At 42.2% G+C, this 288,358-nt stretch overlaps 10 protein-coding genes across 19 annotated transcripts; 3 read left to right on the top strand and 7 right to left on the bottom strand.

Moving 5' to 3' along the window:
* Positions 1-7,674: 7,674 nt before the first annotated feature.
* LOC306696515 (immunoglobulin superfamily containing leucine-rich repeat protein 2-like) lies at positions 7,675-9,825 on the top strand (the record flags this gene model as incomplete). Its single annotated transcript, XM_079160161.1, has 1 exon — positions 7,675-9,825. The coding sequence occupies one exon, from the start codon at positions 7,675-7,677 to the stop codon at positions 9,823-9,825; it is 2,151 nt and encodes a 716-aa protein (XP_079016287.1).
* Positions 9,826-13,414: 3,589 nt separating this feature from the next.
* On the bottom strand, positions 13,415-26,323 carry LOC306696871 (receptor for retinol uptake stra6-like; the record flags this gene model as incomplete). The annotated part of the gene is made up of 17 exons (XM_079160589.1): positions 13,415-13,665; positions 14,406-14,543; positions 14,772-14,935; positions 15,839-15,940; positions 16,049-16,166; positions 17,095-17,228; positions 18,683-18,758; positions 19,711-19,873; positions 19,964-20,025; positions 20,231-20,310; positions 20,670-20,737; positions 21,452-21,559; positions 22,079-22,245; positions 23,199-23,338; positions 23,421-23,506; positions 25,781-25,847; positions 26,223-26,323. The coding sequence occupies 17 exons, from the start codon at positions 26,321-26,323 to the stop codon at positions 13,415-13,417; spliced, it is 2,025 nt and encodes a 674-aa protein (XP_079016715.1).
* A 2,605-nt stretch (positions 26,324-28,928) lies between these two features.
* LOC306698994 (photoreceptor-specific nuclear receptor-like) lies at positions 28,929-34,029 on the bottom strand (the record flags this gene model as incomplete). Its single annotated transcript, XM_079163495.1, has 8 exons — positions 28,929-29,061; positions 29,485-29,590; positions 30,223-30,463; positions 31,353-31,531; positions 32,210-32,500; positions 32,629-32,732; positions 33,183-33,333; positions 33,936-34,029. The coding sequence occupies 8 exons, from the start codon at positions 34,027-34,029 to the stop codon at positions 28,929-28,931; spliced, it is 1,299 nt and encodes a 432-aa protein (XP_079019621.1).
* A 14,312-nt stretch (positions 34,030-48,341) lies between these two features.
* slc67a1 (solute carrier family 67 member 1) lies at positions 48,342-57,020 on the bottom strand. The gene is made up of 10 exons (XM_079163230.1): positions 56,721-57,020; positions 55,530-55,627; positions 55,236-55,381; positions 54,347-54,479; positions 53,850-53,962; positions 51,242-51,352; positions 50,785-50,885; positions 50,573-50,674; positions 50,172-50,292; positions 48,342-49,915 (listed from the first exon to the last, which is right to left on the bottom strand). The coding sequence occupies exons 1-10, from the start codon at positions 56,880-56,882 to the stop codon at positions 49,728-49,730; spliced, it is 1,275 nt and encodes a 424-aa protein (XP_079019356.1). The 5' UTR covers positions 56,883-57,020; the 3' UTR covers positions 48,342-49,727.
* Positions 57,021-58,738: 1,718 nt separating this feature from the next.
* Positions 58,739-67,678, top strand: LOC306706287 (very-long-chain (3R)-3-hydroxyacyl-CoA dehydratase-like). Its single transcript, XM_079173296.1, has 11 exons — positions 58,739-58,905; positions 59,982-60,027; positions 60,240-60,313; positions 61,088-61,252; positions 62,237-62,285; positions 62,424-62,534; positions 63,244-63,371; positions 63,602-63,714; positions 63,802-63,908; positions 64,471-64,602; positions 65,030-67,678. The coding sequence occupies exons 1-11, from the start codon at positions 58,825-58,827 to the stop codon at positions 65,104-65,106; spliced, it is 1,083 nt and encodes a 360-aa protein (XP_079029422.1). The 5' UTR covers positions 58,739-58,824; the 3' UTR covers positions 65,107-67,678.
* A 1,841-nt stretch (positions 67,679-69,519) lies between these two features.
* Positions 69,520-83,206, top strand: LOC306696860 (sodium/potassium/calcium exchanger 2-like; the record flags this gene model as incomplete). Its single annotated transcript, XM_079160578.1, has 9 exons — positions 69,520-70,461; positions 75,347-75,455; positions 78,152-78,202; positions 78,789-78,866; positions 80,035-80,165; positions 81,008-81,250; positions 81,694-81,783; positions 81,914-82,080; positions 82,957-83,206. The coding sequence occupies 9 exons, from the start codon at positions 69,520-69,522 to the stop codon at positions 83,204-83,206; spliced, it is 2,061 nt and encodes a 686-aa protein (XP_079016704.1).
* A 3,088-nt stretch (positions 83,207-86,294) lies between these two features.
* LOC306697564 (small ribosomal subunit protein eS17-like) lies at positions 86,295-90,194 on the bottom strand. Its single transcript, XM_079161554.1, has 5 exons — positions 90,151-90,194; positions 89,224-89,375; positions 87,694-87,799; positions 87,490-87,555; positions 86,295-86,422 (listed from the first exon to the last, which is right to left on the bottom strand). Exons 1-5 carry the CDS (start codon positions 90,151-90,153, stop codon positions 86,345-86,347), a joined length of 405 nt encoding a protein of 134 aa, XP_079017680.1. The 5' UTR covers positions 90,154-90,194; the 3' UTR covers positions 86,295-86,344.
* An 803-nt stretch (positions 90,195-90,997) lies between these two features.
* Positions 90,998-114,499, bottom strand: csnk1g1 (casein kinase 1, gamma 1). Of its 3 annotated transcripts, XM_079164564.1 has the most exons (13): positions 114,234-114,499; positions 113,401-113,441; positions 112,381-112,450; positions 104,605-104,756; positions 103,182-103,416; positions 102,977-103,062; positions 102,529-102,613; positions 102,189-102,337; positions 101,997-102,104; positions 100,468-100,578; positions 98,102-98,208; positions 96,157-96,180; positions 90,998-95,285 (listed from the first exon to the last, which is right to left on the bottom strand). In XM_079164564.1, the coding sequence occupies exons 1-13, from the start codon at positions 114,418-114,420 to the stop codon at positions 95,231-95,233; spliced, it is 1,410 nt and encodes a 469-aa protein (XP_079020690.1). In that variant the 5' UTR covers positions 114,421-114,499; the 3' UTR covers positions 90,998-95,230. The 3 variants fall into 3 exon arrangements, with proteins under 3 accessions (XP_079020690.1, XP_079020689.1, XP_079020691.1); XM_079164563.1 differs by lacking the exon at positions 96,157-96,180; XM_079164565.1 differs by lacking the exons at positions 96,157-96,180; positions 100,468-100,578.
* Positions 114,500-122,445: 7,946 nt separating this feature from the next.
* Positions 122,446-130,354, bottom strand: snx1b (sorting nexin 1b). Its single transcript, XM_079161826.1, has 15 exons — positions 130,231-130,354; positions 129,215-129,365; positions 127,550-127,677; positions 127,391-127,457; positions 127,086-127,129; positions 126,825-126,966; positions 126,665-126,743; positions 126,449-126,524; positions 126,178-126,291; positions 125,511-125,604; positions 125,188-125,393; positions 124,844-124,987; positions 124,203-124,283; positions 123,825-123,896; positions 122,446-123,629 (listed from the first exon to the last, which is right to left on the bottom strand). The coding sequence occupies exons 1-15, from the start codon at positions 130,348-130,350 to the stop codon at positions 123,579-123,581; spliced, it is 1,569 nt and encodes a 522-aa protein (XP_079017952.1). The 5' UTR covers positions 130,351-130,354; the 3' UTR covers positions 122,446-123,578.
* A 2,619-nt stretch (positions 130,355-132,973) lies between these two features.
* neo1a (neogenin 1a) lies at positions 132,974-286,816 on the bottom strand. Of its 8 annotated transcripts, none has more exons than XM_079161484.1 (28): positions 286,676-286,816; positions 235,177-235,500; positions 207,046-207,321; positions 205,157-205,307; positions 193,996-194,132; positions 182,396-182,550; positions 182,106-182,226; positions 165,182-165,416; positions 164,141-164,295; positions 161,777-161,925; positions 159,389-159,527; positions 158,863-158,912; positions 155,681-155,825; positions 153,875-153,985; positions 153,552-153,746; positions 152,340-152,435; positions 148,183-148,415; positions 144,506-144,644; positions 143,023-143,130; positions 142,127-142,321; positions 140,098-140,166; positions 139,805-139,943; positions 139,388-139,632; positions 138,702-138,794; positions 138,167-138,337; positions 136,754-137,041; positions 135,887-136,020; positions 132,974-135,238 (listed from the first exon to the last, which is right to left on the bottom strand). In XM_079161484.1, the coding sequence occupies exons 1-28, from the start codon at positions 286,764-286,766 to the stop codon at positions 135,152-135,154; spliced, it is 4,431 nt and encodes a 1,476-aa protein (XP_079017610.1). In that variant the 5' UTR covers positions 286,767-286,816; the 3' UTR covers positions 132,974-135,151. The 8 variants fall into 8 exon arrangements, with proteins under 8 accessions (XP_079017610.1, XP_079017612.1, XP_079017611.1 ...); XM_079161486.1 differs by having other exon boundaries at positions 135,887-135,987; XM_079161485.1 differs by having other exon boundaries at positions 139,805-139,934.
* Positions 286,817-288,358: the final 1,542 nt, after the last annotated feature.

Below are 288,358 nucleotides of genomic sequence, written 5' to 3'. Positions count from 1 at the left end.
CAATTAATTTTTTTCATGGTCTCTTCGAAGACAGCAAACTATATTATATATATTATAACAATGTCAAAGACAGCACCAATCAGAGCCACTCATCTCGTTCTTACCTTTCACAATAAAAGCCCTAGACATGTACACTGTGTAGCCTAATTGTTTACCAGAGGGAACTCAAACTGACTTGGAGCATTTTGCTAAAAGGAAACTTAATAAAATAGCTTACAGTACAACTATTTACCTTTGACAGACTGCAAGACGCTGCTCTGTATCAATTGTATCCTGGTAGTTGGTCCTCAATCTGTGGAAAATCTATAAAGACATTTTATTGAAAAATGTTGCAAATGTGCAGTGTTATAGGTATGAACAGTTTTGATGCATTTTTGTGTCGTTTATTCATCACACGGTAAGTAAAGGCATTAATGCCGTCAGGTCAAAATTTCACAAAGTTTATGACATTCATTAGTTTGAAGCCACGGCTGTACATTTAGTTTATTTCCAAATAGCAAATGTTAGCATGTTAACGCCTTAAACTATAATTATTAGCATGTTAGCGTTCAAGTTCATGTTAGCATACTGACGTTAGCATTTAGCTTCACATATGGAATCGTGACGAGGAAACGTTTCGATCTTTTATACACACAGGCAGGTTTCTCCTCACAGCAAACCAACATTCTCAACGCTTCTCAAAGTTTTTCATTTTCTCATTCGCATCTGTAGTTAAAAAATGTTGGATGTGCCCTGACGGGTGAAAACCTGATGGTGTGACGTGGACGAGCCAGCTCCATTCTTGAAGACAGATGTTCCTTCCAGTATCGGTCGGTAACATTGCATACTCACATCAGTTAAAACTGAAGTGGAATTGTTCATCTTTCTGTTCATTGCTTACATATCCAAGAGCTTTTATCCAAGCAAATATATCGCCAATACTCTGCAGTACAAACAACCACAGATTTTAAATCATATTAAATGAGCCCTGAGAATCATGTTGGACCGTTCCTCTGCTCTTGATTTACGTCCAATGCCAATTTTTATTGGGAATACTGGAGGGTAGCGAGGCAGTAACTACTGTAAGGGTGCGGAGGTCAGGGGATTGAATAGATTATATGTAATGTGAATGGTGTCGCAAGTAGCGACAAACCCAGAGACAATTATGAATTAGCAGATCCCCATTGCTCTACGGACTTAAAATGTCTTTCAGGTCATTGTTTGGTTTTTTACTGCCCCAAAGAACGGTTTTGGTTCAGTCTCACCGCTCTCATCAGGCTGGTTTACAGCAGCATTGGGCAGCTGCTTTCAGTGACAAGGCTCTGATAAATTTACTGTACTGAGCATTAAACTGCCCACTGATGAACATAGTGGAGCCTTCACCAGCTTAAGAGCCAGATGGTTGTTGAATATTGGACTTACAGTCATCAGGTGGACACAAACACAACTCAAAATGAATGTTTATGGATCTGCTGGATGTATAAATAACAAGTTCACCATATAAAGTTTATAAGGTGACCCTGTCATATATTTGGTATTGAAAACTTAAAGATTTGGGCCAGAATTTGAAATAAAGTTCTGTGGAAGGTTTGTCTACCGTATCTGGGTTTGCGGAGACTGACCCCTGGTGGGTCAACGAGGCTGTTTAAATCAAGCACACAGTTTTGGGATGTACAACAACAGAGTGATCACAGATTTGACAAAAGATTGGTCTGATCTCAGCAGGCCGATCACTTCAACCTTTAATCCCTTGTGGTCACCACTGTTATCAAAACTCATGTTAATGAAATGTCCTTTAAGCTGCAGTACCAATAACGGCTACAGAAACATGTGACTGCATAAAAAAGTCCCAACTTTTCTCTAGAGATACCGAACACATTATACATATTTTTCTAATATATAGTGGGCGACTGTGTCTAAGTGGAGAGCAGGGCTGTCTTTCAATCAGAGGATCGGTGGTTCGATCCTCGGCTCTGCTAGCCGCATGTTGATGTGTCCTTGAGCAAGACACTTAACCCCAAAATTGCTCCCGTAGCTGTGCCTACGGTGTGATAGAATCTGAATTCTAAGTCGCTTTGGATAAAAGCGTCTGATAAATGACTGTAATGTATCATTCCCAGTACTTGATCTATTTTATTCTATGTTCTCTGACAATGAGGAGTATTAGAACGCATAACAGCACACCATGAGAACAAGTGGAGGTGCTTCATCAGGACGTTTATGTTAGTGATGTTAAAGTTTCCCCCTAAATGTCTCTGACAAGTGGTCGTCTTGCACCAGCTATTGATTGAATGATCTTTAACAGTGACGCTTCTGAACTGAATCAGTCTTCGTGTTTCTTCAAGGATTGTAGTGCCATCTGCTGGAATATAAGGTTCATTACAGAAGCGGCAGATGAAGTTACTTTAACGGGATATTGTACGTTTGCCTTCCTTGTTACAAATGTTTGCATTACTGCCAACTATACTTTTGGAGCGTGCCGTATTGTTTCCATCCTTTGCGCATCCATTGATTTCCATTAATTCCATTATTTGTCCTCATAGTGGCTTGAAACTAAAAGGTGCAGTGCAGCTTTTTAAACTATATGCACATACATTACCATGCTCTACGATGTACAATTTATTTGACAATTGTCAGATAAATATGAAAGTATATAGAAGTATATATGATGTTGTAAAGGATGTTTTATTTTTACTTTTGCTTTTGTTTACATGTTATTGGATGATGTATGGTAAATATGTTATTTTTTTATGTTTCATAAATATCTGTGCCTTGTTGTGATCCAACATTTAATGGGTCAAATGTTTGGTATGACATGGACATAACAAATTCAAAACAATGGCCTTGGAAGAGTCACATTAGAAATGAAAAAGGCGTTAATGTATTATGTGGCGATTTTATTATACCTTATCAGCCACTGTGGTTCAGGTAAACACGGTATCACTCTATGAATTTTACTAGAATACATATCTAATCCAAAAACGTGTTGGTAATGTTACTGTTAAAGCTCTAAAGCTGTGGCACTATTACAAAAGAAACTTTGGTTGATACCCGTAAATATTTTTACTGAAAATCTACAAACTGAAGGCTGGAATGTGTAAAAAAAAGTATTTCCCACTGTATTCTTTTGTTTTACAGCACTGCAGCTATCAAACCAAACTGTCTAAGTGCAAACAGATGCTAATAAAATAAGTGTGCACACCTTATCAAACAGTAATTATTTTAATTGTCGGATGAAAAGGATGAAGGGAAATGTACTAAGGCAGAGGTCAGGAACACGCTCACATTATCGCAAACAGGATGGCTGTCCGAACAATAAAAAAAAAAGAGAGGGACAGGTGTACAAGTCTGAGGGCATCTGGTGGATGGATGGAGTAATGCGATGTCTGGAGATTTCTTCTGAAATGCATGACAGGCCTGGGGGAAGTGGAGACAGGGACCAAGGGTCTGATGATCCTCCTGATCCAGCCTGCTGATTGAAAACATGCCTCCGCTTTGATTTCAGGTGCCACATCAGATTTACAACCAGGCCTGTCTGCTTAGGAAATGACGTGTCCCTTTTGTTGCCATCTATGTTGGCTCTGACGTTGTTATTCTACTGCTATACTACTGCTACTACTGCTACTATGTCATTTCCGAAAGAAATCTAATGTAATTGAGTACATTTTCTTTTGATGGCCTAATATTCAGTTCAGAGTATTGAAGACCATTTACTTGGCATTGTTGGATACTTGATTTGCAATTAGAGGAGCCAAGATTATTATGGCATTTAATTCAAATTCAAACTCCAGCATAGTAAAACAAAAGTACCTTTCAAGATCAGTTAAGCTTTTTTGACCAAATTCATGCCCTACCTATGTTATGTAACCTTAAAGTTATTACAAGGAATGTTCATTTTGTGTGGATTTTTGTGGTCCTTGTGGATGAAAGTGGTAGTGTCTCCGAACACCAGAGTTCCTTTTGAAAACCTCTTATTTTACCGCTGCAGGGTAAAATAATTGGTAAAGATAATCTGGCGAGGCTCCACATAAACTTGACTCCTCATGTTGCAAATTGTACAGTAGCCTCAGTATGATGGATCAAGATGTTTCAGGCAGTAAACAGGCTACAAGTTCATATTAAGAGACGGACTATTTCAGTCGCCTCATGACTTTGAACGTTGCTTTTTGTTATTCTACATATTTCACAATTCTCTCTAGATCTCACTGGTCATTTGCTTCCTAATGGGACACAGTGCTGCTGTAAGCTGCATATTAATAAACAGTGTTTGGTTTGTCCGTTCTGGGCCACTGTAGAAACATGGCGGTGCAACATGGCGGACTCTGTGAAGAGGACCCGCTCCCAGATATGAAGGCCTCATTCTAAGGTAACGAAAAAACACAACGATTCTTGGTTTCGAGTGATTATACACTAATGAAAATATAGATATGAATATGCTAATAGATTTCCTGGAATAACACTAATGATTTCACTGTGCAGCTGCAGAAAAATCCTCATCTGAGTCTTTATGTGAAGAAAGGATGAATAGAGAAGTAGAAGAACCCAAGTGCTTTATTTTGTAATGATGCAGAGATTTCAGGCAGGATGATGAAGATGAGATTAGATCTGAACTAAATGAATCAAGATATCTACAGAGGATTCCTTTATCTAATCAAGTGCTGCATGTCTCACACACACACACACAGTCCTAATAGCTCTAAATTAATTTGTTTCCTGTTTGCTGCTTCTGGCCCATGTGTTGCCCTGCAGAACTCTCACACTTTGATAAACCTGTTTTATCTTTTTGTCAGTTTGCAAAAAAATAAGATTGTTAGTCAAACTACTGTGCAGGGCGAGGACACTAACATGAAAACCTTTGCAATGTAATACCATGTAAATAGCCCTGCACTAAATCGTATTATCAAGCTTTTCATGTGCACCCTTTTCTCAGACAAAGGGCCAGGCTGTGTGAGCAACAGCACCCGGGCCCTAGAACTTCAGAGGCCCCAAACCTCCAGCTTTACTGTGTAACACAAAATGTAACTTTATTGGGGAATATACATGAGTGATAGGGACTTGCTTCCTGAGGTAATAAAGAGCTTACATACAAAGAGTGTTTTGAGTTTCATAATCTCATTTGGTCAACTTTCAACAATGTCTCAAGCTTAGAGAGTCCCTACTCTTTCTAACGGACAGATACTTATATACAAATAATGTGTGGTCACCGTGACATAGAATGTAATCCATCATCTCTAATCAAACCGTCTGCTGGTGCATCTTAATACAGGATGACATCAGTTCAAAGAAAGGACAGTTTTGCCTTCAACCTGTACTTTTGTACTGCAGACAAAGTAAGAATTGTGTTTCCCAGTGTACAAATCTACTATTAAAGGAGATATATGATGTTGATTTTCAGGTTCATGTTTGTATTATGGTGCATCTTTGCAAAGGTAGTTCCCAAGTCTTTGGTGCCCACAAAATAAATGACTGTGTTGTCTTTTTTTCACAGTTTGTGGGTTGGTAGGCACTCCAGATACCCAAATGTATGTGCACAAGCAAGTTTTTCATGACATGTTCCCCTTAAGACAGTTCTGCTCTTATACAGTGTATGCCATATTTCTAAATTGTCAATATGTTCCAGCATATTAAAATGGGGAGTATCAGGGGTTAATGGAAGTTGTTTGCCAAGTAGCAGGTTAATAAACCAACCACAGTCAAAGCAGTGGTTATTTTGTTGTGTACTGAATCACTGTAGTACCCCTTTAATGTGAAAATATTGATTAAGTATCATATTCGTATTTTTACTGTTTGTAATCCTTGTTACTGTTGTTATTTATAAAACATTTTAGTTGTTAAAGACTTTGTAATAACAGTATTAGTTATTTATCTTGGTTATATTTCGGTTTGTTATCAGTATTATTATTACAAGTCGTGTAAACATTAGTGACGGTCGTTTCCCCTTTAATTTTTTTTTTTTTTTTTTTTTTTTTGGAAACGTCAATGTTGTTCTGTCCAGAGCTGTGATGAGGGGAGGATGAGGGGAGGAGAGGGGAGACAACTCAGTTAGACACACATTCACATTGAGCAGAAACTCCGCAGCGGACACGCATCTTTTCACCATGTAGAGGCAGACAGACACGCAGAACAACGCACTCAGCTTCATCTTCAAACTTGAAACCAGCATGTATCCTGAGCTGCTCTGACTGGAAACACCGACTGACGTATTCTCTGCAGAGATTTAAAAAAAAAATGCAGGTAAGCTTTGTCACCCAGCTTTAGTCTCCTGACACGGAGGTGAGCGATCTTCTTTCCTTTCCGAATCAATTATTCACGAGCGACCGTGCGTCGAGGTGTTTTTGCGGGAACGACGAACTTTGGTCTCGTGGCGTCAGATTACATTGTCAGTTATGATGTTTTGTTTCGTGGATGGATTGAAAGAGTGGATTCCAGCGGTTTGCATGCCACGCAGCAGACTGTAAACAAACAGAGCAGACATGCGGCTGCCTTTCAGCACCAAGGACAGAGCACCGGAGGCAGCTGCGTAGTGTGATACCAGAAGCTTCTCCCAATGACACAACATACAGATTTACTGTTTCCTCTGTGAATTAAACAAGTGCTAATGTTAGTTTATCAACCGAGTGATCGTCAGAGCTTCAGCTAAACTAAAATCTGAATCTATGCACCAGTTTTTTCCACTGTTTTCCCAGACACCGTATGTGGGTGTATTACTCTGTCCGACAGAATCAAACGTTGTCACTTGTCAGCACAAGAGAATAAGAATAACATCGTCAAAATGTCATATTTCAACAGAATAATTACTGGGTGTGAGGATGAGCTATTAAAGATGAGTCAGTCTTTTAATTTTGTGACCCAGAATCCCAAATTTGCCTCAAAGGGCTTCACAATCTGTGCAGTTTATAACATTTGTCATCCTTAGACACTTAAAAAAAAACTCAAGAAGAGCACCAGAGGAATGATCTTTTTTCCAGGACAGACTGTCCAAATTAGGAAAAATTACAGTATGGAAATCAGGATGATAATATTACATAGATCGATGCACACATATATGACGAATATGGATCTGGGGAGACGTCAAACAGGTGGAAAGCTGTTAAATTGAACACAGTGGGGCTTCTGCATTCTTTACATCTACAGAAGTAGCTGCTCTCTTTCTTCTCCAGTAAGTAGGTCAATCTTATCATCCAGAGAAAACATCAAATGGACAGTGTTTTAAAAAATCCTCACTTACCAGTAGCCATCCAGATAGTTTTGGTTTTATGTATCTAGGTATTGTGATATCTGTGACTGATATTTCTCAGTATGGTGGAAGTAAATGTATTTTGATTTATGGCCTAAAAATCTAAAAACATTAATAAAAAAAAATCTCTTTCCAGAATCAACTTTCGGTTTACTCTGGATAATCCACAGATCGCAGAAAAGTGCTGAAACTTGTCCATACATAGATATGTTTCTTTCCTGCTCTGACTGAAAATGCTGATATAATAAATATAATGGATTCAACATAGTCACATAGCTGCCGGGACCAGCTAATCATTGAGTACCCAAAATATGAACAAAGTATGAATCTGAAAATTAGCATGATTTTTGTCCTGTGTGGTATTTTTTCTCTTCATTTTGCTTTAATTCTGCCAATTAAACCAAGTTTATTCCACTTATTAATTGATGGACTGTGACACTGTTTTACAGGGGCAGAAAATGGCAGCCACATACATCCTCTACTTAACTTTGTGGCTCACCTCAGTCTTCACCACTGGACTTAGCTGCCCGGAGCTCTGTACCTGCTCAGATAAATACGGACGCCATTCTGCTGAATGCTCCTACAAAGGCTTGGTGGAAGTCCCAGACGGTTTGCCTCCTAATGTGACGACTGTGAGTCTCTCCGCTAACATGATCACTTTGATAACAATGGGGAGCTTCGACAATGTCACCCGGATGACATCGCTGTGGATGGCCAACAATGAGATTGTCTCCATCGAAGAAGGGACCCTCACGCCTTTGGTTCATCTGCGTAACTTTGACATCAGCCACAATATGATTGTAGACTTTCCTTGGGAGGATCTGCAGAACCTCACGGGCCTGCAGCTGTTGAAGATGAACCATAACGAGATGGTCCACCTGCCGAAGGACGCTTTCTCCAACCTCAAAGACCTGAGGTCCCTCCGACTCAATAATAACAAATTCATAACTATAACTGAAGGGACATTTGACAGTTTGGTGTCTTTGTCTCACTTGCAGATTCATAAAAATCCTTTTGCATGCACCTGCTCCCTCGACTGGCTCAGAGACTGGATTTCAACAACTACTGTCTCGGTCCCGGAGCTGAATCTGATCATCTGTGCAACTCCACAGAAACTGAGAGGGAAAGCAATCAGAAAATTACCTCAGTCAAAGTGCACAAGCACAAATGTGACGATACGAACTGAGCCAAATATTCACAACATGACTTTCTATAAAGGGAGCGCATTGGTCTTGACTTGTGAATTCACAGGAAACCCAAAGCCTCTGGTAATGTGGAATATTCGCAGTAAAAGCCAGGAGCAAGAGCTGGCTTTGTCTTTTACTGAGGATGACTCGGCAGAATCAAATGAGGACTCCTTACTGTCTTATAATCCCATCAAAGTCTTTAATAATGGGACTCTTATCATTTCACACCTCAGGAAGGAAGACGGAGGCACCTACAGCTGCTCTGCCACAAATGAGTTTGGAAGAGCAGAGGATTCAGTGTCAGTGGAGGTGGTGGCTTCAACTAAACCAACACCCACCAAACAAAAGACCACAACACCTACTTACACTAAAACACACCCATATATACAGCAAACAACACACAAAACATCTCTTTTGGACTCAGTGCGTCTCCCTGATTTAAAGAGAAAAGACATGATGAAAATTGGACCCACTTTCCCGCCCGCTGCGGAGATCAAGTCTTCTGAGGAGGCAACAACTCATCCATCACAAGTTAGTACATGTGGCTTGACGGCAAACACGAGATACATTTCTAGCCACGTCTTTAACGGGAGTTTGGATGATATCAAGCAATACACATTTGACTTTGGTGTCATTGCATTAGCGGTGTCCGAAACCGAGGCAACTGTCCGGCTGAATCCTCTTCTCATACCCAGGCACAACAGCGCCAATCGGGCCGCCGACGCCGCCACATCTGATGAGAACTCCAACATTGACAGTGAAGAGCGTAACAGCCTTTCGGATGTCTCTGAAATAGTTAATTCAAATGGCTTGTATCTGTGCATCACTGGCGACCGCAAACACTCAGCGGTGCAGTGGTCGAGGATCAAAGAGGGAGTCAACACGTATCTGTTCAGCGGTTTGCGCCCCAGCACTAACTACTCCCTGTGTTTGACCTACAGAGGGGAGGACTGCGAGGTCCAGGTGCTGTTCACCACCAGGAGGAGGGTACCTAATCTGATTATCATTATCTCCGTCAGCATCTGCCTCCTGACCGTGTCCACTGTGCCTCTCCTCGGTGCAACGTGCTTCCACCTGGTGTACAAATACCGCAGCAAGACCTACAAGCTGATCCTGAAGGCCAAAGGCCAGTACCACATGGAGAGGAACCTCACCGCCAACTTTAACATCCGCGCACCTCACACCGAGTCCCGGAGGAAGATTAATGACAGCCAGCTGGACGAGGAGGAGGGGGAGACGGAGAGCGGAGACGGAGATAAAGAGGCGGATACAGAAGAGAGTATCATGACTGAGTCCTTTTCTTTGTCACAGTGCAGGGGGAATTTAGACAACTGTGAGGTCGGATCAGAGAATAGTGATAGGTTACCTTTGGGAGCTGAAGCAGTGAATATTACAAGCAGCTACAAATATCCAAATCAGTAATTGTTGACATCGTTTGCTGTTTACTTTTTGCATGTGGGTAAAGGGTAAAACTATAGACTTCATGAAAGACGTAGACGTCGACACAGTGAAGTCGCACTTTGGTTTGTGGAAGACTGTTTTGAACCCAGACATATTGCTTTGTTCCACTTTTATCATACACTGACTTGCTTTACTTGCAGAGCTGCATCATTCAGTCAGTAGACAGGCTACCATAGCAGCAGCTAGGCTGTATCGATTGTCACTGGATGTTTTCCAGACAAACGTTTCAATGAAAGCTGCAGGCCTGTCCATGTTAACCTTGTTACTCTACTAGATGAGAAAATAAATACAACTCCTATGTTTGTCAGGTAAATATGCAGCTACAGTCAGTTAGCTTAGCTTAGCACAAAGACTAGAAATAGGGGTAAACAGTGGTACTAACAGTGTTAGCTGGCTTACTAAAAAGCATACAGAAAGTGCGCAGCTTTACCACAGCTAGACAATTCTCTTTAATTGTCACACATTTAATTGTCCAGGTGTGATACTTGGATTTGGTATTTAGTAATTGTATCGAAATACATATTTGAAGTAACCCTCCCAACCCTGAAAATATCCAACGTAAACATGAAGGCTTATTTGTTCATTTGAGCTTTTTGTCCGGTTTGTCAGTGAGGTATCGATCTTACAGCTGCAAAATGTTGTAGAAACATTGAGTTAGATTAGCTGACATGAATGAATTGAAGCCTGAAATATAAAATAAATGAGTTTATTGTTGTAGTAGTATAAGTTTTCTGCCAGAAACCAATCATATAAAAAGTATCACTGTACACATATTGCCTCTATTACTATCGAGGTTTGACAACAACAAAAAGACGCATAAAACTAAATGTAACAAAACTTGTGTCATGTGACATGCATTGCAAAATGCTTAGAGCAAGTGAAAACTAGATTTAGGCAGTATAAATGGACTAACTGTTACTACTAACTATACTATAATTCTGCTTTGAACTACTTGCAGTAAACTTGTGCTGACGTATTAGGAGTGCAGTAGCTTGAAAATACAGAAACTTAATCCTCTCATACGACTTTAAATGTTTAGAAAGAGTTGTTTCAAAGAGAAAAACATGTGAGGATAACTGTTTTCATGTTAAATAAAACTGTACACTATACACTACACTATTTCTCGCTGGTAAAAATGTAAGTTCAGTATTATCCACAGAGTCTACTGCATACTGTGTGTAACAGTACAAGCACCTCCGAGTGAGTATGTGAATTACTGCCTCGTTGTATCTGGGTCACTTGTCCATCCCGTTGTTTTCCCCAGAGTACTGTGTTAGAAAACCTGCATGTTGCCTGTTGTTGTGAGCCGCAGTATGCTGTGTCTCATGTAAATATTGAACAATTGACTTAAAAAGTAAAAGAAATTCTGTTTTATACCCCTGTAATAAAGGAAGCAGTAGGTCTTTACCAAAGTGTTTAAATATCCTGATTAACTCTCCTTATCCTATGTGCCTCAATAAAGTTTTGACAAAGAGATACTGAATGATTGCTCATCTTTCTTTTTCTCTCAACACCTTTAGATTCACAATAGTTGGCTGTTTACTTGGTTAATTAGCTGGTTGTTAGTGTACTTATAGTATCACTATATATGTAACATAGAAAACAGACTTTTTTTCAGGTAACAAATGTACTTTAAAAAAAAAAGTCATGTTGCAGTTTACATCCATTTCTGTCCAAAGTGTTATCACTTCATCTTCTTATCTCATTAAACATTTGAGTGAAATTATCATAATTAGCATATGAAGTCTTAAGGTATGGCCAGCTATGTGTTTTGTGAGGTCGTAGTGACCTTTGATCACCAAATTCTAATCAGTTCATCCTTGGGTCCAAGTGGACGTTTGTGCCAAATTTGAAGAAATTTGCACAAAGCTTTCCTGAGATATTATGTTTACGGGAATAACCGGTCAGACGAACAGAGGGTCAGACAATCCAAAAACATAATGCCTCGTTCCACAGCTGTCACTGCAGAGACATAACAAATAAACTATTTACCAATGTCCAGTACAGAACAATTGTAAATATACTTATATGATATATTGCTATTTAGTAACTGAAAATGAATGCAACTCATGAACACTGTTCAAAAATAGAGCAATACACTTTGATGCATTTATACATTTTATTATAATTTTAAAATGGGATACGGATGAAGTGATGAATTTAACAACATACCTACTTTCTTGTCAAATGTTGTGAAAACAGTTTACATGTATATATCCATTAAAATAGCATGTAGGAAATACATCATGTAGCAGAAAACTATATTCTGTATATATAATTGAAAATATGATCAATCTCAATTTCTCATCATATTATTCATCCCATAATAACCATGAAGCTGAAATATAAGAAGAAACTTCTAACAAATATAATGAATATATTACATTAACTAATTTGTTGCTTTAATTCAAAGGTTACAATGGAGTATGTTGTTGTTCTTGTATGACATTTCTTTGACTCCAGTTTTGGAGATTTTTATTAAATGAGAAATGACATAGTTCTATCTTGGTGGATCAAATTACAAACTCCCTGGAACATCATGGACAGCATGGTCAACTGAGAAGACATTGAGAACCAGCATGTGTCGACGTAACTGCATTAACCAGAGGCAGAAGTGGACCATGGCCTCCTATTGACTGCCTGCCATTGATCAGCACTGGCACTGTGCATGTCAATTTGCAATTACTAAAAGGCCTCAACAGTCCTACAAGCAGAACACAATGAAAGTTTGATTTTCGTCATAGTCGTATTGTCATTGATATTATTATTGTCAGGGTGCTTCAGGGATCTAATATTAGTAGCAACATTTCAGTTGTTTTTTGGAAGTTGTGCCGCTGTTAGCTTCTATATCTTCGTCTTTTTTGGTGCCTTTGTGGATCATTAGCCACGAGGCCCACCTTCTTTGTGGACATTTGAAATTGATCACCGATCCCAGTATCCCCATCCTTTTCTAATCTTGACCAAACATTTTAGTTGATTAACACTATCCATACTTTAAATTCATAGTCCAGTGTGTGGGATTTAGTGGCATCTAGTGGTGAGATTGCAGATTACAACCAACTGAAACTTCTCCCGAGTGTCAAGCGTGTGTGAGAACTATGACTATGACCCCTCTCCAGAGCCAGTGTTTGTTTGTCCTTTCTGGGCCGTGCTGTAGAAACATGGTGGTACGACATGGCCGTCTCCATGAAGAGGACCAGCTCCACACTTAAATATACGGCTCATTCTAAGATAACAAAAACGCAAGGATTCTTAGTTTCAAGTGATTATACTATAAAGAAAACAGTTTTTCACTTTGTTTTTCATCCCCCTTAATCCTACACACTGGACCTTTAACTGTAGTTTATGTGTCATTACCACGATATTTCCATAACCTGAACCATGAGGAATAGTTGCCGTGTGCAAATACTGCAAAATAAATTGGCATTAGTTGTAAAAAATAAGGACAATGTTTCTACAAGTTCAAGTATAACTTTTATGCCATACTTGTTAAGTCAGATTTAGTTTGGAGTATACTGCCAACCACACTACAAACAGTATATTAAGGATCTCAATCAGTTTTATCTTGGTTTGTTGGGGTCTCGGTGGGCTGGACTGGCACGGCGGCAGGCTCCTTCTTGCTGCCTTTCTTGGAGCTGCGTTTGGGGGTCCCGTTCAGGACGATTTCCGAGGTCTGCTGTGTCTGGAAGTGCTTCCTGGAGCCCAGCAGGGACGGGTTGTTGACCAGCGTGTACAGCAGCTGCCAGCGAGAGCGAATCCTCTGACGGCTGGTCGCCTTGTTTGGCCTATTCTCCTGAATCCCTGAAAGCATGGAGGAGCAGGCTGTCAGGGCTGAATGAGACACCACACTGAAAATACTGCATGTCACTGCGTATGTACATATGTTTTGATATCTGGGAAACCTATAAAAACCCTCTGGAGGATTGAAATGGGGTGAAACAAACATTTTGGAGAAACAATCTTTTCAACTCATTCATTGTTCCTCGAAATAATTATGTGGATGGATGGGAAAAACATGTGACTTTCACCCAGGAGAACCCAGTGTTTGTGTCCGATGTAAAACCCAGAATGATGTACTAAAAGCTATGTAACCAAAAACTAAACCCAACCAAGTAGTTTTGTTGCTTAAACCTAAACGTAATTGACAATACATTTTCGAAACGGCTATAGCGCCATGAGCAGTTAAAACACTATAATGTTAATATACACGTATGTAGAAACGTTGATATGAAACGTATGTTTTTTTCATCTAGCACCACCAGCAGGTCCAATTTTTCACTCATACATTGAAAGGTTTTGACAAGTTTTGGGACAAAGACATTCACATTCCTGGTTCAACAGCTGTTGGTTGCATTGTCATGAAATTTGATGCAGTATAGCCTGAGGGGTGCATTACAGCGGCTCTAGATTTTATATTCACTACTGGAATTCAATACATTTTAGCGAACTCTGTAAAGGACAGGTCAAATGTGAGGCTGGGCTACACGTATGTGAAGATATGTATTGTGTGTGTGGGTGTGTTTGCAGTTCAGGGTCTCTACCTTCCTCTGCGTCTCTTATTTTCTGCCCAGCTCTGCCGCCCTCGACCATCATGTCCAGCAGCAGCCCACAGAAAGCCTTCATCACCGGGTGTGACTGGCTGACCTCCACCTTCAGGGAGTGGGCGTAGTATCGGTAGGCTGGATGGGGTCAAAGGTCACAGAGTATGGCTAGTGTCAGACTGAGACCTTTACTTAAAATATCTTCAGTTGATGTTGGAGTTATTTAATGTTTATATTATCATTAACAAATTACTTCCAAAGTACAAAACTAGTAAATAAGTCACTTAAAAGTATGGTCTGTTTACCTAACACTTGACATATAATGTTCCTCAATACCGTAGTTTGCCTTTAAATATTATATTATACCTGGATCGTAAGACTCTGCGGTGCGATGCAGCAGACTGATGTCAATACGACCAAGATGGACGATGTTGTACAGAGCTGTTATCACCATTCTCCATATTGCGACTATCAGTCCCACTACGGTGTTGACCAGGAACAGCAGGTATGTCAGGAGGAACAGACTCTCTCTGCAAAACACCATCAAATATTTCAGAAAGAATTAGGATGGTTGTCTTTGTTTTCTTTGTTGAGGTAAAGGAACATACCGCAAATCAGTTTACTTGGCATGATTCGTACCACTCAGACTGCAAAAAGAAATTGTATGTAAAAATGTCTTTTGTGGTTTTGGAGGAGCTGTTAATGTTAAGGAACCCCATCGCTTCACTTCACGTTGGATCAACCTCAAAACACCACAGATGCCACAGTTGAACACTGCAGTACTGTGACTAGTCGAGTGCAAAAATATTAAATATATTGTATATTATTGCTATAGACAATATACAAAAGAAGATTTCGAGTTGCATCATGTAGTATTTTTGGAGCTTGACCCTATAGGGACTAAAAGTCAGGCTACTTTGGCCGCTGTGGCTTATATTTATTTTGTAATCTATCCCTTGTGAGTCCTCCAACTTTAAAAACTGCAATACGGTAACTCTTTAACTGTTCTGTTGAGTTTAGTTCTGTATTTTTTATTTCCCAAAAGAGAAAGCCTTAACGGTGTTTCAAAAATCTCACAAACTGCCAAGAATAAAATTCTGGAGTCTTAAAAAACAGTCAGCCTAAAAAATACTCAGCAGTTTTTTTATTGTAAAATGAAATTCACTCCAGGTTACTAAAGGACCTCCAGGTCCCTCATATTTGCAGAAAATAATACAGTAGATGTGACCTCATATCCTCAAAAGCAGACCCGGCCCCGTGCAACACCCAAGATCAACAATCAAAATGGTTCAATGGTTTCATCTCAAGAATTTAATCTTTTTCTGATCAGCAGGTGAAAGAAAAGTAAGGGATTCTTCCACTTCTTTGATTGCCTAACCAACACATTATTCACACTACATCAAACTCCATTCCAATAAATGAGCTTTACAAACCTGTTGTTCAAGTCTCTGGTACCGGCTTCCTTTTTAATGAAAGCAAACTTAGCAGTCACATGTTGAAGCACTGTAACCAAGGTCAGTGTGACCCAGCCCGGCCTGAGACATCACAAAGGTTGAAAAATCAATTAAATATTATCTCTGTTTTGATCTGTTGATAACACATTTTAATAAAGAGGTAATGTACATGAGAGGTTGCTGACTCACCACGCCTTCCCCACGATAGTGAAGGCGATGACATTACGACCGTAAAACACAGGGATAATGATCAGAAACACCAGGAACAAGAAGCAGATGAAAAACGCAACAGTCTGAATTGCCATTCCTGCAAAACACAACACAGAAACAGGCCATTTTTTAAAACACATGTACAAAAGGTATTTTACTTCTTTTTCAAAGCATTCTTTAATGAAGTAGTTCATTAACAACTATGTGACAAACTGAGGAATGGATTCTCCTTCTTTACTCTTTAAATCTAGAATGAATCAAGGGATAACCTTTTATATTTTTGATATAGATCATCAACAAATCCCATTAAAAGACCAAAGTCTGTCTCTGGATACTGTACTTTGTTGTCCCTGTCTGTTACATTCAGCCCAAATGTATTCCTGAAGATTAACATTTAAAAAAACAGATCATAAATATAGTTTGATAACTTTATGAAACAGTTGGTCACACAACATAAAGAGGGGGAAGTAGTGCATTTGTTTGGATTATTTTCAGCGGCGGATTAATCCACATTTGGTGATTCAGTGAGTTTTGGTGGCAGCAGGATGCTGTAGTACTGTATATAACTACAGTGCATTCAGAGAGTATTCACATTGTTTCCCTACTCTATCTACAATCAGGAACCCAGCTCAGGTGCCTCCCATTTCTGTTGATCATCTTTGAGAATCTCACCTTGATTGGAGTCCACCTGTGGTAAATTAAATTGATTGATTTGAGCGACGTCTTTTTGGTTTGCTTTGGCACTACTGAGTGTAGATTGATGAGGGAAAAATGAATTTAAACTGTTTTAAGCTGAAATATTAAGGCTGAAATAAAGGTGAAGAAGTCTGATTACTTTCAAAATGCGCTGTACCTTGTATCCTTTGAGTAATCCTCCTAACAACACTTGCTAGAAGGATTCATTTGTTGTTGGTTTTAGTCTCTTTTTGAGATTTGTTGAAAATAAGAAAACACTGAATATAACCAGCATTTTCCTTCAATAAAGTAAAAATCAGTGACGATTTTCTTGACTATTTGAGCTTTACCGACGCAGACGATTGCAGCCTGGTATCCGGTCAAACCCATCCAACAGACAATACCAGGTTTAGATGGACGGATGGTCTTCTGGCTGTTATAGATGCTGTAAACGTCTCCCTTATACAGTCCTCTCAGGTTTGACCTAAAACAAATTAAAAACAGTGATGCATGAGGTTCAAACAGGAAGGCGTGGGAATCTAATCTCAAGTGTAACAAAGCATCAGAGAGTAGTCGACAGGTTTATATAAGGTGGCTAAAGAAGGTGAGGTGACTGGCTGTTGATGGACATGAAACTAATCAGTACAAACCATTAAACACTGAGTGATTTTATACCCATAATACCAAACTATTTAGTATGCCAGAAAAATATTTTGTATGTTCCAATAGACGGTATGGAAAAGTGTTACTGTATTTGGTTGCAATTTGCAATATATCTGGACAGGAAGTCAGTAAATTTAGGGAATTTGGGATCCTAGTACCATTTTGCATCTTACCAAAGAAATACAAAAGAGGTTTGTTTTTGGTTCGTTGCCCACCATTAAGTGTCAGTTTTTGCCCTGAAAGGGAAAAAACTTTGGATACCCTTGGTCTGAAGATTTGTAAATAGAAAACTGTTTTCTAACATATTCACCATATTATTTCATAAGGTGATAATATGTCAATAGTGCTTTTATAGCTTGTTGCACTGCCTCCAAGTGACCCAAAAATGTACTGATTGCGCTACATTAAAGAAGGTTTATTTTACTAGTGACTCCTCAGTGGCATGTCCAGACATTTTTGACTGGGTTGACAGGAAGTAAATCACAGAGTGACACCTTACAAATCTAATATTACGCTTCCATGCTTTCTTTAATTCCTAAATAGAAAGAGAAAATGTACCTTCACATACAATAGGCCACATACACTTCCTAGCCAAAAAAAAAAAGTCGTCACCTGGATTTAACCAAGCAAATAGGTACGAGCCTAGGTTCAGCAACAGTATGTGCTCAAAGAATGAGGTCAGCTGACTACCTGAATATACTGAATGACCAGTTATTCCATCAATGGATTTTTTCTTCCCTGATGGCACGGGCATATTCCAAGATGACAATGCCAGGATTCATCGGGCTCAAATTGTGAAAGAGTGGTTCAGGGAGCATGAGACATCATTTTCACACATGGATTGGCCACCACAGAGTCCAGACCTTAACCCCATTGAGAATCTTGGGGATGTGCTGGAGAAGGCTTTGCGCAGCGGTCAGACTCTACCATCATCAATACAAGATCTTGGTGAGAAATTAATGCAACACTGGATGGAAATAAATCTTGTGACATTGCAGAAGCTTATCGAAACAATGCCACAGCGAATGCGTGCCGTAATCAAAGCTAAAGGCGGTCCAACGAAATATTAGAGTGTGTGACCTTTTTTTTTGGTGGCAACTTTTTTTTTGGCCAGGCAGTGTATAAAACCTGTGTGGTCAAAAAATGGTATGAACTCTGCTGCACTGCTGCCTCTTTAGGTTTAAGAGAATTGCACTATAAACAAAAGTCTGGTTTATTCGTCAAACAGTTGAAATGGGCAGATAGCGATGAACCTCAAGGTTTTAATGCACTTACCTGTGAAGTACCATGGACCTCATGAGCATGATAAGACTGACCAAACAAGACAGGGTCATCGCAGAGAGGTAGCACACTGCGAAACAACATGGTGGAAAAGAAAAACCAAATGAGTCATTTATCTTGTAACGATACACTCCCAGATTTCGACACATTCTCAAACCCAACTTCTCAAATACCGACACTTGGCCAGTGCTGCTAAACTTCAACTATGATGCTCTATATACACTTCTAGCAGCAGTTTCGGACGTGACAGGGACGGCTTGTCAAAAGCGTCTTTTCAAAATATACAAGGTTTAGTCAACAAAACCGCTTAGTGAGGATCAGGAAAAGAGCGTTGTTGACGTCAACTTGACTGACTAACATCTCAAGTGACGAGCCAGTGCCTAATGACTCACATAACTAATGACCGGTGTGACTAAATGTCAACATGGACTTTTTGTTTCACACGTGACCATAGACTGTACATAGGAAGTGGATGTAGTCGTCGTGACGTCGCCCATTGATTTGTGACCTGCTGTTTTGGAGCCTTGATTTTGCCATTTTGTCTGTCACCATCTTGGATTACGGCCGCCGCCATCTTGAAGTGAAAAGTAGGGTAATTTTCTCACAGACTTCCATACAATCAGTTTCCCTATTGCAGCCAGAGGAGTCACCCCCTGGTGGCCATTAGAGAGAATGCAAGTTTAAGACACTTGGGCATTGCCGTCACTCTTCAGAACCAGAAGTTGCCGACGGCACGGGACACAGTGCTGTGTATCTTTGACCCATCACCCTACATGAATTTTTTTGCTTTTTTTTATACTACATTAGTTGCTCTGACCGACTAATAACAATATGAATGGGTTTACATTGGACTTAAAGCCCAGTGCGTCTCGTACAGACGCAACATTTTGCTTCTGTGGATCTGTCACAGACGCCAAGATGCACTCACAAAGCGTCTGTATTTGAGAAGTTAGGATTGAGAATGGGTTGCAGATTTTTGTTGAAAGTTTTTTTTTTTTCTTTTTTTTATTAACCCCACATACCCTCCAGCAGCCAAGTATAGAAGGTCACAATTTTGACGACCTCCATCCTGTCGTCTGACAGAACGATCCCAAACCCCAGCAACAGGAAGGCGATGTTTTCATCGATACCAGCACGGACAATGTGGAGAGTGGGGACCACCAGGACGACTAACAACAACGCCGTCTGAAATATACACAAATTTCACATCATTTCACAAAGACAAACAGGAGTAACTATACTATGTCTGATTTAAGAGGTCTACGGAAGACTTACATGATATATCGCCACAAGGGCAACAAATGCTGATACAGCCAGTTTTAGTGGAAAACGAAACACTGCAAGACAAAATAAGTCCCGGTCACATCTGTCACAATGGAGTTTATTTCAGTCACAGCAATTTAGGACTCAACATAACTGCATCCCTTCAAAGCTTCTGCTTTGAATTTTTGTTATACAAACTCAGATTTCCACTGAATGTGACATGAATACAATACGGCCGCTATTAAAAGAAAAAAACTCTACTCGTTTAAGTGCACACACCTTTTTCTGGGATATAAATATAACTCTTAGGCACCTCCAGTATCCTCTCTGCCAGCGTTGGTTTATCTGTAGTTGAAGAGCTACAACAGAACATAGAGAACAAAGGATGTTAGCCACATACTGTACAGCACGAATGCTCGTTCTTTGAATTTTCAGCAAGATGCCTTCTGTACCTTATTTATTTTACTATTTAACTTTTCAAAATAGTTATTATTCATATATCTGCTTACAATTATATTACTATTATTTTTTATTCTCTTTTTCCTATTTCCCCATTGTTTCATTACATGTCTTGATTCAGCTCAATGTGTAATAATAAAATCATTTTCCATTTTAATGACCACATGGATGTCTGGCTTTCGTCATCTTCTGTGTGACGTGTTCTCAAAACGTTTTGAAGGGGAAAAAAACATAAATTTGCTGCCTTATCTCCATTTACCTGGCAGTCGAGGACTTTTTCTTGAGAAGCGACTTCACATAGTTGGTGTAGTAGCTGCTGTCAAGGTCCTAGGAGCAATACAACTCAGAGTTATGATGAGCCACTATATCAGAGGAAGTTATTTTTAGTGGCTTATGTGTTTTGATTTCCGTCACAATTAACGGTGGAAACGTTTTCCAGCGTAACTCTTCAGCATCATTTCAAGGTGACAGTAATTATTCTATTCTGTGTTACTTGGGGTCTTGTTTCTTCTAATTCCTGTGAGCTTCAATCGATGTTTGGTTGAAAACATCATGATGTGAAAAGAAAACCATCATTCTCAATGGATGTTAATGAACAATTAACAAGAATAAATAAAAATACAACAAAAACCTGAAGGTAAAGTAAAAGAATAATGACTGAAAGTGTTTTTTTTTCCTGCTCACCACAAGGATTTCTCCTCTAAATCATCAGCAAAGACTGTACACAGATTAAACCTGCTGTTAAAACAGAAACTCTGTTGTATTAATATGTTTGAAAGGGGAACAAATATCACCTCCCTCGTCATAATCTGCTTGAGTACGCTGAGCTAAACCCACTTTGTTATGCACAAGCTGCTTACAGTAATCATGGTTATGTTTTACATAGTTGAAATTCATGTTTCTTACTTCAGTTGCAGCAGCGACAGCCTGTGATTAGTTAAAATGTTGGTATTTACACACATCATAAGGCAGAAAAATGAGTGGACATTTGGTACTTTTCTCCTGACTGAATGTTAATGTCTGTATTCTGACTTTTCTCACCTCGTCAGTCTTTGGTCCTTTCACAAACAGCAAAATAAACTGGACACAGAGATATGCAAGGCAGGCCAACTGAGGCAGACTTGCAAGCAGAGCGTAGTACTTATAGATCTGTGAGGAGGAAAATGTAAATAAAAATGTATCATTTCAACAACGTGTTTTGAGAAGTGGTTTTATGTGTCTCAGTTGAGGAGAATCACATTTAGTATTTAGAATGTTCTCGAGAGGTATTGTCCAGATCATCCGCTGTCAAAAGTTTGTTTTTTAACCCAAAAATTAAGTTCATTGTATTCAGTCTCATGTTGTTCATGTTTACACGGTGATCTGTAGGCTTTAGCTTCTACCTTTATGTTTTAACCTGTTTTTGCGCTGAACTAGTTTAACATCCTGGATATATCCTTAAAACACATATCATAGACCCTTCTGTCAGCTTCTCTATGAATTTCTTTTTCTCCAAAAATTACATATTTATTAAGGGTGTGCAGTTAGTGAGAGTGTGGGCTCCTTGATAGCTCTGACAGCTTGACGGTGTAGCAGAAGGGGACGGGGCTTAGCCACGGGTCAATTATATTTGTAATATAAAGCTACGTATACCATGATTAAAACATTAACATGCTGTTGGTGTCTCACCTCTGGAGTCTTTGGACAGTCAAACTTCTGCCACACCAGGACCGCGAAGTGACCAAAGGAGAGGAGCGTCCCGAACACATAACCTGCTTTGTGCTGCAGAGTGCAACAGACCATCAGAGGATAATACAGGACAGGATAGTAGAAGATGGCGATTATCTTCATGTACTCTGAAAAACAAGGGATTTAAGAAAATCGGTCTCTGATGTGTGACCTCACATTGGATCTTAACGCTTCTGAACCCCAAATATGTTTCATATTTAACATTTCTACATACATGAATCAGCTTATGGTGTTTTAACTGCTAGTGATGCTTTTTCCGTATTTCAAACTGCATCATCATTTGAGGTTCAGACTCCAAAATTAATTGGATAGGTTGAGTAAAAGATCATATTTTGGGTTTAAAAAGGTACGTTACTTTTGGTTTCACACGGGTGTGGGTGAAAGTCCTGTGCAGACTCATGCAAGGTGATTAAATGTATTTGTGATACGACACATACAAATGTCATCCGGGAGAAACAAAGAGTTTCTCTCAAAACATAACTGACAATGCAGTTCTTCCCCATTTTCCAAGCTAGCTTCTGTTCTTACCCATGTAACTTGATTATCAAAAAATTACATTTATTCAGGGTCCCCTTAAATCACTTAATTTAATCTTTTTATGATATTGCTACTTGGGGATCCAAAATCGCAAATTAAACACAAAGTGTTAAGACCAACATCCTAATCATTACCACAATATTGCAAGGTACGCTTACAAGCATACGCAACATTTAGGGCTTCACTTTGGCCGGCGAGTGATCAAATTCACTTCCAGGAACTACTTAACATGTGCATCCATTTTAATATAATAAGTTTATAAAGCTAAAAAAAGCTAAAAAAATATAACTAGTGTATAAAGCCTTTTTAAGAAGAAGTTCCAAACCGATTAATCTGTGTTACTGCACATTCTATGATTGTACATCTATCTAAAAGATGAAATGTTAAATATGTTTGTCCTTTTATGTTCCCATCAGAACCATGAGAGCAATCACCGAAGCGCATCAAATCTCAACAACAAACCTAAACAATCATATGGCTGCAGCTCCAGTCATCATTACAAATGAACCGTATAAATGTTCACCTTTAAGGTTCGCTGGAGTGTCTTTGGAGAAAGGCAGAGGGTCTGGGGCGATCACCAGCATTGCTAGCTTGCTAAACACCAGTCCAAAAACAGCCACGACGAGGCCTTTTTTCTGAGTCTGGTCCAGGAAGTTGGCTGGACTGTGAGATCATGAACAGAAATGTTTATATATTATGCGACAAACCGGCACTCTAAAGTCCTATTCATGTCTCGACTTCCCACCTGAAGATACTGGAGGATCCTCTTGTAAATCCTTGGCAGAATTTGTTTTTCCTGGTGAGAACTGCCAGGATTAACACGACCACAAGCTATAGGGAAAGATGAAATTCATCAGGACATCTGTTACGCCTCTTAAACACCACTTCCTCATTAGGGTTGTAACTGTACATCTGTGCACATATTGGACTGGAACATGAACTAAATATTATCACTGTTTTCTCCTTTTTTTTAGGTTCAGTTGCTGCCTGAAAATGTTCAGAGATTTGTTCATATCATAACAAGGACCGACTGTGACGGGGTTCAAAGCTGTGGGATCAAAAGTTAGTAAGAAGACCTCGAATTTAATATTCTATTTCATCAAATTACATTCTCATCACATTAGTGTTATGTAAATAAGTTTTAAGATTGTTTAAAATAGATTCACACCAAGCAATAATACAAAAAATAGCATGGAAATTGCATGGCTTGAGATCGCCCAGCAGCTTGGATACGACGAAGATGGTAATGTAGCTGATATGCATTTGCTGAAGTTATCAGTTGGTTGTAACGGAGCTAGCCTCATGCCTGCTTGTTTTTGGTGTGTGGAGTGGACACGGGCACTGTGTAAAATAAGAGTTTTGCACCGAACATGCTGTGCACAGTTGTCGTGCTAAAAATGTGCATGGCTATTCCCGGCTTTTCACATAGCACTTGTGAAAAATGACTTTAAATAAGGTTCTCTATTTAAACTTTTATCTTACAGCAAAACATGTGCTTACTTAAATGCCTTGTAGCCTCTTACTTGAAACAAATATGTTAATTTGCTACTGGTAATTTTTGTCCGGCAAGTCACCAGCTGATTGGCGGATATCTTTATTATAACTCGTGGCTTCAGAATGTGTCAATATCACAACCAGTTACAAAAATACTATACTGCACCTCATTATGGCACAAGACGTCCAATTAATGCTATTCATAGTGTTTAGCAGCAACAGTATCACCTTAAAACTATACAACTTTATAAAATAACAAAGCAAAGCCGCTTTGTAGATGCATTTGGAAGTTGGGATAGAGCGACCAATCAGTCATGAGGTCATTGAATAAAGAACCTCATTGCAGAGAACATCCTTCAGACTACAACATCTTGTTATTTCTGCAGTGACCCAGCTGTCACAGTTTAGTCCACATTATCTAATGAGCAGGAAAATCGGTCAATGTCCATTCTGTGTGTACAGTATGAAGAGTTCCCTGACCGAGGTAAAGAGGCCTTCCTTTGTAATTGGGTGAGGACGAAATAATGGCTAGCATCATGTAAAATAATGTCTGCCTGAAGCAGCCGGATTCATAGAAAAAGCACTAAAAGATTTGATGGAAGATGCAAAAACTTCAGACCAAATTTACACTCATGTTCCACTTATGGCCAAATTGCACATACGGACTTCCCTTCTGGGCTTAGAGTAGATTGAAGTATGATATTTTAAGAAAAGTTACTTTTCATTCTCCATGTGTTTTTTTTACGACAGTCCAGCAAAACATTTCAATTTCCACTTGTTACATTAAATACAGTCTTTTAAAAAAAAGTTCTATCTTAACAGGAAACTACTCAGTTTAGTCATAAAGAACTACTTGGTTAGGTTTTGGAAAAGATCGGGAAATACTTACTTAGAGTTAGGTAAGAAATCTACTTAGTTATGTTTCGGAAAAGATTGTCGTTTGGGTTAAAATAACAACGGATTTGTCGTAACTACATTACGCAAGTTACGTTACAAATAAATCAACATTGCCTTCTAGTCCCACATGGGGAACGAACAGTGGTCTCCTCGCTCAAAGATCTCTGGTTGTTGGACACGTCTATCTATCTATCTATCACTTCTGCTGTCTTTAAACTTCCTCGTTCATGATTACGTTGATAACATTTTCTGGGATATCTACGATTTTTTTGTTAAACAGATGATAGTTTTATAGGCCTGTCTAATATGTCTAGCATTTGCGATAATAAATTAAGGTTGATCGGTCTGTCACCTTACCCCTTTAGTTCTCCCTCGATCATGTGTATCAATGACCAACACAGTGGCCAGATATTGCTGATCCGGACATCTTTACATGTTTGATTGAATCACCAGCTATTGTGATGGCTGACCATAGATGTATAATGAGAACTAGATACATTGTTGAAGGCGGGCCCCTGTTTAATTCTAAATGGTAATCCTAGATTTGCGAAAAACTTTCCAAAAGTCAACTGCCCAAGGACCTATCCTAACATTAACCTATAACTTCAACCCGCAAGTTGTACTTCCACAATTTGGCCACTCCAAAATTGGCCTCTAATCTAAATGACATCCAACACAATGTACAGTCCATTTTTTTAACTTGTGTATACTTACAGATATCGACAACATGCATATGTGGAAGATCCTGTCGTCCGCTGTGGGGTCACATGGCAAAATAACTCTGTGACAAAAAGGCATCACACATTTAAATAAACAAGGCTCAGTTATTGGCAAAAGTTAGAACATAACAAAATAAAACAATAGACAGAGAATTGTTAAATTGTTTTAAAGAACGGCTTCTGCAAATATTTTGCAACAATTTTATGATTTGCACAGCTGATAACTCAGATTGCTATTTCATTAGCGATCCATCGAATACAATCACCACCTTTCAGCTCTCATAAATCACCAGAGATCAGCTAATTCATTCCTATACTGCACTTCTTCATATAATCAATACTTAACAAAAATGAAAATAGGAATGGAAATTAGCTTTTTTTTTTTTACAAACACCCCTTTGACACCTTTGGTTCTCATGGTGAGGTTTTCTACTCACTCTTTGGGTGGTTTGGTTGGCTCTGCGTTGTCCGAGTACCAGTCTGAATAATCATAGTAGGAATATTCAACAGGCTCAAACTCGGTCTTGCTGTGATTCATTGCAGCGGTTCAGTCGAGTCAAACAGCAGGTTGATCAAAGATCCAGAGGACTCCGGATCTTCGTCCTTCGAGTCGGGTGACTTCGCTCAGTGACCTGCTGGTGCTGTAACGTGTCGGGACAGTTTGGCCCAAACACCCAAACACATTCCAGTTCAACTGAGAGCTCAACACAGCAGATTAACACCAGCACAGAGGGGAGTAAGGAGAGAGAGAGAGAGAGAGAGAGAGAGAGAGAGAGAGAGAGAGAGAGAGAGAGAGAGAGAGAGAGAGAGAGAGAGAGAGAGAGAGAGAGAATATTGAACTTCTAAACCTGGTTTCATCATTCAACTTTATTATTGATGAAATCATATTTATTATGATTTAAATACAATCTGTTCAGTGATGGAATGCATTTATACTATAATTATAAGTAGTGTACAAATGTGAGGTACTTGTACTCCATATTTTAAAGAACGAGCTTATGAAATATGATGCTTTGATATTTTAAGTTTGGTAACAGTTACTGTTTATATATACAATTGATTTTCTTCATGCAATCAATTATGTTGTCTGATACAGTTGAATGTCTCATGTTTGTTGTATTCATGTAGAAAATGAAAGCACTTTGTGTGACCCATAACCTGTTTGCCTCCCTCTGCCTGTTACTTAAGAGACTAATCTTCTAATAAGATGGAAATCTCTCATTTTAAACAGGGACAACCTTTGTGTGAAAAGAGCTTAAGGCCAAAATGAGAATGTGGATCATTTGACACGTGGAGTAAGGCCTCAGTTTAAGATCACGTTATATTGCCATGATTATGAAAATAAGAACTGAGGGGAAATATAGTAAGAGTGTGACGTTACAGCAGCAGAACATAGATCGCAAAGCTTCAACTTTACCAAACTGGGACATAAAGATGGACTGATCCAGTTAAATCTTCTCCTGTGAAATCAGACGAATCTCCTTTGAGAGTTCAAAGATTCTTAATCTGGATGTGTGAGCTCGCTCTCATGACAGAGGCCGCAGAGGGCCAGCTGATCAGGATTTTCTGACATGAGGGCCTCACAGAGGACCCTCAGTACTTTACTGCTGCTATTTCAACATAAAAATGCTGCCAATAATGTAAATAATGTAAAAATGAATGTGCTGGATGCTCCTCAAGCTCTTAAAAGAATAAATTAATTTACTAAAAGCTAAATCAAAGTCATCTTTTTATAATTGCACGTGTAGCACTGGCTTAAAAACAAGTGTTTGATGTGTCCACTACGCGTCCAGCTCTGCTCCTCTGATGTTTTTCACATGTTTGAATCAGAAGGTAAAGTAATACTGAGTGACGTCGCTTATCAGACTGACATTTAGTGGAGGAAAATCAACACATTTCAACAATTGACTGTCACTATACAGATGGAAGACTTACAACTTACAACTCAGTTAAGAAGACAAGAGACAGACAGTCCTTTACTTTGTGATGCTTTTGTTTAACTTAACTGTTTTTGCCTCTTCTTTCACAGCACAGTATTTTTAGATAGTCAGTCTGCCAGTCCACCTCTGACTAGGATAAATGGCATTTTAATTTGTCTTATAACTTATGACATTTTTAGTTTCTTCAATTATTCATGAATTTTTAAATGACAACATGTCTGTGGAAACAAAGAACAACATCATTTCTGTTTCTTGTTCAACTCTCTTTCACTGTATCCATCCATCTCTTAACAAGAGCCTCATTGGGCAGGTTTATTACCCAAAGACAAAACTTCTGTTTGTATCCAATAAAAACCTTTAACAGGCCCTTAAACTCAACATGTCTGTTTCATACAGTAATTGGAACATACATGAGATGAAATTGGCCTTCTGCAAACTGAGAAAAACTGTAACTCCCATTGACAGTTGATACTTGGAGATTATGTTTAGGGTGTGTGTGTGTGTGTGTGCGTGCGTGTGTGTGTGTGTGTGTGCGTGTGTTTTGTGTGATACATCAGACAGAAGAGGGCGCTGTTTGGTTGATTCTCTTTCTCACAGATGGTTCAGGTCTCGGTCAACTCAGTTTTCATCTGTGTTGGAGCTGACACACATTATGTCCCATTCATTTTTTTCCTTTCTTTATATATTTCTATCTTTAAATTAATGCATGAGGAACTATTTCCCCTCATTAGTGAAAGTCTTTGGGCTAAATCATTTTTTTGTAAAGTGCAACACTAAAAAACAGATCAAAAACAATTTCAAGCATTTTTTTTACTTTATCAAGGCATGAAAACATGAATATAACAATCACATTATTGACAGCAGGGACATACAGTCCATCTATCACCAAACAAATAAAGATCTGCTTTGTAAATGTCACAAAAAGACAAAAATAATGAAACACTAAAGATGAAATGTGATCGTGAGTCACTTCAGACACAAATCAAGTTCTAAATATGATACAAATAGACAGCAAGCATGATGACACGAATTGGATTGCATTTTCAGAATGACCTGATGTGGAAACAACAAACAAATAATAAAGTGGCCTTTAGGAACAATAACAGCACGCAGAATCTCTGATATGTATACAGGAATACAAAGCAAATATCTGTCAAATATCATCCCTCCACACATGGAGGTTTTCGATGACTGCACAGGTTTTTAGTTTTTGAACATGTCACACAACAGTTTCTCCATGGGAGTGTTTCCGATGGTCCTGTGGAAGAACAGCAGCTCTATCCGCTCCGAATTCACAAAACGCAGAGAGGGAAGAAGAAGAAGCAGCTTTCCAAACCTGAAAACACAAAAGAAACAAAAAATATAATCAACTCCTGTATACAGGAAATAGAAAAGCATGCATTCATGATGTACTGCTCATCATAATAATTTAATACACTTCAAACACACGTGTCAATAAGCAAAGTGCAAGTCAACATGCATGTCTTTATTCTGAATAGAAAACATTTATATTAAATCTTTTTGGAATATGTCCTTTTAAGATAAAAGTAAAACTTTTCAACAAACTTTAAGGGAGAAATTAATAGTGGGAGTACAGGAAGATTATTCACCTAAAAGTTAATTTCCAATCACAAATTAACTTTAGTAACAAAGAAAAGACAACAATTAGAATTAGATTTACAGAATAGAAGTATTTAAAGGTGGACATTTGTAAAGTATGCAGCGCTGTGGCAGTGATGTTATCAGACAAGTAACATACCTGGCTGGTTGACTGGGGTAGTGTGAGCGGATGTGTTGTCCCAGCATCACCTGAGACTGATCCTGCAGGTTCTCCCCTTGTTCTGGATCTTTCAAACCACGAGTCTCTGTAAGGGAGAGCAAACACCAACGTGAGTCACACACTGTGGAAAAGATACTGAAAGAATATCTGTAATATGAGCTGGTGTCACTCTCGACACATAAGTACACTAATTTACAGCAGAATTATTTCTATCGCAAAATGAATTAAACCGTTTAAAATCTTATTCAATGCATCCTCATACAACGATTTGTATGATATCCTACGAAAAGTTATTTTGTTATTTTTCATGACTTCTACGAATGTCTAAGCAACTCGAATCATTGCGGTGTTTAGTCAACAAAACAAATTGGTTAGGTTGAGGAAAAGATCGTAATTTATGTAACAAATAATTCAACGTTTATGTTAAGGACAAGAACAACGGTTTCCTGGGTGAAAGTCCAGTGTCCCGTCAACCCCTTCACACAGACTTTATCGTTCTATATACTATGCTCATGATTAAGTCGATTATGTACAAATTGATTATAAGGATATATGAATTTCAGTGCATTACTTGTCGTTGGTACAGCTACACACAGTGTATGAGAACAGCCTGTTTTATTGCAGGGCAGCAATTACATTGTTATAACATTAAACAGAAGCCTGAATGACTTCTGGATTCTTTATAGTGCCAACCTTTCAGAATCCTGTTGGCCTCACCTGGCTTAAAGAGCACGATGGCCTTGAGGCAGGCAAACTCAGTGGGATCGACTGCGAGGGCCTTGAAGCGGCTGAAGACCTCCTGCAGGAGGCGCAGGTCCAGGCCGGTGTAGCTGGTCTTTACCTGCATGCCGGGGCAGAGGTCTGGCAGAGAGAGCAGCGGGCAGCTGTCCAGAGGCAGAGACCACTGGATGGCACAGAGCAGGAAGAGCTCGCTCCACGCCTCCTCCAGCAGGATCACCTGGTGGAACACGAGCAAGAGTCGTCAAGTTAAAGCTATGAAGGAAATAAAGCTTTGTGTTTAGCTTCACTGGTTAGGAACAGCAGGTACAAAGGGGGCTAAATAATTAAAAAAAAGCCCATTCCTGATGAAAAGTAACTTGTTGATAAATTATAATATGTAATTTTAAAAAAATCTATATTTATTAAGCAGTAACAGTTATGGCTTATTTTCAAGACAAAAGTATTTTTTTAAATAATTAAATTTAAATGTTTGTAGAATTATCTAAAATCTAAAATGTTTAAAATTTACTTTATTAAAAAACAGTTTTTAGAAGTAATTAATTCTTCTTGATCAAGGAAGCCAAAAGTTTCAAGTTTGAATCTTTAATTTTAAATCATTTATAATTTTTTTCAACCAGTGCCAATTATATTGAATTAAAAAAGTAACATTTAAAAAAAATTAATATTACAAATTGAATAATTGCATATGTTTTTAGTTGTTGTTTAATAGAGCTGGACTAAAACAAACAAAATTCAACAAGACTACGATTTGACTAAAATATATATATTATTTTAATCAAAAGACTAATAATCAAACTAAACCAAAATCAGTCTTTTCCTACAGCTTAATTATATATATATATATGTATTATAGCTTATTATTTATTTTTATTTTCCTAGCATGAATGGAATTCCATAGTTTTAGAACCCCAAGTGTGATTACTAAATTATTTTGAAAGTATAAAAAAAAACTCTGGTGAAAATGTCAAGATCAACATAATACAACAAACTTAAAAAAGAAAATTCTGAACACTGTATCTTGTCTCACTTTTACTTGCAAAATCAAAATAAACTCAGAAAGTGAAAATGTAACAATAAAGTCTACCATATATATGTATGAATCTCACCTGGTCTCTGAAGGGCAGGTTGGAAAACACCGGCAGGTTCTTGGCCCACTTCACTGACATGAAGAGCAGCCTCGCCGACGTCTCGTACACGTTCTCGGAGCTGGACGGGTACAGAGCCATGTGGTACTCCGAGGACGCTCGCTCCGGCTCGTTGCTCGTCACGTCGATGTTCTCGTCAACTGAAATCAGAGAAGACGAGGTCAGGCTCATGCAGAACTCAAACTAACTCATGCTTGCATGTTAACATTTTAACTTTGGTCCTTTGTAGCTTGTTAGCATTCTAACACATGCTGAATATCACACATGCAAAATGGAAGCATGTTAATGTCTGGAGGACCGCAAAAAGTCGTAGTCAGTATATTATTTCATATTTTGATTGTATTTATTGTGTTTTATCATCAATTGCATAATTGGTTGTTTTAGTGTATTTATTAGAAAGCTCAGACACACTAAACATGATAGAAATCCACTCTAAAACACAATATCAATCATTTTGTGATTAAGAAATTAGCATCCTATAAGCATCCTAACTGCTGGAGGCGTGTTAAAATTCAAATTGTATGCATCATGCTAACACTGTTTGATTTTAGGACATTTTATATTACATCTAAATGAATTTAAAAAAAAATGTTGACCTCTCTTGGATACATTTTCTTTCACCCAATATACCCTTTTGTCCACAAATATATACATTTATGGAGACAAAATGCTCTTAAAATGTTGTTTTCCTGTAGCTTTCACCTGCATCACAGGATTGAATACAATATCTGTGGTGAAGGACACAAGGTGAAATTGCACCATAAAATGAAAGCAACCCTTCTGTCTAATCTGAAGTCAAATCCCCAAACCCTCCTCACCGTCCTCGGGCTCCAGCTTGGCGCAGGTCTCGGCCGTCATGAGGCTGGCCATGAAGCGGTGGTTGTTCTGGGGACTGTTGCAGCGCTGGGGGGCTGCAGAGGAGGTGATGGAGATGGAGGAGGTGATGTGGGGCCACGTGATGACTGAGGAGGAAGAGGAGGAGGAAGAAGAGGATGAGGAAGAGGAGGTGGGCTCCCGCGTGGTGGCCAGGTGTTCCTTGTCAGGGTCCACGTCGATGGAGTCCAGGCGGACCTGAGCCGTGCTGCGGGGCTGCCGCTCGTTCTGTACTGCTGCTGAGGGACAGGACAGGGAAGGAAAAGGAGGAAATAATCATGAGATACATCTGCAGTTTCACATTTCAATCTCGGACTGTGAATGCTTCTCGCGTTATCTGATTTTGTAAGTTGAACACACTCACCGTCCTTGTTCATGCCGGCCTGCAAGCACTTCTTCAGCCGACACGCCTGGCACTGGTTGCGATGAGCTTTGTCCACCGGACACATGCCTGTACCGGCCTGGCACCTGTTAACCCACAACAGAGACTTTAAAATAGAGAGTCCACTCAAAACAACCAGAGATACTGTAAGTAATTACAAAAATGCACATTTATGTTGAAATTTATCTTCATACTCCTTTTGTACCAAAATGAAAGCCACTTGTTGAAACCATAACCGACTATTTAATCCTAACCTCAATTTAAAATACTTAAAATCATAACAAACAAAACAAAACATAACGTATGATCCAAATATAAACAAACAAACTAATTCACTATTAGTGAAAAGGGATTGGATCTTACTTTTCCAAATCACAGGTTTTTTAATACTCTGACACACTAAACAACAACTGAGGTGTTTCTGCATTAATATGCTCAAGTAAAATAAGCACATATTTTCAGTTGATGAATTCAATTTTTGAAAGGAAGATGTTGATGTCACAAAAAGTTGTCGGAAAGACATGGGCATCTCTTACCTGTAGATGAGCCTCCTCCTCACGCTGCGTTTGAAGAAGCCGCTGCAGCCGTTGCAGGCGTAGATGCCGTAGTGTTTCCCGCTGCTGGTGTCTCCGCACACTTTGCAGACCAGAGCCGGGCTCAGAGCTTTGCCCGGGGATGGACTCTTGGCTGCGGGTCAAAACACAGTCGCACGGGGTCGGTCGGTTAGTGCCATTCATATGGTCTGGTATTGTTCCACACGTGTGCCTGCCATCTGTACCGTCAGCTCAGTCTACTGCAACAGCCGGTTAGGTCTGAAAATCTCATTTAGTGCATGATTATGAATTTAAAACAATAAAATGGCTGGAGGCAGATTAACAGCTAACACAAACGATGCAGAGATACTGACATTAATCCGAATAAACCCATTAATCATAAATACATCCAGACAGCATGGCTTACAGTTGCATAGTACTACTACTACTGATCAAATGTATTTGTATTTAAGAAATCCTTGGAGCTATCAACTAGTTTTACTTCATGCTTGTGTGTTAAAGAAAGTTGTGTTAAATTGAACAGGTGCATTTTAAGTCAAACATTTAAACAAATAGAAGGAACAAAACTGTTTTGTCATCTGGGACGTCACACCTGAGAAACTCAAACAGAAACTAATTCTAAAAAACAAACATGATAATATCTAAAACCTCCATAAGTCTACAGGCCAAGTTTGTGTCCCATCTTTCAGTCTTCATGGACACCTGTTGCTCCGGGTGGTCATGTGAAACTCTTACCTCCTCTGCTGTCATCCGTCCCGCCGCCCCCAGAAGACTCACTGGGGGAAGAGGACGGCACCATGGGGATCTTCAACAGGTGATCCTCCATCATTATTTTTTTTGTTTTACTAAAAATGTTTCCTGGAGTGATGGCGAATGGAGATAACAAACTTTGTTGCAAAACCGTTAGTCCTCTTCTCTGAAGTTTGTGAATTATCAAGAATGCATAAAATGTTAAAGTTCCTTCTGGGTTTGTTGCATCAAAAAAATATGAATTATGCAGCTGTCCAGCCTCAAGCGGTCTCAGGTGGGCAGATGGATCCCGTACTGTGTTGCAGCCTCTGATGTGGAGATGCAGATGGACTGAGGTCCTTTGTGGCAGATCAACAGGTTGCCGTCGGGGTCCGTCACTGTCTGTGGGTGCTTCCTCGGTGGCAGCGCCTCAAAAGGGAGCCCAGGGGGGAGGTGGGTGGGGGTGGAGGTGGTGGAGGGAGAGGATTAGCCCCACGCGCTGTGTAAGCAGCATGCCTATTTGTCATCCTCTTAATCTTTACTGTTCATCTACTGGATCAATCAGTCACATTGACAGAACATTGGTGCTGCTCAGACTCGCATCCTCATCGTGTCTGCGAACAGAAACAACAGAAGAAAAACAGCAACAGCGACGACTTCTAAAACTCTCTGTTGGACGAGCTGTAACTTTAGACCAGTTCCCATGCGGCTCCGTCTCCTCGTGTCTCCTCTGTCCACGAGGGCATCCATCAGTCAACGCTCCTCTTCGGTATCTGCATTTAAAAGGGATGATTACATGAGGCGCACATTATTATATTTACCAGCCTCTTCAATTTGTTGTATTTCCCCTCCAAAATTCCAGCTCCATTTCCGCCTGCTGTATATTTGATCTGTGTGATTGCCTCCAATTCATAATGACCCCCAGTGTTTGCGGAGGAGCTGCTTATTAACTCCCATTTCACTCTTTTTTTGTACAAACTAGAGATCATCCGCTTCCCTCTGGCTGCCAGAAGAAAAAGGTCACAGAGGGAATAATAGAGTTTTGAATGGCTGATGTTTTAGCCGACTCTAATTTAGCTCATTCATGAGGGTCTCCCATTTATTATTAAGAAGCTAGAATTCATACATGTGACATTTACATAGGCAGCGGTGTTAAGCTGCAGTCAACAGGAGACTGGCGGACCAAAGCTGCCAACAACCAGAGAATATGAAACATGCAGCCTTGCAATCATCTTTAAATGAAATTGACTTGTTGTTTTACCAAAATGCCAGACGATTTGGGCCAAAATGAAAAACACTGTACCATATTGCTGTGATTAAGACTGGAAAGGCAAAGACGAACAAGAAAAATACTCAATTGTGAAAATCAAATGTTTCAGTTCAATAATTCAAAGCAGGTGTCAAACAACACTTCTGTTGTTAATGACAGTATGTGATCGTCCTCTTGCGCAACTTTCTGCTCATTTTCATCGTTTGTTTCTTCAGAGGACGCAAGCTGCCATGTTTCTGACATCTGTGCACTGGCATCTGTACTGTTTGTTTTTCTGTTCACTGTTTGTTCTGTGCTTGTTATTACTGATCTTACATCCGACATATGAACGCTTTTAAGCTGCGTTAATTGAGTTTCCACTGAGGAACAAGCTCAAACCACAACATCTGACATATCATCGGCTTATTAAGCTGCATCCAGCAGACACACAGAAACAGTTTGTTTGGAATCATAATCAATCTCCTTTTAAGGCCTGTTTTTTGTCTCCACCACTCTGGAGAAAAATTTCGGTTGTTTTTTGCAGCTAAATGTTCCACTTTCTTCACCAGACAGTCGATAATTGTATCTGTCTGCCGGTTGGTGCTGGGCAGGTGGTGAACAATGTTTGCTGAAAACAGCTGCCAGTTGCGGGTCAGAAAACCAATACAATGAGCTGAAGACAAAAAAAGCTCAGTTGAGTGATCTGCACAGTTGATGATAACTCTGTCTTGTCTCACCAAGTAGCGTGTGTCATTTCACGCCACGGCAATAGACGTTAAGAGCAAGGGCTCTGAAAGTCAGGCAACGAAGAACGAGAAAGTCCACGTAGGGAGGAGGTACGAGTGGATGGGTGGGTCAAACAAACACATGACTTTCACTCAAGAGGCTCAAAATTCTTCTTTCATTTTGATGACATATTTGAGTCAAAGTCAAAGGTTTTACAAAGGAAATTTTTGATATCCATTTTTATCACTCCATTAATCAGAATACACTGTCAACAGCCGCATAAATAATCATATTCGCCATTTTTTTTTAGGAATAAAGGGTTCTAGAAACTGGAAGGTTTGGTGTATGTAAGTGGAGATTTCTGGCTCAGGGTATACACCTTCTCATTAAGTCACGTTGGTTTGAGCAGGGCCACCATGGAGGAGTCATGTCCTTATTATTTTACCCAATTAGATGCAATCTTTTTTTTAAATGCATTCATATAAAATATAACTGTGAATGACGTCAAAAAGTGTAAATACATTGAATAAAATATTAAGAAATTGGCCGATTTCTTTTTATGTTGGCTTTTTTTATTTAAATCCTCTCTAAATCCTGACTTTGAGCCGTTATCACATGTCATTTGATTTTATTATCCTTGCTAAAAATGTATTTATTTTGTACAATTGGTTATTTTGTATTAATCTGTATATTTGAAAAAATAAATCAAAACAACAGTCGTCACAGTCAGAACCGTTTCACGGCTGCAAAACTCAAAGAAGAAAATGTGCTCGGAGGGCAAAATGAATGTCGATGTCAGCGACTTCCAGCTCCACAATAACAAGGCTCCACCATAATTGGAAAAAACAAAGTGGAAAGCAGTTAAGTAGATTAGAGTTCGACCACATTTTGTCTGCCTGGGCACCAGTCACCAGAAGATGGGGGGAGAAGAAGCACAATTAGCTCAAAAGATTAAAAGAGCAGTAAAGACACACTTCTTGTGAGCATCTTTAGCCATATGGTGGCTACTCTCTTCATCCTTGGCCAACACACTGTTGACCTTTGTAAGATTTACCAGTTAATTAGTCTTCTGAGATCAGTGTTCCTGCAGGTTTTCTGCGTGGATTCACCTAATTACACACTGATTATTACTGATGGTTATAGGGTCATTCCTGTTTCCAAACAGAGTCAGGAAACATGCTAGGTAGATTTCCATCCACCTGATTTTATGCACATTTATAATGTGCAAAAAAGAGTACTTTAAAAAAAAGAAAAGTATAGTTACAACCTACAGAAGCGTAATGCATTCACTTGAGAAGTAAACATTAGTTCTGTTTTTCTGAGATATTTAGATTACTATCTCACAATTCTGAGAAGTTTTCATGAAAAAAATCTGCATTGTTTTTATGAAGAAACAAAATTCAAAGGGATTATTTACTAAAGAGCTCAATTTCAGAAAAGCAAACATGTCCTCCCTGTAAAATTCTAATCCAGCACAAAGAAACCTATAAATGACATGAGTGCAACTCAGGCACAGTTGCCCGATTGTCTTTTGAGTCACCACAAAGTCGACCTGAATGCATTTCAGATGCATCATCTTGTATCCGTGAAGCATGACATATCGTTCAACTGATCCTGAGAAACATCGTAATGTTGAGCAGATTAAACTGGGATTGTTACGTCTCAACAACTGCAAAGTCGAGAGGTGCCTGCACAAAGTCGAGTGTAGTGTTGTGTAGTTATCTTGATATTATTTTGATAGAAAATACATTTTTCTATGGCACATTCTTTATGGTCTAGAAACACAGATTTTCTTCCAGTGTAAGTTGAAAACAACACATTCACTATTGTTTGGTTCGTGACTCATTATAATTTTTTGTATACGACCCAGAACCCAAACTAAATTTCAGTTTCTACCTTATTTGTTCTCAGAAAACCAAACGTTTGAACATTCAAATTATTTTTTTTAATTTAATGTTAAAAGTAAAGTACCCATAGTGTGCTCTATAGTTTCAGTTTTGTTCTCTCTATGCTTATAATGACAATATATTACCGTTTTAAACAGACTGCATTGCCTTCAAACTGGAATTGTCTTCTGGTCAAAAAGTTAAAAAAAATCAGAAACAGCATTTAGGACAGAACCAACAAACTGACTCATCTCTTCTTCATGTATTATGCAGCTTTAATTTACTTATAATGTGCTGGTGGTGCCTTTTAATATCGTATGAGCAAAGTGACCTCCTGAGTGAAAGCATTATTGCTTTATTATTTATTGAAATCACATGTATTATCCACTCAAATAATGTGAGGTATGCAAACAGGTACAGGGTTTGCAAACTCTTAATTATAAACTTTGATTATCATTTTTTTTTTAAATTAAGAATGGGGGGTTATAAACGTTTCGGGATATTTGTTATTCATATTTCTGCAGATGTTTTTTGTCACTCCTTGCAAACAGCTGATCAATGTTCAACCCCAAGTGTTGATGATCAGTCTTCAGTTGGCTCAGACTCTCACTGCTCGTCTTGCATACAATGTTTATTATTTATAACACAAAGAAGTTACTTACCAGAACTGCTAATCCGTCACAATCTTTATGTCCGTAACAAAGTCATTATTATCATCATTAGACAGTGACATTTATACAACCGTACAACTCACAATTAATGCAATTAATGTGAATACAAGTTTAAAATACATACATCATATACAAACATAAAAAAATGTTTTCAATCATCCCACCCAACACTATGCAATCTATATAAATAATCATTCATTCCTTTTTCCCGCTTTTTTCCCATTTACATCATCGTCCATGTCTATAATGCATTTTAAGCACACTTATGATGTGTTGTAATCTGCTTATAGCACTGTATAAACAAATAATTAGCTCTCAGAAAATATGCATAATGCTTTATAAGGATAATCATAACACATTATAAATCATTTATAATGATTCATTATACAGTTCATTATACAGATGGATGGATGGATGGATGGATGGATGGATGGATGGATGGATGGATGGATGGATAGATAGATAGATAGATAGATAGATAGATAGATAGATAGATAGATAGATAGATAGATAGATAGATAGATAGATAGATAGATAGATAGATAGATAGATAGATAGATAGATAGATAGATAGATACTTTATTCATCCCACAAGGGGAAACTTGTTTGTTACAGCAGCAAAAAATATACTTCAGCAATTAAAGTAACAGAGTAAAAAGTAAAAATATTAAGTATAAACATTTACAGTATATACAATGAAATAGTATAGTAATAAATTAACTAACAAAACAGTTGTGCAAAGATTAAACAACAGCAAACAAACAACAGTGTAGCAGTGTTATTAGAAAACAAGTTAAAAAATAAATCTGTATCTTGTTATGTTATATCTATATCTGTTTATCCTTTTTTGCAATATCTTGCTCCCTTTTAGAACAAACAAACAAACATTTGTTCCCGTCATTGATGCGACCTGTGTTGTATAAATGTGACACCTGCTGTAGGAGTGTGACGGTGTTGAGCTGCAGATCAGATCTGCTCTCTATGTTTAGAAGATGACTCTGCTGCAGAAATGACCGGCTGCAGCCTGCTGGCCGGGGCCAATCGCAGCATTATGACAGTTTACATAATAATAATAATAATACTAACAACAATAAGCTTCAGTACACTGTGACACCATCAAGTTTTAGGCCAAGACCTGCTGACAAGAGCAGGCCATAGATTATGCCAACACGAATGGATTAGCATGGGGGCAGCCTTATATTAGGATTCAAAGAATGATTAGAGGAGCCGTCTTATGTAATGATGTTAATGCCGTGCTTCATACGAGTCTTTGTAATCTCCATCAACAGGTCTACGTCTGAGAAAGCTGCAGCTTCTTTATGTTTGTTTCAGGTTTGATTCAAAGTCCACGATTTCTACCACCATTTCACTGGTGTGCAGTGTAATTAAGTACATTCACTCACAAATATAATACGAAAAATACTAGAAATATAAAAAATACTATATATTTTCAGATGAACCAAACCTAATTAGTACTATTATTATTAGTAGTAGTAGTAGTAGTCGTAGTAGTAGTAGTAGTATTTTCTATATTAATGTTAATTTTGTACTGGACACTTTGGGCTCTTGGTAATTGTAACCGTATTTCTCACTATTTTCAGATTTTTTTACAAACTAAACAATCAATCAATTAATGGAGGAGATAATCAGCAGATGAATCCATAAATGAGTTCCACCTCAACCAGCGACAGTAAAATCCTGCTTTCACATCAATGCATGAATGATAATAATCGGATGGTGTAATAGTACATAATTATCATAGTAGTTACAGGTGACATTTTGTACATTGAGTAATTTAATAGTTACATTATATATTCCATATATTCCATATTTTATTTTTTAATCAAATAGTTTTGTCTATTAATTTATTTCTTGATCATTATTTTTCTCTGAGCTAACTATATGGTTAATTGTATAGAATCACCGTCATTTGAAAACCAAATGTTAACTTTTTATGTTGAAATGTCATTCAATGATTATTATTACTTTAAATTGTTTGTGGTATTATATTTTTTTATTGTTTGTCTTATTATTATTATTATTATTATTATTTACATTTACATTTACATTTACATTTATTTACATGTATTTATTTTTCCTTTAAATTTAGTTTAGAAATATTTGTTTTGTTTTTCATTAATTAAAATTTTTTTTTTTTACAAATTACCAACGTTGGAGATACATGGTTTTCACGGTACAGCAACAATAACTATTAACTAAATATTAGTACAACAACCCCCAGAATATTTTCAGGTGTAATAATTCTTTGTTTCTATTATCAGACGACTAAACGATGTGATTTGATCTGAACATGTCGGCCATGTTTGTGTAGAGCACGCTTTTATCAGATCTGTTGTTCACACCTTATAACACACCTGATTACATCACTGCCCCCGCACTCAGTAACCTCGCCAGCCTGAGGAAGCCACACATATGAAAGAGGATAAAAGAACACACACGCACACACGCACACACACACACACACACACACACACACAGGGGGAGAGTGTTACCATGGATCATGAAGGAAACTCAAGGAGGAGGGTGGAGATGAGGGCGGGGGCTGTTAAATCTGATCTGGCCAGTGCTGACGACGGCAGTGTGGCTGTGTCCTCACATCAGCCCTGCATCAGTGTGTGTGTGTGTGTGTGTGTGTGTGTGTGTGTGTTATATAACAGTGTGATAAAGCTGCCTTTGGGATCTGATTGTGGCCGCTGAGCCTCTTACCTGTGTGTCAGGTGTGTCAGGTGGAAAGCCCTGGCAGCAGTTCTTCATCTTCCACATCACTCGACTCTGTGGAGATGAACGCACATTGGCCTCCTTGGCACATTTGTTTTCATTTGCAAATCACTGTTTCCCTGATCCATTCATTCCCATCCACTCGTCCAAGCACGTAGAGATGAGAGACCTTCACCTATTTGTTGCCATCAATGCTCAACAGCACAAACTAATGCTTGCAGTCAGCCTCCACCAAATCCACCTATAATGCCCAGACTGTAAAATAGTACGGAAGGTGATGGCCTCCAGGAGGCGTTTGAGCTCTCAATTTCACATCTGTTACACACTGGAAATAGCCTAGAACTTTACTGTGAAGAGTCCCTAACAGCTGAGACTCCACAACAACCAATAATGTAATCCAAAAAACATTTCACAGATGCTGCAGTTTAGTTTGCAGGACACATGCATCTATCCACGTTGCTTATTCTGCTACATCACTTGCTCGGAGCAAATGCAAAAACGTTGACTTTCAACGTATCTGTGGTTTGCAGAAGCATATATTTTTTCCCGGAGACTGGAACACACATCATAGTTTTTTTGTATGGTTTTGATCATTTAAACCAGCGTTTCTAGCTGGTTGTAATGATCTTTTAAAATATATTTACCACTTTCTATTCATAACGTTTTTGTATTATTGGACTATAGTCATCTCATGTGTCATTTGCTGAATGTCTCTCATTCTGTGCTGAGGTTTCTTGTCCTGAACTACTTTAACGCGTTGATACAGCAGTAAAGTATTGACCCCCCCCCCCCCCGTTGGCAGGAGTGCAGCCGGCTGTGTGTCCAGCTCTCTCCGTCCTGACCTAGATCTCTGACAGTAAACAGCTGCTTCCTAAAGCGACGTCGTGCTGCCATCAGCAGAACGGCCCGAAGAGATAAATGTCAGATTGGACCTCGGCTGAGCCTCTTGATGCAGCTCAGGGCCCCGCGGTTTGTATAGGAGATCCACAGACACTTAGCAGCCAACTGCTGCTGCTGCTGGTTTTCTTTTGTTTTGTGTTTTGATCAACACTATTTCCATTCAAGGCTTACAAAAGACAACAAAAAAAGGCTGCCTAAAGCGGAGGCCTTGTGTCGGGTCAGTGAGCATCAAATGTACAGTATTTGACTTACAGTAAAAGAGTAAAACAATTAAGGTGGAATCTATGAACTGGTCTTTGAAATGAAATCATGTCCTCATTAAGCAGGATACAAATATTTGAATGAGGGAAAATCCAGAACATTTTCCAACATTGTGCAAAATCAAACAAAGGCTTTCCTGTTTTCCACGTCTGATAGTGGTGAAATAAACTTCCAGTGTGAATTTAAGTACAGTATTCAACAAATCCTCCAAATTAAATGATTAAATACATCGTTTGTACCAGGATGTTGCATTTTCTCATCTGGTTATTTAGGCATAAATACAACTTGGTCAGGTTTTTTTTGCGTCGTACAAACAGATAGGCTGCTCACAGACCAGAATAGGTGCCTCTGAGTGTTCATCATGATACCAGAGCCACAGAGCATGCAAGTAAGATCCCCGCTGACCCATTTCACCCGCCTCTCTTCAGAACTGTGTTCAGAGAATCACATTTTTCAGGGTGGCCAAACTGTGGAATTACAACTTCCAGGTCCATCATGTGATGCCATGTGGCCCAAAAACACTTATAATAGGAAATAGACATTTTTTCTTCATGGATCAAGTGACACTTTTTTCCAGTTTTTTAAGCACATAATTACTGTAAGTGTTTTTACTGAAAAACACCTATTTGGTAACTGCAGATAATTAGTTTTAATGACTTATTAATGATGAATGAATAAATGTTTTTTGTAGTTTTACAAATCGTGGAGGAAGCAGATAAAAGTGATTTGTCATTGAGGTACAACACCTTTAGTTTCAGCCTCTAACTCCAGGTCCACTTCTCACCTTTCCACGCTTCATTAGTTGAGTAAAACAAACTAATTAGACACACGTCTGGCAGATGGCTATCAGTCAAAGGCCTAAACCTCGACCACTGCTGCTGCTGCTGCGGTGGATTAGTTCACATGACTTTAGATTAGATTAGGGCCCCTGTGGAAACGCAGAGGAAGCAAGAAGATTAAAGCAAATGAGGTAACTAAAACGACCATTGTTACATTTCTGTAAGATACAATACAGTATGACTGCTTTGTCTTAACAGATTTAATACAGTATCACTGCTTTGTTTTAACAGATGGAGTGATGTATTGTAGTTTGAGGAGAGTCATACTTTCTAAATCGTCATTTGATAACTTTAAGCAAAATTGAAATTATCCTCAAACCTCTCCTGCATTTCATGGTCTTGTGGACTATCAGAGATATTTGTAGAACATTTGGTAAATTAACCAATTGATTTGTTGTTTATCGAAAATCACTATCCAATAAATGAATGACAATTTGTATGTTTGTTTTTCAATTTGCTTCAATTTTACTGGAAAGTTGAAAGCTAAAACATAAATAATTGTTTTATAAATTAATATTTTCCATGCACATCGCAAAACTAACTAGAAATAGTACTTTTTCTTTGCATTATTTTTCTCATGATAAACACAAATAAATGATTGCATACTTGTTTAAAGTACATTCTTTCATTGACAATAGAACCCAGCTTTAACGGGGCTCTAATACCCCACTCATCCCCTCACCCCTTCACACGTCCACACCCCTCACCCTCTGGCTCATCTACTGACTGCTGACATAGCCATTACTCACCAGTTTAAAGCAGCTCTTTGGCCGCGCGGCTAAGCAGGTTTGATAAGATGTCAGGGGGGGGGGTCGTGTGTTGGTTGTGGAGGCGGTGGGTGGAGTGCAAAGGGTCAGGACAATGGGCAGCTGGGATTACCACCGACCCACCATCTGCCATCCAAATAATAATCAGATTGAGGAAATCAATTGCCTGTGTAAATATCATAGGTATGTAAGATCCACGACGGCAAACTTTGAGACTGTTTTACTGCTGACCTGAAGGAACATGTTATCGGTCGTATGCCATCCCCTTCTTTATTCTAAACCATACGTCTCAAATATCAGTATCAGTAACTCACCATTAGCTGCAAAATCATATGGTTTGTACCATAAGTTATTTGCTGCTCAACATTATGGTTCCTTACTAAATAAGTTACAGTTGTATTGAAATTCTCAATCAACCTAAATAACTGAAAACACCTGTGTAGCATGTTTTTTGGTAGAAACTTGAAACAATCTCGGTGAAACAGGGTGTTTCCAAACATTTGAGTTCCTTTAAATGATACTTCAGAGTATTTCAACTCCATTCAATACAAATCAACTTGTTCCAAGATCCTTTTGGAGCACGTTGTGTCAGGATTTCGACTCATAGAAAAGTGGAATTATCTCACCACATAATAAAAGTATTAAGATTAAAGAGTTTTCTTACAAACATTTTTAATCTAAATTGGCTTTGTGAGATATGTATGAATGTCTTTTTTTATTTTTGGGCAGTTTTAGATTCTGAAAAATATTATTTTTGGGGGTTAAGAGTAATATAGTTAACATTATTAGGTACAGTTTTAGCACATCAAAGCTTTGGTATTCAACACCTCTCCAGGTGCTACAGATCCTGATAGACAATGTAATTGATTGTAATCAGACTGGCCCATATGAAACCTTGGTTGCGTCATGCGTGGTGGCCCTAAACTGACCAATATGACCAATAATGGTCAGATTTATCTTTGAAGAACACAGATGCTGCTCCATATGAGTCATGCAAATAACATGCAGAGCTTACAGCCGCTAATTCAAACAGATGCTTCGCTTGGCACACACTTTCTTCCCGCCTTTTACTAATACATCATATTGTTATCTAATCCGCTCAGCCATAATTAAAATGATATCCACATCCTCCCTTTTAACCATATTATCTTCGATTATTCAAATCTCCGACTGTTTTAATCCCGAAGAAAACAATTAATTTCCATGGAGCAGCATGCATAGAGAAAGCTCTTCTATGTTCCCTAGTATGCTATAAGATAACCGGCTAACATGCAGCAGCTCCTGTGTATTAATTCAAATTGTATAAAGAAACAATATGGCCTTAAAACGAGGGGGGGGGGGTCCCTTCTGATGCAGCAGGGGCCGGTTGCCCTCTGAGGTCCGCGCAGAGGTCATTTATTGTTCTGTTGTGGAGTGTGATGCTGCAGAGAGGAGCGTCAGAGGAGGATTAGCGAGCGGTGGCACATGTCAGCGAGTGAGAGTGTGGACTAAACGGGGCGTCATGGGGCTCAGAGCCGCTGACACACGACCGAGCACGCTTCATGGCAGCACAGATACTGAGGCTGTGTATTAAGATGTTTGGTGCTTCATCACACAAGCCTGTGGTTTCTCCACACGTTCACCAACGGGCCCCTAAACACAGACATGCTAAAGGGCCCAACACCTCTTCTACTGTAGGAGCAGGACACACAGACTTTATAGATGTTTAGCCTCTTTATGTTGATGTTTTGTGTCTCTTTGTGCTCATTTTTGTATCTTTGTAGTTGTTATGGTGTATTTGTAGTTATTTTTTGGCTTGTTTTCCCAATGCTTATTCATAGTTGTTTTGTGTCACTTTGTATTTGCTTTGGTCTTTTTGTAGATATTTTTTGTCTGTCTGTGTTTTGTCAATTTTTTTATAAAATTAACGTGACATTTGAGGGCTGTGCAGAAATAAAATACTGTCTAGAATTTTGCAAAATTAGGTTCTTAAACGAGACTACTGATTTCTTATGGTTATATTTACTTTGGAATTTCTAAAAGAATATTGAAACTAAAATTATATTCCAGAATAATGTCTCAATAATTGATAGTAAAATGTTAAAGAAATATTTAAATGATGTATGCAATACCAGTCATGGTGCTTAGGACATGAATTAAAATTAATTATGCCTACATTTCTACTGCAGAAGAGATATCAAATTAAAAGTTTCACACCTTTTATATCAGTTACCCTCGCTGGATAGACCGTTGCACAGGTTGAAGCTGGCTGGTGTTATGATGTCAGTTACACTGGTCCCCAAACCCAATGCTCCAATGAGAAAGATAGCTGTAAGTTGTTGCAGTTTAAAAGGTGCAATACAACAGTGAAGGAGATCGAGCACAATCTGTAAACACATAGAATAAGTGAAGCATGGATATAGTCTTTGATAACTTTAATGCAAACTTTACATTTTTTGCCTCACTTCCTGAAAGGCTCCAAGAATAGCTACATGTCAGTATGTTCACTTCAAGCCTCACTGCTGGGAATTGGACCCTGATCTCTGCAGTGTTGGGTCCGTGCATTCAGTTTTAGCTCTTACACACCCTTGTTACCAACAGTGGATTTCCATACCATGGAAATGACCATGAAATACAATAGAGCTAATTTCACCTGCATGCTCTCCTTTGGTACTTCCACTGCGATGTAGTTGAACAAAAAGTGTTTTTCTCCATCTTGGATTTGTGCAACCAGCATCCTCAGAGAGGTTTGCAGCCAGTCAGGCCGCTGCCATGTAATCTGGTCGGGAACTCGAGCCGTCCCTCACCAGGTCGCTGAGGCCCCACTCATTATCTTATCTCCCATTGTAACCCACTGTAATTCACCCTCTCATGATTGATGATGTCGCTGTCTGATTACACCAAGACAAAACCCCCCTAAGATCACCTTTCGTTCCTGCGGCCAACTCCACGAGCTCCACGAGGTCCGCCGGAGAGGAAGACGGGGGGGGGGTTGGTGGCCATGTTGAGCTGCTGTCACACGCACATCAGGTGTGCATTATTTCTGAGCAAGAATCAGCACAATGGCCTATTTTGTGCTCTATGACAAATGAATGTAATTCAGTGATATTTTTTTGTTTGTTCGCGCTATCAATACAAGAAGTCCCACTTTCTTGGGGAAGAATAATAACATTTGGGTGGCTCATGTTTGGTTGATTAGGATCTTAATGTTCGAGATGTGACAAACAAGACAAAGTGTTTCTGATAAGGAGCTCCGTGTGGTGCAGCACAAACAGAAATAAGAAAGCCGGGGTATAAAACATTTAGGCTGAAGGCTCCTCTGCTTCAGATCATGTCCCTGGCCTGCCTTGGACAAATCAGATAGGTAACCTGTGCTCTTTTTAAGTGAGACAGTGAGCCTCGTCTCTCTATGCGGCAGGTGGAGACAGATGCCTCATTATCCATGCCACAGGGGACAAAACAAGCCCAGGACCCGATGGCACCCCCCCCACTGGCATTCAGTTTCCTATGCACCAACACGGGGCAACCTTGGACCGACGCCGGGCCGCGCTCATCTCTGACCTCAGTGAGCGCAGGTCGCTCGCAGAATCACATTAAACTTTCAGAGAACCCAAAGGTCCCCGTCAGGAGTGTTAACAGCAGCATTGTCCCCGCTCCCCCTGACTCAAAGGGCCAAGTGTAACAGGGCACCCCCTCCCGTGGTCAGGGCCGCCCCCCTGGGTCCACAGATACAGTGACACCCTTCAAATCCATCTACAGCTCCTTTGAGTCTCTGTGAGTCAGTTAGAGAGGCAGAAGTAGAAGATTCAAGAGCAAGTGGCTTATTTTTGTGTAAAAATTCAGCAGAGCTGCATCGACACGGACGGCTGAACATCGTCTCTACGACTCAGACTACAGCGAGAACTGTGTGAGTGTAGGTGTGGGATCAGGCTCAGATGATGAGATTGCCACTGAGACGGCTGATCACATTAAAGGTGCAGTCTGCCTGAACAGACTATCACAATCTGCCAGCTAAGAGATATCAAAAATAACGTTCAAATTTGATTGCTTTGAATTGTTTTGGGATAAATTGAAGGTGACATTTGAGAGCTGTGCAGAAATTAAATATTGTCTTGAATTTTTACTTAAGTTAAATAATTATTTCCCTCTTCAACTGAATGCAAAGAAACAACGTTATACAACGTTTAAGATTAGTAACTAAAGCATGAAATCTGTTCACTGACTGCAAGCAAAATTACGTTTTTAAACTGATTTCTTATGGTTACATTTACTGAAATTTCTCAAAGTATATCGAAACTAAAATTATTTTCCAGAATAATGTCTCAATAATTCATAGTAAAAATGTCTCTGAACCCTGAAAATAAACGAACATGGGTCCTTTATTTTGTTGCAGTATTTAAAATGTAATCTGAACGTCTGTTTGTGTGGCAGCTTTCATCAGATATTTGGCTCAACAAACTGGCAAAGAAATCAAACCGGTGACATCTGTTGAAGTTGTCGCCTGGTCCACAATAACTCTCTAACACCACTCACCCCCTACTGTTAAAATAACATCATATTTATCCCGGATTGCTGATCGTAATATTTCAAAAACAGAGTACTTTGTAGAAACAATGAAACCACCTGCCGCAGATTTTGTGACATCACTTCAACATGCTGCAGATTAGCAACCGAGGTAGCAGAAAACTGTAAATAAATATGACAGAGAACAACTGAGACTGTGATTAACACCGAAGGATTTGTTTGTCCTCCACACAGTACGTCATTTGTTTTTCTGCACTGGTGATTTAATATTCGTTCATAAATATTGGCGTCGTTACCGTTGTGAGTAATTACATCCTTTATTTAAGTAAAAGTATCAATATAACAATGTAAAAATACTCCATTACAAGTAAAAATCTTGCATTTAAATGAAAGTACTTATTCAGCAGAAAAATACCCTCAGTAACTGATACATCATTATAGATTGCATTATTAGATTATCATGCAATAATGCATGACTAGCGTTCTACTGTTGGTGGAGGTAGTTTAACTACTTTACAGGTAATTTAGTTCACTGGTTCCAAATCTAGAGTCACTTCAAAGAGTCACCAGATAACTTTGAAGGGATTTGAGATGATTGATGGGATAAGAACGAAGAAAACACTAAGTTCTGCTACGCTGCCATCACTGTACTAAAATATTCATACAATCTTCATTATATTTATTGACTGTATCAATTGCCGATATTTCTGCGACAGATTCATAGCATTCAATGCAAAGGGAAGAATGAAATACTTTACTAACTTTAGATGAATTAATGTACAAAAATAAAATCATTTTTAAAATATTTAATTAAAAACAATGACGAATAAGAAAATATACTTTCATTATAAATTGCTCTGATAAAACTATGTTCAATTAGCAGTGATGTTGATTGGTCTAATATTGAATCACCTTAAATGATGTTTAATGAAATCCAAACAGCAACAAACTGATTTTCAAAGTGTAACTAATATAAATGTGAATGATGAAACCTGGACAAATAAAGTACCATCTGGTAAAATGGAGGATTTGCTACCATCTAGTGGTTCAGTTCTGAACCTCCACCACGGATTAAACGGCAACAGAGGTGGAAAGACTTGACCATATCTCATCATGTAAATGATGAGACAGGATGACTTAAATACATGCACATGGAGAGCTGATTGTTCCTAAAAATCAAACATTGAATTTCCATCAAATCTTCTGGTTTGTGGAAAAATTGGAGATGAAAAGAAGCTTTAGAAAAACTAATCGATTTCATTTCTGATGCTCGGCTGTCTTCCTGAGGTGACGCTGCAGCAGGTGCACAAACACAGCGATATTCACGACAAACTGGATTAGGCCTATGGAGGAAATGCCGTAGTTCACATACATGAAGCCGCCAACAGTCGGCCCGACCGTGCGAAGCAGAGATTGGACGGATGCACACAGTCCCATCATAGTGCCTGCATTCAAGAACAAAGTGGGTTCAACAAACAATTTAATTAAAATAATTGAGCTCATTGAATAAATGAGCCTGTAGTTGTCTTAGCTTTGGGTTGTTTTGTAAAGTTATACTTTTGTTTGAAGTATCTGTAATCAGATGCAGTCACATATCATGTGATCAAAATGCAGCGTTGTGTAATTTGAGCCTGTGAAATAGTGCCTGCTGTTAATGGTTGTTGTGAATGTTGTGCAAGTAGAAAAGCAGGATGACGTCACCTGTTTCGGAGGAGGGTACGCTCTTGGTGAGCATGCTGTCTGTGATGACATTAAACACATTGAGAGAAAACACCATCGGGACGACGATGAGGCAGAACTGGAACACATCCTGCATGTAAGCCTGCAGAAATAAATACACACAAAATGATCTGCAGCTGAGGATCTTTTTTCATTATGACCATATGAGCACACTTGAGCCAAAAGAAAGACTTATTGTAGATGTGAAAACATTTTAAATATGCAAGAAATGCTACGATTTGAGAAGCTGTAACCAACAAATATTTGTACTAGCAGCATGGCACTACAGATGACAGTGTCATTCATTCCACCACTTCAGTCCAGACTGAAATATTTTGCAACTATTGGATTGAATGCCGTGAACGTTTTTTTCCTGTGTGTACCTGAGCCAGTCCCACCAAAGAAGAAACGCCGATGGACAGAAGCAGCAGCGAGTTCTCAGAGCATCTCGCTGTAAGCCGACCGACCACTCCTCCCTGAACAACCTGCACAAACATCCGGGTTTTTACTGACCTCGTCTTGCAGTCTAGAATCATCATGAAGCACTGAAAATCTAAATCAGCTTGTCTTGTATTTCAATCTGAGGGACACCTACCATTGAGGTAATGCCAAAGTAAGCCATCAGATAGCCGTTCTGCTCAGGTTTCAACTTGAAGAATTCCAATGCAATGATAGAGAACATCACTTGAAAAATGCCTGAGGACGGAGAAAAGAACTTCTTCTGTTTGACTTGTTGTAGACAGACAGTTATTACTTATTATTATTTATCTTACATGCTCCAGCTGGATCGATACAAGAGGCCTTTAAACACATAATCCATTGTTCAGAAAAGTAAATGCAGTGGGATGCCACACATCACACACCAGGCCATTTTAAACAGTAGAATAGATGACTGATTGCCTATATTGTGCCACAGAAGGATTATTGGGAAACTATATACTTAATTCACACAGAATCTGTGTTTCACAATTTGTGAATTTACATTGAAAAAACTTGGGATGGAAAGTATTGTGGTGAATACATTTGTGTGGGAAAACGAACCCTCTTCTCACCTGATGGCAAACCTGCAACTATCTTCACAACAAAAGTCCGCTTCACACCAGGAAACTTCAGCAGTCTGGTGATCTCTCCCAAGTTGAATAGTGACTTGCTTTTGTTCTCACCTGCAGCGAATTCAAGAATAAAAGTGTGCAAACAAAACACAAGTTTGAATAAACACAAGTCTTGTACCATCTCCAAAATCAAAAGAATCCTCTCTCTGTCCTTTCTCACTCTGACCTGGAAAGAGTCATTCATGCATTCATCTTTTCAAGACGATATTACTGTAACTACCTTCTCTGTGGCATCAACCAAAAGTCCCTCTCTCGCCTCCAACTAGTTCAGAACGCAGCAGCTCGGCTTCTCACTGGTTTTAACAGACGACATCACATCAACCCAATCCTGGCTTCTCTCCACTGGCTCCCTGTTTGTCTTAGAATTGATTTTAAGATTTTACTGATGACTTTTAAAGCACAGATGGGTTTGGCCCCAGATGGGTTTGGCCACAAGATATAAGGATACCCAAGATATATGAAGGGAATATTGGCCCCCTAGAGCCAGCTCGCAGCCTTAGATCCTCAGGTGGGGCCCTTGTGCCTGTTCCAAAGTCGAGACTGAAAACTAAAGGTGACCGTGCTTTTTCCATCAGGGCCCCTCGGCTTTAGAACGACCTGCCTGAGGAGATAAGGCTCGCAGAATCAGTAATATCTTTTAAATCACTTCTTACAACACATTTTTTACAGACTGGCTTTTATGTGAAGGGCGTCGCTTTTCTGTTTTATTTGTATTTGTTGATTTTACTTCATTCTTTTACTTAATCTTTTCTTATTTCTTAGTTTATTTTTATCGTATCAGCTGTCTCAATGAGCTTTCTGTTGTTTTACTGCCTTGCTGCTTTGTCTGTCAAAGCACTTTGTAAACTCTGTTTTTAAAGGTGCTATATAAATAAAGTTATTATTATTATTAGTGTACATGTACAACGTGTCTTAGTAACATTCTAAATTAAAATGTTTAAGCATTTGTTAATAAAATACGCAATTGTCTTACACATATCTCATTATCTTACGAATGAAGGTGCATCATGTAAATAGGCTTCAACCATGCAGGTCACATTTACACTGTACCACAAACCAAATCAAAATCACAAAGAACTGGATCAGTATCAAGTTACGTCGGTTTATTTGTATAGTAAATGTCTCAATGGACAAAGACCCAGCAGCCTAATAAGTGTCCCTACGCCTTGAATGTGCCTCCAGTCTTGCAGGTCGCGCTGTTGCTTGATTGGCGGTGCCCCTTTTTGATGTTTGATAATTCCACCCCCAGTTTTTCACTCAGAGTTCTGTACATGCTGCTTTCTGCCGTTGCTGCCTTGAACTGCTCTCTCTGGTCTCTGACCGTCTTCTGGCACAGCTGTAAACGCACTGCTAGCTCTATCCCTTTATCCGCCAGATCCACATACAGCTTATGACTTTCCTCCTGCTCCTTAGTCCGGGCGAGCAGCTCTTTCTCTAAGAACTCAAGCTTCTGCTGAGGCACCACTTGGCTGGGTCTTCTGGTCATGTGATGTCTTTGATTGATTATTAGTACTTCTTTCCCTATGTGATCCCCAATGACACGAGACCTTTCGCTCTCTTGGAGCTTCACCTTCTGTGTGGAGAGCTCATTTTCACACTTTTGGAGCGCCCGCCTCAAGTCCTCTGTGTCGCGTTCTATGATGCTCCTCTCCCTCCCAAGATGCTGGATCTCCAGCTTGAGGATATGGATTTGCTTCATCAGCTCTTTGCACTGACCGTCCTTCTTGTTCACGATTAACAGCTGGTTGCTGATCTTGTCACGCAACTCCGAGTGTTCATTTCCGCAGCGCAGCAACGTGTCATTCAGGCCGTCTCTCTCTTTGATCGCCCGGTCCAGACATTCCTTCAGGTGCTGCTGCTCGGCCCTGTGCTTGACAGCGCGCTGCTTCAGTGACTGCTTCTCCTTCTTCACTGACTCCAGCTCCTCCTTGAGGGCCTCATTCTGCGTGCGCTCCCTCCTCAGCTCCGTTCCCTGGATCTCCATCTTCTTACCCAGCACCGACAATTCATTTTTGCAGTGCAACAGTTGGTCCCTCAGGTGGTCTCCGTTTTCGATCATGTTGTGGATTCTTTGCCTCTCTCCCTTGATCTGCTCAGTATCAGTCATTAAAAGCGCAACTTTCTCCTTGAGGACCTTGTTTTCCATCTCAAGGGCCTTGTTTTTCTTCCTCGTGCAGAGAAATCTTAAACGTAAAGGTTTAGACTCTCTTGTCACCTTGGCATCGGGAAAAAAAATCCTATTATCATATCATAACATTCCAACAGAATGTTATGAATTAAATGTTATGAATTAAAGGTGCTATTGATAACACTGATGCCTTTCAGCCACTGGATGTCGCACTCTCACTCCCCCGTTTAATTGTATTCACTTCACAGCAAGTGGTTGCCAGTCCTATGTATGCAGGAGTGAGCATCTTAACTCTAAGTACAGCTATGTTTTTATCTGTATCCTATGTTGTGTGTTTAAAGACATTTTGTTCTGCAAAATGTCAACATGTATAGTGATTCCCTGAGAACATTCGGTGAGGCAGACGGAAGTGTGTCTTACTGTCTTTGTTGGTTCCTGAAGCTTGAGATTTGGTCGTTTTGGGGATAAACTTTAAAACCAACAGTAAACTGAAGGCACTCCCCACAGCACCAAAACATGCAGTAAATGTCTCCCTGGGAATTAAAAGCAGTGTTAGGTGCACAAATACTTTGGCCATTTAAGGTGTACTATAGATATAATATGTACAGTACATTTACAATGTTACACACACAAAAATACCATTCATATCATCATCATTTCCGTTGCATTTCCATGTTTAGTTAAAGCTGTAAACACAACATTAACAAGCTATCCCCTAATGAAGTGGTCAGAAAACAGTTGCTTATTCTCACACCCAGCAGACATGGAGCAACATTAGCTTTCATTTGGAGTCTTTTTTTGTGGCCACTAGCTCCTGAATAAAATCTCTCGGCTCTTTAGCTGCTTTATGTTCCATTCTACAGCACATCACTCAATGTAGACTCATTCTCCAACAACACACACAGAATTAAACTCACCCAAAGCGCGTGTTAAGATGGCCGCCCAATGTGGAGCCAGCTATCATGCCGATGCCAAAACACAGCCCTAGTTTGGATAAAGCTTCTGCCCGTTTCTCAGGTGCTGAGAGGTCTGCAACGACCATCTGAGATGCTGCAGACAGGAGAGGGATGAAGAAATAAAAGCAAGTGAAACGGCAACTACTTTTAGGATAATCAAGAAATAATAAAATTAGGATAAAATGTTATTTGATTTTTGGAGTCTCGGTCATACAGTAGAGGGTAGTGTATTTAATGCCCTATTTTAATGTTTCACTAGATTTAACCACAGAAATTGTGTAAACAGTTGGAATGTTCTTATTACTAATTATCTGCTGACACCAAATCCCAATCAATACGTTCCTTCATACAGTATCACGTTATGCAATAAAAATGGCAAGTTTATTAAAATGTTCTTTCATTTCTTAGCAAGGTGTGAAAGACGGCTTCTGGGTTTCATACAACTACACTAATCACAGTACATTCTTCATTTGAATGTGTATTCTTTTACAACAAAGTATTAAGGACATTGTTAGCAAAAAACATTAGATTTAAATAATACATTCTAAATATTAAGAGAAAAAAAGTTATAATATTTCAAGAATCGACAATGTTCTTGAAAAAGACATCGCACCGTAACTTTGATGCTATTTTTCTGGTAGTGTTATGACTTTAATCTCGAAATCTGTTTCTGTCCTTAACACTGGCCCTAATACTCGTAATTGCAGACGTGGTTTAGCCACAAAGTCAGAAAAGCAGGAAAAGAATGAATAAATAAGAATAAATGATTTATCTAAATCAAATAGTAATCTAGGTTCGAAGTTGAAAATGTTAAACTGAGTGAGCAGGATTGTAGATGAGCGGTGCTTACCAGGCAGAACATGCATGAAGACTGTGGGGAGTTTGTGGATGAACAGCATGGCAGGATTCTCTGCTATGGCCAGCAGCAGAAAGAAAACGACTGTGGAAGAACACGCCAGAGACAAAGCTGCTCGTGCTCCGAAAATATCTGCAAACCTGCAAACAACAAAACTCACATAAGTTGTCTCCTGGACAAAAACAGTTTAGGTCGCTGTTATGAGAACAGCAGCCTCTGAGAATAGAATAACACCTTCATGCACAACTGTAAAAGTAGCTATTACTTTTTTGATCGTCTTATACTTACCTTCCAAACATAGGACCCCCAAGCAGCTGTATCACACCGACCGTGGTTTGCAAATAACCAAACCACAAGGTGTCGAAGCCAAGTTTCTTTGCCAAATACTACAGAGATACATAATGAAAATACATCTTCAAATTCACACAGTCGTATGTGGTACGGTTTACATGCTTAGAGTAGCTATTATCTGGAAATCAGACCATCTCTACTAATCAACACATCCGTTTATTAAGGCAACGTTTTAGTTTGTAAGACATGCATCATAATATAATACAAGTACAAAGAGTAAAGGTACGCATTGTGCAGAATAGCACATTTTGAAGAAATTATATTTCATTTTATTGAACTATAATTATTGATGCATCTATTTTTTCTTTGTTTGATTTTTACCATACATAGGCTACAGCTGGGAAGTCAGTGAATTTCACCAAGGTATCAATAGGTCTTATACTTTTCAGTAATAATGCATCATAATTTATTAGTTGATTAGATTTTGTATTATTAATCAAAGTAACTAAGGTATCAAAAGCTGTAGGCCTAGTGTAGATACAAAAGTACAATATTTGCCTCCAAAATGTAGTGAAGTAGATAAAGTAGCCGAACATGGAAATACTCAAGTAAAGTACAATTAAGTACAGCACTTGAATAAATGTACTTTGTTACTTTCCACTGTTTAAGTGTGGTTTGTAATAAAAAAAACATAGTGGTTTGTATGTTCACAGTAGTAGTACTTTTACCGAGTAAAGGATCGGAATACTTCCTCCACCACTGAAGATCTTTATATAACATACAACATACAACGTAAGACCTATAACGATGACGTAAGTCAATCTATCTGCAACTCGAATGCATATTCAGTAAATGTAGTGTATGTTGCTGATAATAGACCTAATAGCACATTTATAAATGCAGGGCTTTTACTTGAAATTAAGTATTTTTACATTAACTAACTGCTTACAACTGGGGATGTCAGGCGATGCTGTGAATGAATGCAACCGTAGCAAAAATAACCACTGTTAACGTGCCATAACACACATGATCACTCGTACACTCATAATAAATAACACAGGCCATGTGTCATCATAAATAATAATAATAAAATAAAATAATGTCCAGCGTTTCCGGAAGCGTTTTTACATTCAAAACCGGCACGGAAATCTCAGCTTCGTACTCGTGACTTAAGATAAATATACTCACAGGGGTGACAGAAAACTGTAAAAACATCCATGTAATATCCAGAGCAGCGATGATGTAAACGATGCGAATAATCTTCTTCTTCTGTTGTTCTGTCACGTTATCCTGGGTGGGAAGTGGAGCCCTGGGGGACGTTTCCTTGGTTGTTTCTCCTCTTCCACTCATTTTGCTTCTTGCAGAAAAACACGCTTTACACGGTAACTAACGTTAATGTCCAACGTGCAACACACTCGAATCAAACTGCAATCAAGGTGTCCCGGTAAAATACCCTTTGACCCGGTGAACTCTCATATAAAATAGCTAACCCGTAATGTTAGTTGTACTTTGGAACCGAACGGAGAGGCGACATGGAGGCGTTACAGAAGTAGACGTAGCCTACGTACATTTTAACCCCTGTACTTGAACGTCTCTTGAATAAGATCCCAGCGAAGGTGTGGAAGTTAGTTCTCTACAGTGGTGCATTCAAAAGCTCATACTTAGATCGTACTTTGCATTTTTCGCGCTCGTTTTTTTTGGTTTTGGGTGAAACACTGGTTAGTGAGGGGTGTACTTCTTCCTACCCAAAGTATACTTCTTCCCACTCCTTTTCGGACATGTAGTATGCATTTATTTTGTTTTTTGAGAACTTACTTTATTAAAATGCTGTTCATTTAGTTACATGTTAAAAAAAACTATGGTCAATTGGTGTATGTGTATTACTGTATTGTGTGGTATGTATTTTATTGCATTGTATTTATGTATTGTGTTTTTTTTCGATAGGTTACTGAAAGTAGTACATTTTAATTACGCTGTGTGGCAGAGTTAAAAATAAACTCTGTGCAGCACCTCAGTTTCATGCTGTCTGTCAGTCTATCTAAATAAGTTCTTAAATACCATACTCAGGTAAAAGTTGCAATACAGCAATACAGCGATGCATTAACACGTAAACTGAACTTTTGCCAGTGTAGAATATTTTGCGGAGGCATTTAATTCCTACGTATGATTCTGCCTTAACCTGGGTGCTATTTTGAGTTAAGGGATGACTGAAATGTAAATATCAGGTTATATCTTCTAAACGGCAGTTCAGTTTTCTAGGTAGTCTCTTCACGCTCTCTTGTGGTTGAATCAGCTGAGGTCACTGACAATATGTTTCAATATTCATGACCAACATCTGGACCCAAAGACTTGGAACTGCATCATTTCTGGGCACCCTTTGGAGTAATTTAATACTTTTATAAAGTATGTGATCAGATTGTTTACGCTTTTATAAACAAAGTCACTATATCTTTAGTAAAATCCATAAACAGAAATGATGATCTATAATAAATGTGGTCTTAGTTATCTTAGTTAGGGAACTTAGAGGAGATGGGAGGAGGATTAATGAAAAGGAAGAGGAGCAAGGTGGAACTGGGGACAGTTTGAAATAATAACTTTGCTTCAACAATAGCCCCTGTTGATGAACACAGCTAACTTTACCCAAATCCATAATATATGAATGCTTTTGAGCAGGTGTTCCCAACCTGAGGGACAGGACCCCTTAAGGGGAGTGAGATGAATACCAATATAGGAAATACTTTTATCCTTACAATTTAACCTCTTCAAGCAATGAAAAATAATCAGAGACAACATTAGAACCCATGTGGGGTTGTTTGCTTTGGAGTCACTGTCGGTTTATCAGGACATTTTAACGGATGATTTATTTAAATTTTTTAATATTTTGTATATATATATTTTTAGTAACTTTTCAATATAAATAATAACAAATTAATGATCGCTAAAAAGTACAAAAAAAAAATAAAAATATTACCAAAATAACAAATATTTTTAAAAAACAACAACTCTTTTCATTGTTTTTAGTGTTGCTTTTATTTCTCTTAAAACATGTCTTGGGGATCTTTAAAAAACAACAACGTTTGAGGACTTTTATTTTGAAACCTATAAATTAGCGCTTTAGGTTTCTTATTTTGAAGTCCGTGAGCGACTTCCTCCTCCTCCCGGAAGTGTGCTCTACCAGCTGGTGTGATAGTTGGGGGTTGGCAGACTGTCAGAGGAGGACTTCATTTCATCAGTTTGAGGAACATTTTCCTCATTTTCATGGCATGTAGATACCAGAAGACATAAAGACACGATGCAGATCCTCACTCCTCACGTGTACTGGGCTCAGCGGCACGGAGAGATTTATCTCCGGGTGGATCTCAGCGACGCGAAGGTAAGTTCCACATCACCCAACCGGCTAGCTTAAGCCCTGGTGTTCAGTTAGTTGGGCTAAAACGTAGCTAAACTGACCTCTAACGTTAGCTAAATCATCACCAACCGCCTCCATGTTCACTGAATTAGTGCAGAATACAGGCTGAAAATGAGCTGGAGGAGTTTTTATCATTATCAGAAGAAAGTACTCCAGAAACCCAGCCCAGCTCTATACAGGTGTGATGATTAATTTATGTCAGCCAGTTAAAACAAACATTATTTGACTGACTACTGTATTTCATTCTTGCATTAGTAACATGGAGTACATCCTCCTCCTCCTCCTCCTCCTCCTCCTCCTCCTCCTCCTCCAGTCCTCGTCCTGCATCTGCTGGATACACGTCTTATAAAAGATGCATGACTTCTAATGGTTGTTCTGTATCCTGTTTAGCCTCCTAGCAGAAAGGCTCAATGATAAATCGGAACAGGCTGACAGAAGAACACTTGTCATGTTTTACATGTTGGGCCCATTTATCAATGAGGAAAGACTAAACACAAGAACCTTCTCTCAGCTTAATTGAAATACAATTCAGTGGCACAGCATTTAAGCCTCTAAAATGCCCGTAAAGTGTATGATATATTACAGGGCTGTCAAACTAGACTGCAGTGCATTTAGCCTGGTGTACCTGATACACGTTGTACTTATTCTAAAGGATAAATCTGGTAATAATCTACATTTTTCAAAACCAAAACCAACAATGTATTGATGCCACTAACAACGAGCCAAAGCCTGATTGTATTCATCTGTGCCATGGAGCTCACACACCATTCTGCTGATTTAAATACTCACAATATATCCGTCTGCTGATGAAACTTGTCCCTTTTTACTCCTATTTGAACTACAGCTCTACAGCTCTCAGCTGTTTAAAGAATGAAACTATAGTATTCGTGACCTGTTTTTAAAAGCTAATGCATGGTTTGTTATGATCTTTTCATGGGATTTGTTGACAGCAAGACAAATATAATGTAATATTAACCAGACTTTGATGTTCATTGTGTGTGTGTCAGGTTGGTTGTGATGACTGCCTTTCTGTTTTTCAGAATCTCGACATCAGCTTGCAAGAAAACAACACACTTCAGTTCAGAGGTTGGTGTTTTTATTGCTGCATGTAAAGAGGGAAAATATGTTTATAAGAACAATTCAAGAGAAGTTGCACAATGACATTTTTAAAGTGAAATATTATATAATATTCCACAGACTTTATCATTATTTATGACATCTGTTATGATGGCAATTTCTGTATGAAACACACTGTAAAGCTGTTGTTGTAATATGAACATTGTAATCTTCTTCCACAGCACAGGGCCATGGAGCTAAAGGAGACAATGAATATGAGTTCAGTTTGGAGTTCTTGGAACCTGTTGGACCTGAGGTATTGAGCTTTTATCCATGTATTACTAATAACCAGTCAAATCAATTGTAATATACAGATGTATTCTTTTTTGCATCATTGAAATATGATTTAGATTAAACGCCAGAGTGCAGAAGGGCAGTTATTGATTGAAATTATTTTCCTACAGTGTCTGGTATTAAATATTCCCTTAAAAGCTTCCCTTTCCATTGTCTCTTGTTGTGTTATCTTTCCGAGACAAATTTGAGTGATTTGTCACTTTGTGCAAGAAAAACCTACCAGATTACTTGTCTCGTAAACATATCCTGCTACTACAAAAGCACACTTCATATAATGTTCTCTTGCTGTTCAGAGGAAAAAAATCCAGCTTTGTCACAACTGTAATACTGTACATGAACATCACGACTGCGTGATAATGCGTCATGCTGCTGATTGAGCAAGTGTACCCGCTAGAAATAACTGCCGTAGAGTCAAAGTGAACCGTGATTGGAAAAATGCCTTCTTGCTGGAGAGAGGCTTGATTAGCTGGCACATCACAGCCTGGAATATCCCGTTTATTATGAATGAATTTATTCTAGGACAGAGCTGTTTCATTCCACCCCTCAAATATAAGAGTTAACTGTTTTTTTATTGATCATCTGTAGCGGATGAAATGTGCTTACAGTGGGAGTCACAGTCTTCTTCTTGGATACGCAAGAACCAGCTGTGTTCACACAACAGCTTCTCGTATTACGTCATTGCCTTCCGTGTGTCTCGGTTAAGAGGCATACAAATGATCTAATACTGTGTTCTCAGATCAACCATAAGTCCACCCAGCGTCAGGTGGTCATCAAGATCAAGAAGCAGGAGGAGCGCTGGTGGGACCGGCTGACACTGCAGGGGAAGAAGCCGCTGTTTCTGGCTCCGGACTTCGACCGCTGGCTGGACGAGTCCGACGCAGAGATGGAGCTTCAAGCTAAGGTTGGAGCTTAGAAAAACACACAAATGAGAATAAGTCCACTTTGATGAGCGAGTTCAATGTGATCCACCCTGGAAAGGGCTTTTGACTGCTAATGCAAACCTGGCAGGAGTATGTTGTGAAGGGAATATGTAGTCTATATGCAGTCTTTATTGGTGCAAATCATTTCTAAGGAATTATTATAGCCTCGGTTAGGTTGGTGCAGCCACGAGGCCAGGGTGAGCTCCTCATGCTTAGCCTTGCAAAGCCAACCCACAAACATTTACATTGCTCATTGTTGTCGGGCAAAGTTTAACTTGTAAATTCAAATCAGCTGCCTGACCGTTCTCTTCTTTGCTGGGATGTTAATATGAAGCCCTTCTGCACATGACTCGACTGAGCCAACTCCCACGGGGCCGTCACAACGATTACATGGAAAATGTATAGCAACTATTAAAGGAATTCTGTGTACGTTTTCCTAAATGATATAATGTAATTCATTTTGGTGTAAAATAAAGGCGAGAAGAGTGACATTAATAAGAGTCGAGGAGTAATTTCATCATCTAATCCAGTCCTGTTATTTTTCTGAATGGTTCAGTTTATAGCAATGCTACTTTTCTCTTTCTGGGTCCTTATTGTTTCAGTATTAAATAGTTAGGGCTGTACTGAATTTATTTATTTATTACATTTAAAGCTTCTATTGAGATGTGTCCTCATATTTTATACACTTTATCATGTGTAGCTGTTCACACTGTGGATATATGTAACATTTCAGTAGCTTGATAATACACCTTTATGAATTTAGTCTTTTATTTGTAAAGGTACTCATCAAATCATCAAAAATAATACATAAGTCAGTGAACTTCTCTGGATCTAATGAGAACATTGAGATCATTACTCGTAATCACTGTATTAACACAAGTAAAGATGCCAGTGAATATAAAACAACAATGTAGATCATGTGGGTCATTTCAGAGTGAGATTCTCATGGTGTGATTTTCTTTCAGGAGGAGAAGATAAACAAGATAAGTGTGGAGTCAAGAGTTCGTAAAGACCGTGAGTCACACTGAGCTCTGCACCTGCAAACATCAAACACTCATAGAAATGTAATTAATGTGGACCTGTTCTATCCTGTGGGAGGAGCTTTCACACCGTTCACCAGTTAATTTGAGGTGTTTTCTTCTGTTTCCTCAGCCTACCTGGGGCTGAAGAAAGGATACTTGTTTATGTACAACCTGGTGCAGTTCCTGGGGTTTTCCTGGATCTTTGTCAACATGACGGTTCGACTCTTCATTCTTGGTCAAGGTTTGTAAAAAAACAACACTGTCAGTTCATCAGGTCATCTGCCACAGGAAGGCCAAGTTAGCAACAGAGAATAATTACTGGCAACAGTTACATGTAACGTTCTAGGACTGATTTCCCACCTTCTAGGCAGCTACTCCTTTCAGATCAATTCAGTATGCCATAAACGGCTGCTGGCAGAGACATGAAACCTGCTTGAAGAGTAATCCATCAGTTTATTTTTAGTCATCTTAATGTCAGTTGTTCTTGTGGTTTCTTCAGTTCATCACACGGATCTCTGTAAAGTGAAAACAAAGGCACTCAACGTGAAACAGTTGAGTAAGAGCAGCATCGGCAGACTGTAGAGGGACGGACTAAATATAGATAAAAACAGGGATAAAGCAAGCTATTGTGGTCCCTAATCGCTTTTGAATTTTATGGACAAAATAATTAATAAAAAAATAATTAGCAATTTTTGTGTGAGTGTTTATGGAATACAAAAACAGACGAACATAATTAGCACCCCTGTATAAAGAACATGAGGTCCATAAAACGCTGAGGGAGGTCTGTGTTTTTGTTTGTGAGGAGCTATTCACAGATGAGCTCATTTGAATAGAAACAGGAACACAACTACTCAGAAGGGATTTGTTTTGTAAATGATGAGGATTATGGATAGTGGCTCATGCAATGTGCTGTTTAATTATGTCTGGTTTGTTTCTCTCGCCCTCCACAGATTCGTTCTACGATACCTTCCACACCACTGCAGATATGATGTATTTCTGTCAGATGATGGCCGTGCTCGAGGTCATTAATCCCTTGTTGGGTCTGGTTAAGACTGGATTCTTTCCTGCTATGATACAGGTAATGCAGGGAAGTCAGTCGCTTCAGCTCCTATAATAAGTTTTATTATTATTATTATAAACCGTGAAAAATCTTTACTGAAGTTGTTTAAGAGATTTAACTCAGTGAAAGTGGAAAATAATGTTAATAGTTGGAAGTTGGAAGAACACTATTGTCTAAAACATCACCGTAGCATTAAGATGTGACTTACTTTGATCTGAGGTCTCTTGTTATTGTGCCTCGTGATGCAGGTGGCAGGGAGGAACGTCATTCTGTTCGTAATCTTCGGCAGTCTGGAAGAGATGCAGAACAAACCTGTTGTCTTCTTCGTGTTCTACCTGTGGAGTACCATCGAGATCTTCAGGTCCGCTAGTGTTCCCTTCCTCCTCCCGTCTCTGGTGAACGTGCGTTGTTGCCTGCCGTAACATCAGCTCTTCCTTCTCTACATCAGGTACCCTTTCTACATGCTGGCCTGCATCAGCACTGAGTGGAAGCTGTTAACGTGGCTGAGATACAGCCTCTGGATCCCTCTGTACCCGCTGGGAGTTGTGGCTGAAGGTAAGTGGTGGCTTAGCCCGTGTGCCTCAGTTTAAAAAGAAAAGTGTCTGCGTCAAAAACGACCATAACGTTGTACATTCATATTATGTTCTGCTTTCATTCTAGAGCCCTGGCTTCAAAGTGTTTTTTACTATTTTCCACCAGATTGAGACATTTTTGGCAAATACATGCTATTTTCCTGGTTTCCTGCACAAAACATATTTAAAAGAAATTCATCAAATCATTGACTTATTCCAGACTGTGAAATAGAAAGTTTACCTGAGCATAGATACAGAAAACAATACATTTTTCGTGGGTTTTTATACATGACATTGGTCATATGTAAACAAAGCTTTTAAAAAGTAAAATATGGGATAAATATTTGGTAGTTGGTTGAAAAATGTATCTCAGTAAAAGTGGAAAATAATATGAATATATAGCAGTTTTAGGAAGAGGACACATTTGTCCTCCAAGATAAAAAAAAAATGGGATTTTGAATGAGTTGGGTGTCTGTACTTTGTCTACACAATTTATTATTTGGGGTTACACATGTTGCTGACAGTGTGTCGTTTTGTGTTTCCAGCTGTGGCTGTGATCCAGTCCCTGCCCATCTTTGATGAGACGCGTCTGTTCAGCTTCCCCCTCCCTGCGCTCCTGGGACACTCTTTTAGCTTCTCCTACACTCTGCAGCTCTACCTGGTCCTCATGTTCCTGGGTGAGACATCCGTTAACACATGCTTGTTGATAAAAATCAGAAACACAAATGCTGATGGTTGTTTTTTGTTGCGGTAGTTATCAAATATTTTATGACAAAATTCAGGATGTTCATTGATTCGTGCATGCAGGAAATGTTCCTGAACATTTCAGGAATAGAAAGCAAAGGGATTCAATCTAATCTTGTTTTAGTGCACACTGATCTGAGCTTTAAACTTGACTGTATTTGGGATACTGTGATTTCATTGGATTTTCATCATACTGTACAAAACATGTCTCTCGAAACGCAGCACTTGTGGAGGAATTTAGGCAACTTTATAATCGTGCTGTGCAAACGGGCCTTTTGGTGCGTTAGTCTACCGTGACAGAAAGATGACAACTAGCCTATGAAGGTAATACTGACAGAGACCGTTTCTTCTCCTCTACAGGACTCTTCATCAATTTCCGCCACCTGTACAAGCAGAGGACGAGACGATACCGCTCGAGGAAAAGGAAAGTCCAGTAACTTGTCGGTTTATTTCTAACACACTCTGAACTGCCGTCCACTTAAAGATACAGCTTCTGTTTATTTTTTTATCTCTAATTGCCTTTCCTCATCTTCCTACACACACACTGACCTGATGTTGGAGTACTGGTCACCTTATTCCTCCACTGGGTGAACTGTGTAACCTTCTCCAGTCCAAATCCTGTAAATCCTACTGTACCAGCTCGACGACAGGGGTCACCGCTTTACTGTTTATTCTCTTATCAATGTTCATATTTATCAACTTTTCTGTCCGTGTCTACATTCACCGTCCAAGGTTTTGTTATATCAGAAATATTTTTCTTGTTGGGGGGGGGGGGGGGGGCGCAAGAGTGTTTACTTCATGAACATCCAGGAGTCATTCGTTTTAGAGTTGGAGATTAAGGGGTTTAGGAAAACAATTTCTGTGTACAAATTCACTGCAACAGATCCGCCATTTCCCTTTTATTTATATTTTTCACAGTACTACAAAATGGGTTTATTGGTCTTTTAGCCAACTAATTATAAAATCCTAGATTATTCAGAGTCAATTTTAACTTATTATTTTCACAACCCGTTCTCACTCCCAACTCCTCAAATACTGGCCCGACCTGTTAAACTATGACGCTCCACGTACCCCTCTAGTGTCAGCTTTGCACATGCTGAGCTGCGTCTTGTGGCCGCAGTAATTGTGACGGGAGTGGAGGCAACGAAGAAGTGAGGTGACGTAGTCAAACAAGTGACCTGGCAAGTCCACATAGGGCGGAGGTCGGGGTGGATGGATGAGTCAAACTAACACAGGACTTTAACCCAGGAGACCGCTGTTCATGACCCACGTGTTACTCAACTTGTTGACTTCCTTTAACTTGCATGAACTAATTTACTTAAGTGACTTAAGTTGGGTAACTTAAGCGACAAACATACTTATTTAAACCCAATCCCTGAGCTTTAAACTTATCCCATAACCGTTTTGATACTCTCGGCTGTGTGCAATGATGCTTCCTCTATCTGTGAATTTAGAATAAACTGCATTATTTTGAATGAAAGAAACAAGCAGATTCATATGATTGTCTCCCTGATGTTGGAGATGTTTGCTTGTTTTCTTCAGGGATTCATTGTGTGAAAACAGCCTGTAAACAAAATGTTTTTTTGTCAGACTGAATTCACAAATATCGGAACGTACTGTATTTAGATTCACCGGCAGAGTTTGAAAACTGTTCCTGCTTGTAGACACAACAATCTCAAGCATCTTTCAAGTCTTTGCAAGTTGATTTCGAACTTGTAGATTCTTGGACAATCCGTCTGCAGTAATGTAGAGTTGATAAGCTAACACGACTTTTATGTTTCTTGAATCAATGGAGATATTATTTCAAATGCTTTCTCTTCACTGTAACCTGAAAGTTTTGATAGTCGTCGTTTTTATTCCCAACACTGACACTTGGATGAAGCCTTCAGTCATTTACTGCTGTGATTATTAGCAAAGCCATGCAAATTACTGTCGAAGGAAAGATATATATATATATATATATATATATATATATATATATATATATATATATATACCTACAATGGGTTTTTTTGTCCTGCGAAATTATAACTGTTGTTGTTAAAAACTGCAAAGAGGGACATGGCTCATAATGATTAGATGTTAAATGTGAATGAAGTTAAATACCGCAAAACCATTAGTCTGAGATGTTTACAGCGGACAGGTTCAGACATCAGACCCGCTCACTGATTTGAAAAAGGGCAGAGATACAAATAGATCTCGATGCTTTCTACTAAACCAAATCTTACTATACCTTCATAAAAAATGATACACGTTGTTGTTGTTTGGACCAGGGAAGTTTTGGTCTTATGGTAAGAAATAACAAATATACTTTTTTTCAATTTCATAACGTCCTGTTCACTAAATATCTTCTTCTTTTTAATTAAACCAAAGTTAGGGGATACTTATCAAAAATGTTTGTTTTCCAAAACATCTCGTCACATAGTTCTCTGTATCAACATCATAAATCCCAGTATTGCTTTGGCTCAATTGTTTTTTTAATTTCGTTTCTAACGAGCAGCAGCGTCTTAAAACGGTCAGAGATTTAATGATTGGATTTGAGCTCTAGACGATGAACATTAACAATATTCAGGGGATTCTTGTGGCTAAATGAACAGATGTAACGTGAACATTTTAGAATGTTGTGTAAGTTTTATTATGAATCTTTTATTTGGTTTGTTCCATTTAGTCATGTCCTAACTGAACTGTTCCAGATGTAAACACACTACTATAAGTTACAAGTACTTGTGTACTCTGAAGGATTCACTGACTGTACACAAGTTCTTTGTTTTGTTTTTTGTACTTTTTCCAAACTGGTCACCTTTTGAGCCTTTTGTTTGTTTTATATGTATTTGTGTTTACTGAAGTTTTACATTTTAAATTATTTGTTTTAGATAGATTTTTCTAATGGGAAGGATGTGTAGTGGACATATAGTTTGATTTAGACATTTTATTGCATTTCAAAAGTCCTTTTGGGCAAATTCAGACTTGATTGTAAGTCACAATTACGGTTTCCTGACAAAATAAACATCAGAGTTACTATTTTGGAGGTGGGGTGCTTTTTTTTCTCATTTCCTGTTATGAAATGTTGGAAAGGTATTCTTTTCAAACTAGGAACAATGCAGTTATTTGTTATGCATGTTAACTAATCTGCCATGAGGGGCCTTCAATAGATTTTACTTTACAAGATTGTATTGTTTTTTACCATGGCACATTTTAATAGATTACTAATGGCATTACATGAGTTGGTATTTGTAGTTAAAAAATAGTTTCTGGTGTTGGTGAGTAGAAGGAACATACACACCTATTCTTGAGGTAGATACAGGTTTTGTCTTCAAAACATCATAAAGAAAAAAAATGTCTACAGTATTTTATAAGAGAACTTAATTCTGAATCATATGGGACCTTTAAAGGGGACATTCATCCTCATTTTCAGCTTCATCTATATATTCTGCTTCAACTAAAACATGTTTATTAAGGTTTAATAAGCAAAACAATGTATAGTCTGAAACGCTCCGTTTTAAGCCGAATGTGCTCTGATTCGCCTGCAAAAAAATGTTGTACACCTTTGCAAAGATAGTTCTGAAACCCTGGATGGGAGTCCTTAGATGGGGGGGGGGGGGGGTATTATTGATTTTATTATTGGCATTATAGTTTTCAAACGCTATAAATCACCACTGAGGCAAATATCTCCAGCTAAACCAAAAAGCTCTTGTTTTCCACGTGCACGTTCGGGTTTTTATTTTAATTTTTTAATTTTCAGAAGACAAAAAACCCGGTCCACACCCAAAATAACGAGCAAACTCCTCCTGTTGGCTCAGAGCATCTAATTATTCTACATCGTGCAGGCACCGCGCTCAGCTGTCCACGAGGTTTCACCTCAAACTGGCAGCTGCGACCGGCACTTTGAATGTTGGCGTATTGATACAGTGGTGTATGTGAAAGGGAAGGTGCGATGTGTTTCCGCTCCTAATCCTATTAGCAGCATTATGCTGAGCTTCGTTCCAGACCTGACATGCTATGCGCACTTGTAGCTCCCCAAAACCCGGAGTCAGCATCTCTGCGTCCGTTACGCACAGCTGGAGGGACTGTCCGCAAGTCCGAGGGGGGCGAGGGGCCGAGCAGCCGGCGCTACAGGTAAGACCCGCACAGCCTCTCACTGCACAAAGCGGCTTTTTTGGATGGTGAAGAATTAGCGATTTTCTGCGCTGACCTCATTTACTCCACACTTCAGCCTCAACTCGACCTTTTTGATTACAAATGTGATGGTTTTATTGAGACGGAGATCTTAATACACAGAGGGTATACGACTTAATTCATGTTTCATTATTGATCTTTTTCTGCGAATTTCATCACGTCGTCTCTATGCGCGCGCTCACGCTTAATTTAATTAAAGGCGATCTCGGATTTAATTGCATTATTGTGAGGCAAGTCCGGGGTTTTTTTCTTTCCGTTTTAACATGTTCAACGCGTCTTCAATGCACTGCTGTTTTGTGAGAAGCCAAAGACTGTGATTATGTAGCCATAGTAACAGGTGGCTGTCTGCATCCCCCCAACACACACACACACACACACACACACACACACACAGAGCGAGAGAGACACTCCTCTTCAGTAGATCTTCCTCTGCAGCTATGCAAGCAAAGATGACATTACACATAGACATGTTCATGATGGTGTGATTTTATCTGTTTCCAGTCTTTCCACATGTTGAAGCTGCCCGCTGTAAAAGATGAGACACACTCTGCGTACGTGTGTGCGTCTCCTCCCTGTCGGCGGCGTCTTCTCGCCACATAACGGAGCTGGAGCCATCAAGGAATAGCAATGCATCTGACATAACTTCCATGTTTGGAGTCGAGACAACGAGGGCAATGAAGGTGCGCTCGCCTCCGAGGAGGAGACTCAAGCGCAGTCGCGTCCTCTTCCTCATCTCAGGTGTGCTGTTGTGTTTCGTCTACACGCTGACTCTGAAGGCCCGGCTGTCAGAGCCGCCAGCCTCCGCCCAGACGGATGACGCTCTCGGTGATGATGTTGTGAAGGTCAGCATTCGGGAGGTGATCGCATCCAATGAGACGGATGTGGAGGTTGTCTCACCTGAGAGGACCAAACCTCCTTTAGTGATACTCGTCAACAGGACGGATATAGAACAGTGTCTCTACGTAGATCCTCAAACTCCTCCAACTCCACCGCCACCAACCACTACAGCCACCCCTCAACCCCCTCACAAGAAGGGCGATTACCCCGAGGACCTCTTCACAGTGGAGGAGCGACAGCAGGGCTGGGTGGCCCTGCACGTCCTAGGCATGGTCTACATGTTTGTCGCCCTGGCCATCGTCTGTGACGAGTTCTTTGTTCCCGGGCTGGAGGTCATCACCGTCAGGCTGGAGATCTCTGACGACGTGGCCGGGGCCACCTTCATGGCGGCCGGAGGCTCTGCCCCGGAGCTCTTCACCTCCCTGATCGGCGTCTTCATCTCCCACAGCAACGTGGGCATCGGCACCATCGTGGGCTCGGCCGTCTTCAACATCCTGTTTGTGATCGGCATGTGCGCCATCTTCTCCCGGGAGATGCTGCATCTGACCTGGTGGCCGCTCTTCAGAGACGTTACCTTCTACATCCTTGACCTCATGATGCTCATCGTCTTCTTCCTGGACAACACGATCCTGTGGTGGGAGAGCTTGACGCTCTTGATGGGCTACATCAGCTACGTGAGCTTCATGAAGTTCAACAGGCAGATCGAGCATGTGGTCAAGACCCTGATCAACAGGCACATGAATATCGTCAAGGTGTGGACCGCAGAGGAGCTGGAGAAGGTCAGTTGGTGATACACGTCTGGGGCAAAAGTGGCTTAAAGATGGATACCTTGTAATTCACAACAATTGAATCTGAATCTGTTGTAGAAAACATCCCTCTGCCTACCAGTCTGTGTCCATCAAAGCTGATTTGATAGCTTACATATTGCCTCAGTGTCCAATCAGATATGTGATTGAACAATCAGCTCTCCATTCAACACTGGCAGCTCTAAATAACTGATTACAGCCACAATTTGGCTCCTTCATTTGCGACGTCAAATGCATCTAATTCATGATGCACTGAAAAGAATCCAGTGATAATAGCAATATAAATGTAATTTCTGATCAGTTATGTGCCTGTTAAGAGCAGAAATGACTCTAGTGTCATTCGGTTAAAAGTAGGAGACATGATTAGTGAATCAACAGAAACAATCGGCAATCAACAACAATTTAAAAAAATACATTAAACATTTAAGTCATTTTTAAAACATATATATTTGTTCGTTGCCCTTTACATCAATATCGCACAGAATATTTTCCTGATAATAATATTTAACACCAGAATATGGCAAATTATTGCAAAATGAAATGTATTGTTCATTTGACGATCAGTGCAAGTTGTTCTGCAATATACCAGTAAAAATAACTCTTACTTATTTCAAACAAAAGTTTAATAACGAATTATTTTAGTTTTATAATTGCAATTTTAAGTGTTGAATGAACTCTAACAGGTGGTGATTTAAGACTATTTTGCTGTTGTGCAACCAACATCTAAAAAAGAAGAGCAGGAAGAACATACAACCAGATATAACAAAAGATGCAGACAACAAAGATGTCTCTGCAGAGCAGTTGTTACCAGATCGACTTCCATCTGTACACAGAATATTTTCTAGCCTTTCATCTCCTCCCAGTTGGAACTGCTGCCTGCTCAGATGCAATGAAAGAGGGACAGTGATTTTGTGGGTCTGAGCAGGTGATGCCCTGTATTTGTGTAAAATCCTTTGATGATGCTGAACAGAAAGGACTCCAGGTGTCACAGACAGCGTGTCACAGTAATGAAGTGATTGAAACGTCACTCTGTCTCTGCCACAGCCCTGAAATACCAGTATGCAGAGATGGTTGTTTCATTTCGAATGACAAACAAACAAAGGAATAGTGTATTTTTAAAGGGCTTTTTTTCTGTACAATGCCTGAAGATTAAACGGCTTCTTGCTGCTCCCAGAAAGCAGTAAATGTCTGAGTCCGCAATTAACATGCAGAGCTGTGTTTCAGTATTTCAAGTACTGCCAGCACATTCTTCAATAAGCCTGAAGCACGTCTGCAGACAGTGTGTGCTCCCTCAGTGATGACACTGGACGTAATGACGCATGCTGCCACATTACTGGGTCACAATTACTGGAATCTAAAGTATCCTCTTCCGGGAATTCCAGTATATGCATTGTCCAACACTTCTTAAGTATTTACAGTCGTGTCTCTTTAATCTGTTTAGAGAAGGATACCTGTTGAAAGTAGGACACAGGGAATTAAGGATCATGTTGCAGAGACAGAGGACTCAGGCAGGAATCACTTAAGAACAGATTAATTTGCACGAAGGAGAAATTTGATAGATTGTATTTTACTGTGTATCTGATTGAATAACAACCAACTAAAATTGAAATAAGTAATAAAGTAAAATAATGTACTTTCAAATTTAATATTCTGTTTTATCGCAACAATGTGATGTGCATAATGGTTTGCCAATTAACTGGGAACAGATTTCATTTAGCTCTGCAGCTCATTCAATTCAGTAGTTGTACCACTGCAGCAACTCCCTCTGGGTCCTTCTGGAAGTTGTTATCCAGAAGGAACACATGTCCTTCTGGTAATCACCCGTAATGTATCACGTCATTCATCATCATGTTTTAGCATCTAACTGCATGTCAAACCGCTGCTGTTTTGTCACTACTAATGATGACAGCTTTAGGGATGTTTTCAGGTCCATTTTTTACATTTTTTTTTTTATTTGCCCACAAACGGAGCTGACCAGGTGATGTTCATCATCGGGTTTGTGCAGTAAAGAGAGTTTAGTGAATCTGACTTACAGTATTCATACCAGCATGCCTCACAGGGAAAAGTAAGAGCGGTTACGATGAGAATACCAAACTGTCCTTGCCTCAACGTTTGTGCCACATCTGCACTTGAGAGTGCGTCTGTGATTTGACCAAGAGTTTAAAAAATAAATAACCAGGTCAGTTCATTTCAACAAGTCTTTTGAACCAAGTCCAAAGGCAAGTGAGACATCGATCCTCTAACAGCCACAGGCCTCCAGCCCCCTCCATTTTTGTTTGCACTATATGTAGTCTTCCTTTGCTACGATATTACACAGGCCTGGGTTAGACAACAACTTCATTTATATGCAACATGTAAGCACAATATCAGCCGTCATAATGATAGTGTTAAAACCATATTTTTAAAACCACACGGGGCCTCAAGGTGAAGTAATAAAGCAGGATCAACTTTAAGGCTTAAGTCTTAAATCATACATGCTATAGTGACTGGATTACTGTACAGAACAGAACACTGTTGCACACCTGTGATTGAGAAGTCCACCCGTCAATACATCCACCAGTCACCCCCCAGAAATGTTCCTTGCCGGTCTGCAGATTTTATATTGGTTTAGGTTGTGCTTAAGACCAAACTGTCAGGATTAAAGGTGCTGAATTCCAAATTAAGAGCACAAGATTGAGGGATTGCCTCCACAAGGCAACTGCTGAGCCGGCAATTAGTAGCTAACTGTGCAAACAGGCGTTTACACTGTATACGCACAGTGCAGAGAGGTAATTGTCTAGTCAGTGATGCACACAAACATGCACTCGCATGCACTCGCATGCACTCGCATGCACTCGCATGCACGCGCATGCACGCGCATGCACTCGCATGCACTCGCATGCACTCGCATGCACTCGCATGCATGCGTGGCTGGACCGGCTATGTACACAATCACAGAGAAGCTTGGATTGCAACAGACACAGCGACTTCATTCTCTCTTCAGGTAGACATTACTCCACTGTATCTGTACAAAGCAAATCGTTATTTGCCGCTATATTAATGCTCTTAATTTCTATTTTAGTACCTTTTAAATCAAGCATTTTAGATTTTTGGCAAAGGAAATCTGAACAACTAAATGTGTGATGTTGTTTCATTGTTTGACAATGAAACAAACAAATCTCTGTATATGTTCACAGGGAAACTGAGGTGCTGCTAACTGATTATGTTGTCACTAAATTTACAGGAGAGTGAATCTCCACCAGCACCACCTCCTCCTCCTGCTGCTCCTGCTGCTGCTGCTGCTGCACCTCCTCCTGCTGCACTTCCTCCTGCTGTCCCAAAGGCTAAAGATAAATCCAAACATGAACTTGAACCACCTCCAGGCTCCCCTCAATGCAACACACCGCCACAAGATGATGACAAAGCAAGACTCAAGGTACGAAAAGCTAAATCTAGTGTTGATGTGGACTGATGTTGGATTGACATTCTTCATTTTGGTAATTTATTAAATGGCTGTCAGTATTAGAGCTTCCAATTTATTGCACCTTATTTGCTATGGTCATTTTCCTTATTCAGTGAATTGCTCAGTTATGATGTTGGTAATTGAATTCCTCATGTAAAGGCAGAAATTAGCCCCAGAGATTCTTACCCCTCTTGTGCAGTAATGTAAAATAACATCTGCAAGTCAAGAAAAAGTTGATTTCAAGGCTGTTTAAGGTATTCTATACAGTTAAATGCTACATTTAGTGTGTAAAATTAAACTAACTGATAAGGGTGGCAGATTTACCATCGCAATTCTGAGTAGTCTTTGAAACAATGGCTCATTGATTTCAGAAAAAGTTTGACAAAAGCAGTTTTTCATTTCTAGACTGCAACTGATTTTACACGGTTGAAACCACAACTGATAAGCAAATTTTATCAGCTGTAGCTCGCTCGCTAATTAAGCCAACGTTAGCTAAATGAATTGTCTGAAAACAACTCGTATTAAAATGAGAACCCTATGAAAGCAGTTTCATAAATATGCAATGCAGCACCGGCTGAATACATGATGTGGTTGTGCTACAAGACTGAGGCTAAATGCTAACACGTTCCAGGAAAACACCTGCTTCCACATAGTGGGTTAGAATACAGTGACCAGACGTCGCGGTTTGTCTGGGAGTGTCCAGGTTTCAAGCTGGGTGTCTCGATTCCCAACAAATATCCGTTAAACACTAAACAAATGTCACGGCTTTCTCCGCAATTAAAATAGTAACAATTATATTAGTTTTCAGGTCATGCATAGACATTTATCATATTCTGTCCAACTAATTATTGCAGAACCCGATATAAAACATAAACAAAGCACCACCTGTCTAAATTCAACACAATATTTATATGCGTGTCAAATCGATGCTATGACGCCCAGGGATCGATCTGACAGCACCTGGCAGTACGCAAACGTTTAGCTCTCATGTTAAAGAGACTGTCTGTCTTTTCCAAAGAGCTCATTCCTTTATAAAAAGGAAATGCTGCGTTCTGAACACACTGCCAGAGTACATTGTGGAAATGCCAATATAAAAGGTCATATTAAGATGCCCAGATAGCAATATACAATAGTTGGCAGAGAATGTGTCGCAGTCTTCCATTTAGCGGGCAGCTTTTGCTTGTGCACCCTGACCCTGTGTTTACTTTTAAAAGGTATCCGACAATCAATAATTCTACAACACCAATCCTTCAATCTCACCGACCGCTAGATGAAACTAAATTCTACACACTGCTTCTTTAATCACAGAAGATATTGGTGCTATTGGCCTTCAAAGCTTTGCACTTGTTCAACTTCACATTGCATTGAAGTTGTTGATGCAGTGTGGTTTCTGACTTTGTGTCTGCTGCCCTGTAGACGCGTCCCACCCTGCAGCGAGGCGGCAGCTTTGCGTCCCTCCACAACACCTCACTGAGGAGCACCATCTTCCAGCTGATGATCCACACGCTGGACCCTCTGGGAGAAGGTAACGACCAGAACCAACCATAGTTTCTGCAGTACTGAGATCCAATTTGCAGCCTGTTGCTTGAGGAGCTTTTTATTATGTGCGCCCCTTTTTTTTGCATTTGATCCTTAAAGGTTTTTTAAAGGCAGATTTTCTCTAGTGTCGTGTGTGAGAGAAAATGTTTTCATAGATTTTCATAAATCTGCAGTGGCTTTGAGGTGCAAAATACAACAAAACAAATAAACCAAAAAGAAAATTACATTTAAGAGAACTTATAAAATAACCAATTACTGTGTCTGAATGCTCTACAGTTTCTCAGTTCATCAAATATACTATTTTGTCACGATCACCCTAAAACTATTAGAACTTGCCCTTTAAAGTTGAGAATGAAGGAAAACAGATTCTTGCAAATTGTCTGCAAATAAATACTCTTCACTTTTAGACAGCATTTTGGATATTGTTTAATTGCAACAATGGGTATTTCTGTACACCTTAACTTGATACTGTAGTGTTATTTCTGCACCACATTGTAATAATATCCCACTGCACACTGTGCTGTTGGATGCAGAAGAGCTGCAGCTAATGATTCTTTTATATAAAGCAGAATTGTTGACAATGATAAATGTGTCTTATTTATATCATATATGACATAAATGCATACAATCTGAGGAGCTGGAGTTGGTGAACTCCTGCTAAAAAAATTACTGAAACGATTAATTTACTGCTGATCGACTAAATGTTCCAGCTCTAGGACGCAGTGACTTAACTCTGTCCTGGTCTGTCCGTCCGGTCCCGTCCTATAAGTCAGGGCAGAGCGGTGAACCAACGCGACCTTCAGCCCGTCCTCAAACTCCCTGGGCCGCTGTTCCCTCGCTCTCACAGCACTCGGCCACCACTGATCCTAATCAGCTTTTGAATAGAGGCTAATAACAGCTGGATAAGAGCCAGCGAGCTAACAGACCAAGCTCTTTATCTCTGTGGAGACGGTGTACAGTAGCAGCAGCTGAGGCCGGCTCCGTGTCATTACTGTGGTAAACTGTCAGCATCTTAGACATGAACCTGAGGAGGTTCAGCTTCCTGACAACTAAACCAGTTTTCTGTGTTACAGAAATACAGATGTGGAGGAAGTATTCAGATTATTTACTTAGGTAAAAGTACCATTAAAGGAAAGATCCTCTTCCTAAAATACTTTACATTGTTAAAGGGTCATTTTGGTATTTTTAAACCTGGACCCTATATTTTCCCATGTTTTTGTGTTTAACAATTTTTTGAATTAAGGCAGTACGCTACTCACGGCAGCCGCTAAACCACCTGCAATGTAATCAGCAACTCCTCACCGTGAATGGACGTCCAATAAAACTGCTTGCTTTTGCAGCCGACAGGCTCTGATTGTTATTAGGAGCCTACAGAGAAATAAAACGTTTTCTTCCCCTTTTGCTTGATCCAGTTGTCGCCACATCAAGCAAAACATTAAAAAATAACGTTTTATTTCTCTGTATGGTCATTTCCATGACAAAATGACACAAAAACTTTAGAAGCTGTAGTCTGCAGCATTCTCCCAAAATACTCAACCAATTTGAAAAGTTATTTTCCCCATTGGTCACAAAAACATGGAGAAATAGGAATATATATAATATATATATAATATAATATATAGAAATGTATAAATCTGAAAAAGAATTGGGCTAATGTTTTTCTCACTTAAGATCAGGTAAACAAAAAGTGGGAAACAGGTGGGAAATAGTTTAGTTCTAGGTGCACTCAAACAAAAGGTGCATATATTGGGGGGTTAGCAAGTTATTTAAAATAAAACTCATCTGGAAGAAAAAAGATATGCTGACCAAAAATATTTCACCTGTTATTTGTATTTTTCACATTTCATAAATGTAAGGAATAAATATAAGTAACTTAGAAATAATATCCTTGCAGAACTCTCCTGTTAGTCATAAACACAGGAGAGAAAATACTTTAGATCAAACTAAGAAAATAGATTTATTTCCTCCTGTTTCTCAGGGCTTCTGTAGTGATGCCCCTGGTGACGCATTGCTGAGTTTATGTCATTTTTTTGTTCCTGTAGACAACTGGTCAAACAAAGTCACATCACATGCAGATATTTTAGAAAGTTACAAATGTGTTTGAAGGCACCGAACAGCTCAGGCAGGTGATGACCTCATATCGGTTTGAGTGGACACAGCGTGCGGTCACATAGACAATACGTAAATCTCAGATGGCCAAGAAGTTAAAATGGCTGCTGTGGGTTTCCATCCTTAGAGGTCCCCGTTAAAGGCGCTGTCCAGAGGAAAACCAAAAGAGGTAAGAGCGGCAACATGTTGTCGCCTCGCCGTTGTTTCCTGTCATGTGTCTTGTTGTGGTTGTAGTTCGTGAGTACATTCAGTAACTCAAACAAAAGAACAACGGTGAACAAATCACAATCCTCTCCACGAGTATGGCAGCGTATTGCTGCCACACTAGAAAACGGATCAGTATCATGTTATAACAAGATGTTTTCAGGTTATTACAACGTAAAATATTACGTTATAACAAGAAATAGTTATTGTTATAACAAGAAACTATTCATCTTGTATAAAGTTGTATAACATGAAAACTTGTTATATTGTGCAATTTATGTATATAGCTGCATGTGATTAAAGTGTCACATAACCGGAAGAGACTGAAGATGTTCAGAATTTAGTTTAATGTGTGTCTCTGCCAATCAGAGACATCCTTTAATGGGGATGTCAGAGGGGAGGGGTCAGTACAGAGGAAAGGTAAGACATTTGTGTCCCCCGTCTGTAGTTGTAGTTGTTGTTGTTGTTGTTGTGGTCAGTCGGATCTGCTTCTGTCCCAGAAATGTTTTTGAACTGTTTTTTTGGATATCTTGGATGTTGTTGTATTCGATGGTTGTTTGTTTAAATTGGATGGTTGCATGTGTGTTTGTTTGCATCCAGTTGTTTCTGTGTTGTTGTGAGGATCACTGACCTTTTTTCACACACTGGTTGTTTGGACAACTAATAAATAAACTATATAATAATAATAATAATCACAGAATTATTACAGAATCTGAGGTTGTGCTCATTTAGTTTGAGCAATGTCTTGCATTTTCGTTAATGCAATTTAAGAAGCAAACAACTATTTTAAATACTATGATACTTTTATTCAGTTGCTAATTTCGCAGCCCATAGTATAGAAATATCTAAGAGTGGATATTTAACTCAAGTCCTTGGTTCAGTTTTTTTTAGATGGCCAGAGTGTGAGTGTATAAAGTCAAAGGCATGTTGACTTGGTTGAACAAAGTATCCCTCGACCAATATTATAAATAATGTTGTATATGAGCGATGATTTTCTTGATTGCAGCCCAGAACAAAGTTAAGCCTCTGAATGTCCCGGTCTCAGGCAAATTACAGAGCAAGTCACATCACCACCCCTCTGAAGGTGAGTTGTATGTTACAATCTGACGGCAAGATGTATGTAAATTTCATGAGATAAGTGTATTAGCCTAGCTTAGCACAAAGACTGGAAGCAGGTGGAAACTCAAACTCAAAATGTTGAAGGTTTGGTCTGAGTGTATCGGCAGAGTAAAAGACGCATGCTGTGTTACATTGTTAGCTTAAAAATAAAGGTTTTTCTGTATTGTGGCCATTTTCTTTGCAGCAGCACGTCAAATTCAGACAAAGAATTGGTAATAACCATGTAATGGCCGCTATAACCATGTGTACCTCTATCTTTTGTATTGTATTTAGTGACTTTTGTTGGTATTTTTCAATGAAAAGGTTTTCTTTATTTAGAAGTTTGTATGCTGGAAGTGCAGTACTCTTATAAAAGGTTGGTTGCTTGTCTGTGATCAAAGATGGTGTTAAGGATTGAAGAAGGTTGTTTTCTACAATCAGCGGAGCCTTTCACTCAGTGTTCGTGCGTCACGGAGTAATGAGGTCCTTCAGAGTCTGAGGTGCAGAGCAAAGTGGGGCTGCATGGAGTCTGGAGGGGCCTCAACAAGAATCCATCAGCCCGAAGATTAACATGCAGATGGGACCGTGTGTGTGTGTGTGTGTGTGTGTGTGTGTGTGTGTGTGTGTGTGTGTGTGTGTGTGTGTGTGTGTGTGTGTGTGTGTGTGTGTGTGTGTGTGTGTGTGTGTGTGTGTGTGTGTGTGTGTGTGTGTGTGTGGAATCCCTTTTCCTCCATTACTAGAGCATGTTTATCTCTCAGTACTCCAATCACTGGCACATTGTACCGGCCCACACAGTGTAATAATTTTGTCAGCTTCAATGTAAAACGTACGATTTGTTTTGTCTCGAAGTGTGAAATAAAAAGCATCTCCTGTTAGACGAGTGCCAACACCTTCATAGGATTTTAAAGTGTGTGTGTGTGTGTGTGTGTGTGTGTGTGTGTGTGAGCAGTTTTTGTCAGAGAAAAGCAATGTTTACTGAATCATCTACTTGTCTTAAGTTAAGACAGTGGAGTCTTGGAGTGATGATAAAAGGATGACTGTACAACTTAATTGGAGTGTTGGAGTCCTGTATACAGTATATCTGCTGATGCAGTATAATTATAATATATGTATAGATATCACTGTCATTCTGTGTGTTGTTCCTCTTTCTCCAGATGATGATCCTCAGGCGACTGAGCCAGCCAGTGCTGCTGCCGGTGCACCAGGGAGCGCTGCAGCCGAGCCGTCCACCTCACAGCCTCAAAAGACAGAAGAGAAGAGCGTGAAGACGGCCGACCAGCCAAAGGTTCACACAGTTGATGTCAAAACAATGACTAGAATAGAACATGAAGACTATTCACACAGACCTGTTTTAAATTGAGATTTTGAAAATGATTTTGATCCTCCAGTTTCAAAGTAGTGACTTTTGGATGCTACTACCGACACATAATCTTTTCCATGTATTGTGTAAAACATGAACAACCACATCAAAGTAACATTTCCTGAGATAAATAACAATCAGCCTCTCTACACTCCTGCCATACTCCATGTTTGTTTATGTTAATCGCAACTTGGGACAACTGGGAAATAGGAGGTATTGATGAACTTGTGAACTATTAACACTTATTATTAATGTTATCGTTACAACCGGGAACGTTCGACTTAAAAACAGTCGAATGTTGTCAATTTGGATGATAGAAAAAATGAAGTCGCATTAAGAAACTTCCAGCTGCTGATGTGAAGTTTGATAGCAGACGCATCTTCATCCAGAGGAGAAGTCCGTTGTCTCCTGCCTCATAAGCCGACCCCCCCTGACTCAAGAACCCTTGGTTTTTATGCTTTTGCGTGAGTCACTCCCTCTGTGAAGGCCGCTCTAAGTACCTCAAGTACGGATGTTGAGTAAATGTATTTAGCTACATTCCTCCACTGCAGCAGACACTTTTCAAACAAAAAATAATAGCTGCATTAACTCCTGGAAGTGAGCAATTATTGTTATTAGTTCCAACTGTGCTTTTCCTGCTGTCAAGAGTCAAAGGTTTTTGTTGTGGAAAAGGTCAAGTGTGCTCACATATTCGCGACGCTCTCAGGATTTAGGTTATTCTGAAAGTCAAATGAAAGGTAAAGTCCTGGCGTTGCTTTCTCCTGCAGGCGGCAGCGGGTGGATCAGTGGCCACGGAGGGCAGCGGTGGGGACGAGAGCGGCAAAGAGGAAAGCGGGAAGGCCGGTGAGAGTGGGGGTGATGACGATGGTGGAAACGAGGAGGACGAGGAAGACGACAGTGAACCGTTGTCTTTAAAGTGGCCTGAAACCAGACGCAAGCAGGCCACCTACCTGTTCCTGCTGCCCATCGTGTTCCCGCTGTGGCTCACGCTGCCTGACGTCCGCAACCCGGTGAGTACAATCCACATTTGAAGTCCTTCCTGTCCAGGGAAGACCACGTATCTCCATCCTTCATTTCATCACAAACATTTCACATCAACACAGCTGCAGTGTTTCTTTATGTGTTGAGAACATTCTCCTACTTCAGTCAATTTAAAAACCCTCTTTGATCAGCTGGAAAATGAATCATTACAAAGGCTGTTTATGCTAATATTGTTGTGCACATTTAAGACTCTAGGGACCTCTCATGGTTGCGGTGATTCACGGTTTTTGAAAATATATTTGAAAATGAATTATTTGCTTTGAATGAGGTCCTTGAAAATGATGTAAATAAACAGATGTCACACACATGCAAATCAGTTTGACATGTTTTACTAAAGAGCACCATTTATTCATCTGGTTTAACGTAATAATGTTCTGTGGCTGTTTCTCTGAACTTGTTTCTTATTTTCCAGGAGTCCAGACGGTATTTTGCCATGTCGTTCATCGGCTCCATCATGTGGATCGGAATTTTCTCCTACATGATGGTGTGGTGGGCTCATCAGGTTGGTTGTCATGTTTACAGCAATTTAAAAACCACTGACTTTCTGGAGTCCCTGCTGTTTTTTTGGCAAACATCAAAATAAACGCCAAAGGATTCCTGGATTATTCATTTGTAATCTTCTTGTTTTACAGGTGGGGGAGACTATAGGTATCTCGGAGGAAATCATGGGCCTGACTATCCTGGCGGCCGGGACGTCGATCCCTGACCTGATCACCAGCGTGATCGTGGCCCGGAAAGGTCTGGGGGACATGGCCGTGTCCAGCTCAGTGGGCAGTAACATCTTCGACATCACTGTTGGGTGAGTACCAGCTGCAACGGAAAAATAATTTCAAGCTGGCTTGGTTCGGCTTTTATCTAATTGCAGCAGTAGAAAAAGTTCTCAGTTCCTTTACTGAAGCAGAAGTATCAATACAACAATGTAAAAAATACTCTAAACAAGTAAGTCTTCAAACAAAATCCTACTTAAGTAAAAAATAAAAAAAGTTAAGTATTATCAGCAAGATGTCCTTAAAGTATAAAAAATATCAGTGTATATATATTTATACATATATATATATATATATCTCTTAAATATTTGTTTTAATCAAAGCAGTATTAAATAGAAATACAATAATTTATTTAATAACCATTTGAATTGTGTATTTTTATGCAAATCACCACTAAAGATGACAAGAACAATTTCCTATATTTGATGGTTTGACGGGTCGGTTTAAATGATGGTGGTGCAAAAAGTTAGTCTGGAGCCTTTTCTACCAGCTGCTACATCAAACTAACCGATATACCATCAAAGATCAGCAATTGTATCTGAGGCCAAAGAACAGGATTGTAGTGATAGTCGTAGCGAAATATCTCTGGTGGCACTGCTAACAACTCATAGACATGACGAGGGGCACCAACCAGCTTTTTGAGAGGCGTTTTATTTTATACGCCAATTGCATGTTTTCAATGTAGATTCTTAATCTGTAAAGTAACTATAGCAGTAATGAAGTAGAAGTACAACATTTCGCTCTTAAATGTGTTGGAGTAGAAGTGTAACATAAGGTAGAATTACTCGGGTAAAGTACAAGTATCTATCAAGTACATATACTTGCTAACTTTCCTCTGCTGTCTAGTGTTTAGATGTACTGGTCTGATAAAGTATGTTGACAGAAACCTGTCTGTCCTCTGGTTTTAGTCTGCCCGTCCCGTGGCTCATATACACCCTGTTACACAACGGCGAGCCTGTAACCGTCAGTTCCAACGGGCTGTTCTGCGCCATCGTGCTGCTCTTCCTCATGCTCCTCTTCGTCATCATCTCCATCGCCATGTGTCACTGGAAGATGAGCCGAAAGTTGGGCCTCACCATGTTCGGGCTGTACTTTGTGTTCCTCGTGCTCAGCGTCATGCTGGAGGATCGCATCCTCATCTGCCCCGTTTCAATCTGAGCTGACGGGCAGAGAGAACGATCACCTCACATGACTTAGGTACGTCCAGACAGGATCAATACCGTTACGCTGGATGTGTTAGATAGAAGAACCAAACCTTGATGTCAAAAGGCTGACCTGGAGCACAGTAGACGCATGGTAGTAAAACGACTAAACTAGCAGTGATGTCAAAGGAAACGTCCACCCTCAACATACTTTTACATTATTAGTCTGTAATCTTTAACATTTTCTAGCTGCTACTCCATCCAAAATTAGTGTAGTGTTCATTCACTTTTTTTTCCGCTAAAAATCCCACAATGCAATGTCCAGCTTTTTATAGATCATTGTGCAACGTTACATCTGTCAGTGATGACAGTGTCAGAAATAATGCTCTTAATATAGCAAAATATTGAGTGTAGCAACACACTCCAGCATTGGGACGCACCTCAAAACACCCTACTACTGGTATATTTTACAGCACTGACAAACGCTCCAGAAAAGAGTTTTCTGCTGACCTTTAGTGGTTTAACTTAACTTCTACAACTCCTTTCCATTGTACGTTTTAGACGCCAGAGTCTCCCCTGTTACGTCACGGTTAGGGAGGGGTGAGAGAATTCAGCTGAACCAAACTATCAAATCCGAGCGGAAACATACGAGTGAATTTTGAGCATTTTTGATATGTCAAAAGATTCTATGTGATTATGTGTGAAATGTGCAAAGAAATCACTTAAATGAAACTTGTACCTACAGTTGATTTTCTTTTGTAGATTTTCCCAAACTTGTGGTCGTAGAAATGTACGAAGCCCGGGAGGTGAATTTTTATAAAGTGCACGCAGGCTTTTATTAAGTCACACACACGCATGCTTTACTAGTTCAGGTAAACGGACCAACAGCATTTCAGTGGATTTTAATGTGTTTATTTGCGACCAAAAAGGACAAAAGACTTGCAAGCAATCATTTCTCAAAAAACAAAAACCTTTTGTTGAGAACCGCAATGGATTTCTGCTCAGAATGTTCCTGATTATGACCATTAGTGGTTTAACTGTGCATTAATACACAGGGAAAGTCACCTCAAAATGCATTGTAACACATTCATAATGTCGTCATAATTGAACTCTCGTAAAGAAATGTCATTTAACATGTTTCAAATAAGAGGAAATGATCAATGTGTTACGATGCCGTTTTTCTCACATTCTTCTCTGATGACGTCACACATTCAGTAAGACTTGAGAGACGATTGCTGAAATGTGAGGCTTTCTTTATTTTTTGTTTTTTTCAACAAAATCCAAACGACGGCTGACTTGACCGCAGCTGAGCACTGAAATGCTGTTGAGAAGGGGGACAGCATCGCCATTACTAAAGCGTGCATAGGCTAAAACATTTCGTCCATGTCACCTCCCGGGGTCCCTAGAAATTACACCTTTTGTGCAATTTATTTCTTCTTTTAAGGCTATTGAACTTCGGTGCAAAATCTCCGCTCCAGAAAGACACCGTCGCTTTTTGATTTGGTGTCAGTGCCCTCTCGAAAACGGTTTTAGATTGCTGATAAATTGTTTGCTACAGTATAAGACTCCTCTGTAGCTGCTGGATGTAACTGTACAATTTACTACCAACAAATACAAATGCACACAATAAAACTGTACTAGAAATGCAACAAGCACAGAACGTCACCTCTGACTGTTTTAGTTAATGTGTGGGTGGAGTTTTCCTTTTAATATTTTGACCATAATGCTTAGGGTTCATCCCTGAGGTGACTATAATGGATAAATTAATTAAATACATTACAGCAGTAAAGGTTTCAGATTCATTGTGCAGCATTTCAAAACTACTGGATGCAACTTCAGTTTCGTGTGTTCAGTATTATCTCTAAAACTCTGTTCTGTATTCAACCAAACTATAGTGTTTGTTCAGTGTAGAACAATTTTTGTGTGAACAAATATATTATTTTGTCAACATAACTGTGGTGGAGAAAACCAGTGATTGTGTCTGTGTGTCAGACTGTCTTAGCTGTGAGAAAATAAAACCTGAGTGGAGTCATGTTGTCAGATGTCACTGTCTTGTTAAATTGTTCAATTGAAGTGGATGCAAACGTGTATTATTGATATGAAAACTATCAGTATTTCAAATAACAATTACATGCTGCAATAAATTATTTTTTTAACAGTGAACTGGAGCTGTGTGTGCCGTATGTGATGCTCATTAACATCTGAACATTGTTATATGAGGTACTTATCCAAAGTCAGTGTTTTACCTACAATTACTGTTTTTGTCGAAGGAGTCCGGTGGCTTTTAAGAGAGCAAAGATAACGGCTACAGTTCCCCTTCGGAGAGGGCTGTCTGATAACAAAAATAGTAATGTATAGTAGTAGTATGTCAAAAAGTACAGTATGTTGAAAAAAGTCAGAAAAAAGGTCAAAGTATAGCATGTTGAAAAAAGTCAAAGTATAGTATGGGATAAAACGTCGTCAGAGTCATAACAGTTTTTCATAAAATATAAAGACAGTTTCGTGTGTCATAACATTTTTTTAAAGTACATTGTCATAAAACGTGTTTTAATCATAGTACAAGTCCTAAAATATCGTAAGTCGTAGTAAAATATGTAGTCAAAAATATTATACAGTATGTCATAAGATATAAAAAATGAACAGAATAGTTTGTCAGAAAATATTAAAAAGTCATAGTAAGGCATAGTATATCATAAAAAAGTAGTCCTTTATAAAATATAAATTAACTCATAGTCATAAACACAAAGCGTTGAACTGCAGGTCATATAAATATTGTCATTAATCTGTCATGGTATAGTATACCATACAATTGTAAGTAAATCATAGTACAGTATGTCATAAAAAGTCATAGTATAGTATGTCATAGTGCTACGTTCTTATGTAAGTGCTCAGATTAACACATGTTGGCCTATTCATTGATTTCTAAATAACAATATTAACATTTATAACATGACGAATCGTTTTGTTTTACCGTCGATTCAGGCTTCTTAGATCAGATTGTGTAACAGTTGCCTATTCGTGGCTCAAACCTAGTTGTGTGCTACCACTATCTGGTTGTTGAAATATAATATAACAATCACTCCAGGGGTAAAAAAAAAGAACAATTCTTATTAATAATTATGTGTCTTTATTAAGAGGATCATTCCACATGATTTTACAGTCCTCGTGGTGTTTTGAAGTTCATTCCAATAGTTGGCTGAGTGACCTGAAGGTTGGAAAGGCCACCGAAATCCTAAAAGGAAGACAAATAAATCACGATTTAGGGATATAAACAGGAATTAGTCATCACAGGGTTATTTATTTCATTAACACTAATAAGGGGATAAATCCTGCGTTATTATCAAGTCAATATGACTTCATGTTAGAAGAAGATAATTTAAGTTAATTCAGTTACTTCATACATTATTTTTTTATTATTCACTGAAACCAAAAAAACAAATCTATGTATTTGATTTGATTATACCCTCTCTGATATAAATGGGGCCTGAATACTATTGGATCATGCACAAACTTGTAAATGTTTGCATTAAACGACCAGTTTATTAGTAAAAAAACACAAATCTATTTCCTACTGGCTGAATCCAGCTAATTTGGCCGTTTATCAATTAAATAATTAAGTAATTGTGAATAAATAATAATTTAGTGTGTGACTGTTGATCATTTGTTTATGATAAACAAAAAAATATGATTCATCCTGCAGTAAATCATCACGAGTGATGTCGTTAGGTATTTGATTTGTAGACCTGTTTTAAAGTGTTACTTACATTTCTATGTGGGGAAGTTTCTTTAATAAATCCTGCTATTAACAAAAAGCCTGTGACAGTTCATCTACATGATGTCTTCATGGACTGATGGAAGACCTTACTAACACACGTATGCAGTAATGTCTCCAAAATTATAGTTTTACAATCCAAAAAGAAATATTTAGTTAGAAGCAGTCACGCTCAAAGCTTTTCTGACGGGGAATGTTTTGCCGGTGAAACTCAGAACATTAATAATGTTATTCATCAGTGTGTGGTTCATACTCGCTCAATGACAAACCAGACATCATTAATGTGTGTGTAATATGTTATGATTTTATCCAAATATTAATTTTCATAACAATGTTTGTGCTTTTATCTTAATGTAATCATATTTTATTGTGTTAATCTGAAGTAGATGTATTCAATAAGCAACTTGACGTCTTTACCGTTTATTCTGAAGGAATTTGAATAAGTCTGAGGCCGAAGCTGGAAGTCGTCAGATCAAAAGGTTCGTCATGTGTCACTAAGAAAACAGCAGAACGTGTTTCACACTTACCAGCATCTTGAGCATTTCCTTTGTGTCTGGATCCACTTCGATGAGCTCCTGGTCCAGAGCAGAAATCTGGAGGAAAAGACATTTAAAAAAAACAAATCAGCCGTCTGAACTGTGTCTTTTCTAACATGTTCTATTAAAGTTTGAACGACGTGAGTTATTAAAGCAAAGCCACAGATGTCGTGTTGCGTGAAACAGTGAGCGGACCTCTGGGACGTAGTTGTCGCGCCTCTCTCTCTCCTCCTCCTGCAGCTTGATGGAGATTCCTCTGACTGGACCGCGCTGGATGCGCTTCATCAGGTGAGTCACATACCTGAGGGACAAACAGGAGCTCATGGTTATTACCTGTATAATAACACAACGATCATATTAGTCTGGTGTACACGGACGGTTCACATACGCTATATCTAGCTGCAGAGAGTTGCTATTAATCACATCTTAAAAACATCTATTCAAGGATAACTATTGAAGTGGGGTGAAATGTTTGATTTAGATGAACAGCAGCAGGAAACTACAGCCGTCGAGTCCTCTGAGGTAATTTACCGCCTGCTGACTCACTGAAATATCGCTGCACTCACTTCCACTGACAACGAACATCTACAGTGGACTGTGACTCCACATTTTAAACTCCGCAGGCTCCAGCAAAGGGAACGATGTCTGTGAGATGCAACATTCAGACAGCTTTAAACCACCAGGTTTCCATTCACACTGGTCGTATATTTTATAGAAAACAATCTGAACATGAAAACTGTGATGTGGACACTGAGTAAATTATCAGACCAAGCAGAACACAGTTAACACAAATACTAAATAATTCACTTGTTTGTGTTGACTCACATCCCAAAATCGCTTTTTTTAAAGACTTGAATCTGATATAAACCCCATTACATATCATGTCACACCGTTTTTGGCCATCATTGGTTCACTATGAGGACCATACACTAGACGGCCCTCTCAAACGCCACACCTGATGAAGGTGTGGAGTAAACAAGGCTCAAACGGTACCAGAGGAGCCTCTTACTCCGAGCTATGTGAAACCAGGAAAAGATTTTCTCTGATTGTTCTCACTACTGTGAGGGAGGTAAATGGGGTCTTTTTTTAAAGACATACTGGAGTATTGACAGGTGTAATTAACAAACAACGTCAGGAGTCCATAAAAATACACAGAATACAGACAAATATTATTAGTTCCACATCAACCTGAACTTTATTCATCCCGAGGGAAATAGCTGTGCAGCCGTCACGATACAAAGTGCAAATATAAAAATCTAAAGATAACAATAGGGTACACATCCAAATGACCATATACACACGCACACACTAACAAAATGAAAAAAGTCCAAACCATGCAAACCGTGCATTACATTACTCATACTATTTAGGACGCCAGAAAAAGATTTAGTTTGTCCCAATACATAGAACTTCAGATGCAGTACGTCAAAAACACCAGGATGTTCTGCTGCAGCCCTCGTCAATTTCTGTGCATCTTCTTGCTAAAGAAATGACAGATATCCCATCATGCAATTGTTCTCTGTTGACCCTCAACAGCCTGCATGCCGCTACACTTTCATGTTACCACCAGGCTTGAGGTGAACTCACAAAGATGAACCAGGCTGCAAACAACCAACCACAATCACCTGTGTGGGAAACATTATAAAACACTGACGGGACGTCACCAGCTAGCAGGAGTGCATGTTTCTACTGTGTACAGAGATAATAGCTGCAAACTCCACTTACCCTGCAATTTTGTTACGCAGAGGCTTGCTGGGGATGATGGCGATCTCCTCGCACACCCTCTTGTTGGTGTGGAAGTCACTGCCCAGACGCATGTAGTATTTCTCGATGATGACCCTGGAGGCCTTCTTGACGGTCTTGGTCCTGACGCGACCCTGAAGAGAAATGAAACGAGACGCTTCATGCAACTGAAAGATGTAGTAATAACACCATAGGGATGTGCAATCACATGTGAAGTTGCCTAGTTGATGTTTGTTTTGATGTACTTGACTGAGTATTAGTGGTCAAAATTCCGTCAACTTCCTCACAAGAAATACATTTTTGTTTTACATTTTACTGTAGTTTACCCAACCCGCAATGTAACTATTTAATCCGTTTTAAGGCAAATTAAAAGCAATTTCATCACTGATTAGAAAAGTAACCTTGCACGACTGCTTACTAACCAGAAAAGCATAGCACCAATTAGAAACAACTTTCAAAATAAAACTACGTGTCATTAATGCAATTTAAGGCCATTAGTTTTGACAGGATAACTCCAATAAAACCGGAAATAGTTGTAAAGTTTGTTTGTGAACAAATCATACGCTACACATTAATCCTCTCGCGACGGTTAAACTGGTTAAAGGCAGTACTCAAATAAAGAGAATAACAAACTGAACCTAATCTGCAGTCACGAATACTTTGTGTTCCGGTGATATTCTGGTTGTGTATTGGACCGTTTCGTTACCAGTTAGCTTGTAACACGGAACTATTTTGACCGTGTTTACGTACATTTAACGCCACTAAAGTGCACCAAATTATAGCGTTAAGAAACCTTTGAGCCGTTTGTGTGCAAAGTGATACTTGTAACCGCTTGGTGGACAGACAGACAGTGAGGATTGAAAAGGATTGTGAGGGCTGGAGAGGTGAAGTGATCGCTGCGTTACCCACCATGTTGACGCGGACCGGTGGAAGAGAGAGTCACCGGAAGTTCATACCGGACGTTCATAGTTTACAACCACCCGCCACACCAACGCGCGGACAACAGCGACGACTAGCCGCGGGAGGGGAGCAGTGCACTGATGGACTGTAACTGTACCGCCTGCTTGCAATTGAATATTTTTCAAACAAAAAGTTGTTGCAATTGTAAGCTTGCAGTATAATGAGTGAATATGGCTGTATGTGTGTAGAAAATGACTGCAAAATATAAAGCATCTTAGTAAATAGGACATGTTCACCACACTCCTGTGTATAAAGTATGTAAAGTCAACCTGCGGTTAAGCTTATTAAAATTTGTGAAATTCAATTCCATGTGACTTGATATCATCTTAGCGTTAAGATAATTTTGGGAAACAAGGTCCAGTGATTTTAGGTCATTAACTGTGATCCTAATATGTTTTTAATTACTTACTTACATCAGCAGTTCTCATGATATAAAAATAAATAAATGTTATACATGTAACTTGTGACAAAGGGAGGCATTGCTGTAATTTCGAGGCATGTGCAATCTTACCATCAACTGTGACAACTAACTTTGGGGAGCTAACTGCCCCGTTCTTGTCAAGATTACCTCCAAAACCAAGTTATTCAGAAAATGGTTTCTTTTCCAGCCTCAATTGAAAGATTTTTTTTTAAGCATTCGCGACACACTTATGGTAACGGCCGCGATGAGGTTATGTTCCTAACGAGAGAAACCTGAGAACAATCAGTTATATTTGCAATTTCTTTAAAGTGAGAGTACAGCACCTGAAGCAATTAATGCAAAATCACTTCACAGACAACATTCCCACAAGGTGGAGAGATCTTTTATTTTACATAAAAAAAGGGTGCAAACTGGAGTTTCCCTTTAGGTGTGGAGGGAATAAAAAGTGATTTTATAAGGTTCATGTGTGACACATTGTATTATATGAATCAAAGGAGAAAAAACAAAACAAAAACAAACAGGCATTTCAGATAAAAAAGGACCTTTATCTTTCTGTAAATTAAAAATATGAAACGATAAAAAGAAGAAATGTGGGTCCTTCATTCTTGAAGCCCTCGACTAACTCATTCAAATACATTTCTGAAGTGACATTCATATTTCAACACAATAATATATATTTACAGTTTTAAGATTTCTCTTAATCATAGCTCTGAAAACAAAAAAAACAATGCTGAGGGGAGGATAAACTCTTGGAACTGTACAATTTGAATTTCCACAGTCTGAGAGGGAAAAAAAATATATATCAAAGAATACATATTTTATATGGAATCCCAACAGAAAGAACAAAGAGTATAATTGTGAACTCTGTACAATTTACAAATAATCATCACAATATTGCAGTAAATGTCACCCTAAACCTCTCCCTCAAAGAAAACAATACAGTAAATCCAAGACGACTCTACAGTACAGCAACAAGGGAAAAGTGCCAGAGAACCCAGAAAGACCTAAAGCCATTCATTCACACTTCAACCGTCCTTCACTTTGACACACAGGAATGTGACGTTACACACGACCGGAGCCGTGAACACAAGTCTGACTGAAGCGCATCAGAAATGATGGGAACTGAAATGGAATGTGCTGCGAGAAGACATTTTATTTTACACGAGGACTGGAAGCCGTAACGTCTCACTGACCCAAACAGTACGTGAGCCCCGCAGGTGAGAGAGGCCGCTCGCTGTCGTCTCCAGGTAAGCCATGCAGATACAAACCACACAGAGTACTGATATATATCGCTCTGCGTGAGGCCCGGAGAGTACAAAGTAAATACATCAGAGTAATATATCTATATCTACCGTTTCAGCCAGACGACCCACACTTTAAGGAAGAAGCAGATGTTGCAAAGACAACCAGCCACAAATCCAACTGTGAAATAATAGAACTTGGTTGATACATTTATACTGGTTTCAACAATAATAGAAAGAAACCAACAGAAGCGACTTATAACCGCCCCCTCCTCCTCCTCCTCCTCCTCCTGACAACACTTCCTGGTACTGAATTGGGCCACGTTGCTTTGCAATTTTCCCCAAAAATGACAGTGGACACGTCAAGGACACACGGTGGAATGCGATGGTCAAAAACACATTCAAGTTCATATTTTCCTGGCACAGGTAAAAGGCATGGGCTAGTAGTCGTCTCAGGAATGGCACTCTGGGAACCCGAAGGGGGGGGGGGGGGGGGATGTTGAAGGCTAAATAGTCTGGATATCCATCTCACTACACATTAAATACTTTCAACTTTTCTCAAGAAGCTGGAATGAAACCAGTCCGGGTGTCGCTGATGCTCTGTGGGGAGAATCACAGGCAGCAGATGTTTGGTGTCTGAACAAGCTCACCGACAACAGATCAAAATACATCACGGCGAACGTTTCACAGAGACTAAAGCATGACTCCAACCTCACAACCAACATCTCACTGCACCTCCTTCTGGGTGGAAACACGAACCCAACACTAACACCAGCTAGCACAGGACTCCACAGGTGAGTCCGACACACTCAAGAGGCACTAAGACGTCTCAAAGAAATGAATACCCGTCATTCAAATAGCCTGTTCTCCCGCCATTCCCCCTCAAATCCTATGTGTGGACTTACTATGATAATGACAGAGAAACAAAACAAAAACAGAAAAGGTCCCGTAGATTTTCATATTCAAGTACTTTCAATAACACAATAACTTAGACCCCGGAGTAACGGCCGTGTCAGGGGTAAGAATAAACCGAAAGCTATACAGTGTAAATACACGCAACAAGCAGGTTTACATACGGATTCATTGAGATAGTTTGCAACATCTACAACATTGTATTTCTAAAGATGATGGAGAAGGTCCACAAAACGCCAACTCTAACACTGCGCTGAGAGTTGATTCACCTAGGACTGACACGTGTGTGCGTGTGTGTGTGTGAGTTGTGTGTGCGCATGAATGTGCAGAGAGGGGAAAAAGGAAGGGCGAAGGGTGGGAGGAGGATGTAATGGCACAAAAAAAAAAAAAATCAAGGAGTGGGCGGGGATTAAAGTCGATTTAAAGTGTATTCCCTGCACCCTATAGGGAAGGCCTAGCGCACGAGGCAGCTACAATTAAAGTAATAAGCACGATTAAAGTACAGTATTAAGAAGGCAGGGTCTCGTCAGGGAAAGCTGGGGTCAACAAATGTAGTGCAGTCATGGTCTCAAGCTTTTTCTGTTACCCTCTCTTTCCCCATAAAACCATGGCTATTTGGAATGGAAAAAAACAAAACAAAAATTGCATTCAAAGAAATTCACATTAGCAAGATATAACATAAAAAAATAAAACACCTATGTACGGTAATTCTCTGTTAGGAGGATAGGCAAGGTGACATATCGAGGATATTGTTTCAAGGCAGTCCTCCATGACACGAAATAAAAACTAAAATGGTATGGACATGTTCACTTATCCGCCTTCGCTCACGCCGTCGTTCCTCTCTCGGCGTCGAGGAGAGGAACAGAGTCGTCCAAACTTCAAACGTCGCTTTGCAGCACAGGGGTCTTCAGGCTGGACACGCAGGGGCAGGGACGTCCCAACACCATTACACATCTTTACACCACACCACCTCGTTTGGCGTTGCTCTCCTCACCGTTACAAGGGAAGTCATTAACTGCTCCGATACTAGCTGGGGAACAGTCTGCAACTTTGGGCTTTATCCTACAGGTCACCGCCCCCCCCCAAAAAAGGAAACGAACCACCATCATGCTGCCAACTCGTTCATCAAACTGGTGATGTGATGTGGTGGTCGACGGGTCGGTTGGTCGGGGTTAAGGCATCAGACAGTAGCGTCGAGAGGCTGCGATTCCATTCTCTTGTCACTCCAAAGCAACATCCCCCAGTGTCTACTGGTGAAGAGTCCATTATTAAGCGTCACATTATTAAGCACATTTAAGACCCTCCCACCTTTTAATCCACTTAGTTTTGGTCTCACTTTTTTTTTTAAACATTGGTCTTAACTCCTAAACTGCAATTTCCTTCCCATGCGCATGACAGATTATATAAACGCTCCAACGTAATTTACATTTCTGTCCATACATTCAGTGTGTATGTTTTAGAATAAGTAAGAAAACTGGTGGCAACCAAGACATAAATAGCATAAATAGCATGTTGTTTTTTCCAGCCCCATGTACAAGTGTCAGGTTGCTGCTCATTATCACAAAGCCGACAGGAGCAGAGCTGCAAACGAGACTGTAGTGTGTGTTTGACGGCGGCGTGGTTAAGGGGAGTGCTTTAACCAAGCAGCGTGAGCAGAAAGCGCCCTCAAGAGAACACAGTGCAGGAGGCGTCTCTGGTCTTCTGCACTATCAGGCCCCGGGTCCCAGTGCCAGGGTTGACCTCTTTGGAGGAAAAAAAGTGCAGGGGCCAAATGGCAGACTGATGCTCTTTGTGCCTGGTGACGGGCAGTGACACTCTGGGCTCCTCGTGTGTTCAGGTTTACATTCAGTCCCACGCCAGGAAAGACCAAAAAGGGCTTTGTGTCAAAATGAGTTCGCACACTAACGAGGGACAAACCACTTTGAACCGGGGCTTGGCAGAGGAGGAAACGAAAACATGATTTTGAGAGTCAAACAAAGAAATCATAGTATGCAAACAGGCCGACGGTGGCGAGCTTCCACGGGAAGATCTGTCTCTTCCTTTTTGCAATACCACAGAAGAGAAACAGGAGCAGAAAATATGCCAAAAACCAGAGGAAAAAAAAAAAATACAAATGCTGTGTCGTGGGGAGGAAAAACAAAAAGATTATCCTCTGCAAAATTCCAACAAAAAGGTTGGCCGCTCGGACGACTGGCCTGCAAAACATTTCCGCACATCTTGGAGGAGGCGAAAAACAAGAAGAAGAAGAAAAAAAAAAAAAAAATGAAAAAAGGACTCTCATCAAAAGACACAAGCGTCTTGCACATCTCAACAAACCATTTTTAACGGGTCCCTCCAGAGAGCAATTCAATCAAGATCTTTCAGTTGTCTCCCGAATTTATTCTGAAAGGGACCTTATTGATTTCTGAAATCACAATCAACTGAGCCGGACGCGTTTGGGGCCGGTGGCGAAGGATCATTTGTGCCTCGGCGTGTTCTTCTTCCGTTTTCGCTTGAAGAAACAGCAGCACCTGCGAACAGAGACACAGATTAAACCCGGTATGTAGATGAGAGAGGCTTCAGATGAAGCAGAAAGAAAGAACAAACGACGAGTGGACGGCTTAAATTGGTTTGGTTAAATAGCTGAATAGTATTCTTTCAAATCTGGACAGATGCGTGTTTTTGGGATCACATTGGTGAGAACTGCAGCTGGCAACGGGTTTGATTAGTAAAACATTAGCATCAAGGACAAGATGGATAATGTGCCATCCGCCAAAGTGTGTGCATGCTTATTCACCTCCCACAGAAAGATGACAGCGGGGACTTTAATACAAACTGCTGCAGTGACGCCGAAGGCAATATTTCTCTTACGCAAAAACATAAATGGAGAAGTGCACACAGAGCACGAGACACAGTCAATAAAAACACACAAAGACAAAAAAAAAAAAAAGCTGTGGATCAAGACATAGGACGGTGACTGGGTACTCTTAGATGAATTCATTAATAACAAAACATGGGGCACCATGCAACAGGAGTGTAAAGGCTTTTAATCTGAAGCCAAAAGAGTAGATATCCGAATACTACAGGGGCTCACACAACAGACTCTTAGTTCACTTCTTTCAAAGCACTTACTCTTTCTGCCCTGATTTGATATTACGTTTTTAGTCAGTATGGCTGCTCACACGGCAGCACTGCTTAATATGTTCTCTACTCATCCGTCACTACAGCATCAGGCGATGGTGCAGAGACTTGATAGTACACATATTAGACAGGGTTTATGGCCCTACTGTACCAGTGAGAGTCTAGTTAAAGTTTGTAAATAATAACTCCACTGGGCCCCAGCCTAGGCTGGTCCACTCCCTGTCCCATGAGTCGGATGTGGACTAGCAGAGAGGGACTCACCACAGGTTGAGCATTTTCACGCAGCTACAGCAGAAGAGAGAGAGAGGAAAGAGTGTAAAGAGAAAAGGAAGATAGATTAATACAGAACGACCAGGATGAAGGGACTGGGCTCATGCCACACACACACATGCACACAAACACACCAACAGGACACCGGTGGACAAGGAGAGGCAACGTTCGAGAGGTTAAAAAAGGAGAAAAGATCACAGAAATGGTTACAGAACATAAGACTCTGCAGCCATTTCCTCCTGGGCTTTATATTACCTTTGTAAATGTAGGTATCACTTTGCTTTAATTATACATACATATATAGAGAAACAACATATCCTACGACTGGGTGATAATTAAATATAAGTTATTATCTTTCAATAGAATCATATATTGAGATATCGTGGTACACAATTACGTCATCTAAATGGAAGATAACCAGAAAGTATTAACTCAAGTCCTTCAGTCAGTCTGATCATTTTGCCTTTAAATTCGTACTGAGTATTTTCTCATATTATTAAGTATTTAATTCACACAGTAGTATACAAAAATAGACTATTGAGTTTCCAGAAAACATGCTATTGTGATATAACATATATATATATATATAATATAAATAGATGAAAGAGCCAACTATATAAGTGGCATTCATTCACCATGGGAACCTGATATTTCCTTAAAAAGGAAAAACATGAATTAAATTGCATCATGATTTGCATCCATTACTTCACGTTCTTATATCAAACGTCGACTAGTCTGAGGAGGTATCAAAGAAGAGACTGTCAGTAAACGCGGCAATCATCACATCAAACAATTGTGTGAACGAGAACAGGAGGAAGATCTGATTAAAGGGAATGAAGCTCTGGGAGACTCATGAGGAGACTCAGCAGAAGGGAATCATGATGGACTGTGATGGGAAATAAAACCCTGCAATATGATTTATAGTGACTGGACTAATGCCTGAACTGGACCGAAGCTAAATACGTTGAAAGATATATTCTATGTCAAGATATATTATGTAATAAAACAAGAAGCCGTTTTTAAATGTCTCAGCCTGTGCAGTTTTCAGTACTTTTGTAGCTTGTAACTAAATCTCTGTATTTTGGAGTTGAGTTTCACTCCAGTTTTTGTTTGTTCTTTTACTAAACAAAGAATTGGCCTCACTGTTGTTTGCTTTAATATCCAACAGCCTCTAATCCCAAATGCAAAGCACTTAATATCTTCATTAACATAAATATTTGTAGTCTCAGAAGAGCTTCTCTCAATCGTCTGAGCCTCGTGACATTCAGTCAGCAGCGCAGTTATAGCGCAGTGGGCAGCCAGCCATGCAGCGCGGCGTCATTCCAGCTGCTGAAGACTTAACAGTAGCCGTTTAGCCGGTGCTACCAGCTCTCAGATCAGCCGAATGAAACCAATGTTAATGATCGGGGGTTTCCATGTTTGTCTCTCAGGGAGAGAAAGATGTGACTGATGCGATGACATAATCTTTGTACGTGTGACTAAGTCACCACATGGACAATCTGGTGTGATCTCAACTGGCTGCGACCACAACACACACCAACAGAAGCTGCTTTGCATTGATCATTGCTGATACTGTTAACAGGTTAATCAATGGTGGAGTATTGCTTTAAGTTGGCCAGGCTGCTAGAAAGTAAAGCGCAGCCTGTGTTAGGGGTGGACTGCAGGTATGAGAGGATGAAGTAGCTCCAACTGAGAAGTTAATCTACATCTAAAAAAAATCAAATTAAGGGAACAGATAGGCAGCAGTCGAGATCAAAAACCCACACAGTCAAACAGAAGAGGGGCAGAATGACAGCTGGGGGGGGGGGGGGCTGTCACAATCCAACAGCATAGCAAAAAGTGTTGAGAGAGAGAGAGAGAGGAAGAGGAAGAGCGGGAAGGAGAGGACGCGACAGATGGACATGGAGGAGAGGTGTGGCGGGTGTATGACACATACTTGGCCTCGTCGACCACTTCCACCTCTGCCTGAGCTGTAATGGGAGCGTTGGAATGAACAGTCAGTGGCTCGTCTGCATTCAGCTCCCCGTTGGTCGAGCTGACCACCTGTGGCACAGACGGGTGTTACTTTAAAAAAAAAAAAAACAGTGATGACGTTGGCCCGAATAAATGTGAATAACCGCTCCTGCTGTGATGGGAGTTCTTTTTCTGGTTGCATGAATGCTGCTTTACCAATTCACTTTACTTTCATTGCCTCCTCTGTGGAAACACAGCAGCAAAGAAGAACACATAAAGAACACATTCATGTGTTGTGTTAACTCCTCTTTTTTGTATCCATGGCCACTCTTTCATTTACAGAACGTTTCAAACATTTAACATCTGTCGATCTATATGAATCCTAAAGAATTTTGTGGTTTTGAAAATCTCTTTAAAGCCCGTAAAGAAGGAATTCTTCAAAATCAAAAACAGACAAACTGCCACCGACAGACAAATTACGGTATGCAAAGAAAAGCTATCGACGGTTGTCCCATTCACCTGTAAAAGAAATGGCATTATAATTATGGTAAAGATGTGAGTTTTGTGTGCATAGGTTTATACAGTGTACACCTTTGTTAATGTCAGCCACCTTTCAATTCCATTCATGGCGCAACAGTGTGGAAAAATATCCTTAAGATGAAGTTGCCAGACTTTGATTAAAATGACTGCAACTACCACAACCCATTCAAGATGAGGGTCACATGACTGCTGGAGGTAGTGGAGCTACTACAAGCGGGCTCTTCTGTGTTCGTACTGCCAGCAAACCACAGTCTGTGTGTGAGCCATGAGTTAAAAGTCCTGTGCACCACCGTCACATTTTATGAATGAAAATTACATTTGTTCTCTTTGGACTTCCGCATCATTGTGTTTGGGATCGCCTTCGTCATTATCGTCAATTTCCCCACAAGACATTCTCAACAGTGTTGGTTATTATTTTTCGGGATGACCCCACACATTAGATTTTGCTCATTTGTAATCTGTTGTTTTGTATTTTATTGTACGATGTGTTTTTGACTTGTAACTCGCTGCCTTTTGGGCCAGATCACAAAAAGAGAGATTTTATCCCAACTGTTTTTTATGTGGTTAAATAAAAACATTTTTTAATTAAATGTAATAATTTCTTGGAAAATGATTGGAGTAGAACAGTGACTGTGCTGCTTTAAAAAGACAAATATCATAGGTTTGGATTAATATCCATAAAAGGTCAATGACCATTCTACTGTATACAGAAACATTACTTTTGCAAACAACTTTATATAAACTTATAAAATAACAGAGTCCAGCCCACAGCTAACAACGAGGCTTGCTAGCATTAGCTCTGCTACCTCCATTGATCTTTTGGGCATCATCTGGCACAGTGAAGCAGATTCTCTTTATTCTTTGTGCACCGAGCATCCAATCAGAGAGAGAAGCTTCCGCCAATGTAAAAAAAAACAGGAGACAAGGTCCACATATAAAGTGAACATACAATCGTTTTTACCTGAATGAAACACAGAATGATGTCTGTAACTTACAAGCTTCCACACGGTTTCACCCTGAATGGTTGAATATTACATTTAGTAGAATAGTCAGAGATCTAATAAAGCTGACACTGTACACACCTATGCAAACTGAGCTGGTTACACACAGGGACAATCTTGGTAATGGCAAGACAAATTATACCAGGATGTTCCTTTAAGCATAATGACCCTTTACGACTAAAGAGCATGCACTTAGCCGGCTGAGCCACGCAACTCTGCCATGCAAGAGGCTTCTTGGTCTTGCAAGGAATGTCCAAGCGCCATGAAGAAGTGTAGTACCTGGGACCAATATGCCACAACCAGGGCTGCTGTTTATAAAGCTAAAGTCCTTTTATACCATCTGGGGTGGGTGGCACCAGATGACATGCATATGGTGGTGCAGAAAAATAACATTTCCCAGCCAAAGGGTAAAGGGGTGGGGGGGAGGTACATGGTTGTAGATCTGTCTCACATACAAGGCTAAAACACAAAATAAAATGTCTGCCAACTACTATTGAAATGGAAATTAGAAATACCGATATCATTTTGGGAATACAATTTCTTTGGATCAATTGTGAGCTCTAATTTCATTTTCAGTTTTCAGGAAAATAATTAAACATTTTTTTTAAAGGGTTGACAGTTACGTTTTACATCTTCATATCTTACAAATGCAGAATCACCATTTGTAAATGCCAAACTTGCCAGTGAAATCTGGTTAAAAATATTCAAATGATAAAGAAATATGTGGATTAGATCCTATGAGACAGATCTGACTCCATCGAGATTGGGGTGGGTGGGGGTTGTGGTTGATCAGGTGAGGGGTGTATACCTGCACTGAGCCCCCGTGCCTGTCCGCTGCCAGCTGGGAGGTCAGATAGGAGGAGTTTGCTTGGCGTGTGGGTTGCACCTCCCATGCTCCTCGTCGATCTGAGACCGCTGTCTGCTCAGGAGTCGGGGGGGCGTCGGTGATGGGAGGGGAAGTGGGGTAGGTGGGTGCGATGGGAGAGGGTGGCGGGTGGTGGTGGGATAATCGCGTTAGGAGAGATGGATATTTGGGTGTGCGTGGCCAGGTACCATGCAAAGCAGCATGAGAAATGAAGAAAAAAAAAAATGCAACAAAATAAAAGAGTGAATCAAAATCAAAGCAAGGCTTCAGCCAAAGAACTGAAATAGAAACTAATGAGCCTGAAGCCAAATGGAGGTAAGCTCTTACATCTCAAACGTTGGCCTCAATCTCATCACATTTACATCACACACAAAATAAACCTAAACTATCTATGAAAGAATCGGTTTGTTTGACGGGTTGTCTTCGTAACAGCCATTAACAATATAAACCAAAGCAGTTCACACAAACGCGATAAAGAGAACATTCAGCAGTGACCGCACTGAATAAGAGTTATTGTAATCCTTGATTGTCAGAAACGTTTCATTGTTCTTATTCCCCCCGCACCATATCTGGAGCAAGACGAACTAAAACATGTGCGGCGGGGGGGCGGGGGGCAGGGTGAACTGCAGTCCCTCGAAAACACTGGCCAGAAATACCGTTAATTAAACCTGAGCCCATTTTCTAACGGCCTCGCCTGTTCCATCGATCTGGTGAAGAAATCAAATCCTTCACTTTCTCTTTTCAGTTAGGGCTGGGCGATAAGTCTTCTATCATGATATAGGTCATTTCAAATCTTGGTAAGGATATAAATCAAATAGCCCGTTATCTGGTGGATCAATAAATGAATAGTGTATTTGGAAACAACCACATGGTGAAGCCAGTTTTCTCCTGTGTGAATTAAATACTTGACAAATCAATTTAGATGACACAATTGTGTATCACGATATATGATGGAATCACAATAATATTCCACTGAAAGACCATATATCATCATATAAATATCGCCCGGCGCTAATGTCAATGTAGTACAGTATGTGAACGACTACAAAGCATCATCTCAGTTATCTTTGTGGGCTGCTGTTAATCAGAGCAATTCATTTCAAAATACTCAACAGCCAACCAAAACTGATTATAGAGATAATTGGGATTAATGGTGTTTTGACAAAATATGTGACAAATCATCTTATTGTCATCATCCCTCTTTAAAAAAAACCCAAATACATCTCTTCAGGATAGTTTTCATAAAAGCTTTGAAACTCTGCATGCACATGAGTCCTGATAACTGCAGAATCCTGTATTGTTCCTTTTATTCAGAGGTCAGATGTTGTGTACATATATGCAAGCAGGGGAATAGGTGTTGTACCTCATACATACACTTCCGGTTGTAATGCACTGCCTCCCTCGCTTTCACTGGAACAAAAGCCTGAAACACACACTCGCTCACCCACTACTCATAACAAAACCTGGCGTACCTGATTTCTGATTGGTGGGTGCTGTGAGGGCCGGTCTCTGTGAGGATGGCTCTCTCTCGGCACAGCCGACGCTCCAGAGTCTATATGGACAGACCCCACTGGTGTGGGCTGAGGGGAATAATAACCAGTTCAATTCTGGACCGTCAAGCAGTTAACTGAAGAATTGTTGAGTCGTTTACGTGCGTTACTTACTATCTGCCTGCCAACCCAGTCGTAAGTGTAGTCGAAGGTGTATCCTTTTCGCTCAAACAGTTCAGTGAACAGAGTCCGCAGATATTCATAGTCTGGCTTTTCAAAGAAGTCCAACCGTCTCACATATCGCAGGTAGGTGGCCATCTCCTCTGAATTAAACAAGTATTTAAAGACGGTTTAACCTTTAATATGGATACTATAATTCTAATTATATAGTGGGATGACATTTCAAAACATTTCATTTGGAAAGGTCTCGGTAAAATCACAGCTTATCTCTATTTGATCATTTTCCAGCTTTACAGCGTGATCCATAACAACATTACAGCCGTCATCAGGGTACCTGGGAAGTTCTCACAAAGGACCTCGACGGGAGTGTTTCGTTTTGTGTCTCCAATCTTCTGGTACCGTTCTTTCAACGTGTCGGCCTGCAGGAGAATCAAAAACGGAAAGACTTATGACCCGATTCTGACGTCTGATCAGAAATATGTCAAAACTAGTTCTTCATATGTTCTTGTTTCTTGATGCAGAATTGGTTAATGTACTATTCATACAATCACTTCTTATTTCTCTATGGTTGTAGCAAAGAAAACTCTGATAACTTAAGTCTTTACATTCACATTTTCACACAAAACAGACTTTCAATACATTCTCAAAGTGTTCATGAAGAACTACAAATAAAACAACAATACTGATCTGACTATCAGATCATTGTATCATGTCAGCTCTCAGGCGTTTCTTTTTTGATGCATGTTTTTTCTACATAGGACAAGACTGATGTTGTAACATACCTTCAGACCTTGCCATGGTAGACTCCCACGAAGGAAATACATGAACATGTGGCCTAAAGCCTCCAGGTCATCTCGCCGGCTTTGCTCTACATCAATAGATTTGATAACATTTCACTGAGAAACTTCAAGAATAAAACAATCCACATTACATAATAAACATGTCAACACAGCAGAATCAAAATCAAAGCGTTGAAACTCATCTTACCTTTGCCTAAATGTGTATTGATGGACATATATCGGGCAGTGCCAGTCAAGCTCTTATGCTCCCTGTATGGAATGTGTTTTTTGGTCTCGGGGTCGATGTACTCTTTGGCCAAACCAAAGTCAATGATGTGGATGATGTGTTCCTTTTTATTCCCTTGCCGTCCGATGAGAAAGTTTTCAGGTTTCACGTCTCTATAGATGAGGTTTTTAGAGTGCACATACTCCATTCGAGAAATCTGACGAGAAAGAATACAGCCGAGTCAGCAAAAAACAGCAACACAGGCCTTAAAGTCTGCAAAGCGTAGTCAAGATGTCAAAAATGTACTCAAAACCGACATTTTAATGAACGTTGACTGCTTTCAAGAGCATCGTGATATAGAATGTCAGTGTTTTTATCAATTTACCACGAATGATATCCTCTGTCCCTCTTGAAGGATCCTGAAACACTCCCAAAGAAAAGGAGCTTGTGTAGGAGCTCACTGCACTTATGTGGGATCACTCACGTGTGCCGAAAAAATAAAGGAGACCGACGTCATAAATACAGGGGAGAGATTGGCTGAGGTGCAGGCTTTGGCGTCTCTCTGTTCTGCAACATCGTGCTTATGTTGTGCCGTTTTGTAGATTTCCTTACCAACTTGCAGGGGCTATCTGCATTACAAGAGCACTGCAGATTTTGTGCTGACAAGTTGAAATGCTAGAAATTTTGAGATGTCTGAGGCGACGAAAAGCTGAAAGACCACCATCTGAGCTGCTCAAACCTAATGAGATTCAGTGATGGCTTTGCTCTTTTTGACAGCCTACCTGACTGACCAATAGTGCGTGTGTACTGACAGACTGCTAATTTGCAGACTCTGCACTGGTAGCCCACCTGCTCCATGGTCCTTTGTAGGCATTGTGCATATAAAATCATGTATAATAATTTATTGTAACTGTAAAGCAGCAGTACTAATAATAAAATATGTATTTTTTACGAGGCATTCAGGGACACATGTTAAACTACTGTAAAATCCCAAATATTTGGTACCTTGATTCACTTCAGAGGAACAGATCATCATATTTAGTAGCTCTTTTTTGCCGCTGTTAAAGCAAACACAACATGCTTCTTTACCTCTCGACTCTAGGTCCACTTACTAGCTCTTGCCAGAGCTTTCAACTGCATCTCACTTTTTGTTCAGTTGTCAACCGAGCAAACTCCATAGAAAGACCGTGAGAGGAGCTTTAAAGCTGACTGTGTGTTAGAAAATTCCTCCACCTGTTTAAAACCCACATTTGAACCCTTCCACTGATTCAGGGGGCAGAATCCCTTCAAAACCCTGGAAGGCTTTTATTATGAAACGTATGCAGGAAGTGTTGGGCTTCACACTCATAAGAAGTGGAAGCTATTTTAAAACAACTTAATGTGTCATAAAATGTGCTGAACTTACCAGCTGAATCGCTATCATTAAGACGGTCTTCAGTGAAAAGGTCCTGTCACAAAGGTCAAAGAGGTCCTCTAGACTCGGGCCGAGCAGCTCCAGAACCATGGCATTGTATTTCCCACATGGCCCAAAGTAGAACACCTGGGGCACGCCTTCAGCTGAAACACAAGCAGAAAGAAATTAGGCCAACAAGAGCATCCCAGCCCAGTGGACACAGCTGTACGTGTCCTCACTAGACATTTACAAGTACGTCTAACATATTCAAGATCATTTTTAATAGCTTAGATAGTAGAAAGAAAACTGTTGAGAAAAAGAAAATACTAGTTAGTAGATGGGAAAAAAGTAGAATATGCCTTTCAGGGGTTTTTAGTTGTATATACACAAGTGTGAGTTCGGGAGGCATGTTTATTATTCTGGTCTCCCTTGACTAATGATTTTTCTAAGTTGGGTCCAAGGTGAACCATGAGAGGCCTCAAACTGGTCTGATAGGAGGAGGGGCACCTTAGGAGGACATTGAGCAGAGAGAGCTGCTAGGTAAACATTAACCCGAAAGTAAAACACAACACCTGCAAATAAAACTGTGTCACTCCTCTAGTGCAGGCTGAAAACTAATCTTTTCACTGGCTCATCATATCACATCCTCCCAACTGAATCATATCACTCTAACTGCTCTACATTAACTGCTCTAAAATACCTTCCATCTGTCACCTCAGCTCCTATTTTACTTCTTGTCACAGTGCAGTTTAGCGTTGTGTGGTCAGTCCAATGCAACAGTAATAATGGCAGGGCCGGTGCTCTGACCCATATCCTTCGTATGGGTTGTTATTAATGCTGGCGATGTGGGAATTAAAGATCCTTGTACGGCTGTGGTAATAAACTGCAATACTAAAACTGAAATTGTTCCTCCATCGGCGTGACACAGCTCCGATTATGTTTTCTGCTCCGACCGTTGCATGTTTGGAGTTTTTGGGGTAAAGCTTTTGGTTCAAGATTTCACTCCAACACTGCCACTGTTAAAACAGCCGTCCAATCACAGAGGAGGGGGGGGGGGGACAAATGGCACAAAGACCAACCGTCACATCCTACATGCACACGTGCTGAGAAACAAACAATGGAGGTGAAATCAACACAATTTTTACTTTAGCGGATATTTCGTATCATTGCAACCAGACGCAACCAAAGCTTCTCAGCTGAAAGAAGCGCTTCGCCTCATTGCCTTTGTGTTCTTCATTCATCAATAAACAAGTTCATTTGTTTTAAAATTGTCATTTACAAAGCAACAATATACCTAATAAAAGCTTGACAATAAAGCTTATTTATAGAGCACTAAATCAGGATAAATAAAAAGTGATTTGCAAAAGCAAAACAAATATTGCATATCGTGCGTTTGAGCCGATCATTTTCACCGCAGGAGAAATGTCTTCAGCGTGACAGCCCTAGCTCCATGTCATGTTAAACTTCTAAGTATGTGAGCTTAAATCCTAAAAATTGTAATGAAACGGGATGACAAATGTTTCCTTTATTCCAGCAGGTAACTGTAATAAGCGGATTTCTAAATTCACAAAAGCCTCTCCGTCCTGCACACACATTATGAAATTCTAATTCATCTAATCTAATGTTTTGCAGGATTTCACGTTTTATGCACATAAACTCCTATTGATTGTAATTATTTGGAATTGGATACATCTGAATTATTTGTAATCTTCTTCACCACATCCTGACCTTAACTTTCAAAGAACAAGAAATCAGGTCAAACTGTTAATTGCCTTCAGGGGATGAATGAATCAAAGTTTGCCCCTGCTTACTGCCGGCCAGTCCTATTAAAAAAGGTCCCCTCAAGAAACTTCAAAGGAATGCTTCAATCATACAGAACGTGCTCTATCAGACTGCTTAAGCTGTGCTCAGTCCTTGGAAATAATATAATTGCATGATCGTTAAAAGTAGTGGAAACGTCCAGATTGCCTTTCATTTCCTCGATCGTAAAGCCAGAACTTTATCTGCAGTTTACGAAATGACAAAAAGTCTTCTGGAGATTAGAGGGAGCAAAGTTATAGTTTTGCTACCCGACCTTTGTCTTTTTCAACATACAGTCCCCACAATCAGGTGTTTGTAGTTAAGGAGCCTATAATCAATGATCATTTTACTATTTTCAGCAACTGTTTTTGGAGGACCCTGGAGGTGGTTCTGTCCAACACGATGCTGATTGTTTGCCACAGCATGCATTGTCTGTCACTCCACACAAGAGTTTACAAAGCTAAGAAACATGAAGCAATGTAGCTTAACTGTGATCATGCACTAAAAATTGAACATATGAAAAGATAGGCTAGCATATGTTGAATGAACCTGGTTGGCCCACTGACATCAGGCAAATTCGAAATTAGCTCAAAGTAGCTAAAAAGGATTGAACTGTTGCTGAAATGCCAGGTGCCAATGAACACAACATTCACATGTTATCCCTTCATAAAGTTGATATGAACATTAGCTGCTCCGCCAGTGCTTTACACATCCTGCAACACAGAGCGGCATTAGAAAGCATAGTCCAATATTTACTTTCTTTCTTTCTTTCTAGGGTGTGAGAGTGAATGAAAACATTAAGTCGCCGGGCCGTAAAAACCCCAAACAATAAGCTGACATTTAAGACGTTACAACTGGAGAACTGAACTGAACTTTGAGGGAATATTCTGGGCAACACCTTTCACATTATATGTAAAAAATATCATCGATTGTTAACATAGAAATATTGTTCAGAGCCGTTTTAAGACTAAATTTGTAATTCCTTCTAGTACCTCCCTATAGAGCTGGTACATGTTTCTGACCGTAACACCGTCACTATATCTCAGTCTATCTACAAGCCTGAAGATGATTTATTTTCTTCTACACACATACAGGAGACAGTAATGGACAGGCTGCCTGCAAACAATATTTTAGTTGTACTGTATGCTCAGTCCATTCATGTTTCTTGTGACGACGAAGGAGCACAAGTTTAGTGAATGGACCAAATTGCCTTAAAAAACATTATTTTGTTAATAAATTTAAGAAGAGACTGATAATAATAAAGTTCAATATTAATCCTGAAATATGAATTTATACTGAATAATGCTTTTTGACTCGCGAGCTCGGTAATAAGAAATACGGCACAGCTTGAAAGGTGGCGTGAATGCTGTCAGCCAGCATATGGGCATGTAGGAGTCATGCTGCGCTCCATCTTGTGTTTCTGGACACCATCGTGCAGTTCTGTGGGTTGCTAATTGTACCATAAGAACCCCGGGTGCCTGTGGGAGGCCTATAAATGTGTCAGATTGGAGATGTGCTGTAAATAAATGGATAAACGGTTGTTGAATTGAAACCGGTGGAATGGTTAGTCAAGCTTTTTACTAGCACAGGGAATCCCAGAGCCTTCATTATCTACAGCAAAGCAGTCCTCAGAAGAGAATCCGTGTGTCCTGTACTGTACTCTAATTGTACAGGAAGACGCAAACATTGATGGAAGCTACCACTTTGGACTTCTCTCGTCCACTTTTCTGAAACATAATGAGAGCTTTTCATGGGTGTAGCTCTGACTTGGTCTTCAAGACATTTCTACATTGCTGCAAGTGAACAACACGTGGCCTGGACTAACAAAGACAGCGGCTGCAACTATAACTCTACTCCTACTACAGAACGCATCGGATTTTTAATCTAATTTAGTTCATGCTGGGGATGATGTCTGCTCAAACCTTACAGACCGACGCTCCATTCTCCACAGACACATTTAAGTAGAGTTAGCTTTACTAATGTAACGGACTGAATATCCTTCACAGGTATATAATATGCAGTTGTATTTAGTGGTAGAATACACCTATTGGATGAAGATATTTCAAATAAACTCATGTCATTAGTCAGAAGAAGTCTGTGATCCGAAGAGACTAAAACATCGGCATATAAATCACAACTACTAAGGTTTTATGCAGACTTTCACAAATGTATCAGCTCTGTCAGTTTGTCTTGTGTAAAAGGACAAAAGAATACATTTTCATATGCATTACCGACATCTAAAGAGGGGCCGGCTGCAGTCCTTTACAACAAAAAGGAGAACAAGAAGAATTAGATGGATGTGTGATGAATGAATAAATAAAACAGTTTCTAAGCCCGACTGAAAGGCCCAAATATCCCCGCACACGACTTTCTATGTGTGCATTTTCTCAAGCAGCTGTCAAAGACCTGTTGTTTCTCTGCACTCTGTGACGAGGCCAGTCCTGAGCTTGGATGCTTTATCGTGACCATCTGGTAGTAGTTGTTCCGTTATTAATAAATTATATGCGACTGTGTAAAAGAGGGTTGTAGAAACTCATTCAAAATCTATTTTTACATCATATATCTTGTAACCGTGTTTACGAGGCGCTTAATGCCAGAGCAACATCACGCCACCTCCCCATGTAGATGCTTAACAAAACGGTAATGCTACATAAAAGTGTCTCGGCACCATCATGTGCGTTTTTTTTAATGGGAAGAAAACATCACAGAGATGATGTGTTGGGATGACTGTGTGGAGTTTGCATGTTCTCCTCGTGCCTGTGTGGGTTTCCTCCCACAGTCCAAAGAAATGCAGGTTAGGTGAATTCGTGACTCTGAATTAATCTGTAGGTGTGAGTGTGATTTTCTTATTTTATATATAAATATATACACATGTCAGCCCAGTAATAGACCAGTCGCCTGTCCAGGGTGTACCCCATCATTCACCCACTGTGTGTTGACATAGGCCGTGGCAGTAAGACAGCTACAGGGAAATTCTGGTTCGTCCTTGATTTTCAAATGTTTAGTGGGATTTTTGAAAGTTTAAAAAGGTGCTAAACACAAAGATTCAGAGTATTAATATGGCATCAAACAACTACTTGTAATGTAAAGGTGTGTGTGTCTTGTAATCCGAGCTTCTCTGTGCTTTGTTTACGTAGCCGGGCCTGCTGCATGTGCATATTACTGCATGCAAGTCTCTGTTTGTGGCTAGCTATAGGCTGTTTTAATTCTTTTCACAATGCCAACCAATTACGACACATCGTCAGTGTTAGCTCGCCAACGTTCCTCCTGATGCAGTGACGCAAAAGTGACGTTTATGAACAAGAAAAAAAGTGTGTGGAGAACCAATATGACCCTGTATACATTACATTTGGATTCATAATAGCAGTAACATTTACCACCTGGTTTATTTTCTCCTCTTTGGAAAGGTGCTCCTCGCACATTTTGTAACAAACAGAAGTGGGCCTTAAGCTACAGAAGTTGGAGAACCCCTGTTTTAAAACACCGCTCTCTAGTTCCTCGACACGCCCTATTTATTCCAAAATAAACACTGCTCTGGGAGAACTTCTAGTCTTGACAATGATCCAAGTGTTCGCATCAGTGGGAACAGACATCCAGGGTAAGACCTCCGGCCTTTCCTTTACATGTTTGTGAAATCTAGTAAGCTGTGTCACTGTGGGAAATGTTTACTCCTTGGAATTGCAACGGTCACAGAGCTGGTGTCGTGTTTCATGATGAGGTCTGACTGCCGATGCCTTTAAGAGCTCAACGGTGTCCTTGAACAAACCCTCTTGATCTTCAAAACCACCCCGTCCTCGGCACACTGATGCCTCAGAGTCTGCCGTCATGTAAAACCAAAGCAGCGATGAAACCTTAATTGATTGCACTGATGAATATTCTAACATGGAGAATATGTGCAAGGAGATGCTTAATTCCTGATCTAATCGTCCTCATTAATATCCAGTGACAGTTGGTTATGCACCAGATACAACACCCTAAACGAGCATCTGAGCCAAAACCACATTAATTCATAAAGACCCCGTCGCACAGACACTGTGACAACCACATTGGCTGAGAGGAATGTGGCACAGCCACGAAGAAATGAGGTCACGTTATCCCATCTGGAGGAGAGGACAGAGGCAGGTTAGCGCGAGGAGAGGCAGACCCACTCTCTAAATATTTAATGAGTTTCCGCACAGTTGGCCTTTTCCAGCCCTTGCCTTTGCAAAACAATAGCCATTATATTCCCAGTCTGGTTATCATATATGCATGTAGGGCTCCAAACAGCACATTAAGGAGTCGGACCACACATCACAGAAAACGTGGCTTTTATTTTCCCAAGCCAAACTGGGACTGAGACCACCCCTGATCTGGAACAGATTTAACCGGTTTAAAGAAATCCTTCATTGATAAATTGATCAAAATTATCTATCAATCACTAGCTCTTGTTTAGGAGTATTCATGTGACTATCAGTGCAACGTTAACACATTATTTCAGCCATTTTACCAGAAGAGCAACGCACAACTATTAAAAAAGAGTCTTCTATTGTTCCATTGTTTCGAGCGTTCCCACCCATTTCCTCTCGTACCAAGACTAAAAAAAAAAAAAAAAGTTTGCCCTTCATTTATTTCTCCGTTATAATCATTTAATCTTCACACGATTCTTGTCAGTGGTTACTATAACAAGGATGTGTCAGCAGACCTCGACTGATCTCTTAAGACAATTGATAAATTCTCAGGGGAGCCGAGTCAAAAGGAGAAGTGGTTGAGGAGCAACTCTTGGTGTATTGTCTTTCATTCTGAACACTTAATAATGACGTGTAAAGGGCATGGTTCTAGAAAAGAGAATAAGCGGATCTGGAAAAAGACTAAGAGGTACTTCAGTGTTTGTACGGTTAGTGGTGACATCACTGTTCCAACACCATGAACCGGACAGTGTAGATAAACTGTCACCATTGGCTCTAATGTGTGCAAAAAGAAATGATTAAAATCTAGAATCACCGCCTCCGCCAATCCGTCATGTTGAGGTTTACATACACGTCTGTCCAAAATGTCATGACTTCATCATTTTATGCAAGATATTTGTGTGGAATTAGCATAATTAGCATATTAATTCTTGAGTTATGATAAGGTTCGCAAGGTCACAATAACCTTTTGACCACCGGACTCTAATCAGTTCATCTTTTCAATCCAAGTGGACGTTTCTGCCAAATTTGGAGAATGTCCCTCAAGGCATTCCAGAGATATCGCTTTCAGGAGCATGGCGCGGACGTGAGGTCACAGCGATCTTGACCAGCGATGACAAAGTCACAAGAAAAATCAATTTGGTTTTGGAGTCATTTGGGCTCAACTGATTGCAGACAACACCGGAACTAATGAAGTGCTAGATTAGACGCAGTAATAACAACTTAATAAAGGTGATGATATGTCAGTGTTGGGTTCACTGCCAGCAAGTGTACAAAAAAAGGTTGGAGGTTTAAAAGAAATGAAATGCCTATGTTTGAAAAGCCACAAACATGTTCCAACACACCCAGACTAGACCCACACGAGTCACTGTGACACACTGAATAGTTATCGTTCGCTCAATCAGAGATGGACATTGGACACACGTGCATTAAGTCTACACTGAACAGAGGTTACATCTTCCTGCATCTTCCTGCCTCGATTAACAAGTCTTTTCAGTGGATCAGGAAATAAAAATCAGCTGCTGCGTCTGCTTTGCGGGTGTATAAGAAGCATTATGTCAACACCTTTCATATGGAAGCGTTACAAGCAAGGTCACCACGCTCTCTATGCACGTAATCGTACTCGTGGACACAGAGTCCTGGAAATTAAAAAGAGTTGCTGACGCAGCTTAAGATCAATACGTAACCGGAGTGGAGTAATCACTTGTTGTGGAAATGATGCAATCTGCTGGACTAATCTTCCAAAACAGTCAAATCATTGTGATGCAATCACAAAAAAAAAAAAAAAACCCACGAGGAGTCGCGAGCACATCTGTGACCTTACCTGTGGTTCCCAGTGTTTTGTAGAACCGGTACTCTAAATGCAGCTGTGGCGCCCTCGACTTCACTGGTTCCTGTACAGTGGAGACATTCAAACCAGCACGCAGTTAATGACAAGAACCTCACAAACTGGAATAAAACAGACAACAGAAAATACAACAAAGATATATTTTGAAGACTTATCTTGTACTTAAGACATACGCAAACATGCTATACAATGAAATGTGAAAACAGAATTTGAGATGAGCCAGGAAAACCCTGAGCTTTGCACAAACATCACCAGCAGCTCTTTCTGCTACCAAAAGCTCAAACACATGTAAATGATGAGATTAAAAACGCTAAAATCAGTCGCCATTTTGAAGGTTTTTTCCCAAGCTACGAAGTTACACTCCACCCAAACTTCCCAATTGATCGTGTAGGAAACATATGAATAAAAGTGTTCAATAATAATCTAGTGAAAGGGACAATCCAGTCACATAAAAGCACCCAAAGTCTGAAATGTCCCCCCAGTTTATTGATGTTTAGAAACTCAACACATATTTATTGAAACATTCCTCAATTGTATAAAATCACTACATCCGTGTCCGGACACCATACAGTACTATGAGCAGCTGACAACTATCTGCTTAAACAAACGTAATACTTTAGTGTTGTAATTTTGTATTTACTACTCTGTAATGAAACAATAATAAAAGCGTGAGTCAGGAGTCATGACTTCCAGGCATCTCATCTCCTCACTGTGACACCCGAGCACATCCTGAGAGTCATATTTCTGGAAATCAACTGCAATGAAGAACATGCAATCTGTGTCTACTTGAAGCTTAACAGCAGCGTCCCTGTCTGAACACGGCATTGACATGATACGATATAATTTCAGTAACATTTAAGACGCATCACTTAAATAAAGTACAGAGTGCTTCATTGTGCACCTGCATAACAGTTTTTGATCCATCATTTTGCAAGAGATTGTTATATCAGCAGAGGTGTGGAATCATGCAGAGAGAGAGAGAAAGTGTTCACTTACCAGTTTAATAGCTACATACTCGTTGGTGTAGAGATTTTTACCTGGAATAAGAGAGAAGATGGCTTTTAAAAATTAAGTACACCACTTCAGGCTTTACAAAAAGGTTCCCCGGGTAATAGGCAACACCGTAAGTGATTGTGTCTGATTGAGTGATGTTCTTTTTCAATTTTGGAAGATCCACGTTAAATAAAAAAGGTCTATAACAGAAAATGATGCAATCGTGCTCCTTTTCCCCAGCTCTCCTTGAATATACTCAGTTGCTGGTACACCTCACTAAAGATAATGCATTATAATACAACAGCCATAAAAACTGTTTTGTCATAAAGTTATAATGTTGAGTTTTGAGAGGTTTTGGTTTAACCCTTTAAAGCGAACCTCCCACTGATGGTTTGAATGATCCTGTTTAAATCTGTCTAAAATAAGAAAGATATTATGTTGAGCATTCATTCTTTCAGGCTTCCGTTATTAGGTCATCACGTTTTACGCTCTTCATGACATCCTTAGGTTACGGTGTGTTGTGTGTGAAATGGAACCAAAGTATCAGCGCCTTCGCAGTCATATAAATGGGTGTGGACAAAATATTAGAAACATCTCAGTATAATGCAATACAATTCAACAGCATCACAAACTACAGCCTTCAAAATAAAGTTAAATCGATATCTCTCTCAAACGGCTTGAATTAAAACTGAACCATTTTTGGGTTAGGTGTACCTAACACTGGTTCTGTGTGTAACTACACTTAGTCTGCAGTTCATGACGTGGCATAAAATCTTCCAAATTCACTCAGTTGTTCCATTGTGTGATGAACCATTTCACACACGATTAAAACTTACCGAGCTTCAATTCACCAAAGTTTCCACAGCCGATCTTCTTGCCCACACGAAAGTTTGGCCCCACCATGAGAACCCCGGAGGAGCTGGAGGAGCCAGATGGTCGGGACGAGTGTCCGCTGCGGCTTCCCTGGGAAACTTTAGTGGTCCTGGCGGGCCGCTCGCCATATTTATCTCTCGGTTGATCCATGGTGTGAGCAGCACAGGTCAGCGGGAGCCTGGAGTGATGTACAAAAAGGCCTCCTGGGCCGGGCCCACCACAGCCACAGCCCTGGTCACTGGCAGTGCCTGGATGGCACGGTCACTCTCATGAGACAAAAGCTGGCGGAGTTAAACCGGCACTCCTCACCGTCCTCACCCGGTCGCCTCTAACAGCTGTTGGACAGGCTGGTCTCTGGCCTCAACATCTGTCCCAGGAAGGAGAAGGTGGAAGACCTGCAACGAACACAAAGAGAAAAGACGTTCACTTTCCACAGAGAGCATCATATGGAACATGGAGTTGTGTCTCATGTTAATCTGATGAAACCCAGCAAATGAATTGGGTTTAAAAACACGACTACAAGATGTAGGCTGATTGTTTACAGTGAGCTTCTTCTTTCACAAAAAGGTGGGATGGTACGAATATCTTGTAGGCTCTTAAAAAGCATAAAAACACCAACCACAAAGTGATGACACCTAAATTACAATTCCAAACACTGTCAATTTAAAAGTAGTTCTACGTTGAGGATATTTTAGAAACTTTAAATTAAAAAAAAAACATGCTTTCCTGCTTTAAGAGGTGAAGAAACACAATAAAGCAAAATAAACCAGAAATTTGAATTGAAAAATCAATGGCATGACCATGTCTGTAGTCCCCAGTAATCACTTTAGCGTTTCTATAAGATTTTAACACTTCAATCACGTTCTCTACATTTTAGTTCATCATAAGATAACCAGTTTAACTCACATTTGCAGGTCTTGAGTCATACAAACGCTCACTGTTTACAAGCAGACGGTGCTACATGAGGACAGGACTGGCTTACTGTAAAAGCGCTGCTGAGCTAAAGAGATAGTCATCAAGTCACAGCGGTCACAGAAAGCACCAGTAAATAGTTTGAGCATCAACACAAGCCGTAAGTCATAGTTTGTGATCATGAAGAAGTCTGAAGACTCTCCAACACCCACAGCTAAAGCCTGGCAGACAATGTCAGTCGGGAATATTATGTAAACACTTACATAAAGCTACGTCTGCTAGCTCAACTTTAAGGACACAGGTCGGTTTTCGTCAAGTACACAGAAAAATATTTTTGGGTTCAACCTACCTCCTTCTATCACGGGCAAGAATTATGCACATATTAAACTATGTGACTATAAAACATGAAGGCAGTTTGGTGTATGGCATGATATCACTAAGAGAAAAGACGTATGATGTTTACCAGGCCCAGGCCTCTTTGGGGACTTCGGAAAGTTAGCGTACTGAAGCAAGCAGCAGACAAAATGTTGCCCGCAAATCAGGCGGATAAAGTTAAATTATATAACCAAAAAAACACCACTTTTTTTTTTTTAAAGTAACGTTTCCCATTAAAAAACAATTTTTTCTGTTTTCAATAAAAAACATTTTTAAAACAGCCACTAATGTTTGCATGACAACGCTGTGATTCCTGAGCATGGAAAGGCTGCTGCTGAAAAGTATGTTTGTGTGTGTGTGTGTGTGTGGGCTTCTGGATGACTCATGCTCAGTATTGCCTGAACAGATCTCAGCATCAAAGACAGCTAGTTTTGCTCTCAAGGGCAACTGTGCACTGTTGCTATTACATAAAAGCATGAGCAGAACAGCATGGCTATAAAACAGGTTTGCGGCAAAGACAAACGGTGAGCTGTAACAGTTTCCATTGTGCAAATAATCATTTGTAGGCCACTCTGATCCCGGGTGGAGCAGTGTTTAGATTAGCCCGGCGAGGTGTTTCTCCTGATTGAAGACTATCAGTGCGCGCACACACACGCACACGCACACACGGCAATGGACGCAGGATAATAAACACACACTCACTGCCCAGACTGCAACACCACCTCACAGTAAACTACAGAATCACACCTGGCCTTGTATTACTGCTAAACACAGCTTTGAACTCTCGCTTTATTCCAAGTTATTACTACAATAATAAGATTGTAAAGTTTAACTGTATTCGAGAGTAGGCATTTGTTTTAAGGGAGAGGTGCCCGATTGGTTCTAACTGGTCAGCAGACGCGGAGGCGTCACGTTGCCATTTGTTATCATGTAAATCAAGGCAGAAACTTAATTGATTTCCACAATAATGATGCTCTACAGTATATTAAAATGTTTTTGTATGAGACACAAGTTTATTGTTAAAGATGATAAGGCCAGTTTTAGTCCAGTTCATTTGGAACAAATTATATTCAAACTTTACTTTAAAAAGGTGTTAAAATGGTGGTAAAATTGAGAGAATCACATTATAACAATATCACAAAACTGAGTGTAAAGTTTCTTTGGCTGTTTTATGCATTTGTAAATTGTATTACTAGTAAGACTACCACAGCCACGTTGCAATTTAAACATGTCCAGACATGCCTTACTGGAGGAGTAGGACGGGAGAATAAACATTAAAGAGGGACACAGAGTAACTCATGCTGGTCTATATATGGCAGCAAAACTACACCTCATGAAGGGCAGCAAAGCATCTGCAACCTTTAATTACAAAGGCATATCACACTATATGCTGTAATCAGCCCCGTGGTTTTATTTTTCTCCTTATGCATCACTTCCTCTGGATATTGATACACAAAACTTATGTGCTTATTGTTATCAAAATGTAATGCAATCCACTATTATAGCCCCGCAATAACTAATGCATTTAGTGAATATTTAATTCAAGATGAAACTGTGCAACTCGCCCTTATTATAGGAAGTTAAGTGGCAGTGTTGTTGTGGTGGATTGCATTATTTCAGAGGATGCCCATGTAGATTTGTTCACTTTGTGTGTGTATAGTGGACTTACAAAATAAATGCAATAGGTCTGTTTATATTCACATCAGTCGACTGCCTAATAAAGAAGAACAAGCAATCCACCGGACTGTTAAACGCTCTGTGGTCTCTAAAAATGGCTTCTTCGTTGGTTTTGATGTAACGTGGGGAATCCCCGGCCGTAATCCCTGTGGAGGCGCCACGTCTCCTGATAGAAGAGGATGTGTTTGAGGACACACACCTTTTGGCATCCTTTAAAAGTAGTTTTGTTTCTCACAAGGAGAATACATGAAAGGATTTGTATCAATACAGATCCCATTACAGATTTAGCTTATTAACCCTTTTGGTTCCAATTTGTTCAACATTTGTTTGACAGCATGCATTGTTAACATATACTTGTGGTTGGTAGGCTACCAGGAATCAGACAATTCAACAGTCTTAAATGAGAATTGATTCACGTCCCTCCTTCTCCAGGTGAGAGAACGAGCTAAACCTTTGGGGAAAAGCTGAGGTCGTGTTCAGTTGTGACTCTGCGTTTTGAACGTCATGGTCGAGTTTCTAAGTGGAAACTTTAGTTGAGTTCGTCCTGGACGTGAGCAGTTAAGCGGTGAATGTGGTAGCCTGTTTGATGGGAACGATTTATGAGGGCACCGCCTGATGTTTGATAGAGTGCTCATTTGCATTAAGGCATTTCATTACTCTGGCTTGGCCTTCATGGCTGCTCAAGTAATAGCAACATCATTAAGTGCATTGATTAATGAACCTATTTAAGATTAAATGCAAGACATGGTTTACATTCTGAAATTTCGCTTCACTCATTTTGCTTCCTGAAAAAAATTGCACTCAGAATTTAATTGATGAGCTAACCTCACCGCGTACAAGTGGCAAAAAACTAAAGAAAATACTGATGCAATAATACCACCGCATATGTTTAACAAACATCCTGTTCAAGTTAAGCTGCCTTTCTCTAACCAGAGGATATCCCACTGCTTTACACCTTTGAATGAAAGTCATTCTGCACAAAGAAGAAATGGGTCATATTACTGACTAGGCTCTCTCAATGGAGTGGTCCTGACTACAATCAATAAGTTCTGCTGATCTCACATCTGTGTCACATCAGCTTATTTCATGTTCTAGTCTCACTGGAAATACTGAAGCCGGGATTATACAGACACAGTTTTCACAATCCTGTAACTTACAATATCCCTGTGCGATGTGGACGCATCAACACAGACACATAAACTGTTTACTGTCTAATCACTGGCACAACGCCAAACAGCAAGCCTGACTGACGAAAAGAGGCAAAGGGGTTTTTCCGATGTTGCCGGTAATCAAAAACTAAACATTTCAACAGTTCAACAAAGCTGATGTAATTGGTTCATAGCTATTTTTTTTAAATCCAGCACCATTCACTGGTATGCCTCCTTCAGTAATGCACTAATGTGGAAATGAAACGTGTATTTAAAACCTTGATTAGTCCATACATGTGCCTGTCAAAGTTATCTGAAGAAAAGTGAGATGCTTCTAGCTGATTAGCATCTATTAAAAGTGACATATCTGTTGACATCTTTTCATTTTTACTGAAACATAAAGACTCTGAGTAGAGTGATTAACCTTCAGTGGAAAGATCAGCTTGAGAGGGGGGTCTGCCAACAGTGCAGACTCCTACTGAGGCAGTGCCAGCTAACAGCTGCCTCTCTCTCCTTAAAGCCAGCTCTTATGAACTATAACTGGGGGGAATTTAGATCATACAGTCTTCCTCCTCCATGGAATCCCAGAGAACAACACACATCTATACATACATGGCTGTTGTGTGCACCCACATACAAGACGATGATCTAATGTTTCCACCTTAGAGTTTGATCTAAAACAAAATCTTACAAATACTGCACGATCAGCAGAAGTATATTGTTTTGTGAAGACAACTTTTAGCTTACTTTGACTTGACTGAGGTAGTTTACACTGTGTAGTAATTAACTGCATATATGGTAAAAGGACGAGCCATTGACCACGTCTGTCACGTAAATAGTTACCCGCAAAATCTGCAATGGTGCCCAAATGTTTTAAATAATGAGGGAAATGCAAAGTTTTTTTCGTGGATGTGGATTTTCCTAAGCTGAAGCCTGTGAACAGAGAGGTTGTTCAAGCTCGCATTTAGAGAAGTTTGACTTCATCATGACTTTTGAATAAATGCAACACAGAAAGTGTTTTATAACCAGCCTCTCCCCCAGTAGGGCTCTTTTAAAAAGGATGCCAACAATAATATATCATGGATCCACATGGCCCTAATTTGGGTAAATGCCCAGCTAGTAATATTTCAATAAAATGACTCCAGTAGTGAAATTGCACTGCTCTCTTTAAAGCACTGTGTTACTTAGTGGAAAATGACCCCAAACCAACTATTTTACTAGATGAATGGTAACTGAATACTCTATTGATTCAATAATATGCCATCTATGCAGTTTAGCAAGGAAGAGGTGCATTGAGACATGGAATTGGACAACGAGCAAAGAAAACGTGCACATTTACCTCGACGTTTAATGGCTCTTAACAAAAAACACAATAACTGGCACCAGTTAGCTTCAAGACAACTGTCCCGGGGCCTTAGGAAACGTATATTATTTTAATACTCTGTGCCATCCTGTCTGTGCATCCGTTACCTTGCCCTGAGCAGCAGTGGTAACACTTTGTATGTGAGGAAGTGTTTTGTGGAGGCAATGGAGGCTAATATAAAGATAAAGATAAAGAGGATGGATCCTATCGAGGCGGCCTCAAACAAGGAATCAAAACAAGGAAGCGAGCTGGCAGTGGTACAACAACCTTTCACGGACAAAGACTTAACATTAGTGATGGTCACATCGATTAACTAACCGTTAGCCAAGTTAGCTTATCAACCTGAATAACCAGCCACAAAACTAGCGTTAGCCAAACATTACTTAGCCACAGTGGCTGCTCTGGTTTAAAACGTGTCCTCCGAATCATCCCTACACATGCATCTTGTTATCAACCATAACATATGTTAGTTAATACACTCATTGCTGGATGTTAACGCGTTAGCTAACACCTCCTGATGGCTAGGTGACAGCTGGACGGAGCGCAACAAGGAAATTAGCTCCGTTAGCAAACGAAAATATTAGCTAACAACCAAAAAAAAGCTTCCTATCAAATGTTTAACACAAACAAACAACAGGCTCACCTTCGCTGTGACACAATCCAGACGACCAGGACACGACTTTGGTTTGTCACGACTGCCCCGGAGCTTAACGTGCAGGTTTTACTCGGTGTTACTTGTTGTGTTGGCTGATGTGTTTCACGCTAACAGCGGAGTGTCGTTAGCGGCTCTCTCTCCATTCTTTGCTGCTCGTGAAAGGTTCGAACATACCCGGATGTACAAAAAACGGCACCGCCCGCTTCACAGCGCACACGTCCGGGTCAGGACCGACTCGGGTCTACTTCATTAGTGTACCATCACACCTATGTGGTGTAGGAGAGGGTTGTGCACGCGTTCATCTTATAAGCAAAAGAGGTTCACCTTAAAGTGTTTTTTTTTCTGTGATAAAGAATACAAACTGGATCATTTATTCTTCTTTCTGTCTTTACCAAAGGGTATTTATGGTGTGATTGGCTAGAACATTTTATACATATATGTATATATATTACATTCAATTTGAATCATAGTGGAGGATAAGAAAACTATTTGTGTTTTTTTTCCAAGAAGTGTATGAAACCAGAACCCTTATCTGTGTTTTTTATGACAACTCGCCTCTATGAACTATACGACTACTATATGAAAAACTACTGAACATTATTGATGCCTTAGAGTTACTAGAGGAGACCTTTTAGCTATTTGATTTGTCTTTTATTAGGTTATAATTATACTTACTTAGTAGCTTCGCTTCCTTAAAAGCCTAGTACGGATGATATATCACTTGCTATGTATATATATATATATATATATATATATATATATATATATATATATTATACGTCTTGTTGGAAAGACAAAGAACTCAGTTAAAAGAAAAAAAATCAGATCGATTTATTGCCAAGAATTTATTGTTGATGAAGGGAGTTGCTGCGGAGTTATAAACAGCATAGTATAGATGTCGAAAAAAGTCATGAAAAAGTCAGTGTACCATGTCGAAAAGTCATAAATTTACTTAAGTGACTTTATTTTTAAAGTTGCTTTTTTAGTTACTTTACTTTTAAAGTTACTTTTTTAGTTACTCTTACTTTTTTAGTTACTTTACTTTTAAAGTTACTTTTTTAGTTACTTTACTTTTAAAGTTACTTTTTTAGTTACTTTACTTTTTTTAGTTACTTTTAAAGTTACTTTACTTTTAAAGTTACTTTTTTGGTTCACCATCATCCATCAAGCTGTTGTAACTCAACTGTACTTTGTCTAAACTGTCCCAAACTTGACATGGTTGTTGACGGTCATGACTTTAGGACTTCTGCATGCCAATATTAACTCACAGTCATAGCGCCACCTACTGATAAGCACGGACGCAATTAGGATTCTATAATTACAGCGGACCAAACACTGAACTTATTAAAAGGGTTTGTGGGCAAACTACCAGAAAATAATGACTTCTCTGAACTAAATTTGTGCATAGTAAGATGTTTGCAGAGCAGAAATTAGATAAAAGTGGTTGTCAAGCCACTGTCGGTGGGCATTAGTATAAATGATCTGTCCAGAGCTTCTACACGAGAATCAGGTTAAATATTACAATGAATGCTTTACACTACAATCTAAAGTTACAGAAGAGCTTAAAATGAAAACAGTGTTAAATTAAAGTGTTCAAGTGAAAGCAAATGACACTACGGTTTTCTTAACTTTCATATAAGTCCAAATCCAATCAGCAGGACACTGCAGGGAGTTGAACCCCATCCCAGTAAACTGACAGTCTGTTATGTTACTAACACTGACACTTCATGCACATTCATTTTCTTGATGATCTTAACAGGCTTACATTTATGATTGTATTGGAGGTACCCTCAACACATTTGAGGCTTGAGACCTGGCAACGCGATCTTGCTACGCTGCTGGAAATATCATCTAACTCGTGCGCGCAGTGTATGATGGTCACGGAAACGCACGGCCGCGTCAACCAGAGTCCTGCCGCTACCCTCGACGTGCGTGAACGTGCGAGGGCCCGACCAATGCTGCTCGCAGCTTTAATTCAACCATGATACTGAAGTGAAGTGGGACAACAAACAAGAAACCATGAAACCAGTCCCCAAAGCTTCACCAATCATATTTATTTTGTACATCAACCTGTTCAGCATTTCCAGGAAAATGTGTGCCGATGAAAAGTGGTTACAAAAATAAAGCATGTTCTTACGTAAAGATAACATGACAGAAAGACTACACCTACAAATGCTGAATATGAAAATAAATAAGTATATCACTTGAATGTCTGTGCCTTTCAGTCATCGTTTAACAAATTTATCAAAAACATGTATCTTACCAATAATATCCGGCAGTAGTTGTAGGATTCACTTCAAGTACTGTGAATGTTTACATACATTTTAAAAGTCATTTACGGGCAGAAAACAATCTCTGCAGCGGTTCCAGATCAGTTACTTTGGACTTTAGTACTTAAAACTGTAGTGGAAGAAATCGATTAATATAATAAACACAATTGGAGCAAATACATCATCGTAGAAAATACCAACAAATCAGTGATTGCATTTTCTCCTGCACTCACTGTAACCTTAACTTTCTTTCATCACATTTGTAACAACTCTGACCAGCCTGTAACCCTGTCAAATCTTTGAGTTTTCACATGATTTCTATGATCTAATAAGCATTATATGATACACTAATAAAGTGCCAATACTCTTTGTAAATGTCATCAGTAGTGGTGCTTTAGTAAAAAAAAAAAAAAAAGAAGCTTTTCCAAATGTACAATTCATTTTAGTGCATCAAAACATTATCTGACATGCATTCATCAACATAAGCTGTTAGAGACTGGAATGACTTACACACGCCTATCTTCTAATGTAAACTCTACACAGTGTTACTCTAGGGCAGTACCGTAGAGTTAACACGTTAATATACTGGTTTAACAGAGAAACATAAATACATAGCCCACTGACAAGGCAGTGGGTTTTTACAAATATTACAGACAATAATCTGCTGCTTTATACCATCTTTCAGTCAACAACATAACAACAAGGAATTATGCCAAAGAAATGTTTAAATGCGGCAGTTTATCATATCAAAGAACTGTACAAGTTAAGAGAATACACTATGATTAAAAAGAGAAAAAAGATGGATGGAATTTTATTGTGTCTTTCAAAATGTGTCCTCTCAGTTTGTAGTCAAGAGGTAAAGTGTTCGAAAAAGGCAGTTGGGGTCTTAAAAAAAGTCTCCCTCTTCATTAAGCTATTGCCTTCGCCTCAGGCAGGAACGCCTCCCAAAACTTCACAAGCTGGAATATAAATCAGAAGCAGAGAAAAAAAAAAGATGGTTAACATGTGTTGTGATCACTCAATATCTTTCAATAAATACAAATGTAAAAGTAATTCATACGTTTAGTTAAAGGAACACTTTGGTAGCCATGAATAAAGCGTACAAAGGAACGTGTACATGATGAATATAACACTTGATATAGTTAAATGTTTACCCGTTGTTGAGACTGCAGCATTGCATCCAAATATTTGACTATCTGGCTCCTGAAGTCCTTGGCTTTTTCTTTCTGAAAAGACAAAAGTGTCGACATGTCTCAAGCTCTTCGAGGAGGGAGAAGCCAGTTGTAGGAATTTCTGGCAGAACTTCATCTACTTCCAAAGTGAACAGAGAGGGAACATAGTCTGATGGTCTATTAGTCTTTATTGTGCCATTCATCAGGGTACAAATATAAATATCAGATCATCTCACCCACTCAAATATACAGTGCTTATAAAAAGTATTTACTTTTCATTTTTAATGTTTTATTGTCTTATTACAATTTTGGATGAAAGAAGATTTAATTTGACAAACTTTCCTAAACACATAAACATACCTCAAACCTGAGAACCTCCTTGCGTACAGTCATGCCAATCCTGTCGAAATCTCTCTCGTACTGAGTCACCCTCGCCTCCCACTGACCACAAACATGAGGGGGGGGAAAAAACGATTAAAAAAAACATAAAGGTCTTGGTATTTTCCAGCTTGTGATATAATAACATGACACTTGTTATTCTTCTAAACAAATTCACATTAGCTGCTTATTCTGCCACACAGGATGCCCTTATCTAAAAATACAGTCATTTATCTAATCTTAAAACATCTATAAAGAAATGAGAAACACTTATATTGAAAATAAAGAATACAAACAGGTACGTCGTTGCACTGTTGTCGGAGTTGTGATGGTTCTACATTGTGTAGAACTTGATTCAGATCAAACAGGTTACATTTACAGGTTTTAAAAGAGGGTTACAACTAATGAACATTTTTCAATATCAATTTATTATGTTTTAATTAATCAAATGATCGTTAAGTGAAACTAGTGAAAGAGGAACATCACAAAGACTATGGTGACCTCAAATAACTTGTTTGCATGGGAAAAAAAGACATCCGTAATAAATATACTTAATAAAGACTTTAATAATTAATCAATTATTAAAATAGTCAGAATACTCTTCTCTACACTGTGTCTGTTACCTCGGTGATGTCGTCTTTGGCCTGCTGCAGTTTGTCCGGCTTGTTGGCCCACAGCAGCTTGGCCTCGGCCTCTCTCTTCTTCTGCAGCGTGCTCTGAGCCTCCTGCCATCGCTGCCACGCCCGCACACGCTGGTCAAAACACCCCTGTGGACATCCGACACTTACCAAACAGAGAGCAGGTAGCACACACTGAACTAAAGACACCGCTGTCTTTATGCTGCTCTGACAGAATGCAATATCATCATTTTAATCCTGAATATCAGGAACAACCCGAGCTTTACTCTTCCCTGCTTCTGAAGAATCTCTATTACTGTAAAACTACCACTCTGCAGCGGTGAGCTTACGCGCATAGCACCCAGCAGGCGGATGTAGTCGGCCAGCAGCTCTGCGAAGATGAAGAAGTCACTGGCTGCCTGCTCCTGATGCAGCTGCTCCATCTTGTCCTCCACCTCTGCCAGCTGGGACAGGGCCCGCGACAGGGCCGTGTTGTCCTCAGAGTTTCCCAACATGGCCATACTTTTGGCAAATACTGCCGTGCTCCCACACAGCTCTGGGAAACAGAAAACATATTCAGTCTACTTGTTTCACCCTAAAAGGCCAGGGAGCTGGACTGTACTCTCCTGTTTACTTAGTTGAAACAATTTGATTAAAAAAAATTGTAGCTCACCCTTCCTGTGGTTGACCAGGGAGTCCACCACCGCCTGAAGCTTCCTCAACTGCTGCTCCTCGTTCTCCACCTCCTGGAACTTGTCCTCAAACCACTGAGACAGACACGGAGTAAAAATATCAAGAAAGAAAATACAGCAAAACGACCTCATCATGTCTACAACGGCCCGTTTGTCTTGTTGTAATTTCTAGAAAAATAGAGATAACATACCCAAGAACATTCACCGATGTCTATGTATACCTGCAACACCTGTTGACACTTTATCTGCACTGTTCACATGTTTGTGTGAAGATGTTTATCATCTTGGATACGTTTACTATTTTGCACATTTACCAGCTTTTATATTTTGCATATTCTGGTAATTTAAAAAATATTTTATTATATACTTTTAACTGGTATTGTGTTTACTCAGCTATTTATCATTTATTGTACTTGTATTGTGCGCCGCAGCTTAGGAGTTTGATGCAACAACATTTTGCTAAGCGTACTCATATGTATATGTGACAAGTATAATTATACCTCCCGAATCTTGAATAATTAGTATAGTTTTGAATGATAAAACGTCCTTACTCTACTACTAAGACTTTTGGATATTCATTGCATCGTGGTTTAAATATTCTACATGCACAACAGTCTCCTGAAAACACTTGATCTGGATTCCTCTTACAGTGTCTGACTCATTCATCTTAATGGTCATCTTGTTGACAGCATCTGATGCCTTATTGATCATTTTGAGGAAGCCAGCTCCACTCAGCGCCTGGGTGCTCACTGCTCTGGGTAGCTGAAAACACACAGAGACAAAAACACACAGAGACAGAGACACACACACACACACACACAGAGACACACACACGCATTTCAAAAGTCATTCCCAAGAATCTTAAGTCATTATCCAGCTCATTGCTACTGGAACATCTTTTTATATCCTAAAAACCCACCTCCTCTCTCTCCAAGAAATCACGGACGTCAGGATCTTGTAGTAACGACGGGTGAGACACTACTCTCTGAAGATACCTACAAAAAAAAGAAGGCACGATAAAGTGAGTAAGAAGTAGTAGTGCCCAAAAAGTAACGCATACAAAAATATGCACACAAAAGCATGGGCATGTGTAGAAATATAGTTTAAAAATGCCCAAACATGTACGGAGCCTTGCCTCTCCAGAGCTGCTCGTCTTCTCTCCACAAACTCTACTGAGGACGGGTCGTCCATTCCCACCTTCACTTTGGTCATTCCTGTTGGTGCACATCACAGTCACCGAAAGGGACACAAAAAAACACCCAAAAAAACAAGCAGCGCACATACTTAAGACCCACCTACGACACTTTTCTCAGGTGGTGGTGGAATGATGCAGCCGTGGAGCGACTGCTTGACCGACAGCTTCTCATAAAGACCCAGGAAGTCACTGTAACGCCTCCTCACAGAGAAGGCTTTACTCCTGAACATGGCCAAGGAGGTCTGAAAGCAGAGACACACAACTTTAAAAAGGACAAACTTTAAAATGTAGACAAATTAGCAGATTTAGGAGCTATGTAAAAAAGCAAGATATAAGTATCAACACAGGCTTTTCTACAGACCCTGGTGGATACTTTGTAGGCCACATATGCGTTCATGCCATCTCCTAGTAGGACAGAAACATTGGAGAGAAACTGAAGATGAGAATTCATTAAAAATCAGTCTGAAATGAATGTGTCAGTGCATTTAAAGTATTGAGGTTGCTAAAATGAGACATATACATAAAAGTGAAATCCATACAGTGCTATAACTAATCAACTACTTCCCAAAAAAATAACATCTGAATACTCTGGGGATTATAGATAGCTGTATTATATATATATATATATACTTCAACAAACAGACCGTATGAAAAAAAGAGACTGACCAACTTTCTCAGGGTTGGTGACGGCAACATCCACATCAAAACTATCCATGTCCTCTTCCTCCTCCAACTGTAATCAAGGAGAAGAACTAGTAGCCATCACGGAAAACATGCATGAAATGAATGCTTTTTAAAGGAAGCGCAGCTCAGCCGTGGACGTACCTGCTCCAAGGAGGTGGGCTGCATGGCTGCAGGGCTCTGAGTGAAGGAGGAAGACGGAGGCGGGCCAGAGGAGGTGGAGAGCTCCTTCCTGGCCGTGGACGCGTCCGTGCTCAGCTTCACGTGTGCCTCTGGGAAAGTAAAAAAAAAAGACACTTTATTATTGGATGACTCCGTTCATTCAAAAAGAAAAGAAACACAGATGACTAAAGTGCACCTGATTTATCCAGAACTGTTGATATGGCAATTATTCCCATACTGTAGAAAAGCTGCAGCTTACATGTACATGAGTGATGCATTTTGTCAACTTTATGATTAATTAAGGATGTGTAGGAGACTTTTTTAATTCACTCACTACATATAGATCACAAACCTAATTCCTATGTAAATGTGAGAGGGACTTGTTCTGTTAAATGACTCTGTGATAATTCTCAGATTTATTCATTTTTAACTCCCATAGTTTGTTGACCACGTCACAAGAACAATATTTCAGACTTAGTAATAACTATGATAACTATGAGTATCAAATGTAAGTGTTTTGGGGGAAAATACCTTAAATATGTCCACAGCACTGAGAATTTAAATTATTGAAATTAGCATTACATTTGTGTTCAGCGGTTAAAGCTGGGTTTGGCAACATTGGAGAAACCAGCACGTAAGCTCGGTTCTGAAAAAAGCAGCCCAGTGTTGCCAACTCTTTTGAAAGTAGCGAGCAGCACAAGCTCCAAAAGTCACTAAATGTAGCAAGAAGTCACCAAGTTGAAAACACTGACAGCCCTCTCCCTAAATCATCATTATGAATGTAAACAACAAACAGTTATTGTTAGTACTCCAAGATCTTTTCCTTATTATGGGCATTTGATTTATTGATTGCTGTCGGGATTTAATGAGATTTACAACAAATTCAACAAAAAGGGTTTCTAAAATGCATTATCTACCCTAGCTTTAACTTATTCTGACCTGAGAACAAGTTAAATATCACCACATAGGTCATTTCATAGCTCGATAACGATATATATCATGATACAGCATGTTTTCTGATCATCTAATAAATAAATAAGAAAATAAACACATGGGTTTGTATACTCTTGTTTGAATGTAATACTTGACAAATGAAAAGTACTGAGTATTTTCTCATTTAATGAAGAACGTTAGTGGGAAAATAATCCGATTATTTAGTCAGTGTTTAATAGTTTTAAATGCTGAGTGGTTTTGTGTTGCACAGACAGACTTTAAAAAAATGACAGTAAAACTGATGCAGTAGAAGCAGCGATATCCTGACTTTAAGTTCAGAGTATGGGGTCAAGCTATAAAAACACTGGATCCTACATTTCCCATAATGCAACTCAAAAATAAATGTCATTAGACTTCACCTGCCAAGTAAACACCCACATCTTTTAAACTCCACACCCTAAGTTTGTAACGCAGTCTCACTGTGACACATTTGCAGCCTCCAAGCTATTGCCGCAACGATTACTCGATTAATTCATTAGTGAGCTTGATGTGTAAAATCAGAGGAATGACCGTTTAAAATCTGAATTAAAATAGTCGAGCACGACCAAGGCTTGAAATAAACCATCTCACATGACTTTAAATTCCTTTTGACGAGCCGAAGCTCTGCAAATCAAAAGTAAGTGGGATGAAGATGGTCAGAAAATGTCTCCTCACCAGCAAACAGGTCGTTGTCGTCATCAGAGTGAACTCCGTTAAGTTTGTTCGCCGTGCTGCTGGCCTCCTCCCCCCCTCTGAACACACCTGGAGGCTCTGCATTCACATTATCCGGCTGAGAAACCCCTCGACTCACAGCCACAGGGTTCCTCTGCAGACAGGAAGCACACAGAAACACTTGCTAAATACCAGGGGTGGGATGTAACATTTACAAGTACATTTACTCAAGTACTGTACAATCTATTACAAATGTGAGGCGTTTGTACTTAACGTGAGTCTTCTCTTTTCGTACCACTTTATACTTCTACTCCTCTGCATATTCAAAATCCACAATATTGTATTTTTTAGTCCACTACATTTATTTGACATGTTTTTTTTACATTAAAAACAAACAAACACATGACTACTAATATACCCAGTAGTAAACAATCTAACTAAAATACAACGTTAAAAGTATCTTACATGATCTGGTTAGTGTTAGTGAGAAAAACAGAATAATATAGGCTAATATTCTATAATAATATTGATATAATAATGTGGAAAGGAGCCATACTGCATTCAGAGTGACGTGACTTTTACTTTTGAGACCTTAAGTAGATTTTTGTACTTTTACACAAGTAAAGTATATGAATACTTCTTCCCTCACTGGTAAGTACACAAACATTAGTGGCATTAGAGGAGTGATAGTTAACGTTATCTAGTGGTTCTCTCACGAGCGGTTTAACGACACGGATAAGGAGGTATACAAAATGACGCTTATTCTTACTAGTTACGACTAAAAACGGCTCAATTTGTACCCACACGAACTTCGGGTAACTTTATGAATCATATTCTTTTATTTCTAAACAAACATGACCTAGTTTCTCGCCTCTCTGTCAGTTAGCTGCCAGTTCTCTCGGCTGCCATGAATGCAGGTCAGATCAGATAAAGAGGCTGACTCCTAGCCTCGTTCACTTCATGCAGAGATAACCGTCACAAACACGCTGCAATGAACAAGAATACGCTGTTTAACACACGTTATTGACGAAGATGTCCTCTCCCTCGTCGCTGTCCCCGTCTGCCATGTCACTTGGCCCGGCTCCCGGTTCCTCTGTGTCAGGGAAAGGTGGAGGAATTCGATCCGAGCTGGCCGCCATATTCCGTGTTGTGAGAGGGAGTGACGTAGGCGGACGTTGAAGGAGCGAGGAAACGGCTGCAGCGACACCTGCTGGTCGGCGAGCAACACGAGACAGCAACGACGGTGCTACTTGAGTTACCGGTTTCACAGGCGGTTTACAGAATTTGTACACTTTTAAAAATATTCTTTTATCCATGTTTAAATCTTTAAACAAGACAACAATCTTTAGACAACCTTTAGTCCAACAAAAATAAATAAAGGACCATAATTCTATTCACCCCCGCCACCCTCCCCCTAAAAAAATATGAATGTAAAATTGTATTTACTTAAGCTTATATAGCTTTATATTGTATTGTAAATGGTGTAGTTTTACTTGTTTTTTTACACTTAATCTGGTGTAATCTTTTTGTTTTATCTGGTCGGTTTCTTTTGCTGCTGTAACACATTTATCTGCCTGGATGTCAAAGAAGTGTTTTCCCTTTTCATAAATATCTCTCTGTAAAGTTTGGATCGTCATTGATTTAGAGCTGAGGTTATGCAGGCGTAGCACATTTGTAGACTAGTTTGTGTTCATGTGAAAACATCTTGATGCGTTACTGATAATGGAGGTTAAATCTTTTTGATAAACACATATTCAGATGTTGTAAATCAGAGGAAGACGGTACGCTGATTTGTTTGCCTTTATAGTTCCTTGGCTTTGGTGACTGTTGTCTGGACTTACAGCTCTTATGGAACAGTAAATTAAGAGTCAAATATAAATGTAGGAACAAGATAATACAGTATTTCTATTTTCTTTGACCTTCATTCACAAAGTCTGCTTCTCTGCAACTCACCTGAAGTGACCGAATATCTCTGAATCTACAACAGATTTAGCTAATTGATTATAAAATAATTGAAAGAGACAGTCAAAATGGTGGTAGGACTGTATGAGGACAAAAACCTAATAACTTTTCACAGTGTAGTGAGGTGAAGCCATGTCAAAGTCATTCACTTTTTCATTTCTCGACATAGAGCCCGAGATGATTTTATACAGCAGCACACTGCTGTCATGTGTGATTTGATATAATACTACACTTCAGAGTAGAAAGTCACTGTTCTCAATTTTAAGGTGTTTTTAAGCCAGACTGGATAACCCAAAAAAACCTGTAACCTCTAAAACACTCATGTTACACCAGGATGCCACATGTATCTGAATAGTGAAAGGAAATGTTTTTTTGTAAGCCGACGTGAAGAAAATATTTCTTTACTACAGCATTTCCAGAAATCTTTGTTTACTTGAAATCAGTTGTCCATGTCAATATATTTAAGTGTCAATGTATTCAAATGTGTTATAGTTCAATTTAATATCCCGCCACACGTTTTTTTCAGTTGCATCAGCTTAAAACTAACACCAACAATCAGCCAAATGCTGAGTGAGTCAGTTCCATCAGCCACTCGGGCAGAAAGCTCGTTTTCTATCCAGTCTCACATGACGATGTTAGAAGACTAAAGCTAGAGATCTGATCAAACGACCGGTTGACTCACCTTCATGCTGCAGTGCAGATAGACCTACAAAGAGGTTAGTTAATCCATGTGAGAGAAGTCTAAAAAAAGTGAGATGGGAATATTTCAGCTGTAAACTAAAATTATGAAATTGGCATTTAAATATTTCTGACTATACAAAGATCGACTCACAAACTGAATAGTCTATCTGAAATACATCTGTGTAATAAAAGAGGCTTTCATTCTTTGACTATGTGAGGCTGAAAAGGTTTCATTGACAAACTTTCACATTCAAGGCAATTTAAACCAAACTCAAACACGCAACCCTCGACTTTAAGGCTTGATGATTATTTTCATTATTGAAAAATATATTGATTTCTCAAATCAAGAAATTTCTTGAAAGGGTTGATTTATAAAACATCAGAAAATAGTGAAACATTAAAATATTTAAATTGCTTGTTTTGTCTGACTCACACCCAAAAATAGTCAGTTTAATATAATAGATAACCAAGAAAACCAGCAAATATTTGGCATTTTTCCTAAAAAATTGTTGAAACGATGAATCTACTGTTAATATTGTTTCTGAATAGTTTTCTGTTGGTTGATTATTCAACTTATCATTTCCTCTTTCCCAGTAATCAGAAGCATTCCAATACTACATAGTTGTATACGTTTGGGTAACTGTGCAGAATACACTGTAGATTTTGTGTATTACCAATAACAACCTATTTCTTTACACTTCAGCAGTGGTGGAAGAAGTACTCAGATCTTAAAGTTAAAGTAACAACACCCCAGTGGGACAATACTGTTTCAAGCAAAAGTCCTGCATTTCATAATCATACAATGCTGCATTCATGTGTACGTATAATGTTGCAGCGAGTAAAGGTGAAGCTAATCTAAACTATTGTTGAATCTATAAATTGATTCTTATTTTCTATAAATAATCTGAATCTGCAAAGTAACTACTGTTAACAAATTAATGTAGTGGAGTAGAAGTATAAAGTAGCATGAAATGGAAATACTCAAGTACAGTACAGGTACCATAAGACTGTACTTCTTGAGTAAATGTACTTGGTTACATTCCACCACTGCTCTTAATACCAGACGACGGGCATCCTGGTCATGTTGGATGAAAAGAAGACGAGCGGAAACGTTTACTTTGTTAGTATTCATAATAGTTTGTATACACAATGTATAGGAGCACCAATAAAAAAACATATTTTTTTCCAAACTTTTTTTTCAACATTTTTTAAAAAGCCACAGATTTTTTTTCTACAGAAAGCAGAGAAAGCTCTGTACATGAACAAGCAACAACATAATTCCTCATCATGAGCTGCAAAGTAAACAACTCCGCTGCTCAAAATCATTTCTGAAGCAAAAAAAAATAAAATAATGAACATAAAAAACAAGACCAGCTGCCTGCTGCTTACCTAGGACGCTACGTTACACAAACAGCGTTTGATATTTAAAACACAAGATATGTAAGAAATGTACTTTTCAAAAATTGTGAAAAAGTGCAATACAGGTTCAACTGTTTACAACTCAATAGATTATTTCCCAAATGGAGTCCGGTCCTTTTTCTCCCTCCTTTGTTTTCAATCATGTTTTCCCCAAAACGTGTTCCTCGTTTGTATCCATAGTTAAAATCTCTTACAGTTATATTGACATTCATGACGATGTACATTTATGAGAAACATGGTATTCACAAAAGTAGAGCAAATTACTATGATTGCAAATGACAAATTTCTTTGGGTAAGAGGGTAATGAAAAACTAGTTTCTTAGATGAACTTTTTTTGTTTTTTTTTGTTTTTACATCGGATTTGTGTATAGAACAAGCTGCTTCTTTTTTTTCCTCATACAAAAACTACCATGTAAAAAAAAAAAGAAAAAAAAAAAAATCTGGGAGTCCCATTCAAACGGCCATCTTTTGTAAAAGAACCAGGACATTTAATGAAGAACAGCAGGGGGGGGGGGGAATAAAACAGCAAACACACCGCTGTCGGAAGATGCACACGTGGTTCCTGCAGTACGCACGTCTGAAACCAAATATTGGTTTTTGGAAACGACACACATATTCAATCGAACTTCTCGTATAAAAGATAACTCGTCTGTTGCAGGTGATTGATTGATTGACTGGGTGTCGAGTTATTTTCTGTTTAGGAGAGGTGTGGGGGGGTCAGCGTCCTGAGTCCTTTCGGTACCCCTGACCTGTGAGGAGATACTGTCAAGTCCCACAGGACTACAGAGAAGTATGTATGTCTTGTATGGTTCCCGCATACAAACACGTTGGTAAGGCTTTTTGAAAACGGAGCTCCCACGACAAACAGAAGACTGTGAAAGAAGACGCTTTAATGTACAAAGGGGGCAACACAATGCCAGAGGAGAATGTACAGTAAAACACGTCAGGCTTCTCTCCCCTTTTTGATATGAAAACTGAGCTTCAGGACTCGCTTGTAATCCCACCTTCATCCCAAATAATAACAATGAAACAAATGGGAAAAATCAAAAAGGATGAGGCAGTTTAAAAAACACACACAACATATGTACATGTCTATAAGGATATGTGTGTAAAAAAAATAATACAATAACATAGAAAATAATAAAAAGTCATGGCACAATATAAGACACAAGGGGGTAAAAACAACGTTTATGAATAATGTGGGCTTGTAAAGGAGGAAGTGGGGGGGGGGGGGGGGGGGGGCTGATATCCAATGTTCACTTCACTGAAACGGCCCAATAGATATACAAAATGCACAAAGAAAACACTAATCAAACAAACACTGTGTGTAGACTGCGCCGCATGAGCACCAACATCAAAACCAGCATCTTTTTGGACTTTCTCCTTTTGACTTGACATTGAATCAACCGCCTTCTCATCGCGAGCGAACGTTCGCCACGAAACAAAAACACCCCGCCGTACGTATTTTTGCTGAGGAAAGAATTCACAATCTTCCGGTTGAAAGCGACCAATGTTTTAAATGTTCATTGTCTCTGAGAATGGTTCTTCATAAAAAGATGAAGCGCGTCACTCCCCCCCCCCTCTCATGGCAATCTCCTTCCTGAGACTGAGCAAGGTAAGCCGAAAAAAGTTCGTAAGTTTCAGTCTGGAGTTTGTTTGCTTTTTTTTTTTTTTTTTCGGGGGACGGGAGAGTTTTTCTTGGGCACAAGAAGCCATTTTGTGTCCACCAGCCTCTGGCTCCAAAGGTTCATGTTTGGGCGTGTTTGTTTGACTTTAGAGTGTGCGTCTTTCTGTGTGTACGTGTGGATGACAGAGAGAGAGAGAGTGTGTGTGTGTGTGTGTGTGTGGGTCGGGGTGTGTGTGTGTGTGTGTGCATGCTCATGGCGCTGTGGTGATGGCGTTCAGGTCCTTCATGAGGCCCTCGAGGTGGGCCATCTCCTCGGTCAGCTCGTCGGGCTCGTAGCTCTGAGGGAGAGGAACAGGGTTACTGCGAGGGGCGGGGGAGGGGCAGGGGGGGAGGGAGGCAAGCACCTGGAAGGAGGGAGGGAGGAGAAGAGAGGAAAGGAGAGGAGGAGAGGGTCAGTCAGGGATCTTTAACAGAGGATGGGGGAGTCGTATGGGTGGGGTGAGGCGAGCTGGGGGAGGTGGGGGGGGATGGGTCAATGGGACTGAAGCGCAGCAAACAACAAAAAACAAACAAAAAAAGGCAGCAGACAAAAGCAAAACATCCAAAAGAGAAGCCGATGTCAACAGATGGTCAACAGCCAATCAGGGATGAGGAGAAAAGTTTTAACGGTAAAAAAAACAAAAAACATTCCAGTTATGGGTTTTGTTAAAATCAGGTGTTAGAAGTTAAACGAGTTGATCAAAAGCCAGCCGTCAACGCCACAAAGAAATGGTGAGATTGAGATAAAAAAAAGAGAGAAAGAACATACAGAAAATGTGGTTAAAACCAATGTCCAGTGGAAAGTAACTGTATAATCCAGTGCCCAAAGAAAACATGGATTTGGAAGGAGCGTGATTGTGTGATTGGTATAATTTTAAAAGACAAGAATATAACTTCAGATATTCACTGCATGGCTACAAGCAGCCAGTGGGGGGCGCTGTACTCACGCTGTCGACATCTTCCAGCATCTTGCTGGTCTCTGGCACATCAACGGTGGGCACGGTGACGACCAACGGTGTTCGTGTCCTTCCTAGTGTTCCGATAGAGGCTGTTTTAACAACATGGGGGTGAGTAGGAAGCCCTGAACATGACAAACGCACAACAGTCAGTGAAGGCAACACATGACGGTGAAATGGAGAGCGAATACATGAACCTCGAGTCCCTGTCTGATGTTTTTCCTCAACTGGAACACATTTATCCGTCACATCGTCCCAGAATGTGAATACGTTTTAATCTCAAAGAGATTTTTCAAACTAGGTTTGATTTGTTCCCACAAGTTTTATCAACTAAATCCCATGAAAACACCAAAACGAACAATGAAATGATCAACAAGTATTGTATGTGCATTGAATGTCTGATACATTCTCCTGTGCTACAGAGCTCCTTTGTTATCCAAACGCTATTAAAAACATCAATGAGCCGCACTGGGTGACACACACACATGCAAAGTTGCTTAATGTGACACGTCATTTGTATTTGTTGAGATTACCAATATCACAGTATTTACTTATTGCTAAACTTTGTAATGGTTAAACTTTTAATTACAACTTTTTCTTTACAATATCTGGATCATTAGACAATTACAAATCATCTGAAGAAAGTATGAAATTCTTGATCGGTGTCAAGCAGATAAAAATATATTTTTAATGAAATGAAAATGATTGAATCTGTTGGTCTTGGAGTCTGGTCTAACTGTGTGTGTGTGTGTGTGTGTGTGTGTGTGTGTGTGTGTGTGTGTGTGTGTGTGTGTGTGTGTGTGTGTGTGTGTGTGTGTGTGTGTGTGTGTGTGTGTGTGTGTGTGTGTTTCTGCTTACCGGTCTGAGCGAGCAGCGGGGTGCTGGGCAGGGCAGGCGACTCGTACGACGGATGGCTGGTGGTCGGGATCGCAGGCACGCCGAAGCTCTTGAGTGGGTGGGCGTGGGCGTGCGGGTGGGCCGAGCGGTGGGGGGGCAGGTTGCTGGAGTAGCTGGGCTCCTCCTCGGTGGTGGTGGAGCCGTGGTAGCTGCCCTCAGGGTCGGCCATGATCTCCGAGGGGCAGGAGGCCTGGGAGGAGGCGGTGGCTGGAGGGAGGGGCTCCGAACTCGGGGTATTCCTCACCGACTCTGGAGGAGGGGGGCAGGGGGGGGGTAGATGGGTTTACAACTTTGACTCTCACAGGGAGCAGTAACCGTCTTCATACAGACACATTTAGTGAAAGAACAGCCAATAAAGTTAATATTTCTGGTGTTGTAAACTTCCTATATTAACTTTGTAATATGTTAAATGTTTCCTCTCTTTTTTTCAGGTTTACAAGAGTACAATGCACTAGAGCAGAAACAATAAGTCAATTAATCCACTAACAAATTTGATAATCAATCAAATAATCGAAGCAAAAAAGCCCAACATTAATAGTTGCAGCGTCTCAAATGCAAATATTTGAAAGTTTTATTAGTGTTCTGTGACAGTAACAAAACAACAAAACATCAGCTCGTGCTGAAAGGCCAAACGATTGACCGAAAAAATACCCAGAAGATTATTTAATGATAATTAGTTGCAGCCCAGCAATGCACATTAACTGTATATTATGATGATTGATAACATTATGATTATATCTTTCTCAAACTAGCTTAGCAGAAATGAATAACCACCATTACGGTTACTCTTCCCTCAATTTAGGTCCTTTTCCACTCTGTTAAGGACTTTATTTCTATGGTCAACAATCAAAAATACTTCTGTAAGATGTCAAATATTGACAAATATCACTTAAAAAAAAATCCATACTTTGTGTAATGTTATAAAACTCAATTTAAAAAGCAGGAACATCTTAAGAATGTTTTAAGCCACAACCAGCAAACTTAGTATTTTTACTTTTCGTTTACTTTAGAAGAAACAAAAATGTTTAAGCAACAAACTAAATAATAATTCATATCTTTTGTCAACTGAACATTTAAAAGTTGAGCCTTCAGCTGTAACTCAACAACAGTTGAAATCATGAGCATGTCTGCATTCCAGCTGGTGAAGTTTTGTTTACTTTGGTAAAAGTCGAGGTGAGAGGAAGAGAGCAAATCGGAAGGCAGGGAGGTCAGAGAAGAGGGGTTAGTAACACTTTGGAAAAATGAAATATGAACCCACAAGATGGCAGCTGCATGCGAATGAATGAGCAAAAATAAATCAATGAATGAACATGAGCTGGTGCGACTGTCCTCTGTGCGTCTCCTGCTGTCCAGCAGGTGGCAGAAGTGTCTCACCTGTGGAGTCCACCCTCTCTAGATGGGAGACGGGGGAGGAGCAGGTGTGCGGGCGTGGGTGCGCGCTGCCCTGGTGGTAGAGGTAGCTGCGTGTCGGCGACGCCAGGCTGCCCATGTGATAATGGTGGTGATGGTTATCAAGGGAATGGATGGGGTGAGCACTAATCACAGCTGTGAATGGAAATGGATACACAAACACACACACACACACACACACACACAGGACGAGACGTTTAACCAGCTGTAATAATGATGAGGGACGTGGAAGTATTGCTGACGAGACACACATGCAGTTTCCTGTAATAAACACACTTGAATAGTCTGTCACTCTGTCACATAAAAATGAATATTTTGTAGAAGCATGACATGGATTTGTTCCCTTGATTAGACAAACAGCATGTATTTGAAAATTGGTAATTTGTTAAAAAATCGTTGTGCTCTAATTAACATTTTATGCAAAAACTTTCCAAACCGACTGCTCACTATCTGTTATCTGATCATTATCAGTCACTCACACACACACACACACACTTACGCTGAGGCGGCTGAGCGTCAAAAGGCATCATCATTTTAGGCCTCATCCCTCGTCGGCCTGCTAGTGTCGACATGCTGTCCTCTGACTCGTGGCCTAAAAGGTGCGGTGGAAACCAGCCAATCAGAAAGAGCCGCTACTCTGCGTGAATAATCCGTCTGTAGACCTCTGGATCCTTCATTAGTTTTATATCATTGGGTTTTTAAATTGCATTTCTAAATATCATCATCACACTCAGCATTCTCTAGCTATGAACTAATTAAATTGAGTGGATTTACTGCACGAGCTGAAAGTTGTTGCATTGGCAGCGGGTGCTCGCAGCACTGCCGTGATGACATAAGTGATAGACATTATGTATGAAAAGCATGAAATGTTTTTTGCATGATAATCACAGAAGAAACAACAGCAAACACAAGTGAAACAAATACAAAAAAACAGCCCAATATCTCCGACACTCCTGCAGTCATCCCCCTAGAAGCAAACCTGACAGTATCAACACATTTCCTACCTGAAAAAACTGTTTTCTTAGTCAAGCTCCCAAAATGTACTTTCCCTGTCTGCCAACCAAACTCAAGAAGTTTGCTCTGTGTTATTATGCATGTAAGCTCAAGCAGCGAGGATGACATTTCACTTTGATCTCTTTCCCATAACATTCAATTTGAAGTCTTCCGCCCTCGGGCAAGACTGACCGCGGTAGGAGTTGCGCCGCTGCTGCAGGTGGGGGTTGCTATCCAGGCCGCTATCAGCCGGCGTGATGTCCTGCGAGCTGCGGGGGATGGGCGTTTCCGTCATGACCGGGTTGGGATCTGGCGACTTGTCCATGGGTTTCAGTTCCAGCCTCTCGTGGTGAATCCAAAGATCCGGCGGCTTCAGGTCTTTGGAGTTCCCCTTGTATTTGTGGGAGCCGTTTGAGGACTTTGAGGCCGCTCGCTTTCTGCAGGAGAGAACAAAGAGGTCAAGGGGAAAGACCGACCTCCTTTATAGAGAGAAGTACAAGCAAGACAGGACACAGGAGAGAGCTGAGATGTAGATCAGTAAAAACAGAGTTAGAGGATGGAGGACTGTGAAACAACAAGCGGACCAGGAAGTGTGACTGAGCCTCTTACTTTTTCTGGTGGGACGTGGTGCGCCGTGTGCACAGGAAGGCCCCAACCACCACCACGATGATGGTGAAGGCTCCCACTGAGATGATGATGACGATGACCAGGATGTGACCTTCGCTGCTGCCTCCCACCCCTGATTTACCTCGAGAGGAGAAAGACTTGATTAGACGAGATACATTATTAAATACCAAAACGCACCGTCAAGAGAAGAGAGACACAAGCACAGTTGTTGTCGTCAGTGACGGCATGGTAGCTGAGGATCTGTTAAAAGGCGGCGGGTGAGAGCAAAATCTTACCAACTGCAGTTCTCGGGTCCTGTGGATGTTTGTTGCCTGAAGGCCCCGGTTTTGGTGGAAGATTTGAGGCTGATTCAAAACGGAAAAAATGTTTTACTGAAACTTTCCGCAAGTGTTTTCATGGCCTTTTCTACTGTCACATTTAAGCCGCTGTCTAATATTCACGGGATACATAACAACCCGAACATTTCTACAAGCACGAATAGATTTTGCCGGTCATGCAGCCCAAGATTTCATCAGCCCGGAAGATGGTAATCTGCAGAGTCAGCAAGTGAAAGAGAAAGTGTAGAGCGGGAGTTTACCTTGGTCATTAGCCATTTTGTCAGAGGACTCAGCTTAACAGGCCAAAGGAGAGCAGGGAGGGAGAGACAATAAAAAGCAAAAAACAGGTTAGCTGAAAAGAGCCGCGTGGGAGAGAGAAATGAAGCGAGAGAGGGATTGTGAGGAGGAGGAAAGAGGCAAATCTAGAAGAATGAGAACCAAGCAGCGAGAGTGAACTACAGACACAGGCAAGGTGACATTAAGAGCAAAGCATCTATGTAAAGATACAAACATTATCCTACACACGCATCCTAAACACATACTGCTTTTCAAGAGAATAATTTGTGTCCCACGAGTAAAAATGGCCCAGAAAGAGAATGCAGGTCTGTCAAAAACATTCATATAAAAAACTAAATAAGGTGTTTGCAGCACCTCTGAACTGAACCTGAAATGGATTTGTTACATTTAGAGTTGGATGCAAATTTGCTGACCAGACTTTGCAGGGATTCAGTCATCCCCAACCAATCGGCAAGTCTTTTGGGAAACATCTCCGTCTCAGCACTAAAGAGACTCTCACAACAACTCCCGTCAGGAGAACTTGTCTAGGAAATGTATTTAAGGCAGGACGTCATGCAACAAAGCGCTGCGTCGGTCAATCACATCCGCAGAAGCACACATTCCTGGTGGAGAACTTTGTAATGTGAAGCGTGTATTTCAACTGTTTTCCTCGTGGTGAAAGATTAATACCGCTGTGATAACTCTTTAGGGCTGTAAAATCCTGTCTGTTGTGCAGTGTTTTGGGATCTGATAAAACCTCTAAACCCATTAATCCGTTACTTCAGCTGGATTTCCTGGATTGCATTTCACGGTCTCACCGGTGCCTCACACCAGTCATAACCAAAGAGTGGGTCGGGACCCACTGGTGCATCGCAGGAGATGTTATTAGGGTTGCCAAATACATTTCATCCAGTCTTTTATTTTGGCGTTTATATCTGAAATTCACCTATGAGACACAAGAGGGAGCCTGAATGTTCATTTTGTTCTGACAATTGTAGCCTACTGTAGTAACATTGAATCCAATATGAAAGGCTAGTGTACATTTGATCATCTGATGAGAGGAAATGAAAAGAATGAGAAAGCCTTTTAACTCTGCCTGAATCCAATCATTTGGTCTTATTCATATGTATATATATATATATATATATATATATATATAAAAATATGTAACATGTAAAGCTGTGATTTATAAAATGTACACGTATTTAAAATGACTGGTTTACATATTTAATATACGTTGATGTGGAAATGGTCGTTAAAATGGTCATTTACGTTCATTTACGCACACATTCGCTCTTCTCATGATTTAGAGATAAGGCCTGTTGTGATCGCGATGGTTTGTCATTTTAAAAAAACTGGGCCCCCAGAAACACTGCCTGAAAAAACACGCCCTCACCAACCTTGTTTCAATGCGTTTGGTCTGAATCACTGCTAATGAAACTCTTAAGCATGACGTTTCAGCATACAGAGCAAAATCAAGATTTATTTGGAGTTGTGCTGTTGGCGACCTGACTAATATAAATCCAATACTCATTCTCTCTCCTTTTAGCTCTTTTATGCTTCCACCAACACCAGAGAAAGAATACAGCTCTTTAAGTTATAGGTGGGATTCTAAACTTTTACATAGAAAATCATTTTTAATGGAGCAAAACGGTGAATGTAGTTTCATTGTACCACTTGTCCTCAACGTGTTTTCATCCCACCAACTTACTCTTTGGAGTGCGGAAATGAACGGCCTCAGACATGGGGCCCATGCCCTTTGAGTTTCGGGCCTGGATCTTGAAGTAGTAGGTGGTGTCCAGCGTCAGCTCCTGGATCTGGTGGGTCAGGCGGTTGCCCACCACTGGTTCAATAACCCAGTCGTGGACCTCGGCGTTTACATCCGTACTGTAGTAGATGATATAGCCTAGAACAGGGAGGGTTTGATAGAGAAAGGCAAATACGTTAAAGGGACAGTTCACCCCAGACTATTTACTTTCACTCACAGTTCCTACATGAAACTTCTTACGACGTCTGGATAATCTTGAGATGATTTCTGGAAAGAGACATTCATGTTGAGTTTTTCAAACGTATATTTTTTGGCGCTTTGAGCATCACAAGCAGAGTATCATATAGTCCCAAAATATTGAAGAGAAGGCAGACATCTCTAGGTAAGAGGAACATTTATTTTTGTGGTGAACTGTCCCTTTAGGATCCAGTCACTTTAATGCAGAGACAAAAAAAACACCACAATGTTTTTGTGCTACTTCTTCCAAGTCAAACTGCACAATCAAGGTCATGTACCGCACTCTTTATGAATATAATTCAATGCATAACATCTCTTTTCTGACCACTTCTGCATAAAACGGCTGATAAATGCAAGGACAATACATTTTCTTTGTACATTTTAAATAAAGAATATTTTCGCTTCGATCACTTCTCCACCTAAATGTGATTTCCTTAAGTCATGTTTTGTGGAGAGTTGTTGAAAAAAAGAGGTAAACACTTCACTCCAGAAACACCAGATTCTTTCATTGTTAAGAGAGGAAAATATAGGTTGAACCTAAATCTAGATTTATCTGTGCGACCTCAATACATGTAACACACAAGAGAGACTTTCAGACTCACCAGTGATCTTTCCATTGGCCTCAGAGGGAGGCTGCCAGTTGACGATTATGGTGCGAGGTTTGTTCTCTTTGCTGACCACGGTCACGTCTTTCGGGGAGGAGCTGGGAACTGTGGGGGTAAGAGGTGATTGAGACAGGACATTTGTTGTGTTGTTGATAAGTTCAGATAAAAGGTAAAGATGGCACACCTTTTAGTATAGTTTCAAATTCAACATCATGAGTAACTTTCACTACACGATATGAGTAAACTGTGTGTGTGCATGTAATGCGTCTACATGTTGTGTATATATTGTGAGTGCTTCTACTGCCCTCAAATACTGATGACCTGAAGTTTATGACTTTGTAGATAAAAATCCACTTGTACACTTGTGAAACAAACCCCTGGCTGGGCAGAAATAATAAATAAATGTTCTCCTCACCTCTTATAAAAAAACAACTAAAAGCTCCACTTGATTTTTTTAAAAGTCCAATAAATCTCAAATATAAAGAGGCCGTTTCAAAGAAAATAAGCTTTTGTTTTTTAATGTACGCTTTATTGTCAGGTGACTTTTAGCTCAGCAGTTACAACTTAAAATGAGGTATGGGCTCTGACACTTTAGTATCTGCAGTATTAGTTCGCAGCACTGACCGAATCTAAACAAACACTCGGGGGATTGAACAATGTATCTTCAATACAGAATGGCCGATGGATATAAAGGCCCTTAGAGTCATTTTAACACCAATACACTCAATTTAAGCAATTTAGATGCAGCGGACTCAGGGGAGGCAGTAATCATTCACTGTCATCCCTCAGATATTGTGCCACGCAAAAAGGTAGCATGCAGTTTAACAGTAATGGAATAATAAATCAGGGTAAGAACGAGGAACCAAAACAAAATGTATTTTGTTTTATGAGCTTGAACCCATAAAAGAGTCACGTCTTGGTTTGCTCCTCAGGCTGAGACACCTGGCCAAAGGTCTGCAAATCAAGAGAAACACGTAAACAAATAATTTGCTTTAACTCAAAACTGTATTTGCATTCTTATGATTATTATTGATTCATGATTTAGTCCATTTGCATATTTCGCATTGAAGCAGGGTTAGTCAGAGTTGCTCTCAGTGAACAGCAGAGCAGTGTTCAAATTATATCCGCCAATCACTAAATTTGCTGCACGTTTTCCTCAATTTCACTTGCCGTTAGTTTGAGATCTATTGATAAATACCTTTATCTTTATATAGGTTATATTATAAAGTGCAGTGACAGCTTGATTTTCCACTGGTGTGTCCTCTCCTTCCATTTGGGCTGCAAAAAGTAAAATGTTACTCCTAGCCAGACAGGGGCTCGTTACACTGGACATGTTGGTTTATGTCTTTATGTGATGGTGTCCATTTTGTGTGTTTCTGCATGATTATTTGTGTGTGTGTGTGTGTGTGTGTGTGTGTGTGTGTGTGTGTGTGTGTGTGTGTGTGTGTGTGTGTGTGTGTGTGTGTGCGTTTGCTCCTACTGGTCTCAAAGGTGGTGCCCTGTGCAGTCATGCTCCACGTGCTGGTGCGGCGCCCTTTGGTCACCATGACGGAGAACTCGTAGAGTGTGTTGGGCTTCAGACCGGTCACCATGTGGTTCAGGCTGGTGGTGTTGGCCATCTGGGGAGGAACAAGCAAACGCACAAAAACACACTCAATAAACAAGAATTCAGTTTATTTGAGGGCAGATTGAATCCACTGAACGATGATGAATTCTCCAGAGAGTCCAAAGTAATTTTGCCAGGCACAAGACTACACTTATTGTAAACTAATGAGTATTTTTACAATCAATAATTCTGCTGATTTCTTTCTTTCTGAATACACAAATGCATCACGCTTACTATCAGATAAGACAAAAAAAAAGCAGCAAATCCTTATAAGTGACTGTTTGACACTTTTACTTGAAAAATCATCAGGGTTATTTCTTTACTAAAACAATTGGCAAACATTTTTCTCTAAATAGACTAATAGATTGATCATTAACACAAACAGATTCTGCATTCATATGTAGAATCTGAAGGCAACGGAAGAAGATTTTGGCAACGGAAGATCTCTGGTTTCCGTTTATAGTCAGCGCAGTAGTGACAAATGCAACCCGGGAACTCACCGGCTATCGTCTGACAATGATTTAGATATTTAGTTTAAAACGTGTAAACTGGCAACTTGTGAAAACAATCCGGTCGTACACGTCGTCGACTCCAACTCCAGTCTCGCATCTCAAGTTGCAAATCGGACGATAAACAACGCGCAGCGTACGGAAAAGGAAGTCTTGGAAATACATCCCCTTGACCCCAGTGGCCTGTCGTCAGACCGATAGCAGATGGGTGCACAGATTGCACAATCACTCCTCTGATGGCTGTGCAGAGTTTAGGATACATTACACACACACACGCTGACCACTGAGTGGAACCAGAACCTTTTACATTTTGCGATGCTCAATCAAATGTGGTCATTATAAATGAGCTGTGACACCAAAATACAGCAGATTACCTTCACGAACAGTTACACAAAATCCTGAGTTGCATCAGCATTTATCTAGGTACTAGCTGGCCTGAGCTGGCAGGTTTTGCTCCGGGTTGCAGCAGCAGTGAGTCAGGTTCGCCGGTCTCTAACAGCCCTATCTATAACGTTGCGTGCTTCGACAAAAGTGCAGTTCTCCGGTGGGGGCTGTCAAACAGAGGGCAGTGGGATAGGAAAAGAAAACACTCTGTTCTTGAGAAACACGCTGCCAGCTTGAGAGCAGTCGTCTCTTCAATAATGTACAAGCTAGCCTGGCTAGACTCGCTCCGAGCGTAGAGAGAGAGAGAGAGAGAGAGGAGACGTGATGAACAGCGGCATTAAGGTGACGGCATCGCTGCTGGTGAGACTGGCATCAAGATATGCTTGCAACATATACAGGATGTAGATCAGACTCAGAGCAGAGTGAAGAAGCCACTGATGAAAAAAGACCTAGTAGACTTGTTAACGTATTGAATTTGGTTAATGGGACAGAAACATAATGAGCCTGTGGAACTCTTTAATTATTGTCACAGTGAGAGAATCAAACTAATTGAAGCATCAAGCAGCAATACTTGACTGCTGAGTCTGTGTGTGTGTGTGTGTGTGTGTCTTGGAGAATGCACTGTCAGATCTACAGACTCTTTTTCTGGTTCTCAGTTTATCTTGTCCTTGCTGAATAATTTATCAGCAAACGTTACGTAGGCCTTTATCGGAGCTCTCCTCGGTCACAGGTTTGCATTCATGCATGTAGCCATGAACACTCACACACACCCCCACCCCCACCCCCCCCACACACACATCCCCACACACACACACTGCATTCCCTTAACTCAACCAGAACCTAAACCTTAAAACCAAGCCTGAACCCTCAAACCCTGAAGGTCTAAAACTCAAATTGGTCCTCACAAAGATAGATGTACCAGTACACACACACACACACACACACACACACACACACACACACACACACACACACACACACACACTGATCTAGTATTCGGAAGTATGTAATCATCGTAATTGAGCTGCAAGTGAAGAATAAGAAGCTGAATCTCAAACACCTCGTTTGAGGCTCGGCTCACTGTGATTCCCTACAAATATTAACTCTATTTAATACACAACACTCATGTGCATGACTTCTTCTCAAACAGAAGGATCTATGCTCAGTTTGTTCTATCTCAATGTAAATTTAATGCATTTGGACTGTTGGTCAGAAAAAAAACAAGCAATTTGAATACCTGTGGGAAATTGCTATTTCCATTTTTCACTAGTTTCTGAAATTTACAAAAATGTTATCAATGAATGACTGAAATAGGGATATTCAGGTTATATTAAAAGACTCAAAGAGTATGCAGCATTCAACAAGATGCTTCTCTTCTGTTGGATATCTGACAAAGTAGCTGCTCAAAAAGTGTTTGCTTCGGTATTAAACCGCTGTTACTGTGGATGTTAGCCAAATCAACCAGGACAGAAATCTTAAGGAACGTGACTTTAATAGATGATAAAAAATAATCCTCAGTTGCAGCCCTTCTACTGTAACATAATAGACCGTAGCGAGGCCTTTAGAGTTTAATTAAACCAGTATATCTACAGATGAGTTGTACAGTCAGACAACCTTTTAACAGTTCAGAGCCAAGTTAATTGTATTCAGCCTATATCATCATGATTGGCTACAATACAAGTCTTCTTAATATCTTGTGAATATAAGAATTTGATTTGATTAAGTTCTGTTGACCCTGTGAACCATCTGTTACTCGACCTAAAACCATGTTGAGAGGAAGACTCATGCAGTTTAGAACAGAGCGACTACTTCTCTTTATAGTGCTTTGAAAGTTGGATGAAAATAGATCATCACTCGATTAGAAACACCAGCATCATGCTGCCCCTGTACTTGGGAGCTGCTGTGGGAATACTTTATTATATACCATCTTATGACAATACTTTTTCATTCTCAGCACATCTAAACATCTCTCTGGTAAGTGTGGGCGGCGTGAAGGGAAGCACAAAGTCCCACTGCACCGAAATCGTACTGTATTAAATGAAGGAGTATCACCAAAGTTTAATCAGAATTAAATGATACTTAAGTGAATTACATCAAGTTGCAAGCAAGTTTTTTCTTAGCTTAAAAGTACTGAGCTAAACCAGAAAAAGGGAAATTAAACTGGAGCCCCTTTTGTTTTTGCATAAATCCTCAGAACACGGCCGTTTGAATCCAACAACTTTTAAGAAATCTTCTTGCTGAATTGAACAAACGTACAAAACCAAAAAGGGCTGGAAACAGGTGATGTCACGGCATTATTTAGTCATATCTTTGGGCTACAACACAAGTTAAATCTGGTCCGCACTTGCCGAAAGGCTGAATACCTGCCGTACGCTCATAAAACACGAGGACAGGTTGTCACAGTAGCCTGCTTTATGAGTGAGAATCACAATCCTGCTGCTATTGAGTAGATCCTTAATAAAAGACATTTGTACACAAATGCCGTCTATGTGAAAACATTCTATTGTATATCTGCCGCCATCCATTCAAGCAAGCGCCCAACACGCACTGTCGGCTGTGACCCTACATCAGCGCATGTGTCGTACCCCGTAGCTCAAGACCGCGTCCCGGCCTTTATTAAAATAGCCCCGCACAAAACCAGGAACAAGAATCGCTTACCTTCACTTTGGTGTTGGCAGGGATGTTGGTCTTCCAGCGAACCGTGTAGAATCGGTTATCTGTGATCTTTTGGTTCTTGGGCAGCGAGTTGTCGGCCCAGGTCACCTTGATGGTGTCGTGGCTCAGCACGGAGGCCTGAACGCCCACGGGTGGCATCATGGGGGAGGGGTCTGGTACTGGGGTGTATGGAGCATGGAAGAGTTCGTACAGGTCAACATCGGGGTCTATGGGGTCTGCATGTCAGGGAAGACACCCGCATGCATGCACACAAAAATTAAAATGACCAAAATTAAAACATAAGGTGAAGCGTGGCGGATCAGACAGTGGAGTCGAAAACAGGATGCAGGGAGCGAAGAACAGGAAAACATAAGGTTAATGAGTTAAAATGGGAGGGAGGAAAAAAAAGATGAAGGCAACAAGGATGGGATTGGGAAGGGTGAAGAGAAAGAGAGAGAATAATCTATTAGAAAAAACAGACAGAGATCACTACAACAAGACAAATCTACAGACCTGGTCGCTATATAGAAGTGTACAGTATGTGGTGTTCTAGCAATAGCTAGTGTAGCACTACAGAGAGAGAGAGCGAGAGAGAGAAATATACTCTATTCATAAGAAAAGATTACAGTAAATGGAAAGCTAGGCTGAAAGCAGATACCCACAATCCTACAGCCAACTCTTTTCAGAGACAGGCAATACTGAAATGCGTTTCGTTTACATCACGGAGCTTTTCACAACACTTCAATGCAAAGTGGATAAACAGAAGGACATAGAATGCACTGGAACATTTCCCTCTATGCAGAGTAACGTCAAAAAGCTGCGCTGTGTCCTTGAATGCTATAGAAGAAATACAGAGGCTTTAAGTCAGCCTGCAGGCAGAGAAGAGGGTCACGGGAAGTGGTGGGATGTGTGTGTGTGTGTGTGTGTGTGTGTGTGTGTGTGTGTGTGTGTGTGTGCTGCTTCTGTTCATGGGCTCAAAGGCGTTCGGTGACGACCTTGTGGTGAAAGTTTCCTCTTTTAAACACTACTAGAAAATAACGGGCATCACACCTATTGTGGGAAATATAATCCTAATCCTATTCAGTTTGGATTATTACAACTGTGTTATTGTTTGCATGTTTTAATTAGTACCTAACAATGTAGCATAACACTGTCCTGTATGGTTTCCTTACATTCATATTCTGTTTGTTTAAACTACTAAAAAATATTTTTAAACTTTACTTTCATATTTCTGTTCAGGGTGTCTATGTGGGGCAAGTGAAATACCTCTTCAGGATAGTAAATCTAGTAGAAAATTACATCAAAGACATGAGACAAAGATGGAAGTAGCTAACCACTGAACATTTTGTAAATCCATTGCTAAACAATCTCTGATGGTTGACAAAATCCTTATCTTCTTCACTATATATCGTCATATCCATTGATTCAGTAAGTACAAAATTCACTTTGAAATCTAGTGGCATTCACCTTTAAGGGCCCCAAACAAAGTGCAGTCCAGTACTTGAATATGACAAATGGTATTTAGTATGTTGCGTAACGACAACCTGCTGTTTATGTAAGACTGACAGTGTGTATATGTGCTCGCACAACGAACAGTGTGTGTGTGTGTTTGTGTGTAATGTGCCTGCTCATTACACCCCATAAAACCCATTGAGTGTGTGTGTGTGTGTGAGGGAGAGAGGGGCTCAAACAAGCAGCTTCTGGTCGACACACTGAAGGATAAAACGTTTGAAGATGGCCTCCCGGCCGCTGGTTCCACTGCTTGTCTTTGGTTTAGGTGTGATTGAAGGCGAAGCTTTAGTCAGTCACCCACGATGACTCTCCTCCGCGACCACTTGTTGGTCCTCTCCTCTCCGCCTCGCTCCATTTGACACCTCTTTGTACGGAGCCGCCCTCATTATATTCCCAAGACTGAGTCAGAGTGTCAGAGTGTGTGTGTGTGTGTGTGTCACAATGAAGATCTAAGCATTCATGTGGTTGTGGGAGAGGCACTGAGGGTTTTGGAGTGGGCAGTCTCCGGTGGTAAACAGTAGAATCCACTGCAGGAAAGAGGCCGACTGGCCCTCGTAACATTTTGTTCCAGATGCGGGTGCAATCCCTCACTTCTCGCTCTTCAGTTAAGACGTCATACTATTATAACATATTCAACCCAGCGCGCTCTCAACCTAAGTTCACCAAGTTCTTTTTTTGTTTTTTTTTCCAAAAGTAAAAGTGCTATGTAGGTCAGCTCGTCTTTTTAATTCCGACTTGAACAAACTGGCAGGAAGGGAACGCGCCCCAGAGGATTCAGCAGCAGACGATGGTGGTGGGCTTTGGTTCTGCTTTGAGAGGAAACGTTTGGATCTGACGAAGGGTTGCCAAGAGCACCACAGGGGGTCTGCGTGTGTGCAGCGCTGTGTGTGTGTGTGTGTGTGTGAGGAAGAGAGAGCTTCATAGAGAGAAGTGTACAGTATGACAGTGTTCCGGGTAAGACTGCCACCCCCCCCCCCACACTTCGAAGCATGTTGATGTGATTCATGTCATCCAGCATCCCACCCCTCTCAAGCTTGGCGTTGCAATGGTGCTGCGGTGGAGACAAAGTGGAATGATCAAGGCTGAGCGCGGAGGTGGGAGGCTGGATGGGAGTGGAGGTGGGTACAGACCACATTCTGGGAGACCCCAGGGTGCATAGGCTGGCTGTCTTCTGACACTGTCACATAAACTGTGTGAACTCAGCTGGCATGCCGTCTAACTGGCAGTGTTCTCCCACTTTTAAGATCATACGTCAAACGCGTTGGATAGAGACTTAAGTTCTACTTCTAATTGTCTCAGATCACATAGGACTTGTGAGCTGAGAGGCTTAAAGAATTATAGGTTGGCGGGCTGCAGCCAAACTGGATTGTCTGCATCATTATAACGAAGCGGCTTCATTTTAATGCACGCAGATATGCAAAGATAAAATCAAAAGGCGACAGAGTACAGTACAATTGCAGTTTTACAGACAATATTGATATAAAAAAATATTAAAAAGATATTGTCTTAAATTCTCTGTTGCCTGTTCAGAATAATCAAAAGGTATAATATTATAATATGTAACTTTTCCGCATTAAAATGTCTAAAACTGACTAGACCTATGTTATATGCTTTGTTACGTTGTGTACTTACACCATTCCAAATGTCTCAAACGATTTTCAAACCCAGAGAAATCTGGAATTTAATCAACCCAACGCGTCATTTGGTTGCCTGTCAATGGCGTCATATCCTCTTTGTCCAAGCATCAGTGTGCCCTCTGGCAAAAGGGGGTTAGAAACTGACTTTTTATCGAGTATCAGGCCACGTTTTTATGATACACTGTTTAGATCTTGGTCATTTTTAACCGCATGAAAGATTTTAATCATCTGACGTCTGGATCTTAAGTTAGCAGAGAAACAAGCTGGGCGAACGTTAACTGCAGCCCCTCCGGGTCGTCCTGTTTCGGCCAAACAGCATCAGAGAAACCGATTTTTTACGTAAAACTGCTTTATTCAGAGCTTTTAACACTTTTAATCACCAGCTCTGCATGTTTTGGAAAAGAGGAGACCTCTGTGGAGACTACAAACCTCCTTGTTTCGATTGTGAGGTCCCGAGCTGAAGAAAACGACATATTGTTCTGTAATTTACAGTTTTTTCCTTTACTGTCCTGCACCTGCTGTAAATGTGGGACTGGATGCGCACAAACAGACTCTTCTGTATGCAGAACGTTCTCCAATAATATTTCTCTCCGCTCTTTGTGATTGGATATCTGTTCCATCGACATATGTGAATCTTCCCTGACAACTGGGGACGACTGGTAATCTACGGGCAAAATATGAGGGTTTTGAACATTTGATTAAAAAGAGACTCAAGAATGCTGGGAGCCATTAAGGAGAGAGTTAATGAGAGCAGTGAGACTCCCCGATGACCAGTTATCTCTCTGGTAATTTGGAGCCGACAGTCGAGGCACATTCTGCCTGATATTGATCGCAGGTTATAGAGAGAGCAAAGATACAGTGCGAGTACATCCCATAATACTGTATGTGGCTTCTGTTGCGTATGAGCACAGTGTGATTCAAGTTGATACCATTCGCTTTGTATCAAAATGTAAGAGAACGGGTTTTCAGGTAACCAAGAAGCTGATTTCAGTAGACGTGTGTGGTTCGTACCGGACTGTGGTCTGGTGATGGCGCTCTCGTACACGGGAATCCCCTCTCCCACGTTATTGAAGGCCTTCAGGGTGATCACATAGTGGGAGCTGGGGTCTGAGAGAGAGGGAGGGAGAGAGAGAGAGAGAGGTAAAGACAGAGCATGGTGAGGGAGACAGGAAGGGCGAGATAAATTAGCTATCCAACCATCTAATCAAGCCAAAACTCTCGAGACTCTTGACTCATAATTGCGATATTGGCCAGAATGAACATTCGAATACAAGGATTCCTCTTAGTGTAATTGTAATAAAGGCTTCAATTATGCATGCAAAGATATTTTGCCACAATTCTACCCACAAATCGCTCCATTTCCTAAGATTATCATTGAACTCATTCTCCACTTCTAGCCCTCTTTGATTGCTGTAGTATTATTGTTGTAGTAATTGTACAATTATTAACAAACAGAAACTGAGAATACGACCCACGTGACGAACACAGTAGGAACTAAATCTGTAATTTGCCGTGGAACAAAACAAGTGTCTTGGTTTTCAAAAGAGAGAAATAACCGTTTATTACTGAAATGTGATCCATCACAACAGTGAATTCTTGAGTTTCATTAAGACATTTTTTTTAATCTAAAATTCCTGAAGTCAGTGCTGACAATAACTTGAGTCAGTTTCTCAAAGTTTTCGACCGAACCTACGCAGAAAGATGGCACTTATGCAACAGTAGGACCCAGCAGAACATTTTGCATCATGTTTCATTTGCTTTGACGGCAGCAAGTATTAAAATCAACAAAACAAATTTGTTTTATTTAAACATTTTTGACCTTTAATTATTGTGTCCCCATTAGGCCATTCTGTATAATTAGCGGCTCAGGCGTGCGGCGGAGAAGATCTCATTAATTCTGCATGAGGCACACATGAATTGCTTCGTATTGTGTGTGTGTGTGTGTGTGTGTGTGTGTGTGTGTGTTTGCTCATTTGTAATTAAAATGTCAAAGAACCAGTCAGTTATATTTCTTGTAGGACAATCATTGTAATGTTTTAAATGTTGACATTTTGGGCCGAGGCTCATTCGTCCCCACAGTCTTAGAAATATCAGAAATAGTGCTATTTGACAAATCAGCTTTGATTCTTCAATGACATTTTGTGGTTATTATCTGAGAAATCAAATCAATATCTCAGTATAAAAAGTACCAATACAGACTGAACACCAGTGGTCTGTTCCTACCGAGGTTCTCGATAGTGTAGTAGCGCTGCTTGTAGTCCACTTTGATGGTCTGAGCGTGGGGACTGCCGATGCCGTAGCCGATGGTGTAACCGCGCACCACGATGTCCTGGTTCTCCGGCGGCGTCCAGCTCACCACGATGCTGTTGACCAGCGGCCGGACATGAAGAGAGCTGGGCTGGTCCGGTACACGTGATTCTGATGAAGGAAAATGCAGGAAAAGTTCAAGCAGAGCTCTTCGCTTCAGTCAATTAAATGCTGAAAAAAGGCCGATCACTCAAAAGCTGTTTTAATCCGTACGAACTGAGTAAAGCAGGTGTTTTTACCATCCAGGTCGCTCTCGAACGTCTCTGCCGCGGTCCACTCGGTGGCCGGTCCAGTGCCGTTCACCGTCATGGCCGACACCCGGAAGGAGTACTCTGTCCCACGCTCCAGAGCTGGACAGGCAACACGTACACGAGTCAGATTCAAAGCACGGGTATTTAGACTGAGCTGTGGCTGAACTGAAATTCAAGCAGCAATAAAAACCTCTCCATGTCTTTATTTCATAATTTACCGGTGCTCTACACTTGGCTGGTCAGTCGGGGGTTTCGAGTTGCAGACACAATAAATATTTTGAAAGCAGAAATAATTTAAACTTCTCCGCACAATTTAAAGAGGAAATCTATAAGCCTGCCAGGGGAAGAATCAAGTTAAGGGTCCTGTGGTGCAATTAACTTTCTTTTTCCACTCAATATCATGGAAGTGATTGAGATATATATCCCACCTCTAGTTAATATGTTTTGGCGAGTAAAAATGTATTTTCCATTTAGAACCTTTACAAAGAAGAGTGTGTAAAAAGTAACACTAAGCGGCTAAAGAAAGTAGAAGAAATACTTTTGGGAGTCTGGATTTTTGTTTTTATATTTTGAGGCAGAATCTAGAAAGAGCCGTTTCACCGCAGGGTGCCAGCTTTGGTGTTCTCAAAAGGAGGGGAACGCCTGCTGACAAATGATGTGTTGCCGTATCAATTTGCTGTAACATTTTTCATCATCGTCATATTGTCCCATTTTCACGCTACACGCTAATCCTGTAGTCTTTTCTCTCTGTACCCACTATTCTGAGCCGCCCTTGGGGGCAGCTTCTGAAGACTGCCTAACTATCCCGTGCCTCCAAGGCTACATCTCGCTCTAAACGCTTTTGAACCAACAAACACTCCTCTGTTTCACCCCCCCAGAAAGTTCTCCAAAAAAAAAAAAAAAAATCAACTTTTAAGTGTGTATTCTCTTTGATGCGGCACACAGCGTGAGGCCGGGGCCACTTGAAAGTTGCTGAGACAACATCCAATATTAATCAGCATTGCTGTGCGTCTCTGGCGATATCGTGCATATTTAGTTGGTAGCGGCGGGGTAACGTTAGGGTACAGTAAGAGATGTAACTCCATCTCAAAGTGTTCAGATGAAATGCAGCTGTTGACTAAATAAACAAACTTGCAAAACAGACACCAAACAGCAATTCCGACATATCTTCAGTTTCAAGATCAGGATTTCAGATATCGCAGCGCGTCAGACCTAGCTGGCGGCATCTTAGACGCATACAGCGGAGATAAAATGGAGTCTGATGGCATGAAAGTTTTGATGAAGGACCTATATAAAGCATCAAAAGGGAACACAGGGATTCGGTAGTCCCCAAGATCAAAATACAAGAGTTTACGTTCAGGATCCGCCATTTTAACATCATGTTCTATAGAAATGCATCACAGACGAGAAAGACTTTGGATTTGAATACAACACTGCTGGAGACAAGCTATGCTTTCAGTGAAGGGCACCAATCACCCACAGTGATATCATTATTTCGATGGCCCTGTTTACACTCAGCATCAAAACACACCCTCAGTGAACTGAGTGGAGCACTCAAAACATAAGTGTGAGCACAGATAAAACCAAATATGAGCAGCAATTTTACATTTGACCACATCTGTTGGGATGCTTTTTAAATGCATTTCTTGTCGGCTGCCCATCTCTGCACAAACTGGATGTGAAGTGCAGCAATAAAAGCACCACATTCACACCCACTTGCAGGGGATCGCCGGGAAGTCTTTCTGAAAAAAAAAAAAAACTGCAACGGAGGACAAAAACGTCGGTGCCCATTACCGTCGATGAGCTTGAAAAGCTGGGTGCCTCCGGTGGTCTCGGCTGCTTCACTCCTCCGGGATCCTTTCCGGTATCGGATCTTGTACCCGGTGATCTCCCCATTCTGGCCGTTAAGGGGTGGGGGCTGCCACCGGAGCATGATGCTCTGAGGGAGGAAAAAATGAGGGTGGATTAGACAATAAAAAAAGCTATGTTTAACACATGTGGAACCGTCTGGTTTTGGGCCTGCAGCTGTGAAGGTGACACAGGAGTTAGATTCACACCTTCCCACGCACCTTGGCACGTGTGTTTGGCGTTAACGTCACTGCAGGGTTACTGTTCTGTTAGCCAGATTAAACACCGTCTCACCTGCCCCTCCCCACTCCTTCTGACAGTGATGCAGATGGGAGGGTCCCGCTAAAACAAACACCCCTCTGAGCATCGGTGACGCAGTGCAGGTTGACGCATTAGTAGGAAATAAAGACATGAATAACAGAAGGAGGTGCACGTGGTCAGGTTAACCCTGCAGGGAACTCTGAGGTGCAGTGATGAATGTAGGACTGTTGGCCGGCGGGCCGACGCTGCACCGTTGTGGGATTTATGCATCTGAGTTTTGTGTGTGTGTGTGTGTTTAAAGAGATAGGTGGGGGGTATCCCAGCGTGGGAGAAGAGTTAATTAACGCTTCCCCACTGTCACACTGATGCACAAAAGCCTGAATACATGTAGGGGGCGCACACACACACACACACACACAATACACACACACACACACGCACTTCCCCAGCCAAGTCAAGGGAATTGCGCAAATTAAATTTGTGTTAAGTGTGTTCAATTATTCCATTTTTCTTATTACACTATCGGTCCCAACTCGTCATTTCTCTCATCATGAAAACCTGTTTAATTAACTTTTGGAAAATCACTGTGAAAAGATGCCAAAAGTGGGGAAAAGAAGGCGCGAAATAAGATCACAAAAACATGATTTTCAGCTTGCCTTGCAGGTAAAAGATGTGCGGTTCTGTTTGACAAGGCCCAAAGAGGAGAGTGTGAAATGCATGTTAATTAGCTGCCCCCCCCCCCTCGAGTTACATTTGGCTGGGTGTATCCAACAGCTCATTGTATAAATGCTTTGTATCTATATACTTGAACCATAATTACTGACGTAATGACAGTTTACATTCAGAATTAAACACGATGACAAGAAAGACAAATAATAGATGATTAATTTCAATAACTCTTAGGAACAAAGGACGCCAGATGTTTGTTTCACTGCTTTAAATGGGGTCTGTCTGGGTGTAATTGGGGAGGGACAGCTGGATGTACACTGTCCATTAAAAAAAAAAAACTATTCTGCTACAACTCCTGTGCTTTCCACAGAGCGTCTCCTCTTCCTTTTACTCCCAGCATTAGCGTTGGAGTGTTTTCTCTCCACAATTCTCAGCCGAGTATCCCTCAGCATGGGTGGCCAGTTCTCACTCAAGCTGGGAGTGTGTGATAGGATTGTCTACCAGGTTTCCCCCCCCCCCCCTAGTTTGCTTTGACAGTTCTCTCTCACTTGGGATCTGCATCGACCAGCAAAGGGCTAAAAGCGCAGGCTGCTGCTTTTGTAGTCAATGCAAGCAGCCCGAGGTTTTCCCTATCTTCTTCTCTTTGCTGCTCTCTGTTTGCACGTTCTGGCTCACATGTCATGAGTGAGAAACATGATTTTTTTTTGGTCAAATTGAATCTATCACTCGGGTGGAAATATACAATAAACAGGCCTACAGCTCTCCGTTTGAAGATCAAATGGCTAAAAGAGACAGAGCAGCAGAGACCAGCTTCCTGTTTCAATCAGGAACCTGCTGTGAAGCCTGCAGCCTCCTCAGCAGCCTCATCTAACCAGAGGCGTCGCACAAGAACTACAATATGTTTCACTATAATAGATCTAATTTAACAATGATACTTAAAAAGAGTGCGAGACACCAGGAGTTGTCTGCTTGGTCTGTGAGAAATTTGATCCAGTTATCGCGGAGAACATTCAATCTAGATCAACAAAATCTCACCTTCACACAAATCTAGAGTCAATTTATTCTATAGAAATGGAAACCAAACGGCTTTGAACATAGCGTCCCAATGAGCACTGATTTGTCAGTTTATAAGTTCAAAATACACCTATACATCTATGTTAACTGGGCTCATTTGGTTGCAAATCGAACAGTTCCGAGTCGAGTATTACATTCAGTTTGCCGGCATCTCCAAATATTGGTTCCGTATCCATTTAGATTGAGGGGGTTTCTTTTCTTAATACTGTACAGATGGAGAGGGATACCGAGGCTAAAACCTTCTGACAGGCGAGTCTCCTGCCGACGAGAGGATCGATGAGGGTTCACACACCCTCTTAACCAGCTGGGGCTATAAGACTCTGACGCAGCTAATCACACAGAGAAACAACGGCGTTCTGGCCTGCAGGCTACGTGCTGTATTTGTTCAACTGTTGTGTGTGAGTGTGTGCAAGTCAGTGAGTGACGAAACTGCATTGCATCACTTGTTCGTTGCATCTGTGGGAGTGCGCGCAACAACCGTGAAAGCTTTTACTTTAAATCCTCAATAAGGATGCTTTCGCAGCTGTAGTTTGGTTCCTTTGGTCCGGACCAAGTGAAGGAAGACACATTGTTGCATCCTGCTCACACTGACTTTTTAGACATAAACCAAGAGGAGTAAACATGAAGATATACAGACTGACGGGTAACTCGTTCATTGGATAGTTTTGGGGATTGTCATCCTGCACATCAGGACCCACGTGGATTAAAAAGTCAGTGAAGTTTATGCAGCACTTTAGATTTATCCCGATTTATAGATGTTAATTATAAGATCGCCTCCTGAACAGATTTCAAGATCAGCCGATGGATTTATTAGTATTTAAGCTTTTGAAATCATGCTGAAAATATGAAAGTGTGCGATCATAAAATGCTGTGTTTTGTTAGGTTTGCTTTCACACCACAAATAAATGGCACCACAGTCCGCTCAGAGGACTGACCCACCTTTTCTAGCAGTCTCTGTTTGGTTGTTCGGTCTGCACCGGGGTTCGATTGACGGCTTTCACAGCAGCTCAAATGAACCGTACTAAACGGGCAAACGGACCGGAGTTCGCTTTAACTGAACCAAACAGGTTAGGTGTGAAAAACTCTAAGACAAGAGCAGTTACAGGACCTGCAAAATGTCTTACCTTTGAGTTCTGGACCTCCGCGGTGAGGTTTTGAGGAGGAGCACTTGGTACTGTGAAACAAAAGAAAACAATTTATTCAGTGTACAACACAAACAAAAATAGACTAGATTATCTGATAGAATTGTTAGATGATTGGCAAAAATGTAATTGGCAACTATTTGATGGGATTATTCAAGCAAAAATATCAGAAATGTCAGAAATCCAGACACTAATTTGTGAGTTTTGCTGCGGAATAATTTAGGTTTTATGAGTGTTGGTCTGAAAAAAACAAGCACTTTGATATCATCTCCATGGGCTCTGGAAAATTGAGATATATTTATATATATTTCTGACATTTTATAGACCAAAAGATTAATCCATTGTTGGAGAAAATAATCTGCATTTTACACTAATCTACAGCCAAGTTACAGACTATTTTATATAAATCCATGACATGTTTCACACGTACAGTGGTGTTAAAACGAATCAGGACACGTCATAAACTAGAAGCACTCTCTGTAGAATGTCTCTTCATTAACCAACTGACCGTCAGACAACGTGCGAACGACAATGTCGTCAGTGGAGACGCCTGGACCGTGCTTGTTGTTGGCCACCACACGGAAACTGTACTCCGCGTTCTTCTTCAGCCCCGTCATGGTGTAGGACTGACTGTCGACGTCGACGTCCTGAAAGAGGAGGGGGGGGGGGGGAAGAGGAGAAACAAAACTCTCTTTAAAATCTAGAACAGAATTGTGCGACTACAAATACAAACGTTAAAGGGATAGTTCGGATGTTTTGAAGTGGGGTCGTATGACTTATCCAAAGTCTGTGTATTACCAAGACAAAAGTTACCGCACAGAAGCAAAGCAATGTAGTGCTGTGGACGGGGGCAGCAGCAAAACGTTTTTTAGACACCTAAAATAAAGGCTCACCTTAAAAAAAAAAAAAGAATCAACATCAGTTTAAGTGCACCCTATATTTAGAATATTTTTGCAGGTTTACCTTGCGGTCAGACAGCGCTTTCCCATGAGCAACAAAAGCTGTTTATTCATGTATACTCTCACCAAAACCATCACTCTATCGAAAAAGAAAGCAGTAATTTCACCTCGCAGAACACGGGAGTTGCTGGTTCAACGTTGCCTCGATCACTTTGTTTGTTTGTGTTATTGTGTGAATTTGGTGAATCCAAACTAACCAAAGTCACACAATAACACAAACAAACTAACCGATGGAGGCAGAAGTAGACCAGCAACTCCTGTGTTCTGAGAGGTAAGATGAAGTCTGGTGGCTTTGGCGAGAGCGTAGATAACGGCTACATTGGGAACATGGACATGGACAGCTGTCTGACGATAAGGTAAACCAGCGAAAGTATTCTCACTTTAGCTTTCACTTAAACTGATATTGATTATTTTTGGTGGGCGTTTCTTTTAGGTGGCTAAAATACGTTGTGCTGCTGCCCTCGTCCACAGCACTCCATTGCTTTGCTTCTGTGCTGGTCCTCCAAAAAGTTAATACACCGACTATGAGGAAGTAGCTCATACAACCCTACTTCATAACATCCGAACTATCCCTTTAAATATCCCCAACTCGGACATTTACACATTCTCAGATTGAGCAAAATATATCTTCATATGTGAATGTGCTCACTAACAATTCAATGTGAATAAAAAACGATGTAAAAGCTCAAATGAAAAAGTAACATCTTTATTTCTGGAAAAGATTACACGAAAAAAAAGACAAAACACACACATTGATTTGAGTATCTCACTACTGACATGTTGATAATTGCAGAATTTCGTTTTCAATTTCTAGCAAATTGTAAATGAAACAAGTTTTAACAGATTTACAACCCGAGCAATCTCTCAAATATGGCAAAGCTAACAAAGTGTGATGCCTGCCTTCATCGCGCCAACATTTCTGTTGGTAATTCTGTGTAAAAACATCATCTTCTACTGAGAATCAAATTATCCCGCCTGTGATCGCGACTTTCTGCTTTACAAATTGGGCTGGCACACTGGCACGTGCCCAATTACTTTACGCTAATTTGCATTCAGCTCTCTCCGCTTGTGACATTTGGAGTAAAAAGACTAGACTTTGTGGAAATCCAATCTCGCTGCCAGGGCGGCCCAATCACAACCTCTGAACTCGGGGGGGCGGGGGGGGGGGGGGGGGGGGGGGGGGGGGGGGGGGGCGGATGATCGCCTGTAACCACATCACCCTTGAAGATGCATCATAGGTTGTCCCTGACTTGCCCCCTGTCCTTTAATATTTCATGACCTTTGAGCACTGCGTCTTTCTAACTTCATCTTTGCTCAGTCACTCGCTTTCACCTCTTTTCATCCCTCCTCACATCTCTTGCCTTTTTCACCTCATCTCTGGCTCTCTTCTCCAGGGAGCTGAGGCATCATTACTCGGTGCGCTGGCTGACGTTTCGTCCATTATCATATTAAAGGCTTTTTAATGCCTCACTGGCTTGCACACTGCTACTGTAGGGGCTGACTCAATATCTAACCAGCTGAATTCCACTCTTGCGACGGAGTTAGACCTGCAGAGAGCAACTTGGTGATTCATATCTGCTTTTTTTTTTGTGCGAGAAGCACACTCAAGAGCGAGGCCCAACAGCAATACAAAGAGTCGTTTGGCAAATGATTAGGAACTCCTTACCTCATCACAATTCTACTTACGCCATGCAGCCATATTCTTTTATCTAATGAACCATGCAAAAGCAAGTGTCAGCTGCATACTGTGCTTCTCCCTTTACACGGTCTTACAAGTGGGAATAGTGAGACAATGAGGTAAACTGTTTCTGTCCAACTCTTTGTAAACTCTTTGAACAAAATGAAGGCAAAACGCACCAAAACCTGTGGATGTTTTTGATTCCTGAAAACGTCTGCTATCCTAAATTACAGCTGAGTGAGTGGAGACCAAACCCTACCTGTTCGTTGCCAAAGCTTTTGTCGGTGTAGTACAACTTGTAGGTGAGCATCTCTCCGTTGCCGGTGAGGGGTTTGTCCCAGCTCAGAGAGACGGAGGTCGGCGCGTTCGACACCGCCTGCAGGTTCGGAGCAGGGCCGGGCACTTGCACTGAAGCAGGAGAGCAGAAATTGGAAAACCATCAAACATGACAATTTTGTTTTATCTTGAACTCCTCTCCATCTTTGATGCATTTTTTTTTTTGTTACATCTGGAAGACAGGAACGCAATTTAGCAATGTCAAGCTATAGCTGCCAAAAAACACATTTCTTGGCTTCTTCAAAGCCACATCTCCCTCGTGTTAGCAAGACGGCTCAGTCCGGTCTGTCCCCTCTGGACTGGGCTGCCAGCCACGTTGATTTTCTTGTTATTCCCATGACAAACAAATTGAAGGTGTGCCTTCACAAAAACATCAATATGCATCTTGCATTCCACCAACATCGGCCTCAAGCTTATATTCAGCGCGGTACACAGTTTATCTTATTGCGTCTGGTTAGTCAAGATAGGAGGCAGGATTAGACAGAGAATCTATTACAATGTGTGTATAAGCTCTGCTTTTTGTAAGATAGATAGGGAAGGGCAGGAATGTCCATCTTGAATGTTTAAAAATGTGGTATACCATCTTTAATTAAACGCTAACGCAAATATAATAAGTCTCCCTTTGCTCTTGGTGCCACGTAGTGAAGATTAAATCTTTTAAGCTTTAAGTAAGATCTGAAATCTTGTAAAAACAAATGAGGACATAAACATTAACACACGTATTTGTAGTAGTTTATGGGAACTTGTCAGATTACTTTACATCCCATGAGAATTGGGGACTGTGGATAAACAGAGATAGTATTTCTAAACTGTTCATCTGATGCAAATGTAAACACACTTAAATTACAGTCGACAGTCCTCATGTTAGTCTCTGAGTAAATATTTTATTTCATATCCAGTGTGCTGGAGGACAGAGCTAACATAACATATGTATCACTGCCCTAACAAGTTGTGACTGCACTTTACACAGAACATGTCAGTAAGTATATGGAAAGTGACATTTCCCGTTGTCTGTACCGTGAAACATCGGATTTAAAATGAAACCGAGATATATGATTGCACTGTATATATCTTGTATTTGCTCCAGGTGTTCGTGACAGAAGAGAGGAGCTCCCATTTGTCAGTGTGCACGGATATCGCGCGCGCGCGTGCGGGCGTGCGTGCATGTGTGTGTGCACGCAGGTGTATCGCGCCAGTCTCTGCGGAGAGGTGATACGGTGCAGTGTTGTGTGCACACGTCTGGCACTAAGGCGCAGGTCAAAAGTTTAAGCTCCAATTCGTAGCATATGTTCTTACACTAAAAGTGCACACACACACACACACACACACACACACACACACACACAACAGAGATATACTGCACAGGTACAGGCCGCCCTCACTGCTTTCCCCAAGGGTGTCTAGGCGCTTGCTGGCAGGCATTAACGTGTAGTGTGTGTGTATTTGTGTGTGAGCCGATCCGTCTGCCCTCCAACCAAGGACGCAGGTGGAGAGACCGGCGGCTGACCTACAAAGTGACAGAGACTGAGCTGTAGCTGAGCCAGGAGATGAGGGACGTCCACCCCGACGGTGTGCAGGGAAATCCCCGTCACGGCACTTTTTCAAACGTGGCTGAGACTGAGTGATTTGGAGCAGCAGCCATGGGGAAGCTTACACACCCGAACACAAAGAGAAAAGAAGGAGAATAGAACCCCTTTGTCCCCCGCAATAATTCTCATGTGCTCTCCACTCACAAGCATCCTAATGAGCTTCTGTAAAGCATCTCTGTGCAGACTGGATGAGGGAGATGTTTCAGGAAAAAAAACAACCTGGAATACTAATTTCAGACATTCCTTACTCAGGTAGGCATGGTTTAAAGCAACAAACACACACACACACACACACACACACACACTACACGGTTGGGGCATAAACAAGAGGCGGCTTATAAGAAGAAAACGTTGCATTTCTCTGGTCTGCTGTTGGGTGGTCTGCCTCAACGTACAGCACCAAACAGCCTCCTCTATGCGTGTGTGTTTGTGCATGTTGTATGGTGTCTCTGTTTGAAGAGAACGTATGCTGTTTGTGAGTGAATATTTGTTTGTGTGACTGTTTATTTGCACATTTGCGCGCTCATTTCGAGAGCATCCTGTTTGCATCGGTGTGCCAGTGTGAGCGTGTTTCCAACAAACTGGCTGGAGCTCGGCTTTATGTTTATGTGTCCTGTTTACTGAGCACATATAAAAGAACGTTGGTGTGTGTGTGTGTGTGTGTGTGTGTGTGTGTGTGTGTGTGTGTGTGTCTTTACCTTCAGCCTGGGTGGCCACTTTGAGCGCTGCAGAGGTCTCTCCCTGGCCGTTGCTGTTATGGGCCACGACCCTGAAGCGATATTTGGTGTCTGGCATGAGGTTCTGGATGGTGACCTGCATCTCCCCTGGACGGCTGGTGTTCACCACTCGCTCCCTGATGTGCGCACACACACGCACAAACAGACACACACACACACACAGAAGCAGAACATTTAATAACTCTTATGTCTTCTATTTACAAAAAACAACATGTTACACTTAAAGCGTGTGAGAACATTTTTGAAAGGTTCAGTGTACGACAAAAAGTGCTGGATACTGAACGAACTGACGGATTTAATGTATTCCTAATGCCTGGTATGGTACACAGTTTAGTGATGTATAATTGTGTGTTGTACTGTACTTGTAATATTTTGATAAAAGACATAAGTGTGCATATTTGCTGCCTCATGCTACATGCGTTATTGAACTATAAATCTTTCAATTTCGTGAGTTTGAGGCAACACACGAGCAGCCACACTGGTTTGTGTAAATAGTATATGTACGCTCCGTGCATTTGCACAGACAGTTGTGTATTAATTTGCATCTCAAGCTCTGCACGGGCAAATAAAACCCTTTTTATGTATTAAGCCACTTCTGAAAATGACTTACAGCTATTTTACAGAGAAACATTAAAAAAAAATAGCCAAAGCGCTGAAGAGAGAAAAACCTCTCAGCTTCTTAAATGTCCTTCTCAGACAGACACAGTAAATCCTCCACACATGAAGCTGGGGGGAAATTATCACAGAGCCACTTTTAAAAAGTGTTTGAACTGAATTGTTTTGTTGATACTTGGAAAGGTAATCCTTTGAGGAAGGAAGTTTGTTTTTAATTAATTAACACTTACTGCTATGATAAGTGCTTTAACTGCTTTAATTAGATATGTTCAGAGTGGTCTGAGACTCCTGCACAGGAATGTATGCATATTAATACTCTGCTGACTCCAGCAGTAATGTGTGTATTAGTACCCTCCTGGCAGTACTACGGTTTAGTGTGTGTAATACCTGCTAGTTCCCTCCTGGCTGTAGAAAACGGAGTAGGTTAACTCGTCTCCATGGGGTTCGGCTGGCGGGCGCCAGGTCAGCTTGATGAAACGGGTGGAAACAAGGGAAGCCACGACGTCGCGGGGGGCAGAGGGGGCGGGCCCCGCTGGACTGGCTACACCTCCGGAGCCTGGCGTTACATGGTCAGTAGTGTTAGGAGTCAGTGAGGGGGGAGGGAAAGAGGGCAGGGCTACATCTTTGGGTCGGGAGGAAGGAGGGAGGGAGGGAGGGAGAGAGGGAGGGATGGCAAGTTGGGTGCAGCGAGATGGGGAGGGGCAGGAGACAGCGGCAGCATGGGAAGGGATGAGGGAGACCTCACACAGAAGGGGTCCGAAAGGAACGGGTTTGAGGAGAGGAAAGGAGGTGAAATGGAAATGACAGTGAAACGAAAGAAGGGAAGGAAACAAAAAAAAGAAGAAAAAACAAAATAACAACAACGTAACAAAAAAAAGCCTTTTGGCGTGACAAGGAACCACAGAAATATAACACTTCTACTACACTTACAAAGCTGACAAATAAAAGCACAATACAAGGGGACTACACATGCAGATCTACACACAGCTGTCTAATGTCAGGGGTAGTGGGAGCAGAACAGAGCGTCATACATTTCATTTTCACAGACGGCCTTCCCACCAATCATTTGTGATTAAAAATGATTTACATTTTTATGAACTTAAAAACGGGCAAATTTGAGGTAGACTTTGTTTTGGGACAAAGCCAACCTTCTTGCCTCTCAAATGCACACAAGAAAACCGTCTGTGTGTTCAGGGAATTCAACGCTTTTATTTATCACAGAAGAAAAAAATAAAAAGACGAACTCAACCCCTGAAAACTCAACTAAAACACACAGAAACAGATGATGTTTATTTGAAATACTTCAGCCGTCACATTCCACAGCCTAGCCACAGAAATGTTTGTGATTTTATTTGGTGTTTTTTCTTCTTTTTTTTTTTTTTGGAGGAACAAACTCTGCAAGATCTGCTTTCCATTTGCCTGGCAAGTGGGCGAAACAAAACCATACGGAAAGAATGTCAGTCTGTACGACATTTCCATTTGTTTGCAGGTCAAGGAAATAGACTGGAGGGCAAAGCTGAAATACGGAAAAAGGAGTACGCTAAGTGTAGTGTGCACACGGTGTATTATTACTGGAGAAAATTGTTTTGAAATACAAAGCGGCTGCTGTTATTTGTCCGTCATGGCATGTGGACTAACCACGAACCTGGCTTTCAGTATTTGTTTACATTTCAAATTCCCCAAAGTTCATTGACTTTTGTGGTTGGAGGGATTTTCTGCTATTTGGTCCACGTACACTTCTCCACTCTCACACAACATGCATCTGCACAAACATCTCGAGGTGTTTGTAGCTTTAAATGAATGTCAGTGTTTGCATGTAGTTTCTTATATGTGTCTGTGTGTGTGTGTGTGTGTGTGCGCGCACCAAATACACTCCGCTGTCTTTAGAAAGTTGTGTTTGCTCTGTGCTCAACACCTTGGATTTGAAATGGAACAATGATTTATGAGGTTAAAGTGCTGATTGTAATCTTTCATTTCGGATTATTTGACACAAACCTAAAGAAAAAGAAGGAAAAATCAATTTATCATACACAAGGTTTGGTTGCAAAAGTCGATGTTCGGCTGAAGCTACAGCTCAGAGATTAGCAGATACTCGATATCTGCACTTCTTGCTTATTTCAGTGGTTTTTCTGCCTTCAGTCTGGTCCTCAGGAAGTAAGACTCCGTTGGATTGAAGTCAAGTCCCGGATGAGTCTAAAAAAACATCTGCTGCGTTGTCTGTATGTTTAGGGGGGGAGTAATATATAAAAAGGGCTAAAAGAACTCCTCGCTTCAACCAATTTGTCTGTCAACAACCTTTAAGCTGGAAGTCAACACTTTAACCTCAAAGCCGCCGTTTCATTTCACATCCAATTTGCTGGGATGGAGCCAAAAAAACACATCATCGCCCTAATACTCTCTGACATCAGTATAAATTACCAGATGCTGAACAATAATCCTCATTTATAAAGACACGCAAACAGCAGAGGAAAAAGCTCTTGTGTCTCACAGACATCATGAGGCTGTCGCTACTTAACCGTGAGCCGGCTCACAGCATAAACAAGAGCTTGAAGCCTGTTTGTTGATGAGGAAGCACTTCCTGCATTACTAAAACGTGAACACAATCCAGGGAACGTAGCGCAGTCAACATATTTAAAGACAACTCCTGCTTCTTTACTTTGGATTAGCAGACCCAAAACCAGACTGACTAATGTGACGGGTAGAGTTTGTGGAGGGAGCGCTATACCCAGGAGGCTGCGTTCAGGCCTGCATGTAAAAAGACTTTAATCTAGAGAAGGACGTATGAAGGCTTGTTTACTACTACACAGCTACTGTAACTGAACGACACGTACTGACAAGACGAACAGATGTTTGACACATTTTCTAAATGATCCATTTCAATTAGGACCATCTTCGACATACAATTCTGTGAACGAGAGTTTCTCCACAAAGAATCACACAAAAGCACCACTTTTACACTTGTGTTCACGAGAGATGTGCTCATAGGTTTCTTGGAAACAAGTCACTCAGCATGAAGAAGCATTACAATTACTAAGCACATTTTCTTCATAGTCAACTGATCTATTAAGAGGTGGAAGCCCTAATTTCAGTAATCATCAGGCAGATCTGTATCAGTACATTACACATGGACGTTACTGCCGCTTTATAGTTAAGGTTGCAGACAATTTCTGCAGGCAAATGCAGCAAAAACAAACAGGACTCTATTAAAGCAGGGCTGTGAACATGTGTTTAAATCAATGGGGTGAAGAAAATGAACAATTCAGGAATGAACTGTCATCCCTTCAGTTAGGAAGCATTAAAAGCAAAAGGAAGGTTGGATGGAGTAACCAGAAGGGCCTCACAGCTACTCAACAACCTCAAGCTGTGCTCCAGCTCACAAATAAGACATGAAATATTGCCCGTCTAACATACAGACGGCAGTTTTCAGCAAATACCAGGATTTCCCTTTAAAGCCCTTTTCCTCCCATTTAAATGAGACAACAGTCTGAAATATGGAACTACAAAAACAGGACGGCATCCCGTGTCTCCAAAACACGTCTCATGTTTGTCTGGAGTTGAGCCACCGCTTGTTGACCGAGACAGAAGAATGAGTGGAGCCAAGCTCGTACACGCGTGTGTGCAGACATATTTTTAAAAAAAACCTTCAGCTCGACTCTGTTGCCACGGACGCACTGAACCGTACGAGAGGAATCAATTTAAAGGAAACTGAGTTAAGACATTGGATGTAGCAATTACAACAAGGGACCCCAAACTTGAGTAAAAATGGCTTCAGTGTCAGAGAGATACTATAAAGCCGGGTGAGAAATGCATTCTGGGATTGGCCATTAGATGTAGTTTCCATCTTTATACACCTTGTCAGCTGTATGTAATTGACATGCTGGGCAGTTTTCTGTGTCCTTTTGACAATCTGTCTTGTACATGCATGCCTAAAACTGTTACTGTAAGGAGGTGTCAGCCTCCCACTGCCGCTGCCAGGCTCTATTCATAGCTGATTAATAGTGCCATTAGTCTCTGTGCCTGAGGTAATGAATGGCTGGCATTAAGGCTTAATGAGGAAGGTTACTCTGGATCTGCATAATAAATCGGGGGAAACCAATACGCAAAACAGTCAAGACAAAGACATGCATAGCAAAGCATTCATCTTAATATTCAATGGGAGCCAAAGCCCTTTCTAAAATTAAAATAATTGCGAGTAGTGTTAAAGTTCTGATTAAAGCCTCATAACTTTTATCGTGCGCCGCTAACTCCGTAATCCTTTTGCTGTGTTTCCCCAGTGAGTGGAGCTGCAAAGTTACGCCAAGTAGTTTCTTCAGCATCTGGTCTGAGAACAAAGATAAGAGGGGCCTACCTCGCCGGCTCAGACGACGCACCTCCACCAAGAGAGCATAAATCTACCGAATGCAGATATCTGCCAGGAGCACCCGCAGCACCGTAACTACCGTCAGCCTTTTTCAGGGGGAACTCAGCAGGCCATGCCAGGCTCTGGGCAAATGGATTTTCTCAGAACTAGTTTCCATGTCTAATGTGGTTCGGTAATGACGACCGCATGAGAGACAGATCCAGCACAAAGCTCGCGGTCCATTACCGAGTCACTACTTTTATCTGCCGTACAATGAACGGAGCGTGAATGAATGTACTCAGAACGCCCGGTCCAGAGCTTTCAATGAACCGACACAAAGCAGACCGTCGATGAAAACGGGAAGTCCTGCTTCATACGAGCATGCAGCGGTCGCACGGTGAGGAAATGCGGGGAGCATATCTCTGGGCTTGTGGTTGAAGTGCGTGACGATGATTCCCTGCGAGTAAAGAAGAATGTAAAAGTAATCTCAACACTTCTATGGGTTCTTAAGTAAATGTGGTGGAAGACTGTCGGTTCCCTGAGAACAACCGCTGACAAATACGACTCCCTTTTCCGCTATATCTTGTTCCTCTTACTCCCTTTCAAGATAAGACTGGAAATATGAGCAAGCCTGACAGCTCCCGACATCTGAGCGGCTCCTTAATGCGCCGACAAACGAAACGGAGTCAGAGAGAGAAAGTGAAGACAAAGTGAGAGGTGAAGGGAGAATGTGGGGAGTGCGAGAAAGAGGCTGACCGAGCAGGTTGTTGTGTTTTTTGTTGTTGTTCTCTTAGTTTCCTCTCGACTAACTTGTCAAGAACAATAATAAACTCAATTTCTAACTCAATTTTCAACACTTACAAAATGCTTTACAAGCAATACAACAATAAATGAAAAGCAATAAAGATGTGAGTCATTCATCAAAAAAGGATGAAAGGGTTTTGTGCACAAGGGGAAATAATGAAATCCCTGCTAATTTCACAGCCCCCCCCCCCCCCCCCCCCATAAGATTTGACTCTTGGACCTTTCTTGCTCCTTGTATTGCGAACACCTTCTCATTGGCCGAGGCGAAGCCGACTGAGATGCAGTATGAGGTTGGTGGGGCACATCAGTGACGGCACACATTCCTTTTGATAATCAGGAGACAGATTAAAGTGCAGATCTAAAACCTCACAGAGGCTTAAAGTGACGAGGTGTTCCAACTCGCTGACATAATCCAAAAAGAAAAACTCTTTCTGTCTCATACTGATTCTCCAAAAATGTCAAACAGCATCTCCACGTTCCTCCTTATCACTTTCTAGGGCACAATGATCGGAAAAATGTTTGAAATCTGGCGCGTTCCTCAGGAGAGAAGTATGTTTTTCATTAATTAAAAGAAATACGCGGCAATCCCAAAAATGAATGAACGTTGTCCTCGTTAAGTCTTGAGTGGTTCATCAGGTGATGAATGTGATGCCGTTGGGGCCAGAGGGGGACACATCAACGTCAAGGCAAACTAAGAGAAATAACTTCATCCAGAATATTTCAAAACGGGACTTGAAATGATAAACAGCGTAACGCAGCTTCTCCGCTTCAATACGCACAGAGCCTAAACGCTGATATAAAGGGTTTGAAGTGGGTCACAGATGTATTTATGTCTCTACACTCCCTAAACACTCCTGTGGTGGCGGAGACAAAGTGGGGTGTGGGAGGACCCATCTGATAGATCCATGGGCCTCCTGGATGCCATGTGGTGATGCAGCGAATGCTTTAGCAGGATTGAGGGGGTTGTTTGTACTTGTATCCATCAGGCGGCTAAAAACCTCTGCGTGCGTTCTTGTTTATGAGAAACCCTGCAGCCATTTAAATGGCAGAGTTTGTTCAATTTCATATATGTGTGTGTGTGTGTGTGTGTGTATATATATATATATATATATATATCTTGCTTTTCACATCCAAAATCAACATTCTCAATTCCCCGTGTGCCTTCATCAACAAGGAGCAGGCATTTGCATGAGGTATGTTTTGGATGAGATGGCGGTCGGTCTGCGTTTGGCCCTTTGGCGATTTACGTTCCGGTAATTTGGTTTTCATAAAAAAAAAAAAAGTGACAATCCCTGCTCTTGGTTCTCAAAATAAACATGAAGCAGAAGGATTTAATGTGTGGGAATGTGCAAAATGTCATATACATTCGACTGAGACCGGATCTCAACACGTAGGGGAAAACTAACAGCCTTATTTTTAAAAAAACGACGAGAGTAATTGAATGGGGTCGGGTGCATCAATAATTAATCATCCACTGTGTGTACATACAGCGTCCCTTCACCACCAAAGACATGTACCCTCTTGATCCGTGAGCCACTGGTGAGTTAATTTGGTTGTGATTACTTTCTTTCCCTGAATGCCTTGCTTCAACACAAACACATACACACACACACACACTTGCAGAAACATGCACGATCAAGAGGCCAACAGCTGCTTGCCCAGACTCTGTATGTAAATGAGGATGTGCGACTATGCTATACAATGTAAACCCCCCCCCTCCTGGAGTCCTCCTCCCTTCCCACCTTGACAAATCTGCATCATATGCATCACATGCTCCACATGCCGGCTGGGAGAGGAAAGCGAGGCCTCTCGGGCCCAGCCGATCAAAACAGCCGGTGACGCCGCGCGTCTCCAGAGCATTTCGCCACCGATGCCCAGGACTGGAAACACGCTTTTTTTCCCTCTGCACTGCCTGCCTTTGTGTCTTATTACCTTGGAGATACACGAATACAATCCAACCTTTCCAGGGGAACAGAGCGAGCCTGGGATGAAGTAATTGATTTCAGAGAAAGCTCTGTGTATGTGTGTATACATGCACTTGCGACATTTTATGTATAAAGTGAGTGGAGCTGAACAACCAGGAAAAGGGCTGAAAAGGTCAAATAGGATGTTTTGCAGAAGTGGGAGCAGCTGCACCCCCCCCCCCCGTTGGGAGAAGCGCTAACAAACAGGCAGCTAATCAGACTCCAACTGTACCGATAAAGCGGCCTCCCTGGGTTGGACCCACTGAGAAGCGGCTATCGCACGGCGCTAGCAGGCAGCGGGGATGCCCACAACCCGCTGTGATGTTACTCTCTATTCTACTTTTAGCTCATGGAAACTGGGAGGGCTCGGTGGAGAGGAAAAAGGGGGGGGGCCGGCTGCTAACAGGAGAAATAAAAGCTCCAGCTTCGGTGGCGCCGCTCACAGGGGTCAGCTGCCTGCAGCTAAGGGAAGGGTGTGAAAGGAAAGTGATGTTTTTGTGCCATGTGGTACTTCCAATTACTGCACCCAGAGGACCGACCACGTCCAACAACATCAGATCGGCATCCTGGATGAGTGTGTGTTGGAAGTGGAGGGTGTTATATTGTAAAAAAGGGCACGTGTTGGTGTCAGATCTCTCTCTCTCTCTCGCTCTCTCATACACACACACACACACACACACACACACACACACACACACCTAAAACTGGTGTTGATAACAAGACTGACCTTCAAAAAACAGCACTGATGCAGGCACTGAAGAATACTTTTTAACCTTTTTTTTCTGTGCAAAACAAGAGCAAAACAGACACCCATAACATTTTGCAGTTAGCACTTAGGCGACAGACCGTTTATAAATGAGGCAAAGTCTTCCACCACGGTTGAGTAAATACAACCCATAGAAGAGTTCAGCCCGTTCTGTCAGAGCCGCGCGCGCGCGCACACACACACACACACACACACACACACACACACACACACACACACACACACACACACACACACACACACACACACACACACACACACACACACACACACACACACACACACACACACACACACACACACACACACACACACCCTGAGAGAAAGAGCCACAACACAAACACTTACTTAGCCATCAGCGCTCGAATAAACAGCAATTTGGTGGAGGCTGATTTCAGCTCTTCACAATCAATTTGGGCTACAATCCCTCTGATCAGCTTCCGACAGCCCCCAGTGGGGCACCGCATTCACTAATCACTATCACTAACATGGTGTGGGTGGGTGTGTGTGTGTGCGTGTATTTCAGTTAAGACACTGGGTGCACATTTTAGGGCTTTATCCCCCTAATTTGAATTTCAATATATTTTGCTATGAGGCAGAGTTTTAGTGGAATATATTCACATTTACATATAATTAATATTTTCCATCAAATGCCCCTGATCTTGTATTCCCATTTCATGATCACAACCATTTATAATAAAATAACTACAATGTTCTAAATAAAACAACAATATTATCATGTTTGTTTAATCAACAATATCCCACCAATGGCAAATAACTCTCAAGACTGCGCGTAGAGATAAAGGTACTCATTATCATAATGGCACCGTCAGTGTATAACAGAACCTGCAGCTACATGTAGTGAGCTTAAAATGGAGCTGCTGAAGAACAGGTACATTTGCTGTTAATTGATGTATTTTAATGGAAAAAGGATTCAACTACGTTTTTTGGAGGCGATGTTATCCCCCAGTTGCACTTTATTCGCTTGCGCTTAGTGCCAACAACAGACTCCTCTCCCCCGTTCAGGCTTCTTATCTCCGTGTCTGCTGCATCACGCTAATGGGACGCTCATTAGAACATAATGTTGACTTTTGGAAATTGCAATTTTGAAAATAATAGAACGCCACAAACTGCAGCCTGCAGAAACGACCAGGGAGTTGAATCAACCAGAGAGATCGAACATTACAAAGTTCATGAAAGTAGTAAATGTTGCCGGATGCCTGCAATAGACTGGCAGGCATTCTATCCACGGCGCTTCTGTAGGTAAGTGTGCGTTTAGTCACTTGTGTTCATCTAGAACACGACAAAGTGGTGAACAAATAGAGCCGAGGTAAGCGCGAGAGAGCAGCCTTGTCATCCCGGTTGCCGGCTTGAACGAACAATGACAAACTATTTAGTTGCCTCGATCTGTTATGAACGTTATGCGTTTGCGTCCGTGTGACGTCACGAGGACCGCCACACAGCCAAAGACCACGTGTGTGTGTGTGTCCCAGCAGCACGCGACATGTTGTTTAACGGTCACATTTTCACACCGGCGCCCGCTGTTGAAGGAACACTCACAGACGCGGGCCGTGCCAACAGACACATTCACGAGCTCACATGCCGCTCCTGCTGGCCCGGCCGTGACCCTGCTCGCAGATGATGGAGCACACCGTATTCCCTGAAGTGGGGCCTGGGCTTTTTAGTCAGTACGGGTAGAGTGTGGCTGCAGGGAAGGGTCTTTTAGCAGCCTATTCTCACTTCTTGATTTGAAGAGGGAATAAGAGTGAGTGGAAGGATTCCCTGTCTGTGGCTTGTCTGCCACAAATGTGTTCGGGGGATTTTTTTTTTTTTTTTGGCCCACTCGAAACTTGACTGAAACAGTTTCTTTGTTGTTTAATCATGATCTAGTTACATTTTATATTATATGGATATATTGAGTGAATTTCTTTCCTCAGCACGAGCTAGAGGCGCTACTACAGTATATCACACTGACAGCAGTACTGGGAGAGACCTTCTTTTAAGTAGCTCTCTTTACTTTCAATTCAATATCAATTCAAATACTTAAAAGCGGACAACATCAAGATGTATTTGTACATAAAACCCGTCGCGCTTGCATGTCGGCACATAACCACAACAATGGATTCAGGCTGCTGTGTTCCCGTCTCTCATGTGTATCAAGAGTCCTTGTGGAAACAATTACTGCTCGTGTCGAAACGGTGCAGTTTCAATATTTGGGTGACTGTTTCTGTTACAAGTTTGCTACAGATATCAGTTCTGTTTGGAAAAAGTCATCTCTCTTAAGGCTTAGTGCAACATTTTAAACATAAGGTGGAAGAGTTTGGAGCTTTCTCTTCTTTGTGTTGCTCACAGTGTGAGCAGAATTGCTTCTGGCAACCAGGTCCAGAACATCTTTCTTTGGCTTTGTGTTCAGCCGGCTGTAATAGCTGTGGTCTAGTTTTCTGTATTTTTCATGTCGTGGTTGGTTGTTGCCAATGCTTTTTTTTCTCGTGGCTTAATATTTTACGGCAGATTTTTTTTGTGTGGCTCAAAACAACTAAATCGTATCTGCCTTCACTCAGTTTTAAAAGGAAAAGGTGTGAAACGATGTTGTTGGAGTCACTTAAAGTGCAGGCTTTGTCTGACGAAGACAGTTAGCTGCCAGTGAGCAACAGACTTCACATGAAAAAAAAATGTTGATTCTTTTGATCGGTGGATCATTACGGACTAAAGGAATATAAATAACTGAGGAATGGACACATTCTAACTTTATGACAGCCTCACAGTTACCACTTTGTCTTCTTTTTTCTTCTTTACAATGCCGTTAAATCATATACTTTTAAAATAACTGATCTCACAAAGTGTAGCTAGTCCATACTAGACAAAAGTTAGCCGGCATCTAATTCAGATCTGCTTTTATTTGTCGAAACATGCGGCTGCACCCGGCGAGTAAAAGGGACTCTGCATTTAATTGGGGCTCAGCTTTTAATGGAAGTTTTACGGTATACTAACAGTACACAAGGCTCCACGCTGCCTCTAATTAGTTTGTCCTCACAGGCTACATTAAACTTCCACTTCATTTGGGTTCATGTGTTGTGCGTTAGTAACATCTAAATAAAACTCGTGTGGGTTTTCTTTACTTCTGGATCCTTTGTGGGGGCCTAATCCTTATTAGGTGTTAACTGTCTTGGCCCAGATCAAAGCCAATGAAGAAGCCAGTGCTTGTGTTTATTTTCGGCGGCGCCAAGTCATCTGCAAATAAGAGACTCTTGGTCTCTGTGTCATTTCACAGGAAGGTCTGGTGCTCAAGTCTGCCGTAATTAATTGATTTACTAATGAAGTTACGGTGTGTGCGACTCTCTAAATAACCCTTCCAGTATCTGTCACGCTGCAGCTTTGGGGACAGCATACGTGTCGGTTCATCATGCCAGAGCTCCTGATGCCTGCGCTCATAAATACACGGAGTGATGGAGGGAGAGGAAAAACCAGGAGACACCGTGAGCACTCAGGCAGCGATGAGGCATCTCCATCTCTCGGTGGGGGTCTAGTACCTCTGATGGGAGGGGAGGACAGGACTCTTCTGTTTACTGCCACAGGTCTAAGAAGGGGGGGAGGGAGGGAAAACTAATGGCAGCCTGGCTCGATAAAGGGGGAAGGGGAAGGGAGAGGAGGGTTAGAGGTAAGAGGAGGGAAGCGAAAGGGGAGGAGAAAGATGGAGGGATCGAGGAGGACCGCTTGCCTGTTTAAGCATTTGGATTCAACAAAAGCTTGAATAAATGCAGAAATACAGCGTCATCCTTTTTTTCGCCATAAGCCGACCTGAATAACAGCTAGCAGGTGTTGCACACCATCAAGCATCGACCGACGTTTATTTCAATTGCGGTATCTTTTACCTGAAGACGGCAAAGTACTGAGTGAAATGCCTCCCTTTCATTTGTCTCAATGCAGTTGAACTGCAACAGACGGGACTAACGCAGCATGACAGCTCGGAGCTCGTACATCCAGACAAGCTTTCCGGCAGTACTTGGCTTGGGCACTAGGAGGCAAAATGTCAAAACATTCATTCAAGTAGGGATGTAGGGATGCAGAGGAGAAGAGAGGAGAGATGGAGGGACAGAAACTCAGACAACTGAAGCCAGCACGCCTTATGGAAGGAGCAAAAACAAGCATTCAGATGCAAATGGGAGTGCATCTCTTCAATTTATGCAAACAGGAGAAAGCTAAAAAGCATGCACTTAAGGCCAAACAGCAAAGTGAGTGCATCCACTTCTCTTTTGTTTGCCAATGTTAAATGCAGGCCTGTACGCATTTTTCATATTAGGATTGAAACGTGGGTGCTTGAATCTTTAACTTGCCGCTTTAAACAAGTGGGCTTCTACTAAGAGTTCCCAGGCTCGTATGTGGCCTTGGCTTTGTGATTGGGTTGTTAAAATGAGAACACGCAAAGCCGAAAAACATGCAGTGGCTTTTCTTTTCTGATCAATTCCAAAAATGTAAATCCTATATGCAGCTCTCCACTTCTAGGATGTCATCCTAAAAACTAAATATTTGCTTCAGCTCTGCTCTGGATCTTAAAGAACTACACAAAATGCAACCACGCTGCAAAAATGGGCATACCTTTTAGTTTGCCACCGTATCAAACTTCAGACACAGTCCTAGTCTTTGTACTGTATGTGGCGGGATGACAATCATATGAAGGAGTGCTTTGTCTAGGCGTGCACAACTTCAAAGCTGAAAAACGGGACCCATTTCCTCTGCAAGCTGTAATTGCCGCCTGCTACAGTATCATGCATAAACGCTTCACATAATCGTGTGCCTGGAAAAGGCCGCCAATTGTTGCTGCACTCTGTCTATGCATGACACGTGACTATAATCCCTAAAATAGCATATCCTCTGTAGCCGACTGACCTCCCTCATGATCATTTTGACAATGAGGTCTACGACAGCAAACATTGACATCATAACGGCTATAAGTGGTTGTATTTATAGTTCAGAAAGGAGAACGTGGGCAAATGTGCTGAAGATGTAATAGAGCCTCATCAACAGTATCATTTATATTCTTCTTTATTGATTCCAACTACTGCTCATGTGGCCTGGATTAAATACAATTAATTTAAAGCAAGTAAACTTTCTGCTCGTGTTGATTTTAGTTGGCCCCTGTGGACAAAAGCAGTAGTGTCTCCATGATCACCAGCCACTTGTGTCGTGAAGATCTCGATCTGGCTGGTGTGGAGTAGATCTAGTAATACGACATTCAAAATGTCCCTTTTAACTGGCCAATGTACGACTAACCTGGGAGTACATGGTGACACGGGGATTAAGAACAACTGTTGAGGAACAGCCAATCTTCTTGCTAATGTTATTGTTTATTTATGTATGTCATAACTCCTTATAGTCAGATTTAAATTTCTTTGCATTTGTTGGAGTGTAAAGTAATTTAAAATTACATAATCGCTTTTCTTCTCTGAGGCAAAATGTAATGACCTACAACAGAAACTATAACTAGCACAACTACACAAACTTCCAGCACTCTCTAAAGACGACGTCTGAATGGGGCAGTTTTACAAGGGACATTAAGAGGTGCTTACTTGGCCTGCAGCAGACAGCTTAATTAGGTCCACTTTTGGCATTTCGGCTCCTATTTACCCACATCTGTTTGCAACTAGCTGACCCGTATTGCACATGGTTGTGGAATGTCCAGGAAAATTGTTCGAGACTGCAATCTGCAGTCCTATTTTTGACCTCCACTCCCCCAAAAATCTGTTTTTTAAGGATTTAGGATTTGCCAAAGCAAGATGAAATAAGCTTTCTTTTCTCTTCTGCAGACATTTGTCCATGTACTAACCCGTTGTCATCTGCTGCACCGCAGTTCAAAGCCACAAGTATTGATACAAAGCACATATCCCAATTAATAACCGTCACAATACTGTACATACGCCAACAGCCGACAGCTGTCCTTTTTCCATTCCAAACATCCACAACATGGGAATCATCAGTGGAGCCACATTTAACTGCAGCTGGCAAGTGTCAAGATGCAAAGATTAGGACGACTAATGAATATTAGCCAACTTGCAGCCGCTGGGTGTTTAGATGCAGTTCACCCCCATTGATTTCCCTGTTGGGTGAAGACAACTTTATCCCCGTGGCAAGTCCCTGGCTTATCTCCCCCGACAGCAAGGCAGCCGACAGACAAGACGAGGGGTTTTCTGGCCCCGTTTCAAGGCGGTTCGAGCCTGGTCGGCGTGAGCGGGACACCTGACCGAGGCGAAACACACAGGGGCAGCAAAGAGCAGGGGGAGCGTCTGTGTACGAGTGGGTTAGGAAGTGGACAAAGATGTCCAGCCGTGAGCGGGTAGCCATCGGGATAATAATCGAGCCAGCACAATTATCACAAAGCCCAGTGTGTTGGATTATCACAGAGAGCAGGTGGCTGTGAAAGACAAGGAGAGAGAAAGTGAGAGGAAGTGGGGAGAAAGGGGGCAGATGGCTGTAGGATCGTATGTGTCCAGGAGGAAAGAGAGAGGAATGCAACAGAGGAGAGACTCTGTCCGTGAAATATGAAGCCATTGCCAACAGTAGGTTAGCTTAGCTTAGCGTAAAGAGAGCAAACGGTTCAAAATCCGCCTACCAGCCCCTATGAAGTGTAATACACATTATATCCCGTTTAGTCTGTACAAAACGCACTTGATAGAACAAGTTAATTGGTATGTTTAGAGGTGTTGGTAGTCGGATTTTGTAACAGCTAGAGCCAGGCTAGCAGTTTCCTCTTGATTCCAGTCAAAGCTGTAGCCTAATATTTGTATAGAGTGTACTGTATATGAGAAATACGACTCTACATGAACTCAAAGAGATTCATTTCAATCTTGCGTCACAGAGCCGTGCCCACAAAACACTAATAGCTGAAGAAAACGAGATGATTTCAAACATGTCCTCATTGATTCGCCGCTGCAGCTCGACGCTGCACCTCTGTGATAGGAAATTGCTTTGAAACAGTGAAGCAGGCATTTGTGGAGAGTGCTGCAGTGGATGTGTCTGTACAAGCACAGGACGTCAATAATTTACAGGGAGAATAAACAGCATCACTGCGACTCCAGTTGTTTTCTAGATCTATCCTCTGAGACTCAGATCACGACTGGATAATAAACTGATGAATACACAGGAAACTGGAAAACCTTCTGGTGGTAGGTGTGTTTGGATTAAGTATCACTGCGACAAAGACAGAGGTACACACTCTGTGTGATTTTCGTGGATTAATTTCATCAAAGCCCCGCTCAGGGTAGACCCGTGTACAAGGCCAGCTGCCGCAGTAATTCATCCCATTTATCTTCAACTCAAACAAATAAAAGAAAAGACTTGGGGGCCATGTAAAGTGGTCAAACCCTTATCAATGGTGTCAAACACAAATACACAATGAGCTGCAGGTCATCATTATTTCTGACTTACTGTCCTCCAATCAGAGTGGGTGACACAGCTGGGGGACACCAGTTGGACACTGCTACGCTAATCCACAAGCCACCTGCTTGGGGTGAGGGGGAATTCACGCTTGATTCAATTTCGTCTTCCTCACCAAAATGATAGAGTCTGAGTCAACAGTAAAGTACTGTAAAGATACAGGAAATAAAACAACTCATTTGTTCTGTGTTAGGATTCTTTTACCTTCATTCCTCTTGCCGTTTTATTCTTCCTCCATTTTCCACCTTGTTTCATTTAGATTATGCGTGAAATTGTGTCTTGGTTATCATCTGACACATCTTCTTGTTTTCTTGTTTTGTGGGGAGGTTTGTACTAGCCCCGTGGGTTAGACTATGATCATTATGACTGAGCAAATGATCTCAAATTGAAGTTGTATTACATTTTCTCTAATGATTAGATGTAATGGAACAAAATTACCTCAAGAACTAGGACGTTAAAATCATTTTCCGCGTATTATCGGGCCACTTAAGTCTTTTGGTGCCCCTAGCCACTGTGTTTGGGGTCTGCTTTTGTTGTTCCCTGCACTCAGCAGCTCCACTCTGGGAGTTAGCATTCAATCCTCTCCTTTGGCTTTGAAGGGAAATGTGCTGTACAACAACAGAGACGATGCTGCAGCTATCCAGGCACTCTCACATTACCAGAGTGCAAGGCACAGCTCGGCCTGTACAGGTCTACGGACGCTGCATCAAAGCACAGGCATTGTGTGAAGCAGCTTGCCTCACAACATTTCTGTATCACTAGATGTGGAATGGACTGCGAGCGAACCAAGCGTCGTTTTGCCCCAGAAATACTGCTGCTCCCTTCGAGTCACCTCTGGTTTAACAAGGTCCCAGTGGTTTCATTTGACTGTTCACGACACACTCTCACACTTTCACAGATGTGCACTGCCTCTGGCATCCATCTAGGTGTTTATAAATAAGGCAAACTGCATGGACAGCAGAATATCCATCCTACTACCAAGCTACCTCATGTTTTAGACTTTGTTGAGAGAGTAGTTTTGAAAGTTTCTGAGCTACAGGTATCCACTCCTGTATTGCTATTTAGCATTTTAACAAAGATAAAATGATTGTTTTGTTAGCATTCAAGAATTACAATAATCACGAGTGTTGTTGATGTTGACATGGCTGTGAACAGATGTTTGCATTTACACCTGTCTGAGAAAAACTGATCAGTAGGGCAGCAACAACTAATCAATTAAAATCGGTCATGAGAATAGTTGGCAACATATTTCATCATCGATAAGTTGGGTGGATGTTATGATGCATGGCACGCCTCCTAAGGTCTCCTGAGGCAGGAAGCCAGCCGATGACGCGCCGTGAGTAGCTCACGTGAGGAATTACAGGAAATGTCAGAACAGAACCAAATACCTTATACCTTAAATATCAGTTTTCTCTCCATTTTGTACTTTTGTAAAGCTAGTTAGCTAAAATGAGGTTGAATGCGTCTTACTAAGCTTGAAACGGAACTTCATGGAGTTTTGTAATATCTCTGTATATAACAGAAACTTCTGCAATATCTGATCAAATCTTTCTTAGTGAAATTTCCCTTTTATTCTTATTGCATGGCTGCATCCCTAATGGCAATTTATTGAACAACCCAGCCCAGTGTTGCCAACTCTTTTTCTAATGATAGTAGCAAACAGCACTAGGTTCAAAAGTTGCAAAATCTAGTGAAAAAGTAGCCAAGATGGCAACGCTGACAGTCCGTCCTTTCAGGCCTCCCTCCAAAGCCACTCCCTGAAAATCATCATAATAAACGTAAACAACGAACATGGATATCGTTAGAACTCACAGCTGTTAAGCTAGCAGCTTGTGGAAGACTTCGGTGACGCCCAATGATTAATCAAAGCAGTAAATCAACAGATTTGTTAGTTGCAGTCCTACTGATCTGACGCGATTCATTTTTTGAGTCGCTCCTGGCATTAATTAATTCATCACTGAATTAATTAATGCCAGGAGCGTTTTTGTCGTCTGGTGGGAGGCGTACCGTGATCTAAGATGACGAGCTGGGCGCTGGACTGGATGTTGCCTGCATCGTTCTCCGCAAGGCACTGATAGAAACCCTCATCTGACTTGACCAGACCCAGAACCTGCAGGTTGTGCTCCTTCTACAGAGCAGGAAGCAAGAACAATGGGAACAAAAGGAACAAACAAAGAGGAGCAGTTAATGTTGTTAAGGAGCATTTTCAACCAATCTCTAACTCTTAATTAATAACAATGTCGTCAAGGCAGAAAGAAAAGGTAGGAAGGTGAAACTTCAGCGCCAAATTATCTTACAATTATTTTGAAGTAGTCACTGGGGATGACAGCATCTCCGTTCTTGACCCATTTGACAGTGGGAGCCGGTGACCCCGACACCTCGCACTCAAAGACGATGTCCATGGACTCGTAGGCATAAACGTTGTCTGGCCGCTTGACAAACTGGGGAGGAACTGTGGAAACCAGATGAGAAAAGGGGAGTCAGAGAAGTACAACAAAAAATATATAAAAACATTACATTGACGGTGAAAGTTCAGTGGAATTGACTAAACAGTTAAAGCAAAGCAGCGAATAAGAGATGACTGGAGCAAACATTTGTAGGAAGGACCAATTTGTCAAAACTAACCAGGCACATCAAACTCCATGTGCCAGGAGCGCCAGGAAATGAACAAGTCCAAGTGATGCCATGCCTCCCCTTCAACTGCCAAATTTCCAGTTAAGAGAGGGTGGAGAGAACAACAAACAGCATCTAACTTATCTAACAACAACTTATCCGATCGTTCTGTTCCCTTCACACAACTGTGACCTTTCCAGCAGATTTGATATTAAGGTTCGATAACCTCTGTTCTTATTTATACAAAAAAAACAAAGGCTACTTTGGTCCCAGTGTAGTGTGTTAGCGTGCCACACCGGCTAAGCTGAGCAATTGCAGATCTCCCTTAGTCCCTTTAATGAGGGCCAGAAAGGAGTTATTTGATCTGCTGGGGTGATACAGCGCCTCATCAATCTGTCCCAGAACAAGGTCACTGGGAGCGCAGTGCCCAGGCCTCGTCCTCTCTCTATAATTGGACTGCATGTGTATGTGAGGAGTGACGTGTGTGTGTGTGTGTGTGTGTGTGTGCGCGCACACAAGTCCCTTTGCTGCCTCTGTGCATTCTCTGATAAGCGGCAACCTCGCTGACCACAGTTTAAATTACTGTATTGTTAGTGTGTCGAGCTCCGCCACCAGGCCCCTGGGCTCTGTGATAGCCAGTTATTAGCATCTATTTTGTGGCATTTTTGCATGGGCTGATTGGATATTAGCAGCAGTGGGTGGATGGGGCCCTTTTTCTGGCTTTATTCAGCAGAGCAGCAGGTTGTGAGGTCAGGTCCCCCTCATATGCTTGATGTAGCTGCGGCTAATTTACTGCAACATGAAATAGCTCGTGAACGGTTTAGCGTTCATTCTGTAGGGAGAGAATTGAGCCTTTTATATTATAGTTATTTGTAGTTAAACTGCTACAGATACAATGCCCTGCACATTATACACAGTTCTCCACCAACAATAGTCACAATTCACCAAGAAGCAGTGCAGCTACACAGTGGGCACTGTGACTTGTTTGTATTTTCCTAACCTTAAATGCACTTTGCCCTTCTGTTCAGTATGATCATGCCCAACACAGAGCACACAAAAAGAGGAGAGGCACAACTCAATAGAAGTCGCACACAAAGAGATAGCAGTGAGCCATTCCTACAAAATGCTTTCTCTGCATCGTCATCTAAAAAGCCAGAGGCAGCACCTGTGTGTGTCCTCAATATCTTTATAACTCTAGGAAAACAGCTTTAATCTTTAACATGCAGTTTGAAATTGCAAATGAGGTAATAAAGTTACTTAATAGTTTCGGCAGCCAAAGCAGTTTTGATCATATAAACCATTAAAACAAAAATCTAACTGGATGCCACTTCAGAAATTAAATGTAGTAAAATACAATAAACTATTTTGACATTGTGCGCCCCACATTTTTACAATGTTTCTTCGTGAATGCTTTGCGCTGATGATGGCCATTGTACGGATAAAGTAAGTGACACATATTACCCACTGTTCACTTTCCTCATCAAGTTGCCTTGCTTGCTATACTTGTATACTTATACAGTGGACTCAACGATTTAAAGTCAGCTCCACGTTTATATACGTCTCCAAGATTGTCAAAAAAGGTATTTTGGGAAATACATTTCCAAAAGAGGACTTGCGTACAGGAGAAAATTCAAATCTAAAAATGTCCCAAATGAAACATATCAAACAGTGTCAGGGTAAACCAGGCTGGGGTTTCTCTTCAGGTTCGATGCTAAATACAAAAACTTTAAATGTTTCAAACAAAAGCCCGCTCTACGGTAACTTGCTTTTCTTTCTGCGACCACCAAATGCCAGTCTTCCAATCCCACAAGGTAGCAGAACGAGTCCAACACGAAACCACTCGATAGAGCCACAGAATATCGAAGCCTTCCTTAATGAGTGTCTAGACTTTTCTGTGAGCTGCTGTGGCGAATATTGACGACTGAGACAAGGACAGAAACGAGGACGGTGATGCTTGTGGACTGGAGCACTGAATGCTCGTCAAGACAGCCATCACCCTGCTCTGTGTCTGTGTGTGTGTGTGTGTGTGTGTGTGTGTGCGCGCGCGTGTGTGTGTACTGGTGTTCCCTGCAGCAGGATGTATGAACTGTGAATAATATGTTTCACAGTGTGGTGTCTCCTGTATCTTTGCCTGTTGTAGCTGTGCAACAGAGGCAGGTGGAATCCTTGCTTTACTTTGGTGTGTCAGGGAGACGGCGTTAAGACACCGGTGAGTCTGTGTGTGTGTGTGTGTGTGTGTGTGTGTGTTGAGCCATGTGTGAATATGATTCATTTCAAACGTGTCTGCATACTGGTTTCGTCCCACTATTACTGGTGCTATATGCCGTACATAATTGTATTTGCTTCCACCCTGCCGGCTAAATGTGCAGGGATAGATTTGTATTGTGTTTTGCTGTTTGTAATACAAAGTGTGGGTGTGTAAGTGCCTGCTTATGCATGCGAACATATGTTTATGTACGTCCACGCTGTCTCAATCTGTGCACGTTCATGATATTCATATGGGGTTTTGCATCACATTGCAACGCCTTTGTATGTGTATGTGAGTGCAGAGCCCCCTAGTGAGGTTTGCTGGTGACAGGATTTGCTGGTGACTGGTACCCTGTGGCTCTCTTTATCTCTCTCTCTGTCTCTCTCTCTCTTCGTTTTACCACTCACTCTCATTTTTTCTACCCGACTCTTAATCTTCCTATAACTCCCTGTTTATCTCTCAATCTTCAGCCTCCCCCTCACCTCTCCCCATCTGAGCAGACATGCACCATTTATCTAAAAGCAGTTCAGACATTTGGAACCTATTGGACTGAGCAATGAGAAGAAATGCCTAAATATACCGGTACTGCTTGAGCGGCGGGGTGGAAGAAGCTTTCAGGACTCAACAGAGGGTGGTTTGTGTGTGTGTGTGTGTGTGTGTGTTTGTGTGTGTGTGGAGGGGCAACTCACAATGCAACATGTCTGATGACCTTCCTTAATTGGATGTTTACAGCATGAAACATGCATATGCAAATAGTCGCATTTGCAGAAAAGAGCTACAAACGCCAGCTGTTGCTCAACTCATACAGCACTGAATTTACCGTGAAAACATCCAACACTTAGTTTTTTTATTAATATGCCATTCATAACCAGAACATTGTAGATGGCGGTGGTGTTTTTGACCACTGCACTGTGAAAAGGTAGTAAACAAAAGGGATTCAGGATTCAACAAAAAAGTCTTTAGAAAATATTTGACGTGAAATCATTATGTCGTAAGACGCATTCAAACAATATCGCTGTATACAGGGAGTTTTGTTGAAAAGATGTGCGTGTTTGATTGACAGGTGTCTTAGCCTACCACGCTCTGCTCACACCTTTCTCATCACACTCTAGGATTTCCTGGATCCAGTAACTGACAACGACGGTGATAAAGAAAGTGATAAATCCAAATCCAGGACTAAAAACACGTCCCTTCATGAACATATTGGACGACGTCACATAAATACGCCAGGTCCATGTTTTCCTACACGCTTTCCTGCAAACACACAGACGCTCAACTCTTTGAGCTGGAATGTGTCCAAACAGGCCGACTTGTATCGGGAGCACAAATACCACTCTCTAATGAAAGGCAAATCCAACAGAGACAGAAAAACAACAAAGGAAAAGGCAGATACGCAAAAGAGAGAGAGAGAGAAAAAAAAACATCAAGACAAATATAAAAGAGGGAGAGCAGCCGAAAAAAACTCCAATGCCAGTTCTTCGGAGCTGGTATTATGTCTCTAGCCTGTAGCTTAGTAAAATAAGCTTTAATGCAGACTTAAACTGACTCCAGTGAACTACTCAAAGAGGGCCACAAAAAGGTCATGCGAGTGTGTCTCACTGTGAGCTTGTTAAAACAAAATCCCGTAGGATTCCTAAAGGGATTCTGGGAAGATCACTTTACTTAAAGCTTCACTAGTAGCCAGGATACATACGCTGAATAGAGATATAAAAAACTCCACCTATTAGTACTGATGTAAAAAAGTGAAATATCAAAGTCAAAAAGCTGAAGAAAGCAGCTGTATCAGTTGGAGTAGTTTTAAACATAAATTCTCCAACATCTGGACCACAGCGGTCACCTACTAAGGCCGAAAGTAAGACTGCTAAAGCTGAAGGATCCGAAAGACATTTTCCTTCTCCGTTAGCTTGGCGGGAGTCCAGTTAGCTTCATAAAGTTAAACAATAGCTTTTTGGGCAGTCAGGGTTTACTCTGAGGGCAAGCGGAACTCTGAGTGCGCTAATTACCCATCCTGCTCTTCCAGAGATAACAGCTTTACTCTTAATCCCGGTCAAAACAAACAAGCTTCAGCAGAAAGGCGTGTAAGATGCTTGGTGTTTGCTTTCCTAGTCATTGAGGAGAGCACAATGTTCCGTAAGAGGCAGAGTCACTGAGAGGGAGTTCAATCTTTGGACGTTTTTGTCGACTCACTCTGATGGTTCTCAAATTACAGGAATTGAGTGAAAGCAGAGGCCTGAGATTGTCCGTGAAATGCTGAAACAAAGCTCTCTTGATGGTTTGGCACAGAGAGCGGTTCATGGTGCTTCCTCAGCACAGTGCCTTCACTTCAGATCAGAGTAGACAGAGTAGACTCAACCTTCTATTGGACGTATACTGAAAATATGAAAACCATTCACTTGTATTGCATACTGTATGTTTTACTTATTATAAGAGTACGTGGCAATCTGGTTTATCAATGACTGCATGTCATGTTTCATGTAAACTTAATCATTGTTATGGCAATGTTCTTTCTTAAAAGAAAGCTTATGTATTTTAAAAACATGCTCATGTTTTAGATTTGAAAATTTGAAGTCTTAAATATGAGAAGTCTTTAGTGAGTTGACTACAGCAGAGCTTGAGAAGAAGCAGGTTCGTTCGTCTTGAATAAAGATGCAGGAACAGTTTAGGATTTAGATACTTGTGTTTTTGTAAAGTAAAACAGTTAAATGTATTTTTACTGAAAGAACTACAAATTGATGTAACATTTCCCTAAAGATTATGAACAATCACTGTAATAACGGGCGTCTTCAAGAGCCACAAAAGTGTTTCAACCCATAACCAGTATCACAACTTTCCTGAGCGGTGACACCAAACCAGCAATGTGGCGATGAATGACTCAATGACTGAGTTTTACAGCCGGACAGGCTGGTTGATGCTGTCAGAAGCTGCTGCCCACACAAAGTCCTGGTGAAATAGGCCGAGCTGGACCGGGTTTCCAACAGCAGATGAAGCAACATGGGACAGACTAACACAACGGCTCTGGCAGAAACGAAGCACTTAAGCCGTGGTTACACTTGTCTTTTCAATACATCCAATCATGCCAGGATACAGTAACTGTCAAGTCTGTACGCTCCGGGATCGGATATCGCTCACATTGGCATCCGATCAGACGTTATTGCATCATCGCAAAGGGAAGAGAGGAGGAAGGCCGGGGCTGGAGCACAGCTAAGACCTTCTGTCTGAGTCGTGTGAAGTTACTGCTGATGAGAACCCAACACATCCTCATTTTTCTGCTTCAAAATAAAAGCTTTTGGGACTATTATTCTGAAGCATTTATAGGAAAATGTGTTTATCACTGATTAGCAAAGCTTTGTTAGCGGCTAATCTTCTAAGTCAACTTACACTGCAGGGAGGAAGCATAAGCAGCTAAAAGAACGGGAGACTTTTATTGTGAAGAAATTCTAGGAAGTCAAATGTGTTCATCCACCGTTTTACAGCCGCTCCTTTGACCACAAAATACGTCCAATTACTATCAGATCAGGCAGGTCACACCAAAGTGTCTCATTTAGTGCATGAAATCACAAAAGTCGAAAAGACAAGTGTCACCACGGACTCACTGTAGAAACACGAGACACACACATGGTACTTGCATGTTCCTTCATCACGTAGATGTGGCTGTAAGCGAAATAAACAGCAGATGAATGCAAACACAAGAGAGGGCGTGGACGTGAATCAGATACCTTCACACACGTCTCACCCCACTGGTTGAGATATAACACCCTTTATGAAAAAGGGAAAAGGTGTGTGAGCCTCTGGGTGTTGCCCCTTATCAGGTTAGCGTCACTATAATAGCTAAATGGAAAGTTTCTTTGTATTTCGGCCAGAACGTCACAGCTCTGTGGCACTGCAGGGGGGCAGGAAGATGGCGTGCCAAACTAAAAACAGACCAAAATATCCACCCGATCTATATCAGATCTTCCACGCGCCATTTAAAACAACTATTCCTGTCACGAACTGGGAAATAAGCTTTGAGCAGAGTTCAGGAAAAAAAACCCTCCCTACCGCATTTTCAACTGATATGTTAATAGACGCCACACACGCTCTTTTTACCGGTGGAACAATGTGAGCTGGTATGTAGATGTGATATAAATTCAATGAGTTACTTTTCTCTTGCTACAAAAGAGTGAAGAAGAAGTTGGAACTGCGAGCTGAAATTTCTTTTTATGTTTCTGTCTATTTCGGGCCATTTCTATAACAAGGCAAAAACACTCCTCCTGTCTGTGGTTGTAAATCCTCAGCCCATATAGGAAAGACATGAAACTTTTACAGGGGGCAGGGATTTCCTGCATGTCAGCGCTGCACATGGAAAGAACAATTAAGTTGATGACATGAGGCCTTGATAGATGAGGGCCACTGACTCGGGGCCCCATAAAACATACATGTTTGTGGAGAGACTATTTCGGTCCTGCAAAAACACACACACACACACAGAGACCAGGTCTGGGTGGTGCCCCTGTCACGCAAGACCATAATCAAAAGCTGCTGCCTCCTCTGGCCTCATTTATCGTCCTGCCAGCTCTAATAGAGGGTGAGGCGTCACAGCAGAGTCATACTGAACAGAACACACACACACACACACACACACACACACACACACACACACACACACACACACACACACACACACACACACACACACACACACACACACACACACACACACACACACACACACACACACACACACACACACACGCGATAATCATGCAATCCTAGATGTGACATAAAAGGAATGGAGTTCTACTGTAGTTGAGAAAAGTTGAGCTTCACTACAGTGCCAGATTGTGTTTGCGTCTATTAGAGGCGCTAATCCTCTTTATCTCACTGGCACTCTGAATATATTTAATTAAAAGACATATATGGCACACGCTGCTCCGGGATACCTATTGCTTATTTTTGGCCGCCACTGACATTATCTCTGCTCCTGTTTGTACATCATTTCACATTGCAAAGACGTATTCATGTTGGTTAAGTTGTTTAGTCCATGTAAGCTTTGCAGCCGAACATTTTACCGTTTTGATTGGAGGGAGGATGGTCACTCGAGCATCTTCTGTTGTTTGCTGCCACGCTCTGCTCTGAGCTGCTTGAAAGAGACGCACACTTTTCTGTGCAGGCCTTTTTCAGCCCTGCTATAATAAGTGGTAGACGGTTGTGATCAAACCGATATTCCTGACGTGTAAATGCCTTGGTAAATGATGGGAAAGTGTTTCCCTCTCACACAGCGCAGTTAAGAGATTATTACAAGTAATACTAGTCTGATTCTTTTAGCGAGCTGACTGGATAATACTTCACTGATTTACACATCATACTGTGACTCATCATTTTCAGAAACATCTGTGTAATACTGTAAATTTGTTATCACATTTGTGAATCTATAGGTTCAATAACAGACTTTGTTCTAACAAACAGTATACATTATAAACAGGAAGAAGACGAAGACCTTTAGTGGTCGAAACGTGTCATCTTTTTTTGATGATTCAACCACTACAATAAAGGTTTTTTAATAATTCTTTAAAAATGAAGTTTATGCAGTTCTTTCCCCCGTTCTCCAAGAGCACCTGACATCTTTGATCTACGGTTGAGCTAATAGAGCAGCCAGTCATCTCGTTTTCCTTTTTTTTTAAATGATATACACGGCACAAGTTAAAAGATAAAAAAAAAAAGTATAAACATATTCTAGGTCGGTAGCAAACGAGGAGACTTAAGGTAACTGAAGAGCCGCCGAGGCGGCTTCAATCTTTGAATAACGGTGAGACTATGCGTGTGGAGTGAATGCATACAGGTGTATAGACTAAGTGCATAATTGACCTTGTGTGGCATCATTATGTATGCATGGCTGTGTGTTAGTGTGTGTATGCGTGTGTGTGTGTGTGCACACACACCTGCTGCGGCCTCCATGCATCTCTCCCCTCCACAGATGAGCACCAGCTGCATCGCAAACCCCCAAGCTATCTCCGGGCGAAACCCTAACAATGTTTTACCGCATCAAATCCCCGGCTGACTCTCTGCATCTTTTCCTCGGCACAAACTGTCCAGTCTTTATGAAAAGCCACTAACCGTAAAACACACAATTCCTCCTTGTTACTGCGGCAAAAGAGGCCCTAAGGTGTTTTTAGAGGCAGTCAATCGTAGGGGAAAGTTGTTTTGATGTTAGTATGGATTCATACCACACACTGATTTGTATGGGGGTCTTTTACAAGCGCAACCACTCCTTGAGGGAATCAATTGACCATTCAAGTGTCACTTCTGTTGTCAAGGGAGCAAATCAATGCCACAATCTGGAGTCTTCGTGAATCTGTATGAAGCAAATGTAATTAGGCCTGTGAGTCTGCTACAGCGTGGGATTTAATCAAACAGTTTGATCCTATTACAGTGACGGATGTCTTTCAACAATATTCCAAGAGCGCTGGTCAGTCAATCCTCTACAATGTCGTGACGTTGGAGGTCAAGGCCGGCAGGGGTCGGGTCAGAGACGTGAGGGATGTCAGCAAGGTTTCAGGGGGGACGGACTTAAAACGAGTGAAGTCAGATGTCCACCTGTGAGCTGATCCGATTTTCCATTACTGTCTACGAGTGTCGACTGTGAGCGACGGGAAATGATGAAAGTGTGGTGGAGGGGTGATGAAGAGATGAAGGGATTTGGGGAAGAAAAGAGATGGAGTCATAGCAAGAGGTGGCCGCGTGTGAAATGCAATGAAGCGGGGAATGAGCCTCAGGGTGTTTCCCCCATTCTTAAGTTATTTCACACCAAATCCTGTTGACTTGCTTCACCTGGGAAAAGCACACAAGCACACATGAGTGTGTGTGTGTGTGTGTGTGTGTGTGTGTGTGTGTGTGTGTGTGTGTGTGTGTGTGTGTGTGTGTTTTTCCCACCAACACAAAGTCTGACAACAGTAATTACAACGCAATTACTGTGGGTGTGTCGGAAAAGTGTGTTAGGATGGATTTATGTGAATTGGTGGGATTTTTCTCAGCATGTTCTAATGTATAGATGGTATTTATGTGCTTTGTATATTTCTATAGTTAATTGGAATATCTAGTGGCTATCCGTCAATAAACACTTTGATATAGCTGTACATTATTTTGCATTGTTAGAGTTAAGGGATGTGGTTTTTAATAACTATTGTACCACTAGCGCTGTCGCAGTAAGTTCCCCTGCGTTGATAATGATTGGCTCAACAGTGCGATATTATTGACGATCAATTTTTTTTGCAAATTACTTAATTTATCCTGATTTCAGTGCTATATATCAGCTTTATTGTTCGGATCACTTGGCATATTGTTTCAGTTGTATTGAAGTTGTAATTGTTGTTGCTCTAAACTTGTAGCCTACATGTAGGATGCAACGGTTGGTCTTTGGGGTATCTGTCCCGCCCCTCCTCCTATGTGATTGGATGGCTGGGCATCTTACCCAAAAGTTGAACGTTCTCAACTCTTGACCACCAGAAAAGAACATCAAACTTGCAGCGTTACGTGCAGAAATGATGCTCAGCAAAGAATTCAAAAAAGAAAAAGTGTGAACATAGAGGTTGTTGCGGTTGCTTGCCATCGCCTGCAACTGGCTTCAAAAGTGTTGCATTGCAATACTGCAGTTAGTTATAATTTGAGACAGCCATATGTACCACCGACATGAAGTGCCATGAACGCCACTTGCATTTGTTAATTCACAGTTTGGGTAGAGGCGAGCACATCTCACATAAAGACAAATAATCCTTGTTAAAGCTCCACATGGCTCGCTTATTGTTACCACATTATAATATATATATATATATATAATAATTGGGTTACATCAGTGTGTTGTTTTTGTGCTTTGGGAATGAAGACGCCGTCAAAGACCAGTTTCAGAAACACACCATGGAACGAGTACTGACCGTGCTTGTGTATTTATTTTAGACCAGCCTTGAATAAATTAGGTTCTTACTTTCAAAGGAGGACTGAAAGCGAAGATTAGTCAGCATTCACTTGGGAAATAGCAGCTGTTGCTTGTGAAAGTGTGATAATTAAAGCTGATAAAAAACATGTCTTTTAAAATGAATATGTCGAGAATATTTAAGTTGCTCATTAACTCTGTAATAGTAGAGAATCAGCAGTCTGGTTTCTTCACAGAATTGACATGAAATTAGATGCAGAATGAGCTTCTTTTCTACCTGAAGCCCAAAAACTGACAATAATTTGTATATAAACAGGAAAATGTGTCCTGATGCTGTAATGTAACATGGAGAACACAAAAACAGCATAACAGCAAAGCTGATTATTTTGTGTACTAGTTACTTAATATTTGTGATTAGTCTGAAGCAACGTATTTGGGAAGTATGGAAGTCTTTGACACTATATGGTGCTCCTGTTGCAGAGGTGAACTATATGTGCATTTTCTCACTATGTTATCTGGTATCTAAAAAAAGCTGCCAGCTACTCTTTCAGTCTCTTCTAATTCTAGTTCTTGTCTTTCACCTGACAGCAATACGTGCAGCTCAAATCTTTCTGTTATTCCTGTGTGAGGAAGAGTTATGTGAAACCGCAGATATAAACAGGTACACACACACTCCATATCCTTACTGATGCTGAATACATCACTCACTGTCAACACTCCCTCTAGATCTACCAAAACATATCATTTTTCATAGTGTGCAGTGCATCTCAATAGGGCTCAGTTGCCTGCCTGTGTACCTCTACATGGTTTGCATACAAGTTTATTTCACTTCTAACTATATTGTCAGGGGCTTCGTTTCAGGCCTGTGATGTGCCTCCTAAAGACATTTAATAAGCTCATTCGCAAATATAATCAGATGAAATGAGACTCTTTTCAGCTCCCCACCACTGCACTCTCATAAGTAACTAATGCATCACTTGCCACCACTCCTCACTAATCTCCAGTCTCTGCTTTACTTTCAGCCTGCACAGTCACCTTGTTCCCAATTTATATATTCCCAAAAACATTTTGATCCGTGCTTCTGGCACTGTTCCGAGTGTGTGCCGACAATGTGGGTTGTTTGAGGGTACCTTGTATGGAGAGCTGGGCCTGGGCTTCGATGGTTGCGTTGGTGTTGTCCGCCGTGCAGGTGTAGATGCCGGCGTCCTCCTCTGTGAGATTGGAGATCTGGACACTGCCTCCTCCCAGCAGCTCCACACGACCCTCGCTGGAGACGGAAAGAAAGGGAGAAAAATGAGTGACGTTACTGTGAACAAGTCTTTTCTCCCGATTGCTTTTTGTCAATATAAATAGTATTAAAGATCTTTAGGGCTTTGCCACATGCAACACTGTCAGCATCGTATGCAGGAGACATCAGGCCTCAACATCTTTTTGTCATCACTGACTTGTGAAATATATAAAAAGTCATTACAGGACACTTCCATGAAGAATACTCCCTTCCGGCTCATTCAGGTACCTGAGTGGTAAAGGTTGTCTCGAGCTCAATGTTCTACTAGCCTGAAGATGACTCCACATCTGTCACCGTTTACCAACTCTCTGAATTAAAAAAAAAAAGATCTGAAAAAAGACAATTTACAATTCATCTCAACCATCATGATTTATGGACAGCTCGAGAATCGTGTGAGATAAAATAATACTTGTAAAGAGCACATGTACCGTACAAAGTCATATTTAGGCTACAGCTGGCGCTTGTACTGTAGCTTGTACAGCATCACTATCGTTGTTACATCGCCTTAACAAATGTTTTGGTTCTCTTTCATCAGCTGTTGATTAACTGGGGTGACGTGCGTCTACAGAACAACAACACAGCGATCTAAACTCAAGGAGACGCGATTCTGACTGCAAGAACTCCTGTTCAGTACCGACAGAGGTGTTCAAGGTTCACAACCCTTGAACATGTTGAGTAGTTTCCTTCTCTCATGCAGGCTCCAAATACTGTTCACTCCGTTTGTCCCTAAATCATTATGAAAATTCATCTTTTCATGGATGAAAAGATGAACTGCAACACACAGCGGCAGGAGAGGAGGACTGAACAAGCATTCGAGTGCAACATCAGGGCTTTCAGACTGAGCAATAGTAAATATTTATCATTCCAATTTCTATTCACGCATAATCCAAAAATATAACACGTCTATTTGTATGGCCTCCTTTTGAACAGCGACCCTCCTCCATTTCAAACAGTCCTAACTTTGATTTTCCCAATAGGCCCAAGGGGGAAAGCAGTCTGTGGCCAAAGCTCTGGCTTGAATCAACAACCACTGGAGCATGGGAGCGGGAGGAGGCTGAGAGGGAAGAAAAAACAGAAATCAATAGCTCACAGAGAACTCTGCATTCAGAAACAAAGACACGGAGATGCAGGGAGAGAAGCAGCAGCAGCAGCGGGTCGGCTGAGGAAGATGAAAATTCAAAAGGAGGGCCACGGCGAGAAAGATGCTACTGAGGAAAGCACGATGGGTGCATTATGGTTTGTGCGCAGAGAGGATACATGCAGAGGTGACGAGTGCACCGAGGAAAACAAGTCTATGCTGCAGGTTGATTTAGTTTTAAACAAACTGCTGACTAGCTAGGGCTTCCACACGAGCTCCCGCTTCCCTCTCCCCGACAAGTCCTGAAATTTGGCAGCGTTGGCCTTTGGGACCATCTGCCTGTCTGTCTGTCTGTGCTGGAGTGGAGCATTCGAATGGCACTCGACCTGCTGTCACCGAAAACACATCACTGTTTCACTTGAATTGTAGGGATGAAATAGACCATTAACTTCAGCATGAACCACAGTCGCATGACAGTATAATAGTCAGCCAACGCTTCCATTTCAGGTGAGAGGGGCTTACCGTCTCATACAGAGAGACTGCAGTGACTGACAAAAAGCCAGGATTGCAAAATGATATGTGCTAAAGATTTAAATGTGATTAGGAGATCGCTGCTTTGTAGAGTTGTTGTACATTTTCCTCACTGAGGGTAGCTGGCAGCAGTGAAACCACTCTCACACAACCGCCTGTGTTTGACGCAGATCAAATGAAGACACCGTTTAACCCGCACCGTGGTCAAAAAGGTCACGTGTAAACTGATCCGGGATTGAAACTGCCTTTCCAAATTGCAATGATAACTCGACCTTATATTAAAGCTGGGGTCAGCCACATTGGAGAAGCCACCAAGAGTAAGCCAGATTTGAAAAGGCAACAGAAACCCCCATTCCAGTGAAGTAGCTAGCAGCACTAGCTCCAAAAGTCTAAATGTAACGAGAAAGCCAAGTCGACAACACTGACAGCCCCGTCCCTTCAGACCTCCCTCCAAAGCCACTCCCCCAAAATGATCACGATGAATGTAAACAATGAACACGGCTATTGTTCGTAGTCTGTTCTGTGCGCCGTCAAGCTAGCAGCTTGTGGACGACTCAACGTGCGTGCAGGTAGACAGGCCCGAACGAAATGATTAGACAGACTTATTTCAGTCCTGCGACAGCCACATAAACCATATATTTGTTCTCTTTTTTTGTCAGAGCATTTGATTTATTGATTGCTGTAAAAATAATTTCAACAAATATAACAAAAAATGTTTTTTAAATGTATTACCTAGCCTTGCTTTAATGCAAAAACTCGATAATAATGTTAAATATCTAGATTGATGTATCAAGAGGATGTTGAGATGTCTTGAAGTTGTCGACAATTTCTATTGCACTCAAGTTCACATTGTATAGAAATTACAGCAAACCTGTGACCTGCAGGCAAGGAGCAGGTCAAAAGTGCCATGTTGACCTGTTGGGACTGACAGGAAACACGAGTTAAAATCACTACGCGAGTCTAAAAGAACTATCGAACAGCAAACCAGCCCGTTCCTGACGGCAGCAGATTGTATAGTAAAGAAAGCCATCGCAAAAACTCAGCAGGAAGTCTGACAGAGAATGAGAGTGTTCAAGGTGGGGGAGGGGGGGGAGGAGAGGTAACGTTAAGTGGGCAGCTGCTTTCTCTCTCGGTCCTGAGACGGCAGAACATTACACAGAACCACGGGAAATGCCAAATGCCATTCTGTACATTCACCGCTTCCCCGTGGACGGGCGAGAGAACGGCGGGTTCTGTTGAGAGGCTCTGCATGTCAAATCCCCGCTGAATGAGAAATTTCCCTGAAAGGCGTCCCAGAGTTCGCTGTGCCAGGCATTCCTGTAGTTAGCCTCACCAGGACAACTATTCACTACTCTTGGCCTTTAGTGCTGCATGCGCCATAAAAAGGCATTTGACAGCTTTCTCTTGTACTTGAAAGAGGAACACACAGCACATATCAAACCACCAGGCACTTTCTCATTCTGTTTAGAGTAAGTCAATCTCACTGCAGCGGCTAAAGTGCTCTGCGGAACAAAGAATGTGTTACTTTTTTTTTCTTTTCGAGACGGTGAGGGAGGGAGACAAGAGTAAATTGGCTCGAGCTGAAGACACCTTGCGCTATTGTGAGGGAGCATTTGTGGTCGCTTAAATAAAGACAAGGCGTCTGCTGTGAGGATATGAAGGATATCTTGTGCATTAGCTTGCAGGTCCTTGGTGAGACATGCCGCTAAAGTGAGGCTCTAATTAAAATCTCATTATCTGTATTCCTCTACAAAGAGCGGCTAAATTATCTCACCGATGCCACTGTCACTTCTGTCTCGTTACAAAACAGCGTACGCAGCGTACACGGCACACACAACGTGACGATTACAGGGTGAGTGTGTCAGGCAGACAAGGTGCATTGATGCTAATTGGCCTTGCTTTTTCTTTATTAATTCCTCTTCCAGCAGCTACAACTTTCCACATTGTTACAGTTGTGCCGTGCAAAGGAGGTCACGCAACGCTGCTGTATTCCAACAACATCCTCCTCCCTCTGATCCTCTCTCGTGTGTAACTGCTCCAGAAAAGGCGTCGACAATGTCCCGTCAACATGAAACGGGTCCCCCAACACAATCTTCGTCCCCTGTTCTGCCGCTCGGCTGCCGTTTGGCTGTCGAAAGGCGGTGGCAGCCACCGAGACTTCAGAGAAGGACATTTGGTATGTGTGAGTGGCGACTCAGCCGTCCGTAACACCGAGTGGCGGCAAGGTCAGCACACCTGGGCGAGGGGAAGCTGCAGATTACTGCGGGAGAATGGACAGTGCCGCGCGCTGTCACAGTGCAATCAGCGGTGCTGTGACAGGGTTTGGATGTGGGTCGTGCTATCTGCGGCGCGAGAAGGGAGGCAGGTGGAAGCACAATTGTCCCAACAACAAAAAAAAAAATGAATTAATCATTTATGGAGTGGCAATCTCTAAACCCATTTTAGGTTTGGCGTCCTCTTTCCTCTCTATTTTTCTCTCAGTACAAGTTCATTTTGCTTTCTCCACTTTCCCGCTTTACTCTGCAGGTCTACGAACCTCTCCACCATCTGTGTACACAAATTGAACTTCCCCCTTTTGACCAAAACATAATCAAAACAGCTCCATGAATTTGAATCATGTTCAAGGTGCGAAGAAAGCAGCGGGGTTTTCATTTCACAGCCAAGGTGGGCCGACAGCTGATTGGAGGGAATTTTTTTTTCCCCGCTTCCAAAAGACAAGACTCTGTTCTTTAACGACAACTGTTTGGATATGAGCTTTAGAGTACGGGGACACAAACGTGAGAGACAAATGAGAGAAGAAATAAATCGGACAGTTAAGGAAATAAATGATTGAATTTGTTTTAATTAAAAGGTGAGGAAAAAAACCTAGTGCCAACGGCAGAGGCAAGGACTTCTCTAGCGACTCAGCCATGAAAACGTTTTTGTTTTCCTCTGACTCGTAATGGAGAGCGGCAATGCCCTCGAGACAAAAACAGCTCTTGCATACCTGACTTTATTTTCTTTTTTTTTAACCCTAAGAGTAAACCGATCGTTTAATTGGTGCATATTACAATGAAGCCTGCAGCCCATAACTCGCATTATATACTTTTAGATGGCTCTGGTGGACCAGCCGGGGCGCTTGAAGCCATGTGAACCCAGTGTGTCCCGTCACGTCAGACTTCCAGCCCTCCATCGGATTATAAAGCGGTTTAATAGGACATACATCCACATAATGTCTGGGGAAGAGCCACAGTAAAGCCTGAAGGTGAGTTGTTTTATGCTGTGAAAGACAATGTGCAGGTCCAGGCTGTCTGAGAATAAAGACCCATATTGTCAGTTCTATTTAAACGGATGATGCCGCACAATTTTTTGCGTCCGGAGCCAAATTACAGTACGTGCAGCAGGAGATTTTCTTGGAACCAATCAAAAAATGCAACTAGCTGTTGATTCCGCCAATGGCCAATGTAATCCTCTTATCCTCAATTCCTACATGACAATAAACGCAAAATGATGACAAGAATGCAGAGAAGAACAATAGATGCTATGACAGGAAACGCTTTGAAGAGAGCCAGTGCGTGTGTATGTGCCTGTGTGCGTGTGCGTGTGTGTGTGTGTGTGTGTGTGATGTGCTGGAGGCTGAGAGACATCCTAAAAGGAGGCTTCCAGTGCTCCACTGCCAGAAAACCATGTTGCTTGTCTTGTTTTCTCGGCCCCACGTGCAGGCAAAACCACTCCATTACCTTAAACCCTCTCCGCTGCTGCCGTCCATCATTTTACAAGTGTTGAATAAATGTGGGTTTCTTAAGCAGAATTCTGACCATATGGGCCTCCTGTGTGTCTGAAAGAATGCGCTGGACACCTACAGTACTGTACATGCCAACCTCTCTCAACGAGGGAAACATGTGGAGCAGAAGAGTTTATATTAATACGCACAATGGATCTTAACTCTTGAATGCAACTTTGAAGGTACGCCCTGCAAAATCTGATGCAATCCAATACAAATGCTCAGAAATACATTTTACCTTTGAAAAAAGAATAACGCTCAGTTTTGAGATGTATTAACTAAACTATATGTTTACTATTGAGGTTGTAGTAGACAGAGATGTTGTACTGGACTTTATTATATTCAGAGGTGTTTTACAAGCATGAGGTGGGTAAAATATTAGAAACACATTTCAATATAATTCAGTCCAGTACAACAGCGCCTCAGGAACAAACACCTTCAGCAAACAAGTTTCTATAAAAAAAAAAGTCAAGCTTGCTAAAAAGGAAGCACATGTGCAGAACTGTGGCACTGGAACGCATTCGATTTTAAAGGCGTACCTAATGAAGTGGCCGGAGAGTGTGCTTCCATACTCACATTCTGACATTTAGATTACAAGGAACTACAATCCTCCAATATTCCACCTCAGGCAGAAGTCTTTGTACTCTGTGGTGCGAGTAACTGTTGTATCCATCAGCTGAGTCTACGCTTCCCAATGACATCTGAAACGCCACTAAGTACTGCTGCTGTTGCAGGATGAGAAAGAGTTCAGCATGAGGCGGACATTTGCCATTAACCTCACTAATAGTCACTCCGAGGAGAGAAGCAAGTGAAACTCATAGGCCATTAACATTGATAGGTTGCATCTCTGGCAGGCTGAAAGGTTCGGTTGCACTACCCGTGCTTTTTATTTTACTGCAGTGGCTTGGTTTGAAAACAACATGACAAGAGCAGAATGGTGCAGTGTGTCCTAAGGTCGGTCTGGAACCCAAAGGTGGGAATTAAAAAGATCAGTGACGGCAGCGGATGGTGTGGGTGTTAACAATGGAACTGCACTTAAAAAGGGTGTAGGGAACAAAGCAGGTTAAAGTTCTGCACAATTTAACGGATATTAATCACGAGCACTGTTTCGGCTTCTCACGGTCAACTAACCGATCGACTGCGATACCGACGTTTGAATTGCCATAGAAAACTACGCTACCTGACTAAACAACCAACCAATAACCAGCGTTCTAGATGTTTTGGCTTCACTTTTGGGGAAATGTCATGCCGCTGTGTAGCTTCAGCTTACGAAAACCTGCCCCGAATGCTGCGGCTGCAGTCCAGAGTAGTACAATAATATACTGTAGTTTTACTTGTTATGGAAGCTCACTTTGAAGTCCTATTTGAATGCAAATATTTGGTAGTTAGCAGGAATGTAGCCTTGAACAACGTGATAGTGCAGCCCGAGTCAAAAATACAGACAATTATGGATGATTGCATGTGAAGGATTGTCAGCTTGGGTGAGCTTAAAGGGCAGAGGCATTAGCTCGGCCATGCTGTCTTTGCAAGAGGAGTAGAACCAATTCTTCACTGCTGCATCCCCGGTGCGTCCTTCAGACCGTTATCAAAGTGCTGGTGGTTTGAATTCCACATCAAGACAATTCTTCTCGAAGGCCTACTGCAAAAATGGATGTTGTGAATTAGCTGTTTCATTGCATATTACAGTTGTAATACTTAAATAAGTTTTGATATGAGGAGCTAAAAACTCTGTATTGGTTTTATTGTTTGGAGTTCATAATTACAATGAGTGTTGAATGAAGGTTGAGGTTTTCTAAGAGGCAAAACTAGCAGGATTTGGATTTAAACCTCCAATGTTTGATCTCTTATTGTAAAAAAATGTAATGTATGGTGGCATGGACAATAGGGTTAAAAGACAATTTTCATTTCCTTTGAAAAATGTCCCATTGACAGCCGTGTAACTATGCATTTGTATGCACTGTTGTGCGTGTGTGTATTCCTTTTCTTCTCTCACCCAGAAAACAGCAAGCGAATAATGTAGTGTGTGTGTGTGTTTGTATGCGAGACATATGGAGAAGAGGGTCACACTGCAGTCCAATAATAGTCCAATTGCAAACAAATTTCCCACACCATGCTTCCCTCTCTCTATACACAAGTAAATGCAATATACACAATCATATTTAAATGAAGGCGAGAAGACAAGGAAGAGAGGAGACGGATGGCTTGGAGGCTTTGGAAGGGGGTTGATTTACATGCTCTGTCAATTCCCCGTTGCTAGCGGATATGCATAATTCATCCGTTTTATTGACTGCTGGAGAATTCTATTAGGTGATAGAGTGATACTCCCAAGAACAAAAGATGACTGCCCTTTTCATGAGTGTCATCAGGACCAGCGTGTGCGATGAAACCGAAAGGACCGTTTCGCTGCGCACGCTGGCACCTGCTACCGATGACACGCGGCGCGTTTTTTTTTGCTAAGAGCGCGTTTTTCAACATGTTGACTGAACAGCTTCAAGAGTTACATATACGGTCACGGTGCTGCTGAGCCTAATCAGAATAAATAGTGAGCTTGGCGTCCTTGGCAACAGACTTGCTCGGGAGCCTAAATGAATTTGAGGCCAGGATCTGGTGAATACACAAACAAAGCGTGTTATAGCAGAATACAGTGGAGTTGACACGGCAGTAGGAGTCTTTCATTCAAGATTGCGGATATACGTCAGCTGAATGATTTCACACAACAGAGCATAATAGATGGTCTGTGTAGCATTCCCTACAAAAATATAGTTAGGTATTAAAAACAGGTATAGACAACTTTACAGTTTTTCCAAAGATTACGAATGCAACCTAAATAAACTGACTTCCCAGATCCGTATGCTAGTAGTGAGTGTGGAGGAGACATTAGCAAATGACCCAATATTAAGTGGCCAGATATATCCATGCATTTAGTGGAGAAAGCTAGCGTGTAACAGTACAACAGCAAGAAAATACTAACAACCACAGACGCATCCGGCTGGAAGGGACCAGCTAATACGGTCACCCATTAAACTGAAACACCTGTTTCTCTGAAACATTCATGAACTGTCAGAACTCTGTACCTGACTCCGTTGTTGGGACGTCAATTCTGGCAAAAAAACGTGCACCAAGCAGACATGTTGATGCTGGTAATAGTTGTAAAAAACGCTACTTCTGTTGTCAACATGCACAGATATGTTTTTTGCACAGAACAATCTACTTGGTCACTCTGTAAACACATTCAATTCTATCGTTTAAAGTCATTGGATTTTGACCAGACAAACGTGGGGCATGAGGATCATAGTGGAAGGCAACCGATGCATCACGATGTGCCGACATCATGGTTTTATTTCATGCCGATGAACTGGTAACCAGTCACCATTATTGCCACACACACACACACACACACACACACACACACACACACACACACACACACACACACACACACACACACACACACACACACACACACACACACACACACGATGTGAAAACAGTCCTCCTTCCCAGTTGAGTGACGCTCAACGGTTCCAGGTTCATTCATAAAAGTACGTTTACATCCATAAACACTTGTTGTTCGTGGTGTCAGATGGAAATGAGAAGTCCTGCCAGCATTTCCTCTCCAACCGCATACAAGTATGTAGAGACTGCTTGCTATGATTGGTCCGGGTCCAGCGTGTAGTCTGACATGTCTCTGCCAAGTCACAGCAAGAATTTATGACTGTGATGATTGACTAACGTGACACGGTGACCGTCTCAAAAGACGATCACATTGTGTAGTATTCTTTTAAGAGATGAATGGAGTAACTCACCAAAGAGATATCAAATTCTCTACAACTGAGAGTTAGAAAACCACCTCTTTCCGCTCTGTCCCCATCCGTCATCGCAGACATCAAAGACTTTCACAGCAGCCTTTAAGTCCTACATGGTGATATGGACAGGTGATACAAAAGAAACAGCCATGTCTGTCTTCTGACAGGTTATGAAAAAAAAACAAAAAAAAAAAACATACTAATGAGACTCTTCAAAGACTTAAGACAGAAATCCAACTTTTAACAGAAATCCTTTCCGTGGCACATTTGGAAAAAAAGACTTTTGAAGGATTCCACGTCGTCTTTAAAAGTATTCTCAAGTACTTCTGAGGAGTCAGTCAGCCAGCAGAACGACTCGCGGAGAGTTACAGAGGAGAATTAGACATCCAAGAATCTGTATTGTCTACAAACCACCATATTTTATTGTTGCACTTTCTTTTGAATCACTTACATTATCTGCGGCTCGGAGTAAAACTGGAAGAAAACAAAAGACACGACCGAGTTGAGGCACCAGCGGCAGAAGCTGAACGTGATAATCCCCGCTGTCAGTGAGTCACCCTGCCTTCAATTGGTTGCTTTGACACATCTTTATAAACTTTCATCTCATGTCTAGAGCTTCGGCGTCGCCACTTTTAAGGCCCCGTTTGTGCTGTGCACCAAAGACCAATTAGACACTCTTTGCAGATCCCCCCCCCCTCGCTCGCTCTCTCTCCCTTGGACTGAATGCCACACTGATTCTTAATTGACAGCAGCTCTTCTATTGCTCATGTAATGCCTGAGAGGGACGGGAGACTCTCAAGGAGAAAAAACAAAGTTCCACTGCTACTCTTTTTAATTGTCAATGTCGTATTAAAATCAAACGGACAGTCTCGGTAATGTATTCGCCACGCAATCCGTTTCTGCTCTGAAGGCTCAAGCGTGGACGTCCACTTCAAGAGTTCCCGGGTTGTTCAGAGCACACTTCCTAATTACAAGCGGAGGCACACTAGGGGGGCGTGTTTGCACGCTGGATAGTTTTTTGCAATTAATACAAGGTAGATTAATAAGTGCCTTTAAGCCAGCTCCCTTTGGAGGTCAGAGAAACTCTCAGAGGATTCCATAGGCGTTAAAGACATTTAACTTGAGATATGGCAACGTGCTTGGACCTTAAGGTTGGAGAGTCTAATGATGTTCTAGCTCACACCAGACTGGAGCCTCGATGACCTTACAATTAATTTCACTGAAGGTAGAAAAATCCCACTTTGGGCTTGGATTTAGATGAATGGGCCCTATTTCAGCTTTTTGCTGAACCACAAAAGTTGCAAAGTTAATATGCTGCAGTACCGGTACACAGGGTTTAGGCCAACAAAGTGCTTTCTTACAGTAATTGGTGAGAATCAAACTTCCCATGTCCACTGTAATTCTCTCTGAGGGATTAGAGCTGCTCTGCGGCTGAGCTAATGAGAACCAAAGGGGTGAGAGCACAGGCGCTGTGACACTTTCTCCTGGCTCTTAATTTGTGAACTTCCCCTCAGCTGGCAACGCCGCAGCCTCGCCTCCCAGCTGAAAGGGGGCTCCATGGCACGTCCAGGTATCCCCACCCACCACAGCCCAGCAGTGGCAGAAAAGCATTGACACCTTGAGAAGCCGGCGCCAGGATTGGGTCTTGTGTACGGCTTTGGAGCAACTATTGTCAGCTTTGACGGGTAACGGTGATTTTTAAAAGGCTGGTTTGAATAAGTTAAAGCGCACCAGTTTCGCTTTTTCGCAGTTTCATTTTATGGCTATTTTCACTTCTCAAATGGTTATGGTGAGTCAAAGTTACAGACAGAGTTCATGCTCATACCTTTCTTCTAGCAGCTTGTCTCCAAACATCCAACGAACGTGCGGCGCAGGGAAACCGGTGACCAGGCAGGGCAGCAGCACGCCGTCGCCCACCGCCTTGCTCACCGACACGGGCTGCACCAGGAACTCCGGCTTCCTCTCTTCTCCAGTTTCTTGGACGGGAGAGAAAAAAAACAAAAGCAGTCAGGGTTAAGGCTGAGGTTAAGGCCGGGGTGAGTGAGTGAAGCAGAGCAGCAACCTTTTACAACAACGGGTGTCATCGGTCTTAAAAACTTCAAAAAGGACTTATGTCTGATGGGCAGTCCATTCCTGACACCCACACCGAGAACGGTCAGGTGAATAATGTCCATGTTGACGTCCGGGACAGCTGAGCTCTCAGAGTTCAAAGCCATCCCATATAATTCCAGCTGCAACTAACTGGCTGAATGGCATCCTGGAATAACCAGAGTGTCGTGTGTGGGACCGCAGCACACACACACAGGACGTCAGCACCATCAGCTAATCTTAGATCATAATTCTACAAAGCTTGAAACCAGGATTTTAATTAAAAAACTAAAATATATGAAATCATTTTCCAACTCTCAACGTCGCCCCCCCACAAACACCCAAGTCACTTTACTCTGAAGTTGATTTGTTGCGACTTCAAAGAAACCAAATACCTACAAATGGATTTCTGTCGCTTCAACATCTGGTTGCATCCAAAGTAAATTTCCTCACACAGCTTCATGAGTTTTCGCCCTGTATGCATCCAGCCTTTAGCCACTCCAACACACATCCTTGGAGGAGACACACAGAGATAAAGACCCCCACCGGGGTCTTGTTGAAGTCTGATTTATGACCTCTAATATCTTCTCTGTGCTGCCAGGAGCCTGGTGCTTAACAACTCAGTAAATACAACTTCTGGGGGGGGGGGGGGGGGGGGGGAGACACTGCCACAATGGAATTCAGCCCCCTTATGAGCCACGACTGAGTTACTGCAGCATTACTGATAACCTCACTGGGAGTTCTACCACTCCTTTTGGCATTCAACCATCTCTCTCAACCGTCTCCGTGCTGAAGCTGGTGAGTAGCCCAAAGACGACACCATGCGCCACTTTAATCAAATGAGGCGCTGAACTATATTTTAATTTACTGCACAAGTGGTTCAACACTAGAAGCGCGAACATAATCGCACTGCAATCAAGGGTGTGAAAATGTTTTGATTTAAGGGGTCTAGTGAGGACAAGCAGGAAACAAACCATTCCACTATTAGATAACAATGGACACATAAGCGGCCCACAAGTCTGAATTCATTCCAGTAAGCGTTGTATGTTGATGTATTTAAATCCTACATAAACTCACTGATCTGCATAGAGTGCTGCAGGGATGATGTATTTCTTAAAGGCCAGCCCGGATGTCAGCATCACACTGTTTCCCTGGCCAACAGCCAATAAGATCCTGCCATTGGATTTTGGATTATTTCAGAAAACAAGCTCTGTGGCTAACACGCAAGTTTATGATACTTACATGCTTTGTTGAGCGAGACAATCTTCACAGATGAGCACCACTTTTATGGTTTTTGAAAAGGAAATATAATTGGCAGAAGTAAAAAGCTAACGTAAAGACGAACTACCCCACGGTCGCATGAGCGCAAGTAAACACAACGAGGCTGTGAACGCGGACTAGTTGGCATGATGAAGTTTTATGGTCTCATTTATTGGACCGATCGATATCAGTACATCTCAAGTAGTTACTGTAATATTTTATGTCGTAGAACAAAGCGTTAAAATCTTTTGGGCTTGTGTTAACGTGCATCATTTCCAGGTTTTAGGACACATTCCTGCAGCATTCTATCCTCACTGGACGAAATGTCACCCGTTGTCTGACGAAACTTTTATTTCCTCAAACTACCTGGCAGTATTTGGAGCTGGGCCTCGTCACTGGCCTTGGACGACCCCACATTTTCCACCAGACAGCGGTAAAGGCCGGCGTCTGCCTCTGTGGCGTTGCTGATCACCAGGGCTCCGCTGGGCAGCTGGACCAGCCTGGTGCTCAGCTCCAGCGGCAGGCGGTCTTTCTCCCAGCTGGTGAAGGGCACCAGATCGGAGTTGATCTCACACGCCATCACCTGGTTGTTCCCTAGATGCACGGTGGCCGGCGATGGCTGGCTGGTGAACCGTGGCATCCCTGAAAGACAACGACAGGACGTGGATGTTAAAACCAGCGCTCACTTCCAACATCAACGGAATAATTCATATTTCTGTAGCATTTCAGAAGTGGTAACAAATAAAGATGATAAAGAAGAAGAATTCAAATGGTTTTCCATTCAAACATTTAAAGGCCCGGACATTCTTGGTATGAGCGATGGAATTCTGGCATTTGACTACTACTACTACTAATGTTATGCCTTCAAGGCTGTGTTTTAAATTCGTTAGATTTAACGTATTCAACTTTCATTTGGAAGTAAGCCAGTCTTTCACACAGCCAGCCTGTGAAAAACAAACAGACTGATCTTGGACCTTTAACAAATCTGCTAGGGAATTTATAAAAACTTGGAGTATCTGTTTTAAACTAAGCGAGATGTATATTTGGTCTAATCCTCAGAGCTGAAAAACACAACAGAATACTGGAAGCAACATCTTGTAATCCATATTCAGGATAGATTGTCAGGAGTGGAAAAGGCCAAAGAAATGCAACCTCGACCCACCCCCGATCTCTTGCACACACACACAACTCCTCATGCACACACACACACACATCCACCCACACACAGTTGCGTAGCACAATCACTTATGATGGTGGATGTTAATTTGCCACGCAGAGCAGCAGACACACAGCACTAATTAAAAAAGGCTGGATCCACGGGCTGTTTGTGCTGCCGTACCCCGACTTTGAACTCGCCGCAAAATAATTATTTCCCGCATTTGAAACCATTGATCTGAAACCAACACTGGCGGGCCGCGTTCGAAACAATCGCAAACAATGGCTTCAATGAAAAACAACTTACAATGTGTGAACTGGCAAATGGTATTCTTGGGTTTATTAGAGAAGAAGGAAGAGTTGTTTGAAAAAAAAGTAAAAAGGCCACCCCATCTATAATAAAAAATATTATTTCCATGGAGGGCCTCTTGAGTTTTTGTCTCCTTGGTAGTGTGTGTGTGTGTGTGTGCGTGGGGCTCGTTTTAGTGTTATCTATTAATGAATGCATTTGTGCCTGCTGTAACTGTGTCTTTCCAGAGGAAGTGACGCTGAAGGCTTGCTGAGTGATGACTTGTCGTCGCTGCCCTCTCTCACCTACAGACAGCTCTTCAAATCCCCTGCCAAGAATGGCTCCGGGGTAAATCACACTTCGAGATAAGGCCCCAACAGCTCCAGATTCTCGTCTGGTCCGGGCCAACGTGCACTGCTTCTCTGAGCATATCTCTTGAGCACAATAGTTCAGCTAATATGGGCTTAGGCGATTCCAGTGCTGATATTTTTGTATCGAAGCTGCCAATCACCTACTGTAAAATCATGCCGGGGAAGAAGAAAAGCCTCGGCTGAATCATTTAGATTAGAGTCACCGAAGCTCCCCGCTGAATGGAATACTTTTTATGATTAGCAGCCGTAGTGCAGGCTGAGTAATCAGCCTTGCCAACATGAGGGGGAACTCTGGGATATATATCGGTCAAAGAAGATTCATCACGAAATTCACTGCAGGTTATACAGTCAGGAGGACATAACAGCAGTTACTTGATAATGGTGTTTACTGTCAAAATGAATGAGTTGAATCTAAATGTCATGCTCTTTTACACTATCAAATGTAAGCTGATATACGCTCACAGGTGGTCCTCTATCTTTCCAGGTATGCAGCAATATTTCATTATCTTGATATTAACAAAAAGTACATGATTTTTCTCTGTTAAGTATTATGTTTACCGATGTGTTTCATGTTACTACAGTCAGCGTGTGTCACCTCAGCATCCCCGTTATTCTGCTTTGGCATTATAATGTTTTTGTGTTAGGGAGTGACACATTATCAAAGGTTAATCAGGTCTTCAGGGGGACGATATGGGATGGATGCTAGCTGATATTTGTTAGAAGGGCTCGACATACAGTCTAGCTGATGCGTTTGTCTAATCTTGCTCGACAAACGTGGACAGAAAAATGAATACAGTGAACAATTCAGCACTCTTATCTTCATGTATCAAGCACAAACACTCGTAGTAAGCTCAAAGCAAACTAGAAGGCACGGACCGGCTTTTGACCGGAATATTAAGACAGTGCTTTGGCTCGGGGAGCAGTGACATTTCGAAAGACGGGGTTGAGGACGACGGTCCGAGTTGACGCGCCTCAGATCTAACAGCCACAGATAGACCCGCGGCTTTGTGTAACGGCTTGAGACTTGACATTTAGCCCGAAGAGGACACAGGCGAGAGTCCCTGACAGTCGTCTGCAGACACCACAAGGGATGACAGTTCCATAAAGAGCCCGTGAAAAGTTCAGTTCAGATCCCGGGGAGCACTCAGTCCGCAGCGATTCTTCCGAGCTTCCAGCTCTCCATCGACTAATCCTTTGTTCCCCTGCCGTCGCCCCATCTCTCCAAGCTGAGTTCATCAGTTTGCTGTGCCTTACAGCAAACTGATGAACTGATGGTGTGTGTGTGTGTGTGTGTGTGTGTGTGTGTGTATCCTAACTCACACAGGCGTGACTTAAGATGTAGCCAGTGTTAATGAAGTAGACGCTTCCAATATGATGTCTCGTACATGCATGTGCGAGTTTGTGCACGCGTGCCGCGTGGACTACCTAAAGTGTACATTAAGCACAATAAGTGTGTGCGTTAAGGCGGTCGCGTCGTCGATGGGAAGTGGTGTGTGTCGATGCCAACACCATCGATTGCAATTAATCACAATTCTCCATCTGAATCGACTGGGTGGGAGCTTCATTGTCCACACCCTTGCTCAGCAACATCTATTGAACAGCGGCGCTGCACTGCCAATCTCAACGCCTAATACCGGAGTGTGATGAGGCCAAATGATTGCAGGAGAGCAATAATGTCTCAGTGGTCAAAACACAATAATGACGAGAGTTTAACGCTGATGGGAAGCAGTTTCTCTGCTCGTTTCAAACGGCATAAATGAAAAAAGAAATGCGAGTGCCGATCTTATTGTGCCTCCACACAACATTTTATTATAGAAGAAATAATAAAGCGGTTGCCAGATGCCTCCTTTGTGAGGAGTGGCTCGTTAGATTCACCCAAACCCTACATCATGTGCTTGGCTTTGCCAGCAGAGCTTATGATTCTCTGAATGCTAATTTCACATGAATGAATAAATGGATGTGTCCATCACCGCATGGATATTCAAGAGAGTGGAATTGTGCCGCAGAGAGCTACGAACAGGAGTAACGACCGTCTACAACGCCTCGGAGCAAAAACCGAGGGTAACATCGCACGCGCATGCACTTAAATCACACAGTTGGGTTTCTACTATTCTTAATTAAAATCAGGTATAGAATAACAATGAGCAGCTTAATGGAATATGCAGAAGGCTTTAAGGATCTCTCTGTAGATTCAACTGAATTAGTAACCAGTTGCAGAATGGCTCTTTCACCTCGGATCTAAAGTGCAACGGCACTCTATGTTACATATTTTTCAAGCAGTCGGTTTAAGTAATTAAGGGGAAAAAAACTGGCTTCCATTTTGGAGGTGGCCGGAGGGCTATACCTCCTTATATGGTTCCAGCCTGTTCAAAGTGCTGTGTTTGGACTGGCAACATGAAATCACACATTTTCCACTGGGAAAATTTGGAACGTAAAAGGAAGAAGAAGAAAAAAAAAAGCGAAGCAATCAAAAACGTGGACACCGATGCAGCCGAGCGTGCTCATATTTTCCATTTAGACTGTTTATACCCAACCGATAAGATCCAACTCGAGTACATCGCTGCTCTTTATCTCAAGCTTTCAATCTTTACTTCCTAATTGCATACACTAGAAATTACAAGTGGCTAATCAGGACCAATAATACTGGTATATTTACATAACCATTGCTACCAGCACAGTTTCATTTATTAATACAATTATGTAAGTATTTATTATTGCACGTACATCTACCAACTCTGACTAGATTATGATTCAGAGGCATGATAAGAAAATCCATGTATAACATAGCAGTCACAATCAGCTCACATTTATCTCTGACAACAACAACAACAACTGCATTCACAAAGAGGATGAATAGAGTCTATATGTTAATTCTTCAAATGCAAAAATATGAACGCGTCAACTGATAAAAAATGTAATATCTAAAATTACTAAAAACTCTATTGCACAAACTTAAGTTTTATTTTACCTACAGTAACAATTTGGCAGTCAATACTCTCACAACACAAACTGGGAAATACACCAAACGTCATGCGGATGCTGTCAAAAGTCGATCTCAGTAAGAAAAGACAGAAACACACATTGTGCCTGTGCTGGATGAGTCCTGCCTAAAGGCATTATGGGATACCAACTAAAACCATGCACGGTGCAACTTACTCAACTCTGGACTGACCAGTCACTTCCTGACTGCAGCTAATGCCCCCTGCTGGCACAGCGAACAGTTGTGTGAAGTAGAGTTGTACTTGACCGCAACACTGAAAAAACTGAAGTGCAGCAGAGAAGAGCGATTGGAGATTCCATCCGGCACATCTACAATAAAGCTCGGAACCAGAAGATTGGGAGATCGCTCAGCGGTAAATGTTTGGTTTTGGTGTTCGTCCCTGACAATCACAGAGCGAGGTATTCTCTCCGGATTTGACAGTTTGCAATCGTGAACAATCAGGAGAAAGAAATGAATCACAAAAGAGCCCGAGATCCCAATTTCTACACTGATAGCAGAGTCGGTAGAGCAGAATGCAACGGGGACTCTCATTGTGATCACGCTCTCATTTCCACTACTTCGCTCTCTTTCCCCCTCTCTGAATTCAACAAGTTCACGCCCATGCTCTGGGGGTTGGTGAAAGTCATTCTGGGATATGTGGGAAATCAATACCTGAAATTGAAGCACACAAGTCAGGTTGAAGGAAAGTGGGTAGACTGAGAAAGTAGATTAAAGCCCTTCAGGTCAGAATAATTCCTAGAATGCACTGACTGTTACAAATTGATATTTGCTAGTGTATGACCGTCTAAAGGGAGTAGGGTTCTCCTTTAAAGCACAATAATCCCTCCTCCACTACAGTGGCTCCGCCTTTCCACGTCAACATTGTCCTCCCTTATCAACACATCCATTACAGATTTGCTCCCCCTCCCCTCACACAAGGCCAGAACAACGACTACAATCCTATTGTTCAGTGCTTTTATGAATTTCAATAGCCGGAGCCAAATCAAGTTGGCTGAGCCAAAAAAAAAAAGAACAATTTCAGCCATTGAGGTGTTGAATCCGAGAGTGCATTACACAGAGTGTGAAGACATCCAATCAATGGCAATGAGAATGTGAGACCGAGATTGGAATGGAGAAAGGGGGGAGTGGCAGGGTAATCAAGCAGCCCCCCCCCCCCAAAAAAAAGACAAGAATGTCTATTAGATGTATTGGCTTTGAGAAGTGTGTGCTTAGCCAAGGTCTAAATGTATTTCCCTGATGTAAAATCCCCCTGTACAATATGTACAATACGTGCTTTATTCAGTTCATTGCTTCTTTCTGTTCCTGCTCCCTTTAAGGCCAGCTGCTGCGTAAGTGATTATTAATGCCCTAATTGAAGGTTTCAGAGCTTCGGGGGAGAACATTTTCTAAAAAAAGGCCTCAATTACAGGAAATCATGCCATTCAGCCTACGTACCTACAGTTATAGTCCTACAGTAAAACAGTAAAGTATTCTCTCTTCATTGATAGCTTGTGTTTCGAGAGGATTTCAAATGTACATTATAAACAAAACTCCACCGAGTCAAACACAAAAGGGAACTCTTGAAAGACATGCAGGTATCACAGTTTAAGGAATCAGTATTCTGGTAAACCTGCACAATATTATCCAATAGTTACAACTGAAATACATCCCACCTTTAGAAAGCGTAACGTTTTCAACATGTAATTGGTGGAAAAGTTGGTGATGTATCGGAATGCATTCGTTTGTCTTACTGTCTGTACACCTTGTGTGTAAATTATTCATTGTAATGCAGCCAAATACAACCAAATAAAAAAAGAGTTACATCAACACCTCTGTGACGGTGTCGACTAACACTGCATATTACAAACTGTACTGCAGTGGGGTCCATTGTGGGCTTATTGTGAGTGATAGCGATAGCTTGCACGTTATGAATTGGCAAATGAGTGCAATATAAAAATAGAGAAAATGTTTAGAGTTAAGACGCTCAATAGTCATGAGGATTTCATGTGGTATTTCTCTTCAGAAATGCTAGATTAAATCTTTTAAAAAAACAACTAGATATTTCACTTATTTTGAGTTATGCATCCAATTTCAGGGTTTACGTTTTACTTTTAAGATTGGATTATAAAGTCGGTGGAGTGATTCCTTCTGGGCTTCTGAGAAAGCTCTGCCGGACAAACTGTTCAGAGGGTTTAACGGGAGAAAATAAATCTCCCACTGGTAACGCATTGGTCATGTGTGATTATACATACATTAATGCACTTTGTGTGCGCATGAGCAGGGCAGTAAATAACAGTCAACAGTCTTTCAGTTGCATAAGAGACAGATGCTTATACTTCTGTTATCAAACTTTAATTGCATTCTATTGCGAAACCCACTCAAACGCATTCCCTCCAACCAACATGAAGACAACATTGTTCCCCCCCCCCCCCGATATCACTCTTAATAAAGGCACTTCAGGGCTAATTGCACAGAGGAGAAAAAAGATTATTCTATCTCTCTAGTGCAGCCTCGATCATCGTGAAGTTTAGCTTTGATGGGTGGTGCTTCAGATATGTTCTAAAGTGGCTCTGCATGTTAAATGGAAACCACAGCATGAATTCTTTAAATCCTGCGCCAAGAGGGAGTTTTATTTTAATACAAACATGGGATGTAGTAAAAAAAAAGAAAAGAAAATGGGGCTGATTGAAGTATTTCGTAAAGAAAACCTCAATGTTTAAATAAAAAAGTTTGTATGGCATGATATGTATGGGTAGATATAATAGACACATAGCCAGCAATTCATGAGAAAGACTGTGGGTGTTCATCTAAAAATACATACACTTGCAAGTTCGGATCTGCACAATATACTAGGAGGAGAGAAAAAGACAGTTTACTGCTTCAACGCTAAACAAAGTCAAGAGAAGTGAGGCAAACAGGGATTTTGAAGGTCCTGTCAGCTCGTAGAAGACGTTTGCTGACGTTCTTCCCTCGCGCAACAGTTAAAAAAAGTAAGAGCGACCTTAATCGTGTCGGGGGGGGGCTGACAGGTGGGAGGTCTCCCAAGATTGACAAGAGTGAAAACAGGATTAATTAATGACTGTGTGTTGGGATCTAATAAAGGAGTCACCGAGGCACTACATCATGCATGAAGCCTGTCAAGCCTGACACACTGAGGAAATGATGAAACGCACAGCCTGGCTGTGTCAACGTATTTGTTTTTTCCACCAGCGGGGAGGGGAGACCGTTCTGCCGTAACAGAAATGATGTCGGGCCATAAAAACTTGTCTCAATGTTCATTCATCAAATATGTTCAGTTTCCATCTGATCCAAACAGCTGTCTGTTAAGATAAACACACGACAATGAACCCCGGTTTACGACTGAGCTAAAAAAAACAACAGCTTACTCCAATAACCCTTAGGCACACCAGAGCAATCAGTAGAAAGCCGTGACAGGAGAATGTGTCAGTACTTTTGAACTCTATGAAATGTGTGCGGAACAATGGCAACCGCAAAAGCACGCACACACACACACACACACACACACACACACACACACACACACACACACACACACACACACACACACACACACACACACACACACACACACACACACACACACACACACACACACACACACACACACACACACACACTCTCTGAAGGACGGACAGGAGATGGATGGGTGGCGTTCCACAGGAGTCGGCCTCAAACGGCGCTTCTTATTTTATCTACTGGGCTGTAGAAATGGCCCTCGGGTGCCGGAGATGACAGAAAGAGCGTCTCCTGACCTCGTAACCAGTCACTGTCTACAGTAAAACCGTGAAAAAGACAAATAGTGTCGCCGAATGACCCAACAGGCAATTGGTACATTTCCAACATGACAACCTCAAGACGGTGGCGGCAGGAGGCGGAGAAAACTAAATAGTTTCGTTGTTGAAAACAAAGACGCAGGACGGAAACTTAGTGGAGAAGTAGAAGTGTATTCGGGGCATTGATCCGCAGCCAACAGACACCTTTAAGTGTGTTAAGCTAACTCTGCAGGGCTTAACATCTCTGATAGCTCTTAGCCAGGGGAGGGATATCTTTAGCTGCTAAAGCACTCTGGGTGCAGACCAGATGTTGCACAAAGCACGCCCTTCTAAACATTTATGACTATCAGCGGACGGGGCCCCGAGGCGCAGCTGCTGTTTAGAGTACAACTGAGGCGAGGAGAAGCCACCGCCGCCTGATTACTACATTTGTCACTTTTTTTCCACAGAAGCGACTCCTCGCTTTGTTTTTACAACATTCGCTCAGGATGCAGGGCAATATAACACGCTCTTTAGAGGACAGTCACTGTGAGACGCCTGTAAACTGCCTCTCCATTGTGTGTGTAACAAGTGAGACGCGCGTTTTGATTGTTGGATTTCTTTTGTGCGTGCGTGGTAGTACAAAAACAAAACAAAAAAAAAGCCTAAAATGAAATAAAGCACAATCAATTGTGCCTTGATGGGAAATGACACATGGGGATGGAGCACAGTTGGCACTCTGACAGCTCCTGATTGCCTGTTGTGGCAAACAGACAGAGGAGAGACTACACAGGGGCTCGTGGATGGAGATGGTGAAGGAGGACGACACATGACAGGCCTGGGTCAGTTGTTGCCATGGGAACATCAATGAGGAGGCAATTGAGATTTACTTTTCAAAGATGTATATTTCATTTCCATAAGATACTCTGTGTATATGTACACGAGTCTCTTGAGACAAATCTTTAAATCGAGACCTCCTTCCAACTTTTCACAGTGAATAAATGTGCTTTCAGTCAAATGTGGAGCGCTGTCCTTGGTGAGCAGTGCTGAGTCCACACAACTGAAACAATGACCGCATAGCGTTAACTATAAATGTTTGGAAGACGACAGATTTACAGAAGGAATCATCAGACTGCCAACGACGGACAAAAACAGTCAATCCAAAGCCCTGAAAGGCGTGTCACGATAAGCCGGATGCACACAGAAATATCATGCTGCATTCAAGTCCAATCACAAAGTTCAACTTCTGTCTCGATGGTTCGATTGCATAACTAAAAGAAGGAAATAGCACATAGATGAAGCAGCTACAACTGAGCATTAGGTTATGGAGATGTTACACACATCCTGGTTATGTTGTCAATTATTCATCACAGTTTAGCAGAGCTCCAAAAAAAACTACTTACAATAAACTAGTTATTATTTATTAATAAATCAAGTCTCCTCAGCTTTTTGCCTTCAAGCCTCAAGTAACAGCAGATGAGTTCAAGTCACAAGTCTACAGCTCTGGTATGAAACATGGTATTTCTGATACACATACTGTGGATCGTCGTGTGGTACATTTCTGAGCTGAGAAACTGCTTATGGATAAAAAAACCAGACCGTAAATGAAACACCTGACAAATCAAGTTACATCACAGCACTAAATCAAGTCAATAAAAAAAAAGGTCTAAAGATGTCCTGCTCATTGATTTGAGAAGCTACCGCAGACGTAATGGGACAGAAAAAACTGTTGACAAACTCATGTTACAGAACATATCGTCCAATGTTTATTTGCTAAGGAGCTAGAATCAAACTACAATGATTACGTATATACTATATATGTGCCAAATATAACGAGTAAAACCTTGAAACCTGACCTACAAAGTGGATGATTTCCTGTCCTCTCTTCTTCACACAGAAACTGTCAATAGTTGTTACGAGCCATCTGGCCAGAAACCGCACCCACACAGCAGGGGGCATTTGAGAGGTTGTTTTCAAATGAATAGGAAACTGGGGTAGAAGGCTGCAACTAATGATTATTTTCTTTATCAACTAATCTGCAGAATATTGTCTTCATCGGTCGATTAATATATTTGGTGAAATGCCCACTACGCTTCCATCATCAGTGTCGGAAGCTCAAGGTGATGTCCTCGAATTGAAAAACAAAATATATTCACTTACCATCGCGTAAGACAAAGAAAAGCAGCAAATCATCACTTGAGAAGACGGAACCAGGTCATTTAGTTTGTTTTAGTTTTTCAATGTGACTTTTGTCAAGCGATCGTGCCAGGACGCATTAACCGTACTCGGTACGCTACGAGACCGGATCTTGCTGGCTTTGGGACCCGATCAGCCAGACCACATGGTGAGGTAAGCTTGGCTCGCTTTGAGTTTGGATCTCAGTCAGGATTGATCAGTAAGTGGGCGCAATCCGGACAAGGGGAAGAGAGGAGGAAAACCGGGGCTGGAGTCCAGCCGAGACCGGCTGTCGGAGTCCTTTTAAGACACTGCTGAAGAAAATCAAACATTTCTGGATTTTGCTGCTTTAAAATAAAATAATATAATTGGGGACTTTTATTCTGAAGAATTTAAAGGAACATGTGTTTATCACAGAATTAGCAGCGCTTTTTTAGCTGCTATTATTGAATCAAGTCTATTATTACTGCAGGGAGGAAGAGAAAGCAGCCGAGGCAACAAAGGATTTACAGGAACAGAAAGGTGTTCGTCAACAGCTGCTCCTTTGACCTCAAAATACATTCGATCACTCTTAGATCAGGAAGGTTGCAAGTGTCAAACGTGGACACATGCACATATGCAGACAGATCCCAAAAGTTACATTTAAAAATCAAGTGTAAAAAACGTCTCTTTAACTGTGGCCTTTGGGGGATGTGACCGTGAGTCCGTGTTGGACTAATGCAGAGCCTGCAGTCTGTGAGTCAGCATGCAAGCATTTCATTTTTCCTTCCAGTGTATCACATGTCTCTCCTGCTCCCCCCCCCCCATGTGCATTTCACCTGTTCACGTTTAGACCTCCAGCCAAGCCGACTCCCCACAGTATCTGGGAGAAACGAGCCCTTTTTCATTACAGGTAATTGAGTTGTAGCTGAAACAATACTGATTGCATTAGGGCCCTTAATCACGTTAAGGTGTCTTATTTTATCACTGGGAATTTAGCTCATTCCCGGCCCATTTTGAGGCTAACCTTCCGCAGAGGTCGTTGCCATGGTAGACCTGCTTCCATTAACCGAGCACAGACAAATGTGTTGGCACTACGAGCGTACATCCTTTTGCTCTCTGTCTCACCTCCTCCCCCCTCCCCCCCCCCCGCTCCCTTATCAGAGAGGAGGAGGTGAGAGGTAAGAGGAGGATGCAGAGAGAAGCTCAACAGAGTCAGAGGAGTCACGTGTGGCGTAATGAGGGATGTGTGCACAAAAGAGCAGCCATCACTGGCCCGTCCTCGCATCCTTCATCAAGTGCTTGTTTCCTTAAGGCCCCCGAGCAACCCCCCCCGCTCCTCTGGAATGAAGGGTCCCCCTCCACCCTCCGCTGGCTCAACAGGCCATCCAGATAAAGGAGCCAAACACACCGCTGTCCTGCTGTTGATGGACACACAGATACGAGCTGAAGGGATAACCTCTCCCTCCTTCACTCTGTCCCGCTGCCTCCCTCCCTCCAGCACTATCCGACCCCTCCTTACAATTTCTCAGCCTCTTCCTCGTTCCATGGATTACTCCCCACCACAGATTCATCCAGTTTCCACACCCGTTCCCATCACCCCTCCCTTCTTTCCTCTCCACCTTCCCACCACCGCACGTTTCAGTGGGAGCTCTTTTGTTTGCCGGAGAGAGGGGGGGCATGCCGCTGCCGGTTCTTATCTGGGGATGTTGGCGGCACATCTGTAGATGCTATCGGCGGCCCTGTTGCTCTGGTAATGCCCCGGCCCTGCAACAGCAGCTAGCGGGGAAATGAGATGGCTGGAGGATAGTGCCGGCAGGGGGGGGGGGGAGGAAAAAAAAGAAGGAGGATCTTCCTCAGCAGAAATGATGAAGTAAGGGGAGGAGTAAAACCCAGACCTGGAGATGTCCAAAGAAAAGGTAGGACCCAGGCATTCACAGTGTGAATTCTACCCACAATGCACTTCAGCAAACCACCTTCTCTTAGCAGTACTACAATTCTAAAGGATATCTATTTATAAAAAAACAAAGCCCACCTGTAGTTTATTATCCTAGCACAGTGACGAAAGGGCACACCACTTTCCCACAGATCTCTCCTCGTTTGCATTGATATATGGGAACTAAATGCAAATGTGTCAAACAGTACACACAAGCACTGAGCAGACTTAGGCATTCAGTACTTCTCTTTAAAACAGTGTGTGGGTGTGAGCTTCAAATTATACCCTGGGGAAGCTAAGGTAGAACAAAAAAAAAAAAAACCTTTCCTGCATCAGTGAGATCTGAAGTGAGCTGTGTTTAAAGAGGATTGCTGCTCACATGCTCACAATATTTGCACAAAACACTCAGTTTGTAACGCGTTTCACTGTGAAGTTTCTGCAGCTGCTACGTGGAAAATATCAGCATGTTTTTTTGTTTTGTTTTCCGTGGCGGCGTTGATAATGAAATGCGCCGTGCAGACACAATGAGGCGAGCTCAAGCAGTCAACCGTGCAACGCAAAGCATCGGCTTGAGCCCTGAACTTGAAGGGAATTGTCTTTTCAAAGTGTCGAGGCAGGCAAAATGGCTGCTGACAACCAATCGTGAGACGGATGGGTTTCTCCACCAACCAATCTCCTTACCAGAAGAGCAAATGAGAGACTGTGTGGGACTGGCAGCAGCTTGGGAGCAGCAGATGCTTCTGAAGTCACAGATGCAGTGCAGGGTGATGATGTCACTCAACATGGCCGGGGGGGCATTCATCATCGTTTACCTCGTGGGAAAGGCGTGACGGCGTGGCAGCTTAACGTCAGTGAGCGGCCCTCCGTCCACGCTGACAAACAACATCTCTCAGCACCAATTTCCGAAATTTCCAGGCCCAAATATCAATGTTTATTTTGCGTGTGCAAATAGCGAGAGTTTAAATTTAGGAATCGACATGACGGGTGACAGGTTGAAGTTTAATGAAGAAAATGGAAAATAGACTTGGAGAGCTGATTGACAGACTGTCGAGTTTCATCAAGTCTGAGGAGCTGAAAGAGAAAACACTCCAGAAAAGAACGGCGCGGTCTAAAAGCTGTATTGGTTGGATGATTATAAGTTTATACACTCAAATTCATTCCAACAGTGAATACAGCTGATTGCCTGCGCCTGTCAAGAACTAAAAGGATCAGAAATTCATAATTTTTTCTTCTTCTCTCTTTTCCAAATTCGTGTAAACACCTTCCTGAGGCGCTCCAGTGAGCCTCAATAAACAGGACGAGCGGGGCCGCCCACGTTTCGGGGGGGAATCTGACACCACGAGAACACCGATGTCTCCGAGAAGACACATAACACAACACAGTTTCAAAGTTCATTAGCCATGACTGGTGAGATGCAGATGCCATGTATAATACTGATTAAACAAACTGGCAGCAAACACAGACATCAAATACGGTGAAAACACAGCGCACATACTAAATAGGCTGCAGGAAGGCAGCGCTCACATTTGAGTGAGAATCAAACGAGAAGCATTCACACCCTCAGAGGCCAACTCTTCACACACTACTAATCGGTAGACCGTTTATTCATTGTGTTTACTTAAATCTGCCGATATGAAGCGGATCTATTTAATGAGGGCAAATGTGCGGCGGTCGCTTTTCTCCTAATAGTACACAGAGGAAGAAACGAAGCACAGGTATTGAAATGTTCATATCGGGGATGGCGAGGGAGACAAAGTAACAATGAAGGCAATCTAATCAATCACTCCGCCCTAATGGAAAAGGATGCAACAGCTCTCCAGAACACCTGGACGGTGTGACGGAGTGGCATTAGCGATATTACTCCGGTCCATCTGCAGCGCGCTGCCTTCAAAAACGGAGCAGATGCTGCTGTTGAGCGCCTCTGAACAAAATCAACCTCTGCTGAGTCTTAATTGTAGATGTGCGAGCGGTTTTATTTTTTGTGCCTGCGCATTGTGTCATCCAACACGGAAACAAAAACCATCCAAAGCCCACAACAAGATGCGTTTTCGTGTCGTACATATTTCACCGATACAAATTGGTCGGCGCGCTTCTGTCCTTTTCGAGCGCGGGGGTTGCGCAATCCCCTTTTGCCTCCAGAACGATTTAGTGCACACGCACCGAACATCAAAGACGCATGCTTTGATGCAATGGCTGTTTTCAAAGCTTGCTGTGTGTGTGTGTGTGTTCCCCGGCTGTGAATGTAGGAAGAGCTGAGACCCGAGTGTTAAAATGCAGCACTGGGCTGCAAAGAAGCTGAAAGGTGAAGGGAGGTGAGGGTAAAAGTCATGTCAGTGTGTGCTATAAACAAAGCATGCTGTTGTAGTGCTCTTTTGCCTCGACTGCCCTGTGTGTGTGTGTGTGTGTGTGTGTGTGTGTGTGTGTGTGTGTGTGTGTGTGTGTGTGTGTGTGTGTGTGTGTGTGTGTGTGTGTGTGTGTGTGTGTGTGTGTGTGTGTGTGTGTGTGTGTGTGTGTGTGTGTGTGTGTGTGTGAATAAACAATAAGGGAAGATACTTATCACTGACCTTGGAGCGCAAGTTATTCTACAGCTTGGAGGAAAGCACACACACACACACACGAGAATGTTTTCTGTCTAGTGCTCTTTTATCTTCCACAAGTTCTCCTCAGGGCAGAGTCCGTTCCCCTGCTTTTACTCATGTCGTAGGCCGACACAAAACAACTTTCAGACTTATCATAAAGTCAGGTATGCTCTTATTTTCGCATGCCTCCACGGTGAACGGAGTATGAAGGAAGTGAGTGTGTAATGAGTTCCCGTGTTTACAAGCTCTTTGCGGACTTGAGCAGAAGAGTAGCGCGCCTCCACAAGCGTGAGACGGTTTATGCAGAAGTGTTTTAAAGTAGTAAGACGCATGTGTTTGGAAAGTAGTGAGCATAAGACCCGATAAACAAGACTTGCAAATACGGCACGAGTTGTAGTGAGAGTTTGTAAACTGATGTTTTCATATAGTTTTGCTTTTGTTAAACACGGCACGCCATTTACTTTGTTAACCGTGGAGGCATGCGAGAAAACAAAAGACTTTTCTATCAAGAATTCAAGGGAACACTGGGTGAGTAATTGATATATAAATGGTCTCTTTGGGGGTGAAGTATTCCTTTAAGTGTGCGGCTCACCCAGTAATCAGCCCTCTGAACAAGGAGGATCAGAGTCATGGCCCAGAGGCGACAATTTGTCAAAATGTTGGCGCGAACAGTCGCTCCTACGACTGAATGTGTCTGAGACCAAAGAGACGTTCACCGACGTTCCAGGAGACAAACTAAGTTTTGCTCTTACCGTCACTAGAAGGGCTTCCTGTGACTGCAGTCCAGCGATATACAAAGACTTGGGAACCATCCTGGATGATAAGCTTGCACTGATTTTATTCGTAAAAAGGGTAAACCAAAGCACTTTTGGCATTTTTCTCAACAGAAACGTGACATGGCCTGTTGCTCCTGAAGCTGTGGAGAGGATACGGAGTCCACTGGTTTCTGGCTTCGTCTCTTTTAACATCTTCTCTGATGGTTTTGGAGACAATAACAACAGTGACGTTGGTGTTAACATGTGTATTTGTGTGTATTGTATTGATTTTATGAATTTTTAGGTATTATTTACTATTATTGACTGTTAGCCAAATTGCCCCTCAGAGACATTAAAGCTGCACTCTTCTCTATGATACAGTGGGATGCAATAGGTTGTACAGAATTTCCATAATACCACACAGTAACACGAACAGCGGGCAGCCTCAACTTGAACACTGCACGCATTTATCTTTTTTTTTTTTAATCATCAATCAAGCCTCATCACACTCAACTCAGTGAGTCAAACGCCTCTACGCATCCCTGGAATCACGCATGTGTGTGAGAGCGTAGCACACAGCATGCATCCACCGAGCGTGAGGGCGCCGCATGGTGTAGAGATGATAGGTCTGCACACACACACACACACAGTTCACGACAGCTCAGTCAAATCCTGATCCACGCACACACAAACACACAAACACACACACTTTTTGAGTTTCTTTGTTTCCCGCTATAGCTGAATCGCTCACTTCCCGGCTCTCCGTCTCCTTTGTTTATCACGTTCTCTCCTTCACACTTCGCTCATGCTCACACAAGTCTTGCCTGCGTCACACACGTCATGCTCTTGTGCATCAAGACCGAGTGTGTTCAAGCAGGCCTGAACAGGCCCCAACAGCTCCCCCAAAAACAGTCTTTATTCCAGATGAAGAACACGTACGCTGCCCCATTCATTTCCCAGGCTTTTATTTCCATCCCTGTCGCTCTGCAGAATGCGTAGGAATACTTGGCAAGCAACCACCCATCCATCCATCCTGCACCCTCAAACCCCCCCCACTCCCCCCCCACCACACACACACACACTCACATTAGAGCTGAGTGACACTGAGTGAGGAATGTAGGCTGTCTGTCTTTGGCTTAAAGCAACAAAATAAATGCAAATGAATGTTCCATTAGGGATCGTGAAGCAAAACGCAGAAGTAAGTTCCCGGGATAAAACCTCGGGGTTTGTCACTAAAGAAGAAACATCACTGAATCTACCATAATTAATGGAACGGGGGGGGGGGGGGGGGGGGGGGGGGGCTATGTTGTTCTTCCTTCTTTTTTTATTTTTTTTACCAGCATCAAGAAGCACTCTGTCTTCCAGCTGACTGAGCGTGGGATGAGAACTGGGAGAGGAAGCGGTGAGAAATGCTTTTCGAAGGTGTCACCTCTCACACCTCGAGCATGCCCCCTTTCAGTTAAAGCTCCACCTCTCCAACCTCCACCATAATGCCATCGATGCTTACGGAAACCTGCTCAGGTGGCACACACAAAAAAAAGAAAAAAAGAAGTCAATCCATAAATAACGTTAGTCTCCGAAGCATAAGAAACCAAGATGCTCACCAACTGAGCACTTCGCACTTTGGTTTTCTTCAGCACACTCCATCTGTGCCCAGGGCGAGGCGTTCTTTCAGTGCCGAATACGCAATGAAGGCTCACGGTTGCACCATATTTCTGCATCCTCAGCACAAGGCAAGGGGAGTAAAATATGCATTTCAAGCATATATTATTTACCTGAAGAGTAGCAAAAAATGAAATCCCTTTTCTGTCACCCTGCAATCACACGTTTCACTCACAAATCAGAGCATCTTTCAAAAGGAGACACTGCAAAAACTATGACATGTCTGTGATCCTCAACCGGAGGAGTTAGGGTAAAGGGGCTCATGAGAACATCGACATCGGAATGATTTTTTTTGCTGAAGCTTTTCTTTGTAAAATATTTTCAAAGAGCGTGTGTCGAGACCAGTGGCCATGAATATCCAAACCCAAGGCTCGGTGCACCGAAATCAACTTGGAACACAAACTTTCACTTTTTCTGCCCCATCCCGCGTGTCTGATAAATACAGAGGTGTGTTTGAAAAGATTTCCCCGCGGCATGGGGAGCCATCATGAAAAAAAAAGAAAAAAAGAAAAAGGGTTCAAAAGCTCTATGAAGGCCAATTTAGCTTTGAAACATGGGGACGTTTTAATACCAAAACCCCGAAACTGCCTCTTGCATGCTCACTCGGACCGGCACCGGGAGATGAAAGGGCGATGCAGATGAGCACACCGGTCCGTAACTGCGTAGGTATCTTTATCTGTAGAACCGCGGGGGAGGAGAGATGGACAGTGAATGTCAATGAGGGAGGGCAGGGTAAACAAAATGCTCTCAAGTGCAGTCGAGCCTCTTCTTTTCATGCAGATTCAGAGAAACTGCTATATTATGACGGATTGTCCGCTCCAAAATAAAAACTTTTCACTGCTTTCAATGAGGCACTCCCCAGGTAGTTAAACTCTCTGCACAAACGCAGCTATTTTTCGACTTAAGTGTCAGAATCCACCTCGTATCCTCAGGGTAGGACAGAGATACACCTCGGCTTGTGGAATTAAAAAGCTTCTTTTCTGTAATTGCCGTGTCTTCTCGTGGAATACTAACCAGGAATGTTTCACTCTTAACAGGAGCAACAGGATTCCTCACCACAGGTTGTCTGACTTCCACACATAACTCATGTATATTCGTGTTTGTTCATCTTATTGGTTATTATTAAATATAACAGTTTCTTTTAAATATAATTTAAAAAAATGTATTTGATTCACAACTCCTCTTTGCACCATCTTTAATTCGACCACTTGTCATTGCCTCCTCTGTCCCAGTGGTGGAAGTGTAATGAAAGGAACCATTTCTGTATTTTGTCCACTTGTTTGGCGTCACGTTAGCGTCGTGTGCTATGCGCTCCATCTGCTGAATTCCCCTCTGCATTGTGGCTTTGGTGATGGAGCATGTGTGACGATGCTACCTGGATCTGGTGTAATCAGAGTAAACTAGTACAAGCCAACATTAACGTAAGGGATTCTTTGGTATATGGGTAAATGCTACTGGAAACATATAGTCGCTTTTCCTTTAAAGCAAATATTGGCACACCAGAACGACACACTGCTGACACAGAATTAAGTCCAAAATGGTAGAAGTAATTTGTTTGGTAAGATCTGCATGCCGCAGTGGAAACTTCTCTCCTCCAGGTCATCTGTTCTCGCCTTATGTTCTTTTTAAAGCAGAGCTACTCATTTAGTGAACATTAAGTTCCAGTCCCCTGCCAAAACACAAGAACACGAGCAGCATTACTTGCATGCAATTGTGCTCATGACTGTAGATAAAAGAATCCAGGCAATGCCGATAAGAAAGCTTGCGGAAGGATCCAGTTTTGGTTGTGTAACAGCTTGATTTTAAAGTATCGCAAGCTGCGAATGATGATTTATGTGGGTTATTTTTCAACCATGCAGGTTTAGTTTGAAGTCCCAATAGTTTATTCCACTTGATTGGTATAAAGAATATCTATTAATGTGCTATTTTAAATGATAAACGCCACATTTGAAAACCCGCGTGATTTAGTGCATCGCTTCCGTGAAATCTGTGTCACACTCGGGCTCGGAAGGCTTCGACGTATATTTGAAGTAAATCCCACATACCACTGTGGCTGTTGAAGAGCAATGCAGAATTGTACGAGACCCTAAAAAGTATGCTTCTCACGTACAAGTAAATAGTTCAGAGCAGATGGTAGCAAAGGCATCTATAAAAGACAAAACACTCAAACTGATTAACACGTCGCGCCAGCAGCCAAATTCTTACCGACGCCACGATTCTGTCCTTCGGGGTCCGGAGTGAGAGGGAGGACATTTAAAGGAAATCTCTGAGGTTTGTCAATGCCCTGAGCGGTGACTGTGAAGAGTAGATGCCTGACACATATGGGGTAGGCGCCCGATGCACAGTCGATAACAGGAGTGCAGGTAGCGAGGGGGTTGAGCAGCAGTGGGCTCGGAAACGCAGATGAGTGGAGCGAGTTGAGGGGGAAGTCATTATGCCCGAGTTTATCTTCAGCTGACTGCAGCAGTCAATTTTCACTCTCATTAGAACACAGTAATTGCAGCAGCTAGAGCATGGTGCAGAAACCGTCTAAAGAAGAGGAGTTCAATTGGACAGTACGCTTTAATTTGAAATTCTGAATGCAGCTTCATTGTAGTGAAGAGCGCGTCCCCAGGTATCTGGAGGTCTCACTGGTACATAAAGTGACACAGGCAGAGTAGCAAACTCCACTGAATCTAAAAACCTCTTAATACTGAGTTGTTGTTTTTTTTTTTAAATGATCCAAGAGAAAAACCCAGCAACGTGTTGCAAACACTTTTTCAATGAATGTAGCTAGCAGCTCGAGCTCCAGATGTCACTAAATCTCACAAGAAGCTCATTAAGCCGCGGCCCTTGAGGCCTCCCTCCAAAGCCACTCCCCAAAAATGTCCATTAATAACAGAGACAATGAACATGGCTATTGTTAGTACTCACAGCTGTCTCCAGTGACGTGCAGGTAGGAAGGAAGGTAAGCCATCCAATAATTTGATTTTGGCCAATTGAACGGGCTTCTAACAGTCCTGCGACAGCCACAATATTGACCTCTTTTCTATTATTTCTAGTATTTAATATATTTGTTGACGGGATTTAAGAATTTCAACAAAAATGTTTCTTAAACCCATCACCCACCGTGGCTTCAACAGGCTCGTTAATGATAAAGCTGTGTTGGCACACACACACACACCCGCTGCTCTCTCATACCCCTTTTCACACCAAGGCTCAATCTGGATGAAGTTGGTGTGAATGGATCAACATGAGGTCCGCTTAGCTTTGGTGTTACAGGGTGAACATCAGCCCTCTCTGTCCGTCCTGGACCAAACACTCAACTATAAGATGACAGTCATAGCACACCATTGTAGAGCAAAACTCTTGCATTAGATTTTTAAAATGGTGACCAGGAAAATAAATCCTTTAAAAGTTATAAAAACATCACCATGATGAATTACCAGTGTAAAAACAACATCGCAGGGCCCGTTTTAGAGGAGACATAAAACAAACATCCGGTTTAAAGTTCATGAAATCGTGATTTCGCAATAACTCGGTTGGGCTTCAGCCTCATAGGAGCATTAGTCTGCAGCAAAGACAGAAACGTCAGGACTACCAGCGAGTGTTGAAGCTGCTAAATTGTGTATAAACGACTCTGAACTGGTGCTTTACTTTGAATTTACAATCAGAATAAAGCTCATGTTGAAAGATGACATCTCACATACAGTAGAAGAATACTAGAGACACACACAGACGCGTGAAACGCTTGGGTGTACATTCCCACACACACACACACACACACACCAGGCCCCGAGGTGTCTGCAGAGTGGAGAAAGGGGCTGTCTCCATCAGCTGCTCCACCTACCCAGAGGACCTAATCAGTCAGTTAATACACGTAAAATGGAGGCTGTCATCTACCTCCAGCCCAGCAGACTCCTCTGCCAACACGTTCCTCCTGCCGCCGCCCTCCAGAGAGAAAGAAAGGCTCTTTCCCCACAGCTCCATCCTCAACCAAGACTTCCCACATCACATTTTTCTCAGTCTGCTTTACAGCCTCGTCTCTGCAGCTGGCTACAACAGCTCCAATATTATTATTATTATTTATACCGTTTCACTTATTTTCCTTTTTCATTACTTGTGCTCCGAGGGCAGCTGAATGTTTTCATTTTCAGCTCAACACATGATTAATGCACCTCGGTAGAAGTGCAGGTTTGCGTCAGCCTCTTGCTTCACTCTACGGCCTCTTCCATCCCTCCTCACACGTACCAGAGACGGATGGAAAGCAGGGAAATGGACCCCGACCCAGCTCAGAGCCATTCGTTGTGGCAACGACCCCGGCACCAGTAAAGCAGTGCATAACTGGTCATAAGGGGGGGGGGGGGCACCTGCACACCGACACGGGCTCGGCCAAGGGGAGTGTCTGCACTGTTGCAAACTCTACCAGAATCTACCTATGTTGGGGTCATTTTTGCAAAGTTCTCCATCCACACTGACAATGTTCCTGTAAAGCCGGACAACTTAGTTACTCAAACTCAGCTTTGCATAACCACTTATATTGAGTATTATTAGTTAGTTATTTAGTTATTTGTTCCTAATTGTGTGCATACGAAGACATTCAGCCCGTCCAAACTACGACACTTTTCAGATTAAAAGGGGAGGAGGGTGTTTTATTATAGCATAGCGTAAAATGTTGACATTTTGTAGTGAAAACGGGAAAGGAGAAGTTTTTTTTTTTTTTATTTAGCCAGCTTGGTGTGAACAAACAAGACCCATGTGCACATTCACAAACAAAAGATTACATTTTAAAGAGGAAAACAATGACATGGTTGATGTATTTCTTTCTGGGGGGGGTTCCTTTGAGAACGGAGGAGATGAGGTTTCTTTTTTTATTTGTTTGTTTTTGAGATTTATTACCGTTTGTTTGCCATGTTGGCACTTTATAACTTGGGTGCAGCCACTGTGGAACTGCAAAATGGGTGAGTGCAAGAAAGTGTGTGTGTGTGTGTGTGTGTGTGTGTGTGTGTGTGTGTGTGTGTGTGTGTGTGTGTGTGTGTGAGAGAGAGAGATAGAGCAGTAGAAGGGTGGAGGGCTGAAAGGATAATAAAGAGAAAATAGAGGGCTGAGAGAGGTAGTAAAAAAGGTAAAAAAAAAAGAAAGAAAGGAGAGGAGCTTGATTCAGTGAGAGAAAAGATAAAGAGTGAGAAACGAAAGAGAGTAGCAGGAGTGTTCTTTGGGTAGTGTGAAAAGTAGGATGAATGAATACTGCTCAGTGAGCGGTCAGACATCATCTGATTGGGCTTTATCTCTGTTGGAACCAGATCAGCCTCTGAGATACGGCAGTTTTATAGCTTGCCCTTCTCTCTCTCTCTCTCTCTCTCTCTCTCTCTCTCTCTTTGTGTGTGTGTGTGTGTGTGTGTGTGTGTGTGTGTGTGTGTGTGTGTGTGTGTGTGTGTGTGTGTGTGTGTGTGTGTGTTAATCAGGATGAGTTTGGTGCACTGACACAAGGTGACACAGACTGAGTGCATAAAAGAAAACTGGTCACTGACAGACGCCTCCACGTCAGGTAAAGGCCGACTATCTGAGAACGGGACGGTTCACATGCACTACGCTGACCTGTTTACTCAAAAATTAAGAATTACATGAAGGTGCTCAAAAATCCCATTTCCAACCTCTCCCCCCACCACATTTAGGAACTGGAAGACTGGCTAAATATTAGAGAAAGTTAATGTTACATTCTGAAAGACACCAGTGCAGTGAAATGATGATGCCGTTAGTTTTCTTTTAGAAAAATATGTCCAAATTTGACCGTTTAGCTGTGGAAAGACTTTGTTTCCTCAGATAAAGTGAGCAATGATCATGTATAGAGAAGGTAGGGAAACCAAAGGATATGATGTGAGACACAAATGGGGTGGACAAAACATTAGAAACCCCATTTAATGTAACACAAGACAAGTAAACAGCACCACAAACTACAAAACACAGTAACAACTAAAACTGAACACAATGAGCTGAATATTAAAAAGGTCCATGATGATATGATTTATCGCACAGATTACATCAGTAAAGGGTTAAATAGTGAGCGAGCTTAAAAGTTGCTGTATTCCCATAATATCCAGCTAAGCACTTGAACTATACGGGGCGTTTCATACTACACATGTTTAGCTTCTCCATTTTGTTCCTCTTGTTCCTCATCTCAGTGCATTTGGAGCATTATGAGGCTTCATCCCTGCTGAATGTCTTTATCCATCTCGGCCTGACATTCGGCTCATTGTTGTGAAAACACAAATGACGTTTGATTATTCACGAAATGTTCAGATGCCAACTTAATTAATCGACTGACTGTCCTAACAAAGTGCCTCCGACAATACCACAAAGGGCTACCCATGCAATAGTGACGCAATTATCCCTTTTCTCGTTTTCAAGCTGCCATGTCCTTGGGGGGTGTAAACCCCCCCAACACACACACACACACACACACACACACACACACACACACACACACACACACACACACACACACACACACACACACACACACACACACACACACACACACACACACACACACACACACACACACACACACACACACACACACACACAAAAAAAGATCAAAATACATCAAAAAAGGGATTAAAGAATGTGCCGACACCCCTGAATCCTTCAAAGGGCGTCCGACTCTATCAAAGGATGAGCATGCTTAAATATGAGGCGACACACATGACACATGAAGAGTGTTCGGTTTATCATTTCTCCTACTGTGGGGAGGGAGAAATTAGGTTTTCTGTTTTCCACAGTGAAACCTGATATCAATGCAAAGTGATAAGTGGCTTTTGGTTATCTCTATACACCACAGTCGCCTATAAGTGAGAGAGGACGAGAGAGGGAACTATTATACAAACAAGAGAGGAGCCGATGGGGGCAGAAACGGAGAAAAGGTAAAACAAAAAGCTGATATATATATTTGAATAGAGAGCTGTCTCATCTACATACTGAGAGGTCAGAGAGGAAAACAAAGAGACTGCAAGATAGTGGGAAAGAGAGAGAGAAAGGGCTAAATTAATTCATTTTTCTCATTTGGGGGGTTTCCCTTTTGGTGGGGGGGTCGAGGTGGAGCTCACCTCAAGCAATTCTTAAGGAGGCGGAGTTGAAAGCGTGGCGGCTGTGTGGGGGAACAGCAGACAGTTAAAATGGGATTTCTCATTACTCGCGTCTCGCTCTGTGTCCTGGCCTTCACTGCTGTGTACCGCTTGCTCGCTCTCTGCCCTATCATCCCCCCCCCCCCCCCCCTCCTCCTTTTCTCTTTCAGAGACTCAAACTGAATACATAAGATTGAGCCCAACTAGGCCACAATCTCTCCCCCCCCCCCCCCACCTCTTTCTTCTGAGTCTGCTTGTGTTTCCACAGTATCTGACTGTGCACACACGGGATCAAACACACGGAGGCAGACTGGGTGACAAAGCAAGAGCAAAGAGGTAACACACGGCGGAGAGAGACTTCAAAGCAGGGCTTTAATAAATGACCAGAATACCTTGTTTTAGTCAAGGTTTAAAGCATATAGAGTGTTTTTTTATCTGGCACCTTCGATTAATATGTGAATAAATCCGATTGGCAGTTTCACACATAATGTCAAGAGACTTCATTGCTGCAGACTGGCGTTCCTTCCAGCTGATGACAACTATACTCACTCATCAAATCACAAAGTAATGTAACCTCACAGCGGGTCGTGAGCAATACACACCGACCGTGTCCTCCGCGAACAAAGAAATCCCCAAATCAACGGTGTTTATGTATCGATTCGTTAGTTTTATTTCCCCACCAAACGTAGAAGGCGAGGGGAATCCTCCTGTAGTGAAACAGGTATTTCTTTGTATTCCTTTCTCAAGTCATCTTTTCTTCCTGGAAAACAAAATATGACTTGAAGATGGTTGGAATGGGATGTAGATGTGTGGGCCATTGCTTGCATGTTGATCTTACTGTGATCACACCCACCTAGGAGATGCGGCATAACAACATTAGTTTGTGCTTACATGTGGCCTAACCTGCTCACTGCATCTTATATCAATTAAAAACATATGTGTATGCATATGTCAAAGAACTGCGAGAGCCTTTGTAATGTAAAGAGGTGAAGCCGAGGAGCAGAGCGGCGATGTGTGGAGGTGGAGGCGGAGGCGTTTCCTTCAGGAGAATGAGCCGCACGTCTCCCCGAAATCAATCTCAGATAATACCCCCGTATTTGTCCGATATGCTCCCTGCCACGCTAGCCAACCGTGACTCATTCCATCATTACATCCGAGAGGTCACGCCCACTGCCGCCCCCGTCTGCGCCATCGTTCCCGGGTCTGATGGCGGCCTAATGGCCTGCTCCTCTCTACACTGCAATTAACCTTTTTATTGGCCACCTGCCAGCCAGCTGGAGATGCATCAGAGTGTGTGTGTGTGTGTGTGTGTGTGTGTGTGTGTGTATGTATATGTATGTGTGTGTGTGTGTGTGTGTGTGTGTAAGTAGAACCAGAAATGCAATAGCGTTAATGTGTTCCAACACTTGTGCACAATGGTTGAAGCTTTTATGTCGATGAATATCCGTGTGAAAAGTGCGTCAGTGCCTGTAATAACAGACAGATTTCACCTGCTCCACTCATTGATTGACTCTAACACCCCATCATGGACGACCCAGGCAAATCCCAACGGCCGCGATCTTGGCTCAGGAACTAAACAAGCCCCCCCCCCCCCCCCCCCCCGCATCATACATCGATGCAGCTTCGGTGACAGGTATTGATGAAGCGCCACGATGGATTGTCAACACTCCAGCTATGGTTTAAAAAATAAAAACTTGGAAGATGCACACTGAGATTTACTCATTTCACATACACAAATACATAAAACACACACAACTCTTGTCCCGTGTTTCTCTTTTTCTTTGGTGAACACAGACAATCTGTTTTTGATTAAAGCCAGGAGAATTAATCAGGCAGACTAAGTAAGAGCTACTGCAGCCACACACACACACACACACACACACACACACACACCAACACGCTAATTATGTGCTATCGCATCAACACTGAGATAGTTAGCGTGAAGGCTGAAAATGGTGAAAGAAAGCGCTAATATGAAGGATATTGTTTGTGCATTACACAGAGCACATATCGCCCTTTCTGTTGGATCAGCAACACGTGAGGCAGAAGGGAAACAAGTATTATCTCCAAAATCCAACTCCAGGGGCTAACAAATAAATGTAAATGCTGAAAATGAATTAACTCTCAAGGTTTCACCAAAGCTCGACCACTGGTAACAAGATATCAGAGTCAATTATTTGTATTTGGTCAATCGCTGTACACTGAAACACTGGCGATACTGTCTGAGATCACATCAGACCATCCACATGCAGTTAGACGACTGAACTCTTTGACTGAGGCAGAAAAAAATCTTCTCAATCTTTCCAACAGTAATATATACATATATTTATACACACACACACACACGTATAAATATATATATACTGCCTAATTAACTTGTAACTCTTAGAGCCTATGAGAAGAAGCTGAATCACAGTCACAGTAAGGCACTTAGTATTCGAGAGGCTTATACTGTACGATCCCATTGTCAACAAGAGGCCTCTCACGAGCGACTTAAAATCTGGCAGAGCGCTGCCGAGCAGAAAGCATTCCGTGGCTCCTCCGGCTGCAGAATTCAATTTCGGGGCACGACTTGACTCGAAACACCTAATAATCCCACGTCACTTGATGTTCCCAAACTGAACAAGGTCACACTGTGGGACTAGAAACGGAAAGAAAGAACAGACCATTTTACAGGCATTTATCCGGTCGGGCGATGCATTCAGGCTCCGGCGAGGTGAAGGATTTTTATGGCGAAGAAAGAACAAATCGCTGTGCAGTTCAAGGACAAAAGGAAAAGCAGCTATTCACCTCACACCTACTGTACAGCTCAGCTGTGAAGTAGCAAACGTGAAAGCAATGGGTGAAGAAAGAAATCTATTCAATTACATAACGTTTTACACGAGCCGGGCATCCATTCAGACGCATCACAAACGCTAACCGAATTCAAGAAAATCTGCAATTGAATGTTTGTTATTTTTTATCCACGATCGTTGCGCAATTATTAGGAGATGGTTTAATGAGATAAGCAGTTGGTGGTTCTCCAGTCAGAAAACCACCGCAGAGGATGAGGACGCAACAAGACGACGTAAGCGGCAGTGGAACCTTCAACGGTGAAAATAAACTGGATGTAGATATGACAGCTGTGTTTGTCTCATGTATGAATGGGAGAAGAGGTTACATTAGACCTGTGTGGAGCGACGGGGCGATTGTTTTTAGTCTTTTCAGCGGAGCAGAAGCTTCAGTGGACGTTGAAGTCACAGGCTTCATGTACGTCATCATATATTCAAATTGAAAATTACCATAAAAAAACGTATCTATCGTTTATTAAAATTTGAGATCAATGTATGTAACAAAGAATGTGTTGGGTTCCTCTTTATACGGTAGTCTGTCATCTATACTGTACAACGTGCATTTTGCATACCACTTTTACTTCTCACTTAATATTACGACCGTATGCAAACATCCGGTATATTCGGTTGTTGTAGTTCATTAGGTCAAGTAAAGGTGAAACTGTGGTGAGGTCACTAGCCCGTACACACAGGTGTTTCCAGTTATCAATCAGCAGCAATGTGCTGCACACATTGAGCACAAGAGAAAACACAGAATTAAAGCCTTTTTTTCGTTGTACATGCAGACTTGTTAAAGTCTCTACTCTACCCATAATTCACCACAAACTACAGCTGTAGTCTTAACCATGGTGTTGAGGGAGTACAGGACACAGCAAAAACGGATCCGCTGATAATTCTGGCAGCTCTTACCTGCTACGGAGAGACGGGCCGTCTGGCTGGAAATGGATCCGATGCTGTCGATGGTGGCAACGCACTGGTAGGTGCCCTCGTCGGGCTTATTGTGCTTGGAGTGGACCACGTGGGCGAAGAACAGCGAGCCATCGGGAAGTATGCTCCGTCTCTCGTCCGAAACCAGGCTCATGAAGGTGCCGTCTTTCTTCCACTCGATGCGCGCCGGCGTAGCCGCGTCGCTGTGGGCCGAGCAGTTGAGCAGCGCCGAGTTGCCCCGAATGGCCAGTGTGTCCTGGGGCTCCGCCGTGAACCAGAAGGGGCTGAAGGGCTGCGCTGCTGAAGCTGGAAGACAACAAGGGGAGAACAGAGATATTTAGCCGGATGCTCTACTCAAGACACTTTGAAAAGTTTAGACAACTTGGGCCTGAGCAGCAAAGAGCAAGAAGTCAAATTAAATCTCAGAACTGCTTTAAAATATCACCGTTAAACTTGTTTTACATGTATTTTTGCAGCAGGGGACACAAGAGAGAGTTGTAAAATGCTGACCGTCACTTACTGAAGCTGCATTTTGAGTTAAGCCACAAGACAAGCGAGGGCAAAATCACATCTCCCAGGATGTCATCTGCCACCTTAATGGAACATTTTTAAAAAACCCATTTCACACAAAATGCGCTGGTGGTTGAAATGAAAGGGACACTGCAGGACTCCAAGTGACCCAAACACTCTTATGAAATGCTTCTGAAGCGAAGCCTCTTTTTGTTCATTCTGCCTTTTCAGCCACTGTGGCTCAGTCTATCCCAGAGACTCCAACAGGCTTTTCATTATGAAACCACAAGCCCCGCTGGAATTGGACGAGAGGAACTGACAAATTTAACCCAGTCTAGCCTCCCCGGCAAGTTAATATCACGTCTTGCTTTATTATAAGTAGAGAGCGCAGCGAAGGAGTAAACACTTTGGAACGGGGTTGCCATTTCTCCTTCCCCGAGCATTAAATGGTAGCATCGCGCTGACATGGATAGTGCCAAAGTCAGGGTAGGTGCAATTGCTTTGCATTTGTCCTCATGCATTATTCAAGCGCTCCCCCCTCCGAAGAGTCACACCGTCATATTGTTTAGATAAATAACACCAATTATCAGTTCTGCAGGGATCGAGGGGAGCTAGAAAAAAAAAATAATTAAGAGGGTATGAAGGTATTTTAATAATGCAGCGAACGGAGTGAAATAAGTGGCAGAATGTTAAATGCAGTTTAAAATATGCCTGCTCTCTTCCAAGGAAATGGCACGTCTCCAGAGGGGGAGCGAGACCAGGAAGAGAGGAAGACAGAAGAGAGAGATGCTATGTCAATGGTTCAGCTATTTAAACTACGAGGAGGTAATTTCTCTACCTCGCGGCACAAAGTCCCTCGTGTGAGATCCAAAGACAGAAGCAATGTAATGCGCGGTCCATTACGGTGGCAATATGGCTGCTTGTCCTCAGTGCACTTAGTTCTCTTGAAAGCACAAACAATTACAGCAGAACGCTGCAGAAAATGACTGAATTGAATAGATATTTTCCACTTTCACATTAGGGAACAGGGTTACGACAACAAAGCACTTCCGTCCATGCTGTGCTCTCATTGCTGCGCTAACTTGATGATGGATAGGACTAAAATAGAGGAAGACGGAGGAGTGCCCTCATTTGGTGTCAATGGACGGCGTTGGACCTTCGTCACTCTTACTGACGAATCATTAGCCTTCACCTAAGACAAAAAAATGTAGAAACATCGTTCATTAGCTGCCATCTCCCTTAAATCCCTCTCACGGCTGCTTCAGGGCCCTTTTTACACAAGTTAAACTGGCATGTTTCAAATCAGATTTTACTGCAAGTAATCTGCAGCTACAGATGCAAGTAAAGCAACATTACAGGATATCAAACTGTATTAAAGCCGATGATGCAAAGACAGCACAAAGTGCTCACACATACAATATTCTTTTTGTAAAAATCCCCTCAGGCAGCAGTTGGATGTGAGATTCAAGTGAATAAACAGCAGTAAGAAGAAGGATTTGCCACGTCCTACACCAGCGCAACACATTTCCAACAGCAACTCTTAGCAGTGAGCGAGCGCTTTGAAATTCGACTGAAGTGAGCAGCTGATTTCGGGGGAATCGATAATTCAGGGCGGCCTGGTGTACATATTGGGCAGAATGTGACAACGGCAGAAAATGTATTTTTCTGATGGTGTACATGACAGATGGAGAGAGACCCGAGTGAAGGAGCAGCAGGGGACGGGGGGGGGGGGGGGGATTTGTCGCTCCCGCAGACCAGAGGCACCACGGCATGCTTAATCATCTCCGCTTTACGCTGCTGGAACAGTGGGTGTGTGGGTTGGACAGAGCTTCCAGGCTGAAGTCTGGCTCCTGTCCAGTCAAAAGACCATCTTCAGCCGCTCTCCGAGGAGAACACTGAATGGGCTTGGGGGTCTTGTTGCATCCTATCGGAGCCAAAACAGCCGCCTTTAGCAGCTTTTTTTTTTTTTGTATCCCCGTCATAGGAGCAGTAGGGGAGGGCTTAGCTTCAGCTCTACTGTCAAACAAAATGGCGAACCATCTGTTTTTCTGCTGCAGACACAACATCCACAGTCGGCAGAGCAGGGCAGGAGACGGACTGGAGGGGTGTGGAGGGTTTGATGGCAAGCAACGGTTCTGGTTTGTGCTCCGCTCTGCTACCCTTGATATATGATCTCCACCTGGAATAATTTCCCTCAAAAACTCTATGAAGACCATCAGTGCCGGTCCAAACTTCAGGCAAACAAAAACACATAACGACAGACAAGAAAGCAAACATCGATGCCCCCGGTAATGACCTAAGTCCAAACTCCAATGACAAGGGAAGGTGGGACAGTGGAATCGATGCTGGACACACTGCGTGAAGACGAAGCAAATATTTTGATGATCAGCTGCCAAAAAAGCTTTCATTTTGTTCCAAAATGTTTTGTATTTGTTGTAGCATGTAGAGAAACTAGAAATCATGAAAAAAATCTTCCCAGAATAGGTTCGGCTATGGCAACAAAAAGGCTCATTTCATTTATTTCAAACGGTCTCAAATTATTGTTTGAAAAGGAGTTGTGATGTAATTGAAAACAAACTCACTAGAAAAAGACAGAAAAACCTTCACAGACTTCAGAACGCTTCAACTTTCAGGCCGAAGCCAAGGAAAAGTTTACTTTCGGCAAATAACAAGGTTGCAAGTAAAAAAAAGTGTCAAAACACCTCGAGCACGAGCCGTGTTCTCTTGATGTGTTCTGAAGCGTTGATTGAAAGAAAACTCAACAGAGCGCATGTTCCCCTACGTCATTACAGCGCAGTGAAAATATCTGACTAAACCATGAACCAGGTCACAAATAAAGAAAAGGATCTGAAGCGAATTCTACAACAGAGAATCCTGCTTCTCGTATAGAAACTTTTTGGTCTTGAAATGTTTTTCTCACGGTTGCAATGGAGAACACACACACACACACACACGCATCTTTACGGCAGAATTTATTAGCACGGAAAACACTGCAAGCTTTTAACAACACAGCTGCAGAGTTAAAGAAGGAAGGTGGTGTCAGAAAGCACATTACGGTGTGGGAAGTCCCCCCCCCCCCCGTTTGTCTTGGAGAAATAGGAACCACCACACCGGGGCAGCCGGTGAGAACGAGGGAGAGGAGAGCAAGGGGCTAGAAAATGAGGTTGTCTACTTGATAAGTATGGGCTGTTACCTCTGTCCCAAATCCACTTTGCTCAGCAGTCATAAAAGGTTTGGGAGCCCAGTTTAAGGTGGTGCCCTGATCTCCTCTCTCTCTCTCCCTCTCTCTCCCTCTCTCTCCCTCTCTCCCCCCCCCCCCCCCCCCCCCCCCCCCCCTCGCAGTGTCTCCCTTGCTTTCAGATGAGAGAGACAGAATGGAGACCTGTGAGTTTGTGCTGTATTTCCCATCATGAGCCACTGGCTCACTGGCAACACTGGCTCAGAGCCAGTGTTTGAAACGCCTTTTTAGATGTTACATGGGTCCCTGTCAAGGTGAGGGGTGTGTGTGTGTGTGTGTACTCGGGTAACGTGTTCACAGAACGCATCTCAAGATATTTTGTCAGGGAGGGTTTCAAACAACTCATGTCCTAAGTAACCTGAACGAAACACTGTGGATAACTCACTCACATGTATTCTCTGACATGGATAAATGTATTTTACCAATGCAGTTTACAACTCCTGCAGAAGAATACACAGTGGGTCTCTCACCATGAGGTGTAATATCGAGGAAAGGCAGTAAAGAGGAGTGGGTGAGGGTCTGCATTCCACACAAAGACCCCCCTGTTCTCCTCTATTCTGCCCTTCGCTCAGCAGGAAGCCTCCTCCCTCATTGACCCGCCGCCTGAGAGGCAGCCTTATCGACTGCCCTCCTTATTGAGCCGCTCTTGAGACGGTGCAGACCCCCCCTCTCGAAAACAAGTCGCTATTTCAACAACAGACGCCCTTCTGTGGCTTGAACTCGGCGACGAGGAAATCCTGCAAAGTAAAAGCTAAATAGTCCTATTTTCTTACTTATTGCTTCTATGGGAATACAATTTGCGATACTCTTCGCTCTGTATTCCTGCAGTATAATGGGTCACTTGAGCCTTTTGTCATGAAACAACAAGCAGAGAGTAGAAAATCTTTAATGACAGCACATCAAAGATGAATGGAAACCTTCCACGCAGGTAAAGAGAGAGGCGGGGGATGGCGTTTTGTAATGAGCCTGAGCTGCTGCCATCCCTCCGCTGTTTGTCCTTCTACTCTCAGCGTCAGGGTCGCTTTAATGACACTAATGGAAATGGTCGTCTCTGCCTCCCCACCCACACTCTACTACCCGCCGCCCCCCCCCCCCCTCTCTCTCTTCATGCCTTGACTCAGAGTCCATTTCTCTGCAGAATCCTTCATCTTCCCATCTCTCCAAACTCCCGTCTAAAGCCCATCTGTCACCAGGAAAGCCCTCAGGGAAATAACAATGATCTTGAGACCAAGTGTGAGGGGACTAGGTGTCTTTAATAGATCAAGAGAAAGAGCTGCAGCGAACTTTCTTTATTCGAGGTACACCTATTTGAGTGGGAGGAGGAAAATGTGTCCTTTTTCTAATCAACGGTCGATTACAGAGGTCTCCTCAAGGATTCTATTATAGAGCGGCGGCAAGTTGAGGCGGCTAGCTTACTTCCTTTCATTTTGTTAAAATTGAAAATTTGGGCACTTGACTTGAAATGAATCAAAGTGGTGAACATCTGAGTGGAGACACCTATTTCATTAGCATGTAATAGAAAATAAAGGAGAAGAGGGCCACATTCATTAGGGCCCATTAGTGTTTTCAAGGCTGTGAAAGACATTTATCTCTTAAAACCGGAGAAATGGCACAATCCCAGACTGGAAGGGTAAACATTAACGGCAAATTAAAAGGGAGAGAGTGACATTGACAAACTAAAGTAACAAACAAACAAAGAAAGCACTTCTTTTTCAGACTCGCGGCAGAACTTTTGTCGGGAGTTAGTGCGGCCAGTCGAGCATTTCTTAGAGGAGTTACTGCCAGGAACAGTGTCCGACATGCCTGAAGGCGGTAGCTACTGGATAGATTCTAGACTAGATTCTGGTATTCTCAGCGTTCCACACAGCGGTTGATGAAATGAGGGGTTGAGGGCAAGCCATAAAGGGACGGACAAAATGATCGGGGCGGCGAGCGCACACATGGCTGTCCTGCGCTGGCTCCCACTCAGCTGGCAGATTAAAAAGAGGAGAAGATCCAATTTGTTTTTCAGCTCGCGGTTCTCTGTCATCCTGTCTGCTCGCTGCCATTGTAAAACTCTGGAGGCCCCGGAGACAACATGACGGGGTCACAGGCGGGGCCGGGTCACTGCAACGCCATCAGCTTTGGATTCACTGAAAACTGCCAGAAAACGTCAGTTCAATACGAACGTCCGTCTCTCTTTAATCAGATGAAGAAACGGATCCTACTCAAATGATTTGCCGGTTAATAGGATTAGCAAATTCTTTCAGTGCACGAGCCCGGAAAAATATATCAAATTCAAACAACCATGTGCGATGAGTTTTCATTCTGGCTTTATGGGACGACACGGCACTCTTAGTATTTAGTAATTGTGTCACGCAATTGTATAACAGCAATTAACGAGTAGCTAATCCCTCTTTCCAAATAACCTCACACACTGACCCCTATTTCCTGTTTGCGGTTTAACGGTGTTTAGCTCGCGCTCAATCTGAGACCACCTTGGAGACGTGACTCCTGCCGCAGCTCCTACAACAGTTCCACTTAACACCAGTTCAAACACTGAAAGTTTAAGCAATAAACCGGTCAATGTGAAAGATGTAAATATCCAACGCTCCCCTTTTTTGACTGTTCAGACTATATAAGCAATATGTAAATTTGTGATGAGTATTTGTATTTGGTTCTTGATCTTTTATGGACTCAACGGTTAAACTGATCACTTAAAACATTATCAAAATAAGTGTTGGTTGAAGCTAAATGAGAACAATGCTCCAGTGTCACTGGGCTCAGCTACCAAATCTAGCACAAACTCTTTGTTGTGTACTTTAAAAAGTCAAAATCCATGACTGAAGAACACAAGTAGAGGGATTGTTGGGCTGTTGCTGCGTCACACCACTTCTCTTCCTTAAACCGAGTCAGTGAAACTGAAGATTCTCCTTTTTTCACGTCTCTGCACGGTGAGCTGAAAAGCCGGCTCCTCTAAAAAGCAGGGAAATGGCTCTCCAGTGCTGAATGATTCATGCTTTGCCCTCATTAGCGTGGGCATTCGTTTTTTCATCAACGTTAACAACAAATACATTTGGAACCCATGTTTCTGAAATAGGCACATTTGTATTCCTCAGCCATTGGCAGTGCATGTACGCAGGATATACAGGTAATCAAAATGTGTCCTTAATTATGAAATGTGTGACTTTACAAAATGCAAACCTCTTAATTAAACTTGATCCTACTGACACACGGTAATTGGGCTAAGCTAGGCTTCAGACACACCATTAAATCTGCAGCGACCGTGCTTGTGTCCTACTGGAAAGAATGCTACCATTAACCCAAAAGCAACCCTAAATCCTTTAAATGTATGAATTAAAATGCTACCAAAGCAGCCCTCTTATCATAGGAGAAATAAACCCCGATGTAAATAAATAAACAAAACAGAATACATTAATAAAGTAAACGTGGAAGGAAAAAGAATGATACTGGTTAGCATAGTATGGCTGAACATAAATACACGGATACACCAACAGTTAAAATGTCAGAGGACAGAGCTCCCAGCAGGCGAGACAGAGATCCAGGAGGGATTGTGTAGACGGGGAAACCTCTGTCACCTCCCCTGGTTGGGATAATTAACCAGCACTGATTGAGGCTCAAATTCCCCCTCTTATCCGCCTCCCCACGGGCCCCAACGTTGAAGGATTGGCCCACTGAGACGACAGCAACGCAGACGAGCACACTGCGAGAGCCGGTTTGGAGACGGTGCGTGGGTACGGTGTGTGAGAAACGTCAAAAAAAAAAAAGCGCCGTCCTCGTGGTGAATAATTGGAAAGCAAAGCGGCGAGAAACAACATATTTCTTGGGCTAAATGGGAACCCACAGAGCAGTCAGACCAAAGGTTAAAACCGTCACTTAATGTCAGGATTTGAGAATTGGGCTAACCTTTTCTGGTTGTTAGAGAAAGCCTACTTAAAAAGCTCACCGTGGTGGCAGATGCCATTATCTGACGTTTTTTTTTTTTTTTTTTGAGTGAGATGCTCTTTAAACCGAATTTGCAAGGAAACAGTCAGGTGCCGAGACAAACTACACACTTAAAATACTGCCAGGAAACAACACTGTTCAGTTTTAGTAAGACCCGCCATGCACGAGTTGTCTGATACGGTCGTAAAAAAAAAAAAAAAAAAAAAAAAATCAGCGAGCGGTGGGCCAACGCGGCCAGGAAGTAGTCGACATGCCGGGCAGATTGGGCCCAGTTCCTGCTTTCTCCATGAACGACACCAGATGAGATAGTCATCTGAGACAGGAAAGCACATTCATCTTGCCACACACAGGCTCCGCCCCCAACCCCCCCGATACTAAAGAAAACCATGTGGCTGTAATGAGATATCCTATAGATTTCTTAATGAAACACAATATTGCATTCTCTTGCCCCTGGTTTTATTTTATTATTTTTTTCGCTATCACACTCACTCACACTCGCACAAACACACAGAGAGGAAAGAAAATCAATATAATCCAGTACGTCTCACAAAGTCAAACACCCGGCAATTTATCAGCGTTAGATTTCAAAGTCTGGATCTTTGGCCTATCTCGTCCTTGACTGCTGTCATTTTGTTAATCGTATGAGAGACGAATTGAAGGGGTTCGCGCGCAGCACAGTTTCCCCTCACAGGGAGGTAACGGTTAAGTACAGCATCTGGTACTCAGAGCCGGCACGAGTCTACCAGAGGTCACATCCCGCCGTTCGCTTGATCACAGTCTCTGGCTCAGCCTCCTTTGAGCGGTCAAGTGTGGCCAATCTGCCCTGCGATAAGCTCGCTGCCAATTACCAACCCCAACCCCAGACACAAAAACATTTCAAACTATCTCAATTCCCCCCCCCCCCCCCGCTTGTTAAGATAAGCATCTGCTTGTAAATTCTGCTAATTACAACGAGAAAACCGAGTCAATCCCCTTTCAAATTCCCGATGAACATTAACAGACTATTACACTGACCAACCATTGTAGTCTGAACAGAAATGATTGAATACATTTTTTCTTTTAAATCCCCAAAGTTTTGACATGTTTTCCAATTTGTACCTTCACCCTCATCAGCAGAGTTTGTTTCTGCACAATCGCCGCATCATTCTGCTCCGTTGACTCTTAAACAGACTTATATAGGCAGTGCACTGTATGTATATATAATATATATATATATATACATGCATAAATATGCAGGACTTCCCGTCCTTTGCTCTTTTTACAGTGAGTTGTATGCGGCATCAAAGCGTCTGGCGAAGAGGTGCTGTTAGCGGACTGCTGATAAAAGAGCAGCCAGTCGCAGCATGTTCGCAGCGATTTGGAGGAAACCATTTAACACTGGAGCACGGGAGAGATCAAAGCCTCTGAGCCAACACTGGGAGGGAGACTCAATTACTATTTTACTTGAAACCGGATGTTACCCCTCCAACAAACAAAAAAAGAAAAAAAGGACCTTAAAATAACGTTGGACAAAATATCCAGGGCAACATGGAGAAGCAGGGGCACAAAGGGGAACGCTATGTGAAGGCAGAACAGTGATAATGGTGCCGTTAAGTGTGGTTACGGGGGTTAAGTGTTTGCACCAGGGGCGCAGTTGGATTACAAAATGAAGCGGCTGTGTGAGGCATAAAGGGAGGCCTCTTAGATATTATTGGTGTACAAGACTGTCAAGCTCCCTTTGAAGTCATGAAAGCATCTTTTTTTTTTTTCTGGAGAGAAGCACTTTATTTGAGTGCACTTATATTACCTCCAACTTCCAGCCTGCAGCCACTGGTCAACTCCACGGTCACTCCTCAGATGTTTCTCAGCAGAAATATCTTAAAACCACAACAAGCTAATTACGGTCCAAAGAAACTCGGGTTCACCAGGTCACAAAAGTAGACTAAAACACATACCCTGTGTTTGCGATGTTTACTATGCTTCCAATGTAGACTTTAATTTATAACGACACCTATTTTTCTGTTCAGGTTTCCTGTAAAACATTTTCTACTCACTGCAGTAGGAGCAAGAATGAGGGACCAACCTGGACCTCCAACCACAGAACTGACCCGATGTACCAATATTTAGAATGCATCTGGAAAGGGGCTGACGCTGTGTTGTTTGGAAGTCAGGCAGCAATGGTGTTAAGTTAGTGCAAAAAGAAGTTAAGCCTAAATTAGAGTTATGAGCCCGTCCTTCCTTTTTTCTCTCGTACCTTGGGGACCCTCTCGCCGGTTCATTCAGCGCGTCGCCCTGTTCGTGCATTTATTTTCATTCCAGCCCGTCCACTCCCGTTCAACCAGAACACTTCTTTTGTTTGCACCTTTGTTCCACCGCAACCAGCTCATTCTCTTCTTCGCGCTCCAACACCGAGAGTGAGGCCTCTCGCCAGTCTCCAAGGGCGCAACAACAACAACAACAACAAAAGAGCTCGGGAGGATGTCGTGGCGCTGGTGGTACGAACAGGAGGTGAAGTACGGCATACATATCAGCCAGTTAAAGAATCGCATCACCACACATCCTCACAAAAATCTGCATTCTTGGTCACGGAGAACGATTTCGACGTAAATACGTGCCTGTGGCCCGTGTTGATAACCATTTCACGAAAGCGGCTTGCTTTTCTTTTTCCCGCCCAACAGAGGCTGAGCACCCGTCACATAGTGAGCTTATCTCTGCTCTCAGTCCCGACGGCTCGGACGGCGGGAGCTGCCCAGGCTGCTGGGGATGCTAATGTGGATCATGTTGCAAAGTGAGGACGAGGTGCAGTGATGTGGTAACAGGACAGAGTGATGGCTTTTTTGTTTGTTTTGTTTTGTTGTGCAGTCAAGACCAGTTAAAAATCCAGCAGGACAAAACAAGGTGAATGTCACTCACTGAGCCTGTGTGTTTCGAAGAGAGAGAGGGGGGGGGGGAGTGAGAGAGGGGGAGTAAAAAGTCTCATTTGTTTACAAAGAGAATTATAGCTATGTGGCCTCAATCAGTCTGGCTTAGATAAGAGCAGAATGGAAAAAGAGCCTTGTGTCCCGGCAGCCACAAAAGGACGGAGAGACTCAATCACAATGGGTATCATTTCTCACTGTCCAATCACTTCTACAACAATATCACGGTATACGATATGAGGTGCGCCGTCATTCTTAAGCCTGCACTATCTGAATTTTACAGACAAGAGGCTTTTGATGACATGATATTAAAGGATAAAACCAGCAAATGGATTCAGCCGAAAATGTCACACTGACAAACACGGACTGAGTGGAGCTCACGAGGTCAGAATCAAAGAGAGCAGCAGTGACTTTTGTTGTTTGCCAAAGAAACTAGTTTTACTTAACTTTCAGAGTTCTTCTTATACCAATGTATCGGAGAAGCCTCCGATACAGCCTCAAATGCTGGATCGGGTATCGGCGAGCGAGTCTATGCACCAATTAGATATAATGATAAATCATATATCAGCTCATTTATGAAACACGGGAACAACATCAACACGTGTCACTCTAGCAAACTAGTACTACAATATGTGGTTCAACACTCTTTTCCACCCTGTTTTTTCACTGATAATGCTACAATGTAAACAACAAATCTGAGTTAAAGTCGGCAGGGGGGGGGGGGGGGGGGGGGGGGCTTGTTAACGTTAGCAGCACAGTCCTGCAGAGCTAAATAACGGAGCCTACAGCTGTTATCGGAGGTCTATTGAGTTACATTATGATGCGTTCAGGCTCCATTCAGTAAAAGTGTGTATTGAGCGAAGATAAGGCTGGGCAATACAGCCAAAATCTTTTGTAAGGATATAGGTCACTTCATATCACAATAACGATATATGTTTCTTGGTAAAGTCCATATGAAATAAACACATGGTTTGTATACTCTTCTGGGAATTAAACATTTTCAGTTTTTTCTCATTTAATCAAGAATATTAAAAGGAAAAATAATGAGATTTAGACAATGTAATTGTGTACCACGATATCTTGATATACGACTTCAGCACCGTATTATTAAATTGAAAGACAATAAATGATCATTTTGAATTATTGCCCAAACCTGGGCGAAGGTAAATCATAACATTATCATGATGAGTTGTAAGATGTATTCTTGTAAAATGTTGCTTTTGGCGAGAAACTCAATTTCAAGGCTGTAAATCGGAATCGGGAAAGAAAAGTATCGGAACATCTCTAGTAACTGCTTTAGATACTGTCTATTAATAGCTTTAACATGCTGCGTTTGCAGCCCTGGGTTTGTGTTTGCGGACTTCAGGCTGAAAGCAACAGAGACATTACTTGCTTCCTCGGTGGTGGCTCATTTGTCAACAGCAATTACACCATATTATCAGCATCAATTTGGCAGTCGTCCGCTGACAAAACACCGCTATCTGTGCAACTGCTGGTGCGTCTCAGCGTCATCGAGTTAGATAGATGAATCCCATTTCCTGTACACTGATAGATTGTATCAGAGCTCCATCGTGTGATGTGATTACTGTTGTGTGTGTGTGTGTGTGTGTGTGCGCCTGCAACCACCACAAAGCAAGAGATTTAGCCCATCAAAGGGACCCCCCCCCCCCACACCTTTCTGTCCGCATGCATCTGTCCCTCTCACAATAAAAACACAGGAAGCAGAGAGCATGAGCACTTGACACAGACTTATCCTGTGGCAGATTTGATCAGAGCGCAGCTGAAACTCCCCCTCGCACGTCAGCCAAGGTGTGTAAACGGCCAACCGCTGAGCCCGGCACCTGTTTACAGTACATCACAAACGGGAGTGATCTCCTCCAGAGCAATCTGGTCCGAGTTATTCCCCCCCCCCCCTTACCCGTCCTCGCTTCCGAACCGAGCGGCAAAACCAAATCAGGCACACGGGTGAAGTTTCGTCACTATTGGCTCAAATGTGGCAGTCGAATCTGCTTACTGGTCTACATATTAAGCTCTCTTATCAAACTTATCAGTGAGGCTCGTATCAAAAGGCGCATCAATAATAGATGAGAGGATTATGTATTTAATATGCTACATATAGCTTACGCGGTACAGCGGCCATAAATAATTCACTGGAAAGGTATTAGATAGGGGCCTGCGTATCGCTGAAGCAACACTTTTCTGTCATGCTCAGACAGCGCGCGCTCGACAGCCTTCTCCCAGATGAAAATCGCACACCGATATCAGTTGTGAAAACTTTATTGAGAACAGACTTTGTAGGTGTGATGAATAATTGTGTGTTTTTCGGCTCGAGGTATTGACCCACCCAGCGCTCACCAACCACAGCACACATCGCTCCCCAAACAACAGTGTTTCTCAATGATTTCTTACCTACAATCCTGATGTATAATGAGGCATGTTCTCCGTGAGTGTGTGTATCCACGTCTCAGGCAAGCCAAGCAGTTGAGTAAATAAGTGGCTGAGTGGCAGCAGCTGATGAGCAGTAATGATTTGTGTGCAGTGCTCCCCCCCCCCCCCCCTGAGGGTTTCATGCACCCCCCCGAAACACCAGGCCAGGGCGAGAGCTGCAACCAGAGGGGCACGCTGGCCCTGAACCCATCTAATCCTCGACACAAGAATAAGGCCCCTGTGAGTGTGTGTACGCCTTTGTGTGTGTGTGTGTGTGTTTTTCATGGAGCATGCAGCAGCACCCCATGAATGTATAAATATACAAGTAGCTGCTGTCCCTAGTCAGCTGTGTGTGTGTGTGTGTGTGTGTGTGTGTGTGTGTGTGTGTGTGTGTGTGTGTGTGTGTGTGTGTGTGTGTGTGTGTGTGTGTGTGTGTGTGTGGCTGACTGGAGGTTAACTACAGAACACATCGGCTGAGGCTTATTTGTTAGCAACAGCGACTAGCACAGATAAACTGTACACTTCACTAAAAGATAATAATTGTAAACATAATGATGTTAAATTCAGGTTTGACTTCCATGTGCAGCTGATGGAGCCTTGTAGGCGACGCGGCAAAAGCAAACAGAGTCAGTCAATTTACATCCAGACTGCAGTCGCTTCCAGCCTAATCTTTCCTGAACAAACAATTTACCGTCTTCGCCGGCTGGGGGAAGCGACGTCGAGAGTACGTGAGACTTTAAGCTCTGGGAAAACAAAAATACTATTAGTCACCGCAAATAGTTTTCGTGTTTAATAGCCTCTCTCGACCGGAGTGCCTCTCACTGGGTTCCCTTGTCCGCTCCATCACGTCTGAGTGTTTAGTTAAATTATTAATGCCGCCCCTCGCCTGGCAGCAGGTTAGCCAAAAGGCAGCGCGGTAGTATGTAGTGCGCAGAGGTCACTTCAGCCCTTGTTTACATGCTGGATGGGGATTGTGATTGAGTGTTCACCTGCTAAACGCCCACAGTGATGATAGTTGTGCCGACACGGTTCCTATGGATTTACTTGTATACCCGAAGCATTTAATATACATGCGTCTTGTGTACATAAAACACAATACAGGCGTAAACCCGCATGTGGCGCGCACCCAAGTGGATTGGAAATTCATGGCTCGTGGAGGTTCTGCGATTAAACCGAGCGCCACAAGAAAGCTGGATGTGCACGCGCTGCGGCACCAGCTGTGGTGCAGAGATACAAGGAGCGGCCTGCCCACTGGAATTAGCGCAGAACGCAGAGCACGGTTATCTTCACGGGCAGGTAACAGCTCCCCTCTACGCTGCTGGTTTGTGCCGCTCAGACAAAAGTAAACAAAGAGAAAATGCAGATGACGAGGGTCGACGAAGAAGTGTCGTTAAGGGGCTGTCCCGGTACACCGTTATTAACATCTAGGTTTCTGTGGCTACACCGGGTCGAACCTTTTTACTTGAAAATGTTTCTACATTCTTCACAGGCTGATCGCAACCACGATTACACTGAGCAGAAACAGACAGTGATATATATATATATATATATATATATATATATATATATATATATATATACACACACACACACAAGTATGTGTTATACTGAGGCTATGATACAGGCCACACATTTACTACAAAGAAAAACAGGGAATTACAATATTTGGATACAGTTTTAAAGTATTTGTGTCAAGAGCTTTGCGTCACAAGGCGAGAGCTCCATGCTATACTCGCACACACTGAAAAAAAAAAATAAAAAAAGAATGTCAAAGCGGTGGAAAAGGGGATTTTAATGGCTTTATTTGACTCCTGAAAGGACTTTGGGTTACCTCCAACTCTGCTTTTGATGGGTGGTGGGGATCCAGGGGGCACCTTTGTTCAAGCGTTTACGCTCTGACACTTTAGGGAAAAACTATAAGAGTGATTTGGGAGAGGCAGCGCGTGTGTGTGCGCGTTGTGTGTTGTAAGACGGGGAGGGTGGGGGGGGGGGGGGCTAGTTTTAACCACATCCATTTGGTTTCCTGTCATCAGCACAGACAGCATAAAGGGCTAAAAGAAGACCCGCTCTGACGGGGGATTATGGTAATCGGCACCTAAGCAAAAGAAAACGGAGCAAAGCCAACAGTCGCCGCTCGTACCCTGGCCTGCACACGAACTTGACTACAACAGTGTGCAGAACATTTTGAAAAGCTCGTACGAAATGCAGACAAAAAATTCGCGAACATCACCTGAAGGCATGACGTTGTTGTGCTCGGCTTGCCTTGGAGCTCGTCACACTTTCTGTCACATGAACCCGTTTGTACGTGCCTCTGGGACCTTGATAATTAGCTCCGACGTTCAATCTATTTTAGGGACTAGCCGAAGCGCTGGCAACTGTGCACCATCACTGCTTAATACTGTACATGAAAGGCCTCGCTGAATGATGAATCATCCATTAGCATCGGGTTTCTGGAGTGTTACAAGACGCCTGGGCTCTGTTTTCTCCTTTTCTTTCGGCGCTCGTCGGGAGGGAGGAGGAGCGGCTGTCGCGTTGAAAGGCAGGGGTGATAATTGGTCCTGGCTCTTTTGATGTTCAGACAACGGCATAATCCGTCCTAATCATATTAAAAAGGGCCATGCAGCTATGGCCAAGATATAGGTAATAGTCCCTGGCTTCAATCGGAACATCTAGTAAGAAGCAACAAGCTGGCCCTCTAATTGGCTGCGATTAAGAAAATTGCCCTCTATTCTGGCTCTTGGTCGCTTTTAATGTCCACATTACCCGCAGGTGTATTGTGTTCATGTCTAACATCATCTCACTGTTAACCGTCCAGCGTTTATCCTTTGAATTCGGGCAAGGAAAAACAAATGAACAGGAAAGACATCAATCCTAAAAAAAAAAGGTAAAAGGCTTAATGAAAAGGTTCAAAAGAGCTCTTAGAAGTGTGCAGCTTGTCATGTCAGCAGGAGGACAAAGGAAGGAGACGGGACGATGAGGCAGTCTGGGACCATGTGTCCACACCCCGGGGTGCCCTGCAGATGATCCCGCTGCACTGGGAGGCCAGTACGGCATTTCCTGCCCGCCCCCCCCCCCCCCTGGAGCTCGGCACTGGGCACAGCACGGGATGTGTTGTGGGCATGTGGCAGCCAGAGTCTCTGTTTAGCATACGAGGGATTTGCCTATTGATTTTCACAGCAGTCGAATCTCACAAATTAGCGGTTCGTCCCAGTTTCTGAGAGCAAAATTACCACTTGCAATTATGTTTCATCAGCTCACAAGGGGGAGGAACATCTAACTGGCATGATACGAGTAGTTAGTAGACACGCATTTGGACACCTGCGAGGGATTTAGACATCACAAACACTGCTTCATCAGCGGTTCAAAAACTGAAACGGTACAAAACATCAACTATGAAATGCTAGTCTTTAGAAATACAGGCGTGAATTATGTCCACGTTGGGCACAGAGGCCGTCTATGAGGAATACTACTGTACAAAGCACAGGCACAGCGGTGTTAATCCCTCAGCAGCCCGAGCATGTCCCTCAACAATGAAGCATGCAAATCCCAACACACACACACACACACACACACACACACACACACACACACACACACACACACACACACACACACACACACACACACACACACACACACACACACACACACACACACACACAGAAACGACTGCTCTGGACCACATTCAGTACAAATGCTGTCAGACAATCAAGCAGCAAAGTCTACTACTTCTCCATGTTCTTTACTCAAAGATGGGCACAAGCAAACGCGCACACAGCCCTCGTAACATGCAGACTTCATGTCTTTACATCTTTTTTTTTTTCAAGTGGCACCATCCACCAACGAGCATTACACTGTCAGTGGAGTGACTGTCTGTTAAGAGTCTGGTATAACAGACGTGAAGAGATGCTCTCTCTCTCTCTCTCCGTCTCTCTGATCCCATGTGGGCCAACATGTTACTAGCGGTTTATTAGTGTTCAAGGGTTTTCTTGTGTGATTTAGCACCTGGCTTCATACTCCAATCAGCATCTCAACAGAGCTGCTAAAAATAACCATTTTCATTCATCTGAAAGGATAAAAAACTAACTACTAGGAGACGTCCATTGTAGATATTTCAGGAGTGATTCAACTTAACAGCAGATTTTATTCTTTACTATACACTCTACTGTTTATTACACGTCTCTAATTCTGCCAAGGAGTGCCTCGGTAACTGCCTCATCTTCGTCATCTGACATGACAAGTGGTTGAAATGTATCCGATATGTCATATTTCATTCTTCCTATTGCAGTAAATCCTCGTTTGGCCGAGAAAAGATAAACATCCATGCATACAATGAGCCGTTTGCTTCTTTGTTTTTAAATTCAATGATGGTGAATACGTTAACTGCATTAAGATAATAAGGATTTATAATATAATGCTATTAATTATGGGATTCTAATTAATTTACAAACAACATTTTAATTACACAGATTAGCTTGTAATTTGCATAGTCAGCCTCTTTCAAATCAACTACGGTGCCCACTTTGCCACGATCCCCAATGTAATCTTCCAATCACACTGGCCCCGTTTGTAAGTAAGAGTGTGTGTGTGTGTGTGTGTGTGTGTGTGTGTGTGTGTGTGTGTGTGTGTGTGTGTGTGTGTGTGTGTGTGTGTGTGTGTGTGTGTGTGTGTGTGTGTGTGTGTGTGGCTCAGAAGAGGAGGGGGACTCTGGCATTGTTGTAGGAATCAAATAGCGTTGCCATGGCGACCCTCTGGCAGTAGCAGCCTCTTTGCAGTAACCAGAGAGTAGAGACCCCCAGGGACCCCCCTCACCCCCCCCCCCCCCCCCCCACCCCTCTAGCACGTTTGTGGAGGGGTCGCAGCGACCCAACCGGGGGTGTCTGGGTTGTCCTTTGAACAAGACAACCACAAGCAACTGATAGACCCTCTATTAAAAAAAAACAGTTTCAATTCTCATCTCCGACTTTGCCTTCAAACAGCAGCAGCGTCCAACACAATGAGCCAAAACAAGAGCTGGAGCCTGTTGATAGACATTTGGAGAGCTGGAGGACGGAGAGTAGAGGGGGGGGAGGAGGAGGGGGAGGAGCCACACTCGCAGAATAACTAGCTCCGCACACACACGCACACGCACAAAAAAAAATCACTCTCACACCAACCCCCTCCTCTGGCTAACACAGGTGGGTATTGTCTGCAGCGTGGGGCGCCCCTGGCAGCCAGCCAGCTCGGCTCAGTCGCTGGGCCGGTCCTGCTTCAGTCGACTGGCTGCACGGGTCGGCCATGGCACACCGAGCGCTCCCTCCACAAGCAGCTTTTAACCGTTACCTTTCCATCAGGGAGTTTCGGGCCTGAACATTTGCGCTCCGGTCAGAATTAGAAAAGGGAATCCCATTTTTGATGTGGTTATCAAAACAATCGTTCAACATGTTTAAATGTAAAACCTTCCCGTTTGGAAATAATCAGAAATCGACATGCACGATTACATTTTCGACAATGTCCCCACAGTGGAAGTTCTTCCCCTGTAAAGTGTTTCCTTCCAGCCTTGTGCTCGGGCTGGCTACCTGGGCAGACTTTCATGCTCCCAGAGGAGTCCTGCTGGATCTTTTGATTCACCAGACTGCAGAGGGAACTCTTCAATGCCCCTTTGTTCTCTTGTGGCAATGGCAGGTCAGTTAAAATCAGGAGACCAGCAAAGGAGAACGTCGGGATGGTGAAGCAAAAATAAACCGGACGAAACCGGTCACTGATTAACCAGTTAGAAGAACACCGCTTGTTCTACTTTGTGGAAACTGCACGGATGATCATAACATCTATGGATTTTATTAAATGTGTAATTATTTCATTCTAGAAATGTATTTTTGAACCATTGAAAATATGGAAAGAGCAAAACTATGCATGTGGGAGGCTTGTGTGTCTACGTCAAAGAAATCCACAAGTTAATGAAATCAACATGTCAGAGGAGCAGTGAACCACCTTCATGTGTCAGTGAGGACACACAGATACACGTGTGACTATGTTAACAAGCAGTATAAAAAATAAAAAGGGCTTCTGTCTGCTACAGCACAATCTCTAATTACACATCCCATGTCGTTTTAAGGATGTGCACTGGAAGCTGTTGGAGTGCTTGTGTGAGCGCGATCATCCAATAGTCACTTCTGAGGTAAAAAATCTGGCTATTGCTTCAGCTAATGAGGACAATGCTTTGGCAAAAGTTTTTCAGCATCAAAAAAAACGATATTATGCTCTATTACATATCAGTCTGTTGAATGATCGACGATTCTAGCAATTTTTTAATAATTTCTGTCAGATAAGTTATTGTAATTACACTGAAAACGTGTTTACAAAAGGCAAATATGGAGATTGAAAATGTACAAATGCTTACAGACATCACTCTGATCTCAGCAAATCAACACTAACAATTCGGGGAAACATAGATGGGCGTCGAAGGACCGTAGCGCTGATTTATTACTGAACTCAAAGACCTGCACGCTGTAGCTCAGGAGCCGCAGGGTCTTTGTACAGAGAGGTTATTGATGGAGGAATTGATCATCTGTCAAATTTAAGCGTAAAAGGCAGTTCGGCCATAATTTCAGATCAATCAACAAAGCTCCACGTCAGTCCGTAATGTGTAGCGGTATGTGGCCAACACGGGGATGACACATACTGCCACATGGGTGTTAAAGATGCTTCAGGGTGTAGTCGGTAAAATGGTAACAAGAAGAAAGAAAGAATCACTCCGATTTTCTTCGGATGAACAGCATCCCACTTTAAAGCAAAAACACTTCTAGTTCGTTGTGTTTATTACGCACTGAAAATGGTCTCTGGAGGCAAAGTTTGAAGTTGTAGGAGTTCTAGCAGTGACGTTGGATGTGGGAGTAGGAGTGCGACAATGAGATGGAAAAGTGTTTTCTACCCTCAACTCTTCCAAAAAGCAAAAAAAAAAAAGGGAAGGAAGGGAAAAAAACAAAACTCTGGAGGGCATTTGAAGAGGTTTTTTTTTTTTTTTCTCAACTTTAATTACAGGCCTGTTGTCAGATCTCTCTCCAAGAGCTATAAATTGGAGGGAGGTGGTTGGAATAGAGACTGAGCAACTATTTCCCAGTCTCCCCGTCTCTTTCACTTTTCACTTCACAAACATGCAACAAGCCAAAGCACGCAGAAAGCCATACACATGCACTCCGACTGGAAACATTTCTCACAGAAGCAACACAACAGATGTTACACAAGAGCTGACTGCTACACATTCAAAAGGGGGGAATATTTGGGCTCAGCAGCTAACGAGAGCGCCGACTGAGCTCGTCTCACACATTCACCCGATGCTGAACAACCATTTCAGAGTGTGTATCCACACACACACACACACACGATAGTAAATAAGCATCAAACAGCAATAATTTAGATTCTCTCTCTGGAACCAACCAAACACTCTCCGTCATTCAGTCGGACGCGGCTCTGATCAAGACAAATGTCCAGACTCCTGTGCAACATTTGCCCCACGGGACCCTCTGTGCTCTTCTCTTCCCTCAAATAAGGCTGCGAAATGAATAACAAATAGCCGCATGGTGCAATTTTATGTTTCCACGATTTATTGCTGAACAACAGAGTAACAGTGTGTGTCTGTTAAATTTTCAATTACCCTCGACATCCCGGTCTGGTTTTACGATTTAATCTATCACATGTGCCCAGTGACATGTTGCGTGTTTAAACGTGACTGATATTAAGGTCGATATGTAGCGGTAGCGATAATGGGAAAGGAAAACATAAATCCCATAAAAGCTTCTTTTTTTTTAATTTAAGATAAGCAGCGAGTGGAAAATAATAGATCGACCCAACGTTGGAGGGTGATTTTGTGTACAATTTGCATTTAGTGTAGCTATACATCAAATTAATTAGGAATTGGTTAATATTTCAATTTTGTAAGGAGATAACAATAAAAGTAGGACAGTGAGGCGATACATTTAAACTGCTGTTGCTTTTAGAGATTCTGCAACTGACCAATTTTAAAAATACTTAATGTGCACAATAAAAATCAGTCAACAAAGAAATTCCAAGGATTTGTTCTTTTCTTTAATCATACAAAACCAATCAGTTTATTCTGCAGGTGTAAAGTGTTGGTGACCACGGAGCACTTTACATTTTATTAAAACTCTCCTGCTGTCAAAATGTCAGATAAACTTCCATGTTTATATGCAAAATTATGGCACATATCTGCTCGACTGGTAGGGGGCATTTCGGAGTCCATCACAAGATTATGGTAGAGATGGCGTGCCACGGTTCATCCCCCCTCAACGCACCGTCTGCCACTGCAGTAGGTCCCAAACCACCGAGCTGCCAGCCTGTTTCTACGCATGCATGATGATGGGTGACACTGAAAGCCAAAGGCCTTGTCGCACCATTACAGCCGTTGTCTGGGAGATTAGACAAAGTTAACTTGTGAGCCCGCACAACCAACACTTGAATGTCAGTGTGCACAAACAAAGAGGGTTTTCAACACGTCAACCCTTCGGCCGTCGTCAGAGTGAACGCTGAAATGTCTCTGCATGCATTTTTGAAAAGGAAACTTTTCTTTTCTCAGTTTCCAAGTTGAGCGTAATAATGTACTGGAACAAAACCAATTCAGTCATCTGAACTAATAAAAAAAAAAATTGGTATGAACGTGGTTGGTTTTCTCTCATTCAGGGGGCTGTAATCAGGCCTGGACTGGGCTGGTACCTGGCTTTTTTTTGGCACGTACACGCTACCCATGCAAATGTGAGAAAATCAGCACTTCAATATGTTACATGTTCATGCTTGACACATTTGGTGCTTCACTTGGAGCCCTTTTCCCCCTCTCTCCTCCATCCTTCACTCCTTCATATGGAGAAACCGGCACAAAAGCCAATATCCTACTTAGAACAACCTGTTAGCCTGCAGCTACTGTGTTACAAGTAAAGAAGGTGACAGGCCTTCTACTTTGCCCGTACATTGACTCCCAAAGCTTTTCCTGGTACTTTGTACCCCGAGCTACATCCTCAACACCACCGGGGAAGCAGGGCCCCAGCTATCCATGTCTAATGTTGTAAGGAGCGGAAAGCACCCAGTGTCACCTTGCCTCCCTGCTCCCCCCCCCCCCCCCCCCCAATAGACTGGTGTGATATCCCGTTTTGGCATGACACCTTTGACACCTTTCACGGCTCCCTGCCGTGAAATCTGTTTGTCTGCTGGCTTTACCGGCTAAGAATGTCCCACAGCGCAAGCACACTTGTCACGTCCCCCCCCCCCCCCTCCTCTACATCTTCTCTTGTGGCTCGGGGTCCCCGATTCCCCATGCATGATCATTTGCATCTCATTACCCGCTGTAAAACAAACACTGTCCATGGCTGCAGTGTGTATGGTGTACACGTCTAACATCGGTGTCCGAAGGCGTCTCGTCGTAGAGCAAATTGCGTATAGCGTTGTGTGTACAGGCATCTCTACCTGTGTCAATGTGGGTTAAAGCACCTGCTGCGCCATCGATTAGAATTTCCAACTGCGGCTCAGCGGGGGTGCATTCAGGGTGGTGGACGATGGGTGGGCTTCAGCCGAGACCCTATCTCCATTTCAAGATCTGTCTTTCACCCGGGTGTGTTCTCCGTCTTTCCCAAGCTTGAATGCTCTCTTTGAAACCCGTCTGTCCGACTGAGAGGCAGCATTATGCACACAAACAGACATGCAGGCATTCAGACATACAAACTACGTGTGCTGAATTCAGAACACAGGCAGACACAGCCACGTACCATGCAATAACCAAAGCATAAAGAGGAGGGGGGGGGGGGGGGGGGGACTCCGAAACGGAGGAACATATGTTCAGTGGCTTTACATCCTTGACAGTACCCCCAACAAGGTTACCACATAAGACATTCCCAGGGACCCCCCCTCCTGCCTCCTCCCTCCTCACCCAATGTTCAATCAAGAAAATGGTTTTGGGCATTGTCCACAGGACCATTAAAACAAGGATACCAGGGAAGCAGGGTTGAGCCCTGCTGTCTGATGCAGAATGCCATGTGTGGGACCATTAAAGCATGTCGTATCCCTCTCTCTCTCTCTCTCCCCCCCCCCCCCCCCCCCATTTCCAATCATCGTCTACGCTGTCAAACAAAGGCAAATATGCCCACGAAAATGCATGCGTGTAATATCCAGTTTTGCCAAAGTGAGTCGGGTAAAACATGGCAGGCATTGTGCATTACGGATGCCACAGGGGAGCCATCCTGGCATCGGCATGCTGCATGTCGGTTACACACCAGACAATGAGAAAAGGCAGAATGGCGTGTGTGAGTGTGTGTGGGGGGGTAATCCACCCCATGCACAAATAACGCCGCCCCTCCAGCTTCCGGGGCCTTCCTTTTGTTGACAGGGGCCACAATGTCGCTCAATATTCGACCTGACAAGCACAGCAAATCACCGCGACGGAGCCGAGTGTCAAAGAGGAAGTGGGTTTGTTTGCTTATTGAGCTGGAGCAAGCAAGGCGGGAGGGAATGTGTGAGAGCTGATGCGAAGGTGCTATAGAATAGCATGGAGTATAAGATACTGGGTGCAACACATAAGAGCACAATGAATCTAGTAGGAGACAAACAAACAAAGACGATTAGGGAGAGCGCAGGGGGGGGGGGGGGGGGGCTCTGTTACTCGGTCGGTAGTTTTGAGATCCAGGGAACCTCATGGGTAATAAAATCTCCGCCGTGAGGTGGCGATGATCTAGAGAGGAGGTGTGAGGAGGCGGCAGCTCCTGGAGAGTCCTGCCAATACCCAGGGAGAAGCCCCCGACACTGTTTGTACAAGCTGCCTGTGTGCGAGTGGGCGTGTATGTGCTTAAGAACAGGGACCGTGGACTTCTTTGTCACTGCGCTGTGGGGAGCGTTACGTTTCATTTCCTGTGATGTGAAACCTGCAAGCTCCTTAAATACTCTTCCGCCCGGAACTGCAGAAGGGGGGGGGGGGGATCTCCCAGGAAGAGCAGTACACACTCGCTTTTTGGGGCAGTTTTCTTTGTCTCCACTCGTCACACACACACACAGCTGTCAGTTCAAGTCCCTGAGGGACAACGGCCTAACGGGACACTTCTACGTTCTCTGCGAAGAGGCTAATCACTTTACAAGAGTGTCAAGACATCTAAATGCCCGATGATAGAGCAGTAATGACTGCCATGATCATAATCCTCTTCTGCTTTCAATAATTTTGATGGTGTCGTGCCACCAAGAGAGAAAACCAGAATCAATAGAAGCAGAGTGACGTAGGCTACTCACAGATGAGCTGGCTGGATGCTGCTCTTAACTATCTTGACTGTTATGCCCCCCCCCCCCCCCCCCCCCCCCTACACAGTCAATTAACCAGATTCATTAACCAGCCGATATGTCTCGCTCAAAATCAATTTGGCCCCCCCGTCTCTCTGTGGGCCAAATAAAACCAGCATTTATAAAAAAGAGAGAAGCTGACACTAATCACACATAAATAGATGGCATGCATTAGGTGGACATTTCATGGTCTATGTCAAACCGTTCATTTTCTCATTTCCCGGGCCATTATCAGTTGCTTTTTTTTTTTTTTCTCTCCCAGTGCAATTAAGTCTACAAGCAGGGAAAAAAAACACTCATCACACCTGAAGAACTCCCATGTACAGCCTGAATGTCGCAGTGGTCCATTTTCCACGTTTAAGAGAGCAAACTGATCACCAAGAAAGGACACTGTGTGTATTTAGTAAACCGGCATCAATATCACCGCTCTCAACACAGGTTGGTGTATGGTTCCATGTGGTCCTGCTGAACCAGGAGGTTGGTCACGCACTAATTCACGTAAATTCCACACTAGGTTTAAAAAGAAAGGACCCACACAATTCGTTAACTCAAGGTAAAGGACACCATCTCCTGCTCCCTCCTCTGTAAGCATTTTTAAACTTGGCAGCTAAGACTGCGATGATGGAGCCTCTCCAGGCAGTAATGCGATGGTGGGAGACACTTCCAATTTGATCAGCATTCATCACCCCTCGTATCATCTGCTCCTTCTCAGCACATTCAGCGGGTTCACTGAATGGGAGCGTACACATGGCTAAAATTACCCTTTAAATATTTAAAAGGCATTTTTTTTGTCAAACAGAATTGTAACCAAAAAAACTAAAACAGCAGCCTGTGAAGGTTACAAGGCTAGTGTGCTAATGCAATAACACCCAGATTTGCAGCGTCACATTACAGTAACTCTGATTGTGCACCAGTGCAATCTGTTTAGCCGATATTACCTTGTCAAGGCTTAGAACAATCCTTTTTGGGGATTAAGTCGAGGCCTGTGGAATAGCATTAATCTGCAGGAGCGGAGCGCCATGCTGCAGACAGATAGAGTGGGGTCACAGAGAAAACAGCAGCAGACGAAAAGAAGGGCAAACCCGAGCCATTTCTCTCAGCTCCAGTCCACACGGGCCGGCGGGTCTGAGGCAGACGGTTTGGGTTGTGCACCCATCGGGATAGAAAAGCCAGCCAACCCTGTGACACTACATACGGCCAGTCGTTATACACAACAGGACACACAACTGGCCCGCATCATGCGAGCCAGTTAAGCAAGTCGACTTGCTTGGGTTCTTGTTTCCCTTTGAATAGAAACAGGGTCACCTCAATAGCCCCACGCCGCCGGCATCCTATATTTAACCTGCTGCTAGCCGGTGGCCAATAACATATTAATATAACTCTGTTGAAAGCCGATTTGCTTAGGTGTTAAACTGATCCTCGGAGGGGCTGTTCGGTTTTCATGTGACATCAAGGTGACTTACTGTCATCCAAGGAGGGGGGGGGGGGGGTTAGGCAAAAGGGTAGGTTAAGAGGAAAGAGTGAAAAATAGTTTCATGAGGCCAGTGAAACCTTCCACTGTCCACAACCTATAACCCATAATTAACAGAATGGCCTGCTCATGCTTAAATATCAAAAGCTGAACGGGTTCTTTAAAGGGCATATTTAAGCACGGAAGAGGCTCTCCTGCTTGGGATTTACAGCGATTGTGGCCCCACTGGTGAGCTCTTGGATACGGAAAAAGAGAGCGATAGATGCTGAGAACTACGAGATTAAAAGTTTCCAGAACATTTTCAGACGAAAGCCTCCAACAAACTTGCTTTGCTTAGAGATCAAAAGGGGGTTGGGCTCGAGTGGTCTCCTAAAGCTGAAGATATATGCCGTTTTGTGTGTAATTTGCCTTTAAATCAACCCTTGAGGGTTGGCAAGGATAAGCTCATTTACAATGCAAATTAAATATGGAGCACACACACACACACACACGAACAACAGTTGTTCATGAAGTAATCAGGTGTGAAACTGTATATCTTATATGGTCTGGGGCTTTTCACAATCCCTGCAGATGCAACAATAGCACAGAGCAGGCACGGCGGTAGCAGAACGGGGCAGTATCCCTCCACCGGGCCAAGATAGCCTTCCCTCTTACACACACCGAATGCTTAACAACAGTAATGTCCTCCATTATTACAGCTGTAAACATCAAACCTACATCCTGCTAGCCATGGAAACATCCCGCCCATTATCCTCTCCTATAACAGAGACAATAGTGCACGGGGAGGGGAGCAAAGATCGAGCATCCTATTTTCTGGCAGCCTATTACAAGGGACTGTTTGGAGCTTGATGATGAATAAATCATTTCAATATGGCTTTGGTGGAAGGGGCAATTAGACGCTGCAGCTTGAGGCTAATCAAATCTAAGACTCCCTCTCCTTCCTTGGCATCCATTAGAATGGGCGGAGGGCTGTTGGTGAAGATGAGACTCCAAACATTAGTGGCCTCTGCCTTCCTGTAGCCACAGTGCGACTCAGTTCTTCTCACTGCCACGCTTGTTTACAGCAGCTGTGTGGCGTGAGTGGGCCTGCAGTGCGTGTGTGTGTGTGTGTGTGTGTGTGTGTGTGTTATTGGAGTGGCACTCATTCACGCTCCAGACAAACAAGAAAACACTATTGTTCGCCCAAAGAGCTGGGGCAGATAGTGGTGGGGATCTTGAGCAAACAAGGAGCGCTGGAACATAATCACAACCTGAGATTGCAGGCTTGGGGACAGAAGTAAGTCATCCCTTTGAAGTGGGCACACTGGTAAGCAGGTTTTGCTGTGGCCCTGGTTGATCAAGTTGTGCTGCTGTCACAATGTTGCATCAGCAAGAACGCATGTCATGTCTGATAGAAACTGATGAGGTTTAAAGTGACTCAGAGCCAGAAGGAATACACTGGCCTTGAACAAAAAAAAAGTCATTGTGGCAAGGTTAGACACACGCCAAATCCTAGCCTAAACTAGACATCCTGCTATAGGTACAAACAAAAACTCCCAAAGGACAGACAGGCATGAGGACAAACACGCATACACCGCCCAAAAAAAACAAAAACAAAAAAGGTTTCAGTGCCTACATTCCGTCTCCATTTGTCACGCATCTTCCCTTAACCTATCTCACACACCCCTAAAGTAAAACATAAATAATGCAACCATAAAAATGAAAAGTGTCCGTCAGTGTTTGCAGACACCACATTGACGCCGACTGGTGTCGATTTCCCCACTCTCGAGTCAAAGCTTCCACAGCAGCCCACTCACTGCCTCCTCCTCCGCTGTCTCCATCTTCCCGTCTCAGCCCTCGGATAACTGGGAGGGTTGGCGCTCGTGCCGGCTCAGTAAGCCGAGGGGAGGTGAGATTGGCATTAATAATCCCGAGCATCATCAATAAATCAGGGAGCCAGTACTTTAAAAAGGGGGCTGGTGACGGCCCCCAGATCAACCTAATTCAGCATGCTGGGGACAACGCAGGGAGAGAAAGTAGAGGGGGGGGTGAAGACGTTAGGGGTGACGCCGGCTAAAAAATAAATTCTGCGTGACTAAAGAGGACACAAGATAAAAGGGAAGGACATATTAGCTTGCTTGACCACTAGCTTATCGTTAGGAGACTGATGGAGTACAGACCCAGCGCTAAACTATTTCAATTCTTCATCTAAAATGAATTATGTGTTCGTATGTAATGTAAGTGGACTCTGCAGGTCTGTGTGTATTATCACCACCAAACAACCCCTCACCACCACCACCACTACTCTTACGTACACACACTCGTGCTGAATTCCTAAGCAGGGGAGTCTGCCTGCCCTGCACCAGGGGAGTGAATTATTTATCATAGGCCCTTTGCAGCGTGTCAGCGGCTCCGCAGGATGAAATGATATTTATGGAGCCCCCTGGGCAAGGGTGGGGAGGACAGAGGAGAGACAGAATTAGGGGTGGGAAAGGGGGGAAGAAGGGGTGAAGGTACAAAAACACACATGTGTATGCGTATGTATGTGTATGTGTGTGTGTATATATATATGCAGCACATAGAACGTGACTGATTGTGAAGGAGAACGGTAGAGTTGTACGGATGAGAGAAGAAAAAAAAAAGCAGAAGAGATAACAGTCGGAGGCAACGGTCGGCTAGGAAGCGCTATGATCAGGGTACAGGGTACGTACGGGCTAGCACCCTGTGCTATTATACATGTTAGACCCATACGAGTTAGCATGGATTATGGGATGCTGGTTAGGGCCTATAACTCAAACAGCACTGATAGTCGTGCGCATTCCTTTTAAAGCGTCGTACAGTTTCTTGGAGGGGAATTTTTAGAGCCATATTTATCTTAATGACTTGTTCTACATTCTCAGTTTGCTTTCATCCCAATACTGTGACACTAATTTACACGTTCCTAAAAATGTAGTTGTTAATTAAACACATAGACAAGTAGACGACAGAGAGAGGGGGAGACGTGCGACAGACGTCCTGGGTTTGATTCAAACAGCAGGGGTCTCGGGGAATATGCACGAGGCTGAGCCAAATGCACCAGCGACACACCCCGGCATTGTATCCTCTCCAGTATGATGCGGGGATATTCTAAACAGCATCGTAAGCTGTGAACTAGACTCGAACCCGTAAACCACGGGCGCACAATACCCAACCCGCACAGCTCACTCAAAACCACAGAATGCACCACAAGCAACATTTTATTTGCAAGGGAACAGAGGAGGAGGAAAGAAAACAGAAACATTATGCAAGACGGGGAGAACCAACCCACTGAGGCACGAAGGGGGGAAAAAAAAAGATAAGCACGATGGCAGTGGAACATCAATTCGTTACTCCAAAACAACAACAAAGTCAGCAGCTTTTGAAAGTCAAACTTTGGAAGTTTGAAAGGGAGTTTGTCCCTTTCGGCCCCCATGCCAACGTCACTTTCTCCACCAGTCAGAAAGTCCTAACAAGACCACTCGGGTTTCAAAATGGAGTTGGGTTACTTTGCACCGCAGCCTGCAGAGATCATTGTGGTGAGGGGTGGTGGGGGCTGCTGAGACAGACAAGGGTGAGCAGCAGGAGGGAAATCGGTATCAGGCGTGAGCTGGACTGGCCCATGAGAGGTTCCATTGGAAGGAAATGAGCTGGTGAGTCTAGTAAACAGCTTCACCACTGGTCCCCGTGAAGCCCGGGGGGGGGGGGCTGCAGCAACACATCAGGCAGGCAAGGAGGTCGAAAAATAAATAAATACATACAACAAATGAAGACGTGCGAGGATTCCAGCTCCATTTCTCCCACCACGTCTCTCTGTGGCATGCGCCTCCTTATCACTTAATAACCCCCTTGGTTCTCTTTGCTCATCCCTCCCCTGTTCTTCCTCAGCATGCCTCCGTCTGCAGCCCTATCCATCACCCCCATCCTCTCTCATCCCTCGCTATCTGGTGGCAGATTGGCTGCACGGACCTGAACGTGCTCACAGTGACTCGTGAGGAGGGGGGTGAAAGGTCACGCGATCGCACTGGGGATTTACTGCCATCATTAGGATGTAAATGGGTGTCAGTGAGAAAGGACAGAATTGGCATCTGTGTGTGTGAGAGAATAATACACGTGTGTTGGCGGTGTCTTCCCTGCGTGCGGGTGAGACGTCATGGCTCTGCGACTGCAGTGGGGGTAATGGGATTCAGTTAATGACAAAATTAATTGAGGGTCTGACAGCAGCGGGCGCTGATAAGGCTGCTCCCTCTCTCTGTGTGTGTATATTGTATGTGTTTTAGTGTGCTTGCCTGTGTTTGTGTGTGGTCGGGCCGCATTAGCCTAGCCAAGGAGAGGATGGTTCCTCTGTGATAATACTCCCCACTCCCTTTGATAGCGCGGAAGGCAGGGGAGAGAGCGAGAGAGCGAGAGAGCGAGAGAGCGAGAGAGAGAGAGAGAGCGAGGGCAGGAGAGGTAAAGCAAAGGGAGCGCAAGATAGATAAATAAGAGGTGCAGCCAGGAGAGAGAAAGAGGGAGGGAGGGAGGGATTAGGAGAGTGGGACACAGTGTGTACATGCATGCCTGTGAGAGGCTGAGCACCGATAGCGCCTGTGGGATGAGTCGACGGGTGACAGACATGCTAGAATTTGCCGCCATGCCACAGAGCATAATGCAACCCTCAGCAGGAACGTCTAGAATAACAACAACCACTGTATGACGGACTGTAACCTACTGTATGTGGGCAATGAACTGAGAGGTTACAATGGCAGGAGAGCGAGGCCTATACAGCGTTTAGTTTGGTTATTGTAGAGGGTGTTTGTATGCGTCGGTCCAATATGTTGAATTGAATGCTCATTCTGTATGAAAAGTCTGCTCCTCCACATCCTATAAAACCATATATAACCATACTTAGAATATATAAAACAGTAGCTTACAGATTGAAGCCATAAGCAGTCTTTAGGTGAGAATAAACAGGTCGCCTTCAAATACTGCGTCTCATAGAAATCAGTGTACTCCAAAAACCACCAGGCAATTAAACGCTGTTGTAATCACATCCCCACCCTCGCCTGTGTATCAGACTGGCAGGGTTCCTTTTTAATCTGTCCAGTGTGTCTGTGTAGATAAAGGTGTGGTGTCAGCGCTGTGTATGTGGGTTGTGAGCCCAGACTGAGGGAGCGCTGCACACAGCATGCTCGTCAGGAAGAGCAGCACTGGCCCTCCCTGAATGGTGTGGCAACAAGCCTTTGTCTTGCGTGCCACCAATTGTTCTGCTGTGTGTGCGCGCAGTGTGTCATGTGTGTGTCTAGTTTGGTGTCTATGCCCGTCAGCATGTTCAAACATGGGCATCTGTGTGGCATTTGTTTGCAATTTTTTTTTTTTTGCCCACAGAATTGCTTTTGTGTCTGAGTGTATGCACATTTTGGTTGTGCAGCGCAGGAAAGAGCTATCTGAGGGGGGGGGGGGGGGGGGGGGGGGGGGGGCACTTCAAAGCCGCCCGTGGCTGATTGGCTGCCTGGCTCGCCTGCCTGACTGAAAATCCCCTAAGGGCGAGCAGACCTAAGATTTGATTACAAACCAAATAATGTGCGCGTCGTATTTGCAATGTGAACAGCGCTCATAGCTCGATTAGACAAGTGATCGTCTCAGCGCAGCGAGAAAGACACCAGTCAAAAAGGTGTCGAATTATCAAAGCGGGCTTCGTAAGTTGTCCTTGAATAACAGAAGACAGACTTACGTGTAGACGGATGTTTATGCAAATGAAAAACTATTATTCCCCTTGCACACAATCCCTCCCATCCTTCCTGACCGTAAATCACTTTCACATCAATCACCCCCCCCCCACCCCCCCACTCCACCCCACCCTGTGTGTGCAACATTAAATCTTTTCCCGACATCCTGTCACCATCTTCCAACCATAACAAAAACCACCTCCGCTCCCCTTCTCCGGTCCGCAGACATATTTCTTTGCCGCTGTGACATTTGCTCCGAGAGAGCGAGCTCCGTGTCTGTTTTTCTCCGGGCCCTGATTTTTAGCCAGTGGGATGATCATTAATTACCATGGAATGGGCTGCTAATGGTCGTCTGCGCCGCTCTCCTGCTACCGCCCCCCCCCTCCCCCTGCACTCCCTCGTCCTGGGTCTCCATGGCGACCTGTAGCTGAGTGGCTAGGGGCCTTCTACTAGGACGTGGATGAGGTATAATGATTGGAAGGCGGGCCTGACCCCTGTGCTTCCTGTGCCACTCGACTAGGCATAGTGCTTATTAATGGGGCAATTTCTCTGGCACCTCACAAAGGCCCTGATTTACTAACCAGTTCAGGAGGGACTGAATGGCGGGATCTTGCCGGACCATCCCAGGTTAAAGAAAAGCCCAAGTGTGTTTTGGGGCCCCGCTGGGTAAACTTTGCTGTGAATTACTGCGCAGGAGCCCCTTAATATAGTGCCAGTGCTGCCTGGCAAAGTGCCTCGTCTCCAATGACATCTCGTTGTCTCAGTAATTTTCACTTCTCATTTACAGTGAATGCACGCAGAGAGATCTACTGGTGAGATTGGATTGGGCCAAAAGGACACTGCAGTAGCTTCAGTTGCTCATTTTGCGTGAGATTTTTTTGCAATGCGTTTCTGAAAGACGACTATCTCCGTGATTGAACATCACGCGCATCGATGCCACCCGACGACCTGTTGGCACAGTGGACAATGTTAACATCTTGGCTTTCTCTAACATTTACCCACTGTGAGGCGGGACTTCTCCCCTCTCTCCTTATCTCATCACTTAAAACAAATACAAATAAATGTGCTCAGCTGCCCCCCCCCCCCACACACAAAAAAAAGGGAAATGATGAGTCTGGCCCGTATCCCATGACAACGCCGGGGAGCATATGGCACGCAACAAATTCAATATGAATGTAAATGAAGCTCGAATCAGAATACAGCATCGGATGGGGGGAAAAAATAAAGGGAAAAAAGAAACCGCTCATGTAGTTTTGTGAGTGGATTTGAGATGCGTTTAATTTTCAGCCATCTAAACAATTCAAAAACACCTCTGAAGCCGCCGCCCACTCCCGCTTCGTAGGGAAACTGCAGAGAGTGTCTGCTGCTCGATACCAAGCTGACATTCACCGGAGTGATTTTAAGCTGGTTTGAGCTCAGCAAGGCCACTTGATGCGAGGAGATTAAAATCCCTTGTTTCTATGTACTCTCCTCTTCAGGGGGTTTTGTCATCCGTGTGCACAAGGTCAAACATCTCCAGCACACCTCCGTGGCTGCTTGCGCAGATGATATTGCAGGTCTGTTTGCACTCCGCTATCGCAATGGTTGCCTGAGCGCAGAGCTTTTCATGAAAGCTATAGCTCTTCCCTGTGAGCTCAGGAATTGGGAGGTGGAAGGTATCCCCAGCTCTGTGAATATAACTCTCGGCTAAATGAGTCGCTCCCCTTTTTCCCATTTGCACACCTTCTCAACACCAAACGGCAACCGCCAACTGCCGGCCTCCCATCTCAGCCTCCGTGGCCTTTTTTTTCTTCTCCCCATATTAATGAGCGTTGCGGGGGATCAATAGGATGACAGGAAGACAGATTGCCTCGGGTGGAGAGGGGAGGACGCTCCCGTGAGGGAAAAGGAAAACAAATTCCGATGGGCAACGCTCCCAATTGCTAAAGACCGAAACCCCCAACTGCTGTGCACCATCCTCACAGCATCCTCTGCGTGGTGTTAACTCACAGCATCCTCTGCGTGGTGTTAACTCACTTTAGCATTCCTCACAGGCATCTGTTAATCTGACATATACACGGATGCTTGCTCTCCATTGCTTTAACTGTAAACCTCATTAAAAAAAAAAAAAAAACGGCCACCAATTATTCAATAGCAAACGAGTAATCGTTGGTTCAGAACATGCTCGTACACTCGTGGTGAGGTTTGATCACATATGGTGAGCAGAGTGCGAGACCTCCGACTGAACCTAAAACCATTAAGGCCATGCAAGTGATCACTTCAGTGGGAATGGTGTCCTACTACTCCGCAGCGCTGCAGCACATAGTGCTTTAAACCACATCAACAATCTCACAAACACGACAGAGGACATGTACTGTTATAGCAGATAAGGATGATCCCACAGAAGTGGACAGGAAATATGATTTGGCCTCTTCGAGTGCTGTGAACCCGTCCTCAATCTGTCAGCTGAGAGTCTTGCCACCCTCGTCTGCTCTTTTTCATTGATTTCTTTTTTTTCTGTTGTACTCCGGTTTGAGCGTGACAATCTATGACAGGAGGATTCTGGTATTATTAGCCTGATGCGCTGGGTAGTGTCTCAGAAAGGAAATATACAACACACACAATCACACCCAACAACAAGACAGAGTGACATAAGTCACTGTTTGCTTTGCAGGTTCAGAAAACCATGACTGCTGCCACCAACTATGCTGCCGCCGGAGCAAACGGCACCACAACCTACATTTAGTCTGCTAAGTGGCAGAAAATTCATGCGTCACTGAATGGACGGAGCTCATTGAAGCGCGTGTAAAATAAGGAAACACCCCAACAGATGAAACGACGACAAAATACTTTTTGGAAGAAAATGATTTATGTTCTTTGAATAACAGCCATGTCTGCTCACACCTTTTCTAGTTTAAATACAAACTGTTTGTGTAGTATTTTAGTGGCATAAATCAAAAATGATGAGGTAGTGTCATTCTCCAGACAAGCGGATTTTTGGAGGCAAGTAGTGACTCCAGAGGGATTAACAGTACTGCAGAGAACTACTGCGCTGCACATCTAGGCCTATTTTCACATGTATACGTTTAATTCATCATGGCGAGAGGATTAGTATGGCATTAGGGTCTTTCAAGTGCCAAATGCACTGTATTTATGATGTCATCCATCATCAGCCCACACACGTGATTAGCGGTGTCACATGTATGTGCACTTTTGAAACAGTTACACAACGTGGCAACTATCTAACGCATTAAATCCAATGACAGGTCTGGGGCGTTCACATTTTCCACAAATAGAAACTTAAACCAGATTAACTTGCTCAGTGTTTTAAGTTTATAAATCTCCTTTCCTCCATATTGTTTGTTCTCCTGATTTACTTTCTGCCTAAACATCACTCTGACCTTTTAGTCTACATCACAATAAAATGTAACAGATGGGGGCAGATTAGATAGATGATCATGTTTCTGCAATCCAAGATAAACCTCTGCATTCCCCAGCGCAGGTGAAAACATGATAAAGAAGTTATACAGGTGGTGTTTCGCAAAAGTTGTATCAATGGAAAGGACAAATAACTCAGGTGACTGCTGATAGATAGTGTATCTGCTGTGCAATTTTGCGTCCAGTTATGTGCTTGTTTTTCTCTTTTGTGTGGATTCCTTGGCATTTAGATGAAGATTTTTTTTTAAACATGACGAACTATAGATATAGGGTATTGCGTCTTTACACTGTAACCTGAGAATAGAAGAACTTTAAAAGGGTTAAGCTTGAGACGCTTGTGTTCAGGGAGCGTTATCTCGGATCCAATGACTGACGCAATACTAAAGTGACAATCAAGATAATATTAATAAAACAGGCCTTTTCCCCATTGTGCATGCAGAGGAGTGTCAACAATAGCCTGTACGCACTCCATTTCACTCTCAATATCTCTGCAGTATGTATTTGTCATTCATTCGTCATTGTCTGTGGGTTTCTGTCGAGGGAAACAAAACAAGCCAACGTCCTCATCGAAACCCTGATAATACCAAGCGCTGCAAAACGGGAAGCCAAACACACTCAACTATTCAACAGTGTTCTTTTTCAGGCAGGTGGATGTGTCTGTCTGATGATGACTGTTTGGGTGCTGCAGGGTGTGTGGCCAGCGCCACCATGATGTATGCACACCTGCCACGGCTCCTGGCTAGCAGTCTCGCAGCTGAAACAGTGGGGGGAGGGAAGGGGAGGCCAGGCCAGGATGGAGAGGGGGACCGGGGGGAGAGAGGGGTAGATGCTGGGGGGGGGGGGGACAAAAAGAGCTAGAGAGCTGTATCCATTATTGATGGTAGTTTGGTGTACAGAGAAAGAGATCTAATGTGGCCGCCAAGGTTGTAGTGCGTGTGTAATCGACAACGACAGATTCTCTCACTGCGCCTCTTAAGTCTTTCTCAGAGGAAGATGGTGTGCAGAGGGGAATGAAGAATTATCCTCTGCACACCATCCTGCTCTTCTCTCCCCGTACAGCCTTCCACCGTTTCCTCAAACACAAGAAATGTATTTGCCGGAGACTATCCTCACACAACCGGTTGCACAAACGAGACTCACAAAAGCAAATTAGTGCTTATTAGTTGATACAAAAGGTGAACAACAATGAAATGGGGTTTGAACTTCATCGGTCATGTTGCCAATGACGCTTCGATTCCAGTGTGTGAATCAGTCTCCAGTTATTGATCTTTACACTAAACAGTGAAACACAGCATACTCCACAAGATACAAATTTGAACATTTCGACTTGTCCGCATTTACACAAACGTGCTTAAAAATAGATATCGAGTAACTGGTGCCAGGTTGTTGTGTGGGAACAATAAAAAACGGTTATTGTCAAATATTTTCACTGAGCATATTCTTCAAGAAATAAAACTGCTAATGAGAACAAGTGGCAAATAAATGTCCAATCCATTTTTTCAAAGAATATTTCAGTGTGACATGGATGGAGGCGTCCTCACTGTCCGAGAGCAAGTTTACGTCATTTCCACTCGTGCTTCACAACACGCCTGATGTCGGGTTTGATTTTGAACATAAGCTCAACACTTAAGCCTCACAGCCTGGTGAGAAGAGAAGGGTGGCGGAAACAATGGAAATCAGGAAAAAAGAAAATGGTCTTTAATAAAAGACACAATGTACCTTAGGGTACTGGGGAACCCACTGAACCACAACTGTGCAACACCGTACGGAAATAAACTAAACTCTAAAAGATACTTAAAACTAATGTCTGGGGTTGCAGGTACATGGAAAGAAGCCCCTTTGGCCCGATACCAGCTGGGGCGGGGCCAAATAACTGCACCACCGTGACGAATCTAATGCAATTACACACATCGAGGTGTTGGGGGGGGTTTGACAGAGAATGATGAAGCCAACATCAAACGCAGGGTTGATAAATGGAAAGCAGGGAGCGGCTGACCAGAGGAGGAGTCGGAGGGGGGGAGAAGGCGGGGGAAGGAGACGGAGGGTGAGGCTGTTATTGATTGTACCGCCTGTGTTCTCGTTGGGAGGAGGACGTGTGAAGAATTGAGGGCAGGGTTCGCCCCGCGGGCAGCAGTTAAAGCCCTGTGCCCCCCTGAGAACACGCCAAACTAGCCTCCAATGGGCCGCCCATTGGTCACACTGAATATTTGATTGACACGCGCACACACAACCGGTAACTACTACTACTAACACCCCCATCCGACCCATCCCCCTCAAATAAACACAACAATGCATCCAGGGGCTGATTGAAATTCAACAGCGAGCCTTGGCGCCACAGGCACAGACAGTGACGGGCAGAGGGGGGGGGTGGCAGTTGTGGCTCACTAGGGTCCCATAAAAAAACAGATGCTAAATCACTTAACAGACCCTAAATTAGTTGCTGCTGAATCTGCTGGGACACGGGGACCCTAGCAGTCTGCGGACACAGCGTGAATGTGCAGCGTGGTGCGTAGCGCATATCACTGGAGGCTAAATGGACTGCAACAAAGGGAAGATGGCCTCGCTGGAGCACATTTCTTCACAATGCAAACAAGTCACTGCAAAGCTGCATCATACGACGTTAGCGTCGCCTAACTGACATTGGCATTAGTTGCTCTAAGCTCCACTCTGAAGGACTACCTCACCTCTCGTCGCATGAGCGCCCAAAATCAATTTATCGGAAACGAGGACATGAGCGGCTGGTGACTGACAATGCCATGTGTGCATCTCATTTTCTCCGTGGGGGGCTTAGCTGCAGGATTTATCGCCACCTCTGATCTCATTTCCTTTTCATATGCTAGTAAATCCCAGGTGAAGCAGACGTTTGGGATGATACACAGAGTGGTCAGCCCGCTCAGATTGGACTCCTAGAATTAATCTGGGAAAATCCTCAACGCTAACCTGCTTAGGGGGGTAAACCGAATATCAATTACACTAAGCACAAAATGTGGGCCAGATCACCGCTGATCCCTTCCACAACAATTAAACCAGAATGGCAATCTGGAAACTGGTTCATTGGATTCTTGGTGTGTAATTGGCATTTATTACCTTAAAGCTCAGCGGATGCTCATGGAAGTAAAAGCTAATGGAGAGAAAGTGGGCTACAAAGACTGCTACACGCAAACACACACGACTGAATTTTGTCTAATGAGAAGTGGGATTGGTAGCAGTAACCTAAATCCCAACAACATTACCAATCTTCTCTGAATGCAGGTCAGCTCAAATACGCTTATGCTCTGCACTCAAGGGCAAAACAACTTTCCCCTGCAGGGCTTCTCGGGTGACAGCTTAAGTAACGCTGTCTGGCTGTGAGTCACACCTGCATTCCACAGAGGAAAAAATGAGGATGTTGCAGCCAGGTGAGGTTAGCGAACAGTAAACCGGATGACACAGAGGACTGCAGATGGATTCACAAAGCACCTATGGTGCCACAACAATGGGTGACATGTTTGTTTGTGTCATGTACTAAATTTTTCCATCCTCACACGTGTGTTATGCGTTTGATTGTAAGCAATGCAAGACGGCATGAGGCAGTCCTGGATTCAAACTGTGAAGCTCCAATTTCACACAAAGTGGGTCAGTTAGGACATGGCCAAAACAGCCCCACAAAAAATTTGATTATGCCTCATTAGCAGGTTTGTTTTTCGTTCCACACCTACTGTATGCTACCTTTGAGCTATTTTCAACTAACAAAGAGAAAAGTCTGCTTTTATCACCCAACCTAGTTTGGTCAATTAGGAGCACAATGAGCATCCTGCACGCTCCTGTGTGAGTACAGTTCATTTCCTGCCATTATTGTTACAAGTGCTGGTCTCATTCAAATGGGGGGGGGGGGGGGGGGGGCAGACACTATTTACTCAGCGGGGAGAGACACGAGTCCCTGGCTTCCTAATGGTTTCCTGCATTTCACACAATTGTTTTCCCCTCAGGAAATCTCATCGATACAGACTGCTGCTACGCTGAACAAAACAAAAAAAAACACACACCACACGAATACTGTGCTTTAATTAAGTATCTTTGAATCTTTTTTTTTGTTCCTTAAACTAACATTTCCAAAAGAGGTAGCCCTGTGGAGCGTTTAACCTCGCTCGACACCGAATACGAGCACGCCAGCTAGCCAAGCTACACTCAAAAGTTGCGGTACGACTCCAAAGCTGTTGCATTTACCGGTCGCGTGTGTATTTAATCAATGCAGAGAAAGAAAACACAGCGTTGCATTTAAAAGAGCAGTTAGCTTACGAGCTGGAGCAAATTTCTGGTGCCTCTGAACAAAATCCAGAAGACTCTTTGATGTGCTAGCTCTCTTGCTAAAAATAAACTTGCTGGGAAATAACACAGCTTTAGAGTTGCTGGCTTTTGAGCGACACTAGCTGTTTCCCTTGCTTCTAGCCTCTGTGAGAAGCTACGCTAAACAGTTCTATCTCAATATTAAATGCCCAATCATTAAGTTATTTCAAATCATCAGACTCAAACTCTTGGTAAGACGACATAAAAGGCAATTTCCCCATATGTCAGAGTATTCCTTTAAGTACATTTAAATGGCATGGTGAATCAGATGGGACCCATGAGCGCAGGACGATAACGAAACAAAACGACCTGTGGATTTGTATAAAACGTCCTAAATAAAGGGTAATATCAGGGGGAAGAAGCCTTCACATCTTCATGACCAGTTGTATTTCTGATGTTAAATGTGAGAAAGGGTTAACACAGTCAACCTTCTACAGCATACACATGAACCACAGGTATGTGTGGGACTAGCAGAAACACAGCCCATAAAATCCACACTCAGCCTCTGTCTAGCACGCGAGGAATGTTCCCCGAGCGCTTCACTATCGGCGTTGAGCCAGGAGGGGCTATCCTCGCCTCTTCTTTGAAGTCTGTGTGGGAGACAGGCGAAATGGGAAAGGGGCAGTCATCGCGAGCCGGAGCCAAGAGGCTAGCTATTGCTAGGTCAGCCAATTTATTTCTCATTCGAAATTAATTACCGACGTAGCCAGTGCGGGGGCCGAGCCACGGCGTCGCTAGGCGTCCCGTGCATCGCCCCCACGGGGAGCACTTGAACCCCTGACCCCTCCCACCACGGTCGTTTGGGGCCAGAAGGGGTGCGTGACATGGCCCTGGCCCAGAGACACTGCCCCGCCAGGCTGGGAATGCAGTGGCACTGTGGGGGGATTGGGAGAGGGACAAAGAAGGGGAAGAGGGGCTCCACTGATTCAGGGCTCATTGGGTTAGAGAGCTTCATTATTAAGTCCCCTGTCACTCTGCAACAAAAAGCACCCCACGGGCCGGTGGTGGCTAATAAAACCACCACCCTTTATACCTCAAGACCACTTCTGACATCTTCCTTTGAGGAGAAATGAAAGTGTGCAACCCCAGCTTAATGAAAGTATTCACGTCTTTCGGCTGAATGAACCGCCGCTTCACGCCGAACACGGAGCCGACGAGAAGTGCCAAAACCGACTTGAATTAAGCTGCTTTCACACCTGCTTAATTAGATAATGTTGGGTGAATTTTCATTTGGACTTGCTACACTTCACTACAATATTATACGGCATATGGCACAAACAGACTGCAGGACATATTTGAGGATCTTGCTCTGTGTGTGTGTGTGTGTGTGCTTTTTGAGTGAATTTGTTCAGCAGGTGTCCTGAAAGCATGAATGATCTGCTTATGCCCTCAAGACTAATTTAGACCCTCCAGGTAAATGTATGAAAGCCGAACGAGCATTTTGTCTTTTCCCAAACCGGTAATTTGAGCACTTGGACTGTTGGTTGCAGAAAAAAAAAGTTGATTTAAGAGCTCACTGTCCTTCGCGAGAGAAACATACATATTCACGTTCTCAGGAATGGTTCTACCTAATGGTTATTGCATAGCTCCGCTGCCTGTTGCTCATGTTGAAAAGCTAACGTTTGACGAGCAGAGAGTCACATTTCATTTAGGAAAAGAATGCTTCTGTTGAATGTGGGATCGTGCTGCATACACGTGATCCTTTTACCATCTATGCATGTATTTAATTCTCTGCATCCACACAATCTGATTATAACAACCATGCATCCACACTGCACCACCTGTCAGCTCTCTCAAGGTCTTTGCCTTCCCTCACTCGGCTGGATTGCTTCCTGACAGTCAACAACAATTATGATAATCTAATAATCATTTGAGCCAATTTATCAAGCAAAAAAAAGCAAATGCAAAAACAAACATGTACCCGTTCCAGCTTCTCAAATGTGACCATTTGCTGCTTTTCTTATAATATATACAATAATTCTCTTATAATCATAGTAAATTGAATATCACTGGGGTTTGTGCTGATGAGCAGACAAAACAAGCAAACGAAAGAGGCCTTCATTGGGTCTTGGTCTCTGAAAAATTCTGACTTCACGGCGCAAACGATTAATCAACCAATCAAAAGATAATAATAGATAAAGCAATAATAAAAAATAATTGTTGTATTAGTTGCAGCCCTATTAAATTAAAAAGTCAAGCCACACTTGAAATCAGGCTTGGAAGAAAAACCCAATTACTGTGTGCCCAAACATGTCACTGCACCTCGTCCTAGCGTGATGGAAAAGGAGGGAATAAATGAACAGACAAGTTCAGCTGTAGTCATTAATGTTCATCTCCCTGTGTTCTTGATGGGACACCTCATTAAGAATCTGTTGGCAGCAGCTGGCTTGCTATCCCACCCCATTACTGCCCCACCACGGCAAAAAAAAAAACCTGCCTTTGGCCCACCCGCCCCATCCCCCGCTCCAAACACGTCCCTCGTGTCTCATATGACATCTGTGTCTCGAGGTCTTGTGAAGGAATGCTGCCTGCCTGCCTGCCTGCCTGCCTGCTATCCCTCCGCAGGTGCTCCCTGCTGGCCGCCATCCATTCTGCAGCCATGCTGGTGCTGTGACTGAGTGACCTGTCACAGGCTGAGAAGTAGTATGTGTGTGTGTGTGTGTGTGTGTGTGTGTGTGTGTGTGTGTGTGTGTGTGTGTGTGTGTGTGTGTGTGTGTGTGTGTGTGTGTGTGTGTGTGTGTGTGTGTGTGTGTGTGTGTGTGAGGTTCAAGGGACAGTGGTTAAGGAATCAGAGGGAATTCATGCAGCTGCTTTCCATCGCTGCCCGTCGTGTACACTTTAAAGCTGGATGAAGAAACTAAAACATCCTCACCTCTAGGAGCTTATGGCCCCCTGCCTTCACCTGCTTATCCTCCTCACCAAGCTCAGCCTCCTCTTCCACCTCCGTATCAGACAGAGGAAGGTCGTGTCCGTATTTAGACTCAGCTCAAGAGACTGTGTCGTCCCAGATGCTGCTCTCGGGTTCTGAGCGGCTTCATCCAGCAGCGATTGAAACTACAGCTGTACTGCATGTCTGATTTTTGGCATGGCGCCACAGAGAGTCAATACAATTATTCTCCACAATGTAGTCCCTCCCAGGAATGTCATCAGCAGAGCAAACAGGAGAAATGCTTTGAGTCATAATGTCATTATGTGACAATTGTGCAATCTTCCTCTGCATTGTGTAAGCCCGCAATCTAACTTGTTCCTCACTATCTTAAGTTTCATCTGGCAGTCTTTTATCAGACTCTATAAAACAGAAACTAGCAGAGATTATCACGTTCCCCAAAAGGCCAAGAGACCAGACTCCACATTAGGAAAAGGACACTCATAACTGAGGTAAGGGAGTGGAATCTCATTTTATTGCCATAATCGCGGTCGTCCAGGTGCATGGCCACATGGGGGCCTCACGTCCAAAAGAAATTAGGGCCACCTCAAAGACCGTCCAGTTCAAAACAACTCTGTCACTTTGAGAATGTGAACAAGTCTTGCATGAAATGACAAATCACGAGCAAAGAAGACCTATCCAGGAGCTCCTGTTTCTGATATTGTAATTAAAAAAAAGAAGCCCCGATGCCTCCGTAAAAAGCTTGACATTTTCATCAACAGCAGAATTTATTCACCGTTGTACAGTAAATAACATTTCAACGAGCAATTAGCATTTTCTAAAGCCGTGTAATATTTATATGAAAGACAAAAAAGGCCATCATCCTTCAAGTGCTGCTGAGGGACACATTTATTCAGCTGTGAAGGACCGAGAAAGCAGAATCAAAAGAGACGGCCAATTCCATTACATCATGGCAATGCATTAAAAAAGGCTTACAGCGGTAATTTCTCCATTTCTGCTGCCTCTCTTGACCTCCGTTAGTTTCAGATGAGCTCAGAGTTGAGGAGGAACTGGCTCCAATAACACGGTCAGAAGTCAGTGGAGCCCCATGGAGCCAGAAGGGGAGCTCACAGCGGCACAAAGGAGCCTCTATATCTAATGCTGAACGTTTCAAAGAATCGTTTCAGCATGGATTTTAGCAGCAGAAACAGAGAGCTAATACCGGGAGAAGTTTTTCCAGGGGTCACCATAGCAGCAGGTGAGATCAACACAAAGCCTGGGAGGTTGACTGGAGAGGCTCCAAGAAGAGCTGGGACACTTGTTGGTGTATACATGACTAGGACTGAGCCTCCACCGGTCTTAACGCTAAACCCCAAACTGTTTAAACTTAAGACTCAACAATCCAGAACGCCGCTGTGCTTCGCATGCCGAGTCCGTGTCATGGAAAAGTACCGAGTAGGACAAAAAAGAAAAAATGACACCTTCTATTCTTGCTGCGGCCTAAACACACTACGCCTACCACGCTTGAAAGTTAAGTGGTTTTTAAGGATTTCCACTACAGAATCCGGACAAACCGTTTTTTTTTGCCTTGTAAAAACGAAAAATACAGAAAGTTCAAACTGAATTGTTTTGGCACGGCTCACCAAAGTTGGAGCGGCTCCTTTTCTATTCCAAACCTTGCGTAAAGGTTGAGCACTGGTAATTGGATGTGTGCCATCTAGGGCTTAGCAGTGGGCATGTCAATATGGTCCAATGGAATACATCAGGTTTTGATGTATGTGAATCTTATAAAATCTTTTCCTGAGCACATTTGTCTAACTAAATAAAGACCTTCAAAATGAAATATTTGCCAGTAATAATTCACACTGCGAGGCAATCAATGCGTGCTTTTCTCAAAATATGGGCCAACTGCATAATACTGAATCAATGACACCCAGTTTGCTAGGTAGCCGCTATACAGAATAAACGCACGGCGTGAATCAGAATGGTCTAATTTCTTCTCAGTGAAAGTAGGTAAACACTTTTTTTTTCCTCCTAAATGCTGGAAAGTGATTTAAAGTCGGGGAAACTCTCTGAACCTTGTTGATCAAACAGCTGTTCAACCCCAGATGGGTGGCATACGCCTAAACAAACACCCTCCCAAACACACACACACACACACACACACACATCCCATCATGTCCAGAGCGGCCAAGAGCCACAGGCCAGTCACCAGATGATGGCAGCCGGCTCGATTGAGCGGCGCTCACAATCCTCCCTCTGTGACCGACTGGCCCCCACACCCTTCCAGCACATGAAAAGTTCCTTTGACTGAACGACGGCTGAGAGGCGCCGTGTGTTCGTGGGCGATTGATACTTTATGAGCGAGTGTAAGATGTCTCCCGCATGCACACACTGGTAAACCCAAACACCAATAATAATACGACGAGTTAAATGTTTTGAGGTTAGAAACGACAATACGAGCTAATTCGGCGTATGAGATAGATCATCACTGATCTCAACTTGCACTGCTAGAGCAGAGAAGGATCCATAAAGACAAGCCCTGGGAATAACAAGATGCACTATGTATAATGGGCAATTCTCATGAACAAAAATCATTATATCGGGAAAAAGTTGCATTGATTCTTGTTTTGCGTGCATTATCTTTGAAGCACGAGCTACTTAACAACTGCACTACACCGTGGAACTACACGGCGGAGAAGACTTCCCCGTTAATTCATCGCACCCTGGACGTCCTCCAAGAAAAGACGGCAGAGAATGACTTCTTGTCTGAGAGAGCTGCAGGACGTTTGAACTGCAGCAGGTACAGTCGGCGCAACCCGATGACGGTTATTAATCAGTCGTCCAAGAAGAAAACCAGCCACCTCACAATCACATAAAATATACACTGCGCTAATTATATTACAGGTTATTAAGAACAACAACTGATTGGGTCAGGAGTCTTAATAAATCAAAAAGGAATTATCGGAAAATGTGTGGTTAACTACTCGTATCTGTTTTTTTGTTCACACTTCTAATATAAAGGCTGAGCTGCACATTCGTCTTTCTAAAGTGCTCCGGCTTCCTGTTTGAGTCATTACACTTAAAGTGTTGAATGATTTTCCTGTTTGTTGCTTCCTTCTCTGAAGTCTCTAAACAGTTGTCTCAAAATGACAGTCGTTTGTCTTCTTACAGGTTTATGTAACCGTTATGAGATTCCTTTGTTGAGATAACGCCTCGGTAGATAATCTCTTCGTCAATATTCAAAAATCCCACATCGCTTTTCAAACTATCAAGAAAAACACGCTGTACGTCTGCTATGGAATATCAATATTTGATTTGAGAGATATCAGCCAGACCAACAACTCCAACTTTGATGAAAACGTAAATACAAAACAAACCCAGCCTCGTCCTTCAAGTGGTTAGTAATCACTGAAAAGTCAGGACCTTCATTTAAAAATGTAAAAAAAAAAAAAATCTTTTTATAAAAAGCTCAATTTTATTCTAATAGGAAAAGTCTGTAATATGCCCCCCCAGGGCTGTAAAAGCAGTCCAGTGTATAACAGAGCCTTGCACTCATTAGTCCGGGCTCATCTGACAAGCACAGCTTGCATGTGTCATAATCCTGTGCAGCTGCCACTACCGACAGGAGACACCATGACAGGAGCTCGGCAGAACCAAAATAGCAAAAGTTTGGGGAAAATTTTCGAGGCAAAAGGTCCTCGCTGTCCTTGCGTAACGACTTCTTTGGAAGGGCCACAAAGCCCATTGCTTCAAGGTTTTGCTCGAATGCCAGGCCAGCGGTAGAATTCTACTTTCGCTTGCAGTACACTACTTAAATCTAACATCAATACGCTCACTGCCATTTTGCTGCCGTCATGCTGCAGTTATAAAGGACATGCACCGAAACGCAGGAGCTTGACTGCTGCAGTTTGTCCGTATGCAGTAAAAGACGGGACAATGCCACGCTGTCCTCAAGAACACGACCAACTGTGGTTGCAGAACATATATATTACAGTGTCATGCTGTAGGACTACTACTTGCTGCTCATGCAACCTTCACTTACAAGTCTTTCTGGCCTTCTTGTGCGGCGCTCTGGTAGAAGCTTCAGTAAACAGTGGCGCTAGTGTTTGCGTGTCATAATGCTGTATTATTTGTGTTGGTTTAGCATAGCCCTCCACGTACAACGGCAAGCCCACTGCAATATGAAAGCGCATGTAGTTTAAGAAATGTGTGCAGACATTTTTTAGTCGAAAGGCAAAGCCTTGAGAGCATTTGATAAGATTTTATCAGTGCAGCTTCTCGCCTAATCAGATGCTTTTAAAAGATGTCGAAGACAAAGTCTGTAACTAAATCTAAAAGAATGCCCCAACACAACTTTGAGTTTGTGTAAGTGGTAGACTGTAGCCCGGCTCGAGGAGCAGAGCTCGACCACTTCAGTTCTCCAGAGCCGATCAGAAGTCGCCTTAAAGCTAAAGAGCACAGCAGCATAATAAAAGGTGTACAAACTCGACTCTTACGGACAAGTGGACGTCATTTCAGTCTCTTCTTTGTATGCTTTGCTCGCACTGCTGCTAATGTACGTCGGCTCCATGGAAACTGAGAAGACTCTGCTCTCTCAGTGGTCATTAAGCCTGAGCGTCATTCAATCACAGCAGAACAGGGCAGCCTGAACAGCAGCACCACCGTGGACTAGACATTTTGAAAACCGAAGGATCCGTGGAAATCAGTGAGGCGAACATGTCTGCAGCCATGTCTCCAGTGAAAGAGAACAATGTTGTTCAGGTAATGTCCCTCGGGTTACCATAAAGCCTCGAAGGACTCATCACACGGGGCAGTATGGACGGCTTTATAGCTTCTGGGCACTATCTAACTTTTTTTTTCAAACTCCCAGCAAATGTTTTTCAGCTTTTTTGTTTTGACATGAAAGGGCCAGCAGACACAAAGAAGACACATAGCAGCCGGATCGGAAAGGTGCTGCGTCTGACAGCGTTTTAGTCACAGCAGGAACACCTCTGAGGCTGAAAGAAGTTGGGCTTTCAAGAGGAGCGCGCTTGATGTGAGCCGATCTCTGTGAACCGACCAATCATAAACACCAAATAGGCTGGCTTTTCAAAGTACAGAGAAAGCGGATGGTCCAGGACAACACCCACACCCCAATTTGCACCACATTCCATCAAAGGGGGTTTTCCTGCATCCAGGGAGCAGGGTTCCCCCAGGAAAATGATTAACAGAAGTGTTTTTAAGAAGAAGAAAAAAAAAAAAGCTTTTATTCTCTGCCAGCACAGACACAATGTTTCCAACATCACCAACAATTTTTCTGTGCTTTTTACAGCGGTGTAGACACATTCACCATACGCCACCTGTCGTACAACAACCCCAGAGAGCAGGAACACAGACATACATACCTGTAAGGCTGGGCAACACAGTTGAAATTATAATTCACAATATTAATATTTACCCTATAGCAGAATGTATGGAAATATGGGACATTTTCGCAAAAATAAAATACAAAAAAAACTAGTGCAATGAACAGTGGATTGTTTTTCTGGTGGTTTACAACATATACAACAGTAAATACTTGAAAGGTTATACCACAACAAGTAAAACATAAAAAAATAAATACAAATAACTGAATGTGGGTGAAACTTCATACAGCTCTAAGAAAGTCTTTCAAGACCAATGATTGTGTCCCAGAATCAGCAGCTGGTAAACAGGCTTCGTTGGAGAGAGAGGAAGAGCAGACTTCAATCATGTTTCTTTGCGCCATACAAGAAGCAGAAGCGGCTCTGATTGAGGCAATTTCATCTGAGATGGAAGGCAGCAGAAGCCATGGACTTGTCCAGGAGCCGCTCTGGGTTTTAGACCATGACCCTTGGCTTCTCTTAACTCAAAACAGCGTTCCCTGCACTATCACAAGCAACCAGCCCTGCCCATGTCTCAAACACACAGCGGGCTAACAATGCCAGTTAGAGAAGCAGTTTTAAAAACAGCGTGCAGAACAGCAATCAATAAACATACGGGGCGGAAAAAAAAACTGTATTAAAATGTGTGGAGAGAGAAATTCGTGTTGATTCAATGTGGTGTACAAGCATTACACCTCCAGACAAACAGCTGGCGTGTGATCGTTTGATGTGTTGAGAAGCGGGATCAAACCGCGTGCATTACTTCCATCATGGTGCAAAATCCTGCTAATACATAATCCACCTCCTCTCCTCCTGCCGATTTCAACATTGATTTGTTACAACATTTAGGGTGGCGACGGTCTGAGACTTTCAAAGTACAATAACCATCTCTGGAAATATCACATTATCATAGGATACAGTATTACACTATCAAGATTGAGAACAGAAGATGGTATATCACAGAAGCAAGTTAGTTAACATGTTAGCAGGTTTAGCATATCTTATGGTACCTGCAGTACTGTAAAAAAAAAATAGTACCGTCACGCTTTCAGAATTTGGGCATTGACAGCAATATACAACAGTCAACAGTCCTATTATTTTGACACAATAGTCAGCTGAAAACTAATAGCTGAAAGCGGATGATTGCACTGAACCCCAATCAACGAAAAGATGCAACAACAGATGTGATGCCGTCTATTCAGAGGATATTGATCCGCCTCTCTCTCTGCCAATTACACGTGATAAACTGCTGTGACAGTTGGGGCAAAATATTTAGATAATTGTCGCCATGTTCACCTCCAAAAAAAAAAAAGGAAACCTGGACAAAAACGCGTTGATAATCTCAACTGTGATCCCAAACCGCTGACCTCACCACGCCGCCTGTAACACGAGGACACAAACTGAGGCTCCGCATCATTGTCCACAGCAGACCAGCAGCTTCTGATGGGGGGGTTGGTTTCATTAGTGAAACAGATGAATCAAACACGCCAAGTGCGCAATTATCCGTCTCTCGGTGGATGGAGGTCATTAGGACTTTTATGAGCGATTGGAGCCCATAAATAAATGATCAGTACAACGGCATACTCTCTATGGCAGAGACAACAGGTGACTCTGCATGACACCCCCTCTCAACTCATCACAGGATGATGTGGACATGTCGCAAAGATGCGTGTATTGAAACAATTTGTGTAAATGGCTAGAAGAGAACATTTCAGTACACTTTGCATACAGATCACACTGTGTAACGGTGATAACTAAAATATTCCTGAAATTCAGGATGACTGAGATCTAACTTTAATCCTTCTTTTCCCCCACAAACTGGGATCTGGGACCACCAGGGCTTTCCGGACACAACACAAAGGGTGGTAAATTATGTTCTTAGCAGCAGAGTCCACAGAGAAGACCTTAAATGTGCCAAAGAAAACAACAGTTGTTTATGAAGTCAGTGTTACATCTGAGGTGGCATGCGAGGATAAAACCCTGGCGAGTGGTCGGTCGGAGCAGGGAGGGTTGCCAAATGTTTACACATTTCCGCAGGTTATCTGCATTGTCCGCTGGGAGACAATCAGCCCACTATTCCCTCCCAGCAGGATTACAGAGATAAGATACAGCCTAAATGGATTTTACACTCCTCCAACAGGGACTTATCTACAAAAGCCAAACTTTTTAGAGCCTTTTTTTTTTATTATTATTAAAGTTAACTTGAAAAGGCTACAGTGGAGGAAGTGGTGAAAATGGAAGCAGTTCGGCTGAAGTTTTACAGGTTATTTTAAAGTAAAACAAAAAAAGTTAGTGACTATCTATCTATTATATATATGCCAAGTGAGACTGAAACTCTTCGGGCTGCAACTATGCCAACTTTGAGAAAGATAAGTTCTGGCCACAGTCAGGACCTCAAAGAAATGTGCTTTGAATAAACAGATATTTTCAGAGAAGGGGACCCCACAATTAGTAATTTGAGACTCTCTCTGCGTGTGGGTCCCAGTCCAATTCTCTGGAATCAATCAAAGCTCCCAAAGGAACTCCCTGGTCCCCTTAATCTCCTGGTTTTATTACTTTCCAGACAGTCGGCCTGTTTCACCCTACCCCCATCTTTCCCTTTTGTACTGATCTCCAGCAAAGCCAAGGAGGGGCTTTTTTTTTTTTCTTCTCCCTTCTCCCTCTCTATCTCCCCTTCCACCACTGCAGAGTGCTTTTCATGCAGGAGAGGGTCTTTCATCAGGCTCCACACGCAACGGAGCCCAACAGCTAGCACAGGCCTGTCACTCCAAGGCCCGTCTTCTATGCACATTCAATCTTTTTCAAACAAACAACACTGTTTCAAAGGCACATGGACTGCCTTTTCTTTTTTTTAAACACACACACACACACACACATGAACAAACAACTATTTTGCATACCACGAGACTGATGGGGGGGAAAAAACTGGGCCATGTTGCACAAGAGTAAGTTATATTTACAATTTTCCAGGACCACATGCTGCTGCGTTTGATAGCATCTATCAACTCAATATGATAAAGATGGTGTTTGTGATTTTGGTTGGAGCTGTGCACTCCAATCACTGCTGGAAACACTTTTTTTTTCTCTCTCTCATGGCTTTCCAATTAATCTCAGGCACCCATAGTGCTTGTAACAGATCGGGGTGAGACACATACTGACTCTAATCAATACCTGTAATATGAAGAAATCACTTAATATCAGTGAAATAGCTCACTACACAATACCATTATAAGAGAGACTGCAGTTCCCTCACTTCAAAACAATTAACAGAAGCAGAATGAATTGGGGTCTGTTTATCCATCAGCTAAGCATGTATTGACGGCCGGGTAATGAGATGTCTGCTGGACTGATGATGCTGGCTTATTACCTCAACACTGCGCACTAATGACTTTGTATTTTTTATTTATTTTTTTCCATATGCAAGTTCCTGCCATCCTTAGCATTCCCATGACCACAAAGCGCGCACACACGCACACACACACACACACACACACACAGGTAGACGGATGATCTCGATTCAACAAACAAAAACGCGCTGTTTAGCGTTGCAAAAAAAATCAAAAACGCGCAGAACCCAAAAAGACACATTTGTGTCAACAACTAGAACCGCATGTGTACGAATCCTGTGCAAGACAAACAGAGAACACCTATCAGCAGTTCTGCCTCAATAAGCCTGCAGACAAAAGGACGGAGTGGGGTAGAAAAGAAAGAAAGCGTGTTGCTTCCATGCTTTAAACGGGGCTGGTCCAGGAGTACATGTCTGCTGTGGGGGAAAAGCCTTTTAAAGTTGTGTAAATGGTTTCAGCAGAATTAGCTACCTAGCTCCATTTCTGACTTCCAGAGCCCAACAGCTTGCATTCCGTGTGCCTTTTTTTTTTTTTTTTTTTTTTTTTAAAACAACTCGTGATACAATGTCAGTAGATTTGTACATTCGAGAGTAAAAACACAGACAGACAGCAGAACAACTCGCAGTGTATTTAAAGGCATTTACCTTTGTCGACATGCTTTGCCGCGGTGGTCTCCGGGTAGAGAAAGGTGAGACAGAGGAGAGAGAGGAGCGACAGAGCTCCCCGCTCGGCCATCACTTTTCACAAATAAATCTTTGCAGGCTTCAGGAACCCCGGAGTAGCTTTAAAAAAAAAAAAAATCCTTAAAATCCCCGACCGCCTCCTGCAAATGCACAAGCGGAAAAAAAAAAGTTCAAAGTCCTAAAATGTGCAGAAACATCCGGAGCCAGGTACTTTTAAAACTGTCCGGATGAAACATGTAGCTGGAAAGAGGGAGCCGCAGGTTAGAGACACTGTTTTCTCAACTTGGTTCGAGGCAGAGGTCGGAGAAAAAACCACTGAAATCAATCCATAGCCACGGAGGCGCAGCGCAAGGACGAAACGATTGTGCGGGCGACTGAGCACCGACGCGCCGACTTAACTACTCCGATATATGTCAAGCGCGGAAAACAGTATTAAAAAAAAAAAAGAGCACAGCCAGAGAAACGATACGATCCGACCAGAAGGAGAAATCTCCGCCGCGGCCAGCTCTCCCCTCACCACGGACGGGACGTAAGAGAGCAGCGTGTTGGAGGGCTGGATCTCCACCGGCTCCCCGGAAAACAGGGTGTGGAGTCACACGGAGGTTTGGATCCTGGCCGCCTGTGTGCGCTAAGGCAAGAACTAAAATATGGTGTGGGATTTCAATCCGAAGAAAGCACCTCACATTTACACCGCAGGTGTGCTAAAATGTCAAATTAAATCAATTAAAGCATTAATAACAAGTTAATACTAACTTGAGGTCCAAAACTCACCTGCTGTATTTCCACAAGAGTTCTCATTAAAAGAAAACATGACTATAATATTGACTAACTGTAAATAACAGTTTGGGACAGGTGCGTTACTCATTAGCGCCAAACCCAATGAGAACAAAGTCTGAGCTCTTTGCACCTTTTGTAAGTTTAGTCTCCGTTGTGTGTTTTGACTCATCTTAACCTGTTAAATCTCACGAACTCTTTATATTTTATACCTGGCTCCCTAATATGTGCCTCTTACATCATTTTTTTTTTCTTTTGCACTAGTGATTACAGTTAATGAATGTTTGCTAAAGGTCAAATTAACATACAAAGCTAACCAGAAGCAACTTCATTAAAAAAACAAACAGAAAAACCTCAAAGATAGTTTGGCCACACGTACCCCTCTTTCCAGATTTTCGAAACACTTTACTACTCAACTGGAATGACAAATATTCTGACTTTTGACAATAAATACGATTTACGCTCTAAGTTGGTGCAACTCAAGCAAAGATGGCGGCCGGAAGTGGCATATCTCTTTATGAGTATGATGCAATAAGATAGTAATGTATAACAATATAATACAGTAGTAATACAAATAAATTGACAAAGTAATAAAACTTAACATTTTGAGTAGCAGTAAACACAAAGACAAAGGTACATTTACATTCTTTGTCTGGTTGAAGTAAAAGACTCCAAAAGTCACCAAAAAACAAAACGCTACAGCAAAGCATTTGGCTTCTAGCTAGCCTATTTATCTTTGAGGAGTAAATGATGCGCTCCGCGACGCAATTGTCGTTAATGATCAATGCATTCTTTAAAAAACAATTCTCAAATGTAAAAGTGACGATGATGTGACAGGTGCAGAGGGGCTGAACGCTCCAAGCACAAGCT

The sequence above is a fragment of the Pholis gunnellus genome (assembly GCF_910591455.1).
Source record: "Pholis gunnellus genome assembly, chromosome: 1".
NCBI lineage: Eukaryota > Metazoa > Chordata > Actinopteri > Perciformes > Pholidae > Pholis > Pholis gunnellus.
This window is presented reverse-complemented; position numbering and strand designations above follow the sequence as displayed.

Coding starts and splice junctions, on each gene's coding strand:
- slc67a1 (XM_079163230.1), bottom strand. CDS start 56,882: ATGAGTGGAAGAGGAGAAACAACCAAGGAAACGTCCCCCAGGGCTCCA. Junction 55,628..56,720: donor TACAGTTTTCTGTCACCCCT/GTGAGTATATTT, acceptor GTATCTCTGTAG/TATTTGGCAAAGAAACTTGG. Junction 55,382..55,529: donor GGGGGTCCTATGTTTGGAAG/GTAAGTATAAGA, acceptor TGTTGTTTGCAG/GTTTGCAGATATTTTCGGAG.
- LOC306706287 (XM_079173296.1), top strand. CDS start 58,825: ATGCAGATCCTCACTCCTCACGTGTACTGGGCTCAGCGGCACGGAGAG. Junction 58,906..59,981: donor TGGATCTCAGCGACGCGAAG/GTAAGTTCCACA, acceptor TCTGTTTTTCAG/AATCTCGACATCAGCTTGCA. Junction 60,314..61,087: donor TGGAACCTGTTGGACCTGAG/GTATTGAGCTTT, acceptor CTGTGTTCTCAG/ATCAACCATAAGTCCACCCA.
- LOC306697564 (XM_079161554.1), bottom strand. Junction 87,800..89,223: donor CTGCGTAACAAAATTGCAGG/GTAAGTGGAGTT, acceptor TTTGTCCCTCAG/GTATGTGACTCACCTGATGA. Junction 86,423..87,489: donor AGGAAATGCTCAAGATGCTG/GTAAGTGTGAAA, acceptor TCTTCCTTTTAG/GATTTCGGTGGCCTTTCCAA.
- csnk1g1 (XM_079164564.1), bottom strand. CDS start 114,420: ATGGATCAACCGAGAGATAAATATGGCGAGCGGCCCGCCAGGACCACT. Junction 98,209..100,467: donor GGCACGGGGGCTCAGTGCAG/GTATACACCCCT, acceptor TCTGTGCCACAG/GTGGTCAGCTCGACCAACGG. Junction 95,286..96,156: donor GTGAAAATGCTCAACCTGTG/GTGAGTCCCTCT, acceptor CTCTGTTCGCAG/GTGCTGCTGTTTCTTCAAGC.
- snx1b (XM_079161826.1), bottom strand. CDS start 130,350: ATGGCGGCCAGCTCGGATCGAATTCCTCCACCTTTCCCTGACACAGAG. Junction 125,605..126,177: donor AGATGAATGAGTCAGACACT/GTAAGAGGAATC, acceptor TGTCTGTCTCAG/TGGTTTGAGGACAAGTTCCA. Junction 123,630..123,824: donor TGCTGCAGTCTCAACAACGG/GTAAACATTTAA, acceptor TTTATATTCCAG/CTTGTGAAGTTTTGGGAGGC.
- neo1a (XM_079161484.1), bottom strand. CDS start 286,766: ATGGCCGAGCGGGGAGCTCTGTCGCTCCTCTCTCTCCTCTGTCTCACC. Junction 158,913..159,388: donor CGTTCGCACGTTGTCTGACG/GTCAGTTGGTTA, acceptor TTTGTTTCACAG/TACCAAGTGCTCCTCCTCAA. Junction 148,416..152,339: donor CATCACCAGACCACAGTCCG/GTACGAACCACA, acceptor CCTGACATGCAG/ACCCCATAGACCCCGATGTT.